At 38.1% G+C, this 288358-nt stretch overlaps 5 protein-coding genes across 11 annotated transcripts; 2 read left to right on the forward strand and 3 right to left on the reverse strand.

Annotated features, from left to right (window-relative positions):
* Positions 1-55540: 55540 nt before the first annotated feature.
* prim2 (DNA primase subunit 2) lies at positions 55541-114534 on the reverse strand. Of its 3 annotated transcripts, none has more exons than XM_049481638.1 (14): positions 114451-114534; positions 113289-113442; positions 113082-113194; positions 112665-112768; positions 111860-111980; positions 111084-111179; positions 110321-110458; positions 92691-92758; positions 85754-85826; positions 83941-84126; positions 66456-66582; positions 66090-66172; positions 59527-59595; positions 55541-55939 (listed from the first exon to the last, which is right to left on the reverse strand). In XM_049481638.1, the coding sequence occupies exons 2-14, from the start codon at positions 113431-113433 to the stop codon at positions 55721-55723; spliced, it is 1542 nt and encodes a 513-aa protein (XP_049337595.1). In that variant the 5' UTR covers positions 113434-113442; positions 114451-114534; the 3' UTR covers positions 55541-55720. The 3 variants fall into 3 exon arrangements, with proteins under 3 accessions (XP_049337595.1, XP_049337596.1, XP_049337594.1); XM_049481639.1 differs by having other exon boundaries at positions 113289-113438; positions 114451-114517; XM_049481637.1 differs by lacking the exon at positions 114451-114534 and adding an exon at positions 114395-114414.
* A 33047-nt stretch (positions 114535-147581) lies between these two features.
* Positions 147582-168414, forward strand: il22ra2 (interleukin 22 receptor, alpha 2). Of its 4 annotated transcripts, none has more exons than XM_022684554.2 (6): positions 147582-147768; positions 147878-148010; positions 149149-149327; positions 150155-150324; positions 151932-152110; positions 167290-168414. In XM_022684554.2, the coding sequence occupies exons 1-5, from the start codon at positions 147705-147707 to the stop codon at positions 152082-152084; spliced, it is 699 nt and encodes a 232-aa protein (XP_022540275.2). In that variant the 5' UTR covers positions 147582-147704; the 3' UTR covers positions 152085-152110; positions 167290-168414. The 4 variants fall into 4 exon arrangements, with proteins under 4 accessions (XP_022540275.2, XP_049337215.1, XP_049337216.1 ...); XM_049481258.1 differs by lacking the exon at positions 167290-168414 and adding an exon at positions 155486-155572; XM_049481259.1 differs by lacking the exon at positions 167290-168414 and adding an exon at positions 155420-155505.
* Positions 156826-179939, reverse strand: map3k21 (mitogen-activated protein kinase kinase kinase 21). 2 transcript variants are annotated; one of them, XM_007256087.4, is made up of 12 exons: positions 178894-179939; positions 175570-176338; positions 168829-169009; positions 168526-168674; positions 167279-167454; positions 166409-166649; positions 165563-165685; positions 165256-165354; positions 164122-164272; positions 163296-163390; positions 162481-163209; positions 156826-161495 (listed from the first exon to the last, which is right to left on the reverse strand). In XM_007256087.4, exons 2-12 carry the CDS (start codon positions 176303-176305, stop codon positions 161104-161106), a joined length of 3072 nt encoding a protein of 1023 aa, XP_007256149.3. In that variant the 5' UTR covers positions 176306-176338; positions 178894-179939; the 3' UTR covers positions 156826-161103. The 2 variants fall into 2 exon arrangements, with proteins under 2 accessions (XP_007256149.3, XP_007256150.3); XM_007256088.4 differs by lacking the exon at positions 165256-165354 and having other exon boundaries at positions 178894-179938.
* Positions 179940-181066: 1127 nt separating this feature from the next.
* pcnx2 (pecanex 2) lies at positions 181067-220018 on the forward strand. The gene is made up of 34 exons (XM_007256079.4): positions 181067-181532; positions 183087-183289; positions 184102-184216; positions 184353-184386; positions 185057-186172; positions 188236-188377; positions 188481-188623; positions 189097-189175; positions 189272-189407; positions 190702-190844; positions 191676-191829; positions 191923-191955; positions 192055-192226; positions 194082-194192; positions 194275-194366; positions 194866-194975; positions 195083-195188; positions 195850-195942; positions 196599-196749; positions 198626-198767; positions 201319-201496; positions 202889-202997; positions 204009-204138; positions 204511-204569; positions 205707-205922; positions 207026-207279; positions 208703-208936; positions 210133-210236; positions 211322-211466; positions 212788-213018; positions 213873-214147; positions 214308-214471; positions 215611-216029; positions 217591-220018. Exons 1-34 carry the CDS (start codon positions 181380-181382, stop codon positions 217753-217755), a joined length of 6111 nt encoding a protein of 2036 aa, XP_007256141.3. The 5' UTR covers positions 181067-181379; the 3' UTR covers positions 217756-220018.
* Positions 220019-235121: 15103 nt separating this feature from the next.
* On the reverse strand, positions 235122-265155 carry rgs17 (regulator of G protein signaling 17). Its single transcript, XM_007256078.4, has 6 exons — positions 264982-265155; positions 259091-259331; positions 247479-247609; positions 239876-239950; positions 238528-238759; positions 235122-237617 (listed from the first exon to the last, which is right to left on the reverse strand). Exons 2-6 carry the CDS (start codon positions 259091-259093, stop codon positions 237432-237434), a joined length of 627 nt encoding a protein of 208 aa, XP_007256140.1. The 5' UTR covers positions 259094-259331; positions 264982-265155; the 3' UTR covers positions 235122-237431.
* Positions 265156-288358: the final 23203 nt, after the last annotated feature.

The raw sequence follows: 288358 nt of genomic DNA on the forward strand, positions 1-288358 counted from the left end.
ACAAGGTGCACCAGTTGGTCAACATAACCATAATGATCAATGAGAGTAATTACAATGATTTGTGTATATAGTGTCTCCATATCATGCACTCTATTCAAAAAACAGCTCTAGAAAAAATTAAGAGACCACTTCAGTTTCTAAATACATTTTAAGTAAAATGAAGATTGTTGTTTTATTCTATAAACTATGTGTCAGGGCCAGACAGGAATGAGACTGGTGCAGATACAATAAAATAACTTTTATTAAAGTTATAGAGTAGACAGGGGTAGTCAACAGAAACAGGGTCAGTACCAAAAATGCAAATGTGTAGAGAAACCATACCATAACCGGAGGACAGTCCAGAGTTCATACACAGGTAGGCAGTATCACAGGGTAGGCAAAAATCCAGAGTACAATAAACAGTCCAGGTCATACACGGTAATCCAACACAAGGGAGCAGGCAAAAATCAAAGTCGGTAGAAAACAAAAACAAGATCATACACGGAGAATAGCAAGGGCAAGAGAAACGCTTTGTATTGTAGGATTTACCAAACAGATACTCGGCGAGGTGTGAGCGTGAGCATGGTCCTTAAATACTCGGAGTAATCAGTACTCGGGGCTTCCTGGTGGCGTCATGTGACGTGTCATGTGATCGGGAGTGTGTGTTGTGTCATGGAGTGGTGCGTTCTGGGTATTGTAGTTGTTACTGTGAGAATCGCAGATAGAGCTGGATGTGGGAGACACAGATGTGCTTTCAGCACCAGACATGACAGTACCCTCCCCCTGAGGGCCCGGAGCGGAGGCAGAACGGGGCCGACCCCGGCGACGACCACCCGGCGGACAGGGAGTACCGGCGGGAGGTGCAGGTGTCGGAGCGGAGGTGCCAGACAGACGGGGCTCACCAGAGCGAGAAACCCGACGAGTTGGAGCAGAGGAGGTCGGAGGACGCTTGGGACGTCCACGGGGCCTAGGAGCAGGCTTACCAGGAAAACGAGCATGAAACTCCACGAGCAAGGCAGGGTCCAGCACGTCTTTGGCAGCCACCCAACAACGCTCCTCCGGACCATACCCCTCCCAATCGATAAGGTATTGGAGTACACCCCCACGTCTGCGTGAATCCAGCACCTCCCGGACAGCATACGTGGACGACCCCTCCCCCTCCACAGCCGCGGGTGGAACATCAGCCGGTGCAGCGTCAGCGAGCGGACCCGGGACCATAGGCTTGAGGAGAGATACATGGAAAGAATTATTAACACGATACTGAGGGGGTAACTCCACCTTGTAAGTAACTTCATTAATACGTGACAAAATCTTAAGAGGACCAATAAACTTAGGCAGGAGCTTTCTACAACTACCCTCAAACCTAAAGTCCCGGGTAGAGAGCCACACCCGATCTCCTGGTTGGTAGTCTGGGTTGTCACCACGATGCTTGTCAGCACGCTCCTTGTACACGCGCAGTACCTCAGAGACTTTACGATGCGTGTCTTCCCACACCTGCTCACTGCGCTTCATCCATTCATCCACAGCCGGCACATCAGTGGACACCGCTGTCCAAGGAGCTAGAGGAGGCTGAAAACCCAGAACACACTGAAAGGGGGTGAGGCCAGAGGTAGTGTTAACTAGGGAGTTTTGTGCTATTTCAGCCCAGACGAGGTATTGTGACCAATCAGTGGGATGTTTGAAGCAGTATGTGCGGAGGAATTTCCCGAGTTCCTGATTAACCCTCTCACATTGACCATTACATGTGGGGTGGAACCCAGAAGTGAGACTGACATGTACACCGAGATGTTCAAAAAATGCCTTCCACACACGAGAAGTAAATTGAGGACCACGGTCAGACAAAATATCTTCGGGGATACCAAAGTGTCTAAATACATGCATATAAATAGCTTGAGCAGTTTGGAAGGCAGTAGGCAGAGCTGGGAATGGAATAAATTTAACCCCTCTAGAGAAACGATCAACAATAGTGAGAACTGTAGTATAACCCTCAGATACAGGCAGATCAGTAACAAAATCAACCGCTATATGCGACCAAGGTCTCTCAGGTACAGGGAGAGGTAGTAGCTTACCGGCTGGAAGGGTTTTAGGCGTTTTACATTGCGCACAGACAGAGCAGGAGGTAACGAAAGAGTGAACATCAGCACGCATAGAATCCCACCAGTAACGGGCAGAGAGTAATTGTAAAGTGCGTGTGACACCAGGATGACCAGAGGTTAAAGCGGAATGAGCCCAGGTGATGAGCCTGTCTCGAAACTGAACGGGTACGAACGTTTTACCCTGAAGACAGTCCTCAGAATTGGGCTGATTAGCGTTACTTTGGCAAATCTGATCGTCTAACTCCCATTGAATGGTTGCGATCTGAACAGAGGGAGGAAGAATGCGTTCAGCCTCCTGGGGCTGGGATGCGCTGTCCACAGTGCTGTAAACCCTGGACAGCGCATCAGCTTTAGTATTACGGTTTCCCGGACGGAACGAGATCGAGAAGTTAAATCTAGAGAAAAAAAGAGACCAACGTGCTTGTCTCGGATTAAGTCGTTTAGCCGTGCGGAGGTATTCCAAATTCTTGTGATCAGTATACACAGTAAACGGATGAACGGACCCCTCCAGCCAGTGACGCCATTCTTCTAGAGCTAATTTCACAGCAAGAAGTTCCCTATCCCCTATCCCATAGTTACGCTCCGCAGGGGAAAGCTTGCGTGAGAAGAAGGCTACAGGAAACAATTTGGGTGGCGACCCACTACGCTGAGAGAGAACCGCGCCAACACCCGATTCGGAAGCGTCCACTTCCACTACGAAGGGAAACTCGGGATTAGGGTGCCTAAGTACAGGGGCTGAAGTGAACGCAGCTTTCAGCTCACTGAAAGCGCGATCTGCTTCGGTTGACCACTTCAGGATTTTAGCAGCCCCCTTAGTGAGAGCAGTCAGGGGCGCAGCAATGGAGCTAAAGTTACGGATGAACCGCCTATAAAAATTAGCGAAGCCAAGGAATCGCTGGAGTTCTTTAATGGTCTGGGGCACTGGCCAATTAGTAACGGCAGTTACTTTCTCATCGTCCATAAGGACACCGGAGGAACTGATAACGTAGCCGAGAAATGTGACCCTTTGAGTGTGGAACTCACATTTCTCGGCTTTGGCAAACAGACTATGTTCTCTCAGGCGTTGGAGAACTTGGCGGACATGCTGAATGTGTGTGGGGAGATCTGGTGAATAGATAAGGATATCGTCTATAAAAAGGACAACAGAGTGATTAATGAGATCGCGAAATATGTCATTCATAAACGACTGGAATATAGCTGGGGCGTTAGCGAGACCGTAGCTCATGACCAGGTATTCATAGTGGCCGTTGGTGGTGGAAAACGCCGTTTTCCATTCGTCACCTTCCCTGATGCGAATGAGATTATAAGCGCTACGGAGATCGAGTTTGGTGAAGTACACGGCATTACGTAACTGTTCGAGAGCTGCTGGGATTAACGGGAGCGGGTAAGCGAACTTTTTAGTAATGTCGTTTAAGCCTCTGTAATCTATGCAGGGTCTCAAACCCCCATCCTTCTTCTTCACGAAGAAGAAACCTGAACCAACTGGGGATTTGGATGGGCGAATGAAACCCTGCGCAAGAGCTTCACTAACATACTCTTCCATAGCCTTCTCCTCATCACGAGACAATGGGTACACACAAGCTTTGGGCAGTACAGAACCCTCTATTAAATCAATAGAGCAATCATAGGGGCGATGCGGAGGTAACTCAGTAGCTTTAGCTTTACTAAACACATCAGAAAAATCATAGTACTCGGAGGGAATATCAGGGGTATCTACAGAATTAGGGCTTTCGACAGAGGTAGATTGCAAAGAGAGTGAAATTAAAGATAAACAGTTCTCACGACAGAAAGGAGACCAGGCAGTGATGTCTCCCAGGCTCCATGAAATGACGGGGTCGTGTGTCTTTAGCCATGGCGCTCCCAAAACCAGTGGATGTTCTGTGCGTGGGAGCACATAGAGAGAGAGCTGTTCCACATGTAGAGCGCTGGCTTGAAGGGTGAGAGGAAGAGTCTGCAGGGTCACAGGTTCGGAGCGTACAGTCTCTCCATCGATGGCATGGATGGAGATCGACTTGGAGAGAACTTTCGTGGGTATGGCGTGCTCCTCCACCAAATCCAGGCTGATAAAGTTCCCCTCCGACCCAGAATCTACAAGCGCTGAGACACAAAAAACATCCGTTGGAGTGGTAATAATAACAGGCAACTCGAAACATTTTTCTTTAAGTTTAGAAACAGGGGTACATACCACGTTAGCGCGTGGAGTACTCTCCACGCGCTGTCCCAGAGCAGACGCTTGAACAGAATTGGGCCGGAGTTCACAGTTAGCCTTTAGATGACCTGGACCACCACAATAGAGGCACAGGTGAAGGCGTATGCGACGCTGCCTCTCAGCGACGGATAGTCTGGATCGTGTGATGTCCATGGGCTCAGGGCTGGGTGCAGGCACAGATTCCGGAACTGGATTCCCGGACTGGAGTTGCACAGGGCGAACCACAGGAGTGTGGCTAACAGCTTTGGGCTTAAGGGAAAGGAGCTGATCCAGACGGATAGACAGAGCGATCAGCTGATCCAGGGTGAGTGAGTCGTCCTTGCATGCAAGTTCTCTTTGAATCTCGGGGTTAAGTCCGTGTCGAAACATGGAGATGAGAGCAGGGTCGTTCCAACCGCTGCTAGCAGCTAACGTACGGAACTCCAGAGCAAAGGCTGCCACAGATAGTTTACCTTGCTTCAAGGAAATCAGAAGCTCTCCACTAGATTGCCCATAGCGTGTATGATCAAAAACACTGCGAAAAATAGACAAAAAAGTGTCGTAGCTGGATTCAGAAATGCTTTCCCAAATAGCTGTAGCCCAGTCCAAAGCCTTGCCAGACAACCGAGAGATTATAAACCCGATTTTAGCTTTATCAGAAGCAGGAGGTGAGTTGCTAAAAAACACGGAGCACTGGAGCAGAAATCCATTACACTTCTCAGTGTTACCGTCATAGACCTCTGGTTTACACACAGCGAAAAAGGGAGTAGTGGGTTTGTTAGGACTGGCTACAGGGCTAACCACTGGGCTAGGGTTCTGGGTGGACAAACCCCGGAGGTGACTCATAATATCGGCTAGCTGCTGCTGTTGGTTAACCTGGTGGCGTGCTAGCTCATCAACAGCTTGGGTCACACCAGCGAGCGTTTGCTGGTGCTGACCTAGAAGCCGACCCTGGTTAGCCAAACCAGACTTAATAGACTCTGTATCCGCAGTCTCTGTCATTACGGCCGAGTATCTTGTCAGGGCCAGACAGGAATGAGACTGGTGCAGATACAATAAAATAACTTTTATTAAAGTTATAGAGTAGACAGGGGTAGTCAACAGAAACAGGGTCAGTACCAAAAATGCACAGTGTAGAGAAACCATACCATAACCGGAGGACAGTCCAGAGTTCATACACAGGTAGGCAGTATCACAGGGTAGGCAAAAATCCAGAGTACAATAAACAGTCCAGGTCATACACGGTAATCCAACACAAGGGAGCAGGCAAAAATCAAAGTCGGTAGAAAACAAAAACAAGATCATACACGGAGAATAGCAAGGGCAAGAAAAACGCTTTGTATTGTAGGATTTACCAAACAGATACTCGGCGAGGTGTGAGCGTGAGCATGGTCCTTAAATACTCTGAGTAATCAGTACTCGGGGCTTCCTGGTGGCGTCATGTGACGTGTCATGTGATCGGGAGTGTGTGTTGTGTCATGGAGTGGTGCGTTCTGGGTATTGTAGTTGTTACTGTGAGAATCGCAGATAGAGCTGGATGTGGGAGACACAGATGTGCTTTCAGCACCAGACATGACACTATGGACAACATTTATCCCATGTTGCAAATAGAAATATTATAATTTAAAGCATTTATTTGCAGAAAATGAGAAATGTCTGAAATAACAAAAAAAGATGCAGAGCTTTTAGACCTCAAATAATGCAACAAAATGTGTCAGTAATAACCTTTTTTTTTTAATCACAGTTTTAATGCATCTTGGCATGTTCTCCTCCACCAGTCTTACACACTGCTTTAGGATAACTCCTGGTGCAAAAAATTAAGCAGTTCAGTTTGGTTTGATGGCTTGTGATCATCCATCTTCCTCTTGATTATATTTAAATTGGTTAAATCAAATATACTCATCAAGTGGTCTCTTATTTTATTCCAGAACTGTAAATGTCATGAACATGTGTTGAAACTAGAGATTGTTTATTTGATTGCTGAAAATCCAAAACTGATACATCAATCTTTCAGTCTCTAATTGGAACAATTGCTTATTTATGTATTGTTTTCTCCAAAATGAGGGATATTAATGTGTTTATCTTGCTTTTGTTGGAGTAAATGTCTTTACTATCCTAAAAATCTTTTTTTCTAGATTTTGGAGTATCAAACACCAGCTTAGTCTATCTGAAACCACCTAAAACAACACAAAAGCTGGTCCTGAGCTGAATTTTTTAGCATGATCGTCTTAAATGTGTTTGTTATTTTAAAAGCTTGCTTTTGAGTGCAGTTTAAAAAAAATAAACAACAGAGAGGCTCATTACAAAAAGCTTCACCTGCCAAACAGATCACAAGGCCGTGTGAAAAACTGCACGCCAAGTCCTCACTCATCCTTCACCGGGCCTCGGCTTCATGCAGGCCACTGTTTAAGCGGCGGACCCAGCCGACGCTGAGTGGCTCTATTTCAAAGCTGTCACAGTTGAAGGAAAGCTTTACCATAGCTGGATTTGATCCTAATGGCTACAGACTGCTGTGTCAAGACTCAGGAAGCGCATCAATTCCTGAAAGATGAGAGCGCCACATAAAGATTTTAGCAGCTCTTCATGGTTTGTGTCCTTCCCTCAGGATCCTCCCGTGGCCCGTCATCGCGGACTAGTGTTCCTGCTAGCAGGATCAAGACACATGGCTGAATGAGGTAAACGCCCTCATGTCACACGCACAGCCCACCATCCATCAGAGTGATGGAGCTCACACCGCCGCCGCCTCTTCTCAGGCCTTCGCACGGAATCTCAAACTCCTCTGCATGTTCAGCCAGCAATAATTAATGATTTTTGTTCTTAAAAAATGAATTTTGTTCATGCTTTATTTATCAGGTTCTCCCTCTGAGATTCTCTCTTTTATATGATATCTGCAGAGAGCTGCATTTACAATGATATTTTTTAAATGATACATTTAAATGAGGAATGTGGGAGATTATATATTTTAAATGCTCCATTGTTGGCCCTCATCCAGAGAGGATTTCAGTAAACAACCATTCCTTCATTCATTTTGTTCTTCTGGAATCAAAGGTATTTAAAAAAGTAACTGAGGTCAGGAGGTTGGATATTGGATAATGTAATGTCATGTAATGTAATAGATGATCATAACTCCATCTCATCCCTAACTCAACATACAGTACATTAAATATATTGTATAGGAAATTTGATATAAATATTGTTGTTGTCAAATGAAAAACGCCTCCATTTTTGTCAATGTTTTGTAATACATAATTTAAACAGACCTTAAAAATGACCTGAAGTAAACTCTTTTCACACTGACTTCCATTTAAAGTTTAGAAGGTTTTTCTGTGTCTTTTAAAGTTGATGTTTTTGAAAAGCAACTACACTTTTAGTGTTTTATCTGCTCCCAACACAGATCATTCTACTGATTAGCTAATTAACAATCCATTATTGATGTAAAGTTGTTGTGTTAAAGAGGAAAAATACTAAAATGTGTCTCAAGGACACGGGTTGTGAATGTAGTGTAATCTAACATAAATATAGTGTAATATACAAACGTAAAAAAAAAATCGTCCATCTGTCCATCTTCTAATGACCTGTTTACACACAGAGGACAGGTTTGACTAATTTGAACATTTCTTAACATTGGTTTTGCAACAAGAATCTCATATTTCAGATGCTCAGTCATACTGCAGCTTTAGCAGGTCATCCATTTTTTCACTGGGTAAACACAGCACAGAAATGTACTATATCAAGACAACATAAAGGCTGAGACTCAAACATTTTGAAGCTTGCTTGTATAGCAGGCTACTAAACTAGTTACTCAATTAGAAGTAAAAAAAAAGTCATTGTTAACTTATTCCCATGGCTACTTCTGAGCTTGAGCTCCAGTCAGGTTTTGAGATTCTTTATTTTTGGACATTCAGGATGTGGATGTTTGAAAGTACAAAGGTATCCAGGCATTTATTTTAATAAGTGATGACTTTACAGTGTACCAATTACTGAAACAATTTAATTGTGCACGCACAGCTTTTTAATCACTGTAGAAGAAAAAGGGGGGGTGGATTTGGAATGCCCACCACACCTGTATATGTTGTGAGGTATCTTCTTGTGAATGATGCTGAACACTGAACAGAGTGCTCACAGCAAGGCAGCATGACTTATTGCATGCCTGCTAGTGGATGCTGGATGCATGGGACATTCCTGTGCAGGCTTTTAACATTTCTCATTCACATCTTAATAGTCATTACCACCCACAGTGAACAGCACAGTGGTTGGTAATGATCGTGACCGGCAGCATCTGGCTATAATTGTTAATGTGAACAAATCAGTGACTCTGGCAGAAATCGCATCCACATATGGACTCTGATTGGTCCAGCAGACTGCTGTAAGGCACTGCCACTGTGATCTGAGGAAGGTCTTGCTCTCTCTGGGTGTATTAATGGCGATGTTTCACCATCTGATGTATCTAAAGGGGCATGTGCTAGTCTGCATCCTCCTAGTGTTTGGAGCATTTCAGATGATAGGGGGCAGCCAAGTGAGTGGATCCCACAGACAGGTCAGGGCAGCATACTTTATGGGCAGCTTCCACGACAAAAGCCATTTGACATAATTTCTGTTCCTCTGCGATGACACTGCCTGTTAGCATAGTGTTTCAGGTATTAATCTTAATCATTATTCATAATTCACAAACAAATCCATTTTAAACCTTATTAAACTCACATGGCTAAAGAGTCTAAAGAGTTTTCAGTTACATACCCTAGACCACAGAAACTGCTTATCCAGTCTAAGAGCACAAAAAGCTTAGTTTGACTTCCTGATGGGCTGCAACACGGGGAAATATACTTTGTGGCTGAGGACCTGAGGGGGTTAAAGTGAATTAAGTCAAAGCCTCACTCAGTATTGATAAATCGCTAAAAAACACTGTGCTCTCCTCATCAAAGGGGAATTGTCCAGGAACTATTTTCTGTTAGAAGCCATTGGCATTGGCGGTCCCATGCCACAACCCAGATATCACTGGATTATTACTTCCTCAGCTGAGCTGCTTTTGTTGATGTGCAGAGATTCCCAGTGGGCAAGCGCTCTAAGCTGCTGAAGTCGATTACGAGCTTGCATTGACCTCACCTTATCAATGTGGCGAACCCTGCGGCGCTGTTTGCTCGGCTTTGTCTCCTGAGAAAACACTGCACCTCAATTTCAGTGAGGAATGAAAGGGGAAAATCTGTGGGAATGCAAGCAGAGCCACTTTGACATTTCCCAATGTTTTCTTTCTGTCTCTATTTTTCTCTCCCTCTCTCTCACCAATAGCTGTTGGTCTTGGGCAGGTCTCTGTGCATGCATTCCCTCAGCTGTTTTCAGCCTCATCAGAATGTTGATAGCGGCTGACGCAGCGACCCTTTGACATCTGCGGCATTGACAAAACACTTTGGGCGTCTGAAGACTGACATAAGATCAAACTGGATGTTGCCGAGTGAAAAGCTTTCGGAAAATAAGGGAAGACCGCAGAAAAGAGAAAACTGTAACCTGCCACAATAATGAGGAAACAGTGTCCCACACACTCTGCTCTGTGGTTATGGTTCAGCCTTTACCATGGCAAGGAGGTTAAAAGCAGGTCAAACAAATAAATACAACGGCTGTTTTCTGCATGTACTCTTTCATATAGCCGTTTTAGTGAAAAGAAAAAAAAAATCTCCCCATGTCGTCTGCTAAGAATTTACTGCTCAGAGTGGCAGAAAGTCTTGGCAAGAGCCCTAATTTCCACAGTGAGAAATGGTCAAGGATAAGTCACACACTGGTTTTCCTGCCACCAAAACACATAATAATAATAACTATAGATTATTGGTAGGTGGCTTTTCTGTGTAAATGGCCCCTAGGAGGTGCACTTTTTGCTCTGTCCCTTTGTTCCAGTAATAGAACTGTCCTGAAAGAAATGTGTTTCTTCCCTGTAATGGTATCTCTCACACTGTGTGGCAAATCTCTCAATGCTCCTATTGTCTCAGATAGGCTATTGTATATATGATGTGGAGATATTTTTTCCTCCCTTAAAGTAAGAAAGGGTCCAAGGCAAGCTATTTTCTCCTTCTGGGGCTCTTCAAGCAGTCAGGCTTAGCCATAAGAAAGAATTAGGCCAAAGGTATTCAACCCGGAGCTCATAGATCCCCAACAAGAACATGTTTCTGTTCTTTTTCTGCTCCCAGTGCACCTCAGCCTGGTAATCACAGACCATACAGCCATTCCTGCTCAGTTCACCCCTGGTTTAGGCCTGTCACCATAACTACATTATCGACTTATTGTATATAATAATATACGGACATGACCTTGATAATATTTTCCAATCTTAATATATAGTGTTTTTATTTTGTTTATGTTTTATTATTTAGGACTTTTAGGATTTTTAAAATATATGTTCCAATTCGAATGTCTGAACATTCTTATCATATTCTTAATAATGTTATGTTTTCTGCTCTTTTAAGGGGTGCAATATTAATATTATTATGCTTTTAAATTATTAATATATCAATGACATAACATGCTTCTAGAACTGGCATAATATTGTTTATAGCGGTTCTTTCTGAGTTAATATATCATCCAATCTAAACTAACTTTAGTTACTGTGACAGGCCTATTCATGCTATAGTAATGTATAGTAATTGCATGTTCTATGTTCTGTATATATATTATATAATATGTACAAGTATGTATAAATGAATACTGGTACTAGTACCTAATATGTAATAGGTCCATTTTACAGTATTTGTTTAAACGTCTTACAGGGTAAATATGCCATTTTACGCTCAACATATATCTGACTAAATTTAGAATAACTGGTCATTTGAACAAAACAAATATTTAGATTTAAGTTATTTGTATGCTGTTTACAGCCTAGTTAAATAAAAAAAACAATTTTCAATACAAAAATAAAGTAAATATAACAAACCGGGTCTACAACATAATTTTTTTAATCTGATGAAAGCACTCTATGTGTAAAACAACTAGTATTCTAATATAATGAATTATTGCTCTGAATTTCAGATAGAAACCTCTAGACGGCTTCATGTAGAAAGGTCCTAACTGATCATAAAGCCCAGGGGTCAACAGCAGACATGTGTAGAAGGCCTAACACGACTCACAACATCAAACTTTGCATCTGCACGGTTCAGGAGAAGCTGAAAGTGAAGGCTTTTCTTAAGCCAGGTGAGCTCCTCATTGAAATTCTCTCTACTGAGCCCCCATACAGGCCCAGAATACACATTAGGAATGAGAAGGGCGGATCTGATGAGGAACAAGAGGAGCGAGGGGTATGGGCAGGTCAGCGGGGGGCAAACACACCTTTCTGTTTTATTTTACTGAATCATTTCCTAATCAGCAAGCTCTCGTGAAGCGTACCGTATCCCTGCGATGCCGCCAGCTTCCTCAGGTGCTGTTTCATTGCTTTGCCAAATGCCAGGAGGAGACGGCAAGAGCTAAGTATATAACGTTGTACAAATAAAAACTGTCTGCATGGGTTCCCATGGTAACAAGTGGGGGACCCTCTTAGAAAGTCTTAAAAAATTGAAGAGGAAAATAACTCTCAGCACAGAATGTTCAAAATGTGATCTTTGGAATCATGGAGAAGCATAAAGAAGTCCTTCATGGTGGATTTAGCCTTGGAAAATTGCACACCCCATGTTATATCAAGTGAAAACAATTGGTATCCATAATATTACTGTGTTCAAAACATGTTTTCTATCTGTGGTTCAGAGATATTAATCGTTTTTTACATTTATTTTTTTATATAAAGGCTGTAAAAACTTGAAAAAGAAAGACATTATTAATACATTTACAGTATGTTTCTTCTGTTTACTTAGAGAAATACAGAATCCTCATATGAGATAAATAAAAATGTACACTCTCAAGCTAAAAAAAGAAACTTAAAGATTGTGTGTAGTTAAGAAAATTAAATAACCTTTTTTTTGCATTACATCCTTTAATGTTGATGATGGAAAAACAACCTTTAAACAACACTGAATCATGTTTTCCCCATTAATAATAATAACGATTAATATTAATATTATTTTAATATTATTTGTTATTTAAATGTCCATGTGTACACTTATTACACAAGATATACATAATTATTATATATTTATGTAAAAGATTTCTTTATAATTATGTAAAATGTAATACAAACAATACACAATGAACTACAATTTTAAATTAATGTTAAATCAACGTAATTTAATGTGCATGAATTAATCAATTCTGACATTGAAGATGAATGCTATTTTAGTGTATTAGAGATGGAAAAATTAACGTTGATTTATCACACAGTGCCAGTCAAATGTTTGGACACACCTCTTCTCATTCAGTGTGTTTTCTTTGTTTTAATATTTTTTACATTGTAAATATAATATTGAATACATTAAAGCTATACACGAACACGTGGAATTATTCTGGTAACAAAAAGCCTTAAACAAACCAGAATGAGTTTTGTACTTTAGATTTCATACTTAGGAAAAGACCTGCACACTCTTGGTATTTTCCAAACTCCAGTCCGCAGTTTGCTTTGGAGCATGAACACCATGTGCTCTGAGTTCTGCTACCTGTCAAACCATGCTATATTCTAGTGTACATTTTAAATGTAAAAATACCAGAAAAAGGGCCATAAATGAAAATGCTCCCTGCAGTAGTCTCAGTAGAATATTTGGAAAAGAAGACTGAATAAATATACCAGGATACAGTTAAGGGAATAAAGGTAATTAGGGCCTGTTTTTTTTTTTCTTGATTGTATTTTATCTTATTGTATCTTATTCATACTTCAGATTTAAGCTGTCATTTACACATTTAAAAATTGTGTAAAAAACCTGATTGTTATAGCGCACACAAGTAGAGCATAAAAACACCATAAAAACACAAGAAAACATAAAAAGTGGACCGCGCATGCGCCCTGGTGTTAAGAAGCACACCTTCCGTAAAGTTAACATGAGAACCGCTACCGATCCGGATTCCAGTTCCACAGTTTACCACGAACCCACAAGCTGTTTGCTAGGGGATAAATAAGTGTAGAAATGCTAAAAAGCAAGAGTCTCCTGTAATATGAGTAAAGTCATCTTCCTGAGGGCTGGAGGTAAGGCTCAATCTACAGTTTCATCAGTTTATAATCAATTTAATTAATTTAATCATGCGCAGGCAGAGTTTTCACCTGCAGTACACAAACGAAGCTGCAGCAGCTCCAGCCTCTAAACAATTAAGCTAGTACAATTAGCTGCTGTAAAAAGTAAAACGACATTTGTTTGTGGATATTTCAGTCTGAAAACGCAGAAATGCAGCAGCGCTTCAGTGTAAGTAAAGCAAACAATCTGAGAGATAAAAAGATAAGGCTATAAAGCTAATAAACCTCTTTAATTAAACACCTGCAGAGGTGTTCACCTGAGAGTAGCCGAGGTTGTTAAACAGACAGCAGAAAACCAACGCAAAGACTTAAAGATATTACAGAGAAGTAGTTAGCGCACTTTGAGAGCCTGTTGAATGGTTTAGTCCAGGTATTATCAACCATAGATAAAGTCATTGAAAATGCATTTAAATTTAGTGTCTTGTTGTACTTTAAGGTGCACCATATTATAAGGCGCACTATCAATGAACGTCTATTTTCTGGTCTATTTTCAAGCGCACTGGATTATAAGGCACACTATGCAACACAAGTAAGAAACGGGGTGTCAGCATGTTTTCTTTCTAATTCACAAGGTAAGTTAAGTAAAGCTAAATTAAGGAAACAAAACTTGAGGAAAAACATTTTCCTATAAAGTCAAACGAATGCTGGAGGTTAATCTACACAGATTTCTCTCCTAAGAACTGTTTATTTGGGTGAAAGAGCTAGCGCTTAGCAGGTTTAGTGTCTAATGCTAATACTGCTCCAACCTTAATGCTGGAGAAACTTCGCTATGTGTGGCTTTTCTGCTCCTTACAACCTGGTTTGTAAAATTCATACACATAAGATACTGGATTATAAATCGCACTGGCGATTTTTGGGAAAATTAAAGGATTTTAGGTGCGCCTTATAGTGTGACAAATATGGTTTGTGTTTTACTCTTTTAATAAGAAGTTGTAGTTTATATTTCAGCCTCATTATGTGACCTTAAGCACAAAAACGAGATTGATAATATAAAACGAGTATTAAGAGTGATAATTTAACAGAATGTTAAATGGGTAAAGTAAAATAATAAAAGTAAGATACACACAATGGGATTTTATTTATATTCAAATTGTTTCTTTTTAAATTTGAACACAAAGTTAAAGTTGTCTGTTGTGAACTGAATATTACTGGTAAAAGTTTCACATTCAGTCAGTTACTAACACACCCGTTTATTTTACTGGTAGAAGCTTCACATTCAGCATATTCAAGTGAAAGTTTGAGAATCCATCTATATATTTAAATAAAAATAAAACTACCTTCTAACTTCCTTTTACATAGCTAAATGGCTCTAAAATGCTAAAAAGAAGGCTAATACATCACCAGGCTCAGTAAAAGAGTGAATATATTCACATTATATTTACTGGTGGGCACTTCCTTTTGAAGCAGCACCCAACTAGGCACTTCATTGTGTTTTCTCTACTGGAAAGGGCAGCCTTTAAAACACTGTCTAATAGGGGTGGCACAGATGGCGCTTCATAACGGCACCCTTTTCTACTGTAGAAGAGTATCCATAGATGGGCGGCATTCTATAAATGATCACAGTTTTTTTTTATCTGGGGGGCACATCATAATTTATTGCTAGAAGGGGCATCCTAACAGGCCACTTTAATCTTCCCCCCCCACAGAAAGAGGACCCAATATGGCACTTTGTCACTTTTGGTTATTCTATAGAGCACTTTAGCAGCAGCCTGTATTTGATATTTGAGCATTTTTGAAGGAATGTAGCTTATATATGATCTGATCGCTGTGTTTTAACCTGACAGAAAGCATGTGATTCAGTCTGAAGATATATTTGTCCTAGGTGTGCAGTCGTGTGATAGGGTTATAACAGGATTGAAATCCTTTGAGAATATTTCTGTTTCTTGCAGGTTGAGCAGAGCTGCAGTGAGGAATTGCTCCTGGCAGCTGATTTGTAGTGGTAAGTAGGATTTTCAGTGTTATTTACCACACAGATATTACATTTATGTTTTTATGACTATTATATATTATCGTACAAAAAAAAAAAAAACAGAAAAAAGAGTGTTGAATCATTATTCTATAATGCACTGAAATAACATTAATCTCTGACCTCAGTATGTATTTATTTATAAGGGTGTAAGAAGATATTGATAAATTGAAGCATCACAGTATTGATTTTTAATGATTAGTTTACATGTTAGGATTGCTGACTGACAGTGATTTATTTATTGTTGTATTAGCCCAGCGTGTTTTGTTTAAAGTCAAATTAATTTGATTAATGTAGTTATTGTTTTAATGTGATTTTCACAATAGGATAGTAGAGATTGTACATCTTTACATATAGAAGCTGCTACAGTCAATATCAGTAGATAGGCTTGTGCTTCTGTCAGAATCCTGTGAAGAACTACTTTATATAATATAAATATAAATAAAATAAATAAAATAATAAAAAATAATTACATGTAATGGAAACAAGCTTGTGTGTCATTTTAAAAGGTAAGAACTAAAAGTTGCAATCAAAATCATCTGGATATTTAAAGAATGTCAAAATTATTATTATTTTTTTTTACAATATCGCCCAGCCTAATACTACAACTATATGTAAATTTTAGTCTTTTATGTAAACAGTAACTAATCAAGACTTTTGTTTACACTTTTGTTTAAAATAATAATTTACTAGTGTAACAAAAATGTGTAATTAGTGGTAGTGTGAACCATAGACTGTATATAGCTGGACCATAGACTGTATATAGCTGGACAGAGCATCGTCTCTTAAAAGTGAAGCCACCACAGGTCGGGCGCCCCCTGCTGTTCGGTTTCAGAAAGCTGTGTAACTCCACCCATCCCCATAGGTTTCAATGGCAAAACAGACAACATTCAATCACGTTTTTTTCTAATATACTGTAATTCTACTTCCATTATTTAAATGCAACAACTAGTGTATCCTCTGCTTATATTGTCAAATTTTTATATCCCCACAGAATTCGGTTGTTAAAAAGTTATTCAGCTCTATTCAAAAAAGGTGTGGTTATGGTAAAAGGGCTGGTTATGGGCGGGACCAATAACAGACCGTCAGCTCCGCTCCGCCCCGCTCTGCAGTCTGTGACCGCGAGGCAGCCCTCGGGGGCGGGGTTATTTAAATGAGTAGGCTGCTCTCCACAGTCTTTCTCCCTCCTCTGTTCTCTACTGCGCAGAATCAGGTGGCAGGATCGCCAACATGGCGGAAGATTTTGGCTTCATTTTCATTGAATGAATGGGAACGGAGACACGGCGTCCATCTTTTTTACAGTCTCTGAGCTGGACAGAGCATCGTCTCTCAAAAGTAAAGCCACCACAGGTCGGGCGCCCCCTGCTGTTCGGTTTCAGAAAGTTGTGTAACCCCACCCATCCCCATAGGTTTCAATGGCAAAACAGACAACTTTCAATCACGTTTTTTTCTAATATACTGTAATTCTACCTCCATTATTTAAATGCAGCAGCTAGTGTAACATCTGCTTATATTGTCAAATTTTTATATCCCCACAGAATTCGTTGTTTAAAACGTTATTCAGCTCTATTCAAAAAAGGTGTGGTTATTGTATTGCTTCATTTTCATTGAGTGAATGGGAACGGAGACACGACGTCCATCTTTTTTTACAGTCTCTGGTGTGAACAGCAAAAAAACACACAAAAAATATTTTTTGATTTTAATTTATTTCCATATGTGGTGTTGAAATCTGTTGCAATGGTTCTCATTAAAAACAGCTAGCTCAGAATGTATTCAACTTTTACACCTACCCAACTCGACATTCCCTGAGAAATGATTTTCAGGAATATACTAGTGTAACAATATAAATTGTTAAGTTCTAAAACGAAATTATCAATACTAGTACTGGCTTGATACTTTCAAACATTTGCTAGAAACAAAGAAATCTGTAAACATTTCTATAATATTTATTATATTTTCTATATCATTATATTCTATATGACAACAGTAACTTACCAAACTTATACAGGATTTTGTATAGAATAATAATATCATAAACATAAAAATTCTTAAAGTACAGAATTTCCTTTCTGATATTCTTAAGACTTCACAGTAAAGAGCAAAACAAATACAAAAAAGAAAGCTTTCAAGCTAGAATATTGCTGGTATTATATAATTTTATAATTGCTTCAAAAATGATAATGATACTATTTTTTGCGATACAATACGGCACACCCCCAATAGCACCAACCTGCCTTTGCCCCGCACTCGGCTGCCTCCTGCATACAGACTACACCAACATTAACAATATGAGGCAGCCATGCATAGCAAGAGCATTATCAGCAGTGTATAAGGCCTTGTAATTATATAATTAACACAGTGCGCTAATGAGGAGGTCTGCACGAGCTGAGCTGTCACTCTGAGCAGGAGATATGACGCCTCCTCACAGACGAAGCTGCTGCTTTACAGATTCTCACTTTCCGAGTGTATTTTTAGGCCGCTGGATTTCACTTTGTGCAGTCTCTCCAAACAAACACTTCTCTTGAAGTCGGTCCTATTAGTGGGGTCTCAGTGTGTGCAGCAGGATTTCAGGAAGGGCCCGCTCGGCTCAGCCGTGTACAGTTAATGCCTGTGTGGATCAGCGTGTCTACAACTGCTGGTCCTTTGAGTTCTGTTTCTGTGTGTGTATTTGAAAAAGTTGCATTGCAGCTAAAGGTGCCAGAAGTCCTAACTTTAAAAGAATTTGCTGTATTTATTCCATGAAAGCAGCTAAATAATTAAACTCAAACAAAAATATACCCAATGCTGGCCAGGTTGTTTTTGTTCAGCAGGGAATTAATAATACAGTTTTTGAGATTGTGTGAAATTTAGTATACTCAAAAATCTGCACTACATTATTGAATCAGTTAGTGTTCAGTATGATTTCAGTGGACACTATTGTCCCACAATGCACAGCAAAACCTAAGGGGAGGAGCTACTCATGTCTGTGGGGAAAAAAAACAAACATGGCAGACAATACAGTACAGCAGTGGTGGCATATGAGAAGTAAATATGTTAAGTAGTTATAGCAATGATTTGGGTAAAAACCAGCAGTATTAAGATTAGTATATGCTTTAGTATATAGGGAAGGGAAAGCATGGTAAAACATAATAAAGGGTACTAGTATGGATATATAAAGATTTTTGACCAGTGGGAGGATCCCTCCCCCCCTTACATGTGAGTCTTGGTCTTCCCAAGGTTTCTGCCTTCTCCAGCTCTGATGGAGTTTTTCCTTGCCTCTGTGCTCACTGGGGGTTCTGTATTTTATGTTCAGTGTTTTGTCTGATTCTTTGTTCTATAAAGCTGCTTTGTGACAACATAAGTTGTAAAAAGCGCATTATAAATAAATGTTATTTTAATTTCATTTGATTTGACTAACCTTTGTTGAATAGCCCACCTCCATTCTCCTGCAGCTTTCCAAGATATGCCCCATTAAAAGCCATTCTAGCCTGTTTGGACAAGCTGCACAAAATTGCTGGATCTCAGAAAGCTGCGGGAGAGCGGAGGTGGGCTATTCAACAATGGTTAGTACTCTTTATCCAAAGTCAATTTCACGCCGGAGTTCTCCTTTAAGCCTAATCGTAGACTATATTTTCCTTTCAAAGAAAAATCATGATTTGAAATGCTGTGCAGTCCAAGTCTTGGCCTAAACCTTTCCTGGGAAACCATAGTGTTTACCATGTAGTACTCAATTGTACGTGAATTCTTAGGTTAGCACAAATAATTTTATAAAATGATTTTCCCACTGCTTGGGTTTGTGTCCTCTCTGTGTTATTGGGGGCAGAGTGCCATTCTATCATTAGCCTTTATTTAGCCTCGCTTTTATTATTCTTCTAGTCTAGCTGCAACACTAGCTGTCCCCTTTAAATCCTCTAAAACAAGCTGTTTGTGTTGGATGTCACCGTGACTTCTTTAAATTTCAGATCAGTTCATTTCCATGTCGTACTCGTGAAGTAATGGTTAAACGGCTCATGCTGAAACTGAGGTGAGATTCTGTAACTTTTACACCTGAGCTGATGAAACAGTCCCGCGATGCAGTCAGATATGCAAATGATGAAGCGAAGCGTGAAAAGAACAGAACAAGATGAACATTTGTGAATGTTTTATTTATTTGTTTATTTATTTTGGTGAAGCCAAATTGTGAGGCTAACATGTGGCTTAATCTAATTACCTCACACCTACAGAGAATGCAATGTATTCATCATCACTAAGCACACGTTCAGCCAGACCTGTCAGATCCCTCCACAGAGACGAGCAAACAAGCCGTTTATTAATTCACATAGTGCACATGGTAACAGCTTTTCACCAGCTACCCGGTGGGAAGAGGAGGCCATTTAGTGCTGCTGTTTGCTTTGCTAGGTGGAGGAAACTGTGTGAGAAGCATGAGAATAACTCAGCTATAAAGTGGTGATGGTTGCAATCTTGCGATGAGATTGATCCCCCCCCGCCATACCAGCCCATCTCCAAAAGCCCCTCAAGCCATCAGAGGTTTATCTTGATGTATTCATTTAGAGACGCCACTCAGTCAACACCAAGCCCACCAAATCCTGTTCCAGTTTATTTTCCCACTTTTTTCGTTTTCCTCCCCCCCTCTTCTCCTCTTTTTTAATCTGTCAATGTCACAGGGCCGCCCGAGCGATTACTCCTAACTGGGTCTCTGAACGTCCTCTTGGTGCTGCTTATCTCTGCTCCATTTTGAGCACACAAAATCCCTGGACGTAGGCCTGGATGTAGGCCTCACACACCCCTCCAACACCCCTTTCTCCCTGCCCCAAACTCCAGCGCAACCCCGAGAGCAGCTGAGAAGAGCATGAGAGCACTCAGCCGCTAGATTGTCAGTGCCATTATGTCCTCCCAACATTTCCTCCAAGGACTCCAGCGCACCCACAGCCCACTCTATTAATGAGGCTTTTCTTTTTTGGACTTCCATGCCACCACACCCCCCACTTGACGTGTCACAGTCTGACGTGTGCTAGTTTTTAATACGTGTGACAGGATCCACTTAGCACTGCGGGAGGGAGAAAGAGGAGGGCAGGCGTATTTGTATTTTTGCGACAGTTTAGTCGCGCACTGGCACCGAGCTGAAGACGGAGAGCAGAGAGTGGGGCCCGAGAATCGGCTATGCGTCGCAACGAGACGGTTTTAAGATGGATCACCGTCAGCGTGCGGGGATAATTACAGCACGAGCTCGGTTCTACTCACGCGAGGCGAAGACCCGCAGCCACACTCACCCAGCTGCTATTTCTGTCTGTTTTTGTCACTTCACATTCCAATTAAAATTAATTACATGCCCATTAGAAGCTTGAGTGAGCGAGCGAGAGAGAGTGTGAGAGAGAGTGTGAGCGAGTGAACGAGAGAGCGAGCGAGAGCGAGCGAGCGAGAGTGAGAGAGAGTGTGAGCGAGCGAGAGAGCGAGCGAGAGAGCGAGCGAGAGCGAGAGAGCGAGCGAGAGCGAGCGAGAGCGAGCGAGCGAGAGAGCGAGCGAGAGCGAGCGAGAGCGAGCGAGCGAGCGAGAGAGCGAGAGTGAGTGTGAGCGAGCGAGAGTGAGCGAGCGAGAGTGTGAGCGAGTGAGCGAGAGAGCGAGAGTAAGAGCGAGCGAGAGAGAGTGTGAGCGAGTGAGAGAGCGAGAGTGTGAGCGAGTGAGCGAGCGAGAGTGAGCGAGAGAGCGATAGCGAGCGATAGAGCGAGCGAGAGAGCGAGCGAGAGATCGAGATAGCGAGCGAGAGAGCGAGAGATTCTTCACTCTGTACTGTTGAGAGTTTGTGCAATTCAGAATTGAAGTGTGCGAGAGAGTGTGCGAGAGAGTGTGCGAGAGAGTGTGCGAGAGAGCGTGCGAGAGAGCGAGAGTGAGAGAGCGAGCGAGAGAGAGTGTGAGCGAGTGAGCGAGAGAGCGAGAGTGAGAGCGAGAGAGCGAGTGAGCGAGCGAGAGAGAGTGTGAGAGAGAGTGTGAGCGAGTGAACGAGAGAGCGAGCGAGAGCGAGCGAGCGAGAGTGTGAGCGAGCGAGAGAGCGAGCGAGAGTGTGAGCGAGCGAGAGAGCGAGCGAGAGAGCGAGCGAGAGAGTGAGAGTGAGTGAGCGAGCGAGAGCGAGCGAACGAGCGACAGAGAGTGTGAGCGAGCGAGTGAGTGAGCGAGCGAGAGAGCGAGCGAGAGCGAGCGAACGAGCGAGAGAGAGTGAGAGTGTGAGCGAGAGAGAGTGAGAGTGTGAGCGAGCGAGTGAGCGAGTGAGCGAGCGAGAGAGCGAGAGCGAGCGAGAGAGCGAGAGCGAGCGAGCGAGAGAGCGAGAGCGAGCGAGCGAGAGAGCGAGAGCGAGCGAGCGAGCGAGAGTGTGAGCGAGTGAGCGAGAGATTCTTCACTCTGTACTGTTGAGAGTTTGTGCAATTCAGAATTGAAGTGTGCCTCTCAGGGTTACAGCACTGTTTTTAAGAGATTTTTTAGAACAATTTCACAAAATAAAAGCAGTTACACGATCAATATCACTCTACTGCTGACTGAAAAACACTTCATCTACACCAACTCTAATCCACCACTCTGTTAAATTTAATTGAAGTCAGTAATTTCAATGTAGTCAAAACATAAATAGCATTAACAGAATTCTCTGCAAATGCTGATATATATATATACACTGCTCAAAAAAATAAAGGGAACACTCAAATAACACATCCTAGATCTGAATGAATGAAATATTCTCATTGAATACTTTGTTCTGTACAAAGTTGAATGTGCTGACAACAAAATCACACAAAAATCATCAATGGAAATCAAATTTATTAACCAATGGAGGCCTGGATTTGGAGCCACACACAAAATTAAAGTGAAAAAACACACTACAGGCTGATCCAACTTTAATGTAATGTCCTTAAAACAAGTCAAAATGAGGCTCAGTATTGTGTGTGGCCTCCACGTGCCTGTATGACCTCCCTACAACGCCTGGGCATGCTCCTGATGAGGTGGCGGATGGTCTCCTGAGGGATCTCCTCCCAGACCTGGAATAAAGCATCCGCCAACTCCTGGACAGTCTGTGGTGCAACGTGACGTTGGTGGATGGAGCGAGACATGATGTCCCAGATGTGCTCAATCGGATTCAGGTCTGGGGAACGGGCGGGCCAGTCCATAGCTTCAATGCCTTCATCTTGCAGGAACTGCTGACACACTCCAGCCACATGAGGTCTAGCATTGTCCTGCATTAGGAGGAACCCAGGGCCAACCGAACCAGCATATGGTCTCACAAGGGGTCTGAGGATCTCATCTCGGTACCTAATGGCAGTCAGGCTACCTCTGGTGAGCACATGGAGGGCTGTGCGGCCCTCCAAAGAAATGCCACCCCACACCATTACTGACCCACTGCCAAACCGGTCATGCTGAAGGATGTTGCAGGCAGCAGACCGCTCTCCACGGCGTCTCCAGACTCTGTCACGTCTGTCATGTGCTCAGTGTGAACCTGCTTTCATCTGTGAAGAGCACAAGGCGCCAGTGGTGAATTTGCCAATCCTGGTGTTCTCTGGCAAATGCCAAGCGTCCTGCACGGTGTTGGGCTGTGAGCACAACCCCCATCTGTGGACGTCGGGCCCTCATACCATCCTCATGGAGTCGGTTTCTAACCGTTTGTGCAGACACATGCACATTTGTGGCCTGCTGGAGGTCATTTTGCAGGGCTCTGGCAGTGCTCCTCCTGTTCCTTCTTGCACAAAGGCGGAGGTAGCGGTCCTGCTGCTGGGTTGTTGCCCTCCTACGGCCTCCTCCACGTCTCCTGGTGTACTGGCCTGTCCCCTGGTAGCGCCTCCAGCCTCTGGACACTACGCTGACAGACACAGCAAACCTTCTTGCCACAGCTCGCATTGATGTGCCATCCTGGATGAGCTGCACTACCTGAGCCACTTGTGTGGGTTGTAGAGTCCGTCTCATGCTACCACGAGTGTGAAAGCACCACCAACATTCAAAACTGACCAAAACATCAGCCAGACAGCATAGGTTCTGAGAAGTGGTCTGTGGTCCCCACCTGCAGAACCACTCCTTTATTGAGTGTGTCTTGCTAATTGCCAATAATTTCCACCTGTTGTCTATTCCATTTGCACAACAGCAGGTGAAATTGATTGTCAATCAGTGTTGCTTCCTAAGTGGACAGTTTAATTTCACAGAAGTTTGATTTACTTGGAGTTATATTGTGTTATTTGAGTGTTCCCTTTATTTTTTTGAGCAGTGTATATATATATATATATATATATATATATATATATATATATATAACCATTCTACAATAACCATTTCATAAGGTTCTGTAAATAACCATAGACAAGAGCTTTACCATGCATTTACCTTATGCATTCAAAACAGTTTTCTGTTTTACATATACATTGTGTGGGTGGCATGGCAGCTTGGTGGTGTTTAGCACATCGCTGCTGTGCAGTGAAAATCATGCATTTCTGTTTTTTTTTTTTTTTTTTTTTACAGTTTTAGTTTTCTCCGTTATTTGAAGGCTGTAGCAGCTCTGAACACTGTTTTAAATCATTCTGGATGAGAAGATCAATAGAAAAGCTCTAAAGTTATGCACTCTGTGTTTGCAAGACTGGAGTATAATAAAGAATATTACACATACATAATCTGCCCATGGTACTGTATGTCATGTAAAATTAAATTTTTAACAAAGCAGCTAATATTTAAATAAATTTGCCTTACATGAGATTTGTCATCATGTAATGATGAGTATTGTGCATGCACTAGTGTATATGTCTATATGCCCAGGTGAACCCCCAGGGACAAGAAGTTAAGCATAGTTCACCCACAACAATATTGGCTCAGTTTTTCAGTCATCTAATGTTTTTTGTAGATGGACAACATAACCCTTTGCTCTGGGTCAAATCAGTGATCGCTCGTGATCTGTGAACTGCTCATGTGAACTGCTGAATGACGCTTGCTGAGCTGTTGCTGAGTGATCACCGACAAGTTACAGATGCTCAGCAAACATCTAGCAGGATTAATATCTGTACCATTCAACGACTCAAGGAGAGTCAAGGACACCGACTACCTGCAGCCAATGGGATATTGTAGAGATAGAACCACGTGTCCAACCACCTATAATCTGCATGGCACCGGTAGTTCTCGTGCATTCTCATGTGTTCTCCTTAGTTTTTGGAGAGCATTGTGTATATAATTGTTGTTTCATATATATATGTACAGCCATGAGACAATTTTACAGGTAGGTATGTTTATGCAAGCTTTTAATTAATCTTTCTCTTCGTTTACAGGTTCTACACAAGAGACCCCCCCCCCTCCTAGGTTAACTCTGGATCCTGCCAACTTCTACTACCCTCATTCCTAAAGGCAACCCTGACAAGAGTAAGTCCCTGAGTCTTTTATTCCTAAAGTCCAGTTCTAGGGTTACAGTCCCATGTAAGAATGTTGATGAGTTAAATAGTGACTTTTGTCACAAACACCTTTCCTGAAAACGTAAAGCGCTTAACAACACAGGCTTAAACAGGATACAATGCATTAAAACAAGCATGCATACAAACACTAGAATAATGCAAATAAAACAGCAAATAAAAATGACATTGGCATATAATAAAATAAAGTAAAATAGCAGAAAAAAGAGGAAGTGTGTAAAAAGACAATATAAAAGCATGTAAAATGAGAAGTAAAAAAATATAATGAGCAATAAAAGGATACAATTATCTAAATAAAAGTAGATTAGCAGTTACAAAGGTCCCTAAAGAGATGAGTTTTAAGTAAATATTTAAAAAAAAAAAAAAATCAGGATTTCTGCAGCTGTGATATTAACAGGGTGCTGATTCCACAATCATGGGGCAGCAGAGGAGAAAGTGTTACCATCCACAGTGGACAGTGCTGCCAATGGTAATGATTGTGACTGGCTGTGTCTGTCCAGAATTGTCTGTGCAAATCGTAGCAAATTAATCATTGCTGTTTTTCTATCATGTCTTTATTAGACATAACAAAGTCCTAAATTACAGCCAATCTATACATATAATACCCCCTCTGACGCTCTTTTACAGTTACTTATTGGGTTGAACAGGTTTCCCGTCATCGTTCTGTAAAGCTCGACCAACCTCACCACACATTAGCCTGCTGAACACGGATAGCTGGCCCTTTCTTTCCTCAGCCACGGCACTGCTCTGTTCGCTCTGAAACCCTTTCTACCAGCACGCAGTCTCCAGTTTTAATAGGTTGTGACATTGAGAGTGCTGCAGGTGGGGCTTAGAGAGAGGAGTTAGGGAGTGAAGTTAATCAAACGTGCCGCCGAGGTCACGTGGTGCAGAGGTTAATGAAGCGAGCCCCAGCGGAATAATGAAGAGTTTACATACAGCCTCGGGTTGCCCACCTCCAATCTCAGCACCAGCAGCAGCAGCAGCAGGGCTCTTCACCGGCGCAGTCTGAGCTAATTCCATCCCAGTCAGGACTTGATGCTAAACACCTCTTCATTCAGTCTGAAAGCAGCGCTGAAGTGTTTACTGCTGTACATCATACAAATGAATGAGGGCTCCCGGGGGTTACGTGTGTGTTTATGAAAACTAGCACAGTCTTTAATTCAGGATTTACACAAGACTTGGAACCGGAATATATCTTAAAATGATGTTTTTCCTGTATATTTATCCTTCTAGAGTAAAAATATGCAGGTGTCTGAATGCTTGATTTATGACTTGTTATGTACATAGAGCTAGTGGAGCTTGTTTTTTGATTTTTGGAAGGAAAATTGACTTTTTCCTGCTACTTTATCATTTACGCCACCTGCTATATGATGATGCAATCATCCCAAATTTACATGAAACACTTAATGCTTTTGATAAGTGCCACCATTTACAGTTTGACATTAAGTGATCATTCTCTGGCGTTTCAGCTTAAAATAATGAAGAAAAACTTGCAATCGGAGCCGAAAGCACACAAGCATCCTGTAAATCTGAAAACAGATGGTAAACAGAGGGATGTTTAAGTGGGATGCAGTAGAAGAGAAATGCGTAACTGCTTCCTAAGCCTTATGATGATCAGCTAAGGACAAGTCTGGACTAGATACCCTGGTGAAAAAATAGATACTTAATTGTACTTAAAGAAATGTCTAAGTACAGATTTATGTACCTACCTAAAATATATTAAAAAATACATTAATATTATGCTTTCATTAAATGTTTGAAAGTAAACTTTGACTATACTTTTAAAAAGTACAAATTAGTGTATTTTAAATAAATAGACTACTGTGAAGTACACTTTTAGTTTAAATAATTATTTTCAAATATACTTTTGTACATTTTTAGCAAAGTGTATTAAAAACAACTGTTACAGTAGTTCACTTAAAGTACAATGTATCATGTTACTTTTTAGAAAGTAAATTAAATTACTACATTGGTAAAATGCTTTTCAAAATATATTTAGGTATTGCATTAATATAACATTTCAAATGTATTTAAATGCTCTGTAATTATAATTAGGAAAATATAAATATAAGTAAATTATAGGATACAGTGTTAATTGACATTTAAATGTTAAATAAAAAAAATAAAAAAGTAAATTTGTAACACGCTAAAAACTGTAGTACAAAATATTAAAATATATTTTTATACCCAACGAAATATTCTAGAAGTGTGCTTCTTACAAAAGACAGGAACAAGAATCATATTTGTATTCTAATGTAAATATATTTAACATCAATTCTCAGTACATTCCTAATATACCTGGTGTATAATAGTGATACAGTTGTAATGCTCATTAAATGTATAATAGGTTTACTGTAAACATATTTAAAATATGGGGTTACATACATTAAGTAGTATGTTTAAATTAGTTACTTAATATATTTATAATATATCTATATTTAAAATAGTTCCACTTTAGTACAGTTAAGTACACTTAACACAATTTAATTTAGACTTTTGTACTATTTTTATACAATTAAGTATAATAAGTACAAAAAAGTTGTTCCTTTTTTAGCACTCTTTAAATATACAGATTCATAATGCACATGCTTTACAATTAAGTGTAACAAGGACTAGTTCCTACTGTACCTGACTAATGCTGTTTACTCAGCATGATATACTATAAATTAATAAATAAAACACAACAATTTATGTAGAAATATAACTTCTGTTTATTTGTGTATTGCATGAATGAGGACATTTTTACATTCCTAACACATATATGTTTGGCTGTTCTATCAGGTTGGCTTATCGCTTTTCACAAAGCATTCATTTTCCACAAACAAGAATCTGGAATGCTGATTTATCTGACCACAATACACATTTCCACTGTGAGGTGGTCCATCCCAGATGCTTCCGAGTCCAGAAAAGTTTATGGCTTTATTGGACATGGTTAACATAAGGCTTCTGTTTTGAATAGTACAGTTTTAAGTGGCGTTTGTGAATGAATGTAACTTCATATTGAAGTGCTAGACAAAACTTGGCTAAAGTAATCTCTTGCTCATGTGGTTCTATCTAGTTATTGTAAAAGGACGGTTCTTAATGCAGTGCATTCTGAGGGATTGTAGGTCATTAGTGTTTTGTCATTTGCTTGGTTCATTTTGATAAACCTGAATATTAAATGCAATGCTTTATTTGTAGCTAAACAAATGTAAGATGTTTTAAGACTTAATAAGAATGGACGCCCTGTTAAAATATATTATGTAATACATCAGAGACCAGTTTAAAATATGAATCACTACAACATACAACATTCAGAGCATTCAGAGCTGGGTTCAGAGCATTAAACGCTGTGAACTGAGATGCGTAATGTGACTGCACAACTGTTGAAAATCCTCAGCGCTCTGAATTCTCTAATGGAAGAGAAAAGCAGAGATGAGCGTGAAGAGCCACAGTTCTCCCAGATCAGTCCTCACACATCTGACTGAGAGCTCAGATAATTAACCTTTCTCTGGAAGAAAGTGAAATTCAGCAAAAAGTGATGGTGATGAGAATCTTATGATTGAGAAAGAAACTAAACAATTAGCCTATTTCCTTCACACTTTCTCTTTTCACTGACACCATCTGCCTACTGGAAGTAAACGCCTGTAAGATCCTCTTATTTCATGAGCCAACAGTAAAACCAGTCCAAGCTGAAGTCTGCAGGGTGGAATGATTCTGAGAACTGAGGGTAATCGTTCATGTGGTTTTCCACAGTTTAGTACAGAATGCTTACATCCCATGCACGAGCACTACTGTTCCAGCAAGTTAGCAAACAACTTGGGGTCACAGAGCAGTTTGTTGGGAGGCTTAATGACGCAAGATTCCACTTATTAATTCAATTCAATTTTATTTATGTGGTGCTTTTTACAACAAAGGTTGTCACAAAGCAGCTTTACAGAGAAAAACAGGTCCACGCCTCTCATGAGCAGCACCACAGAGATGCCAATTTTATGGTGGCAAAGAAAAACTCCCTTCAAGAGGAAGAAACCTTGGAAGGAACCAAGACTCAGTCAGAGGAACCAATCCTACTCGGGTTGACCCGCTCAGTACAAACAAACAACAAAAAAATAACAGTACAGAACAAAACAGTACAGAGAATTAATGTGAACTATGGCTAATACAGAAACAGATTCTGAGTGTGTTAATGTTGATCAGTGCAGGGTTGCAGAGCTGGAGTACAACACAGTGGGCAGTGGAGAGCCAGGCTGGGAACATCAGGAACAGGGCACCTCCATACATGTAAAAGAGATAGATAGAGAAAACAGAAAGAAAAGAAAAAAGCAAGAGTTAGTAGCTCCCTTATATAAAAAATAGATATAATATACAGCCTTTTTTACTTATTTTAATATCTCATGTTAGTTTTGATGCGTTTTGTGCTGTTAAATAAGTTACTAAGATTAATACAGAGCTTGAATTGAGGAAATAAATTCTAGTGTAGCTCCATATTCCACCTTCAACAACTTGGAAAGAGGAAACATGTCGTCATGTGTGTGTGGGAGATGCACACACATGTGGGAGAGACTAAATTTCTGCAAAAAAAAAAGGTAATCGACCTTCTGAACTCACAATAGCAATGTTGTGTTTATATTGCTAAATAAAACTTCCAATGTGTCACCAGGCTCTGTAAACTTTTTCACGTGATCTGTGCAAAAGTCGAGGGTGAAATTTCAAAGAATGAGGTGGGCATTTTATATTAATCACGGCTGCCAAAAAACCTTAAATGCAAACTGCTAAAAATGAAAATGTACTGTGTTGTGAATATCTGTGGCAACATTAGATATTGGGCTGGTTCAAGCTTCAAGACGGATGGGTTTTAGACAGACTTTGGGCAGGATTTTTTGGTGGACCTGGCCACCCTGGCTGGAGCTTGCAGTTACTTGCTCTGTACTTTCTCTCTATCCCTCCAAAGACAACAGAAGGCAAATCTATGTGGGATTTAAACACTGAGAATGTGTAAATGTGTAATGAGATTATGTACGGTGAGTATGGCTGTTGTCTTGTCCCTTATCTGATGTGTTTACATGTTTGGAGAGACAGATAGCGAGATGATTGTGTGAGCCTTTTACCCCTCCCATGGGGTGTATATGGTCCCCTCCATCACACATAATGGAAGGTCAACAATTTTTTATAGTCTATGTTAGGCCTGGACAATATTTCGATATCGGTATTTATCACGATAAGAAATGTTTCAATAACGGTGATATCATTTCTGTGACATATCGGTATGTATTATTTACAGAATCTATCACAGACAGGCGTTTTTAGCGGCGTCTGTTCACTGCAGAACTGAACGCAATCTGCCTCCGTAGCAGGGCTAAGTCAGTGTGTGATGATGTAAACACACAGGCACGTAGCCAGCTAGGCTAGGCTAGGCTCCGCTCCGCATCGCATCTAAACTGCCCCTCAATGAAGCTCGGCTGCGCTCCGGTCCGCATCTAAAACCTCCCGCGATTAAGCGAAACTGCTGCTCCGCGTCTAAACCCTTCCGCAATGAAGCGAAACTGACCCTAACCGAACGGATCTCGGCCGTGCGCCGCTCCGCGTCTAAACCCTTCCGCAATGAAGCAAAACCGACCCTAACCGAGCGGATCCCGGCCATGCGCCGCTCCGCACCTAGAATGTCCCGCGATGAAGCTCGGCTGCGCTCCGGTCCGGTCTGTTCCACCACTTCAAGCTGTTTCACTACACAAAATATCTGAAGAACTTTTGTAGTTTGTTGTATCTAAGTTATTTATAGTTGATATAGGTTTGTTTATTTGACGGGGATATCATGTTCCCTTCATATATATATATATATGAAGGCTTTTTGTATTCCTTATCCTGGTTAAAGCACTTTTGTTTTGATCTGTTATATATGTTTACAAAAGATTAAGAAGCTCTGCCTTTGTGGTAATGTAAGGTTTGTGTTTGACAGATATTTTGCTACATGCAAATAAAAGTGAGCATTGATTTATTATGACCACTTTTTATTTCTAAAGTATTATACAGTTTTTGTGAGAGGAGGCAGTCATGTACAGATTTTCATTGCAGGGATTCTTAGCAGTTTTTCTGAGGCTTTCGAAGTATTTAAATCGATATCGAAATTATATCGTATCGACCGAAATTAAGGAATATATCGTGATACAAATTTTGGCCATATCGTCCAGCACTAGTCTGTTGTTGATTATCTTGACTAATGGTTGTAGCCCTACTGAACATACCTTAGCTAGAAGATTAGATTAGATTTAGTTTCAGTGTCGCTTAAAGTGTTTTGTCTCCAAAATCCAGCTCTTTTTATCAAATTCCTTAATCGAATTTTTCTAACAAGCTGTTGCTACTTGAACTTGAAGATAATGCTAAAAATCTAAAATCAGCAATTTTGTTCTAAACATAACGAAATGCTGTGTATGTTTGGAATAACAGGCCAATGATGTTTATTTAAGAAAATACATGCCTCCTGAATTTGTCTACACCAGTAAGCATTTGATTTGTGAACGTAGGAAATATAAAATAGGATTTTTTAGTTGTCGTGTTGAATGAAAAATAGTATTAAAAGAATTCCCGTGAGAGTAGAGCGAGCGCCTCAGTGCAGAGACAAAAGAGGAGCGAGTGAGGGATGAGAGAAAGCCTCTGATGAACGAGGGAACACAGAGAGGTTCATTTGTTTTGCTGTTCCCCCTCAGCCTCGGCGGGTCAGCTAGGGGATTGGGCCTTCACCCACTGACACTCGGCGCACAACACCACATTACAACACAACTTATTATTAGAGTTATTTGTAGCATAATACAACTGGGATAATGATGTTAGGCTGCAAATCTCTGCCTGCAGGACAAATTTAGAATAAAGCAGTGCTGGAGAGGAGAGGCACAAAGGCCCAGGGCTGGCTGAGACATCATGGGACTCTGTAGGTTACGGAGTGGAGAGCTAGAGCTACGTGGCTATTTGTCCTTTTCACTAAGAATACACCATGTACACTCACAGCTAGCGCACAGTACAGCCACTACAGAGAACTAATCAACTACTCGCTACACTCTCTGAAAACACGCTCTGAAACGCAGCGTTCTGTCTGAATAAATCTGAGGTCATCTTAACAAATAAATATAATACACTGTAACTGTTACAATAGCCTGTATGATTAAAATGTTTACCTTAAATCTATGGTAATTAAACTGTACTGCAACTAATCTATAAATTGGTGTCTTTGAGCATCAGTGAGCTAGTGTTATATTTTAGCCACTCTCTAGCATACTCACACCAGATAAAGGCCATTGGTAGCCCTTTTACAATAATTACATTTTCAACTGTGATTAAAAACCAGGGTTATTCCACCAAATATTGATTTCTGAACTCTTAAAACTTTATCAATATGATTCAGAAACTGATGTGGTCTCAATGTTTTTCCAGAGCTGTATACTGTGAAACATCCTTGTTAAATACTATAGAATAAATAAAATAAAGTCAAAGTCTGTTAGGTAACAGATTTAGGGTTTTATAGTTCCATTTTACTTAAGTAGGTGTTGCTTTAAAAAACAACAGTGTTACAGGTCCACCATATTTTAATTTTAACTATTCTAAGATAATTTTTTTCCTCTCTGGGTTGACCTTCAATAAATATGATGTTAATAAAATTTAAAGTTAAGTGCAAACAGTAAAATAACAAAAAATAAAGGTAAAGGCATGTATATCCTTTTCAATTATTATCACTTTCTGATGGCTTCAAAACCTCCTTGGAAGGATTGAGATCTGCTGTCTGAGACGGACCAAAAGGAACATGCTAGCGGGAGCCTATCATTACAGAGGGGTTTATCATCATCTGCTTGTCATTTTCGCACTAATTACTTCATCATTAGCATATCAGGGGCTTTGGATGCCTGTTTAATATCCCATGTGAGCAGCTAGTCAGAATAAGCACTAAATTATTCCTCAAGTCTACAACACCGCTTCTTATGTGATAAAACAAACCAGCTGTGCAGGGTGTTGACATCCATCATATACTACGTTTTACTTAAAAAGGTTAACCCACATGCTTTAGCCCTATGCTTCAGAAATATCAAATGTTTGGAACTAGTGGTGTGGAATATTGTATTTTATATATTTTTTTATACAATTAAATAAATCTGTATTGTAAGTGATATTTTGAAAGTAGTTGGCTTTGTATTTGTTTAGCTATTTACTGAGAAGCTTTAAGGATATTTTATAATTGTTTTTTTGCTATTTTTATGAATGCACTAAATATTCTGCATGCTATTACTGTGGTTTTGTTACATTATATTTGTGTAATTTATTATTTAAATATTTATTATTTAAAATGTAAAAAGTAATTAATCACAATTTATTACATTTTTTTCCTTTTTAACACTGAAGCTTTTAGTTGTGGATATTTAAGTGTAAAAAAAAGAAATAGTGTAAGATATTCAAAGGGGGATTTTATTCATATTCAAATATACTTTTGTTTAAGGCTACCTTCACACAGCGGGTGAAATGGTTCCAAATCTGATTTTCTGCCCAAATCCAATATTAATTTTAGGCTTTTACTTGATTTTGGTTAATGTGACCCCTATGTGACCTCTGTCTGAACTGTTTGTGCTTTGTAAGCACTAAGCTTGTGTGACAGAGCAGCGCTTCATGTTCAGTTTTGTGTTAATCCATGTCAGAATCTGATTAATTGGAAGAAACCCATCAGCTCAAATATTTGAGCTCTTTTACTTTGTTTTTCCGCAGTTTAAGTCCTCAAATCACTGCTGCTGTCCATTTTCTTGTCTACTCGTGGTTACTTTCTGTTCTCAAGTTTTTTTTTCCTTCTGTTTGACGTAAAAGTAGCAAGAATGCACAATTCAATGGTTTTTTTTTTTTGTTTGTTTTTTTTTGTATTGGTTACACATCCACACGAACAACACATCTTTGTCACATATGAGGTAAAATATATAATTTAGATCATATTTACCTGCAGTGTGAACATAGCCTAAATGTATCTTTTTTTAACTTTGAACATTAAATATGAATTTGTTCTTTGTGAAATATGTTCAAATACCAGTTCGATTTCAAAAGGAAGTAATGAGATACACAGGTGGATTAAACAGGCAGAAGAGGACAATAGCTTCTTTAGCTCAGGTTTTGATTTGATAAGCTAGCTGTCTGTTCTAATGACTAAACAGCTGAAAAGTCGCTTTTTGTTGTGAAATTTACATAAACACTTAGTTTTCAATTTTAAGATGTTGATTGGCCTAGACTGTAAAATTAACCAAGAATAATAAATAAAACTTAAACCATATAATGCATTATGTACTGTTTCTGGCTCACAAAGCTGATGTGGAATAATACTTAGTATAATATAGGCGCATGCTGCTTGTGGCTTGTTGAACGTTATTTTAAAAACCTCCCTAATGAAAAACTCAGTACCTTCAGCATAACATGAACTTTATTAAGTGTCTGTATGAACAATGTCTGTATGCCATGACCCTGAGACTTTTGGAAGATAACACCTTAATTCAGTTTGTTTGCCAGAAGTGGAGTGAGGGAATGAAAAGTATCTAGAATTAATCCACATTTTGATATACTGTGTATATAAAGTAATCTACCTTCTAAACTTCTGCACAGTAGCGATGCAGTGTTTACGTTGTTAAATAAAGTACTAAAAACAGCTCTTTACAGGAAGTAAAAGAATGTAAGTAGAATGAAATGCAGCATGTACAGGATTTTGGGAGCAAAATAAGTAATTTGATTAATTACATTTACAGCACTACAAAAAAGACAAATTTTGAAACCGTTATTTATACTATACTCATAGTAAATAAAAACATTTATTTTATTGCTGTAGTATATTTTTGAAATTATTAAATATTATTTTTATAGTTTTTTTAATGCCACAAAATAGGTAAATTTTTGATTAATTAAAAAAAAAAAAGTTTCCGATTATTCCCATGAGTCTACGTTGACAGCACTACAAAAAGACAGATTTTTAGTTTTTACTGAATGTTTAAAACCTAAACATTTATTTTATTGCTGTAGTATATTTTTTAAAATTTATGAAATATTTTTCAGTGTTTTTATTTTTATATTTCCAAGAATATCATCACAAAAAAACTGAAATGGTGATATTAGAACCACATTGCCCGCCCCAGTTGATATGTTTATGGCATTAGAATTAGGAGAAGCTCCAGGTTTATTGACATGGAAATGTGCAAACAAACATGCTCACAATCTCACAGTCAAAAAAGCTGAGATACGGCTGCAGATCTGGCCCTTGATTGAACCGTGTGAATTAGTATTCGTGTCTGCTCACTGAATCAGTGAAAGGGGAACCTCCTCGTACTCCTGGTTGTTCTACACTAGTGTCTTTCTTGGCGCGTCCTTTCAGGCGTGAGAGATCCGTGGCGTTCCTCTCTACTTGGCATTCATCGACATGAGTGGCTGTGGACAATTACAAAGATGGAGACTTTCCGTAACTATGATAGCATATTTTCACTTCTGCTTGTTTTTCCCTTTAACCGGTTTGATGCGGCTACAGGCCATCTGTTCCTGTTGCACCTTAAGACATTAATTGGATCAGTCTGTTCACAGCAGATGTAGGTGTGCTGTTATCTGTTTATTTACTGAACTAATGTTTGTTGGAGTAATGTTTTTTTTTCCCGGGGAGGGGTAGGGGTTTAAAAAAAAAAAAAGAAGAAAAATGGCAATTATAAACAGCTAAGCAACATGAGTCAATGAATGTGACCATAACCATAAAACCACCTCTGATACCAAGATGTTCTTTCTAAGAGTTTATAAAGAACATTACATCCTGTGTACTAACTTAAGCTGTATACTTAAGTTAAGCTGGTACACTAGAGCCCCTCTGGCAAAGCATGTTATTTTATACCAGCGAAACACAAGCAGTATCTGTCTGTCTGTCTGTCTTGCATGGGAATAACAAGTTACAATAGAAGCAGATGGCTGTAGTGTTTGTGTTTTGCCTAGAACGAGCATTATGTAGAATTATGATGACCATATTTTGTTTTTTCTAAAGGGGACACTGAGGAAACGCAGGCATCCATCATGGTTGGGATGTTTTGGCTGGAGGCTTTAACTAGGCCCAAGTTGTAGGACTGTGTGTATCAGGACTGAGGATCAGCAAGAGCTTGGCAATATGATTTGTATTGGGATACAAAGGTTTCGATTCAATAAGCAAAGTAATATATTGTGAATAGAATAACTAGAAAACTGTCATGGTATAAAAACACTACCATTTATAAAAATCCTTTATTTTTTTCCTTTTATTGACACTGTAAATATTATTAACAAATGAATTAGTAGAAAAAGCCAGGTAATGTCTGACTGATTTTCGTTTGATTACATGTGTTTTAAGCTGTTTTTAGGCTGTGTTGGAAATAGGGGTGTGCCATATCGTATCGTACGCGATAATACCGCCAAAAGTTTTCGATATCGTGAGCGATATTATACCCTGAAATATCGTGCCATATCACCCACCCCCAATTATCACATCAGGGTAATACTTTTATGCTGTTCTTAGCAAAAGAAAAATTCACACAGTTCCCATTTTATATCTACTAGGGACAAATTACATTTGTAGTATCATTTAATTTACTTTAATCCTGGATATATGGAGATATATAGAACGCATTATTAGTACCATGACATTCTGGATTAATGTTCTTGAACTTCTTTTACAAATCTGCTAAGTTTCTTGTATTTTTTAAAATCTCAGTTAAGGGTGTGCCATATCAAATCACGTGCAATAAGAAAATTTAATATAAATTTTGGTGCACTAGTGTATTCTTGAAATCATTTTTTTAATTCAGTATTTCGTCATATCGGCAGGAGTATCGTTATCGCGAAAATATCATGAAATATTGTGATATTATTTTAGGGCCATATCGCCCTCCCCTAGTTGGAAAGCACTTTGATTATCAGTTGATGTAGATGCAGGTATAGGTAGACCAGTCACAGTGAGAAGGCGGGGCTTAAGTAAACTCCTGGGGATTTTAGTTTGGAAAAAGTATATATGGTCACTACATATATAATACATTTGACAGTAGCTTTAGCTCAGGTTTTGATCTGATAAGCTAGCTAACTGTTCTGAAAATCCTTTTCTGTTGTAGAATTAACATAAATGCTTAGTTTTCAATGTTTAGATGCTGATTGGCCTAGACTGTAAAATTAACCAAGAATAATAAATAAAACTTAAACCATATAATGCATTATGCACATATAATACATTATGTTTCTGGCTCACAAAGCTGATGTTAAAGAATACTTAATATAGGCGCATGCTGCTTGTGGCTTGTTGAACGTTATTTTAAAAGCCTTCCTAATGAAAATCTCAGTACCTTCAGCATAACATTAACTTTATTAAGTGTCTGTATGAACAATGTCTGTATGCCATGACCCTGAAACTTATAATTGGTAGATAACACCTTTATTTCAGTTCGTTTGCCAGTTGCTAGATATGTAGGATTCCAAATAGGTTGTCCTTGATGAAAAAATGTCAGCCTCTCGTACTTCTCCATCCCACATTTTCACTTTTCTCATTAGTCAAGTGTGCCGAGACGGTCTTGGTAAAACAGGTAATATTGTGGAAATGTCCTATTTAAAAGCAATGAACCCGTCGTCCCAGATGTCATGAAAAATTGAGTGTGTTACTTCATGGCTGTCAAGTGGGAGTTGGCCGGTGCGGGCCGGTAGCTCAGAGCGCTCCCATCAGACATTTAAGTGACTCATTTACAGCAACGCAGGTTACAGGCACTCCCCCTCTTCTCTCCAAACTACACATTCACGTCCTCTGAGGCGAGCGGGGGGAAAAATCCAGAGCGTTAATAAGTTCCCAATGCCCCAGCCTCTCAAGTTAATTTGCATTTCAGGGGCGAGTAAGAAACTTGTGATCCGACAGGACTCCAAAGTGCTATCAGGCCCTCAGCTCCCACTGGTTTTCTATTGTCAGGAAAATATGCTGGCCGCCATAATGGCCTACTTCCTCATCTCCATGCCTGCTGCTCCGGCAGCTCTAGAGCAGATGTGCGGTCAGGAGTCAAGAAATTCACTCTCTGCTTGCTCGAGTGCAAAGCGTCTTTTCCTTCTCTAATGGGCGAGTCCAATAGGTCTGTTTGTTGATCCTCTTGCTCCATACGGAGCCAAACAATTACAGATGGCTCAAGAGTCAGAAGTGTGTACAAGTGAATTTCCGCGACTGAAATTTTAAAAGATTGAACTTATATTGAGCAATTCTGTGGTAAAATGAATGAAATGGCGAAAACTAACAGGACAAAACAATCCTATTCCAACAAAAATGGTTCTGCATAATAATGAAAAACGAAACCTTTGAATTATTCCAATGGTGCAAACTATTTTAGTACTATGAGAATCATCTTTACAAAGTTATAAATGTTCTCTATATTTTAATAAACATTTAACTGGGCAAAGAACCAATTTTCACATTCTGCTTTGAGCTATGTATTACTGTAAAGAAATAGATAAAAAAAAATAATGATTGTCCCTGAACATATTGTATTATCATTAAAGCTGCAACTACCGATTATTTTGATCAATCGATTAATCTGTTTAATCTGATTATTTTGTGTGTAATCAATTATTAATTGGATAAAAAGAATCAAAAATTACATATTTTTTTTAAGTTAGGGTGCTTTCACACCTACCTTGTTTGATCCAGACCTTGTCTAATTCAGTAGTAGCAGATGTGAAACTGGCCGCAAACCCCAGTCCAGAGTACCAGAGTTAAGTCTGACCAAAAGAGGTGATTGCAGTCCGGATCTACTGAACCATGGTCCAGTTCCTCTGCAGTGTAAAACCACTTTTCTTGGTGGTTCCAACTTTCAGACCAATTACAGAAAGTTGAGTCTGTCTTTAGACAAACCAGAGGAAAAAAGAATCGGCGTTGTGCTGAAATCCAAATCCTCTTGGCGTGAAGGTGCAGTATAACCAGAAAACACTTGGACTGGGAATTCATTTATTTACAGTAACAGTAGATCAACCCTTGTTTATAAATAGAAATAAAAAGGAATTTGAGGATAATCTTTTATGGAACACATGTACGTGAAGGGAGTAGGATTCTGTTCCTTAGCCATACTCTGAGGTAACCCTTTATGAACCTCTTTCATATCGCTATCCCATGATTTTTGGCATGCCAATGTATTAGACCATGCTTCATCTATTCATCATAAAATCTATAAGGGACACTTAAAATCGATTAACCACTCCGAGTTTCAGTTTAGTTTTCCAGCACCGGGGCTGGAGTAGAATTAGCAATAGCCGCTAACTGCTATTTCCCTGTTCAGAGGTGAGTATCATCAGCCTGTAGTCTACTCCTAACTCCAACTAGCACTGCTGGAACAGCATTAGCATTACCTGCTAACCATGCTAGCTCTTTCATCACTCAGAGGTGAATATATTTTACTGTAGTCTGCATAAAACAAGAAACGTGGGACGGACCTAAAATTGTCCTGGCTTACCGGAACACTCAGGGTTCCTCAGTGTAGTGCTCTCAGGTGGTGTTAGCTGCTAATCCAGCATTAGTGCTAGAGAAATTTGATAGTCTAAGCTTACTGTAAATAAGTGGAAGCACTTTACTCACCCAAATACACAGTTTTCAGGAGAAAAATCTGTGTAGATAAACATCTAGCACTCGTTTACTTTAAAAGAAAGTGTTTTTATTACAGTTTTCTTTACTTAGCTTAGCTTTATTTAACTTTGTTAGCTACCCCCCACCACCACCCAGTGGCAAGACCTGCTGAATTAGAAGTTCCTTATAGTGCCCCTTAAAATGCGCCTTATAATACGGTGCACCTTTTATAGTCTGCAAAATACAATACATGTACATGCTGCTTTGAGGCTGTGAGGTTTTAAGTACAGTGCAAGTAATGAAATAAAAACATGAAGCAGTAAAGTCACTGTGTGCCGCAGAGAACTGAACTTTATTACAGGCTCTGCTTTAACCTTCTGAGCAGACATGCTGTCCCTTTTGCTGGCAGCCGCTGCAACAATCTATCAGTCCGGCTGAAGCCTAAAAACGAAACCGCATGACAAGGTCAAAAACTCATTTTCGCACACAGTTGGGATCTAAATAGAGACATAATCTGTGTGCGTGTGCAGCACAAGCTTGGTGTTCTGTTGGCGTGAGCTTCAGCAGGAGCAGGTCACTGTGGCACGGTTCACGGATGGGGTGACTGTGAGGCTTAGTTATTCACCCTCGTGTGATGGGGTTTGGAACGGTCCATTCCCGAGAGATGCGGCAACATCAGCGCAGGGGGCTAGCATGATTTATGGCTGAGCATGGCAGAGCTCTGTGAATTTTGAGAGACAAACACTCCTAAAAACACACATGAACAATTGCTTTCTGTAAATAAACAAATAACAAAAAACGTTTGCATTTTTAGTTTGTGAAGGAAACACTGAATGGTTGCACAGCAACAAATAATAGAAGAGTGAGGTGCAGCATGACTGGTTTAGAGCTTGGGAACCACCCTTAAGGATTACATGTACTGTCGTGGTTGTCGGGCAAATGGGAGACTGGGGCCAAAAATGAATGAAAGTGCAGAAAGAGGGATGGAAATAAAGACAAATAAAAAATGCAGGTAAAAAAAAAAAAAAAACAGTGCATTTCTGCTCAGGGGCTGAAATAGTGTGCATCACTAAAGCAAAAAATAGTAGAATTGTATACACACTTTTGCCTTTCATTCAGTAGGGCTAAAAGAAAATATTAATATTTTGTTCACCATATTTTGTGTTGTAATACTGTGTTGATTTTCTAAAACACAGTATTGAGTTTTAATAATAATTTACATGTTAAGATTGTAGGACAGTAGTTAATTTTGTGTTGTTTAAACCACGCCCTTTAGATAGCATTGTTGTCTTCAAATACCATTTTTATATTACATAGAAAGTAAAGATTTATTCAGAGTTTAAAACTATGAACTGTCTATAATTGTTTTAGCAAGGCAGTGGAGATATTTTATACTTTGTTTATTTGTTATTATTGTCACACATTTTTTTTATTTAAATGTACAGTTGGAACTAAGTGTTACAACTACATATAAAGTGGGTAGATAACTCACATTTCACATTTTATACTTGATCAGCCTGAGTCCTCTGTGATGTATTCTGTAGCACTAAACCCGCATATATTTTGTATGTGAAGGACAATAAATGGTTGTATAAGATTTTTTCTTTAAACATAAGACCAAAAGTGAATGAATTATGAACTGCTATGGTTTAGATAACCCACAGTCACCCAACTGTATGTCAGATATTAAAAATTATTTTATTTTATTTATAAAATTTTTATTTATAAAATGTAATTTAATTTATTTTATTATATTGTTATATTGTAATAGTTCAATAGTTCAAGCCTAAACTTGCCGTATCAATTCTTTTTTTTTTTCTTCAAATTAACAAAACTTTCATTACTGATTTGGTTCCCAAAAAAATAAATAAATAAATAAAACTATTTAAATCACACCACAGGATAGTTGCTTAGCAATGTGCAACCATAGCACGTTTGTTGACCTGTAATATTGCAGGAGGCAGAAGTTAATGGTTGTCAAGTTCTGCTCTCATGAAGAGTTTTCTGTAGTTTTTGTGTTAAGTTTCTGAGGTACCAGGAGACTGAAGATTGTGCAGCTTCTGAATTCCAGTCTAGGCCTCCTTACATCATAATTTAGGAATACAGGCCTGTGCTGAACTCCAGTTTCCAAATCTGGCAAAGGCTTCAAACCACACAACAAAGCCACGCAGAGTCAGTTTCATATAGGCTCACATGACGCAATCCACTAAGCTGCCATTCAGCCAGGACCTCCCTACCTCCAGCTCCACCACCCACCTTGCAAATAATAGCTCTGTAGTTGTGGGCAGGAGCTTTGAGGGAAATCGCAGAGTTTTGATTCATCCTGAGCACTGCTGTCATCCTCCTCCCTTTTGTTCAGCCGAGCAAATACCGTCTGTAATCTGCACGCCTGTAAACATAACACAGGGTCTTTTGTTATTCCCGCGTGGTTTGGGTGAGGGAGGTGCACAGATCACACATTTTGCGCTTGAAGGAGCAAATTAATTTCCATGGGTGGTTTCGTTAATCCATTCACTTTCCTTTCCTGGACTTTCCAAAGGAATGGGCCAGTGTTGATTGCTGCACCTTGGCTTGACGCCTTATCTTTCATACAAAAGAGCATTCTGGCAAAATCTCCATTATCACACCCCTCATCCAGAAGAATTGTCACAGAGAACATATAACACAGGCTGTTTTTTTCACTGCAGGGCAAAATAATTACTAAGGCTACTGTCGTACTGTTCCGTGTTGCTGCGGTCTCGTTACTCAGCTCAGTTACAGTTTCTTTCTGCATGAAGCAGAGCATACTAGCTAACAACTTGGGAAAATGTGTTTTTATGCTTTATAAGACATTACTCTTATAAAATAATCTGCGTCATCCAATGCTACCAACACAACGTTAGCAATGCTGGCGACCGGGCTCATTCAACGTCGCTACCAGTGCATTAGCATTCTAGCAACAGGGCTCATTCAATAACACTTAGCGCACGTTACCAAAGCACCATGTTTAAGGTACAGTTACAGTTAGCTGTGCAGTAGAACTACTAGAAACCAACTTATTTTTACATTTTATTTTTGTTGAATAAATAGCAATAAATCTGGAGAAACAGAAGTAAAGTGGGGAAATAGCACATCCAGATGAACTGCACAAGGATACCAGTGACTGTTCTTTCTAATAATTATCATCTGTTAATAATCTGTTAATAACAGCAAGCTGAAATGCTGTTTCTGCTGCTTCCAGCCTCATAATGTTACAACACCAGTGTTTAAACCTGTGAACACTTCTGAAACTAGGCTTTAAAACACAGACACCTTTTCTGTTTCACCTGGACCAAGACAACAGCCTTATTGTCCGAACAGTAAAGGTAAGCTGCTGCAATCACTGAAACATACAGATATTTTAATAAAAATATATATATTTTAAAAAGTCTATGTGTGGACAGTCTTTAAGCCCTGTATGTATTTTTATTGTATTTAATTTTAAGAATATGTTTCAGGCCTGTCTTGGGTATTAGGGTGTTCATAAATATTAGTTTTTAGAGGTTCTGATGTCTGATGATGAAAACAGCAAAAAAGCCCAAAAGATAAATCCGTTAATTTTATAAATTTTATTTCAAACAAATAAATCATAAGTGTGAAAATCAGGAAATGTCTGCATAGTTTTAAAAAGATCACATTAACCCATTTCTGCTGTACTGCCCTGGCGTCAGTGTGTTAGCCTAGCTAATCCAAAACATTGCAGAAATGTAATGTTATCATTAGCTACTTTACAAGACAAAAATCAGCCCACATTAGCGCGCCATTATTGGAAAAGTGAACTTAAATAAGGTCCAATAAGGCTGACTGCAGTGCAGCCTGACCACAGAATACCTTTAACATGGCACTAAACACACTGTGACGTCATTGGTCAGTGACCGTTTGGAAGAACCCTCAGACTTTAATCTCTCCCACTGAAGAAAAAAAAAACAGTCCCTTCCCAGTTTGTAAGCTTTCTGTGTCAAACCATGTCCGAGTGGAAAAGCCACGAGAACTTTTTCCTGCATGCTTAGAACCTTTCAGCCCTGGAGTGGAAAAAGAGCTATATTGTTCACATGGTCCCACTGAACAAAACTCCCCAAAAAAGGAGACATTCTCAATGGTTGGAGATAAAAAATCAAACCCACCGCCCAGCATCTGCATCTACATTCCGATCAGCAAGCAATCCAGTGCGCTTGATCTTTTTTATTGGCTGTATTGGTTGTAACTCTGGCGCAGAGAGATTTCCTCTCCATCAGATGCAGCAGCCGATGCTGGAAGACAGGAAGAGGCAGACTGATTAGCCTGAGAGGAAGCAGCAGATTAGAGTAAAGCATGTAACACACAACCCAGAGCGTGAAAGCCAAATTACTTTCTTGTCAATCAAAGAACCTCTGGATTTGGAAGCGTTTCAGTCCCGAGAATTTCAGTCAAATAGAAATGGAGATGTGAGATGTGGTTGATGTTGGTTTTTGGAAGAAAATTAAAATAATTACCAGAGCCGTGCATTCCGAGGACGATACCTTTTTTTTTTTATTTAACGCATATTTTTAGGCGGCATGAAGTAGAACAGTTTTTTCAATTAGATTCTATGTTGTTCTGCAAATGAAAACCAGCATTTGATTGACAGTGCGGTCCTAAAGTAGTGTTAGACTACAAGTGAAAAGAAATGACACTGCAAAAAAAAACTAGAAAAGTGCATTTCCTGAAGGAAAAGCAGGATGGTTGTGGAGCTAAAATGAATCCCACCATTTGCTATGTCGGTTCCTATGGTGTTGCTAAGTGGTTGCTGAGGTGTTGCTAAAAATGCACACAGAAGGCAATGTCGGATTGTAATGCTTTTTAGAAGGAAGATAAAAGAAGATTACAAGGAACAATGAATGATTACAAAATAAGACACATATGGTCAACTAATTATTATATTTATATATATTGAGCTACACATAGAGAAGCAGTGTGCAACAACTGTTTAATGCAACATGGCAGACGTCTCGGCAAAGGTGTAGAGGTTCCTAATTGTGCCCTGCTATAATCCATCCTACATAGCTTAAGTATTCACACAGATCCTGCAGATTTTGCGGTATGGGTGGAGTCCCCTGTGGGATTCTGTCCAGCAGGGTCCCACACACCACATCATCCAATGGGGATAGATATGGTGATGTGGCTGACTATTTTTTAATATTTTTTGAGACAGCAGCAGTATGCAACAGTCTTGGTATCCTTTATCTTTCCTCTGTGTATAGCATTACAATCAGACACTTTCTTTTGGCTGCAACATATTTTGATAGGGTGTGTAGATGTTTTGTGATTTATATTGAAACTCATAATATTAAGCAGACATTTATCATGGAAAATGAGAACAGTGAGTTTTTGCAAAAAAGTTGTAGCATGATGTGATATAATTTGACTGCCCCATGACATCGCGCATTCTGTATCTACTGCATATGCGCATATTGCAACAGTGGTGTTGCATCTATATTGTGCTGTCGAATGCAAAACAAGCATCTCCCTTGTTGTCTACTTTTAGTACTACACAATTTGAACATACAGACTGTTCCCTACACTGTGTCAAAATTTCTTGATAAATGGACCAGTAGAAAATATACAAATTACATATTATATATATTTTTTTACATTGACTTCAATTGAAAGTTTAGAAGGTTTTATCGCTCTCCTTTAATATACTTGTTTTTCAATGGACAGCACCGATATATATAGAGTGCAGCCCAATAATATGTAATGTTAATATTTGAATATTTACCTAGAAATAGTGCTAAACTCTATATTATACCACAGTTAATTCTGACCCTGCAATGTGATTGGCTGAGAGGCGCTCTATAAGTGTCGTTATCAGCTGGTAATGCATTGTAACCAAAGCTCCCTACCTGTATTACTGCAGGGATGCAGCGCTTACAATCCAAACAGCGCAGCTATAAACAGAAGCAATGGAACTATTCTAACTTGGAGTGTTTATAACCAAACAGATTGTATTTTTCTCATCCTTCTTAACTCAAAATTTTTCAATAAACAGTGATAATGGAACTATGGTATAATCACAATAAGCAGTGCCATTATTACACTTTATAGCACTCTCTCTTGTATTATTGCTTGAGTGTTTCTTTCCTTTAAAATAAATAAATAAATAAATAACTCCAGGTTTTGATGTCAGTTATGTCAGACTTTCAGACCCCGATGTATTATCAGTGAATCGCTCTGATAGAAAAGACAGTGCTGAGATCCAGCTGTCCTCAACTCTATTACTGCAGGACTTACCCGTGTGGGTGGCGTGGAACAGAATGAGAATGTCTCCAGCATCAGGGTTATACAAGAAGCTGTAGCAGGGAGTGTGATATATGAGCCACGGCTCCAAAGAGCCAGCCTCATCATCCTCACAGACATCAAGCCCCCGGCTCTCCTGCTGAAATGAGCAGGACCACTGGTGGAGGTTCTCGTCAGACTGGCTTTTCCTCCCCCCACCGACCCACTATTCCCACCATTCTAACAGTATGAGCTCTGTACTGGCTGTTACTGTCACACACTGCGTGATGAAATACGTCCCCAGTCTCTCTCACACACACTCACGCACACGTGCACTATCCTCGACTCTCTGACATCCAGAGCAGCAAACTGTCAAAGACTAAACGATTAGCCAACGTAGCTCCTCAGCTATACTTACTTATTGTTATGCATAGATTCACCGGAAAGAAAAGGGTGAGGAGGACACTTATGGAAAAGCCCAGCAAGAAAAATGAGTGGGAGCAGGTGAGAGAACATCAAGCTGAGACGAGTGCAGTTCTCTCCAGACCGACGGGTGCACTGCAGGCCCCTGCTAATTAGTCAATGTCTGGACAGATTAGGAACAAGTTAGAGTGCAGCGGCAGAAGGAGAATGGTTCACCTACTGTGTCATTAAGTGCCAAAGAAAGGCAGAACTTATGAAGTGAGAGGACACCACCGAAAAAAAAACATTTCTGCCAATGCCAAGCAGTACATTAGATCTATCAATAGACCCCGGGGCCTTAATGGCATGAAGATAAATTATAGAGTCCATTCATTCAGCAGCACTAAAACAGGCTTGTTTTCAGCTTGTTTTCAGTTGTTTCCCTCCAGGAAAGAAACAGCAAGTATAAATCTCAAAAGCTGCAAGTCCAAACTTTTTTTTTAGGCCTTCTATCACAAAATATCAATAAACCTATTCATTATTCAATAGCTTAGTGTCTAGACTGAATAAGAACAAAAAACATAACATCTGAGTGAAGAAGTCTTTCGAATAAAACCTTATCTGCACCTTTAAAAAAAAAAAAAAAAAAAGACAAGGTGGCAAAAATTGAGAACTGTCTTTACATGTGACAGTCAGATCAGTCTGTCATTACTCATATTACACAAAGACTGAGAATTTGTGCAGGTGTTTTCTTTTTCTAGTTCATGGTTTAACATGATGTTAGCTCTAGAACAGTAAAAAATATATAATAAAATAAAATAAAAGCTTCTAAAAGTTAAAATATCCATAAACATTCATTATTCATAGGCTTAGCGTAGTTTCTAGCCTGAAAAAAAAACAACAAAAAACAACAGCTGTGTGGAGGACTCATTTGAATACATTTTTTTGTTTTCCATTTCATCGTTCAAAACAAAAATATGCGGATGGAGAGATTCATCTGGATAAAGTGAAATTAATTGTGGTTGGGTGAAAAGTATAAACATGTAGCTTTCTGAGACACTATTGGTTTATACTCGATCCATCTCACCTGCAAATGTCACGCCACAAGAACATAGCAGATGTACGTAGTCTAGTATGAAGATGATTCTAAAAGACAAACGTCCAACTAACCTTTTTTTAATATATTTACATTGTACCAAAATACATTCATATTCAATGGGCATATATGCAGCTGAAACAAGGAGCATAGTGCGTCTCAAATTTATCAACATTAACAGTTTAATAGAACATTATAGTCATTATGGCTTTTAGAAAAATGTGTTTTGTGGAGAGGGGGTAGTGCACTATAGGACTCTGCAATGCGGCCTAAGCTTTTGTTCTTAATGACTTTTTTTTTTCTATTGTTTTTCCCTTTTCTCCCCAATTTACCCGGACAATTACCCAACCCCTTAATGACATTTTCCTCTTCCTTTTACTTTTATACCTTAAGTAGTTTTGAAACCAGTAATTTTACACTTCTACTTGAGTAAAAAGCTTTAGTTGATATTTTAACTTCTACAGATGGAATTTAAACCCTAGTATCTATACTTTTACTTGAGTAATGAATGTGAATCCTTTTTACACCTTTGCAAGGCACAGCTGTTAACTGAAAGCCAATTCAGGGTGACTGCTTCAAAAAGCTGACTGAGAAAATCCAGCCAAAATGTGCAAAACTGTCATTTAAGCAACTTTGAATAATCTTAAATCTTAAACCTGTTTACTAAATAATTCCATGTTTTCTCATAGTTTCATCATAGTTTGGATGACTTTAGTACTAATCTACAATGCTGAACATATTAAAATAATCAAAAGAAACTGAATTTAACGTGTCCACATTTTGATTGGTACTGTAGTTTTTTCAGAAAAAACATCCCTCAAAAATGTAAACCTCACCAGTTTTCAACCATTATACAAGCAAAACATTATATCCATCAATAGACCCCAGAGCATAATAATCAGCAGCACTGATTTGAGAAGCCTTGTTTAGAGCTTGATTTCTGTTGTTCCCTTCCAGTAAAAAAAACATTTTTTCAGCAAACTTGTTCTTTATCAATTGCAAAAGAAAGAGTCCAATATCCTTTTAAAGCTGTGTACCACAAAATCTCCATAAACCTTTTTATTATTCATATACTCGGCTTAGTTTCTAGATTAAAAGAACTAAAACACAATATGCAGTGTACATAACACTACCATCTCTCCTATAATCAGAAACACTGCCACAAATCCGGCTCTTCACACGTCATCTACCCTATCTATTCCATACCAGGAGCCGTATCAGCTCACCTCAAAGTATGGAATTATTCCCTCAAGGGTGCAAACACCTCCAAAACATGCTTTCGCACCCACTGTACTTTCCACAAAATTTGAGCTGCTGAAATTGCACCCAGAGCAGATAAAAGCCACAGCAAAAAAAGGAGTCCTGCAGATCAAGATAGTGAAGAAGCCGCTGCTGACAGAGCTGCAAAATAAAGCATGCACTCTATACGTAGAAACGGCAGGAAAATATGTAAAATGAAAAAGAAACTTAAGCAGGCGCAGATTAGTGCAGGATAAGAGCACAGGAACTGCAATCAGGAGGAAAACAGCTTGGGTTAACAATAAACAAGTTACATCATATCAAAGCATCAAAATCTGCATCGCAACAAGTTACAAGCCCAGCATTTTACTCCAGCACCCTTTTCCAAATTACAACCATGTTCTCCTCCAAACAGCTGGAAGAGGATCTGAAAAGGAACTTAATGAAGTTGATGCCAGTGAAAGCTGGTAAAATATATATCTCTGCTTATTGCAGCTTGAATTTGCAGTTTATCTGAAATTGCATTAAAAAATGTCAGTTAAAGTAGCTGTGAAAGGGTATAACTGCTCATATGTTCATATGCTCATATGCACTGTACCAGTCAAAAGTTTCGACACACCTTAAATTCAGTGTTTTTTCATTATGTTAGAATTCTCTTTATTGTAGATTAGGGGTGTGCCATATCGTTTCGTACACAATATCGCCAAAAATGTTGAATATCGTGAACGATATTATTCCCTGAAATATCGTGACATATCACCCACCCCTAATTATCACATTAGGGTGCTACTTTTTGTGCTGTTTTTAGCAAAAGAAAAATTCACACTGTTCTCATTTTCTATTATATATCTACTAGAGACAGATCTGTCCAGTATCATTTATTTTACTTTAATCCTGGATATATGGAGATATTTGGAGTGCATTACTAGTATCATGACATTCTGGATTAATGATTTCTGTTACAAATCTGATAAAATAATTATTTTTTAATATCTCACTTAGCCATATCATATTGCATGCAAAAATAAAATTCTAAATATTTTTTCTAATTTAGTGTTTTGTCATATCGCCAAAAGTATCGTTATCATGAAAATAACATGAAATATCGTGATATTATTTTAGAGCCATATCGCCCACCCCATCGTAGATTAATACTAAAGTCATCTAAACTATAAAGAAATACATGGAATTATTTCATAAACAAAAAATGTTAAAACATCAGAAAATGTTATATTTTAGATTCTTCAAAGTAGCACTCTTGCTTAGATAGAGACAGCATGTACATCTTGACTGGATTTTCTCAGTCAGATTTATGAGGTAGTCACCTGGAATTCAGGCTTTCAGTTAACAGCTGTGCTGAACTTCTCAAATGTTAATTACTTGAATGTCTTGTCCTCTTAATGTGTTTGAGAGCATCAGATGTAAAGTTGTGAAGAGGTAGAGTTGCAGGTATACAGTGTATAGCTCTATTTGAGTAACATCCTGATCCATATAATGGCAAGAACTACTCAACTAAGTAAAGAATAAAACGGAAGTCGCAAAGACCATCAAAAACGTTGTGATGAAACTGGCTCTGATTAGGACCACCCCAGGAAAGGAAGAGTAAGAGTTTTCTCTGTTGCACAGGATAAGTTTATCAGAGTTACCAGCCTCAGAAACCACACGTTAACAAAGAGCACCCAAGATAAGAGCATCTTAATACTTCACAGAGCATTTTGGTGCATTATAAATCTACTAGAAACAGATATCTGTTCAGTATCATTTATTTTATTTCAGTCCTGGATACTTATATATATCTGGATATATTTGGAGCATTATTAATTTCATGACATTCTGGATCATTTGCTTATGTTACAAATCTGATAAAATTCTTGTATTTTTTAATATCTCAGTTAGGGCTGTGCCATATCATATCATATGCAGTAATACAATTTAATTTTCATTTTGCTGCAGTAATGTATTCTTGAAATATAACTTCTGTTATATTGCCAAGAGTATCTTTATTGTGAAAAATGCCATGAAATATTGTGATATTACTTCAGGGCCATATCAACTACCCCTATTTAATAATGTCTTAACTCGCCAATTATTTAAAAGTAGACACTACTTCACCATTTAACAATAATTATTATTGTTGTTAATACTGTGCATTTGTGATCCATATTGTAAAATATTATAGAAATATCCCATCTATCTGGCACCCACCATTAACCTTATTCAATCTTTTATTTAATCATTTGGAAATGTGTCTGAAACAGTAAAATTGCTTAAAGTCGTGTGGTTCTAGGCCGGCATAAGCAAATAAAGAGATGTGAACTCAGGGTGAGGTAAGGTGTTATCTAGCTAGTGGTAACAGATAATAATGAAAAAATGAGAAGTAAAATCTAGCCTTTATAAGAAATGTAAATAAAAATGAGATTGGTAGAGGGGTGAGCAGTGCCTCATTATCGTTTAAAGAAACAGGCAGCGCTCTAATTGATCATTCTTTACTCGGCTGTTTAGACAAGATGAAAATATAATAAACAGGTATTTTTACCAAAGCATGCCAATAAATACGTATATCTGTTAATGTGGGAAAAAGGTGTAGATGTACTCTTCTCTATACTGTTGCTCTTAAGTCAAACCATGACACTCTAAGAGATCTGAATATAACTTATATAACTGAATATAACCTCACAATAAATATTAAACATATTAAAAATAAATGTTTTAAAGCTGACCCCAAAATCTGAAAGATTTAGGTTAAAACATTACTGGAATAAATAAAGCAGCTGAGAGAAGAGGGCACTAATCAGACAGTCTGACCTCAGAACTGTGAAAGTTCATAGCTTCAAGCAAACGTTACCTCATGAAGCCCCACCGCATTAGCTCGATGCTCGCTCGGCCCACTCTCTAATATTAACCTCCTGAAAGACTGACAAATGGAACTAATTACCATCCAGAGGTTTGAGACCAGACTGCACACAAAGGAGGATTCTAGCACATTCCTAGTGTTCTTTGTACCATCAAAGTCCTATTTTATATCAGCCAGTGGATACACAAATCTTTAAAGTAGAATAGAACTTTTTTGATTCAGTTTTATCCATTTAGTTGCAATCTGAAAGATCCTGAGTATGGCTTTGAACATGACCCGTTCAGCATGCAGAACCTTCACAGTGATGAGCACAGATAAAGCGGATGTAATACAAAAGGTCCACAGCTAAAGCATTAAAGTAAATTTCATTTGCTGCAATGAAATGCACTGCAAATACTTGTAAACGGAGGAAACCCATTTATCTCACTTTCCCAAGATAAATGGAAAGAAATTGGCCCTGCGTGCAAGTAGGTAAAAAGGTGTCACGGCTTTCAAGTCAACACCCACACTCTGGCTTGGCTTGGCATACATAAGATGAAGTAGTAGTAAACCCCACACCCACATTCTCCACCAATCTCCACCCAAAAAAAAAAAACATGCCCAAATGGATTGCGGTTCACGTCCTGTAAGTAAGACACTGTAGTCCATAATATGGCGCTAATAATTGCAAATCCATTTGCTGAGGTGAACATAGAGCTGGCGTTCTGATGCAAGCAGCCAGCGAGGAAAGAAAGAGAGAGAGCTGCTTTGTCAATTGCAGTCAAGCTCCAAAGAGTATTAAACATCAAGGTCTCTTGCTGACAATGGTCTAGCTGTGCACTTAATATCCAACTGCCTTATTATTTCCCGTAAATCCCTTCTCTGCCGAGCTCCGTGCCTGGATTCAGAAGCTAATTTAATTCTGGGTGGATGGTATGATCCATGCAGGAGAAGACGTTTTTGCCTCACCATTGTACACTGTGCCTGTGCAACTGTGCCCTGAGGAAAGTCAGGAAAGTCAAGAAAGTCTAGCTCAGACCTGTACATGGAATAGAGCAGAACTTGAGAGCTACAATGTTTTTTTTTCCTTTAGTGTTCATCATGTGTACAAGAACAAAAGAGCCTTAATGAGCAGTAATTATTTTATTCCTTCAAGGGGAGACGGCATAAGTCAGCTTAAAAGGCCGATAACCTTACGAGCAGAAAAATAACGAAAAAATCTTTAAAACGGCCTTCTAAAATGATGCTATTTCCCCCGCCTTAATACCATTAATCCGCAGATTCCATACTTGGAGCAAAAATAAGGGCTAAAATGCTCTTAATGCACTTTCTCTACGTGCTTCACAGCAGGATGGATGACTTCACTTGCTGAAACCTTCGGAAGGGTCAATTCATTTCAGAGCTATCTGAAAGGCTTCATTTAGGAGACCATTCAACCTCTAAATGGATAACGAAACAGTGGGATCTCTTCGCTTTATACAGACGCGTAGTAACCCTGCATGACTAAGAACTCGTTTGAAAAGGAAAGGAGGGAGGAAAAAAAAAAAAAAAAAAAAACACCTGCCAGGTTACATAAAACTGGGCCGAAAGCATATGCATATTCAAAGGTAGGAGCATTCATTAAATTTGTTCCTTAATGGCACTATTACTTGTCTTTGCCCTACCGGGGGGACCCATTTGCATTCACAATGCAGGTCCAACACCGCAGTGCCTCTAATTGCCTCTAAATTTAGCAAGCCAAGCTTGTCCTGGGTACGCGGTGAGAGAGACAAGAGAGAACGAGACCACTAGTGGGAGAGAGGGGAGAGGAGAGGGCAAGACAAGCCTGGTCTGAAGGTTTTGATCATGCAGAGGGCATTTTAACATTTTCCTTTTTTTTTTTTTTTTTAATGGGCAAGGACACATTTGCAGCTGAAACAGGCGAGCTACACTTGAAGAAAAAAAAAAGACAGCTGTGGGCCGCATTAATGAAAATTTATACATTAAGACATACAAATGACAATGAAATGAAATAGCACACAGGCTACAATTGCCCTGACGTTCAAAAAAAAAAAAAAAAGGTGGGGGAGAAAAGTCCATTACAAGCCCATTTATACGTAGTGATCTTACCCCGTTCTACTTAGTTACAACAGATAACACGGAAAGATTTAAAGGCTTAGATGTAAAGGCTTTTGGGGGATTTAGCCATGAGACGTGCCTGCAGGAAGGAGGATGTGGAGCAACCACAACCCAAATCAACATCATTTCCTACCCAACGTCCTTGAGCTTCGTATCTCTGCTGTCAGCAGCACAAAGTACAACTCGCACCACAAATACATTCCTCCACTATTTCAGGAAAGGCTTAAGGAACATGCTTTCAGTCACCATGATAATATATTCCAAGTATGTCTAGACCAGCTTTACCATTTCAAACTAAATTTGGGTGACTTCTTACTTCAAATGAGATTCTGCTATCAAAATAAACACCGGCCTCCGTACAGCTGCTGCTGCTACTGCTGCAGAATACACAAGCTCTACTACATCAATGCTGTAATGTTTAAGTCTGTCATCCCCGCCCACAAATCAATACTGCACCCATTTACCACATAATTGCATTTAACACAACATTAAACAGAATTAAACATCAAAACAAATAACATTAGTGTAAAAATGGACAGGAAAGCAGTGAGTCATTTTGTTGAGAAAACTTTCACTAAACAAGTGTGCTGGCAAAAAAATGTTGTAAAGTTTTGGCAGATGTAGCTCAACAACTAAGCCATTACAAGGCCATACAAACAATTCAGTAAATAACACTTTTAAACAGATAGAAGAAGGCAAAGAGAGAGAGCTAGATGCAGAAAAACTTGAAGGTTTCTTCAGATCTCTGAGAATATCAGTGTTTGTGATTCAAGAGTAATAGTACAGAGATGAGAAAAATCTACACAGTTTTCCCCCATATATAGTCAAGCAAACAAACAATGAACCTTATTCATTAACCATTTTTCAGACATAGCATCTTAGAATCTTTGTGAAAGTTTAAGTAAGGTTTGACATTCATCAAGGTTTTCTTAAATAGGTTGGGTTCAATTCAGGACAGTGGGATCCAATAGTACAACAGCAGAGCAGTAAACTATTATTTATAAAATCTAATGGAGACTTTTCCCAAGAATGCTTTTTAAAATCTTAGAAAAATATTGAGTTATCTTTTTTTAGCGATCTATAAGTGAGTCGTCAACTGTGCAGCTTGATTTAGGGCATGTCAGTGTCTTTGGTTTCTTAACAACATTCAGATGCAGGTACGCTCTGACTTTGGCAGGTATTTTAACGGCGCAGTGCTTCTGCACTTCACAGCAGAGGAAACTGACCATCTTGGTTACGCTGTGAACGTGTGCAAGCAGAAACAGCAATGTTATTTTATTCTGTTTTGTTGATGTAAAAGTTTGGTCTGTACACTGATGTGTGTCCAGGTTTGTGTGTAACGAGCAGGGGTGTACGCGTGTTGAGAATATATAGTTTGCCTGCATTGCCAAGATAGTTAACTGTTTTAATCAGTTAGTGGAGCACCTGTGTTTTCTGTTGCCAAGATAGCAACACGCTGAAAATTTACCTGAACGCACCTTATTTCCAGACCTTATTTCTCTAGATTTATACTAAATTTGAGAGACCAAGTGGCAGTTTCCCAAAAAGAGATTAGTCTAAGGCTGTTTAAACAGCATGTTGAATGGAGATTTTTTTTTTAAATGAAAGGAAAATATAATTATTATAATAAAATATAATATTATAATACCGTTATAGCTGGAGACTTCCTGAGGCAAGCTTGCAAAAAGAAAATAAATAAGATTTTTTTTTTGTTGTTGTTTGGTGGTCCTACTCTTGGCTCAGGTCTTATATCTGTACTCTTGCAAAGCCTGCTCCTTATTAACCTAATATAGTATTAAAATGTATGTAGTTTCCATCACTGTATACCATAGTGGTCTTCCTCTTTTCCAGAGAACATCAGATCAATTAAAAAAAAAAAAGACGTGAAATATCAGTCAAATCTAAACAGAAATATTTTATTTTCAAAGCAAAATAAGTAAAGCATGTGTTCTTTTATGGATTTGATGTCCTCACAATGTCTTTTGCTCAAAATTGATTTATTGTTCCTTGGAAGAGAATATTTAGATGTTATGTTACTGCACTGAAATATAAAGTATATTACATATAGTAATATCATAAAAAATATTGTGTTACAATGTATTCTAAATGTTTTTGTAGTGGTATCAACCGAAAGATACCTTAATTCTTGTATTGCTGCCTCCCTAGTTGCCATATTCTGCATAACTAAACTGATTGTGTGGAACTGTGTCAGTGGCAGAATTATGGCTGTTTGTATGAAGATATAAAAGAAAAAAAAAAGACAGGCAATGATTTTTTTTCCCAGTATTAATTTTATTAATTTTTCATGTAAAAAGACAATCACCAAGTAACAAAGTGCCACTAAAGGTAATATTTTTAATAACCAAGGAAATACAAAAAGAACAGTGGGAAAAGTGCTATAAAGGCGCTGAGAGAAGATCATTTGTTGTTTTGTGTAACTGCACCGCACCATTACTCGTCAGCAAAATACGAGTCTAGATCCCCCATCTCCTCCATAGCCTGTGTAGTGTTGGGCTGACGTGACACACTGGTACCATTAGTGGCTGAGTTTTCCTGCACTTTCTGGGGCACCTCCACTTCTTTCTTGATCTCTTTGACTCCACCCAGCAGTCTCTGGCTCTCCATGAAGTACTGGTTGGGATGATTCAGAGAGAATCCGGCATCTTCAATCTGTTGGGAGGAATCAGAAAGTTTAGTTAGAGGAGTTTTGTGACCTTCTGCTGACACTTCACAGTAATGGGTTAGCTGACAGCTCACAGGATGGAGGATATTCAGATTAGGGCTGTGGTTTGTTTATGGAAATGTAATTCCTTTGCAAGCTGAAAAAGACAAGCTCGCCCTCCTTCCTACCTCTGTGTATAAGGCTCAAAGTCAGCCGGCTTTGAAGTTTCACCAACTGCTCCCTCTGTGCTGCCTTGTCTCGAGAGCGGAGTCCTGGGCCATTGTTTAAACTAAATAGGAACAGACTGTTTAACTGTACTTGAACTGGTGGAACATTACCAGGGCCCTGTACACCCCTAGTCCTGCAGAAATAAATCAAAGATCTGAGCCCGTCTTTATCTCGGAGGGAAGAGCGTCTGGGTCACCGGTGGTGTTTAAGTGGAAAACTGCACGATCCATTACAGCCGGATCCATTTCAGTGTTACCGCATTACAGCAAAAACCACAGTGAAGTGCCCTCTCGGTGACAAATGAAAAATGCATAAACATGAAACCGTCTAAGCAAGGGCTCGGAAATGAATCAATCCTGAGGAGTTTTGGGTCTGAGATTATTTCTGAAACCCCCTCGTGCCGTGGCGAGGGGCTAGTGCTCGTCTCTGTGCCTCCCAGCCGCCTTTTCATTACTTTCGCTAGCGCTTGATTTATTGCCCTTGTGTAAATATTTCATTGGTGAAGTATTACATTTTGACCTTTAATAAATGCTGCCAGAGAGGGAGGAACAGTGGCGATCTATCTGTTCTAACTCCTGGATGTGGAAGCAGGTGGGACATATGGCAGTGATTAAAGTCCCGCCACTTGGCCCAACAAGCGTATCTTTATGCCTGTGATAACTCCAGCATCACAGATCAGACAATGGGTGAGGAGGAAGGGAATCAACGCACCAATAAGCATGCTTTATTGTTCGCATTAGCATCAGAGATGCCTCTTCATACAACAGGCTTAAAATATGAGTAATCAATTCAGATATGTGGCTTCACTGGTGCCGAGGAAGGGCCGGTTTATCTTTCAAGTCCTGTTAGCGCACGCTGTTCATCAGGACCGCCGTCTTCTTCGTTTTGGGGGATCATAAGTTGTTCACATTGTTTGGCTTGCAGCTATTAATCATAGGCAAAGACCTCTGCGATTCGTGCCGTCAGACTAGGCGCTACACCGTGCCCTTGGATGGCAGTGGCACTGCAATTTTCACTGCCAGCCATTAAAAGCCATTATATCCTGTCAAAGACACTTTGAGCATATTACGACATTAAAGAGGGGCGGGCCAAGATACAAACACGCACATAAAACATCTCAGTAACGGGGAGGAATTCAGCACAGCCAATTAAATCTGGTTCAGGGCATTTATGAACACTTTCACATAGTGGACTTCTGCCACTATCAATGCTAAAATGTAGATTGTACAGCAAAAATGGACTGATTTAAATTTAAACTAGTTTTTTTTTTTTTTGTTAAACATATGGTAGGGGTGTAATGGTACACAGAAATCGCATTTGTTCAGACTGGGGTAATGGGCTCTCAGAATATTTTTCTGTTTATAAATAAGGATTAATCTACAGATGTCACAAGCGTAAGTATCTATACTGGGTTTTGGCACAAACCAGTTCTTTCAGTATTGTTTAGCTGATGTTCAGTAGATCCAGACACCTCTTCGGGTTGGACCTAATTTATTTGCTTTGGTCTAGACCATGGTTTTTGGCACCTTTTACACATGCTATTTTGGTTCAAACTAAACAGAAAAATTAGAAAGTCTAAGACTTTAAGGAAAAAAAAAAAGTTTAGTCTGAGCAAAAGATGTGTTCTCAGTCCGGATCTACTAAACCATGGTCCGGTTTGTCTGCAGCGTAAACACTTTTATAGATGGTTCACACTTTAAGACCAATTATAGAAATTTAGGCAGATTTAACATAACAGAGAAAAAAAATTAATTGGTGTTATGACAAAATCCGACTCCCCTTGGTGTACAGGCGTGTCACGCAGAAGGATAGACCTAAATGCTTAGACTAGGAATTCATTTATTTACTGTAACAGAAGATTAACCCTTATTTATAAATGGATAAAATATTCTACTCCAATTCTGTGGCAGGAGGCGCATGTACGCAAAGGGGGGTCGTATTCTGACAGATACATTGTGTTGGAGGTATTCCTGCATACAGTACTTTTAAGTAGCCTTATTTAGCTTTAATGACAGTATTACACTGTGCTTCAGCTCATCTTAAATCACCCATCTCAGTTGGGTTTAGGTCAGAGGATTGTGGAGTCAAAACTCCTAATTGTTTTCATGTCTTTAACATTTACAATGTAGAAAATAAATTATATAAACATTAAATGAGAATGTGTCCAAATTTTGCCTGGTATTGTACATTACATATAGCTGTTAAACATCAACACAATGGCCTTGAAGATAAGAATATTAGTGAATTTTTTTTCCAGCCATTTCACTACAAACAGAACTGAAAATTGAATGCCAAACCGTAACGTGTAATGTCTATATTGCAATGGTTCATTAGAGATATATGTACCTTTATATCCCTTAAAAGTTAGTCGACAATACTATTACACACAGGGAAAACTCAACCTAAAAGGCTGTGACCTACTCAACCATCTTAAACGATTTTTTTTTTATTTAGCTAATAAAAGGCCTGCCACTGACAAGCTGTTTAATCTCTCTGCTCTGCACACAGGATTTTCTTCTTTTATCCCCAGTCTCAAATGTATCCAGCGTCACAACGATGACAAACATTTGAAAGGTTCACTTTCATATCGAAGACTTTCTCCTTTTCACTCAAATTAACCTGTCAGCCAGCAGACAGCGGCTGTTTGCTTTGCACAGGTGTGTGCACACATTCTCACCCCTAACCCGTCAACCGGGCTGATTCGGAGAGGAGGGACAGAGCACCTGCCACACAGCTAATCCTGACTGACACAGTTTGGAAATATTGCTCCCTGCACATTGTGTATGCGCACGCATTCAGGGGGATTGTGCAGCTCCAGATAGCATAAAGCACAGCAGGGGCAGAAACACCACAAGACATCAGCACGCTCTGAAACACGTACCCCATTCATTTGCTTTCCCACTGGCTCTGACCCACAAATCCACAGCTTTTATGCTCTGCTTTATAGAACGTATTACCGAACTCCAAAAAGCATGTCAGAGCAACCCAAACGACTGATCCCAGCAGAGCATAGAAAAGATCTCCTAGATTTAACACCCAGGCCGAACGGGTGCTCGCTTCTTCCACAACTTTAGCCCTTATAAATTAAAAATGTATATAAATAACCTTCAATGTGACCCGAAAGCGCTGATCCAAAAGGTCCCTGCTAAAAAGCATTAGATCAAATAAATTAAAAATTCCTACAAGGGTAAATTAATCTTAAATGCTATAATAAACCCATAAAAATTAAGCAGCTATGACAGCTAATGATGGATGTGATTACAGTGGCCGGACTCTGTGGAGCGTCTCTGGAAGAACAGCAGGGCTGCCCCAGAGCTGCCAAAAAACAAGTCCAATTAAGCCGGGTCAGAATGAAAGGCGTCCTTACATTGTGTGTCAACTCGAAGTACTTCTGGCAGGCCAGCTGATAGTGCATTCCCTTGACGAGCTCCAAAATCTGTGAGAAAGAGACAGAAAGAGAGGCAGTGAGATGATCCACTGACAGATCACTGCTCTTCATCTTTTGTTTAAGGACTGGACTCGTACCTGCAGTATACAATTGCCCTTAGACCATTGAAAACAATGTCAAAATCAATACACACAAAAGAAAAGCTGCAAGTTATGGCTTTGTATTGGCAAAAAAAGGAGTTACGATTCAAAGTATTTATATATATTGCAATACTTTATGAAAGGAATATCATGATTATATATTTTTTTTAATCTTATAGTATATATTAAATAAATAAAAATTGTAATTGTTATGCAAACAGAACAGTGGGATCTAAAAAGTACAACATTGCTATCTAAACTACTGTTTTATACTGAATTGAAAATTGGCATTTTTTGAAAATCTACAGAAAAACATGGCAAAACAAAAAACTGCAATATAATATAATATTGACATTTTCTTACACCCCTAATGCATGTCTTTTGAAACCATTAATGAACACACAGTGCTCTGTACTGCAAAAGATTTAGGTTTTTACCAGCAAAAATTACAAAAACCAAAAGCAGTCAGTGATTATTTACTCAGTTAAACACTTTATATTAAACAAACAACATTCATACAATACTTAATGGTTTTGTGTGTCAGTGGTGATTTAAATCTCTAAAAGGAGTCAAGTATTATTTATAGTTATATCAACACTTGGTTTAGGAAATCCATTATTAACAATTGTTAATCGGGAGAAATCTGGAAGCAAGTTCAACTATACTGAAACAAGATTTATTTTTATTTCTTATTTACCTGTTTGTTTGCTACTGTTCTAATGTATATAGTTTTTTTTTATTTTACAATTAAAAACACCCATTGCAGTAATGTGTTTAGCGGTATAAAACACATGCAGAGTACTGCAGTTCACTACTAGTAAAAACATCTAATTGTGTCAGTGCCATTCATTTCAATAAATTAAATAATTCATAATTAGGGCTGCATGATATAAAAAAACAACTGAAACTGAAGTACTTATTCTGCAATAGTACACAAATACCGGCATTTTTACCAGAAGTCACTGATTTAACCGGACATTAAATCACTGTGGATCCAATATTAAAATTAAATAAATATTTTGTATCAAGCAAAAATATTATTTAAAAATGTATTTTGACATTGCACATGACCTTGCACATTCTGGGATGCAGGTGTATGCAATGCAAAAACAATGCTGAATCAATATATTATGCAGCTCCAATTCAAAACAGGATAACATTAAGAGTTTTTTTTTTTAAACAGCCAACCGGTTACAATAAGACAAGTATTATTTAAATGAACACTAACACACCTCCTAGGGACACTTTGTAGTTCTCTAATTACAGACTTACACTTTGTTTCTTTGCGTACTTTTATCTTCCTTTTACCCTGTTCTACAATAAACAGGACCCAAGAGAACCACCACAGACCAGCTATTATTTGGGGTGGTGGGTCAGTGCTGAGAATCATTCATGACAAATAATAGCTACTGAGTGTACTGACGGATGGATGGCAGAGATGGCAGAGGTCATATAAACCCTTTTTCGAGGTGCTTTCTGCTGCAGAATTCAACTCTGTCCAAGTTGACTCTCGTTTATCAGTCTATGACAATTTTTTTTTACAAATCAACATCAAAAGGAGACACTCCCACAGAAAGGGATTTTATACGAGAGAGAGAGAGTAGGCTTTGTTTTTAGTTTTTACTGGTATTTTTTTTGTTTTATATCCTGACCAGCATGTCCAGCAATAGTTGTCTCTTCTCTAAACGACATTGACATTCTTCTCATAGTGGGCTGGTTAAGTATGCAGCAGAAGCAGCTTGCAGAGTCTCTGGTTTATTTATTCTAAACCTACATCTTGTGTGTGAAGAGCTGTTGTTAATCCAAAACTAACCAAATTATTAACGAGTCTTATACTAAACTGTATAATATAGTAAAGTAAAATAAGCCTGCTCATAGACACAGTGAGTAATACGTGAGCTCAGACACAGTATAACTGCTCTACTAGACTGGAGTGTGCCTTTCCAACACCTGATTATATACATGAATCTGAATGAAAGCAAATGAAGGTTCAAGGGGTCAACTATGGGCCACATCCAGCATCATATGTTAAAAAATCTCTGGTTTTATTATTTATATCTATTTTATATATATTTTTTTAGATTTATCTTAATTCATTGTATTCATTTTGTATTTCATTGAATACAACAATCATTTGTTTCTTTTTTTTTGTTTCTTTTTTTGCCCCCAGTGACCAAATGATCTTCGCTTGGCAACAAGCCGGCCAAACCCTGCCCACTGGCACAGGTACTAGCTCATCATTCACAACACAACAATAACTGCCATTACTCTAAACTAAACATGTAAAGACACACTTAAACTAGTTTGACACCTCTGCTCCACTTAAAAGATTTTTGTGCTAGTGCATTAAAAAATATCAGGTCATAGGACTAATTTTTAACCTTCAATTAAGAGCTTTGTTAAATGGCAGGTACGAAAAACTCCTATTATAAATGAACTGCTGAACTACTAATTAACAGAAAAATCAGCAAATTAAAATTAGTCCTTGGGGTGCCACAATGTGGAGTTATAGATGTAGGATAGCAAATATAAAAGAATTTGTAACCAATATGGACACACTAGTCTGCTTATAACAGCAAGTTTAATTTACATATATATATAATTTAAATTCTGCTGGACATATCATTGTTTTAAGAAAATACAAAGTATGTCTAAAAAGAGTACTTCACTATCGGCACAGGAACTGGCGCTTACAGTATCAGTTATGCTAACAGAGCACAGATACCATGGAGTTGTTCCTGATGCTCATGTGAACCACTAGTATATGCTTAACTAATGAAGCATGTCTGCAGTGTTGATTTATTATGCTTCCCTGCGTAAGTGTGTCTAAGAGATTTCAAATGCTATTCTTTTAAGATTATTATATTTTATTTGGGATACAGGACCTTGCCTTTACCAAATTAAAACTGATAAAAATTGAAATGCTATAAATATCAGGATTTCTAGGCACTTAAAAAAGTAGTTATGATAAAGTTGGTATGTATCAGTATTCTGTATCGGATGATGCTTGAAAATCTGGCATGGGTATCGGGAAAGAAAAAAGGTAAAATTATTTTTAAATTGTGTTACCGGAGACTACACTAGAATCTTAGCTAGCTGGATGTATAGTAAGCTACACATCTAGTTATTAGTACATGAATACCCCCATTTATATTCTTCAGAATAATCCACATGACAAGAGATTAGTGCAGTCCTAGCAAACTGTAATGTACTGCAGCTTCAATCTGGTGTATGGTGATCTGCATATCTAAAAGTCACTGACTGTAAAAGAGCAGGCATGGTACTAATTACTAAACTGAATGCATTAATTATCGCCTGCAGCAAATTAACTGCAGAGGCTGAATTTTGATGAATATATGATTAAATCTGCCCCTCCCTAACTAAATTGAACAGCAGCTGTCACTGGACATGGTCTTTACTGGCTATTCTGCTTGTTCCTTCACTCTAATCTTCTGCTGGTGCTATAAGCAGAACGTGGGATTTTCAGCCCGTCATCACATGCAGAAGTGAGAGTGGCATGATGTTGGGAGCACACTGAGACAGTGAGAAAGAGGTTAATTCTGCTTTTCCTACAGTACCACTCCTCACAGGCTGGCACCTGCTCCATCTGGCCTTTGGTGTCACTTTGTCACCAGACAGGGTGACTGAGAGAGGCTGATGTTCTGCATTTTAATCAGCCTCCTACGTGTGCTTCTCGCATTTCGCTGCAGTTTTTAATTATCCAGCGCACTGGGCTGGCGCTGCGGCGAGAGGAGGCCGCATGCCGCGAGAGCGCCTGGCCTTAGCTCTACACTGCTGCCATCGCTACGCCCTTTAGCCACAGGTCTGAGGCTCTACGAACAGCCATGAGACTACAGGGGGGGAATGCTTGGGGATGCCAAAGAAATTGTGAATTTAATTTAATGGGAAATGTGCAGCCCTTGGGCTGGCTTGTCAGAGCGCATTAGCGAGCTGTCCACCATTTCCCTCAAACGCACAGTGGGTTGTGTTGGACAAGCTTCCCACTGTACGACTCCAAGCAAAGCATGCAGAAGACAAGCACTTCCCTCAGACCACCACATGTGGGTTGCTTTTCAGCTGAGTGAGTTTCTACGATACTGCATTAGTCTTTGCAGTCACATGATTATTAATAATATGTTACACAGGTATCATTCCTGATGAATTGGTACTGAGAGTGTTAATCTTTGAATTCAGAATGATATGTGATTGTGATATATATAACTGTTTTGTATATAACATTTGTTAGACTATAAATTGTAAATGTGCATTAGAATGGAAAACTTTTTTTCCTTCAGCTAACAGGAAATTTAAGGTAAGATTTATTTCAAGACTGGAACGGTTTCTTTTTTTATATCAATATCACATCCAGTATGTTTTGCTGGCCCATCAATACAGATCCAACATCTCTAATTAATGCATCCTCACACCCAGGGACATTTTTTATTTTATTAGTATATTTCGTTATTCTATTTGCACTCTTTTCCTTTCATCATGCTTTTTCCTGATCAAACTGAATTAAGTCTTTAATTCTTTTTCATCGTTGCCAACAAATTCTTATGATTGATGCAGGGTGTGGACTCCAGTAAGATCAGAAACAGCGCTGCTCACACATGTAAGTGGTAGCTTAACATTCAGCAACAGATCTCAGTGGTTAGTTGTAGTCATATCACACTAAATATAATAAAGTGTCATGAAAAAGTATTTGCCCCCGTACAGATTTCTTTTGGTTGTGCTTCATACTTATATTTTCCAGAAAACTGATTAAACGCACAATTTTTACGATTTCATTTATTAAGATAAAAAAAAATTCCAAACCAATCTGGCCCTGTGTGGAAAAAGTAATTAAAAATATGAAAGTACGATTTGGGAAGAAAAAAAATCTGAAGGGGGTCATACTTTTTTACAGCACTGTGTACATAACTGTGTTCAATACCTGATGGACTAAGAGGCTTCAATAAAACTTCATACTTCTCTCGTAGGCTATGCTAATTATATTATATTTGCATTTTACAGTTCCATGGGGATAATATGAAAATTATAAAATGCTGAAATAAAATTTCCTCCAATATAACGCACCCACCCAGCAGACCCAGACATGTGACTAAAACCACTGGAGCTGAATTTTGTTCCAGGGTGCTATGAATATCTATGTTTAACACTGAACTTTATAGGCTAATTACAATCAGTCCATTAACTGCATTGGTGTCCAAGACCTATAATTCCATGAGAATTCCATTATAGCAATACCTGGCAATCTTACTTCATCACCTGTCGTCTATAATATAATTTCATGTCTTAATAAGCTGCTAAAGTGTGTGTTTTAAAGCACACTCTCAGCTTTTCAGATTCCGGATCACAGCCCTGAGAAAGGGGTCAGACAGAATTAAAAACCAGTGGGTGAAATTACAGACAGTCTACCTCCAGTTGGACTGCTGAATAGCATTTGGAGGTACTTTTTACTAACTTTACTTTGTTATATTATTCTTAACATTGTTATATTTGTGGGAAATTCTCTGATTTATTTTGTGTTGTGATTAAATACCAGGACTAGACTGGATACTTTTTTTTCTTTCCCTTTTACTTCGATTGTATGCATATTATGGTATTTCTTATATTCACAGTTTTCTTAACAATTTCTGTTTCATATAGCCAGGTTCTTGTCCTATAGGTCAGCCTTAGTCATATTCTTAATAGGTATAAACATACTGTATACAACAAGCAACAATATGCAACAAGCATTAAGAACTTAATCCAACTATGCACATTAGTGTTTCTGACAAAGAAATCATGGTCGTTGTGCTAGTTTGTTGGTTAGGATACTGCTCGTTTTCAATGAATAAACGTAAGAGAGCACTGATATATTCCATATACACTTACTGGCTTTGTTCTAGTGACCTTAAACAATTACATTACAGACTAAAATGATCATTTATTATTTAATATACATTTATTTGTGATATATGAATGTAATAAACTATAATTAATGAGCAATAAATATGTGCATCAGTTTAGAGGCAAATACTGGAGAAACACATTTTTCTGTCAGCTTTTTCAGTCTGAAACTGTGAAAAATCATACTATTTTCTTTCTTTTCAGCTAACCATATATTCAAGGCCATGTTACTGGATTTGTAATATCTTCTAGTTGTTGATATTCTAACCTTCAGCAGCTCAAATATCACTCAACACCAGTGTTTCTTTTCTTGCTTCTCTGACGTGAACACAATTATAAACTTGTTACAGGAGCACATGACACTGAGCTCAGCTTAAAGCCCCCTGAGAAGTCCATATAATGGAGAAATGCCTTAATCCTGTGTGCGAGACTCCAATTCTACTGACAGTGAGAGTGAGTCTGCATTGTCTGAGCTTCTGCGTGTTTGAGAGTGTGTGTGTGGAGACCCACCTGAACGATCCCACTGGGGGAGAGCTTATAAGACTGCAGCTTCTGCTTCAGTAGCTCTGGGTCACTGTGGCGGAATGGACATCCTGAGAAGGTGGAGATGCAGGAGGAGGGAGAGGGGGAGGGAGACGACAGGAGAAGAGGAAAGGTAAGAACTGGTTGCCAGTGCTCATAGTATAATTAGTACAGTAATTATTATACTGGTGGAATATCTGTCATGATTGATTCTTTGTGTGTTTTGTGGCCATAACTTTTAAAGATGTGTTTGTTCAGGAGTCATTACGCTGAATCATCCTTGAAATTTTGGCTCTAGAGAATATGAAGGGCTCATCGGGTATTAAATGAGCGTCCATGCTGGCTATAACTCACCATGGTAGTCGCCTTGGCTCGGTGGATTTGACAAAATCACCTTCATACAACTGTAGGGGGTGTAGTCTGTTCGCTTTCCTTCCTTTCCAAACATGTGGCGGATGCTGTAGGCATATGCTTTGTCAAACTAGGGAAAGAAACAGAGAGAGGAGGGGAGAGAGAGTAAGAGAGAGCAAATGAGAGGTGGGGTTGGGGTGGAGGAGTGTGGAGAGGGGAAAAGTGTGTCAGAATGAGGAAGAGAACATATCTGAACAGCAAGAGGGGCAGTGGAGTGGGCTGGGAGTGCTGAGGTTGGGGGTGAGAGAGACATTGTCGTTCATCAAGTGGATTCTGGCAAGATGTTTTCTACAATGAAATATTGAGCTATCAGTGGAGACCTGCAGCAGAGGTGTTGCCAAACTACAGATAGCTGTGACTGGATTATGGATAATGTGTCTGCTCGCTCCTCTGTGTCTCTATTCTCTTGCTTCAGGCACATGTACATGCTCCTATACTCATACATCCTGTGGCCATCTAAAATACAAAGAATTAACAATAAAAACATAGCAAATAGAGAATGAACACATTCCGCAGATGTGTCTAGACATTCAGAACAAGACATGGACTCTAAGCAATAGCAGCCTCAATGAATGTACAAAGTGTCAAGGCATTTCTAATAAAAGTCTATCTACTCTCAAATACAGATTTTTTTTTCTTTTTGCTTAAGAAAAAAATCTTAAATTACAAAAATATGAAGAGACATCTGCTAAATTAGCAAGCAGTTACCTCTGACAGATGATTTTAAGTGATTAGAGGATTGATCTGTTGAGGCACTGGTTCTTGCCACCAAAGAGCACAAAACTGCTTTTACTCTGCCCCATATGAAAGCTCTCAGAGACTACTTTAGAGTAGAGGAGTGGGGAGAGATTATTGAGTGCGTCGCTGAGGCATGAGTACAAGTCAAAGACATTTTGCCCAGCTAACAGACTTTTGAGAGGGAGAGCATCACTAGACTGAGAGATCTATGAATTTCCCAACATCAAGATTATCTATCAGCCAGCCATCATTGCCATCTGTTGCAGTGATGTTGTAGACGAGAAACCCGGACTGCTACAAACTGGAACTGTGTTCTTTTTTTTTTTTTTTATAAATCCAGGTTCTGCTTGGGATCAGTAGTGATATGAGGACACAAACAGCTCAGCTATGTGCAGGATATCATGCAGTCACATGTGATGGAGATCATAAAGGGGCTTCCAACTAATGTTTCTGCAGGATAATGCTCGCCCACACACAGCAAGGGTTTCTCAGGAATCTTTGAGATTGCGGCACTTGCACTTTCCAGATTGGTTTCCAGATTTAGTACCCAACAGGCCCTCTTTACAGTTGTACAGTTTCCCCCCCAAAAATGCCTCATTTTCTTTAATACTGTAATTACTTATAAACATCAATACATTCACACAAAGTTTCATTCAACTACAACTCCTCAATCTTTGTGCTTTTTTTTTTTTTTAAACAAATTTGAACCCTGATTTGATATCTACATGGGCAGTTTCCTTTCATATGTGTACTCCCATGCTTCAGAAATACTGCATATGCTTAAGCCGCCATTAGTGTTAGCATTTGACGAGGGTCACTGCATTCAATCTGGATGGTGAACTCAATACACCAATAATATACATTCTGGTAGCCATCTAAACGGAAAAGACAACCTTTCTCTGTTGGGTGTCAGAACTGGGAGTGAGAAAGTGCTCTTTTATCCACTGCACTCCGAGGCCATTACTACTATAATAAAACTCATGAACTTGGCAAGGTGACTTCTCACAGACTTGTAGTTAAAGAGGCAATAAAATCAGCTTAACCACATTAATAGGATGTGAGTGGTTTATGGATTTAGGAAGTCTCTTGTTTTAAACTAACATACAAGGTCAGACATAGCTGTTAGAAATGGCACTTTCGCTGCAGTTTCTTTCCAGATCGCATTGAAACAGCTAGAAATAAGTGCGCATTGCATTGCATCCCCATTAAAAAGACACCCTAGCACCATGATGCAACAAGACCAGATCCACAGGACACCTAATATGACATTTCCAAAATCATACCTTTTTCCACAGCATACAGCCAGACAGTCCTTCACCCTCTCAGCAAACACAGTCAGTAGGTCACCCACACACTGATGCTGCCTTTCGCTCTCCCTCTACATGCTGAGCTCATTAAAATGCAACTAATTACTGTATTAATGTCAACAGCCGTTCCCTTAATGTATGCAAATGCGCATCGGAGGCATTTCATACCTATTCCGAGGCAAAGCTGGGAAAAAATCCGGACTGAAATAAATTGGCGAGGTAATTGGTCATGAATTTGCAGCAGCATGTAAAAACGGCTCCTGGCACTAGCTTTTCGGATGCAGAAGCAGACAGGAAGACGCTGCACTCCTGTGGAAATTGAGACTTTTAGACTTTTAAAACTCCTTAAACCTGAGAGCTACTCTACTTCTCACTTTAATTTTTAATTCAAATTCTGAACTCTGTGAATTGTTAAAGAGTTAGAAACACATTTTACAGCAACTGCACAGCATTGGATTTCAACCACTTACACACTGAGGTGAAAAATAAAAACACCCCCAGAGAGAGCTGCTCCCCAGACCCTGAGGTGGCTGCACACTGAGGGTTACTGAACCAGGGAATTGAACCAGCGAACTTCTGGTCCAGAGAATACTTCTCTAAATCCTCTTTAGGCCATGGCTGCTCCTATAAACGTTATGAACAGAGACTCCACGTGAACGAAGTGGGACAGCAGTGGCTCAGTTATTAGAGCACACAGGGTTATTATTGGTGACATGGTTGTGGGTTCGCTACCCAGGTTTGGCAAGCTGTCACCGTTGGGTTCTTAAATAAGGCCCTTACCCCCCACTGGATCACCACTACTCCAGACATGTTTGCTTATGGGAGGGATCACATGGAGTTTGTTGACCACATGGAGGACACATTCCATCTGTGCTTCCAGTATAAAAATCGTGAATATTGATGTATTATCTTGTCTTTGCTTTATATGCACCAGAATGGGCAGAAAATCAGAAGACTGAAGAAGAGAAAAAAAAACAATAAATGTCAAGACACTGATTATTGTTCAACAATACAAAATAAAAAAAAACAGGGCTTCAACATCTACTGATCAGAACAATATTTTGAATTTTAGCCATTCAGGATGAATAAGTCCCATCAACCCCCAAAAGTCCACTCCCTTTCTGAGCGGATTAAGAGAGTGTTAGGGAAGCATCTGGGCTGGAAAAACAGCTTCCTAACACTGCTCAGTGAATTCATACTCTGCCCTGTGGGACTGCAGCTAAGACTCAAGCCACTGGAGGAAATTGCACACAAATGCAAACGCACACACCTACAAATAAATCATATCATCCCCTTTGTGTGCTTGTACGCACCTCAAACGGAAGCTGGATCTCAGCACGACTGCCTGCAGACAAGCCATTGTCGGTGACGTGGCGCTAGCCCCAGTGCATCTTAAAGCTAATGCTATTAAACCGCTTCCCCTTTAATCGGCACTGCAAGGGTCTTTACAAAGGCAATCTCTGAAGAGAAGCAACTCTACAAAAAACACGAAGAACAACAAACAATACCTTACAACGCCTTCTCATTATCTGCAAAATACAGCCAAGACTGGAGCTCCAGCGAATACTTGACCTTCTCAGTATATTAGAAAACAAACGAAAGGATATTTCTTCATGATAGGCACTAAATGCCAGAATGTAATTATATTGCTACAAATTGCAACAAACCTTGCAATATAAAATTTCTGACTGCTGATATGGGAATTAACAGTCAAAGCCAATATGTCATTTTTTCCTTTTATACATTTGCAGATTTCAATATATATATTCACATTAACAAAGTGTAGAAACTTAGCACTAGAGCAAGTACAATAAATAAGTCATCAAATACACCTTGAAAAAATGTTTAAATGTAAACATCTGGTATATGCTAATAAGGCAATTCTCTCCTAAAACAGACTGCATTTTTGTGCACCTCTATTACAATAATATTAAATAATGTAAGTGCCTTATATAAAAAAAAAAAAAAAACCTCAGTTAGTCCAAGAAAAGCATGATTAACTCTTTAATACCCTTGATTTTAGGAGCAACAACAAATGAACAGGTGTTCCAATACTTTTATCCATGTTTAAAAGTATTGGAACACCTGTTTTTATACAATAAATTGTATATTGTATGTATGTAATAAAACGAACAATGCATATAACATATGTGCTGTAATTATATAAATGTCCTGATAGAATTCCTGTTTACTATGTGCAGCATTCTTTAGCTACTATGAGACATTGTAAAATACATGGGACACTGTTCTAGTTCCTGTCCCAAGACATCTGATATCAGTATATGTTATACTTAAATATGCATACAAAATGCTTTTTCATATGTGCATATATGACCATATATCAGAATTCCATTAGACAAATATTCAGAAGGTTTAAGAAATGTAAAAGCTGTTATTTAGAGCCCTAACCCCGGAATTACTCCTTATTACACATCAAAGTTTCATGGAGGCATGGTAACGGAAGCTCAGTTAAAAGTAGTGTCATTTCATGCCATCGTGTAATTCAGCATAAAATACAAAAATCAGCACAGTTCAAACAGTCCTGATGAAAGAGAACACTGATGGCAGACAGTCTGAAACTGTAGTAAACAGAAAAGGCTGAATAAATCTGTGCACTGTACAAGGACAAGGTGCATCACGATGCTCATCTACACATTAATAAAGGAGTAGATGCCTATTCCTCCTTTAGGTCATCTGAAATATGTGAAATGTATTAACAGCAGTTGTGCCAGAAGATAAGAAAATAATCTTCATAAAAAATAATGTGTGATAAGCTAGAATTTTGCTTCGACCTACAAAAACTAGCGCTAGCTGTCTCCAGTGTTACCTGTCCAGACAGTCCAAGCGATCTGAGGCCAGATCTAAGTACTTAGAGACTTTAACCAGCTATTCTCATCTGTTCATAATTTTCAGTCTTTAGTTGTGCATTTTACGTAAACAACAGAACACTCAAGGGACTACAGTGCTGTGAATAGCATCATGGCTGTGATGTTATTTGCAAAAACACAATTCATTTTTTTCTTTTTTTTAAGAAGTTTTTTTCTTTCTTTTACAGAATATGAAATATGCTTTAATTCTGAAAACATGTTATGCTGAATGCAAAAGTAACAATTCCCAAGCCTGCTTTTACATAGCAGGCTACAAAAATTGTTTACATTTACATGTCATGTGTTAAGATTCCCTATTGGATTTCTTATCTGTGGATAGATCGATGAAAGAGATGTCATTTTGTCTCTTTTCACAGCTCTAGGCTGTAACAAAGTGAAGGATCCCTCATATACAACAAAGAAAAAACAGCCAATGTTCAGAGCAATTGGAAGCACCAGAGCGCAAATTATAAAAAAACAAAGCAGGGATTCTTTTAAATGTTCGTTAGTGTATGTTAATATAATAAGTTTTTAATTATAATGTATATGGGTTAAAAAAATGAAACTGTACACAATTTCCTTGCTGCAAGGACACCACGACATTCACACATGCACTATAGATTTGACTAACAAGCTACAAAAATTAAGTCTTCAAAGGACTGTTCTACTTAAAAAAAAAAAAAAATTATATATATATATTAATAAATAATAATACATTAATTAATAATAAATTACTGACCAGTCCTGATCTTCGTAGTTGCTCTGTTCTACTGCTAGTTTTCTGCATTTTAGGAGTAAAAGGGCTTCAAATGTGATTCTGATGCAAATCTTGTTTAGATGCAGTAAGTCTTAAAATGAGGGGTTAATAACTGCACCCAGACCTATAGTTGGAGTCCATTAACTGCCCAGAGAATAATTCTTTGAGATGAAGCAATATAAAATGTGGCATTTAGCATTCTTTTAAAATATACTAGGGTAAGGTAAAGTTAAGGTAAAGTTCCATAAAGAAGTATGCTTGAGGTTATTACAGAGGTAAGTACAGTGTGAAAAAGCTTCACTTAAAAATGGTAAGGTTCTTCACATCATCTTTCTTAAATGGTTCATGAAACCAAATGTGTTTATGGCATCACTTAAACAACTTTGTTAATCAGGTTTTTACATTTTTAACTCAACCACTGAAAGAGTTTTATTGAGTTGGAAATATGAGGTGCAATGTGGACCATACTGGGAAAAAACACACAAGACTCCAGTTGCTTGCCTCTAAACAGGTCTGCTTTATCATGTGAATGATTGACATGCTCTATTAACGATTATTTAATCTATTAAAATTTTCACAAAATCCACATTAACACAAATATTTCAGCTGCACAAAAATCTCTTAACTAGTTCATTATGTGAATAGATGGTGCTCTTTCCCACATCCTGACCTACATATTCTCGACTGGCTCTTTTCTCCTGTGTCAATTAGCACTGTTAAGTCATGGAGGAGCATGTGGACTTGGCTGAGTAAACACAGCGGGCAGGTAGGGGCTGAATGATGGAGGAGGCCTGATTTTCTCCATGCGGCGTGCGAGAGGAGGCTCTAGTCTCTGGGGGACCAGCGCTCTAATTAAACAGGCAGCTGGTGAGGGGGTGGGGTGCTAAAATTACAGGAGCCATTAGAAAGAGTACAGCCACTTTTGTCACAGCTGCAGCTTCTTGTACCTCACTTACCTTCCTGACATTGGGGAAAGCAGCTAAGTTCTCGTCATAAATTACAGTCACTGCCGTCCCAGAGGGACATGCAAAGACAGAGTTAGAACAAGTGACCCGATACAAGCAACAGATATATATTTTCAGATAACTAGTTAACAAAGTAAAAATTTGGAAAAAAATAAATAAAATAATTGCATGGTATATAATGGATCCTACTATACAAACACTTTAGTTACAAAAGACACTAGCAGAGGACAAAACGACAATTAATTAAATTAAATTAATTATAACGTGGTGAAGTGACATTCTAAACTGTCTGGCTAAAAACACTTTGGAGCAATCACAGACACAAAGGTCCTAAGCCTCTGGTCTTTTAATGAAACTTTGTTCCTATTTTTAACAGTGCGTTTCTCAACATTAGAGAGGCTCATTACTGCCATTTCTTATTTTCTTGTTTTATATAATGCATCGTTGCACATGCACAGGCACAATTTGAAGAAAATCTAAAAGTCTAAAAGATGGCTTAAAAGCTAGCTAACTAGATTAGCCACTACAAGCAGTCTCAAACACACCAAACACCTCAAACTTGAGGTGATGTGAGCGATTTGTCACTTACCAGTGTGATTGCAGGGTAATTGTAGGTGTCTGTTAGCACTTTCACCTCAACACAACACATTAATTTAAATAATGTGAGAGCTGCAGCATGCTGCAGTGCATGCCTGATTGTGCTGCATTAAACGCAGCATTCAGCCAATCAGAAAAGAGTATGCCGATGTCACCCACACATACAGGTGCTGGTCAACGAATTAGAATAATTTGAAATAGTGCAATCATGAAATTTTTGAATGCATTTTTTGTGCAGAAAGCAAATCAGGTGTTCACCGCACCTGTCCTACTCGTTAGACTAATCACAGAACTCGTTACCTGGAAAAAAATTTGCTCAGCTGAGCTTTCCAAAAGGCCCATTTAGGCCATTTAACTGTGACACTGTTGTTTTATTGAATTAGAATAATGGAGAATAGAACAGAGCATAGAACAGATGCTTTCAAACACGGAAAATGAAAAACTAGATTTACAGAACTTCATATTAGAACAAGAATTTTGATTTAAAATATTAAAATTATGCCTGCCTGCTTCAAAGCAGTTTTACTTCACTTGAATTAAAAACCATTAAAGAAATGGTACTAGAGGACATATATCGTACAGCTGTTTCAACACTTAGTTTGCTCTGTTCCAAATCAGTTACTGAAAGTTTTTCCCCATTGGTTTGATTTGTTTTCACACAAAAATTCAAATGTACCAGAAAGCATCACAACAAACCACATGGGAAGGTTCGCTCCGCTTACTGGTCAGACGTGTCTGGGGCGGAAGCAAGAAAAAAAAAAAAACACCAGTAAGAAAGCCCTGTGGTTTGGATTAGTGCATTTTTCTGTGCAGTTTACTATATTACTATTACTATATTCACACCTAATTACACTTAGGATAGAATCAAACCAGTATCGAGTCAGGTGTGAAAACACTAGGACTTTTCATAAGACAAAAAGCTCTTTAAACAGTTTTTCATGAAGCTTATGACTCAATGTGCATCACTCAGACTAGCAATGGCTTGCCTTTTACTTCCAACTACATGCTGGCATTCCAGCTAGTTGGCAAAGGACAATAAATGGGCTCATTTTATCTGAGAACGGGGGAGAGCTGAGTGTCTAAAGGCCTGATCTCCATGACTATCCTTCAAGGCTCCTTCTCTGCATGGGGGGATAAGCCAACAGTAATGCACTCTTCTTAAAGGTTACTGGCAGAGTGCTAAATTGCACTGTAATTCCTTTAGTCTTTTCATGTAATATTTTGCAAATGTTCTCTGAGCTTCTAAATTCCACCTCCCATGTGAATCCTGGGTGATTAGGCGCAGGATAAAGACAGCAACACAAAATGTAGCAAAGCAGCTCAGAGATAATTTGGTGTAGATGAAGATTACTTGCTCACCAATTATCTAAAACACTGCAAATGCCAAAAAAGTAGCTTTAATGTGAGGATCAATAAACGCCTAAGCCAGTAATCACTAGACACAATGAAGCTCGTTAAACATCTTAGAAACTTTTCATCCGTTTATCATTTAATATTTTTGATTTTCTCTGCATAAAAAACATTTTAGTCAGAGATGTGCCAGTGATTAAATATACTCAGATAATGAAAGATAGACCTTTTAGGCAGAGTTAATCAGCTGGTCCTAATTTAACACCAGGAAAGAAATGTGTCTCTCAATATCTAAAGACAAACCCGCTTTTCATTTTCACTTGCCGCACACTTAAGACAATGGTAAAGTAAAGTTGTTTTTTGGGCACAGATTAAGCCTTTGATAGAGCGTTTCAAAAGATCTACATGTTAAATTTGCAATTAATATTTAAATCACAACTTCTATGGGTGCAAGACCAATTACTCAAGGTCCTCAGAAATCTCAGAAAAAATTGAATTATATAAATGATTAAATTGTTCAAAAGCGTACCTATTACTTTTGACATGTTGGCATTCTTTAAGATAAAAATTTAGTATTCACAATCTACGATCATTCTTGTGTCACACAGGAAAGCAACATCTTCCTGAGAGGGACTTTGGTGACCTCTGACAAGAAATCGATATTTACATTACTTTAACTAGAAGCAAAAACGGTCTCCACCTTTTACCCATCTCTGCATTGAACAAACATACAATTGTAGGCATTCTATTACCAGTTTAGATTACCAATTAAACATTTTATTAGAAAGGATTTGTGTCTAATATAATGTGTTGTCATTCAAGAGTACAAGAAAAAAATTATCAATTATTTATTAATTCAGTTAAATCAAATAATCCCAGCAGCATTCATTTTGACAGTTATTTTATGTATAGGTTTTCCACACATTATACTGGCATCTTATTTTTTCTTCCCCCTTCAGGGCACTTATTCCTTCTTGTAATGTGGCCTCAAACCACAGTCATGTGTGTGAGTAAGGTGCAGGTGGATGGAAGCCCTTTCCTGTGTTTCTTCACTTGTGTTGCATTTTAAAGAGTCCTCAAAATAGCACCTGCCTCCACCAGCTGCCAACATCTGCTGCATTATGCTTAAACAGAAAACTGCAAAAACAAAATGCAAGAGCTATGCTCAAACATGTCTTTGTCCAGACCTGCTTCCTACCTTCACCTGCTGAGGAGTCATGAAAAATATTAAACACATTAATGCATGCGGACGCAGATCTACCCGCACGCAATCAGCTGAACTTTACTGGGAAGCAGGGAAGCGTATCTCTAATCCAAACATTCAGCATGCCTAATGAGTTTCACCCCGGTGCACCTCCACGTCCACGCTCCATCAGAATGATTGTTAACATTAGCCATTTAGCCACAAAGGGCCACAGTGCTCTGGCCTACAGAACATATCAGTAAAAAACAAGACACAAGCCATTGATATGGAACGGCTGCATTCTGAGATCGAGACTCGGTGCAATATTTATGAGATGTCATAACCCCGCAGTTGAGCCATGAAGCCATTATTTATTCACAGCAAATCAACTTCTCTCAGAATCAATAATGGAACACACACGCATACAGTCGTATGCACTGTAGATTTATATCATATACTGAGTAGAAAGCTAAAAGTGAAGATGTTAAAATGAGCAGATTCTGTTTCGAAAAAAAAGTGATATTTTAAAGTATAGATGCACCAAAATGAAAATGCAATTAACATGCATTGCTTTTTGCAGGCTTTCATTTAGTCTTACACTTTATTTCCAGCAATGAATAAAACAATCTAAAATATTTGTCTCTTCTTTCAAGGAAAAAGCTATTACAAAGCTATAATTTAAAAATACACAATGATAGACAACAGACATCCCAACAAAGCACAACAAGGCTTCTATAGTGTGTCCTGCTGCTGATACAGAATTTTATAAGACAATCACAATCACAACTACAAAACTCTGGAAGGGGCTTTTAATTTGAAACAGTGGGTGAAGACAGGAGCCAGCCTCGCTGGTTCACATTAGCCACAATTCTTACATACACAACAGCCAGCCTCACTGGAGTGCTATGATGCTAACGAACATCAGCTGACCTTGGGCAGGTAGAAGCAGATAAGCTATGATGATTAAAGCTGGGCCTGCAGTTGCTGCTAGATTAGTATTTCATGAAATGTAACAAAACTGCACTTTTAAAATTATGTAGGTGGCTTTTAATTTGAAACGACAGACAAAGACACAGCAGTAAGCCTTGCTGAAGCACCTTAGCTGCAATCCTTAAAGCAGCTGGCCATGGCAGAATTGTGGTGGTTTATCTGTGATACTAACAGTTTTTCTGAGCTGGAACACTCGCTGATAGTTGACGACAGGTCACGCGGGCCTGTGGCTATAGGGAACCTCCTTGTTTGTTAGTAAAGTTATAAAGTTAACTGACATTTTTTTGGCTTGGAATCCAGTTGTGCAGCCACTACTGAAAAAATCCTTAAAGGTCACCTTCCGTCGTTTTTTCTTTTATTTTAAAATGTCTAGTTGTGGTCTCTAGTATGAATGAATGACGTGAGCCGTTTTTGTAAAAAAAAAAGTGCTCAGGTGTCTCTGTATAGCTCTTTTTTAATGGACTGTTTTGGGGGTGTGTCCAAAATGACCGGATTCCAGCTTTGCTCATGAATATTCATACATGCAAACAGCATGCAAATATCTCTCCTCTGATTGGCTAGGAGCACTGCGACGCCCCTCCACCGCTCTGCCGCTCACTGCCTCCCACCTCCTAACTGATGAGCGGTGATGTTGCGTCGGTTCAGCTCCGCCTCTGGGAGTTTCTCGAGCCAAGGTGGGCTGGTCTGTGAGTTTCTGCCTACGTAGGCAGAAAGATCATTCAAAATTCACCCGTTTTTCGGAGGGGGGGAGGGGGGATTTCTTTGCTTAGCTCCTGCAGACAATGGGGGCTGCAAAACAGTTTAATGTGCAGGTGTACACATTCAACTCGGAGAGACCTACTGTATTCCACAAAAAACAAGAAAAATCGGATTTTCGCGGAAGGTGACCTTTAAGGAAGACACAAAATTTTTACTTAGTAAAATAAATTAGCCATAAATAATTTCAGTGCATTCCTACTTTAATGCACTTGCATGCTTCGGCAGTACAATGCCCATCAAGATACAGGGCTTTGATTCATTATTAATTATACTGTCACACTCTAAGCAAGGTGATGTACAGTGCTGGTATCTAGTGGGTTCGGGTTCAAACACAACAGTAAATGAATGTCACCACTCTTTACACGTAAAACGAATTGTTTGGCAAATCAAGCTTAGTGGTAAGACAATGGGATATCAAGATTATTTTGCACACCCATTCAGGCCATAATTTCACAGGTGCAATTGCTTAAAATAAAAAAATAAAAAATAAAATGGTCTAAAATGGGAAGAAAAACTCTGTACTCATGTCAGAAACATCCTTCAGTGACAAATAGTCCAGCTTATAGCCAAAGAGCCTGGCCCCCCACCACCCCTCCAATCTGTACCATCTCATTGGTGAACAGACTGGGTTGTGCTGCTGGGGCTTCTTTTCACCGGCGATGGAGGAATGTTAATGGGGCCCTTCGTGCGGTCTGCTGTCCCTGACACCACACATACATCACTTACGGAGTCGCAGCCCGCCTGCCGCACATCACTCCAGCCCGTGGCACGGAACATGGAGTCTGTTTGGAGCGCGGGGGCCGCCTGGGTTACACCTGAGAGGGCAGGCTGAGGGGATGTAGCCACCCTGGAAATGGGGCATTTTTGCGAGTGGCGGTGCATGACCACCAGAGAATGTGTTTGTCTGGATGTCCCCACCACCCCCTTGCCTGGCTTACAAAATGGATGGGAGCTAAGAGAGGGGAGTGGGGGTAAACAGACCCTCTTCAATTGCTTTTGAGCCTGTGAAAGTGGCTTAGCAGTAGTCAAAGCAAAAGCGCCTTTGAACTCGCAGTGTGTTTCTTGCCAGCTGTGGGGCACGGTGGATGTCTGGTGCTTAAAAGCACTGCTGAAGTCTCAAGGGGGGAAAAAAGAGAAGGATACATAGCTGTACAAACATCTCTTTGAAAAAAGAAAACTGGTGATTTCTAAAAAAAAGTATAGATTTTATAATTTTTAGATCCACTAAAGACATAGAACAACTTGTTGTGCTATAATAGTGTCTAATAAAATGGACAGTGAGTGGACACAGTTTTTAAAAATTCCCACAGCAACAACATGCACCAGCACCACATCAACATCACTGCAATGCTGAGAATGACCCACCACTTAAATAATAGCTTCTCTGTGATGGTCCTGTAGGGTCCTGATCATTAAAGGACAAGGTGATAGGAGGTTATGGATTAAGTATGTAGATTAAAAGAAATACTACAGTAATGCATAGTATACTGTGTGCGCTCCTGTGCGATCTGTGGGTCTGAAAAAATCAATAATGCAGTATAGAAACAAGAAGGCAGTCAAAATGTTATGCTGGACCAGTGTATGTGCACATTTTTAAAAAAATTAATGGAAAGTGACTATATATAAGAATTGCACTGTTCTCATTTTCCATGATCCATCAACTCAAGGCAGTTTATATCTGTACAGTATGTATTAATCTAGATTAATATTATATTTGATTATTGACTTCTGGGGAATACTGGTGGAAAAGCCTGTATAGACCCCGAGAGAGATGAGCTCTCATCAATTTTACCAAGGTCTTACACCTTAATTAGCTTGTTAGAGCTTTGGGTTATTCAAACCCATCATCTAGAAAAGGTCAGGTGATTCAAATTTAAAGTCTTTATGAATTTTAAAGCTTTATAAATCTAGCTCCTAAACACTTGTCCCAAGAAATAAGTTTCAGCTGCATATTCATGTTTTAGAATGGCCCAATCAAAGGATCTGTGGCTGGCCTTGAAAACTTCTGTTCACAGACACTCTGCTTCTAATCTGACTAAGCTTGAGCTATTTTGCAAAAAAGAAGAAAAACAGTTTAGCCTCTAGATGCGCCAAGCTGGTCGAGACAAAAACCCCAAAAGACCTGCAGCTGTAATTGCAATGAAAGGTCGTCCTACACAGTATTGACTCAGGGGGGTTGAATACAATGGCATACCACACTTTTCAGATTTTTAATGGTAAAAAATGTGAACACATTTAAGAGATATACTTTGTACTGTTTACACATTATGTATATACTGCATTAGTATTATAAGTAGTTTGATTTTGAAGATTGAGTATCTGCAAGGAATGTAATTCTTTGGCCCATAACACATCAAATGAGGAGTAAAAGCCAGGTAACAAGCCTGTTCTGCACTGTTGGAGCGGACGTCCTTGTGTTGTGGATGTTCGATCATCAGAGACGCTGCCACTGATCTCTCTTACCCTCACTGCAGTATTCATATGTACATTAAGCATTAAGCCCTACTGTTTCTAGCCTGAACAGCTGACATTAAACATCAGAAGTAGGGGATAGCTTGGTGGTGGTGCAGGGAAGCAATAATACTGGGTGCTTAGCAAGTTTAAATACTGACACAGCTCAAGGACACCATTTCCCCAGAAAAATGTAATTGGTTTTCCACTTCACGGGGGCACGGGTCTTTCCTTATTCCATCCAGCACATTTCCTCTCTGTGCCTAGTCACTAATTTTTGCTTTACAGTGGATCCCAACCTCAAAGAGACTGAATTATGTGGCATCTCATTAGTATGCTGTTTAGGAAGCACAGCATCTTTTAGTTTTTTTATTAGTATGCCTTACTTTTCAAATCCTTTTGACTTAAGCTCTAATTAAAATGATAGTCTGGAGGTTTTGGGGATTTAGGGTATTAGAGAGCTCTCTAGTCTAACTGCACCAAGCATGCAGATGTGTACTTTTAAAACGTGTGTTGTGGTGTGGTCCTAATTCAAAGTGAACAAATCTGATCACAATTAAGTTTATATTTAGTAAGATTGAAGTATTCAGAGAGAGCTCAGTCAAAACTTTAGAGGATTATTCGTAGCATAACTATTACATTTAGGTTTTTAAATCATTTTAATGCAGATCCATTCCAGCTATGATGATCATGTGGGGATATCATACGGGTGGGCTAGGTGGGTTCCAGGTAGACATGGACTTGTACTGGGTTTGTACTTGCTTTGCTACTGGGACCATCACTACAATCCAACTTGTGAATGAGCAAGTTGAAGACTGAGCTTGTTGTGCTGATATCTCCATTTTAGCAGTACCTCTTGTATCAATACCATTAGCAGCACTGAGATTAATTGGGTATCCAGCAAATGCTGCCAGATTCTCATTCAGAGGCTGTGCATGAAGACATGCGACATGGGCAGAAAAAACAATGTATTCTTCCTAAGCAGGAATACTACTGTCATCGATTAACTAATTAACCCCCATGTGTAGGCCAACTCTTTATTACTATAACAATTCCCTAAAGCTAATCACTTTTATATAGGCCCTACTATAGAGCCCTGAGGCACACAACAATGCCTAAATAGTAAAATGAATAAAAATATACTGCACAGGTAGTTTATCTTTAGGACTTATAATAGAAAAAGTATTATGCTATAAATGTTTAGGCATAATAAGTGCAAAAGTCTTTTTTTTCTAAATTTTTTTTTTTTTTTTAGCAAAATGAGTATTAGATTTTTTAATAGCTACTGCCAGCTAAACAATATGTTGAAACCCAGCAGCAGGCTTACTACTTATAGATGTCACTCCAAATTAGGAAAAAAAAACAGCTATTCGTGGCGCTGTCCTCTTTTTTTGTATTTTTTGAATTGAGGCTTGGAAATCCATTCCAAATTTGTGGTCCTCCTGATCTTCATTCATTGCTTTTGTCACGCAAAGCGACATCTTATTTTCGCCAAAATGGAAATGCGCCATTCTGTCGAAAATGACCTTAATTTGTCTTCCTTTTGCCTTTACAATGTTGTCACAGAAAATTGCACGCCATTTCATAGACGGGGGAAGGGAAGTGCAGTGTGTGCAGAAATAGACAGATCTATTGTGCGGTTTATTCGTTTTAGATTACTTCAGGTGCAGATATTCACCTCCATTCACAGTCCAAAGCAACAGCCCATCAAAGCATTACTAGGACTGTATTGTTCAATACACAAGCCGTAGTCAGTGTGCACTAAACCATGAATAATGCATTTAGCTGAATATTATGCTCATTTATAAGATAAAACGGCTCAGGGGGGGAAATGGCAAAAGAAAACAATCTGGCTGTGTGGTATTTGTTTTCGCTCAACGTGCCACGAAAACCATATCAAGTTTTCTTAATTCATAAATTATACAAGCTCAACTGAATATTAAAGTACAAATGTCATATGAAAAGTATAGGCTGAACAAATTTCACTGCTCTGAAGGCATATAAAATGGTCCCTTGAACAGTTAATAAAATTCCCTGCATGTTGATTGAGAATCCAAAGAAATTTCTTTGCATTGTGTCCTGGCTCTGTAGGCTTATTAAATCTGCGGCAGCTAATGCTTGGCAGTGTTGCGCCGAGTAATTCTGGCTGCAATCCCTCACATCTACAAAAGGTTTGTCAATAGAACTTGTCCATTCTAAATTCAAAGCCAAGCCAAGAATATTGCATACAACAAAACCACATCACTCATTTTCTATAAAGCAAAAACAGCAGAAATCAGAAAATCATTAAATCAGCACTGCTGTGCCAATTAACAACTTCTCACAAAAACTCTTTCCTCAAAGGGCTTTCCTCACCATGCTTCCCCCACAGGAACTCCCCCTATGAGATTAACTGTAAGGTGCTAAGATAAGAACAATGCTATATATATATAAAAAAAAAAGACTGCACATGACAAGCAGCACATGCTCCAGAGGAAATGAGGAAAATCTCAAATTTAGTCATTGGACAGCTGGAGAAGCAAAAGAGCAATTGTGCACAAAAGACAGAAGAAGGATTTCTGCACTCAGTATGTGAGCACTTGACTCTCGTGAGACAGCTGATTATATTCAAATGGGTCCCCAACAGGACAGGCATTCTCAGGTAAGAATGTGAATTTCATTAGCTTCTCCCTGATTGAGAAGCAATTGGGAATAAACATTCGCTCAGAGAGCAAGAGGAGGAGTGAAATTGAGGGCTCAGTTTGGGAGCGCAATTTTCTTGTTAAATGTACCATGCACGCTAAAAACAGTGCGTTCTCCAGAATTCCGTAATTAAGGACACAAAGGAGGGGTGCCAAATGATTTCCAGCATCATCATTATGAGTATGAGAGCTCGTCTGTGTCTGAGTGACCTTCATTATTTTAGAATTATTGAAGGACAAAGAGAGAAAGGCACATCAGTACAACAGAAAGGATTACTGAATAGTATGCAAGCTGGCACGAAAGGCTCCATATACAGTACAAGAGTGCATGTGAGGTAACATATTGATTTACACCCATTAATAACAATAGTTGCAAACAGAAGAAAGTGCGATTCAATGCTATTCAGAAGGAAGATAAAGGATACTATGAATAATAAGTTCTTAACAATTTTAACTGATATGTGCAATATTTATTGCACTACACATGCAGAGATGGTCAGACACTTGTCCAGAAGGCCTTGTCTTACTTTCTCGGGTGCAATTTCATATTATAGGTTTGTGTTACTAAGGTCCTGCAATAAGATGGCCCTATTTCTTCTGAACACACACTCCAGTATGTTATTCCAACAGAACAGTGCTCGATGTTCACATTCTTTATTAACTCTATTCCTATATATTATTTCTGCATACGCATTTCAATAATCATTTCCCATATTGCCCAAGTCTGGGATGAGTTTTTCAATTACAGTATATCACCCAGCAATAGATACTAGTTAAAGTTACCTTATCTGCGTCCACCTTGCCTCTAATGAACTCAGACCTCCAGAACTGCAGCGCCTGCTCCAAGGTAAGGCCGATGCCCTTGAGGAAGAGGCCGTACTGCATGCGGCCACCGTGGCGCAGATGGTGGTTCTCTCTTAAGGACTTGTGGAGCTGCCTCATGCACAGAGGGAAGGACTTCGCTGAGAGCTGACAGAGGAAGAGATAGAAGAAAGAAGGGAGAGATGCATGTTATTACTGGTAATGCATACCATGTTTACACAGGTCATTCAGAACTGTACAAGCCCAAGTACATTTAGCCATTTTAAATGATAGCACTAATGCTATTGAACAAATAAAAGAAAATCACAATTTTTTTTGGATGCACAAAGAAATACACCCCAAAAATATATTTTATAATATTACAAAAATAACAGAGAGGGAAACTGCTAGGTAACATCTGTGTAACATCTAGCCTCGATTAAGTGTTAAAACCTATGATAGTGTCGCCTTTTCATTTACCTTTTGCTTGTATAAGAGAGGACCTGTGTGTAACACACTAATAAAATACAATATTTTATTATTTCTTTTTCATAAATACACTACATAGAAAAAAAAATTGGGACATCTACCATGTTCTTTTATTACTCAAATCTAATGGTATATCCTGCTAATGTTGGTGTAACTGTCCTTACAGTCCAGGAAATGGTTTCTACTAGACTTTAAAGCGTCTGTAAATATCTGACAGCATCTGACAGGAATAAAGAAGTCATGATGCTGGATGAACATCATCACCACCAATAGTATTAGATAGAGCACCATCATTCCAGAGAACTCCACAGTTCAATGCTGAGAGGCTTTATACCCAACCAACTTCCACGGTCATCTGCTGCAGAAAGTCCTATTATCTCCAGGGACTAAAGAAAAACAATGTCAATGTGCACCATAGAAAGAATAAAGCCTATTAAATTAAATATAATCATTTCAATAACCAATACAGTCACACAGTTTGAACACCAAAATCTGAAAACCACCCACTTTAGTAAATTCACAACATGCACCACCCCCTCCTACTGGCTCGGGTCTCATTAGCAGATTACACACCAACACAAACCCAGTCAAGTTAAAGTCAGTGAAGAAAAAAAAAAAAGTAAAAAACTATCAACCTTCCCTTTTTTAAAGAAGCAGCTCAATCAATCATAAGGCTGAAAGAGAGACTCAAGTGTGTCTGGCTGTTTAGGTGCGACAGTGACAGAAAGACACACTGAGATGGAACAAGACATGGAACAGCTCTGCACGCAGTGGAAGCGCTGCTCTTTTCTACAGCTTGGTTTTACTCAAAAAAAGTGCTATTTTTCAAGGGAGTTCTTATATTAAGAGTAGTCAACTCAAAGACTCCACTTCAATGTGCCTAAATACAAGTAAAACTGAAGGACAAAATTTGCATGAGCTGACAGGCCACTTGATTTGAACAATAATCACTTAGAAGACGGCATGAGACAACACATACAGAGACAGCGCATGAAGTTCCACTCAATGCCTGTGTGCTTATTAGGGGTGCGACAATATCATGTCAATGTCACGTCAAATATCGATATTTTTATTGACGTAAAGGCACTCTACACTGTCTAAGACTCTCTAAAAATTTTAAGCAAAATATTGTGTGTACACAATATAAAACAATGAACATGGCTCATCATTTTAAAGAAGAAAGATGCCTACAAGTTTAGGTTATGTCAATGGACTTCCACTTGCCACATTTTTGGTGTAGGAGTCAAACATGTTAATACACGTTTCATGTCCCATATAAATTTAGCATATTCTACCGAGTACTCACTGGATCAATCTGCTCCAAGGAAATCTTCCCAATGTTTTTCTGGATGCTGTAATCTTGGCCCACGTAGGCATGGCTGCAACACAGAACAAATCAAAACAGCTGAGAGAGAGGAAATGGCTTTACAGCATTACAGCTTATACATTATCAAATGTATAAGTTTGTGGACAAGCTTTTAACGAATGCGGTTAGTTATGTTAAGTTGCACCCATGATACAGATGTGCAAATGTACATATGTAGCTTTTTTTAACACTTGTGGATAAGTACAGCCAACAGAATAAGACCAAATGGGTATAAAGCCCCAAAGCATTGAACTGTGGAGCACTGGAGAAGTGGAACTAACTGTGATCCTTCAACATTATGACCTCACGAACGCTTTTGCTGCTAAATGAAATTAGATCCTCACAGCAACCTAGTAGAAAGTATTCCCGGGACCGCAGAGACAGTCACTCCAACAAAAGCAGGATAAACTCTCATTAAAACAATTGATTTCAGAAGAAATAATGATTTAACAGGTGTCCCAATAGTTATTTTGTCCATATAGCGTAACTACATTTTTTTTTTTCATGGTAGCATCTAACATCTTACAGCATCTAGCATCATGGTAACAGCTCCAACTCATTTTAAGAAGAAAGAAACTTTCTTCTGAAAATGAATCTTTATTACACAGATCTGACCCAGCTGTCACAGATCCGCTGTGAGAGTGCTGCAGGAATCCATTTTTAGACTCTCACTTTGAAGCATTTGACAAGTCTAGCAATTCAAACCCAGGAAATAGGAATTCTCTATCTTGGTAAACACAGCAGTTTAAAAACGCTTTTCACTTAGACTATCAATGAAGATCAATCAATCCAACATGAAAATACGACTTTCAGCTGCAAAATTCCCCTTAAAATGAAAGACAAATGACACATTCACATGCTCAACCACAGCACTTGGGAGTGTAAGTACACACCATAATCACTGCCTGACATTCACTAGAGACAAACAAGTGGTTTCAAATCCCAATCAGGAACTGCAGAAACACTGTCCCAGTCAACACAAGCCAAGCTTTTTTATTTACCATCACCACCATTAAATTATATGTTGCGGGCTTTCATGGCTGCAGTCTGATAAGGAAATAACAGCAATAAGAGAATAAGAAAGATTCAAAAACAAGCACTGTAAATAATATATACTAACATCTGATAACACAGTTTATAGTGCAGCCACAGTTAATCCATGCTCACACTCCGAGTTAGATGTATAGTAGTACAAATATATAAAAAAATAAACACCAGTGTCAATATTTTATTATACAGAGTTTATTATATTGTTGATATTATATTGTTTGTTATTGATATTATATTGTTTGTGGTGGGCAAAATAAGCCAAAATGTTAATATATTTCAAGGTACACCTGCCACAGGAAATAGTGTGACTTAAAATACTCATTTAAGGTCACTTAATACATTGATAGTGTAATTGCAAAATAATGTAGGTAGCAAAGAAATCATTAGAATTATATATGTTCAACATGTTTAAATAAATGTAACCACTGTTTCAAAAACACTTGACATACTATTTACATTAATGGACTCTGTTGTCAGAAAAAAAAAATGAGGTCCATATAGGTCAACAAGTTAATAATGTGACAGGAATATTTTAGGGTAATTTTGCAATAACTATATGCTTAAAAATGAGACAACATACTGTTTTTTATCTAACTTCTAGAGTATGCTGTTTACATAATTTCTTAAATAATCAGACAAATGTAGAAATCTGACTAAGAAAGTACATATAAAACACACTCATTGAGAGACAGATACAAGTTTTTACAGCTCTGGAAAAAATAAGAGACCACTTCAGTTTCTGAATCAGTTTCTCTGATTTTTTTTTATGGGTATATGTTTGAGTAAAATGAACATTGTTATTTTATTTTATAAACTATAGACAACATTTCTCCAAAATTTCAAATAAAAATATCGTCATTTAGAGCATTTATTTGCAGAAAATTAGGTTTTCAATTTGTTAAAAAACAAAGAAAATAATTTTTAAGTGGTTCATTATTTTTTTCCAGAGCTGTACATCAACCCCCCAAGTTCCAATCTGTGATTAGATGTATAGTCAGTTTCACAGAATAGATGCAGTCATGTACATCAGAGTTTCCCTCCTAGGGTTGTGTTCCCCAGTGATCAGCTTTCCTCATATTCAACCTTTCCTATTATTTGATCTTCTATTGGGACCTCTGCCAAGCTAACCTCTGAAACCCACCCCATTCAGTCTCAATTGAGATTCTGCATGATACAGCTTACTCTGAGCGTGTAAGCGTTCCACTCCCTCCAGACTGTGGGCGATATTATGAAAGAGTATGTCCTTGCCAGCGAACTGTTCAGAGTGCAGTCGGGTATTGAATCCACAGCTGGGCACGTCCTCGTACTGCTCAGGGTCACACCGGCCCTCGCAGCGGTCTTATCTAGCCAGACCAGTGATGACACACAGCAAAAGTACCTTAGAGCAAGAAATCACTGCCACAACCGCTGCCTCTGTGCTCTCAACAGACACATCCAATTAAAGCGCCACCATTCAGGGGCTATCTGAAGGCAAATGAAATGGCTGCAGGCTGTGGTGCCAGTCATGCATGCCGCCATTGTTCCTTTCTCTACTAAAAAGAGGATGGACAAAACACACTTGTCCGTGGACGACGTGAAAGCGGACGGGCAGAGGAAGGCAAATTAGCTCCGGGCTGGGCTTTAATATACACCTGCATCTGCTCTGGGCCAGGACCACTCTGCACACGCGCATTTACATGTGTAGAGCCCAGGATGAATCACAGACATTGTGTGGAGGTCATGCTTAGTTGTAACAGAATATGACAGTATGAAAAAACAAAGGACAACAAAAAAGCAAGAGAAAGCAACAGACAAGAAAATGTCATCACTGCATACATAAATTTATATGAAAGAAGTTTACCCAATCACTTCTGATCTTTCACAATATTACTGAATGCTGCTTCAATCGTTCGTATTTTTACTCACCAGCAACTGTTACATATCAATTATAATCATTTGATTTTAGCTATTTATATTATTACAAATAGAAATCACTATTCATTTCCACAAAACAAAAAAAAAAACAAATCTAGATTTAACCATCAACTCTTCTTTCACTTTTTTGTAACTTGCTACAATAAAATAAGATACAATAAAAGGACTTAAATAAAATGTACCATCCACTGTTAATAGCAATCACAGTTATTTTGTATGAACAGAATTTCACCACTGTGTGCCTCTTAATACACACTGCCTGGTCAAACAAAAAAAAAAATAATAGTTAAAAGTTTCAGCTAGCAACAAGTTATTTAACCTTAACTGATGCAGTGAGTGGCTTCTCATTTGTTAAACAACCATGTGGAAAGATGTTCTGGAAAGATGTTCTAGAAAGATGTTAATTTGTTTCAGAAGGGTGATGGCATGCGTCATGCAGAGAAAACATCTAAGAAGTTAAAACTAACAAAATTGTGTTAAAAAAAATTGCATTAAAAAAATGGAAGGATGGGGAAACATCATCTTTGAGGAAGGAATGCGGTCTTCTTGAATGATGGTGACTGGTGATCAGTGAAAAACGTTAAAATCAAATCATAGACAAACAAAACACTAGACCTCAGTGATATGATTAATAGTGAAAGTAAGAGCATCTCTACATGCAAAAGGCAAAGGGAACTTGGGGGATAGGGTCTAAACAGCTAAAAATTAATTTAATTTGCTAAGAGTCTAGATTTACCCTGTACCAGAGTGATGGAAGTATCAGAGGTAAGAAAAGAGGCAGCTTAAGTGATGCAGGTGCAGTGGTCTGATCTGGGGTTGATGCTGCAGTTGGTCTGCAGTTCTAGGTTCAGCAACAGTATGTGCTGAAAGAATGAGGTCAGCTGATTACCTGAATATACTGAATATAGACCAGGTTATTCCATCAATGGATTTTTTTTTCTTCCCTGATGGCACAAACATATTCCAAGATGACAAAACCAGGATTCATGGGGCTCAAATTGTGAAAGAATGCAGACACCATTTTCACACATGGATTGACCACCACCTGAGCCCCATTGAGAATGTTTGAGATGTGCTGGAGAAGACTTTGCACAGCAGTCCAAATCTCCCATTTTCAATACAAGTTATTATCAATATCATTATCCATACTAAACTTTCTCTGGGTGTGATTGGTTTGTATAAAACAGATTTTGGGAATTCTGTACCTACACCGTTGCCTTCATAAAAGCATATTTTATAAATTTAGAGAGAAATTCATTAAAATAAATGTAGTTTCTGTATAGCACAAAAACATAGTCTTTGGCATATCCAAGGTTGCTTTAAAACTGCGGCAAAAAAAAACTCTAGCCGAGAGTAGTGTTTGAAAGGGAGTGGAAGTGCTCTGAGATTAGATGTTGGGTTCAGTGCCAAGCTTTAACACTCGAGGTGAACGAGAAGTGTGCAGGAGTTAAGTGATGTAGGTAAAGGCGTTCCAGAGAGGGGCAGCAACACTAAATGACCTGCCACCACCAGGAGTGGACAGCTAGAAGACCAGAAACCTTACCAACTTATGGATGAAGCAGTTTACAGAGATAAGTAGGTGTGAGGCCATGCAGGGCTTTGAAGGTTAGCAGCAGAATTCTGTAATGGACATGTTCCATTACCAGTGAAGGATGGGATGGTGGACTAGTGATGTGAGCATACCTGGTCCTGGAGACTCCCTGCCTTGCAAATTTAATGCTTTTGCTTCTCACAATATGCCAGATCCATCTATTTTTAGAGTGTCAGGAGTTAAAGCATGGAAATCACCAAAATATGCAGGGCAGGGTTCCTGCCAGGACCAGGGTTAAGAAACGGTGCTCTAGCTGAAGAATGTTTGCAGTAGTCTTCGCCTACATAGATGTCATGAAAGCTACTACATGAATATCTTCAGAGGTTAGCAAAAGGCAGAGATGAACAATATTGCATAGATGAAAACATGCAGACAAACAGTCAAGTATTTAATGTTGGTTCAAAGGAAAAAGAGAGTCTTAAAAAGGACACCGAGGTTTTGCATATTGGTGAAAGGCCAGACCGAAATATCAAGAATGAATACGAAAACGAAACCTTGGTATATAATCCTTTCAATAATGACATTAACCCTGTAAACACAATTACATTTTCTCTCACAATGTATTGACATGACTACTGCAATAAATAGATGCTAAGATAAAACTAATGACTACACCAGTTAATTCACAAAAATTGCCTTTCTACCTCTCTATTTTCATTTTAGTAATGTATAATTGCTTTTGACAGAAGAAAAGGTTACCCATGGGATTATTTGTTCCTCCTTAAGTTCCTTGTGCCAGCTTTGAGGCTTGAGTTTCCCTGCCACAGTCATCTCTGGCTTGCACACATTATGTTTTGTGTTATTTGTTTCATTTCTTTATTGATCTATTTGAATATTATTAAAACACTGCTTCACAAAATCAGGTTCTAAAAAGCCCAATACAAATAAATCTGACTTGACTTTGTATAGCCCTTTTAGCACCCGTTCTGTAGTTCTGTGTTGTTGATCTAAGGTTTAAAGCTTGCCTATAATTGACATCAAGGTTAAGAATAATGACAGAGCTGCCAGATAGTTTGCTACCATTCTAATTATTTGTGTTGTAATTATTATAGTTGTGGATACCTAAAATGTAGTTCTTCCATTTAATGGGAGTGTTTGTAAGTTATATGAGAGTGGTTATATTTAAATTGCTCCAAACAAACAAACTAGGGACGGAATAAATATTTGGCAATCAACACATGAATCAAAAAAATGTAAAATGTAAAAAAGAAAAAAAGAAAAAAAAGAACAAATAAGTAAATAAATAATATATACAGAACAAAGAAATTTACTTTAAGACCTATTTCAGAGTTTACTCCCCAGACAGCTCTGCTGTATATAGACCAGAGAAGCCAGCAAAAAGCAGGCAAATTGCAGGTTTAATTTCATTTCTACACCCTACTCACACTGTTTTCCAGATAAAATATATGAGCTGTACAGGGCTAGGATAGTAAAGCTAGATGCGTTACTTTAGACTCAGCATTTTCTTGTTGGATAATTTCTCATGTGACTAGTAGCACAACTAAAGTAAATTCATAACTAAAATAGCCTGCCTGAAGCAAATGTATTCAGCTTTGTTAGTTTCTCTGCTAAAATGCAGACAAAAAAAGGGTTAAGTACATTTTTGTAATTATCTTAATGGGGAAAGATGGCAAATTTAATGAAAACATGTGTTCTGTTTAATTTTCAGTTTCAGACAAGAAAAAAATAAATTCGCTATATCCCTAAAACGAAGTCTGAAGTGCCTAGAAATCCCCCAGCTGGCACTTAGGGTCAAATGTGAAAGCCAGTGAACTCACAATTTAACCACAATGTCTTTGCAGCATCAGTGGGCAGAACATGTCCCAGAGAACATTCCCAATAGAGCTATGAGAAGCCAACCCTGCACGCAATGGTTGAAAAAGGCTCTGGAGCTGCTTTGTGCCTGTCAATAGAGATAGAAGTGCTTGCCAATCGAGGGTGTCTGCTCTATGATGCTGCGTGGGTGGTAGTTTGAAAAAGATGTGGCGATTGGCTTCTACATACTTCACAGAAAGTAAAAGTGTCAGACAGCAGTCTTCCAAATGGAAACTACTAACGTATAACATCAGAAGAAATTCAGAAGGAAAATGTAAATTAAAACAACAATAAATCCCAAGAGTACAAGGGTGATTGTTACTGCTTTCTTTAAATCATGCTTTGTGGAGTAATTTATGAGAAAATTAAAACTGAACTATGCGTTATCTGTCTCAGACACTGCACTTTCTGACTTCAGAAAGGTGACACTAATGACCACACTGAGATGATAAATAATGGAGCGCTGCAGCAGAGAAACTGAAAAACACCTCTAATGAAGGCAGTTACCTGAGGTGGTTGAGCAGAGGCTGGAGCCGTTCATCAGACTGTACCGCTGGTAAGGATCGTGCGGTCAGCTGTAAACACAAGAAAACATTGTAAAAAGGTTAGAGATTAAGCTCATTTTGTAAAACAAAAGCAAAGGTTTATATTGTTGGAAAAAAATATGTACGGAATGTTTGAATAGCACAACTTCATAACAATTTAGTAACAATGTCTACTTAAAAAAAGATACAAATGTTTTCTTGCAAACTCAATGAAAAACTTTGTTTCTCAATCAATTTCAAAATGACTCTGGCTTAATCAACTTTGTACAGGGGATGATATACTAGGGAATCCCTGTTTTTTTATAAGAATTAGTGCATCTGTTAACTGTAGTAAAACAAAGCCAGTGATGGAAAGATGGCACATGCTGGACAAGATTAAGTTACCAAGGCAGTGACAGATTGCGGCGTAGGCAGCAACATTTCCACTGCATCAAATAAGGGCTCTCAACAGCATGAAAACTTGTTTTTTTCCAACTCACACCTCACAACAACATGAACAAAACATTTATTAAAAAGAAAAATAGACTACAGTCTGCAGCAATGGCACATTTATATTGACACATGCTGGAAGAGCACATGCCATTTCTGAATTATTTATATTTCTGAAAACATTTGGTGCACCATTTGGCACAAACTAGCAAAGTACTTGAAATACCTACAGGATTCCACATCTGAACCCCCGCAGAAAGCTGATTCCCTTCTTAAGATCACACTCTAAAACATGGAAAATTCAGTAACCATATAAAACAATAAAGTGGCATGAGTCATTGCTGCTTTAATGAGTTGCTCTGTGTAACAGCAGAGAGAGGCACACACTGTTCACACACAGTCAGCAGGCAGAACCACTACTTAATGCTGCCATGTGGGTGATCTAAATAATTGGCAAGAAAGATGAATCAGACTGACTATATGAAGAAAAGTCACCTGATTATTCACTGTTTCATCTGAAAAAAAAATTAATAAAGAGTTTATTCTGTTTTTAATAAAATAACCTTTTTACTGTACAGGGAAAACTTTTTAGAGTATGAAGCATTATTGCTGTGAGGATATTATTGCATTTATTGGCAACATGAGCGTCTGAAAAGTTGGGATGTTGGATGATCACTACATTACCCCAACCTAAAATCCTGAACGTATTGGATAGAGCACAATCATTCCATAGAACACCATTCCACTGATCCATAGCTCAATGATTGGGGGCTTTATATCTGTCAAGCCCATGCTGGCCATTAGGCATGATGCCAAAGATTTCATGTTTATCACTTCCAAATTTAGGGTTCTATGAAAAGGAGATTTTATTGTTTGCACCAAATTTCATTTATTTATTTTATTTTTACAAGTTGAGGTCTTTAGTGAACCCATCATTAGGGGAGTCTACAAACATCTGGATGTAGTCTAGACAGGGTGTATGAAGATGCCACAGTCTGTTATCACTATAAGTCCAAAGTACATTACTTTATACACTGATATTCATACACCAGTCAAACCAGTGCTGCTAGTATTTCAGCCAGGTGTGCCAGTCTATTGATTAAGATAAAGTTTTTCACAGAAAGCAAAATATTTATATAGGCTTGGTAACTATTGTCAAATCTAATCAATGCATCTGGTTAAAAACTGGGATGTTGCAATCTAAAGTTTTAAAGCCCCCACAGCATTTTAGGAATCAAATCCAGGATTTGATTAGGCTTACTTAACGAAATTGAGCTCTGGAATGGCCATCAGTTGGTGAATTTACTAGAATGAGTCACTGTCATGTTACCTAGTCCACCTTTACCAGAGCTTCTTTTTTTACACAGAACAAGTAACCTAAAGCATTCCCTGACAGAATAAAGGCTGTTATAGCTGTTATAATTACAGACTGCCATGTCACATGGTCCAACTTCTGATATATCTTAATTCTATCATCTAATTTTAATTTCACAGATTTTTTTAGTTTAAAAAAAAAACAATGAATTTAATTAAAAAAATAGTTTAGTTGCATTACCTTTATCCCTTTGTACTGTTCAAATGAAGTTTAAATCTTACATTTACAAAAATATATACATATATTAAACGGACTGATGTGGCATAATCATTAAGCCATTGAATAAATATATCATTATGCACAAACAGCTATAATTAAAAATGAATTTCTATGAATATAGTTGCAATTGTTTGGTAATATCTACTTTGGTTTAAAATTCATGCAAATGCAAGCTTACAAATATTACTCCAACTAATGTTTTCAACATTTTCTAAAACATGTTGCCAATTTTGTTGTGTGAAAATAAAAGTGTTTGGGTTGGTGTTCATTTGTGTTTAATAGTAGGCCAATTAAAATTGGCTTCCTATGATATGCTAATAGCTGAAGCTCTGGCATGGTGCACGGAGCTTAGTCTGGGGGCAATTAGTTATTGATCCTTGTAACACTGCTGACACAAATTTTAGTCCCAGTGTTTATGCATATCCTCCTTAATGACCATTGTCCCTAAAACTTAATTTAAAAATACTTCCAGTATATTCCAGGGAAATATGAAGTTATTTATATTTTATGCAGCCAGTAGCCAGTTGTATTCTGGCTTTCTAACTGAGAAAGATGAATAATTATATATAAACCATTTCCATAGTATGTTTCTATGCATACATAATTATCCTCCTTTCACCCTGTCAGGACCACCACAGTGCAGGTATTATTTGGGTGGTGGGTTATTTTCTGCACTGCAGTGATGCTAGCATAATGCTTTTGTGTTAGCAGTTTGTTGCTGAACAGTTTGTGTTGGTCATACTGCAGTCCTTAATCGTCACATATGATGTAGGGGGTCTATTTTTAATCCAGCAGTGACACTGAGGTGTTAAAAACTCCAGCAACCCTGCTGCATCTGATTTATTCACAGCGGCACTAAACACACTAACACACCATAACCAAGCCATTCATTGATGTATTCCATTATTTGCTGTAAGAGCTAAATTGCAGAACCTCTAATCTCTAATGACGTAGTACTGAAATGTGTTAACAAGAGATATTTACCTTAGTTTTAAAATGGTGTCAAGGACAAACGCACACAAAGACACACACAACCCTTTTATCTGCTTGAATAGAGTTTCGATAGAGGTTAAAACAACACATTCAATGACAAAGAATCGCTGAAATAGGAACGCAGTCCGCGTCATTGACGTATTGACTAACAGATTGTCATCAGCCTGCTTTTCACCATCATGAACTTCTGTGGCCCTCAGAGCCACTGGAAAGCACTGAGCAAATACAAAAGCCTCCATTTCAGAGCAGAAACTGATCAATGTGGGATTACAAAACAGAGCAGATTCCTTCATGGTGTCTTTCTTTTCCTGATAATGAAATAAATCCCAATCCCCTTAAGATGAGCAACTGCCACCAAACTGGAAAAGCATTGTTGTACATCTACAATGATGGGGGAAGCATAAAAAAGGCTAATTTGTATATTTGCAATAGTCATGTGCCCATTACTCTTAAGCATTAAAATTCATATAACATGCAATATGACTGCTTTCAATTTGATAATTGTGTAATTTTATAAATTTTAAAAATGAAAAAGAGTGCTGCTCAGAGAGAAAACAGCCAGCATTATGAAGAGACAGTGCCCCCATTTGGCCAGAACAAAAACTACACAGGGCATAAAATAAGGGTCTTCAAAGTAAGGAGTCACATTAATACATATTTTGCATTATTGCAACTATATTCATTTGTTTGACAAATGTCTGTGCATGCTCCATGTTACAGCACTGCTCTGAAGTGTAGGCTATTCACTTTAAATGCAAACTGTTATAAACAGTTACCCTGACATCGACAGATTCACATAGGTGAAAACTGTCCACTAATAAAGGAAAAACCTTTGCACTGCACATTTTGTCCATCAGTCAAGCAAGAACCAGCCAAAGAAAGCAGGAGAATAAGTCCAGGCAGGAGAAGCTAATGAGTGCAGCCAGCCAGATGGTGATTCAAGTGTTGCGCAACATAAGACATTATGGCGTGATATGCTTGTCAGAAACCTAAACTCTCAGGCTGCCCTTCGACATGCTGCCAGGGGCCATGTGAGATGGTGAGCGGCTACTTTAGCTAATTGGCATCAGTGTGCTTGACTGGAAGCTAGATCCTTTCTCTGAGGAACTGATATGCACCCAAGATGCTGCTTGTTAACAGCAAGCCAACTGTTAAGTAATTAATGTCCCTAGAAATATGCTGGACACTGAAATGACAAATGAATGAAGCAAGTGAGAGTAAGAGACCTACGGCACACAAAATTTTACCAATGGACAATGCATAGACAGAGCCCCGTGCCCCGTTACTGTAAAACGCCGAATTTTGCACATTTTAATCAAACTGTGGAACATTTAACCACTACAACAGAAACTAAAAGAGAATATGTGATGAGACGTAAAGTACCAAACTTTGGACACACCTTCTAATACAATGTTTTTCTTTACTCATAAATATATTTTTATAGTAAAAAATAATAATAGATAAGGGATAAGCTGGGGCTTTACAGAATGAAGGAAAAGTAACTATCGTTCAGAACCTCCAAGAAATCCTTCAAGATACTGAGAAAACTATTTTCCTGCGATTTAAAAGACACTGAGATTAAAAAACCAAGAGTGTGCAGATCTGTCCTCAAAGCTAAATGTGGCCACTTACAAGAATCTAAAGCATAAAACATATTCTGGTTTGTAGACTAAAGATATTTTTGTTGACTAAATAATTCTGCATGTGTTCCTATGCAACTTTCATGTCTTCCATAATAAATTTACAACATAAAAAATTATAAAAAGAAAGAAAACACACTAAACAAGAAGAGGTGTGACCAAACTTTTGACTGGTACTGTATGTATGACAGTATGTCCTTAAAGCACTCCCATTGCAACTAAGGGTGTAAGAAAACATTATTATTATTAATATATATTTTTAGGAGTTTTTTCTCTTTGGTAACAGATGCTGTGAAGTATAATAGAGAACTGTATTTTGATATCGTCAGTATCATGAGGAAAAAAAGATACTGTATGCTGAAATGCCCTGTGATTCCCACCTCTAACCAATACTGTTACAAGTACTTTGAGGAACATTGTGGTTTTTCAATTTGAAACTGTGGAGGAACCTTCTTGTGGTGCTTTAAGGAACTTGTTTTGAAGGTTCCTCAAAGCACCTTAAGGTATGAAGATCCCCAAAATCAGCATAAACACTAAACAACATATGCTTTTCACAGACGTTACACACAAATTCTGAGCCAACTTCCCCCAAAGTGCTCTATACCTGCAGATTTGCTGATAGCTTATTGAACACAACCTTCCACGTTTCCAAAGACGGATAAGCAGATGCTGCGAAGAAGAATGACTGCTGTTGCGCTCCCAAATCCCCAGATATATCGAGTATTGGATTACCATGGTCTGGAAATCAGCGGCAAAGTCATCTTCCCCTTGTTGACAGAGACACCAGTGTCTCGATAAGCAATCAGTAATACCAAAATTGACTTGACAAGATTAACTGTCTGGAACCATGAAGGGGTATCTGTCCAACAAAGATATGGAAACGCATCTAGGGGGCAGAGGGAGATGCGAAAGCCACCACAACAAATCAGGAGATTGTGTTAGGGACTAAGGTTACTTGGATTCTTTATAAGAAGGTCACACACTGAACCTGCAACCTAATATTTTTGAACGGAGTTCAGGTAAAAGATAAAAACCTCTCTAGCTTTAATTTGCATATTTAAGTCTATTCATTATCCAAAGAAATATCATTTATAGACAATAATCCCCTTTTGGAAGAAATGATCCCCTTATGCATTAAGAAATACAAGTAAAAATAAAGCACATTATAGTCTTTTTTTTGTAAAAAAAAAAAAAAAACAATTAATTAATTAAATAAAAAATGTTCCATTATATGGTTGTTTTGGAAGGGCTATTTCATAGACAATGAAATAAAGCATCAATAATACATATGGTCATAAATCTACAAAGCATTTCATTTTATTATGTTACCAAAAGCAGTCACACATTTGCTTGTTAAAATATCTACTACCCTTATTATTGTACTATGTAGATTAATAAAGTTACAACAACAAAAAAAAGAGCTGCATCACGGTACAAAACTGTTTTCTTTTTTTTGGCCAAATTTTGCTGTGCCAGGTCTATCGGTTTGCCGCATGTCAACAAAGCTTACATTTTGGTACGCAGATGAGGCCCAAAAAATAAAATAAATAATGATAATTGTGTGGGTTGTGAGGGTTGCTCAGGTGTTGCCAAGCATTACTGTTCCTTGCTGGGTCATACTACTCTATTTGTATCATTATATTTTAAGCGTACCACAACATTTTTACCCAAATCCTTCCTACTGTAAAAACTTCCCCAATAGGTTTGCAACGGTATGAGATTTTCACGGTATGATAACCGTCTCAGAAAATACCGCGGTATCACGGTTATCACGGTATCACCCTTAAAGAAATTACAACAAAGGTTTTTTGTTCAATTAACTATTTATTGTAGAAACCTGGAACAATTATAATTTTAATGTCTCCTTAAAAAAAAAAAAGGTGTACACCATCAGGTGAAGGAAACCAGGTTTTTGCACTACTCTTAAGGGCATTAAGAGTGTATATAATATATATAAATATGTAAATATATATAATATATATATACACACATACACACACACGTTATACACATTACATGTACTCTAATAAGTAAAGATCCTGTATTTAAAATATTCAGTACAATTATTTAAGTTTAAATTATTTATTATCTGATAAACTGAGCCTGGGTCAGTGTCTGATCAACAACTGTTATAAACGTCCGTTTTACTGCCAAGTTGGTATATAACCAGATACTGCAGAAAGAGGGGATTTATTTCTGATATGATCCTCACAATAGAGATTTCTATTTTAAGGCTTTCACACCGAGTTTGGTTTTAACATATGAAAAACAGGCACGTCAGAATTAGAAAATGAACGCATGTAAATGAATGGCGTCTTTCACATCCAGTCCGGCCAGGACCTTTACACGGACACGTGAATCCATCGTAGCACGCACTTCACGCCTGTACCTGCGTGCCCAAATTTCGGATAACTCAGCGCTTTTGCGGGCGCTTACCGCATGGGTTGTGCACGACTACAAAGAGGTTTTATTTAGGTTCAGATTAAAATGATAAACTAAACACATACTTTGCGCTGCACAGCGGGGTGGTGTTCATGGAGATGGGAGAACAGGTTTGACGTATATGTTCACCTTTAGCTGTGACTTTATGGCCACATTGATCACAAATCGGATAACCATCCTCGGGTGCGTTCGGCGGGTATCCGAAATAGTCCCACACTGCTGATTTTAGTTTAGCCTTTTTTTAGGCGGACGGAGATTTGTTTAGTCTGATGCACTTTCTGCTGTTCTCACCGCTGTGTGCTGAGAAGCTGAGGCGGAGCAGAGTTGCGCATGCGCGGGTGAGTTTGTCCGCTGGCATGCGTTTTACCGGTAATAAGCAAACACACACGGTATGATAACCGTGCATTTTAATACCATGGTATACCGTGAAACCGGTTACCGCTGCAACCCTATTCCCCAATAAAATGAACAAACCTGAAAATGATACAGATTACAACCCCTGCAAAAGTACAATCTTTTCCCACTTAATAAAGAATCCCACCATTAACAACTGCCTAAAGCCATTCACTAGCTGACTTTATAAAAACACCAACTGTCTCGTTAGCATTACAGCAAAAAGTCATTAAATGCAAATGTGCTGCAGTTCAAGGACAGTAGCAGAAATGCTGCATTGGCATTAAAGCTTGGCAAAGCATGTAGGCACGCTGACTGCTTTAAACTGATCCATACTGAAAGAACCATTTACATTTCTTCACTGTGCATAAAAGTTTGAGTTCAACTTGGTTGAAGTTCTAAAACTTAGATGACTTTACCAAATGTTTATCAATGTATCTGCAAATACGGGGAAAATACAGATATTCTTACAACTTTTTAATACCACACATTTAAGATTGCAAAAAACAAAATTTTAAAAGTACACATCAATATTATGTTTTAAAACTTCACAGTAAGCTTGTGATTCCTGTTAGGGGTACGTGATATGGCCCTAAAATAATATCACAATATTTCAGGGATAAAAACAATCGCAGAAAGTTTCATACATTCAGTAGAAACAACAAATCTATACACATTTGTCTATATTGCAAACAGTAACCAAGACCCCGAATGTATGAAATAGTTAACAAAAACATGTTTTAGTTTAAAATTAATCAAGATTTTTTTTTCTTCATGATAACGTTTTCGTTAACACCAATACTAAAAGATTGAAGGATTCAAACTAGTGGTGCAGGAAAAAAAATAATTTCGAGCTCGAATCGCGATTCTAACATTGAACAATTCAGAATCGATTCTCATTTTCAAAAAATCTATTTTTTGGGGTGAAGCTACTGTCGCACGGAGCTCTTCAACTGTTAAAAAGCTCTGCAGGACAGTATGAGCTCCGCAGTACAGTTAAAAAGCTCTGCGCGACAGTATAGGCCCTTTTCCACCAGCATGGTGCCGGCGCCAGGTTCCCGAACGGTTCTTTGCGCTTCCACCGCAAAAAGCCTGTTCCGTTCTGGCCCCACAATCTTGCTGGTCTGGAACCAGCGAACCTGTGACGCGAGCAGCAAAAGGGCGGGTGATGAAGTGTCTCCGGGGCAAAGCTCACCTCCATTCACAGCTAAGAGCAGCAGAGGCAGTTGAATGAATGAAAATGAATCAACAGTGGTCCACCGAGGATAGCAGCACAAGTTTCAAGAGAAGCTTGGGTTCCGCCGCGTTGTTTTCAAATCGCATCCCCTGACTTCTGTTGACGCCCACATTCACTACGTAGTGAGTGACTCCTTAAAGCAGTGGAAACACGGCCGGTTCTTAAAAGGTTCGCAGGAACGGGCACCGGCACTTTGTTGGTGGAAAAGAGGTTTATGTGAGCTCTGCTGTACAGTTAAAAAGCTCTGCAGTACAGTATGTTGCAAAAAGATTTATTACAGTAAAGAACATAAGTTTATTGTTTTAAATGAATGTTCTATTTGTTTAAATTGTCCTTTCATCTTTTTATCTTCTCACATAATTTAAACAAAATTTATAGGCCATTTGAATTGAAAAATCATTCCAGAATCGAATCACCAGACACTGAGAGATTCACACGTCTAATTCAAACATCAGTTCAAACATGTGGAGACATCTACTGCACATTTTAGCATTTCTGTACCATCAATCCCACTCACTCTTACAATAGTTACTCCTAATACAATAAAAAACACTAACAATTTTTTTTCACCAGAAGAGGACAATAATTAGGTGCCTAATAGCCTCCCAATATTATACATAGTGATCAGGCTGAAGAGAACTTCAAAATGCTGTCACAACACTAAAGATGAAGCCTTTAATATTTAAACATTAGTGCCTCTACCTCCAATAATTACAGCTCTGAAATATTCAAGAGCTTTATTAGCTCAGGCTTTTGTGAGCAAGAGAGGGAAAAAATAGAGGAAATTGAAGTGACAACAGCGTTTTATAAGTGGGTGGTTGACAGGCAGAGACAGCGTGTTAGCCAGTCTCCTTGGAAACATTTCCCCCTCACAAATCGAAGACAGACCACACTCTCACAGTCAAGTTCCATCATCACGTTTTGAGCGCTTAATGATCCATCATGTGTCACAGTTTTATCATCTGCAGGCTTTTAAATAAACTGTCAGGAGACAACGTATGTTAGGCTACATCTTTCAGTGTTTGACAGAAAAATGTAATTATTTAATCTAATCTTCATTTTTCCTTCTAGAACTGATGATGTGATAAGTTTTTTTTGTATAAATTGACTGTAATTAATTAATCTCTAATTAATATGAGACATCAATATTGTATTATAATGAGTAGATCATCACTGTTCCTGCAGCAGGGCAACTTTACAGAAGAAGGAAACAAATGAAAAATTAATTTGAAAAACATCTGGAGCATTTCTATTGGGCCATTCTTTATTAAACTAACATATGAATAAAACTAAAGGCTAGAACCACATTTCGCAAAAAGGTTTTATTTATTTAAACAAATTCCTTTTCCACACGACAATTTTAATATATTTGCAGACTACAGTGTTGAACTGCAACACAGTGTGTCAAACATAAAATAATATAAATGACAAATTCATAAATTTACAAAAAAATATATAAATAAATTTACAAAAGCATATTGCACTGACATAACATTTCCCAATCACAACATGTATTGTTATATTGCCCAGCCTTAAAGGCCAAAAACACGTATAAGCAGCAAACATCTGCTGCTGTAGAATCCAGTATAGGAAAGGGTGAAATGCTAAAACTTGTCACAAAATATCACAATGTTTAAAGACATCTACTTTACACAATATTTCTCAATATGCGAGATCGCAGTCAAAACGCAACAGCAGTGAAACATATGTGCCATACTGAGCATAGCGATATATATGTCCTTAAAGTAATTGTTTACTGGAATTCAGAACTAAACTAGAGTGGTTTAACACTTTAGTACTGTAATAAACTACGATTTGATGCAACACATTCCAGGCAACTTCTAACCAAGGAAAAAGCAGTGTACACCTAAAAGTGCACTTCTGTACAGGGCTGCAAAAAAGTACAGGCTTGAAAAATGTCTGTACCTAGTCAACTGTTCCTTTCCAGTCAAGTGTTTCAAGTCCGGGGAAACCAAACAAACATTTTATCTGCAGCTGACAAGTAGGCTATCTGCAAATCTCTCCATCCATCAGACTCTATGACAAATCCCAGGGCTTTAAAAGCAACCTCCTACAATAAAAATCAATTCACAGAGTGTAGTTTAAACCTCTAGAAAAATGTTTATTTACTCTCAGAACATTACGTACCCGTTCAACATGACATGGCCAAAGCATGTAAAATCAATAAACAGACTTTTGAAAAAAATTTATCATACTCAGAGTTTAATGACTCAATACATGGCCCTGGAACAGAACATAACCATTCCAGTGAGCAAGGTTTCCAAATTTAATGAGTTCAGCCTTCTATTGTTTATTATTGTTTTACTGACCATTGTCAGTGCTTGGAATCAGCAATACTCATTGCTAGAGGTGAAAAGAAACAAATTCACATATCCAATCTAGATGATATCCCAGACAAGTGAAGCTTATTATAGCAGCAATGGAAAGGAGGACTGACTCCACATAAGGTGTGGGGGACACGACAAAAATAAGATACAACCATATTGTGAAGTAAACAACGAAGCACTGTAGTAAGTCGCTCTGGGTGTCTGCTAAATTCATTGAATATAAATTTGAAGATACTTTCACAATTCAAGACATCAGTTTTCCTGAGGTTTGAGAAGTTGGATCAAATACAAATTTGGCAGAAATAAAGATGCTAGAGAAGAGGTTCTCTGAGCAATGCCATTAAAAAAATTTAATTCCAAAAAGAACCAGGTATGTAATAGATGTGTGGTTTACAGGTCTTTGACTTGAGCATTATCCATCACAGTCCATCATCACCAGAGACAAAAACAAGCTCTCAAGAATTGTGAATGTTTGGCTACCTAGTAGTGAACTTGCACAGCTATCTTATGAAATTCAAAATTTGCTACACTACAATCCCCAGTAGGGTTGGGAATCACAGTGCGTCTTTCAGTACAATATTGTCATGAAACATTGCCTACAGTAACAATGATATCACGATACAGTGATTCTGCAATACTCGATATATCACAAGATAATTTATGATACTTCATGGCACCTGTGTTAACAAAGGATAAAATACTCCTAAATAAGCAAATACCAGGAATTACAGATTTATTGGTTTCAGTTTCGCAAAATTTGACAACCAATTAAGTTCACTGCAGGTTTACTCTCCATTTAATTTGTACCAGTGTATTTTTACAAAGAGGGCACCACATAATTTAGTGGGTTTACCACATAATAATTTAGTGGGCTCTACGAGCAGGTTTCCCCATCAATGTGACAAACTTTTCATAGCAACAAAACTAGAGTTAATTTAGAATTTGTTGTTGTTGTTTTTATTTATTAAACCAAATGCAGAAGCTAGATTTTGTGGGGTTCTATTTTAGAGTAATTAAAGCTGCTTATTTGTGACAGGAATGATAGCTACGGGAGTTTATAAATGAAATGTGGGCCACTGGACAGGTTAACCAGGCACAAACCATTCAAAAATGTTCACAAGCGGTCATAAATTAACACAGAACTGCTGCCTTTACTAAATACCATTGAAGTATCGTTCTTATTGAAAAAGTGTAAAAGATTGTTGTGCTTCATTTTTGAGAAATATGATTGAATCATGAATAATTCACTGATTATTACAAGGCAAATCACATATTGATAAAGGGAAAAGACATGGTTCAATTAGCTAAATTACAAGTAACTAAAGAGACTTTTATATTATACTGAAAATAAAATAAACTACATTCTATTTTCTACTGAGAGCCAGCAACAATTTACAGTGATCATTGGCTAGAGCTGAGGGGCAGACTGAAAACTGAAGGTCCAGCAGCTGTCAGCTTATCAAGCAAGTGTTTTTATTAAGCAAACATTGTAATAAAGGGCTGCTGGAGCTGGGGACCCTAATCTCAAGTGTCAGAAGATTTTTAACCTGGCAATTGCTTTCAGCATTACTGGAAACGATTCGCACCATCATAACTCCTGCTTCAAGCCTGATTTATGGAGGCGTCTGACGTATAAAGATTGACACATTTCATTTTCCTTCAGTAGACGATATCCCAAACACCAGAGATAGGGAAACGTGCAGGCAGCACGTGTTTTCATTTGCAAAGACGGATTAATATGTAGGATCCACACACTGACACAGAGTAGATTTGCTGACTAGAAATGTCTTTCCCCTCATTCCAACTCAGAAAGATTCAAGGTCACTGAATAGTAATTCAAATGACTTCTCTGAGCACCAGGAAAACATTCTGCTGAAATAAAACTCATTCCACCAGCTGTCCAACAGTTTCTGGCAAATTCTGATTGATGGTCTAGTTTGATATTTGCTGGATAGAACGAGAAGGGGGAAAAAAAAAGTGTTGTATGCCAAGCTGTGAGATAATATGCCAAGCTGACAAGAGTCTTAATTTTTCCTCATACATCCATTTTTGCCAGTTGTACAACAATCTGCCAACATAAGACAAGCTTTAATACGCAGATGGATCTAAGTCAAAAATCTGCACACACCCACTTAATACCAGACTGAATGCAGTTTATCTGCAGAATACAATTATCAATGCTTTTTCAGTGAGTTCATGTTGGCATATGTTCAGTTAATTAATAATAATAATAATAATAATAATAATAATAATAATAATAATAATTAAACACTATATCCTATACTCAGTAAATTCAGGGAGAAAAAAATTGTCTGAATAATAATAATAAAAAAAAAACACTTAACATGCAATTTACAAAATTTTGTTTAGGAAAAATAGTTTAAATCATAGTTAAATTTATATTTAACTGTTTTAAACTATTTATAGTTTAAATGTAAATTGATGCATATTCCTTGTGAATCTGTTAAAATAAGTCCTAAGTAGCGTAATAATACAACTGATTGGGGAACTACTTAAGGCGCAATTAAGGCACACACAATAAAGGTTCTACCTTAATCTGTAACCCGAATATTTTTCCACCCTACTTGCACTGCCTGAACACTACGCCACTCATAGAAGCCTTATCGAGCCTTGGAGCCAACTAGCACTAGTCTACTGTATATTGCTCCGTGCCCTCTTTGCCCTTCCTGCAAATGTACAGTGTTTACAGTATGGAAAGTAACAATACATTTTTGATAATCAGTATTCCGGATTTTTCTCACTTGATTTCGATCCTTTAAATATAATGTGATCGGATCAGGGACATGCCTGGCATACATGTAAAGAGAAAGGTAATTAAAAGACTACAACTGAAAAAATATTTACTTAACATTATATATTTTAAACATGCAAGCTGGTTGTAATTTCATCACACCGTTAAAAACTTCTCATTTTTAATAGCAGTATTCTGGAAATAGCAAAAAAAATGTTTATGTAATTATAATAATTACAATACCAGTGACATTAAAAGGTCTTAAAATGACAATATATGACAAGATATTGCCTCCTATAATTGCCTAGTTATTCTGATAAGCCTATTGCCAAAAATGGGTGAATCTTGAGATTGGCTATCAGAGATTGATCAAACACAATCTGGATTTTACAATTGTACTGTATATAAAAGAAAGCTAAGCATATGTGCTCTAAGGCTATAATTCCATAGGAGGACTTATACAAGCCATTTCTGACTATGAGCTTTTCAATCACCTCCCACATACTTAGTCATAGGGTTAACTAATATGCTTTATTTGCATGTATGTCAGCCTATGACATGAAAACCTCCCACAAGGCACAAGTGACAGATCATCTTTTATATATAAGAATTAATGTACAGCTTAAGTGAGCACACACGAAGCTTCAGTCTTTTCTGAGCTAAATAGCCAACCTACCTTCTTCCACAATCCCCTGGCATTTCAATCTAGCATGATAATGCTCTCAGCACACAGATATCCAATAAAAAGAGGAGAGCTGTGCAGTAAAACCTAGTTATAAATTCTCCACTAGAGTTCATTTATTGTTATATAAAATATTTAATATTTTGTACTTTTACTACTAATAGCTTCCAAAGTAACAGACTGTAGAGAGAAACTATAAAACCTCTGAAGTTTATTTTACTACACTACACCCACTTTCCGTCTGTACCAGTAGATTCTGGCATCTATAGAAAAAAACATAGATCTGAATTAATAATCAATAACCGTTCACAATTTCTTTAGCCAGTTTATTAAAATGTCCTCAATATTAGGGCCTGTAACAATAATTATGTTACTTAATGAATGAAAGTTCATAATATGGATATCACTTTCAGGTTTGCTGACCTTGATATGGTCCATTGTGTTTGTTTACAAACAAACTAACTTCAGGCATCACACAACAAAAACTAGTTATTGTGACAGGCCTATATGAGACATTAAATGTGCTCATCAAAGTTTCATCATAATCTTTTTGAACGAACCAATTAATTCCCAAGAAGACGCAATGACAAATGTTTGTAAGCAAATTTTGCTAACAAATTCAGGAAGATTGAAACATCTTGTCTGAAACAAACTGTGTGAGAAATGTGTTCAGCACAAAAGCATATTGTCTGTTAAATAAATTGTGTAATGCATTATAGTAACTATTGCATATAGTAACTGTTTAATAGGTTTAAAAAGTACGGCTGTTAAATGTAGTGAAATGTAGTACATGAGTATCTTTATACCATTTTCCATGAATTTACAGTATTTGTATGAATCTGATGAGCTCCAGGGAAACATTGAGGATAAGCTGCCCTGGGATGCTGGGAACTAAATGCCTCAAGCATATAAAAATGCAGCCAACAATTGTCTTCAACAGAATGAAAACTAATCTCACTTAATTCTTGTTGGCTCCCTCTAATATACTAATAGACTTAACAAAACAAGTACTGACAAAATGTAAAAACAAATAATATTAGTAGTGTCATTTATAATATGCATTAATTTAATCTATCATTCATGCTTTTGTGTGATTTTGCTTGGATTACTACCATCTACCCTGAATAATAATTCACATGAAAACAGGTAATGAGGAAGGTCATAAGTTATTGACCTGGGATTAGATTTGTTTTTTAGCAACTTTTTTTTTTTTTTTAACTCAACATGTTTATATATTGATTTACAAAACCTGTTTTATACACACATATATATATATATGTGTATATACACACACACCGTTCAAAAGTTTGGGGTCACTCAATTTTGTGTTTTCCATGAAAAGTCACACTTATTCACCACCATACGTTGTGAAATGAATAGAAAATAGAGTCAAGACATTGACAAGGTTAGAAATAATGATTTGTATTTGAAATAACACTGTTTTTACATCAAACTTTGCTTTCATCAAATAATCCTCCATTTGCAGCAATTACAGCATTGCACACCTTTGGCATTCTAGCTGTTAATTTGTTGAGGTAAGCTGGAGAAATTGCACCCCACGCTTCTAGAAGCAGCTCCCACAAGTTGGATTGGTTGGATGGGCACTTCTGGCGTACCATACGGTCAAGCTGCTCCCACAACAGCTCAATGGGGTTCAGATCTGGTGACTGCGCTGGCCACTCCATTACCAATAGAATACCAGCTGCCTGCTTCTGCTGTAAATAGTTCTTGCACAATTTGGAGGTGTGTTTAGGGTCATTGTCCTGTTGTAGGACGAAATTGGCTCCGATCAGGCGCTGTCCACTGGGTATGGCATGGCGTTGCAAAATGGAGTGATAGCCTTCCTTATTCAGAATCCCTTTTACCCTGTACAGATCTCCCACCTTACCAGCACCAAAGCAACCCCAGACCATCACATTACCTCCACCATGCTTAACAGATGGCGTCAGGCATTCTCCAAGCATCTTTTCATTTGTTCTGCGTCTCACAAACGTTCTTCTTTGTGATCCAAACACCTCAAACTTGGATTCATCCGTCCACAACACTTTTTTCCAGTCTTCCTCTGTCCAATGTCTGTGTTCTTTAGCCCATCTTAATCTTTTTCTTTTATTAGCCAGTCTCAGATATGGCTTTTTCTTTGCCACTCTGCCCTGAAGCCCAAAATCCCGCAGCCGCCTCTTCACTGTAGATGTTGACACTGGTGTTTTGCGGGTACTATTTAATGAAGATGCCAGTTGGGGACCTGTGAGGCGTCTGTTTCTCAAACTAGAGACTCTAATGTACTTATCTTCTTGCTTAGTTGTGCAACGCGGCCTCCCACTTCTTTTTCTACTCTGGTTAGAGCCTGTTTGTGCTGTCCTCTGAAGGGAGTAGTACACACCGTTGTAGGAAATCTTCAATTTCTTAGCAATTTCTCGCATGGAATAGCCTTCATTTCTAAGAACAAGAATAGACTGTCGAGTTTCAGATGAAAGTTCTCTTTTTCTGGCCATTTTGAGCGTTTAATTGACCCCACAAATGTGATGCTCCAGAAACACAATCTGCTCAAAGGAAGGTCAGTTTTGTAGCTTCTGTAATGAGCTAGACTGTTTTCAGGTGTGTGAACATGATTGCACAAGGGTTTTCTAATCATCAATTAGCCTTCTGAGCCAATGAGCAAACACATTGTACCATTAGAACACTGGAGTGATAGTTGCTGGAAATGGGCCTCTATACACCTATGTAGATATTGCACCAAAACCAGACATTTGCAACTAGAATAGTCATTTACCACATTAGCAATGTACAGAGTGTATTTGTTTAAAGTTAGGACTAGTTTAAAGTTATCTTCATTGAAAAGTACAGTGCTTTTCCTTCAAAAATAAGGACGTTTCAATGTGACCCCAAACTTTTGAACGGTAGTGTGTATATATATATATATATATATATATATATATATATATATATATATATATATATATATATATATATATATATATATATATAAACAAATAATTTCTAAAAGGATATGCATGTTTTACAAAACAAAAAGAATAGAAAGTCAGAAGAGAGATTATATTGAACAGTAAAACAAGGAACTTACTGCGAGAGCTTTGGAAAGTCTTGTGCGGAAGTCATTCAGAACAATTGTGACAATATCCTGGTGGGGAATGTAGGCATAACCACCTCTCAGGAAGACTTTCCTCGTCCGTATTAAATCCAAGGCATCTTGGAAAGGGACCTGCATCAATGTACAATATAAAATGATTGGCAGTCTTTGTCAATATTGTGGCTCTGCTTAAATTGCATATACATATACTACATAATAAACAGAAGTGTTGTGTATTAAAACCCTGTTGGATAGAACGCAAAGGGTACAGGGGAGAGGCAGTGAAAGTGTGCAAACAAGTAGTTTAAGTTTATTTTTACACATTCTATTAAATCACGTATGCTTGGTATCAGTTTAAACAAACACTGTTTTTAATAGTAACATTAGCTAAGCTACCAAAGGTTGTTTATTTTTGTGTAAATTCCATTCACATGGGACTTGATTAGTAATGCTAAGGTAAATGTATAACTAAAACTACACTGTTGTGATAAATGTGTGACTAGCACTGCTGAAATTAATTCATAATTAGAACTGCACTAAGAGACAAAAGTACTGTTGGTATGTCTACTGGGATATTTTCAATAGTAAGAAAAATGTCAAAATGAAAACCTGTGAAATCTTTCAGCCAAATGTTTTCAAATATTTCAAGTATTTTCATTTTTTTTTCATTTAAAGCAAATCAGTAACTCTGTATCTCAGAAACAGACTAAACTGCTTGATTACTGTAAGATGGAAAGAATCTGAATTTTGGTCTTACCTTGTAGAAATCCTGCTCCACAATAGTGATTCCACTAAAACCAAAAGTGGAGTTTATGAGCTGATCTTTCAGATTCATCTTTTCATCCGCACTTAACTGTCAAAGGGAGAGAATGCAAGCAACTTACAAACATAGATCAACATAACAGAAAGCAAACATCAGAGTACAAGCACAAAAAATGACCGAGAAGAACACATGCTATAACATATTGCAATAACAAATGATTATTGGTTGTTGCCATAATAAGCACCATAAATACATGTAAAATTAGCGACTGCTCATGGACCTCATGAATTAAAGGATGACCACATTGTTAACATGTAGAATATCGATATCCAAGCTTTGAGGAAATATTATTATTGCTAGTTCACCAAGTTTACAAAAACTCTGATATTTAGCCAATAAAATATAGACTAAGAGAATAATAAAGTATTTCCATGGTCCCCCCTAAAGCGCTTTAGCTTTAATACACCATATTTATGGGCATTTAAAACCCCCTACAGACATAATAAAGTCAGCCTCCTCATGAAAACAGCAGGTGCCATTTATCCATCAGTGAGCATTTAGCTCCACCTGCTGTTCAAACACACACATGCTTTTTCTTTACAGCACAATATTCTTAAAATCAGGTCTGAGGGCCTGTGTATTAAGTGTGTTTATCAGGTTAGATTCGTCACAGGAACAAATAATAAAGATTATCACAGCTTTCAAAATCAAACCTAAAATTAGCTAATACCTGATGAACTGTTCAATCAAGCACAAAATAAAATGCTTACCGTGTCATATTTCAGATTATTTTTATGCAGAAACTCAGTCTTATACTTGGAGCTGAGGTCATTGAAACGGTGGCGAAAAAGGTCCATTTCCTGCTGGATAAACCACCGTCTGAGATCCTCCCTAAAAAAAAGGTTAGTTTAGTTTCTTTCGGTTTTTCAAAAAAAAAATAAATAAATAAATAAAATAAAGGAACTGGATTTGTGTTGGTTTTATATGCATTTGTCCACATCTCCACTATAAAAACAGTGCACTACATCGTACATTTAGATTCAAAATATGTTTAGTATTGCAATGGTTTTGCAATAGCAATGGGATTGCAAATAGTATTGCAATCTCTACAATCTCTTGTCCCTCTTAGTTTATCTTAATTGGATGAAGGACAGGACAAAAATCTAGATATAATATTAATAGAATTTGTGACAATTTTTTGAAAAGGTCACACAAAAGGGCAAAATAACTTAAAACCTGGGGGGGGGGGGGGCACATTTGGGGCACTACGCATCCCTACAATTCAGTTATATTATTTTTACTGTGATTTAAAGATATATATTTATTATATATTTTATTTCTATATATTTTAGTTTCTATTTCTGCATATATCTTATGTGTTTAAGTTGTTCAACATCTCTGCCTTAGTTCATGTGAAGTGGCAGCTATCAAATGATTTAAGTGGCAATTCAGAATGACCAAAGTGTTAAACATAGGATGGAAACAGAAATACTGAATGAAGCATTAAGATTAAGACCCAAGTACAAGTACCTTTATGGAAAGAAAGAAAAAGGGGGGAACAAGGGGAACACTTACGTTTGGCAATATGCCAGGCGCAGAATAAAATGAGAGATGTGGTCTTTCCTTCGCTTCTCATATTCAGATGGTCCAACCTGACTTTTGGTAAAACTTGCCTCATCCTAATATAGAGAAACAGTGAACTTTAAACAACTACCATTACAACAGGGTAACAAGTTCAGTAAAATGAATAACAAATCAAATATAAACATTTTGCCACTGCAGCAAAGCAAGACCTAAAGATTAAGCTACTCCAGAGTACAAACAATATCAGGTAACATTTCTCAAAAGTAAATCTATCCAAAGCCAATTTTTTCCTTGTCTAAAAGACAACCATTGTAAGCAGATTTAATAGCTTTTAAATCACAGTGTGAGGAACCTTTATGTATCAGCTAAATCTAAATGCTAAAAGTGAAAAATAGAACATTTCCTTACCACTTCTGCTTTGTGTGGGAAATTAAGGTTTGAGATTTCAGCGTGAAGTTTCTTGGTGTACTGCTCCGTTGTTTTCACATAGCTGACACCAAGGTTCTCCACAGTCTTCAACACTTTAGATGGGAAAATAAAAAAAATAATTAGACAAAACAAATGTAGGACATGGACAATGAGAAGCGATGACCAGGAGCTGTGGTCTCGACTTACATTTCAGCCTCTCCACTGCAAAGGTCTCAAACTCGCTGAGGGATATGTTCTCCAGAGGAGGCTGCACATACAGCTGCAGACAGTGGCTGTAGAGATCATTCTGAGAGTGAACTGCAAGCTTCCTCCTTCTGCCTGAGAACTGCATGGTCTCTTTCTGAGCAAAGAAAAACAGCCCATTTTATTTTCACTAGTTTTAACATCTGATGCCTTCTGCTAGGTAACTGTCAATTAGAAAGTATCTGTACACTTTATGAACACCTTATTCATTAATTTCTTTCAAAATCAAGGCTGGTGTGGGCAGATAGCTGGACAGTATTAGGTGTGTGTTTAAAGTAACTGTTAGTTCACATGTTTGGCTGCTTTCTTAAAAATTTAGCATATCCCATAAGACCTCAGACCCAGCTCTGAATACTAACCCAAAATGTAAAACAAGTTAAATTAATTGTTGCTCCAGTACCCTTTAAAACATGATTAAACCATGTCATAACCTACATTTTAACATTTTGTCCTAGAAATGGTGTCAGAATGTGTCATATGGGAAGAAAACAGTTCAATAAAAATAAAAATCCATATCGTGATATCGCAATGTTATTGAAAGAAGTCCATTTTGTTTCTTCTGCATATTTTTGCTCTTTACTGTACACTTTTAATAGCTTGTTCGCAGTTTATACTCATGCACTACATAACTACAAGTCATTTATACTAAACAAACTCTTAATATGTTGTTACATCACAATTTCAGCCTTAAAAAACGTAGTAATGTGCCCTTAAATCTTAAGTCACCCTGAAGTCACTGTTAACCCATATTTTAACCACATAATGTAGCTCTTTATATCAGCTAACCTACACAAACAGGCGACTCATTCAAAGCTAACTATCTAAGCTGGTAGTTACTTAATTAGTTAGTTAGCTGGCTGGCTAGCCGAGCTATACAGCCAATAATACCAGTAAACGCTAGTTTAAAGCTAGTTATCTAGGTTAGAGTTACCCGCTAGCTAACCTTAGGTTAGCTGGTTACCGTATCCGAGCTACAATAAGCGCCAGTTACACAACACAGCTTTAAACAGCCTACTAGCGCTTCTCCCCAAGTGTAAAATAGTCCTCACAGTAAACACTGCTCCCGCGGCGCCGTTAAAGTCTTTAAAACGGTTAAAAACATTACCTTTACTTTACAATAACAAACAGCCCGCCGCCGAGTCTCTTCCTGTCGCGCGAGTCCCGCCAACAGCCTGATCCGAACTAACGGCGCGAAAATGACGCGAGAGCCACAACGCACCAATCAGAGCAGCGCTCGAGCCGCCCCGCTCCGCTGCACTGAAATGAAACAGCGGCGCCATGTGTTCAAACCCTGCAGTGCAGCAGAGAGAGAGGAACCAGAACTGTGTTGACAATGGTTCACTCTTTACCTCAAGTTAACTCAGGTTATTCCATCAAGATGACAATGCCAGGGCTGAAATTGTGAAAGAGTGCTTTAGGGAGCATGAGATCATCATTTTCACACATTGATTGTTCACCACCAGAGTCCAGACCTTAAACCTAGTCAGAATCTTTAGGATGTGCTGGAGAAGACTCTACCATCATCAATGCTGCAAGATCTTGGTGAAAAATTAATGCAACTCTGGATTGAAATAAATTTTATGACATTGCAGAAGCTAAACTTTATGATTTCAGAAACAACCGTGTGAACTTGAAAAGGCTGAAAGATCCAACCAAGCAGAACTTGGTTCCAGAACTCTGTGTTACTTTCTGTCCCAATTTTATTTTACACTTTATTTTATACGTTGTAACTTTTCTTTGGATTTATATTTTATATTTTTATATCTATTTGCTAATGTAACATGGTCAGATTTAAGTCAATATCAGGCCAACAAATGCCCCCCATCAGCATCAGGCCAGGAAAAGCCCACCAGAAAAAAAGTATATTGGCCTTCTTACTGGTCAATTTGATATTTGTCCACTAGAGGACAGCAGCGGTTTTTCCTTTTATATAAATAAACTGAAAACACGCAGATACTTTTAATATTAATTAGATTTTATGGTGATTTGCAAAATATATATAGTAATCATTTAACCAGATCATTTCAGGCTTATTTTGGCATTTAAACATCTGGCGTATAAAGCATATTCCGCAGGTAATTACATGCATAAATAATATATGTAATTAAAAACATTAATAAAAACTGAGAAACACTGAGAAAATAGCATTTTTTACCTGTCCTCACTCCCTAACTATAAACTTAAAATCCTTCAGAGGCTCCAAATCCCATTCCATCCCATGTTTTAATATATGTATATTAACAAGACCTAATTAAGCTCGCTCATTAGTTTTTTTTTTGTATATTTAATCTTATTGTAACTAGGACTATGACTAATCTCAACACTGCCCTGTTACCTAAATTAATTATTAGATTTTAATGGTTTATATTTAAAATACAGATTTTGGGAAAATCAGTAGAATGTGCTCATTGTTTTAATGGCCGCCATTTAGCTTTCTTTATGTTTTTGATAATTCTATGCTAAAAACTCATTTCCGATACTTTAAAAGTGACAGGAATGAGTGCTAGTAACAGGAGTGAGTTCCAGTAACAGGAATGAGTATTGTACCGTGGTTTATTCCCAGATAGCCAGCGACTTTGGCCCGGACTCGTTTCTAAGTCGGCACTGCTGGTTTAGAGTCGCAAGCAGAAAAATACTTCTGGCCCACAGCTGGCCCAGTGTCACTTTCTGACTGTTCTACATCAGTGTCACTGAGCAGTCGTTTTGGTGCTGGTGAAGGACTGACGCACCTGACCTGTTGATTATCTGAACACAGGTGTGTACTGGCTCAAATACGGCAGACGACCCTGTACCAGCACTGTTATAGTACACACACACGCACACGCACACGCACACGCACACACACACAGCCTGTTATAGTACTGCTTCACACACACACACACACACACACACACACGCACGCACGCGCACACACACACACACCCAGAGAGTCTAATTCTATTGGCCACATTTTTCTACATGGACTGGATAAGCTGTGTGTGTGATCACGTTTAGAGTGATCTAGGTGATTTTAGGCTTGTTCGAGATGCGGCTGCGCCTCGCCTTGCTGGTCAGCGAGAGCAGCCGCGTGCAGGTGGGCGGGGTGGAGGAGCGGAGAAGTCAGGTCGGACAGTCTCCACCTGCAGCCCACGTGAACAACACAGGATCTCGCGATGAATGCGCTGTTTGTTTACTTCTGGTGTGAATAAAATCGCAAAAGTGAAACAGAGATAACATGAGTGTTATTAAATTGAGATAAAAACTTGTTATAAATATTCACAAAACATACTGTCATGTTACAGATGTATTGTGTAGTACTAAATTAATAATGGGATTAAATTTTTATTTGCAGACCAGCTTTTCTGTCCTTTGTTCTTGGAAATAAATACATCATGCTCATTTACACAGCTTTAATTGTTTAGCGCATTTCACAACACAAAAACAATATGTGGAGTGTCCAAATAAGTGAGCAGTGTTTTTAATAATAAACCATATTTTATATGCGTTTATAAAAACTGAAGTAAATAAGTGCTTATGTGCAGCGGTCAGGACGGGTTAAAAAAAATCATTAATTTAGTTGCCAATCAGAAGCTAGAGCTTTAGTTGGAGTAGCCAATCAGAAGCTAGAGTTTAGCTTGTTAAGGCGGAGCTAAAATATAGCTTGAGAAGAGCGCGAGAGGGACAGAGACGGTTACGACTTCCTGGGCGGGCTGGAGGGAGGAGAGATGGACGGAAGTGACGCAGGAGAGGGGAGTGAGTCGGACTGGTTAGGGAGTAGGAGCGGGAATTGGGGTGGTGGAGGACCGTGGCAAACTGTTCAGAAAAAAAAAGGTAGGCGTCTGTCAGATGATAGAGAATCAGCTGGAAATGAGAATGGTGCTGAGCAGGTTAAGCGTCGGAAGGAGGAGTATTTGGTGCTTATAAAATTTGATACTGACTCTGGGACTCCGCTAAATCCAATTAGATTGACTACTGAGTTAAAGAAAGCTTTAGGTGACCTGGCTGGAGCTAAGGTTCTGAGGGGGGGGCAGATTCTGATTACCTGTAAGGATGACCGGCAACGAGACAAAGCCTTGAAACTTAAGAGCTTGGGAGGTAGGAAGATTACGACAAGTTTGTTTAGGGAGAGGACGAGGATGAGAGGAGTAATAACTGGAGTTCCACTTGATTTAACAATGGAGCAGATTAAGAAAACCCTGACTGGTGGTAATGTGATTGAAGCTGTCAGATTAAAGGGGTTCAGAGATGGAGCACAGTCAGAAAGCTTGTCGGTAATGATTCAGTTCGAAGGAAATTCTTTACCGGCGAGAGTATTTCTGGGATACATTAGCTTCCCGGTGAGGATATATGTCCCTCCACCGGTGAGATGCTATAATTGCCAGAGGTATGGGCATATAGCCTCTGTGTGTAGGTCACGAAAGAGATGTGGGGTTTGTGGCGGTGAACACGAATATGGGCAATGTGGAGAGGGTGTTAAGCCTAAGTGCTGTAATTGCGGAGGAGATCACAAGGCAGCGTATGGGGGCTGTGAACAGAAGAAGAAGGCTATGGAAGTCCAGAATGTTAGAGCTGTAAGGGGGTTGTCGTATGCTGAAGCGTTGAAAGAAGTGGAAAAGGGAAGAAGTATGGAGTCGAGTCCCCCGAGTCAGGTTCTAAGGACAGCAGACCGTGATAGATCAGCTATGAACCGGCAGGCCCGCAGTGTTAATACACCAGACATGATGATTGTTGAAAAGGCAAAGTTCATTATGTTTATAGCAGAAGTAGTTAATTGTACGGCCCAGACAGGTAGTAGAACTGAAAAAATTAAGATCATTGTTCGATCTGCAGAACGTTATTTGGATATTAGGGGTTTGACTTGGGAGTCAGTCAGTGAGGGCCTGGCTGGGAAAGTAGTTTCCTCCCAGCTAGGTGATGACTAGTGATGGTTTGGTGATTTTACAGTGGAATGCTAGGAGTCTTATTGCTAATGGACAGGAGTTTAAGCATTATGTGGCTCATAGTCAACCGGTGCCTGATGTGATCTGTATACAGGAAACGTGGCTGAAACCCCACTTAAGTTTTACACTTTGTGGATATACTATGGTGCGGAGGGATAGGGCTCATAGTAATGGAGGAGGTGTAGCGATCTTTTTAAAGGAAGGAATAGTATTCCGATCTCTCCCTATTAGTGGGAATCACGAATCTCTTATGGTGGAGATATGGAGCAAATGTGGAAAGTTCACATTGGTGAATTTTTATAATCCATGCGAGAAAATCACTGTGGAGATGTTAAATAGAATTACTGGTTTGGGATATCGTAAAGTGGTGTGGTGTGGAGATTTTAATGCACATAACACATTGTGGGGCAGCTCATTCACAGATAGTAATGGCCAGGTGTTGGAGGATTTTATGATGGACAATGGTCTTGTATGTCTAAATGATGGTAGTGGTACAAGGTTGAATATAGTAAATAATACAATGTCAGTTTTGGACTTGACTTTTTCTTCTGCTGCTTTAGCAGGGATGAGCAGTTGGGGTGTATGTCAGTCTACGTCTATAGGTAGTGATCATTTTCCTGTTGTCTGTGTTTTTGGTATGGAGGTAAACAGAATGAGGGGGGAATTTTTGAGAAGGTGGAATTTTGATAAAGCAAATTGGGAGAAGTTTTCTGAACTTTGTGATCTGAGGCTACAGAATTTGACAGTTTCTGGAGATGTTGATGAATGTAATAAAAAATTGTGTGATATTTTATATAGTACTGCTGAAGAAGCTATTCCGATTAAAAAGCCTCATCAGAAGAAAAAGGCAGTTCCTTGGTGGACGGAGGAATGCTCTAAGGTAGTGAAAATACGCAATAGAGCACTCCAAAAGGTACGGAAAACTTTACTGTTTAGTGATTTGCTGGATTACAGAAGGGCGCAGGCAGTAGTTCGAAGAACAGTTAAAGTAACAAAGAGAGCCTACTGGAGGTCATTTTGTAGTATGATCGGGCCTGACATACATGTGGGGGATGTATGGCACATGATTAAAAAAATGAAAGGAATAAGGAAAGGGACTCTAATACCTGTGTTGCAAGATGGGGGCAAGGAGGCAGTTACTGACACTGAAAAGGCAGAGATGTTAGCCCAGGAGTTTACCAAAGTGCACAGCTCCGCTAACTTAAGTGAAACTATGCTACTGTGCAGGAAGAGAATTCGGCTGCAGAATCCTGGGGCATTGTGTCGGAGAGAAGTATTTGGCAGTGTTTTGGACTCTGCGTTTTCTTTAAGAGAATTAAAGGTGGCTATTGACAAATCTGGTCAGACATCTCCGGGAAAGGATGACATATGTTATGATATGTTTAGACATTTATCAGACTCTTCCCTTTCTGTAATTCTTGAATTTTATAACAATCTGTGGATGCTGGGTAAAATTCCCTCGGCATGGAAATTGGCGGTAGTGGTACCTATTGGCAAACCTGGCAAGGACCTCTCTAGTCCCACAGGATATAGGCCCATCTCTCTTACATCGCATTTGAGCAAGTTGATGGAGCGTATGGTAACTGACAGACTCACTTTCCATCTTGAGAGCCGACGTAGTTTAGCATATTATCAGAGTGGCTTTCGTCAAGGAAGGATGACCATGGATCCTGTATTATGTTTAGAATCAGATGTACGAAAAGCACAATTGTACAAAGAAGTGGTGGTGGCTGTGTTTTTAGACATTGAAAAAGCTTATGACATGCTGTGGACAGAGGGTTTAATGATAAAATTGGGTAAGATAGGAATTGGGGGAAGGGTGTATAATTGGGTATTAGATTTTTTGAGTGAAAGGGCGATACAGATAAGGGTGGGAAATGCATTGTCTAAAGTCTATCGCATAGAAAATGGAACTCCTCAGGGTAGCGTTTGTAGCCCTCTGTTGTTCAACGTCATGATAAATGACATTTTTTCATCTGTGGGCGCAGGAATTGCAAAATCTCTTTATGCAGATGATGGGGCTCTGTGGAAAAGGGGTAGAAATCTCCCTTTTGTTTTGAAACAGATGCAGGAGGCATTAATGAGGGTGGAGTGCTGGGCTAATGATTGGGGTTTTAAGCTGTCTGTGTCAAAAACACAGGCTATGTGTTTTTCCAACCGGAAAAAATCTACTTCTTTGGGTCTACGCTTATATGATTTGGAGATAGAGGAAGTTAAGGTAGTCAGATTTTTAGGTATGTGGATGGACACTAAACTGACATGGAAAACTCATATCAGTAAAATAATGGACAAATGTAAAAGTGCTCTTAATGTTCTTAAATGCCTATCTGGATGTGACTGGGGGGCTGACCGATCATCACTCCTTTATATGTACAGAGCACTGATGAGATCAGTTTTTGATTATGGTTGTGTGGCGTATAGGTCTGCATCTACAAACACTCTTAAAAAACTGGACCTGATTCAAGCTCAGGCATTAAGATTATGCAGTGGAGCAGTGAAATCGTCCCCTGTGGTATCTTTGCAGGTGGAGACTGGGGAGATGCCCTTGCAGTTACGGAGGTTGGCTTTATCCACTGTTTACTGGGTCAATGTAAGAGGACATGAGCGCAGTCATCCAATGTCTACGGTTATTCATGACTGTGTAGACGACATGCATGGGATCTCTAGGAGTTTTGGATGCCTGGGTACTGGAGAGGCTGAGGGTATGGGTTTAAGGAACTTGACGCTGTGTACAACAGTACCTAGGCCAGTAATTCCTCCTTGGCTGTTTCCAGAACCTGTTGTTGATTTGTCTATACACGACCAGCTGTCTGCAGATGTTGACAGGTCTGTGTATTCTATTGTGGTTCGAAGATATTTGGCACAGTCTTATTTTAATGTTTTGCAAGTTTACACAGATGGATCTAAACAACCTATATCAGGAATTACAGCGGCAGCTGTCTTTGTTCCAGACTTTCAAGTTTCTATTGGTAGGAGGTTGTCTGATAATTTGTCAGTGTTTGCAACAGAGCTTGTGGCTATCGTGCTGGCCTTGCAGTGGGTTGAGGAAATTTGCCCTTTGAGTCTGGTCATATGTTCTGACTCTTTATCAGCTCTCCAGAGTCTACGTACTGGAAGGTCCTCCTGTAGGCCAGACCTACTTCTAGAAATATGCCAATCGTTGTTTAGACTCCAAATGCAGCGCATACATGTCAGCTTTTTGTGGATACCAGCACATGTAGGAGTGGAGGGGAATGAAATGGCAGATGGGATAGCTAAACAATGTTTAAATCACCAGGAGTGTGACCTTGTCATCCCTCTAAGGAAAGGAGAGATTCAAGTTCTTATTAAGAGGCATGTTCGGGCAGTATGGCAGAATGAATGGACACAACAATCTAAGGGCAGACATCTTTTTAACATTCAGCCTGGGGTTGGTTCGAGTTCAATGGGAGGGTCGGGTAGAAGAAATGAAGTGGTGTTGGCTCGTCTTCGTATAGGTCACACTTTACTGAATTCTTCCTTACAGCTGATTCAGAAGCATGACACGGGGCTATGTAGATACTGCACACAAAGGGAAACGCCAGAGCACGTGATATTACACTGTAAAGAATATTCTGAGCAGAGACAGTTATTATTTGACACACTCAGAGTGAAGGGTCACAAGGATTTTTCTTTAAAGGGTTTACTTATATATGGGTCAGGGATGGGATTAGTGCACAAATATGTTTTGTTGTTCTTGAAGTCTATTGGGTTGTATAATTTAATTTAGTTTTTTTTTTTTTTTTTTTTTCCACACAATGTAGTCACTGTCCTGAAGTCTTGATTCACCCTCCAGCCTAGTAGATGGCGGTAATGCGCCAGTAATTGGCCTGCCAACCGCCATAAAATTGGAAAGAAGAAGAAGAAGAAGGGACAGAGACGGCAGCTTGTGGAGTTGTGGCGCCAGCGTTAGACAACTAAATTCTCTATAAAATAGCTCAGTTCTAAAGTTTATAGTTAGTTTTTGTCAAGCAACAGTCTAAGGAGAGTTGAGGAGGCCTGGTGACTCTTTAAATCAGCTCCAACGGGAGGATTTAAGTCAGGAACCAACTCGAGAGAGCTCAACTATAAACAGAGTGCGTGAAATGGCGGACGGCTGTACTTCATGGACTGAGAAAGTTCGAGGCTGCAGCAGTATCGTGAGTGAAGCTGTGTATCGCTGTGAAGGGAAAAGTGAATTTGGCTCGTGCTAGCTCGGCTCTTCAGTACATTTGTGTTTTGTGTGTGTGCGCGTTTAAACTACAGCACACTGAAGATAAGTTAAAAGTTGAACTTTTGGTTTTGCGCTTAAATAAAAAATAAATGTTTTTAAAGAGAAACGCTGCGTTGGTCGCATGCTCAGCTAACACGCAGAGAGGAACCTGTTCAGAGATCAGATATCTGTCCGGAGATCAGAGATCGCGCCTATCTGGACCGCAAGAGCATTGGATTTGCTGGCTAACCCTATTCGGACGTAATTAAGTGGATCTGTTTCGTTTCTAACACTGAAAGCTCCTCGCTGTTTCATAGAACGTGCCCCTGCCATGCAGACGACATCCTCCAAGCTTCACATCTCATTCGTTAAAGGGAGGTAAACTTTTCTGTATTGCTCTGGTTTATGCAACGTAATTCAGAGACTGTTCTTCAGAGACTGAGTTAACTGTGTGCCACAGAAAGTTCCAAGCACTTGAGTTAAAACCTTGGACTGTTCAGAGACTGAAAAAAAGGGTTAAACTGTGAAAGACCTTTTTTTTGTGTGTGTGTTTTTTTGTTGGGATTGTGAAACCAAATCTGTGAAACTAAGGTTTGCATTGTGACTGGTCCATATTGTCATTATTGTTTCATTCAATTTGCTCTAAGAATATTTGATTTACTTGATTCAGTAAAAGGGGCAAATTTAAATAATTGTGATAAAATAAATAAGAAAATTTGAATCTTCATTTAATCTTCTAGTCAGTCACTTACCCTGTTTATTTTACAATTTATTCTCTATTGTTTTGCACGTTATTTTATATTTATATTCGTGCTGGGGGTGGGGACTTAGATCCTTTCGCTTTCCAGTCGTCCAAGGTCAAGCTACAGCTTACTACCCCCACTAGGTGGGGCAAGATCTCCCCGCTATAAAAGTGGCGTCACGAACAGGATAGAAACTAGGGAGTTTTGGCTAAATATAGCTGTGGTCACAGGTTATTTGCCCGCCCAAAAATGTCAGAGCTAGACGAGTTAAGAAGAGAGTTTGCAGAAATGCAGCAGAAGCTAATGGAACAGTCTGGAGCCTTACAGCAAGCTAGAACAGAACAAAGGGAGGCCCTTTCTCTAGCAAAGGCTGTCATTGAGCAACAAGTGGCTGCTCAGAAATCTCCACCTGCCATGTACATCCCTCGTGATCGTAAGCTCCCAGAGTTTAGTGGGTGCGCAACAAAGTCAGGTGATTTAACCATTGAAGAGTGGATTGCAGCAATGAAGTCCGCTTTTAAAGTCATGAAAGTGCCGGATGAAGATCGTATTGAACTGGTTAAGCAGCAGCTAAAGGATGAAGCAAGAATGACTGTGAAGTTTATGCTGAAGGAAGAGGAGAAAGATGTAGAGGAAATATTCACTACTCTTCAGGAAACATATGGAGATAAGGTGCCAATTGGGACGAGACTGAAGGAATTCTATGAACGAAGACAGATGTCTGGTGAAACCATACGTGTGTATGCATATGACCTACAAGAGAAACTGAATCGTGTCCTGAGTAGAGACTCTGATCGTGTTCCAGATGCTAATACAGTGCTGAAAGAACAGCTAGTTTTGGGTTTAAAGGATGACTTTCTAAGGCGTGAGATGAAAAGAAAAGTGAAAGAAGAAGACAAGCTGAGTTTTACTCAGCTAATGCAGGCTGCAATTACCTGGTCTGAGGAAGAGGAGGTGCAGGCATCATGCAGCATGAGAAGCAGCTCTCGCTCAAGGGGCACTGTAAATGCTGCTGCTGCCACAGAAGATTCTTCACCAGCATTAACTCTGGAAAAGCTCCACGAGGCGATACAAAAGATAGCAGCCCGCCAAGAAGAGTTGTATCAAGTAGTTCATGGCCAAGAAAACACAAAACTACATCAAAGGAGACCTAGAAAAGCACCCCTGAAAGACAGTGAAGGGAGATACATCTGCTACACTTGCAGGGAGCCTGGTCACACAAGTCGATACTGCCCACATGAAGAAGAACAGAGTGGACCTGTCCCATCCAAACATGTGACAGAAGCAAGTGCAGCCACGTCAAGAACCTCCTCAAACATGCAGAATGGTAAAGACACATCAGTTGTTTGGAGTAGGGCGGCAGAGACACTTACACAAGGAGTTTCTAACACCCTTGGAAAAAATGCCTTCGGAGACTGCTTGACCATTGAGATCAAGATAGCTGGTGTAAAGACAAGTTGTCTTTTAGACACAGGCTCAGAGGTTACCACCATCACAGAGTCCTTTTTCAATGAGCATTTTGGGGAACAAGAACTAACACTATCGTCTGCTCACTGGGTAAAGCTCACAGCTGCGAACGGATTGGACATACCTGTTCTGGGGTGTCTAGAAGCAGACATTGAGTGCATGGGGCGAATGCTTCAAAAGAGGTGTGTGTTTGTGCTAACTGACACTAACCCAGGTGTAAAAGACATGAAGGGACTTCCTGGAATCTTGGGAATGAATGTAATCAGTGAACTCCAGGATGTCTTCATGACCGGAGGGGAAGTGAAGCAGATGAACAGGTACAGTCAGCACTCAGAAGAAGCCTGCATCAGACGTGTGCTAGCTCGAGTGGAAAAAGAGTCACAGTATCTTGGTCCTGGCGGAAAGATTGGCTTCGTCAGGATGGCAGGGAGAGAAGCAGTCACAATTCCCCCATTTAGTGAAAGGGTGCTGGAAGGCCGCTGTAGGGTGCCACCCAAAGTAACGTGCCAGGTGTTGGTAGAGCCTGCACCTAAGGTGAATATGCCCAAGGGGCTAATGGTTGCAAACGTGTTGGCTAAGGCAGCAGATGGCAAGGTGCCAGTAAGAGTGCTAAATGTGAGTGGGTGTCCCATAAGATTGATGCCAATGTCAAAGCTTGCTTCGGTGCATAAGCCCCAGGAAGTGCTGTCAAGACAGACTGTGGTGTTGGAGGAGGGAGATGGAGTTCTCCATGTGAGAGCTATCCACCGTGATGATTTAGTTCCAGAATGCAATGAAGGTCAACTGCCTGTCCCTGTCCAAGTGAACGCTGATGGCCTTACTTCGTCACAGTACCAAGAGCTTATGGATCTGCTGGCGAAGCACAAAGATATTTTTTCAAAAAGTGACAGTGATTTTGGCTACACCACTGCAGTGACACACAGTATCCCCACTGGTGATGCACCACCAGTAAAACAAAGGCACAGGAGGGTCCCACCGCAGGTGTTCCAAGAATTTAAAAAGCATGTGCAGAGCCTTGTTGACCGAGGAATCCTCGAAGAAAGCTGCAGTCCGTGGGCGTCACCTGCAGTGATAGTCATCAAGAAAGATGGGACTGTACGGTTCTGTTGTGACTATAGAAGACTTAACCAAGTCACATGCAAAGATGCATATCCCCTTCCACGAGTGGAAGAGTCACTTGATGCTTTAGGAAATGCTCAATGGTTTTCAACACTTGACCTGACAGCAGGTTATTTCCAAGTGGCTGTAAAGGACTCCGATAGGGAAAAGACTGCTGTGACCACTCCGTTTGGACTCTTCCAGTGGTCCAGAATGCCTTTTGGGCTATGCAACGCCCCAGCCACTTTCCAGCGCCTTATGGGGGTGGTGCTGGGTGACCTTGCGTTTGACATCTTACTAGTCTATCTTGATGACATTATAATTTTTTCCAGAGACTTTAAAAGCCACTGTGAAAGGCTAGAGCTCGTGTTTAATCGACTGAGGCATCATGGGCTGAAGTTAAAACCAAGCAAATGTTTTTTACTAAAGCCGGAAGTGAAATTCCTTGGGCACATAATTTCAGCCAAGGGTGTACAGGTCGATGCAGAGAAGGTCAGAGTCCTTGAAACGTGGCCAATACCTAAAACTGTAAAAGACATAAGACAGGTGCTAGGGTTTATGAGCTATTACAGGCGCTTCGTGCCTAAATTTGCTCAGTTAGCGAAGCCACTGCATGCGCTGGTAGGAGGGAAAATGAACAGAGGGAGAGCTATTGGCCCAATCACCTGGAGTGGTGAGTGTCAAACCGCCTTTGACAAACTGAAAGGGTGCTTAATGTCTCCACCTGTGCTTGCCTATCCGGACTTCACCCAACCCTTCATACTCACCACTGATGGGAGCCTCCATGGTCTGGGAGCTGTGCTCAGCCAAAAACAGGGGGGCACAGAACGTGTCATTGCCTACGCGAGTCGTGGTCTGCGAGGATCAGAGAAAAATGACAAGAACTATAGTGCCTTTAAGCTAGAATTGCTAGCGCTCAAATGGGCTGTAACAGAAAAATTTAGAGACTACCTGATGTTTGCCAAGTTCTCTGTTGTCACAGACCACAATCCGCTGCGCTATCTTGATTCCGCGAACCTGGGAGTGGTAGAGCAAAGGTGGGTGGCACAAATGGCTGAGTACAATTTCGACATTTCCTACAAACCTGGAAGACAAAACGCTAATGCGGACGTGCTGTCAAGACTCCCTTCCCATGAAGAGCCTGAAGCGAAAGACACAGGCAAAGATTTCATTCTGATAAATACCGAAGAAGTGCGTGCATGCTTGTGGCCAGCTGCAGAGAGGAGAGAAGTTGAACCTGCTGTTCACGTCGCGGTACAGGCTTCTATTAGAAAGGGAGTAAGCGGGTATAGTTGGGGTGAGATTGAGGAACAGCAAAAGTGTGACCCTGATATTCGGCCTGTATACAGTGCTGTGCTAAGGGGGAAGAATCTGAGTCCTGCTGAACAACGTGCTATGACCCCAAAGCTAAGAAAGCTTTCCAAACAATTTGATCGCTTAAAACTGCGACATGGGGCCCTGTTCCGCTGTATATGTCATCCTAGGGATGGAGAGGGTGTTTGGCAGCTTATTGTGCCTGAGAGTTTGCAGCGCAAGGTATACGAAAGTCAGCATGAACATGGAGGGCACTTTGGGGAGAGGAGCACTTTAGAGATGATGAGACAAAGCTATTATTGGCCATCCATGAGCAGAGATGTTCAGGACTGGATCAAGCAGTGCAAACGATGTGCTCTCGCAAAAGATGTGCTCCCACGCAATCGAGCTCCCATGACTTGTAGTAGTGTTAGTGCCCCACTGGAAGTCCTAGCCATGGATTATACCCTGTTGGAAAGATCTTCTGGAGGATATGAAAATGTACTGGTACTTACAGACATGTTCACCAGATTCACTGTTGCTGTTCCTACTAAAAATCAAACAGCTCACACTACTGCAAAAGCACTTCTCAAGCACTGGTTTGTTCATTATGGGTGCCCAGCACGACTGCATTCGGACCAGGGCCGGAACTTTGAGTCCCATGTAATTAAGGAACTGTGCAAGCTGTACGGAATTGCAAAAAGTCGCACCAGCCCATACCACCCACAGGGAAATGCAAATTGCGAGAGATTTAACAGGACGTTGCATGACATGTTACGAACTCTGCCCCCAGAGAAGAAAAGAAATTGGAAGGAATACTTACCAGAACTAGTAATGGTGTACAACAGCCATGTTCACTCCTCCACTGGCTACTCTCCATTCTACCTCCTTTTTCGAAGAGATGCAAGGCTTCCTCTAGATGTGCTTGGAGGTAAAGATCTTGAGGATAGTGATTTTGACAATTTGGATGACTGGGTGAAAAGCCACCATGAGAAACTGAAAACCTCTGCAGAAATCGCTAAAGCAGCATCACAAGAAGCCTCCAGGAGACGTAAGAGAGTCTATGATCGTAAATCCTATGGGGCACTCCTTAGACCTGGTGACCGCGTGCTTTTGCGCAATCATAAACCTAGAGGAAGAAACAAAATACAAGACAAGTGGGAGTCACATCCATACATTGTGCTAAAGCAGAATCACACAGACATACCAGTGTATACCATACAACCTGAACGGGGTGTGCAGACAAAGGTAGTCCACAGGGATCAGCTTAAACACTGTACTTTCCAGACACTAAGCAAAGGACAAACACATAGTCATAGACGTGACGGACATGAGTTTTCCGATCCAGATGATGCAGACCTTGTCTACATCCCAGTTAGACAGACACCTTATGCAGACATGAGGGAGGATCAAGTTGTAGTAAATGAAGAGCATGTTGAACCTGAGGCTCCAGAGTTAAATGTAGAACCAGGGCCAGAAAGAGAATCTGATTATGCTGATGAGTCAGATAATGCAAGTGGTCATGGGTTAAGACGCTCAAAGAGACAGTGTAGGGGTACACTTCCTTGGAGACTCAGACATGATTATGTTTTGGAGTAAGTGAAAAATGAATACTTAAAGTCTACTTATGTAAGAGAAACATGTATTAACTGTATGTTTAACCTTGTTCTGTATTCTGTTGTTCTGTGTTTCAGAGATGGAGTTAGCTGGAGGATGATCGCTGATATGGCAGGGTTTAGCAGGGGGGAATGTGGAGTGTCCAAATAAGTGAGCAGTGTTTTTAATAATAAACCATATTTTATATGCGTTTATAAAAACTGAAGTAAATAAGTGCTTATGTGCAGCGGTCAGGACGGGTTAAAAAAAATCATTAATTTAGTTGCCAATCAGAAGCTAGAGCTTTAGTTGGAGTAGCCAATCAGAAGCTAGAGTTTAGCTTGTTAAGGCGGAGCTAAAATATAGCTTGAGAAGAGCGCGAGAGGGACAGAGACGGCAGCTTGTGGAGTTGTGGCGCCAGCGTTAGACAACTAAATTCTCTATAAAATAGCTCAGTTCTAAAGTTTATAGTTAGTTTTTGTCAAGCAACAGTCTAAGGAGAGTTGAGGAGGCCTGGTGACTCTTTAAATCAGCTCCAACGGGAGGATTTAAGTCAGGAACCAACTCGAGAGAGCTCAACTATAAACAGAGTGCGTGAAATGGCGGACGGCTGTACTTCATGGACTGAGAAAGTTCGAGGCTGCAGCAGTATCGTGAGTGAAGCTGTGTATCGCTGTGAAGGGAAAAGTGAATTTGGCTCGTGCTAGCTCGGCTCTTCAGTACATTTGTGTTTTGTGTGTGTGCGCGTTTAAACTACAGCACACTGAAGATAAGTTAAAAGTTGAACTTTTGGTTTTGCGCTTAAATAAGACTGAGTAAACGATCGGAGCTGGTGATGTTTTTAAAGAGAAACGCTGCGTTGGTCGCATGCTCAGCTAACACGCAGAGAGGAACCTGTTCAGAGATCAGATATCTGTCCGGAGATCAGAGATCGCGCCTATCTGGACCGCAAGAGCATTGGATTTGCTGGCTAACCCTATTCGGACGTAATTAAGTGGATCTGTTTCGTTTCTAACACTGAAAGCTCCTCGCTGTTTCATAGAACGTGCCCCTGCCATGCAGACGACATCCTCCAAGCTTCACATCTCATTCGTTAAAGGGAGGTAAACTTTTCTGTATTGCTCTGGTTTATGCAACGTAATTCAGAGACTGTTCTTCAGAGACTGAGTTAACTGTGTGCCACAGAAAGTTCCAAGCACTTGAGTTAAAACCTTGGACTGTTCAGAGACTGAAAAAAAGGGTTAAACTGTGAAAGACCTTTTTTTTGTGTGTGTGTTTTTTTGTTGGGATTGTGAAACCAAATCTGTGAAACTAAGGTTTGCATTGTGACTGGTCCATATTGTCATTATTGTTTCATTCAATTTGCTCTAAGAATATTTGATTTACTTGATTCAGTAAAAGGGGCAAATTTAAATAATTGTGATAAAATAAATAAGAAAATTTGAATCTTCATTTAATCTTCTAGTCAGTCACTTACCCTGTTTATTTTACAATTTATTCTCTATTGTTTTGCACGTTATTTTATATATATATATATATATATATATATATATATATATATATATATATATATATATATATATATACTTTTTTATTTATATTGCTTACCTTGGAGTGGGGGCGCCTCACCTGTCCTGTTCTGGTCTGGGAGGGGAAAAGGTTACAAAGCTAGTGAGCTGACACTATAGGTAACGTTAGTTCTTCGGGTTGCCACCGTGATAAACCGTTCCGAAGCCACCTCATCAAACCAGTTATTAACTTATCTGTGCATTTATTTAGTCCTACGGGTGTTTTCCAAGTCATCGTTAGATAACAGGATAGATAACCACATATCTATATTCATAGGTACAGAGGCTAGGTGGGGCAAGATCTCCCCGCTATAAATAGAAGAAAAGAAAAGTAGATCTCAGTATAATAGTTATGTAGGTTTAAAGATAATTAATAAGAGCAGTTCAGGGCGCTTTATAAAACAGTAAAAATGATAGCAGTTGAGCTTTATTATGATATAAAATGCAGATTATGAACAAATAAATATTTTTGAATACTGCATGAAAATGAACTGTCTTGCTACTAGATATGACAGTGTAAATACTGTGTTTTTTAAGGGGTTTTAGAGGAGATATATATTTTAAAATAAAAAGATTCACACGTGATAGGTGTCGGTGGATCTTCTAACCAATGGGGATTAAGCTCTGTCGTCATCAGGGCGGCTCTAGGCTCCCGCAGTTGGTGGGAAGCAACTGCAGCGCCTGGGTCAGACGGCTGCAGGCAGATTTCACTCGCGGGACTATAACGCCGGAAGTCATCGTCACGTGATGAAGGCGCAGACGCAAGTCGGACAAAAAACTAACCAGCATGCACCATACCGAGCCAGGCGGCGATCGGACTGCGCAGCGCCGGGTTAAGTCGAACAAGCCTGTTATCTTTTTACGTGTACAGACGTAATCTTTTTACGTGTGGAGGCGTAAATTTATGCCGTCTGTACATCACGTGCTTTTTTTCACCTGTACAGACGTGGATATATTACGTGTACAGACGTAAAAAATTAACGTCTTGGGATTTACTGTCCATCTCAAAAAGCCGCAGTTGCAATATGCAGCCTGTAGATGGCAACATTTACTGAGCTGTAGAAGCAGTCTTATGCCTGTACAACACCTCATATCTGCTAGGACAGATTAAAATGTGGATAAACAAGTATTTTTAATGCCACAGTGCCCTACTCAGGGAACATAACATTCCCTACATTAACACACAAGAAATATAACTATTATTGCTAGGTGTAAGACAGATCCCACAGGGAAAGTCATATTAAGTCAAGTCGTATTATAGCGGCACAATTAACACTAAAGCAAGGCTGTTATTAAAAATGTTAGGTCTAAAAAAAAAATTAAAAAAAATGAACTACAATCAATATAAACACAATATTTCAGTCCTAACTGTCCACACTTAAAGTCTTAACTTTTAAAATGTTATACTTTTAAATTGTAATTTTGCTTTTTTAAGCCCTAGTAAACAACATTCGGTGTTCAGCCACTGAATTTAGTAAATTTAGAGTCACAATTTCTCTGTATCTTTTATTAGTTTCTTTTACATTTTTATTGTCCTAAAGCAAATCAAAATGACAAAATAACCATAGATTATTGTGCAGATGACTAGTACTACAAAAACTAATAACAATAATAATAATAATAATAATAATAATAATAATAATAATAATAATAATAACATGCACTGACCTAAAGGCAGGGTAAACACTATGGATATAAAATGGCGGGGGTTACATCATGTGAAATAGGGGGTACATCATAGACACATGATTACAACGTTTCAGTTATGTGGACCTAGTGCTGGACGATATGGCCAAAATTTATATCACGATATATTCCATAATTTCGGTCGATACGATATAATTTCGATATCGACATAAATATTTTGAAGGCCTAAGAAAAACTTAAGTCTTTAAAGCCTCCTTTCACAAAAACTATATAACACTTTAGAAATAAAAAATGGTCAAAATAAACCAATGATCACTTTTAATCACTTATAGCAAAATAAAAACATGACATCTCTGTCAAACACAAGCCTATAACCTATATACAGTACAAGCCAAAGGTTTGGACACACCTTCTTATTCAATGCGTCATGAAATGAAAGAGTCATTAAAATAAAGAAAACGCATTGAATAAGAAGGTATGTCCAAACTTTTGGCCTGTACTGTACATATTACCAATATAAATAACTTTACATTTACAACAGAGGCAAAGCTTCTTATTCTTCCGTAAACAAATTTAACAGATCAAAACAAAAGTGCTTCAACCAGGATAAGGAAAAAAAGCCTTTATATACATAAAAGGAACATGATATCACAGTCAAATAAGCAAACCTGTAGGCTTTTATAACTATAAATAACTTAGATATAACATAAACTACAAAAGTGTTTCAGCCAGAATAAAGAAATTTAGGAGATTCTAAAAGGAGATTTTAGATGCTGACCGGAGCGCGGCCGAGTTTCAGCGCGAGAGATTTTCAGCGCGAGAGATTTTAGATGCTGACCGGAGCGCGGCCGAGTTTCAGCGTGAGAGATTTCAGTGCAAGTTTCAGCGCGAGAGGTTTTAGATGCTGACCGGAGCGCGGCCGAGTTTCAGCGCGAGAGATTTTAGATACTGACCGGACCGCGGCCGAGCTTCAGCGCGAGAGATTTCAGCGCGAGAGGTTTTAGATGCTGACCGGAGCGCGGCCGAGTTTCAGCGCGAGAGATTTTAGATGCTGACCGGAGCGCGGCCGAGTTTCAGCGCGAGAGATTTTAGATGCTGACCGGACCGCGGCCGAGCTTCAGCGCGAGAGATTTCAGCGCGAGTTTCAGCGCGAGAGATTTTAGATGCTGACCGGAGCGCGGCCTAGTTTCAGCGCGAGAGATTTTAGATGCTGACCGGAGCGCGGCCGAGTTTCAGCGCGAGAGATTTTAGATGCTGACCGGAGCGCGGCCGAGTTTCAGCGCGAGAGATTTTAGATGCTGACCGGAGCGCGGCCGAGCTTCAGCGCGAGAGATTTCAGCGCGAGTTTCAGCGCGAGAGGTTTTAGATGCTGACCGGAGCGCGGCCGAGTTTCAGCGCGAGAGATTTCAGCGCGAGAGGTTTTAGATGCTGACCGGAGCGCGGCCGAGCTTCAGCGCGAGAGATTTCAGCGCGAGTTTCAGCGCGAGAGGTTTTAGATGCTGACCGGAGCGCGGGCGAGTTTCAGCGCGAGAGATTTCAGCGCGAGAGGTTTTAGATGCTGACCGGAGCGCGGCCGAGTTTCAGCGCGAGAGATTTTAGATGCTGACCGGACCGCGGCCGAGCTTCAGCGCGAGAGATTTCAGCGCGAGAGGTTTTAGATGCTGACCGGAGCGCTGACCGGAGCGCGGCCGAGTTTCAGCGCGAGAGATTTTAGATGCTGACCGGAGCGCGGCCGAGCTTCAGCGCGAGAGATTTTCAGCGCGAGAGATTTCAGCACGAGAGATTTTCAGCGCGAGTTTCAGCGCGAGAGATTTTAGGGGCCGAACGGAGCGCAGCTGAGCCGTGTTTCTGTAAATAATACATATCGATATGACACAAAAATGATATCACCGTTATTGAAACATTTCTTATCGCGATAAATACCGTTATCGAATTATTGTCCAGGCCTATGTGGACCTTGCGTGCAGAGTGTGTATGAGTATGTATGGGGCTATGTCACGGTACGTAGACACTGCGTTGTAACCCACGTAAGCGTCTTATGAATATGGAATACAATACGTTGCATGACATCATGTGTTGTCAGGCTGCCTTATTACAATGCAAATGTATGCATAGGCGCATTTACCGATTGGATGTTAGATGCCAAAACGTGTATACACGAACAGTTTTACCGCCTGTACACGTGATTTTTTTACGTGTGGACACGTCATATTTTTACGCGTGGAGGCGTTTCTTTCTATGGCAAGCCAACTAAGCCAAAACGTGTGGGAAAGAAACGCCTCCACGCGTAAAAATATGACGTGTCCACACGTAAAAAAATCACGTGTTGACAGATAAAGACGTTATCTTTTTACGTGTACAGACGTAATCTTTTTACGTGTGGAGGCGTAAATTTATGCCGTCTGTACATCACGTGCTTTTTTTCACCTGTACAGACGTGGATATATTACGTGTACAGACGTAAAAAAATAACGTCTTGGGATTTACTGTCCATCTCAAAAAGCCGCAGTTGCAATATGCAGCCTGTAGATGGCAACATTTACTGAGCTGTAGAAGCAGTCTTAATATGCCTGTACAACACCTCATATCTGCTAGGACAGATTAAAATGTGGATAAACAAGTATTTTTAATGCCACAGTGCCCTACTCAGGGAACATAACATTCCCTACATTAACACACAAGAAATATAACTATTATTGCTAGGTGTAAGACAGATCCCACAGGGAAAGTCATATTAAGTCAAGTCGTATTATAGCGGCACAATTAACACTAAAGCAAGGCTGTTATTAAAAATGTTAGGTCTAAAAAAAAAAATAAAAAAATGAACTACAATCAATATAAACACAATATTTCAGTCCTAACTGTCCACACTTAAAGTCTTAACTTTTAAAATGTTATACTTTTAAATTGTAATTTTGCTTTTTTAAGCCCTAGTAAACAACATGCAGAGCCATGATTGCACTGACCTAAAGGCAGGGTAAACACTATGGATATAAAATGGCGGGGGTTACATCATGTGAAATAGGGGGTACATCATAGACACATGATTACAACGTTTCAGTTATGTGGACCTTGCGTGCAGAGTGTGTATGAGTATGTATGGGGCTATGTCACGGTACGTAGACACTGCGTTGTAACCCACGTAAGCGTCTTATGAATATGGAATACAATACGTTGCATGACATCATGTGTTGTCAGGCTGCCTTATTACAATGCAAATGTATGCATAGGCGCGTTTACCGATTGGATGTTAGATGCCAAAACGTGTATACACGAACAGTTTTACCGCCTGTACACGTGATTTTTTTACGTGTGGACACGTCATATTTTTACGCGTGGAGGCGTTTCTTTCCCACACGTTTTGGCTTAGTTGGCTTGCCATATCTTTCCCACACGTTTTGGCTTAGTTGGCTTGCCATACTCGTAGCACTTGGCGCGCGGATTCCTCAAACATTAAAACTTTCGTCAACTGTCAGCTATCCTGAAACCTTTGAAGTTTGTAGGTAGGTAGCAAACCTACGTACCTAAGTATTAAGTACCTTTTTTGAAATATCATTTATTTAGATTCCATGTACTTAATAAATATTTTGACCGTCAAATATGAGTTATAACCCTATCTGTGTCGCCTCTTCAGTTAGCTAAGCTAGCTAACTTAGCAGCATATCAAGGTGATATTATCTGAGGCTAAATTATCTCAGAATGTAGCATAAACACATTTCATGTTAATGTAAATGATAATGCAGCTATAACAGTCACTAACAGACAACCAAAAAGTATGGTTTTACTTGAAATTAAAATTGTTAACTAGTGTACAAGGCCAGAACAGAAGTACTGTTTCGGTAACGTTATTTAGGTTAGCTAAGCTAATAAATAGTTAGCTTGCTAGGATAGAAACCAGCTAGTTTGCTAGCGTTAGCTTAAATGCTTTTACAAACATACATACCATAAAAGCATTTAGGCTTGCTAGTTAACCAATTTGGTAGTTAGCTGGCGAATTGTTCTTTATTAGCTAACCTAAATGCTTCCACAGAACCTTTGTTTAGATGTTGTACATTAGCTAGCTAGTCAGCTAGGTTAACTTAGTGGTTGTGTGTCTCTACAAGTCACTGTGTAATGTTTGTTTTAGCTAGCTTTTTAGTTAAATAAAATGGTGCTGTGTCTAGGGTTGCAGCGGTAACCGGTTTCACGGTATACCATGGTATTAAAATGCACGGTTATCATACCGTGTGTGTTTGCTTATTACCGGTAAAACGCATGCCAGCGGACAAACTCACCCGCGCATGCGCAACTCTGCTCCGCCTCAGCTTCTCAGCACACAGCGGTGAGAACAGCAGAAAGTGCATCAGACTAAACAAATCTCCGTCCGCCTAAAAAAAGGCTAAACTAAAATCAGCAGTGTGGGACTATTTCGGATACCCGCCGAACGCACCCGAGGATGGTTATCCGATTTGTGATCAATGTGGCCATAAAGTCACAGCTAAAGGTGAACATATACGTCAAACCTGTTCTCCCATCTCCATGAACACCACCCCGCTGTGCAGCGCAAAGTATGTGTTTAGTTTATCATTTTAATCTGAACCTAAATAAAACCTCTTTGTAGTCGTGCACAACCCATGCGGTAAGCGCCCGCAAAAGCGCTGAGTTATCCGAAATTTGGGCACGCAGGTACAGGCGTGAAGTGCGTGCTACGATGGATTCACGTGTCCGTGTAAAGGTCCTGGCCGGACTGGATGTGAAAGACGCCATTCATTTACATGCGTTCATTTTCTAATTCTGACGTGCCTGTTTTTCATATGTTAAAACCAAACTCGGTGTGAAAGCCTTAAAATAGAAATCTCTATTGTGAGGATCATATCAGAAATAAATCCCCTCTTTCTGCAGTATCTGGTTATATACCAACTTGGCAGTAAAACGGACGTTTATAACAGTTGTTGATCAGACACTGACCCAGGCTCAGTTTATCAGATAATAAATAATTTAAACTTAAATAATTGTACTGAATATTTTAAATACAGGATCTTTACTTATTAGAGTACATGTAATGTGTATAACGTGTGTGTGTATGTGTGTATATATATATTATATATATTTACATATTTATATATATTATATACACTCTTAATGCCCTTAAGAGTAGTGCAAAAACCTGGTTTCCTTCACCTGATGGTGTACACCTTTTTTTTTTTTAAGGAGACATTAAAATTATAATTGTTCCAGGTTTCTACAATAAATAGTTAATTGAACAAAAAACCTTTGTTGTAATTTCTTTAAGGGTGATACCGTGATAACCGTGATACCGCGGTATTTTCTGAGACGGTTATCATACCGTGAAAATCTCATACCGTTGCAAACCTAGCTGTGTCTGTCAGTTAATACAAAAAAATCTTTATTCAGTAATAAAGATCAGTAATATGTTCCTGCACACTCTGCTACTTTGTTAAAAATGTAAGTACTTTATTAACTTAGCTAGCACAGTTTTATATAACACACACTCACTACTACCAAATAAGCTTTAGTCAACATTTCTCTAATTTGTAAAATCACACTAGAAGTTGTTTGTGTGTGCAGTAAGTTATATTAGTATACTAGAGACAAAAGTGTTTTACTTAAAAAATGTAAAATCAAATTACATACAGTTATCTATAACTAGACACAGCATTAAGTAAAATAGTGGAGCTTTTCAGAGCAATTAACTTATTCATGTTTTATATTATATTTATATATATCCTAAATTTCCTTCGGGATAAATAAAGTATCTATCTATCTATCTATCTATCTATCTATCTATCTATCTATCTATCTATCTATCTATCTATCTATCTATCTATCTATCTATCTATCTATCTATCTATCTATCTATCTATCTATCTATCTATCTATCTATCTATCTATCTATCTATCTATCTATCTATCTATCTATTGGCAGAAAATGAAATAGGAAAATCATAGATGCCTTTTATTATTGTCAGTAAATTAATATATGTTTTAATGTTGCTGCCCCTACTTTCACTTCTGCTAGTGCCCAATTTTCCAAGTACTTATTTTAAGAATGTGATGCTGAATTTAAAATGGTCAACATTATGGGCAAAAAAAAAATGGTCACAATGGGCAAACATAACATTATATTTGCAAATATGACTGCAATAAACATATTTAACATTAAACTATTACTGTACTTTGATTCTATTAGTTGATAGTTGTATCTATAGAAACAAGCGTACAATTAAATATGTGTAGAGAAGGTCTAACTTGCTTTTAGAGCCTACTCAGGAAATATAAATAAGCAAAACTATACTGGTGTGTAATGCTCTCAGGCTAATGTTAGGTGTTGCATTGGACGCTAATGCCAACATGTTCTCCAAACGGGAGTAAGATATAAATTTACTGAGGAGGAGACATCAATGAATTATTAAATTATCTTTATTTTAATTGTCTTATATTATTTTAATATCTATAATCAACACATTTTCTGTATAATTAATGTAGATGTATTTATTTATTTAAGTAGTACAGTATGGTGGACCAAAAATGACATATGTATAAATAAATAAATGCATACATGAATGTAGAAATAAATAAATACACGCATGAATAATTGTATAGTTAAATAAATAAAATAATACATACATTTCTTATTTATTTTTTATATATTTTTTAATTATTCATTTATATGTGCATTTATTTATTTTTTCATTTATTTATTTTAACATTTGTTTATTCATTCATTTATTTCAACATTTATTTATTGATTTATTTCCACATTTATTTATTGATTTATTTCCACATTTATTCATTTATTTATTTCTGTATTTCTGCATTTGTATGATAGTTAGGTAGGTGGTCCTATACTCGCTCTAAAGCAGGATTAGTTTTTGAGCTTCAAAAGTTTTGGCTCTACTGCTCCTGTCTTGGCCTGCAGCGGCAACATTTTGAAGCTGTTGACCCTCATTTATTTTCAGCAGTTGTTACTGCAGTAGGGGTTATAGCCGTGATGTTGCTGTGCCGTCCCTTTGTTTCCTTCTCACTGATACCGGAAGTACAGGATGGTGGGGTGTGCGCCGGGACACACAGCAGCACAGCGGGGTGTGCGCCGGTACACCAGTGTGTACTGGTGTATACACCACTGTCCTGTTATGTACTGGTGTGTAAAACACTGTTCTGTAGGGTGTACTGGTGTATACACCACTGTACTGGTGTGTAAAAAACTTCTTTACTGGAACCCCCATGTCTGTTTTCTTGTGAATTACTGTATAAAGACAGCCGCTGTACTTCTGTGTCCCGCAACCAATCCTGCTTTAATTGCTCTAATTACCATAGACATGCAGAAATGTGGAAATAAATAAATGAAGAAATGTGGAAATAAATAAATGAAGAAATGTGAAAATAAATGAATAAATAAATGTAGAAATGTTGAAATAAATAAATGAATAAATGTAGAAATGGTGAAATAAATAAATGAATAAATAAATAAATAAATGCACATTAATATATAAATAAATGTATAAATAAATAAGAAATGTATTTATTAATTTATTTATTTACCTATGCAAATATTTATGCGTGTATTTATTTATTTATTTATTCATTCATGTATATGTTCATTTATTTATATATTTATTTATATATTTATTTCAACATGTATTTATTTATTCATTTATTTATGTCTATATTTATGTATTTCTACATTAATATGTGCATTTATTAATTTATACTTATGTCATTTTTGGTCCTCCATAGTACAGATCAAACACACACAAAAACCTATACAGTATGTGTGTATGTACATTACTGTGAAAATGTTTTAGGTCGATGCAATTTTCTTAAAACCAATTATCTCAATATTAAGAGAGTTTTACGTAGCAAAGGTACCATGCATTAAAACAGATGCAAATAAAAATAAATACGGTAAAAAGTAACAAGAAGTCCACAGGTGCCAAACCTTTAACCTTAAACCTATTAAACCAATGTTATTCATAGTACAGAGTAGGGCTGTGAATCTTTGGGAATCCCACAATTCGATTCAGATTTGCAAATTGTATTCTGTTTCTGTTTTCTTTTTTTTTCTTTTTTTTAATATGTAAAATTTATGAATTAAACATAAATTTAATATAAGTCTTTGTTTTATGTCTTTCTTTGAGCTTTTTTTTCTCATTAACACTAATTGAGTAAACAAAATACTTTATTTAAACCAATGGTAAGTTCCTTATTAGTGTTTCCTATAATAATATATAATATATATAATATAATATAATAATATAATAATCATATTGATGTACTGATGTACGAAGTGGTTATTTACGTAAATTTTATGTACAAATAGCTTGTAGCTTGTAGTAGTAGGAATAACATTGTAGGTTCCTGAATCTCCTAGTTCTTAGAAAACAAATTCACCAACAGTAAAAGACAAAGTACCTTCAGTTACAAGCAGTTTGCTTACTCTATTCAGCCCAATGTTGGGCACTGGACCGAGTCCGGTGACCGAATCTCAGCCAGCTTCAAGGAGTCAGAAACCGGAAAAGGCCCAGACCTGGGGCCTCATGTACTAAAGGTGCGTACGCACAAAAACATTGCGTACGCCATATTTCACGCTCACGGTCTGATGTACTAAATTTGACTTGAACGTGTGAAAGTGCGTTCCCCCACGGAAGTTTTGTTTTGGGCGTACGCCTTTTTTTTGTGCGTATGTATTGTGTTTTTGTCATTTGGCGACACTTAGAGGCGATGCATTGAAATGACAACTATTAAGATGTCCTTTATGCACACATTGAAGTAAGCATTATTGGGTAAAATAAAGTAAATTAATCAGACAGTTTCATTGTCTTACAGAAATAATCGTTTAACGTGTTTCCACTTAGCCTAGATCAGGTTTGCGCTGGAGTTGTTGGAGATGCAGCGTTGGCATTACTGGAAAATACTGCTAATGGCCGAATTCATTGAGCGCGCATTTTCCGTGACCGTTATGTTTTTTTGGCCCATGATGATGACTGGCTTATAAGCAGTTTTAGATTTCCAAGAGCATAAGAAAACAAGCTGAGTGCGTGACGTGTGTCTTTTTGGTAGGCAACTCATTTAAAGCATTTAAATGAAAGCATTTATCTTAGAATAATAAAACTTAAAACATGGGTAATTATACGCTATGCGTATATAATATTATTATTATTATTGTTATTATTATTATTAATAATAATAATAATAATAATAACAATAATAATAATAATAATATAACATTATACTCTGCGTAATTGAGGGAGGAGTCATGGCAAGTGTGATGCTTTCGTGCATTTGCGCTTGATTTCAAGTTGATTGTGATGTACTAAGAGAAAGTACGTGGAATTCTGCCTACGCACGGTTTGATAAATCCGGATTTTTTTGTGCGTACGGAACTTTTCAGATCTGAGCGTACGGAACATTTTAGTAGGAAGTCCACGCAAGTCTTAGTACATGAGGCCCCTGGTCCTACGTTCAAAAATACACTGGACCGAGTCCGGTGACCGAATCTCAGCCAGCTTTGAGGAGTCAGAAACCGAGTAAGGCCCAATCCTGGTCCTACGTTCAAAAAGACACTGGGCCGAGTCCGGTGACCGAATCTCAGCCAGCTTCCAGAACAGTCAGAAACTGAATAAGGCCCAGACCTAGCCCCACATTCAAAAAGACACTGGGCTGAGTCCGGTGACCGACTCCCAGCCAGCTTTGAGGAGTCAGAAACCGAATAAGGTCCAGTCCTGGTCCTACGTTCAAAAAGACACTGGGCTGAGTCCGGTGACCGACTCCCAGCCAGCTTTGAGGAGTCAGAAACCGAATAAGGTCCAGTCCTGGTCCTACGTTCAAAAAGACACTGGGCCGGTCCGGTGGCCGGTTCTGGGCCAGCTTTGAGGACAGTCAGAAACCAGCTAAGGCCCAATTCTGGGCCAGCACTCGGTGGCTATCTGGGTTCATTTATTAATGTGAATATTAGTTAATGTAAACCACCTTTTCCAATTCTGTTTGGTTCATCATTTATCTATCATTTATGTTGTAAGATTACTGGTGGATTCTATTGCTGTATGATTTTTTTTTGTTCAAACCATCATGACAAGGTCATCTACTCTTGCTGACACGTTAGTAAACCTCATGAACTTTCATTTCTGAATCTAGGGCATGTAATATTAGGTGGAAGGGAAGTCAAGGTTCCTCCAAATACATGCACATATTCTGACAATGGCATATACAATTAATACCACTGTGGGGGCGGCACGGGCATACAGAGAGGAGAAATGAATCTTTTTACTTGCCATTTTACATTTCTGGTGAATCTGTGTCATTTATGAACTGCATGCAGCTTAAAGAAAGAACAAGAAATGTCCAGGCAGCTAAAGAACATTCTTCAGAGATCCATTCAGCCAGAAGATATGCGTCTAGAGAATAGCGTGAAGTATCCTAAGAAATAATGCCATTGGGAAGCGTCACAGTTCAGCACCAACACAAAGCTCACACAGGGGAAGACTGTAAATCAGACAGAGGAGAATGGGACATGGCAGAGCAGGGTGGAGGTGCCAGAACAGCTACTGGGAGAACAATAAAACCTTAGCAACAAAAGACCCCAAAGCCTGGTCAATAAAAAATGGACTTTCCTTTCTCTGCAGTGGACGCCAACAGAAAGATCTGTGAATTGTTTTTGTTTCATTTTTTTACACAATTACACTATATTGTGAAAAGCATTCACATTCTGCCTTTGCACGCCCGTGAACATAAGTGACATCCCATTCTTATTTCACAAGGTTTAATATGATGGCCCACTCCACCCTGAAGTGTGTTTATGGGAATTTTTGACCATTTTTCCAGAAGCACATTTGTGAGGCTTGACACTGGCATTGGATGTGCAGAATATTAAGTGCATGTATATAAACTGCAAACATGAAAAATATACAAAAATAGCTTTAATGCTTTACAGTTAATAACACTTAAATTAACTGACAGAATAGAATATTGCTAATATCAATCTACTCATGCTTTCGTAGAGCGAAAAATTACTGATACATATATTGATTTATCAGTGTATTCATGCTTTAGTAGATCTCAGTAACACTGAGATAAATAACTGATGAGCACAGTGATTTATTTATCAGTCTACTCACGCTTTAGTAGAGCTCAGTAACTCTGAGATAAATACCTGATTACTACACTGACTTATCAGTCTACTGACAGTTTAGTAGAGATCAGTAAAACTGAGATAAATAACTGAACAGCACAGTGATTTATTTATCAGTCTACTCACGCTTTAGTAGAGCTGAGTAACATTAAGATAAATAACTGCTATCAGCACAGTGATTTATTTATCAGTCTACTCACACTTTAGTAGAGCTGAGTAACATTGAGATAAATATTCCGGCTATCACTCACACGATCAATGCCTCTTTAACTTCTGGTGTATTCCCGACTGCTTTCAAACAAGCACATGTGACACCACTGCTTAAAAAGCCTTCTCTCAACCCCGCCCAGGTTGACAACTACAGACCGGTCTCACTGCTACCCTTTCTCTCTAAAACACTAGAAAGAGCAGTTCTAAATCAGGTCTCTGGCTTCCTCTCCCAGAATGACCTTCTGGACCAGAACCAATCTGGGTTCAAAAAAGGACACTCTACCGAGACGGCTCTGTTGTCTGTGACTGAAGCGTTGAAAACTGCCAGAGCTGCAGGTCAGTCCTCAGTGCTCATTCTGCTGGACCTCTCGGCCGCATTTGACACAGTCAACCATGACTTTCTCCTAACTATACTCTCAAACATGGGGATCGCAGACAATGTGCTGTCATGGTTCAGATCGTACCTCACTGGGCGCTCGTTCAAGGTGTCGTGGCAAGGACAGCTGTCCTCAGCCCGCTCCTCATCCACTGGGGTTCCCCAAGGTTCGGTACTGGGACCCCTTCTCTTCTCCATATACACCACCTCTCTTGGTCAGGTTGTCCGCTCACACGGATTGTCCTACCATTGCTTTGCTGATGACACCCAGCTATACCTGTCGTTCTCACCTGAAGATCACTCAATCTCTGCACGGATATCGCAGTGTCTCTCTGACATATCCTCTTGGATGAAGGAGCATCACCTTCAATTAAATCTCTCAAAGACTGAACTTCTGGTTATACCAGCAGAACCATCTTTTCAACACAACTTCTCTATAAGTATCGACTCTCTCTCTCTCTCACCGACAAAGGTTGCTAGGAACCTGGGTGTTCTGGTTGATGACCAACTTTCCTTCACGCCCCATGTGGCCTCAGTTGCTCGGTCCTGCCGCTTTGCGCTCTATAACATCCGAAAAATTAGACCGTTCTTGACGCAACAGGCCACCCAACTCCTGGTGCAAGCGGTCGTCATCTCACGCCTCGACTACTGCAATGCCCTGCTAACTGGCCTCCCGGCCTGTGTAGTAAAACCACTCCAGATGATCCAGAACGCAGCAGCACGTCTGGTCTTCAACCAGCCAAAACGGGCACATGTCCCCCCACTGCTCATTGAGCTCCATTGGCTACCAGTTGATGCTCGCATCAAATTCAAAGCTCTTACTATCGCCTACAAGGTGATGACAGAACAGGCTCCTTCCTACCTGCACTCGCTCCTGAAGGCTTACGCTACCTCCCGGCCGCTGCGCTCCTCCAATGAACGTCGCCTCGCTTTGCCAAACATTCACACAAAGCAATCCAGACTGTTCTCATACAGAGTTCCCCAATGGTGGAACAAACTACCTTCCACTACCAGATCAGGAGAATCTCTCGCTATCTTTAAGAAACTCCTGAAGACAGAGCTCTTCAAAGAGCACTTACTCTCTTAACACCTCTAACACACTAACTACTTCTAACCTCATTTCCTTCTTCCCCTCCTTCACTCCTCTATCCTATTATTCCCCTTTGACCTCCTTTTATCCCTATCCAAAGATGTTTTACCTTTAAACTTATTTTACATTGTACTTGACTATTGTAAGTCGCTTTGGACAAAAGCGTCTGCCAAATGTAATGTAATGTAAATAACTGATCAGCACAGTGATTTATTTATCAGTCTACTCACGCTTTAGTAGAGCTGAGTAACATTGAGATAAATAACTGATATCAGCACACAGTGATTTATTTGCCAGTCTACTCACGCTTTAGTAGAGCTGAGTAACATTGAGATAAATAACTGATCAGCACAGTGGTTTATTTATCAGTCTACTCACGCTTTAGTAGAGCTGAGTAACATTGAGATAAATAACTGCTATCAGCACAGTGATTTATTTATCAGTCTACTCACGCTTTAGTAGAGCTGAGTAACATTGAGATAAATAACTGATATCAGCACACAGTGATTTATTAAGCTACTAACGCTTTAGTAGAGCTCAGTAACATGCATTTTTAATACATATGCATTGTCTCACAATCAGGAGCCGGCTCCTGACGTTCTCTTCAAAGAGTCAGTAACATCGCCAGTTGGGTGTAGCTGGCGTCATCCACCAAATGCTTGTAAGCGCTGTAAGTGTGCAATTAGCCAAAGAGCATTTCCTGCGAGAAAAATGGTTGCCTTCTCTGAAGCTTTGCTCTCGCTCACCACAACATACTGTTTTTTATTTTACTATTTAGTATTGTGTATCCTCTCCCTGTTATTGGTGTCAGAAGTGACCATTTTATTGGATAATTTGCTGTTGTAAATGTAAACCTTTGAAAATCTATGAACCTTTAATTACAAGGTTTTTTTTGTCCCATTACTATTGAGTCTGTGAAAATAGAGACACTATGTAAAAACTGTTGTGTTTTCTTTGTGTTTCTTCAACTAAAGCCGAAAATCAACACTTTTATCACCTTTCATTTGCTTCAATTCAAATCCATTGAGGTTCACAAATATTTTTCAATATCTGTGTAAGAGTGTAATAAATTTAGATTAGATTAGATTCATTATGTATTTTCAGACTGCATTATTGATAATAATTGATTCTACTGTCCTTGTAAACATTTAAAACTGTAAAAACTAGTAATTAGATTTTCAGAAAAAAAATTAAAACAGTTAGTGAGTGAACTGGGTCTATTGTGTCACTGTTCAAGTATTTATGAACCTGACAGTCTGTATAAATATTGAGATTTGTTGAAAATGTTTTTAACTAATGGAAAAGATCATAAGTGTTGATGTTTTAAAAAAACATTAAGTGTGACTCAGTCATGACTGTCAGTCCCATTTCATAACAATTCTCACAACTTTTATTATTTCCACTGTAAGAGCACACCTGATGAATACATTCAGTGTTAGAAGAGGCATAAATTATGTTTGCGGATGATACACAAACAATGCCAAGCAGAACAGAAGCCCTCTGACATTTATATTGAACACGCAGTCAGATAAATGCCACATTACCAGTAAAGGTGAACTGACAGCGTGGTAGACCAAACATGAAGGAACAAAAGAAAAGGTCATGTGTATCACAATAGAGAAAGTAGCACGTTTCATACCGCATTTAGGTAATGAAGGAAATGTAATGATGTTCCTGGGATTCATGTGGCTTATATTGTCATCGTTATAGAGTCATCGTGTAGCGGAAAAGAGGAAGCAGAAGGATGAGTGTACGAGGTGTGAGAAAGTTCAGACAGTTTTCAGTCTAAATAATTGTTTCTATTTATAACTCATTTCATCCCTAATTTGGAAGGCCAGTGGAAGGCCCAATCTACTCATGAGCACTTATCATTAGCATTGCCAACACTTAGCTAACACTAAGAGGGTGAAGAAGACATGCCTCATCCAATACGTGTGAAGCCAGACGCTCTGAGCCCAGAGGAAAGCGCTGGATCCCCAGCTTTAATACTTTCGCTAATAGATGCCTGTATTTACCAATATCACCTTATTTCTGTTGTGGGTAGAGAACACAATCTATCCACTCAAAGAGAAAAAGCTCCAGAGGTAAGCACAGAATCCCCAGCGTTGATACATCAGCTACTAGATGCTAATGCTGATCAATAATTAACCCAAAATCACTGGCCACAAAGCAGGAATTTCCCTCGAGTATCCTACCATTGTGCCAGTCCACACATTGTGCCAGTCCATATCCTACATAACCCATTAACTGACACCAACACCTATATCTTAAGGCAATTAAGAATTTACACATCAATTACTATGTTTTTTTTTTTCCTGAGGTGCGATGGAACCAGACCACCCAGAGGAAACCCAAATTTATCACAGCTAATAAAAAGATTAATATTATTAAATGCAGCCGAAACCAAATCAAAATGAATAGCCTACTTCTAAAGCTACACAGAAGTAAAAAGTGTAACCTCTTTTAGTGACACTTTTTTGTATTTCTACTCTATATCTTAAATGTAAATTTAAAATGTACATTTTTACCCAACATATGATCCGATTTTTACATAAATCATAAAAAGAAATGGACTAAGAAATTCAAATGTTAAACGAATAATGCAAATGCATAAAGAAACTGAAATGCATGAAATGTATTGAGCAAAACTATTTAACATTAAATATCTTTGTTGGGAGGAAAAAATGTGAACTGGTTTGACCCTCTTGAGCAGCAATAACTATCAATCAAACATTTCCAGGGACTGGTGATTAGTCCTGTACAACAAGGTCAGAGGAATTTGTCAGTTTCCTTGGTTGGTGGTGCTGTTTTAGATCTTTCAACAGCATTTTTCTTGGGTTAAGACCTGTTGAATTTCACATGCTTTAACCATTTCTGCATAAGCATACTTATGTGTTGTTATTTTCCATTAGCGCAGGAAGCTTATGAGCTGGCAGGGGGTGGAGAAATAGAAGAGGAAATAGAGAAACCTAGAAGAGGCGAAGCATGCGACCCTTATCGTTTCAGCTGAGAACATGTTTGTCCCGGCCACACTGCTGCTGCTCCTGTGTGATCTGGTGCTCCTCAGCTGTGCCAACAGTAAGTTACTTTAAACTATATGCTTTTATTCTAGCTCTGATTGGGTGTGCAGCTATCAGCAGGTATGAGAATCTAACATATCATCACATCACTGCTGTGTTTCTTTAAGGCACTCTACCTTTTCTGGATGACCTGGCACCTTTCAAGGTAGAATTCCACTCACTGAACTTCAGAAATGTGCTGCACTGGAGACAGCATCCTGGTGCACCAGAGGATCTGCAGTATGTCGTGCAGTATAAAGTGTAAGTTTTTTTATTTCCAATATAGTTATGTATGGTGTTATTTGGTATTTTTGGCTTTGTTTAGACTGCAGGAAAAAAAACAGATCTGTTTCTTACTGTTATTTAAAGGTGATCAGATTTGCGTGTTCAAACATCACAAAGATATCCGCATGGGTTACTGTGGTAACAAGTTTGGCATTAGTAACCAACTTTTTTAACACTCTTATTGGACCTTTGCACTTTTGTCACTCTGGATTTCTTTTTTTTTTTTTGTTATGTTGTGAGTGAAGCAAAAAACATGCTGACATATTGAATTGAATTTGCATTTGAGCATCCAGAGCATCCAGACTGAGATGTATCTGTATTAATCTAGTCTGATGTGAATCTCATCAGATTCCATGGAATTTCAAACCTTCTCCAAATGTCCAAAAATCTAAATTCATATGATTTCTGTCTGTTTAGACTATCAAAAATCAATCTGAATACAATGTACATATAGCAAGAACTGTAGTTGGGCTGGCAAACTGAACATAGCCTTGTATCTGAAACTTCATATATGCTGAAATAAGTTATTTTATCGTTCAGAGCATCCAAATTGAGTCACATCTGTACAAATTTGATTGTAATCGCAATTCAAACAACATCCAAATGTGACTTTGAGGCGGTGTCTGGCAATTTAGAATATCAGATCAATCTGGATATAATAACTAATCTACATATCGTCGCTGTCCAATGAAAAACAAAACAGCAACTTTACAGTAGAGAGAAAAAAACTTTTAAACTTTTTATAAAAGTCAATGTAAAAAAAAATCAGGTAATTTTAAAGTAGTTTGGTCCGTTCATTAAGAAATTTTGACTAAAATTATGTAGCAAACTAAAAAATCAACAATAATTGAGATATTTGTTCTCATTTTTCATTGGACAGCAACAATATGTATAAAAATAAATAAATCTGTCAGACTGGACATAGCATTTGTGTCTGAAACTGATATTAATCCAGTGACTGGGTCTTGTTTTAAATCTCATAAGCCTACTCACGAATTAACAACTCAACTGACTCAAATGTAAAACAGAGTTCATGTAATGCTACATTACCCTAAGCTCCCCAAGGTTGACTAAAGTTTGGTGACTTGCTCCTTGTTGTTTGTCTTGGTTTCAGCTATGGAGAGAAGCAGTGGAGTGACGCTAAGCTCTGCCAGGCTATTCATGACTTTCAGTGTGACCTGAGCCAGGAGACATCAGATCCCAGGGAGTGGTACTACGCCAGGGTACAGGCCGTATCCTTCAAGGGTCTGTCACCGTGGATCATCAGCTCCAGGTTTCACCCGCGATGGGACAGTAAGATACGAAGTTACACTTGTTCAATCTGCTACTTTTTATTTATGTATGATTTATATACATAAGTGAGATTTGTAGTTCTATAATTACAGACTGTAGTCCAGTATCTGTTTTTCTGTATACTTTATTATCTTTTTTTTACCCTGTCCTTCATTGGTCAGGACCCCACCGGATCACCACAGAGCGGCTATTATTTGGGTGGTGGGTCATTATTCTCAGTGGTGGTGGTGGTGGTGGTGTTCATTTGTGTTGTGCTTGTATGAGTGGATCAGACACAGCTGTGCTGCTGGAGTTTTTAAACATGCCAGAATCACTGCTTGATTGAGAATCCACCACCAGAAATATCTAGCCAAAACATCCTGTGGGCAGTGTCCTGTGAGCACTGATAAAGCATTACAGGATGACCAACACAATCTGTGCAGCAACAGATTCAGAGCTTCTGTCACTGACTTTACATCTACAAGGTGGAGAAGGATGGTAGAAGTGTCTAATAGAGTGGACAATGATTGGACACAGTGTTTAAAAACTCCAGCAGCACTGCTGTGTCTGATCTACTAATACAATGTCACTGCAGTGCTGAGAATAATTACCCACCACCCAAATATTAGTTGCTCTGTGGTGGTCTATCCTGTGGGGCCCTGACTACTAAATAACAGAGAAAAAGGAGGATAATAAAGTATGCACAGAACAAAACGACTAAAGTTTGTAATTATAGAACTACAAAGTGCTACTATATGCTCAGCAAAGCTGATAAGTTGGATGGAGAGATTGTAGAAACAAGGACGGAGTCCAAGAAATGTGAAATGGCTCTTTTCTTTGCATGACAGCCACCTTCAGCCCACCACAAATAAGGCTGAATCTGACAGAGCAAGGTATCGTGGTGCACATCAGACCTCCACGGTCCCCTCTTCAAGGACGAAAGCAGAACAGGATTGCAGTTACAAAACTACAAAAGCTGATATTCAGGATATACCTCATCCATAATGGCATAGACAAGGTATAGTATTAAATATAAAAATCATTCATGTTTTGTTAACACTTGTACACACAGTTATATACTATAAGAAGGAAGACCTGAGATGTCATGGGGCAGCATTATGTTGTATGGGTATTTAACATTCCTTCATCCACAGTCATACAAGTCATGGGTGTTAATGAATGAAGCATGTCATGGGACATGGTACTAATTGCTATCTCATAACATTTGGCAAGGCAGTGTATGTAGTAATAAATATACAGTGTGTTTAGTGTATTGGGTACAGTTACCTTCTACCTACACTCTTTTGCTATTTGTCATGATACAGTAACTCACTGTAGTTCTTTACGAGAAGGGTGGAAGGGATAATTATCATAACTGAAATTGTGCATGGAGTGGAATGAGCTGCAGGCTCTAGTTGCACACAAAAAATCCAGGCAAACGTCTGCTTTTTTCTAAGAAATTGGGTACTATGCAAAAATCTCAGAAATGCTGCTGTGCCAGATACACTCACACACTGCAATACCCAACCCTGCCACTATCATATCGGTGTCCCTATAGCGCTACAGCAAATTTGTCAGTGTTAAATCAACACTGTGAGATTTAAAACCTACCACTCATGATGTTCATTTAACAGTACGAGTATGAGATTAATAATCGCAAATTTGGGCCCAATCCCATTTTACCCCTTTGCCCTACCCCTTTGAGTCGGGTGTCCCGATTCTTGTTAGGCTGGAGGGGTGGGGGATAGGGCTTGTTAGCCCTTCAAACTGAGATTTTTCAGAGGCACACTTCAAATGAAGTGGTATGAAATTCACTGGTAAGATGGCAACACAAAGTGACGCTTAGCACTATTTTACCAGAATTTAGAATACCAGAATGGTCGAATTCTTCATAAGAAGCATAAAAAAGATCGCTAGTAGTTTGTCTACGTAGTAGCTAGCTAACTTTCCCGTTCCACCTTAAATTGTGCGAGTGATGACAGGGCCAGCAGCATTTAAGGCGGAATGAAAAAATAAAATAACATAAAAGCTAATTAAAGCTAATTTTAGCTCCCCATCACATAGGAGTTAAGGAATGGACAATAATAATTTATTTCTACATCATCTCCCCCCTTTCCCTCCTTTCTGAAGACTTACAATGCCATAAAGTTAACTAGCTAACCAGCAGTTAGGTTATTGAACTTTAGTGCTCTTGGTGACGTACTGGCTGCTTAAAGGGTTGTCCCAATTCTTAGGGGGAGGATTTTACTCCTTCTGTTATAACTCTGTTCCAAAAGGAAGGGGTACACTCGAAAATAAGGGGTAGGGGTAAGTGGTAAGGCCAAGGGGTGAAATGGGATTGGGCCCAATCTAAAGGGTAGCTGACAATCAGCTGCTGATTGACTCACTGAGCAGTCTATTAGGAACACTTCTTAAAATACTCATTCATAAAAATGGGTGGGAAATACCTACTGTTCTGTATTTGCTGATCTTTTGGGGTTTTAAGAACAGTCTCTACAATTTACTTAGAATTATGTAATATAATAATTATAAAAATACAATAGCTGGAGGGAAACTGTTTAACTGTACTTGGGGCCACAGAACCGTTCAGTGGGAGGGCTTCTAATACATACCTATTTTCCTCAGCAGGACACCTACGAAACAGACGGCTGCTCCAAAAAGGTTTTGATTAAGGCTTTAAGTCCCAAAACTGCCTACTGCCTTCAAGCTGTAACAGTTACACCTCCCTTTGGCCGTAAAAGCACAAGAAGTCCTAGTACCTGCATCACCACTGCATGAAGATCAGGATACAGGGTCTCCCACAGGTAAGCCTATAAAAAAAACACTTGCACTTTACTTCTCTTATTGACAGAAAACCTGAGATGGCCAGCAGTGTCAATCACCCACCTCTACCAGTTCAGTTTTCATCCCATAGTCCCCAAAGTCGTGATCTGATATTCAAGGTCGCTCTTTGATAACAACTCATCTTAGCTGCCAATCACCTTATAAAATACTAAAACAGGAGATGTGATCCTCTATGCCCTGGGGCTAAAATTAGACTTTCACATTTCTTACCACTGAAAACAGAGCTATTCGTTATTTTTTGTGTTGCCAAGATTAACACGTTAACACATGCAGTTAACTTTTTATGCACATTTTTTATGCATTATTTTACCTATTTTTTTTACCTAATGTCCTGCTGTAATTCACTCTTTTTTTTACACTGTTTGCAAAAATATTAGCATGTTTTAAGTGTTTTCAGTTGTATTTAGAGATATCAAGGCACCAGTACAACAGAGTTCAAAAGGTAGATTACCTTTTATTGTCACATGTGGAGAAATAAGATTCAGACACTTTAATCCTAAGGAGAATCTTATTCTGCACTGATCATATTTTGCACTGATTTTAACTTTTTAAATTCTACTGGTACTTAAACATGGTTCACAAAATGCAACCTTCTTCTCAAAATTAAAGACACAATTTAACAGGTTTTCACTGTTGGTTTTTATAGCAAAGAAGTGCATCTTACTAGTATCCTAATAGTGTCCTTACTTCCCTATGAACTTCTGACCTACAACAAAAACCTATACAAATGTTGGCAAACAGGGTCTCCTTAAAAATCTAGGTTAAGGTGTCCTTTTTTGTATTTTTTTTTGTTATTTTATTTCCATTTTTTGCTGCTATACAAGTGCAACGTAATGAAAATAAAACTCAATTGGAAAAATTAAATAAACATATTTAAATGTAAATAAAATCCAATTGTGATGATCTTACACTTAATATTCTATTATACATTTAAAAAGTTATTATTAAAATAACCATGTCATGAAAAATTGCAGTTAATCATAGTTAATTCACAGCAAATTGTGCGATTAGTTATTTTTTAAATCAACTGACAGCCCTGTTTTAATGTTTGGAGCGCTTATCTGATCTTGTCCAGGTGAAGCCTAGGCCTTGTAAAAAATCTCTCCTCTGTTGTCTTCTCCATACAACATGAGACTGCTTCTGAATTCCCCATTTCAACATAAAAGGAAAAAGCACAAAAAATGGCAAATTTTAATTAAGCGATAAAAATTGTTGTGCGCCAAATGATAAGTAAGAATAAAATGTCTTGCAGATCATATGGACCTAGTTTAAAAGATTTTTTCACAGAAAGATGTTTTTACAGTAACAAGGGCAAGAGGTTGAAAACTTCACCATTAAGAAATGAGAGAAGGCTTCATACCCTTATATATACACTGCTCAAAAAAATAAAGGGAACACTCAAATAACACAATATAACTCCAAGTAAATCAAACTTCTGTGAAATTAAACTGTCCACTTAGGAAGCAACACTGATTGACAATCAATTTCACCTGCTGTTGTGCAAATGGAATAGACAACAGGTGGAAATTATTGGCAATTAGCAAGACACACTCAATAAAGGAGTGGTTCTGCAGGTGGGGACTACAGACCACTTCTCAGAACCTATGCTGTCTGGCTGATGTTTTGGTCAGTTTTGAATGTTGGTGGTGCTTTCACACTCGTGATAGCATGAGACGGACTCTACAACCCACACAAGTGGCTCAGGTAGTGCAGCTCATCCAGGATGGCACATCAATGCGAGCTGTGGCAAGAAGGTTTGCTGTGTCTGTCAGCGTAGTGTCCAGAGGCTGGAGGCGCTACCAGGGGACAGGCCAGTACACCAGGAGACGTGGAGGAGGCCGTAGGAGGGCAAAAACCCAGCAGCAGGACCGCTACCTCCGCCTTTGTGCAAGAAGGAACAGGAGGAGCACTGCCAGAGCCCTGCAAAATGACCTCCAGCAGGCCACAAATGTGCATGTGTCTGCACAAACGGTTAGAAACCGACTCCATGAGGATGGTATGAGGGCCCGACGTCCACAGATGGGGGTTGTGCTCACAGCCCAACACCGTGCAGGACGCTTGGCATTTGCCAGAGAACACCAGGATTGGGAAATTCGCCACTGGCGCCTTGTGCTCTTCACAGATGAAAGCAGGTTCACACTGAGCACATGACAGACGTGACAGAGTCTGGAGACGCCGTGGAGAGTGGTCTGCTGCCTGCAACATCCTTCAGCATGACCGGTTTGGCAGTGGGTCAGTAATGGTGTGGGGTGGCATTTCTTTGGAGGGCCGCATAGCCCTCCATGTGCTCACCAGAGGTAGCCTGACTGCCATTAGGTACCGAGATGAGATCCTCAGACCCCTTGTGAGACCATATGCTGGTGCGGTTGGCCCTGGGTTTCTCCTAATGCAGGACAATGCTAGACCTCATGTGGCTGGAGTGTGTCAGCAGTTCCTGCAAGATGAAGGCATTGAAGCTATGGACTGGCCCGTTCCCCAGACCTGAATCCGATTGAGCACATCTGGGACATCATGTCTCGCTCCATCCACCAACGTCACGTTGCACCACAGACTGTCCAGGAGTTGGCGGATGCTTTAGTCCAGGTCTGGGAGGAGATCCCTCAGGAGACCATCCGCCACCTCATCAGGAGCATGCCCAGGCATTGTAGGGAGGTCATACAGGCACGTGTAGGCCACACACAATACTGAGCCTCATTTTGACTTGTTTTAAGGACATTACATTAAAGTTGGATCAGCCTGTAGTGTGTTTTTTCACTTTAATTTTGTGTGTGGCTCCAAATCCAGGCCTCCATTGGTTAATAAATTTGATTTCCATTGATGATTTTTGTGTGATTTTGTTGTCAGCACATTCAACTTTGTACAGAACAAAGTATTCAATGAGAATATTTCATTCATTCAGATCTAGGATGTGTTATTTGAGTGTTCCCTTTATTTTTTTGAGCAGTGTATATGTAGCACTGCTACAGTTAGTAGCTTCTAACTGTGCTCTGTAAGTGATCCTGCCAGTCAGCAGCCACACTACTGGACTTTAGTTACATTTAGGGCATCATATATCTTTAAAGGGGGTCATTATACTGTAACTCCTTAGTGACAAGGAGCTCAAGTTAGATATACACCAGCTTTTTGTTTGAATGTTCCTGGTCCACCTTAAATCATTCAGCAGCCCCAGTTGCCAGAACACACCCTACCCCTCTATTCCAGCAGGAATCGGGACACCCTACCCCTCTATCCCAACAGGAATTGAGACACTCTACCATTTATCTCAACAGGAATCAGGACACTTTATCTGTCTATTCCAACAAGGATTAAGACTCTCTATCCCTCTATCCCAACAGGAATTGGGACACCCTATCCTCTATTCTAACAAGAATTGGGACACCTCCCCTCTATCCCAACAAGAATCGGGAAACACCACACCCTACCCCTCTATCCCAACAAGAATTGGGACACCCTACCTCTATTCCTACAAGATTCAAGACACTCTACCCTCTATTTCAACAAGAATCAGGACACCCTATCCTCTATTTTAAAAAGGATTGGGACACCCTACCTCTATTCCTACAAGACTCAAGACACTCTACCCCTCTATACAACAAGGATCGAGACACCCTATCCTCTATTCTAACAAGGACTGGGACACCCTATCCTTTATCCCAACAAGAATCGGGACACTTTATCTGTCTATTCCAACAAGGATTAAGGCACTCTATCCCTCCATCCCTACAAGATTCGAGACACTTTATCTGTCTATTCCAACAAGGATTGAGACACTCTAACCCCTCTATCCCTACAATAATCAGGACACCTTACCCCTCTATCCCAACAATAATCAGGACACCTTACCCCTCTATCCCAACAAGAATCAGGAAACACCACACCCTACCCCTCTATCCCAACAAGAACTGTGACACCCTACCTCTATTCCTACAAGATTCAAGACACTCTACCCTCTATTTCAACAAGAATCAGGACACCCTATCCTCTATTTTAAAAAGGATTGGGACACCCTACCTCTATTCCTACAAGACTCAAGACACTCTACCCCTCTATACAACAAGGATCGAGACACCCTATCCTCTATTCTAACAAGGACTGGGACACCCTATCCTTTATCCCAACAAGAATCGGGACACTTTATCTGTCTATTCCAACAAGGATTAAGGCACTCTAACCCCTCTATCCCTACAATAATCAGGACACCTTACCCCTCTATCCCAAAAAGAATCAGGACACCCTACCACTCTATCCTTACAGGAATCAGGAAAGCCTACCCCTCCATCCAAACAAGAATTGGGATACCCTACCCCTTTATCCCAACAAGAATCGGGACACCTTACCCCTCTTTCCCAACAAGAATCGGGACACCCTATCCCTCTATCCCAACAAGAATTGGGACAGCCCACCGCACTATCCCAACAAGAATTGGGATACCCTACAACCTACCCCTTTATCCCAACAAGAATGAGGACACCCTAACCCTCTATCCCAATAAGAATCAGGAAAACCTACCCCTCTATCCCAACAAGAATCAGGACACCCTACCCCTTTATCGCAACAAGAATCAGGACAGATTACCCCTTTACCCCTACAATTTAAATGGGATTACACAGGAAATATTTTCAGAAAGCAACATAGAGATAAAGAAATATAAAAAAGATCAAATAAACAGATCAAATAAGGAATAAAGGATTTATTGATCTGTGTAAAATATAATAGTGATAGTGACTCTGGGATCAACCCATTAACCATTATTGAAGCAAACAGCTGGTAAAGCAACCCATCATCAGAGAAACAGCATTTCACATTGATTTGGTCATCTGGGTCAGACACACACTGAAGGATTCCAAAATGCAAGAAGCCACTGTATTGACTAAAATAAAGTATGTGTAAAAACTATGTAAAAATGTTGTATTTCAGTTTAAATCTTTTTTTACAAACCAAACTGCTGGTTTGCCTCTTCAAAAAAGAAAGTTCAACTTTGGTGAAAATTACAGAAGGTGACAATTTGTCATTTGGTCCCCAAATCCAGTAAACGTTTCAGTTCATTTATGCATTTCAGGGTCCTTTCAACAAGATAATGTCCAGAAGAATACGCATGTAAGTCTATAGTCTAAATAATGACTGTGCTTGAAAAATACAGTATATCTACCACAGTGTCTCTCCAGACATTCTATTGTACGGTCACTTCATTTCAGTAAAAAATAATGACTGTATTGACATCATATAAACCACAATCTACATTTTTTGTTCATGTTAATCAACTGTGCAACAGCACAATTCCAGTTATGTCTATATAACACCTTAAAATAGCTTTTATTTCATCTAAAACATCATTACACAATAATAATAAAAATCATATAAAAAAAAAAAAAAAAAAGGAAAATCACAGTGCTACATAAAAGGACACCAAGATCACCACATTCAATATGCAGATAAATCGGGATGTTTTGATGGCAAACAACAAAAACTGGCCAACCTGTTCAAATTATAGACCTTAACAAATGAGTTAACTGCCGAAATTACAATCCTTTTCCTCTGGAGACTACTAGAATAACTTTGATTAAAGTGAAAACAGGGTTGCACAATATTAAAAACATCTTTAACCTTTTTTTTTTGCAAAGTATACTGCAATATTTTGAAATTCAGAAAGTCTCAGCAGATTTCACCAGGAGACAATTATCAAACATATTAACATATTAATAATGCTGTCTGTGTATCCAAGATTGGAGTGCATTTTTTATTGGGCAGATTTGGATCTGGTAGATATGTAATGGATTTTCGTTTTGCATATACATATATTTCATATATTCACTCTAGTTAAACTTTAGGCAAATGGATGTTACTGTGAACAGTTAAATAAATGATAACAGAATCTCCAAAAGGCATAAAGTTAAAGATGTAACACAATGGCTGTTTTCTCTATTCACAACGTAATTAAATAAAAGGGCAGTTAACAGGAATGGCGGAAGTTCCAATAAGGCCTGTAAGAGTTTGAAAACTTTCAGAAAAGGATAGGATAGGATTGAAAGAAAGACTAATCTAACTAATCAAAAGCTTTGACTCGACTGCAAAGCACAGAAAGTAAGGTTTAGCAGACTGCAGAGTGGGTACACTGGTCTAGGTCTTGTCTTGGTGCTCATAACCAGCAAAGCTTAAAATATTTGAGAATCTGTTGATAGATTTTAAAAAAGCATTACACACAAGACATTACAAGACCTCCCAAACAAGAACTCTCAGGCTCTTAGCTGCTACAAGATGTAAAACAATCTGTGATGCTCACCACAGTAGTTGTTCCTAAGTTGTCGTTTTGCTTAACATAATTGAATGAGCCATCATGTTTAACTTATCTTACTTATCTTACTTAGATTTTCACAGCAACATATTTGGTACAAAAATGGTGGTGCAAAGATGCCTAAACTTCTGCATGCTACCAACATGTACGCGCCATAATTTTAACAAAGCAGCTATGACACATTGAGGCATAGACTCATAGGCCAAGGAGTTAGCAACAGATGCTTTAAGGCCTGTTAGTTGGATATGGTGCCTTTATGGATCGCAATGTTACTGCACTTACTGTCTACTATATTACCCAGCAATGGTTTTAACGTTATGGAAAACTGGAGTATATGCACTTTGATAGTGATTTGTTTTGCTTTTTTTTTTTAATTTTGAAGAGATCAAGGGTCAAAGGTCATGCCATCCTGGCTCTTACAAAGCGGGTAAAGGGCAAAAAAATTAACCAAGACAAATGGGGTGCATCACAATTTGTGTACTAATTACTAATAATAACTAGTTGAAGTTGAATTGTGGTGTAAAGTATGTCTAGTAAAAAATTGTCAAAGCTGAGTTTACTCAAATTCCCAAGGTGTGGTTAGGAGAGACACCATTATCCCACATAGCAATGTAAAATGAAAAAGGGAAAAGCTACTAAAGTCTGAAACACTGGGCGTCATTTATCATGCTTTATCACATCCTGGTCCTAGTATGCTCAAACACCTCCCGCCCAGTTAGAATGAAAAACCTTCATTATGTCATTGATTTGTTTCGTCAACAGTTGTTAGGATAACTTTTTTTAAAAGACATACATTAATTATGTCTAATTATTTAATTCACTGTGTTTGTATTTTTTACTTTGCAGCACCTTCATCTTAGATGTTAATACCCCTAGTAGTAGCAACATGCTCTGATATTGTGGACCGTTCAGAAAAGAATAACCTGAATGGACCACAGAGCATTGAGAAAAAACCCAGACTTCAATTCTGCCATGAACTTGAACTCTTTGACAACAATAATTAAGAAATAAGTGAAAGTTTTATGATTAAAGAGGGTGAAAATATTGTCATTACTCTGCATGTTGAAGCATGCATTAAAAGTGGCTTCCAGATTAATGAACAGCAAATAAGGTCAATATTATGTCTCTTCATAGCTCAAAGTCACATAAAATCTAATCAATAAGACACAATGGGTCACTAATGCCCAAAACAATAAAACAGCATGATAACAATTATTACTCTACATTGAATACTAGAGTATATGCAATGAAGAGACTTCATTTAACTTCAAAACCCAAAAGGATACTGGGGCAGGATATGCAATTATCACAGCTATTCCTCTGAATACATTACACACATTACTTCAGGTAATGTTATCCTAGAAATATGATTTGTGGGGATATGTAATTTTTTACGTTTTGTAAAAATAAACAAAGACATTAGTCAGAAAATTTGCACAACGTAACGTTAAGGGATCTCTGGAAACAGGGGAATGGTACCATGCTCTATTAAATAAAATACAAATATTGTGAGAGTTTATTTCTTCAGTCTTCACCTGCAGATGCTTTGTGGATCTTCTGGCATGTCTTAACAAGTACAAGTGGTACCTTTTTTTTTTTTTTTTTACACATTTGTGCCAACATCACAACAGAACACTGACGAGGTAGAGCTAGAGCACATACATGTGCGTCTTCATATTCATTTTGTAAAGTAAACCATGAGTTTAACCAGGCAGAGTAAAATGCACTTCTAGATAGATGAGAAATGTTGGTTTCTCAGGTGTGATGAATTCAAACAAAGATCCTCTGTGGAAAGGCAGCGAGACATTTCCATCAAACATATACATAGAAGAGCAATGCTGATTATTATAATACTGACTGCACAATGCTTAATTATGCTGATCCAATCATGCCAAACTAGATCAAACGCCTACAGAGAACATCATGGAAAAGAGGTGTCACTATTTGCTGGAAATGGTTAAAAGCAGATAATTACCAGTTAAAGCAGGGGAAGTCATTTTGTCCCTTTGCTGTCATATGATCCTAACTTCCTCAGGGAACTAGCATTTTTCTCCTATAGTACTGGTGAGTGCTGACCTCACTGGGGTGAACTTTCATATAGAGACACGTTTCGCACCATACATCAGTTCTTCTACCTGTTCTGCTATAATGCCCAAGTACACAACAAATAAAAAGGGGGAGTTGCGGGGGGACTGAGATAATTTGATAATATCAGTAGTATTCTAACAATCGATTTCATTTCTTAAAATAAAATCTAATCTCCAGGATTATCCAGGTCGAACATAAAATGTGAAAAATGATCATGTGTCTAATACAAAAAAAAAAAAAAAAACACTTACAATACAACAGCAGTAGTACCATCATATGCAGAGATCTTGCCCCTTCATAGGGAATGTGCACAAGTCAAGCAGTAGTGTATAAACATATAGGCTACACACGGGAATTCTTCAGTAAAATGGAATGTTGATCATTCTCTTTATATGTCCTTTCATATTAAATTATTTAACAATATAAACTGAATATAAATAAACATGATAACTCCAGCAGCAATAGCTTCATATCAGGAGAAAAGCCATAGGATGTTTAGTGAATCCTGAAAAGTGGAAACTCTTTCGTCAAGTCAAAACATGGTTCGTGCTCCAGGAGGAGAGGCAGCTTATTTCAGGACAAAAACTCCTTTTCCAGTTCAAACACAGAGGGACGACTTGGGGTACTCTGAATTCGACAGAGGGGAACAGTGCAATCCCGTTTCTGACCCTCTGTGTCCACGTCCAGCAGAGAGCAGCCCACTTTGCCCTCCGACGAGAGGACAATCCCGAGGTTCTGAGCACTCTTCTCTCCCGAGTAATGCCCAAGAGAGTAGCTTTTGTTCCGACTCCTCAAAAGGCCCCAGGAATGGGGTTTACCTCTTAGCGAGAGGGGTCTGGGTCTGGACACTGATTCTTGAGGGATATGCTTCTCCTGGCTGTTCTCTCGGTTAAGTTTCTTTCTCTGGGAGGACGAGATGGCAGGGGGTTCAATAGCAGGGTTGGCCATAGGGCTTCCGTTTCCAGCTGTTGAGACAAAGTACAGTAGCTTTTAACCAGAGTTAAATGTTATTTAACAGCTGCTTGAAGCATACAACATATAAATTACTTTCTTAAACGGATTGCTTGATCTGAACTACAAGCTCACATGATGTTGGTGACAGTATTAATGCAAAAACCAGCCACTGACTGAATTATAAAGGGGAGTACTTGTAACGTTCAACCCAGTGTCAGTTAAAGGATAAGGTCCCGTCCCCAAGTCCCCCACTATGAGGAAGTCTGTGCAAGTGCATTAGACAGATTAAGTGTTTTTTTATATTTTGGGGACAGATTTTATCAGTGATTAAAAATACACTGTACAAGTTATTATTAGACATTTGATTTAGTGTATCCTGGTTTCTCCCTATTCAAAACAGATGAGACAAACATTTTGGCCAAGTGAACTGACCTACCTATAAAAGACACTGATAAGGGTCTAGGGGTGTATGATATGGACAAAAGACAAATATGATGTCTGATAACGCTGTTGGATATCCTGATATTGATGTGAAATAAAATAAATAAAGACCCAAAATTTAGTTTAAGCTCCTCAAAGGTTTTTTCAGAAGTAGTTCTCATTCACTGTAGACCTCTACCTCAATTCTACCTACAAGCTAGTTATGTCACATGAGCAAAGTCTGCATCATCAAGAGCTCCCTCGGTTGCTGCACAGAGGTAAAACAATTTGAGCTTGATGTTTCTCATAATCTTGCTATTAGAGCGCACCCTAAAAGAACAGTATGAAAGCTAGTAAAGAAAAAGAAAATTGTTTAGTACATTGGTAGCTGCTGTATCAAATTGAATTCTATTTTTTAGCACAGTCACAGTTGAAATAAATAGCCATTATCGACAACAAGCACCAGTTAAAAAAGGGCCCTACTTTGAGTTGTTTAGTCTAGTGTCTCTGCTTTATAAATGAGGCACCATACACTAAAAATGTAAATTCCATATTCAATATTCACACATTACTCACTGTTATGACAGACAGCAGGGTTTGACTTCTTCCTCCTTAGCCGGGAGCCAGGGGCAGGATGATGTTCTTGCTCAGGACCATCTCCTGTGCCTTGTGTCCTGCCACTCTGAGCTGGGGATGATGCCTGGCCAACTGGATTTAACCTGGAACCATCAGGCAGGGACTCCTTCACTGGGCTGTGCTCAAGCCCTTCAGAGTCCGAATGCAGGAGACACTTGGTTGAGTTGCACTCTGAGATGGAGGACATGGCGAGCAGGTTGACAGGAGCTGCTGTAGAATCGTCCTTTCGTAAGCGGCTGCCGGGGGGGCTTGTGCTGCGGCGGAAGCGTGTGGCTCGCTGGAAGAGGCCCTCACGTTTTTTCTTCTCCTCCTTTTGTGGCTCTGGTTCCTCGCTGGCTGCGGCCTTGTGAACTTCTCGTAAGTCAAAACCCAGAGCAACAGAGGCTAGAATGGAGGCGCAGCCATAGAGCATATAGTCAGTGCGGCGGCGGCCGCTCGAGCGCTTTAGGCTGTTGGTGGGCGTGTGCTGAGGGGTGGTGCTGGTAGAGCTGGTGGAAGTGGTGGGGTCCTCCTGGCTTTCTGCACCACCAGCCCCTGCACCAGACCCCAACCCTTCACCCAGCTCATCCTTCCACAGAGGTAGATCAATATAGACCTGATTAGGGAACTTGAGTTGCTTTGGTTTGTTGTCTGGACCATCCGTAGAGCTCACTTCATCTTTACCCATCCCTGAATAAGACCAGATAAACTTATTTTTTAAAGAGATATAGAGAAAATAAAAATGGGGACTCAACAGTAGGGTTTTCTTTACTTACCCTGCTCAGCAAATAATGCAGCCAGGGGAACAGACTTCTGGGACTTCATCAGACTAGTAGACCAAGGATTGCTTCCGTCTGAGAGTGGTCGAACTCTACAAGAGATCAGGTATATAAGAAAATAAAAAACAAAAAAGATACATTGACAACAACAACTAAACTAAACTACACCTAAATTGATAAATATGAGGAAATATTAAAATTTATGACTATAGAAAAACATGGACACCATGTCCAACGCAAACAGAATCTGCTCAGCCCTTAAATAATCACAATATTTCATGATATCTTCACGATAAAGATACTCTTGGAGATATGACACAACACTGAATAAAAAAATAAAATTAAGAATACACTACTGCAACAAAATTAAAATTGAATTGTATTATTACATACAATATGATATGGCACACCCTTAAATGAGATATTTAAAAAATACAAGGATTTTATCAGATTTGTAACAGAAGTCAATGATCCAGAATGTCATAATTCTAATAATACACTCCAAATATCTCCATATGTACAGGACTGACGTAAAAAAAAAATGATACTGGACTGATTAATGAGAACTGTGAAATTTTCTTTTGCCAAAAAACTGAAAAAAAAAAAAAAAAAAAAAAAAAAAAAAGTAGTATCCTGACTTGATAATTAGGGGTGGGTGATATGGCACAATATTTCAGGGTATTTTTCAGGTGTATTTTTAAGATATTTTTTAAAGACTTTAAAAGCCACTGGAACGTCCATGTTGTTCTATAATCCTTGATAAAACCAAATGAACTTCTTGTCAACACAACATTTAAAAAGAGCCATAAAAACATTAATGAACCTTTCAGCACAGTTTCCTCTCTCCTTGTTCTGAATGGAGCTTGGCCCCCACGTCCGAACCTTCTTCTTTATTCCTTTCTTGACATCCTCAAACTCCTCAGGCTTATAAATTGTGCTTCTGCCCCATGTCCGGTTACTTTCATCCAGAGTTACTGCAGTGGACATCGAAAAGTTAGTTATCACCAATTAGAATGTCTGATAAGTGTTAAAAATCTTCCAAGCAGTTTCAGATTAAAAACAGCCACAGCTCCCCCACACCACAGCAAGAAAATCATTTCAGGTGATAACAATTAAAGGCAACCTCCACCATCCTCATCAGTATATAGTTATTGAAGCTGTAAAGAATAAACAAGTATATCAAACATTTTCTCACATGAACCCTGTTTACACCTGTTCTCTTACTGTGACTACTATCTGGATTGTATCTTGAGAAGATTTTCACCAAATTTGCATTTACACTTCACATGCATCTGTCAGACTAACACTGCTATACTACACTGCTATACTTTGGCTAAAATGTCTCTCAGGCCACATCCTGAAGTGGTTTGAGCAATCAGATCTAAAACTGTTTCAAATGTGTCTTGGGTGTGTTTACACTTGCATTCAATGTGGTTTGGTGTTATCCAGATATCCAAGAAAGATAACAGGTGTATACAGGGTTTTTTGACTCAACCTAGACAAAGTGTTCCATAATTACTTGGACAGTTTTGTAGTTATGAATTGACACTATTAAATTTGCTGACACCTGTGTAATAACAAAAGAGCTAAAGCTAAATTTATGTTGTGTTGAAAAAACATAAGAAATCTACTGGCTACTATATTACTACCATATTAATTCACTGTTCACTGTCCCAATATTTATGGAATGAGAAAAAGTCAGCAATGGTATTGTTGTAGTGTTGGAACTGCCCACTGATTAAAGCAACAGACTGTGGCACTGATTAGAGATGAACCCACACTCCTTATCATACCGACTGCAAGTAAAGCACACTGTAAATAAATTGTTAGGTTTGGGTGATGTTAAAAATAATTTTACTGAACAAAAAGAATAAACAAAAGTGCACAAAGCAGCAAAGCCAAGCCCTTGTGATGGGGAAACATGAGTGGAGGACCCATAGGTTCACATTGTCCTTGCCTCTTCTCCCTGTACGAGGTTTACACTCGCTTGTGATATCCACGTCTTGATGATACACATATATACTGTCCCTTTGAATAGAGTCACTGGGACAGCTCACTGAAGGGAAAGAATAATGTTGTAAAATGATGGGAAACGGCTAGAGTCACTATGAATATAACATAGAGTCAATATTAATTTTATAACACAACTAGTTAGGAAAACCTCCACATGGTTCACAATTTTTCAGAGAACATGTGCTTTTGCCAGTAAACACAGTAAACATTCTCTAAGTAATTTAGGTAGCAAGCACAGGTGGTCTACATACGTTGGATGGCACGAAGGCGAGGGATGAGGGTAGGACTGCTGGGGGGGCTGGAACTGTTGCTGTTCAAGCTCCTCCTCTTCTCCATGGAAGGTGAAGCTTGCACTGTGATCTTATGTTGAAAATCTGGAACACAAACATGCACACAATTGTTTTTGTATTTTTTTTGCACACTTAAAATCCTTTAAATTTCCCAAAATTAGTCAGTGCATCTCACAATCTGGTGCACCTTATGAATGAATTCTAACAGTCAGGTATATAGGAGCAGCAAAGCCACACTGCTGAAGTGCAGCGTTATACAGGAGTTTCAGTTTAGTTCTCCAGCAGTATTAGCATTAGCCACTAACTGAACTAAGCTCTAGATCTCTGGCCGTTTAAAGGTGAGAATTATCAGCCTGTGGCTAACCCCGGCTAGGATTGCTGGAGCTACATTAGCATTAGCCACTAGCAGTTAGCCGCTAATGCTAATGCTCCAGCTTCCAGTTAATTAATGGAAGCACTTTTACTCCCCCCCAAAAAATCTGTGTAGATTATCATCCAGCGCTCGTTTGACTTGTCTGCCTCATTTAAAATAGATTTTTTTAGAATAACAGCTTTACATTACATGGTACTTACATACTTACATACTCTGGTGCTCCTTAAGTATAAAAAAAATGTTTATTGTACAGTGTTCCATTCTATATTTCTAATGGTGTGTGTACCATGCATGTTGTATGAGTGTAAACAAAGATCGCTTATTATTACAGAGTTCTATCACATCAATCATACTAAAATTGTGTAAATCCTTGATACATTACGGGTACACCTGCAAGCACAATAAAATGTGAAACGTGTACCCAGTCAACCAACCTGAGGGCAAGCTGATGCGATTGCCATCTTTCAGTTTCAGGCGACTGCGCTTGAACTTGCCCTTTCGCTTCTTGACATTAGGCTTGTCCTTGTTGAGCTGAAAAATGAGGATGTTGAGCTCACGCTCAAGTACGTTGATCTCTCTCTCGGCCAACTGCTGTTCCCTCCTCTTCAGGAGTTCCTCATGGGACTTCTGCTGCAGCGCCGCCCGTGTCAGTTCCTCTTCACGAGAACGAAGCTCCTAAAGATGCACAAACAAGATAAAAAAAAACTAATGGTAAAGCACTCCGCACAGCACAGGGATATCTTAAAAGTTCTTCAAATTGAACAGTTAGACCACACATGCATCATAATTCAATTTTACTGTACCTTAAAATGCATGCCATACTTTTCAGATTTTTATTTATTAAAAAACTTTTTTCTTTTCACTTCACAATTACTTCCTACTTTGTGTTGATCCATCACATAAAATACCAATGAAAAACATTTACATTTGCAAGGTATGAATAATTTTCAAGGCACCAACGGCAACTAAGGCATGAAAAAAATCCTAAAAAAAGGAAAAGAAACTTTAAACGGAACCATGACTCTAAAGGGGAACCCATCCTCCTCAGGACAACAATGGATAAATTGATCTGCTTTTTGAAAAGGATAACTAGTCAAAGCTACACAAGGTATGTTTTGCTTATCTGAAATGGAAAGTAATTTTTTGACAATATCTCTCAAAGAGAGAGTGAGATTAAAGTACTTGAGAGCTGCCTGACTTCACTCTTAAGCTGTAAATGAGGCTAAACAAAGACCAAAGAGACATTATTTATTAAAAGAACACTTTCTCTATGAAAATAAAGAAGTGTTTGTCTGATGCCTGACCTTCTCTTTAGTTCGCAGCTCATCAAACATCTCCTGGATCTCCACCCTCCAGTCCTCTTGCATTGAATGAAAGGAGTCCTGTGGCATGGTGGCCATCACAGCTTCCTCTATGGCGGTCAGCTGCTCCAGGATGGCAGCGAATGTTGGCCGGACGTGGGGATCCTGATCCCAGCATTCTACAAGTTAACATATAAAATGAATACAGATTAAAATTTTCAAAACAATGTTTTGCACTGATTCTGATTCAATTGCATTTTAAGTAATTATGGGGCTAAAAATGTAACATACAGAGCATGCATCTATGTTAAAGTCTTTCTTCACTGTCCAATAAAAAACAGGCATCTCTAGTTTTGTTGATTTTACATTTACTACATCATTTGGACACAGACTGTGTAATTGTTTCAAAATTTCTTAATGATTGAACCAATAAAAAAAATCCCTAACTGGACCTGAGTTCCGTTGGAGTTCCATCTATGGATTTATCTATCTCTTGCTGTTTTGGAGACACATGTTTTTCATTGGACAGTGAGGATATGGAGTACGTAAAGAGTATGTATTTTTTATTTAAAGCTTTAGTGAGAACAGTAAAGCTTGCACCTTACAGACATGACTCACTGATTAAACATTCCCTGATGTAAGCTATTATAATGCATCCTGCAGGTATGTTAGGGTGTTTCAGTTTCACAGTTAATGATGTGTGATTAGATGGTTTTTACCACTGTCTACCTTTCCAATATAGATACTAAATGTTACATTTACCATCTACAGATTTTTTCCCCCGTTTGCTTTTTTTTAAAAACCTGCAGATCTCATTCTATCTGAAGCACAACTCCAGCCCTTGTTCACATCTCTGCATGTAAAGAGGACATGCACTTCATAGGGTTTGTAAATTGGCTCTGCAACCCACTTCTGCTATAAATACTTGCTACTCTGCTCGTTGAAAAGATCAGACAGTGGATTAAAAGCCTGTGTAAAACATAGCTATGGTGGCCAAAAACAAACTAAACACCAGACATTCCTTTTAAAATGTAAATATTCTGATCAAAACTATGCTGTACCCTGATATTTGTGCAGAGAAATAAAACATTTGACTTTAAAATGTAGTGTAGTTATAATAAAAAGTCAGTTGCAATTCACCATTGTTTTTCTTCTACCAAAAATGTGTGTGCCTGTGATTTGATATTTTCATGCATAGACAAAAGGCATTAGTCGTTTATTCAATATGCTCGGAGCAAAATCAAACTTACCTTCCATTAGCTTAGCAAAAGGCTCAGGGCAAGTAGATGGGATGGGAAGGGTTAATTTGTTGACAGCTACACCATAGGCAACTGCCAAACCATCAATACCACGATAAGGTACTTCTCCAGTCAGCAATTCCCAGAGAAGTACTCCATAACTATAACAAAAGACAGAATATACAATTTATGCAAAACAAACAAAAATTCTTGCAAACAAGATTTATTTTTATTTTTACTATATTGGCATGTGTTTATATCACCTTGAACACCTAATACTCTAATGATAATAAATAAAAGTCTACAATTTCTTACCTCCATACATCACTGCCTTTGGAAAACAGGGAGGACTTGATGACCTCAGGAGCCATCCAAGAGTAGGTACCAGCAGCACTCATTTTGGTCGTCTTGTGCCACTCCCTGGCGAGGCCAAAGTCAGTGATCTTCAGTGTTTTTCTACCAATGTCATTGTTCTCAATTTTTTCAAGTAATAAAACTGTTGTAAGAAAAAAAGACAAAATAGCATAAGAAGTTATGTCACTTCACAGTATTCTGATTTACCAAAATGTTATATATGTATATAGCCTAAATCCACTTTAACAGAGTCAGGTTTCACCACAGTTACAAACACAGCAACGGAATAAAATAAGGTACAGGGCTTCTTCTAGTATCTGTGAGCTGCTAAAGACATGTAAAGGTGCTTGTAGGGTCAACACTTCTTAGCAACATGACCGTATGACTATCCGTTCTGTTAAAATTATATTCACAAAAACACTACTTTGAGTTAAATTATGGCATGAAGTTCAAACTGTAAAAATGCAGATATAAGATAAGATATTTCAAGAGTATTAGTAAAGTCAGGATGTTTGATGATCCCAAAGGAATTGGATAAAGCACCATCATTTCAGGGAACATGGTATATCTCTCCATTGCTCCACAGATCACTGCTGACAGGCTCTATAGCCATCTAGCCATACTTGGCATTATCAGAACTATGAAGTACAGAAGACTGTAAAGGGCTCTAGGATGCACAAACCCTTGGCCACAAAAAATATTTAGACCAAAAAAAGAAATACATTTTGTTGTTCAATGAACAGACAGAATAATTTATATGAAACAACACCAAATTTATTTCAAGTCATACTACAGTGTTTAATCTAATGTTAGATTTTTCAATAGTGGCAGCAAAGTTTCATTACATGCATCACTTTGATGCATGACTGAGTTTTTCTTTCTAGCAGCCCTGTCTGTTTTATACACCATTTTAGTAAGCAGGGGTTTCGGTCCCACTTTATAATATGTGACTGTAGTAACTGTGTGTTTGCCCATTAGCAAATTTTCACTTGTGTGTAATAAGGTGAGTGGACATTCACAATTGTCATAGTGCGTGTGAATTTTCACATGTAATAATGTGTGTAATCTAAACAACTCTTGGTTGGTTCGTAATGAGGGTTGTCATTGTTTTTGATTACTAAAAATCATAATTCACATTTTATCATCGGAAGATGGACAGAAAATTCTGATGTCTAACTGACACTGATACACGTGTATTTAGATAACATGTACAACTGTAATCAATCTGTAGCAATTGGAATTTCATCTTAAATTGCAGATGCAGAGAGGCGAACACAAAAACACGGGCAGCTGCAGAGGTCACTCATGCAGGTTACACTGTAGACAAAATGTTGAGCGCGGAAGCATAAATTGGCCTTTACACTTATTACATGGATTGTTAACATGTAACTACACAGTTATTAGAGACACTTGTAAAGTGGACTAAAGCTTTTCCTTGTCAAGGGATGTTTAACTGTTGTTTCAACACCTATAATTACCATTCGTTGTCTAGAAACTTTTTATATTAAGTAAAAACTTATTTGGATTCCATTTCAAACAGGTTTGGGCAGTCTGAGCTAGCAATTCTTAAATGTGTTTCTCGAAAGCAACGAAACGCCTTTAAGTAACAACCTTTGCAAAGGAGGTTGGCACGTGCACGAGTTTACAGTTTCACTGGGGCCGAAGTCAGGGCTTATTAAGCACTTATGAAATGAGGGGAAGTTTTGGAAACTCTGTAAGGATGTACATTACCTTTTTCCAACTGGCTTGTATGCAACTACATAAAATGGCAAGTCTTTATCAGTGCTAAAATAATAATTTCTAAACGTTCTAACAATACAATTGATATGTAAAGCCTTACAACAAAATACCCCTCCTCCTCCTCCTCCTCCTCCTCATAAGTGCATGTTGAATTTCAGCCCTTGTGTGGTTCAACCAGATATAGAGTGAAATTTAGATTGAAGATCACCTATGTGTTTAAGAGAAGTAATCACTTCCAGTGCTATATTCAGTGGTGTATACTCTGTCACTTCTGCCTGGAGCTTCAAAGAGCACATTGTTCTTTATTTCTTTGGTTCTTGAGAGCACACATTCCTGAGATTCCTGAAACTTTCGTTTCATGTGCCCGAAACTAAATATTAATGTGCGCTCTGAGGCCTGGCACTGGGCCAGGTTTCACTACAACTGCTGGCTACAGTTCTGCATTGCATACGCTTCCAATCAGAGGAAGCTCCCCATCTTGGAGCGAAAGCAGCTGCCATTGAGGAGATTAAATATAATGGAAAATAAGCCTTTCAGGCTGAGGAGTCGGGGCATTCTTGTGAAGGCAGTCACCTAGCAACCAGTGCTTGACCACTCCATTGTACAAACTTGTGTTAAGCTTTTGCCCCCTCATTAGCGACATTCCTTGGAGTGAGGTATTAAAAGATTAGCACACACAAACACTATTTCACTGACTTTTCACTATGCTGCAGAGATAATCATTGATCTTCATGTTTGGCCACAAAACAAACTGCTGGTTTAAATATCTGCTCCCGTTTCCCCCAACGTTAAGTTCTAAGAGTGGTAGGCCTAGCCATGCGACAATACTATTTGTGCCTGTCCAACAATGTATCTTTCACCTTCAACCTGCTCAATAATAGCACAGCTGAATGACCTGTGAGCTACCTCATTCAACGGGGTTCTCCTTACGAACCGAGCTGAAAGCACAGACTGACAGAAAAGGCCTGGCACACAGTGGGTGGTTTCCTGAGTGCAGCCCTAAGCAAACACACACAACTTTTCAATTAAGGTCAGCAAGCTTCCAGTGTTTGTCACAATCCTGTGGTGGGAAGAAAAAAAAAAACTTGCGTTAACAGTAGATGCTACATGGGAGAATGGGGGTGCGCTGCTGACCAAATATACGCATCTGTATTTTATATAAATAGGTTTTAATTTATAGGTTTTATTATTGCCCATCTGTTAAATACAGAAGTCAGTGTAACTGGTTTAATTGAATATAATTAATCCCTTAGAGTTAGATTAGATTAGTTAATCAATGGTATGTACATAAAAACTATTTACATCTCCTTACAGATGAAAATGCTCTCATCCAGAGGGCAAGAAAATCAAACCGAATACAGAGCTTGCACAAAGATGCATACAAAATTTTAGTTGGGGCCAAAAAATTTTTGTTTACATTTTGTGCTGTGAAAGAGAAATTTTACTTATGGGTGAACAATATGATAAAAACCCTGCACTACAACATGTTAAGAGATTTTTCTGCTACAAAATATTAAGTACAATATTTTGGCACATAGCAAAAATGCACCAGTAGAATCAGATTCTAAAAATAGTAAGGCTGCACAATTGCAATGTGTGCATTCAATCGCAAGAGTCAGCGCAACTGGATGCACAATGTCAGGCAACAGAACTTTAATCAGGTGCATCATGTTACAAATTCCTCACTACAAATGAAAAATGACAACAGTGCAATTTTTTTCCTAACATTAACAGATTATATCTGCTCAATATATATATATATTTTTACTCTTAACAGTATTAATACTGCCATGACATCTTGGATCCCTGACCATTACAATCCTGTATTTTGTAATGTATATAGAGGAACAATTAAATATTACAATGTCAGTATTTTCCTATTAAATGTAGCTCTACCAAATACATTTTTGATATATAAAAAAACCTGCACTGCTTATTAAGCACTGACATCTACAGAATTTATTGATATGCTCAGAAATGTATATATAAATTGATTACAATGTAAAAGATGTGTGCAACTGCACACTCCTATATTAATATAATAATATTTGCTTTTACATTTTTTATACCCTTGAGAATCATGACGCATGATGAGTGGTTTGTAGCAGTGACCACATATACATTTTTTTTAAACTTAGAGATATCTGCCTGAAAACACTGGTGTAAATCCAGGTGGGACACAAATGATCAGACTACCACTCTAGGGTAGTGGGCCACCATCAAATAATTTTAATCATGTCTGAATAGAATTTGTGTGCTTTTAGTACAACAATGTAATGCAGTTCATCAACTTTTACCTCAGTCCCATTTTCAGATATACAGATTTAGTAACCATTTCTACATAAACAGAAGCACTGAAGCCAACAGTGATCCATTTCTGAGAAGCTGGCTCAGAAAATTGACCCAACAACACAATGTTTCTTCCTTAAAATCAAACCATGAATGGAAAAAACTAACATTACATATGTCCAAAACAGTTTCTGTATCGGACTATACAGAATCAACAAAATGGCCATGTGGGCATTTACAATTTTCAGAGTTTACAAAACATTGAAACCTCTGAAAAATCACCCTGAATGCTGCAGGCACCAGTGTTTGTTTCTCACAAGGCAGTGTACGATAATAGAGACAGATTTATCAGCATTTTTAGGGCCGATCATGGATACCGGTGGATACAAGGGCGGGACTAGATGCGATTCTTTATGCTTTCTGGCTGTTGCTGCTGTTGTACTTCTGGTTAAGGTTAAATGTGGTCTGCACTGTCAATTAGCTAAACGTCTCTATTCTCTTTCCTCTGTGTGACACACTCCACAAACAGCTTGAGTCAGAAATGTATGGCAGAAAGAAGGAACATAGTCGGCTTTCAGGACTGGCTACACTAAAAATGTATATGTTGGCTGAAAATCGTCCAAATCCACACAGAATGGTAATGGGGTTTTAACACAAGGACAGTTTATAGGCCATTTCTCTGCAAAAGTGGTTATGCTCAATACTGTCCTTGGAGAGGGAGGTGTGCTCTTAGTTCAGCAAGTGATAAGAACTTCAACAGCGTTCCTGCATTGTTTGAGTAAGGTACCCTTAGTAAAACTTGATATTTCTCATCAAGCTTAAACCTTTCTCGCGGAGGAAAAAAAACAGTTTAGTGTGGACTTTTTAAGAGGGATCTGGCAACACAGTAGCAGTGAGAGCAGCTCTCAGCAGAAGAGGAAAACTCGGGCATTTGCATAGAAGATGCTTCTGCTACTTTTAAGTTGTATATCTGGCTGCATTTTGGTTCCAGTGGAAACAATAAACGGTAACAGAGTGACCAACAAGACACAAACCATATATAAATACTGTAAGTAAATCGTACACGTGACTGTTTCATAGGCAGTTGTAGTAATCCCTTAGCTCTGTACTGTATTGCACTTAATGCATAGTCTTAATACGACTGGTTATGGTTATGCATAGTTAAATTACAAGTGATTTAGGAGAAAAAAAACCACAAACCATAGGCTTAATATGACTGGTTGTGGTTTGCAATTATTGTTTGCACCATATAAGACCTAGAAAAATTCTTATTCTTATTTCTATTTCTTATAGAATCAATGTGTGAGAGAAACCATGCTGTTAAGTTTGCGTTATATGATTTTGTCAAATAAAACTCTAGTTTTCAAGCCATTTTTCATTTTAGATGTTTTCTTTAAAATTTTATTTTTAAATCTCGCCTCGTCTCGTTCTCGTGAACGCAATATCGTGTCTCGTCTCGTGATATTAGTGTCTCGTCACACCCCTATTTATTTTACATTACAACAAAGAATTTGTGGTACAAGCGGCTCAAATTAGTCAGTGTTTGAGTTCTCCATCCTTAATATAGTAGCAAAGAGAGAACATTAATTCCTGTAGAGAACTTAACTGATTAGCTCACTACTTTTTCAACTCATACTTTTCTGGCTTTAATGGTGAGAGTAAAGCGTGAGACACCATCATTCTTCGTCAGGTTTTTCCATCCAGCTTTTTTTGGGGTGTTTATTATTATTAGTGACTAATTCGGTTTCAGTAGTTAGTGGTTAATTCAGTTTCTGCAAGTAGTTTGCCAGTATAAGTATAATTTCTGAGAGACCAGCTGTTCAAACTCTTACATCACTTCACATCCTCTTACGACTGGAGCCAACCAACAAGAAGCTCTAACCAGAAACACAAACACACACACACACTCTAGAAAGTGTCTTCAGAAACAATCACTGTAATGTAAGAAAAAAAAATGGCTAGGAATATACTCAAAGCATAGCTCCTTCTTGGACACCATTAATGAAATAGACAACATAAATCTGTCTACTACTGAAAAACTGCCCTTGATTATTTATAATGCAAATTAAACATACTAATTAAATAATGAATTATTGAAGTGAAAAAGGGAACGTTGAGTCTATGAACCACCACAAAAGCTCACGCTTATATTAATTAACTGTACAGAATTTCTGGTGGATGTAGTTTGTAAATAAAGATAAGTTAGGTGGTCTGCAAAACAACTGTGCTATGAGCATCTTGCTCAATCTCAGATGTTTAAAGAACTGCTCTCTGATTGTGTTGAAGTGTAAAGGACAGCAAACATCGTATGATCCAACAAACATAACTCAAAATAGTGTGAGCCAATGTTTGACGATGTCGTTTGATGTTTCACTTAAGAAAAAGCCATAGTATAATGATATGTTACAAAAAATAAATATGATATGATATGTCTGCATTTAATTCACTCCCTACTTTGAGACACAGGCACAGGCGCCTAGTATAATGTGAGCACTTGAAAACGAGGCTCGGTATTAATGTGTAACATGTTAATTGCGAAAGGAAATACCAATGTGAAACTAAGTAAGCGCAGGTAAGCGACAGAGAAGGACAAACACCAGAAACTGTGGGAAAAGATAAGAACATTCAGGTTAAACATGGAGCTTGGCATGTGGTGTGTAATATTTTGCTTACTATTGCTGGACTTCAGATCTCGATGAATGATAGGCACCACTGCATCTTCATGGAGGTAGTGCATGCCTCTGGCAATCTGCACAGCCCAGTTCACCAGAATATGAGGGGGTATCCTCCGGCCTGCGAGGGCCCGGTTGAGAGTACCTCCTTGAGCATACTCCATCACCAGGCACAGGTTGGGCTCATTTAAACACACTCCCTCAAATTTTATTATGTTGGGGTGCTGCAGCATAGAGAAGAGCTTGGCTTCCTGCTTCACACTCTCTGCTGTAGCCATGATGTCTTCATCAGGGTCCTGGCGCGCTGCCTTCACAGCCACCTCCTGCTCCTTCCAGGTGCCCCGGTACACCTTACCAAAACCTCCAACGCCGATGATCTCTTGCAGTACCAGCTCACTGAAGGGTATCTGCACGGGGGAAGCAGGCACAGCCTCCCGTCTGTAAACAGTGGGTTGGAATGTGACATAATTGGAGGGGAAGATGCCCACACGGTGGTTGAGTTTGCCGGTCCACCAGCCTTCATCCCCTGAAACGGCTGCATCCTTGGATAGCACTTCCACAATGTCTCCACGGCGCAGGCTCAGTTCATCCTCACCAGTGGCCTCATAGTCGTATGCTGCAGTCCACAGTGAGCGTGAGCGGGTGCATACCGGTGCAGAATGGGGGTGCCACGGGCGGCCAGGGGGCTCTGCTTGGTACCCCTCACCGCTCTGGGACACGACCTGGGGAGGATCCATGGCTGCTGGCCAGCAGGAGCACCCTAAGATGCGCTTTAGATGAAGAAAACAGAAGAAAATAAATAATAGGGTTATTTTTATAATAGACACACTCTGACTTCATGAGAAGTGGCATAACACAGTATATAAACTGCCTATACACGTGATATACATTTTTGGTCCTACCGCCCAACATAGCATCAAACTAAAAGGACTTAACCTATGAACCCTTAAGCAGTATTGTACTCCATCATGTCACTATGCACCCTCAATTGTCAGATCAGACGGACATTACTTTATCTCTCTGCTCATATCATTATGCATAATCACTAATCATCCAATGCATCTACTCAAATCAAAAGGCACTCATACACTTATGTATAATTAGGGGTGTGTTAAAAAAATCGATTATTCGATTTAAATCGATCCTCATTTGAATGATCCGATATCGATTTATATAAACCCGAGATTGATCTTTATAACTAGCCCCTTTTCCCCGTGTATGCGTAGCTTTAACGTCTCGCGTAGATCTCGCGAGACCATCCTTTTTTTCCGAGCAGCGCGCTCTGGCTGGGGTGATCAGTTAAGCATGGCTGAAGCAGGAGTGCAGGCGCCCAAGAACCTGAAGGCAGACGTGTGGTTGCATTTTGGATTCAGAAGCTATGGCGGTAGGGAAGAGCTGGATAAAAGCAAAGCTGTGTGTAAACTGTGCAACAAGGAGCTGAAATATTGTGGAAATACCACAAATCTGAGAAATCATCTAACGCGACACCATCCTGATACTCAGAAAACGGCAGAACCCACACAAACTCCACTAGAGAAAGCATTTGCGATGAAACTACCTTCAAGTTCTCCTCGTGCTAAAAAAATATCTGAAGCTCTGGTAACATTTATATGTAAGGATATACAGTTCATAAGTGAGTGTTCATAATATAAACTAATATTTTAATAATGAAATTTGAGTGTTCCTTGTATAATTACATTTCATATTCAAACTACAATTTTTATGGTAACTGAAATTTCCCTAAATTAATCGATGTTGAATCGAGAATCGAATCGAATCGAAAATCGATTTGAAAATCGAATCGAGACCTTGTGAATCGGAATCGAATCGAACTGGGAAATCAGTGATGATACCCACCCCTATGTATAATATATACATAAGATTACATAATGTATATATTATAAATACATTTTTTCATTCATTTTGTTCTGAAAACAATTGTTACAAAATGTACAAAGTAGCATAGTTCTACCATGACTTTTTAACATCAGCAAAAATATTGTAATTTACGGCTGTACGTAATTCCCGGTATTTAATTATGTGCTCTAAAATAGGGGTGTGCCATATCAGATTGTATAACATCATATCGACAACATTTTTTAATATTTTGAACAATATTATACCCTGAAATATCGTGCCATATCACCCCCCTATTAATATCACATCATGTTATTATTTTTTTTTGCTGCTTTTAGCAAAAGAAAAAGTCACACTGTTCTCATTAATTATTGTATATCTGTCCAGTATCATTAATTTTACTTTATTTCTGGATATATGGAGATATCTGGAGTGCATCATTAGTATCATGTCATTCTGGATCATTGACTTCTGTTAAAATCTTGTATTTTTTTATATCTCAGTTAGGAGTGAGCCATATCATATCATATGCAATAATAAAATTATGCCTTAGGGTAGAGGACGAGGTAGAGCTGGGCGATATTCTTTAAAAAATTAATAATAATAGTAAGTAAATAAAAATAATAATAATCTTAATATTATTCAAAATGTATGAGTGTTTCTCGCGATTCACGATAATAACTTCAGTTTTTACAAATTGTACGCAGCCCCTTTCAACTTTACACTCATTTTTATAATAAACACAGTGTAAACATAAATAAACATCATTGGCTTTGGAGAGCTGCTTTCCAACTATTTCTGCTCATGTATTTTAACTTTTGTGCACACAGTTTCTTTAAATTAATTAAGTATTTGTTTTTATAAGTAGTTAGTTAGTTAACAAATTTGCTCTAAATGGAAGGAAGAGGCATAACCATGCCTAAGGGTAGAGGGCATGGATAAGCAGAGAAAAGGAGTTGCATTATGTTATTATACAATAGGGCTGCAACGATTAATCAATATAATCGACAATGTCAATATTTAAATTTGTCGACCACAAATTTCATTGCTGACTAATTGTTCACTTGTAACTGTACTGCATTACACAAAGTGCTGGGGACAGAAGTGCAATGGGAGATGGGTAAATGGCTCACTCAAACAGTTCACAATCAACTTACTCTGTGTCTCAATAACAGACTACATATTTACTTAGTAAATATCAGTACTTTCCACGTTTAAGCAACATCCAGACATTTAAACGCCCTTTAAATCTCATGTTCAACTGTTTCTATCGAGATGGAGGACATGGCAGAAATAATCGTTGACTAATCGACTAATCAAAAAAAAAATCATCAAATTAGTCGACTACCAAAATAATCATTAGTTGCAGCCCTATTGTACAATGTTGATGTTTATCGTATTGTACAAGTTATAAACAGTATATAATAAATAAAAAAAGTACCTATTACATATACATGTATATACATACCTCACATTGAGCTTCAGGGGTGGAAGTTCTCTTATTGATTAGGGTCACTCTTCAGGTGAGAATTTTTAGGGAAAGCGTGGATAGTAGATGCCATGTCATTGGATTTACACTCTTCCTATAGGTTTTCAAAGATCTCCATTAGTCAGACACCTTGTAGAAGTTAAAATCTGCATCCTGGAAGAGTCTCTGGTCTAGGAAGTTGTGGTCACTCATCGCTTTCTTTCCACGTACGCCAGAATCAGCAGCAGCAGTCTGATACTGCAGTGAGTGCAGTGTGTCTCCAGCATTAGTGCAACAGCTAGAACGTTAGCTAACTAAGCTAGGGTTAGTTAGCCTACTGTCACTCTTTGAAACTTACTTAAAAAGTGGATTTCCAGTAGTTTTTTTACACACAGTGAAATAAACAAATGTTGTCAACTTATATGGAACTTTTCTACAAAGTTTAAAGCCACATAATGCCTCCTTTACACCAGGCCACACTCGGTTTGTTAGTTAACACTATTTAGCTAGCCTAGCTACAAGCAACAACGAGGCTACAGGTGCAGACTCCAGCCTACCTGCCCGAGTCCGCTTTAATTTAGCTCCAATTGAGCTCAACCAAGCCATTAAACAGGTAGAAAGTGCGTAGAAAAAGTGATAGTTACCTAAACTTCTCTGAAACTGTTTAACTTACTTAATCAAAGCCTCCGTCTCCCGTCACACAACGTTTGTTCAACTTAACTCTAAAGCCGCTAAGTTCAGCTTTAGCCACGTCGAGCTACCAGTAACATTAGGTTAGCTAGCCTTAGCTCGCCGCCGCTCACCCACGAACTTTCACCGCGCGCTTAACATTACTTTAGAGAGCTTCAACGCGCAAAACACGACAGCAGAAACCTTCCCCTCGCTCCAGAAAATGTCTCCACACTGCACACACTCGGCTCGCGGACTTCCAATCTTTCCAAATCCGTGTAAAACAAATTTACACGCGTTTTAAAACAAGTCCCCAAGTCCAGTAAATCAGCCGAGCTCCCGACCGCACGGAGAGGAGCACCGCGCCCGCGGATTGGTCAGCTTCGGTCACGTGACGTCGGTTCGTTTTAGCCAAAACAAGGTTGAAACCTTAAACTCTAAAACCCTAAACTCTAAAACTCTAAAACTCTGAACTCTAAAACTCTACTTAAAAAATAAACTTAAAAAAACTAAACCCTAAACTATAAACCCTAAACTGACCGTAAGAAAATTAAACTCTAAAACTCTATACTGAACGTCAAAAAACTAAACACGTTGAACTCTAAAACCGTAATAAAATTAAGAAATTAATTTTATTCAATAAAATTATTTAATGAAATTGAGAAAATACTAAAAGAAATTAAACCCTAAACTCAAAAACTTTGAACTGAACTTAAAAACTAAACCCTAAACTGTAAAACTCTTAACTGAACTTAAAATACAAAACCATACAGGGCATTTTTCCAGACATGGATTAAGTCTAGTCTTGGACATTTTGAATAGAGATTTTCCATTGACAGCTAAATATAGCCTAGGGCTTAATCCCTGTCCGGGAAACCGCCAATAAAACTGTAAACTAAATAAAAAAGCAGCTAAATCATAAACAGTGGCTCAACATTAAAGGATGTAATTATTGATGTAATTATTAGGCGCAGTGAAGGAGAATTTTTTTTTTATTTTATTTTTTTTATATAAAAATGCACCTTGTAACAAAAGTAGGCTGGATTATACCCTTTTACCACATATAAAAAAAATTAAAATGAGGGACAGACATTATAATTCTTCCCATAACTTCTTCATTGTACTACATGGAAAAAAACGTTTTACAGTTTTAAAGTAAAATTTTCTAATTTAGCCTTAAATTGTCAGAAAACTGACCTTTAAGCCCTATCTGGGAAAATACACCTAAGAGTGTAAATGAAAAAAAAAAAAAAATTGATTACACATTTGGATATTTTTTAGATATAATTTTGACACATTCAGTACAGTTTCTCTGTACTTTCTCTGTATCTTTTTATTAAACTGTCCTATTTAAGTAGAATGACCCAGCTAAAGTCACACATGCTAAAATTGGCCTTATCCGACAGCCATCGGAATGAGCCAATGAGTCATTGGTGTAAACCGTCAGCCAATAGCAGCGCAGGAGGTGGGGCTTGACGGAATACGGGTGGGGAAAACGCAGCGCTCTGATCATACCTGCATTCACGCATGGCTGACTGGATGGTGCTGAAGATGCTGTGGCTGAGCTGCGCAGACTGCGGAGCACGGTGCACGATTTCACAATGGCCTTAAAGACGACGAGGACACGGAGACGGCGGACAGCGAGCGGCATCTGAAGCCCAGCCTGGTTGTTGTTTATGTGAGCCGAGAAGATGTAGCTAATATCCCGGAGAAAGCCAGGGAGAGGGAGAGAAAGAGAGGGAGAAAGACAGAGAGAGAGAGAAGGGAGGATGCTAGGCGGATTTCAACAGCATGACTAGATGTTAGCCTGCTGAAACATGGGCTCACAAGTCATACAGACGCTAAGACAAGGGGTGTGGGCTTCACTGACCGGGGGATGGTACCACGACCCGGACCAGAATAAATTCAATAACTCCTGCCACCTCTACCTATGGCTGTTCCTGCTGGTGCTGCCCCTGTCCCTGCATCTGGTGAGTAGCAGCAGCAGTGGTCAGGTGGAAGGGTGTGTTGTGGTGGTGATGTTCAGCACTGGGGTGGGACATGAGATGAGTGAGTGAGTCAGCTGCTAAATCAAGCAGATTCTCTGCTTTAACTGGCTGATCTGAGCTTGTTCTGAATATGTGAGATATATACACGCACAGTGTGTCTGTATATATGTGTGTATGTATGTGTATGTGAATGAGAATGTGTGTATAGTCAGTAATGCTGGGCCCTGGCTAGGCTGGCTCCTGGGCTGGCAGCATCCTGGCTGGTATTGGCGCATTATTCCTCTGCATGCTGTGTGCAGGCAGGTGATGGATGGATGATGGAGCTCAGCTATAGTTAACCCACTACCGCAAACAGCTAGTTTAACTACAGAGAGGAAAAGCAGTGTTCTCTCTTTTCCATTTTCCTTTATTTCAATTTATCTTTATTTAACCAGGCTGGTCACACTTAGATTAGAAATCTCTGTTACAAGTGATCCCTGGCCCAGACAGCAGCACCTAAACACAGATTACTGACTGAAACTAGTCTGTTATGTCATAGTTTCTGTTATTGCATCGCTTGCAGTGATGAATTAAATGACTGGTATGTGTTATAAATCTCAGTGCAGAATATTAAACAGAATCCACTGATTGCAGTGTTGTCTTTGTGGCAAAATATTTTTTCTATCAATATAAAATATAGTGTTATTAATATCTTACATTTTAAACATGGTATTTATTTATCCTTAAAGGCTGTGCAAATCAGTGACTTTACTATTTAACGAATAAAGTAATAAAAAAATACACAGACCATGACCAGAAAGAAGTGGATTATATTAATTGTAATATAATATAATAAAATAATAATACTATAATAAAATGACAAAAAAAGAACTTGCACCTTTTAGGAAAATGCATGTATGCTTTTGAAATTTATATATATATATATATTTTTTTTTTTAAAATAGCTAAATATTGTTTTTTTTTCAGAAATATTTTTTTTATTTTAAAAATATTATAAAAAATTCATATAATATATGTTTTGTTTTTAAAGTTCATTAAAAAATGTACATATTGGTATGGGAAGGGGTGATTTAAAAAAAAAATAATTTAAGTTTGCTTTTACTTACCGAGGCAGGCGATTGCTCAAGGCTGACAGTTTAATGTGGTCCTGTTAGATGAGCTACACCAGTTAATTAGTCTAGAGCACTTAGTTTTTCAGTGTTTAGCGGTGATAACATTAAGATTTTCATCTCAGAAGAACTTAATTGTGAGCCATGGTGACAGTAGCTCATAAACAAATACTTTGAGGGATGATAGTCTTGGGACCATTCATAAAAATAAATGTGGTGATAATATGAAACTGCTGTGCATTCAGGCTGGCACATTTATTATTTGCCAGTACTTCAATGTTTAGTCTTTATCTCTGCCTGTAACATTTATCAATGAAGCTCCTATTGTTATATTACAACATAAATAAAAATTCCTTTGATAAGTGCATGTAATTAACCTGACCGTTTTAATATGCTATATGTTTTTTATGTGTTATCTGTTACTCAGGCTCTTCCGCCCACCACCCTGGCCCTCAGTATATACTGCACCTCGGTGACTGTCTTCTTCGTCCTCATTAAGATGGTGAACTATCGCCTTCATCTGATGTTTGATGAAGGTGAAATTGTGGCCCAGAATAGCGTGTCTGACATCAGCAAAGGTGCAGACAAGAAAAGTAATGCGTCTGACTCCTGTCTGGCAGCAAGCCTGAGGTAAGACACAACAGTACAGCTCCTCTGGTGGCAAAAAATGATCCATTATTTATTTATCTTTTGTTTGTTTGCCTATAAATTATAAATTAGTATTAGTTCACATTTACACAGAGCAACAACTGTCACCAAAACAGAGATTTCTTCTTGCCATCTTTCTTAGTCACACTGAGTGAGTTTACATGCACTTATGCATAATCTGATTACATCATATACCATCAGCGTCAGTAATCCGATTAATCTGTATACATGCACTTTAGGTAATCAGATAATGGGAAAACTCCCAGTTTACATGAGTCAGACAATAATTCGATTTTTGCTTTGCCAGTACTATCACAAAAGAAGATGTGTAAACATCATGTAAAACGTACAGTAAATTCCTTACTTTTTTTTTTTAATCACATCATGTCACATGTCATAATGAACATACATTAGTTAGAAAATGTAAAGAAGATTTGTTGCCCTCTCTCTGGTGCTGTGTTAAATTCTGCTTGGTTATTTCTGCTACCACAGTCTGTTTTTTTGAGCATTTGCAGCGTGAGAAATACCAGAATACTCATATTAAGTGTATACAGTCATAGAGAAATACCATTACTAACCTAAAATCCATTTTAGCAAATGAATTAATCTAATTTAATTTAATCCTTAATTCAATCTAAGGAATTTTATATACTGTTTTTTTTACATGGCCATTAAAAAAAACAGATAACTGCAGTAATCTGATTATGGACATTTTTTATGCATGTAAACACACTTAAAGTACAGTGAGTGTTCTATAGCTTTACTAAAATGTTCTATACTTTATATTTTTTTAGAAAGAGCAGCACAGTCCCTGATAGTGTTGCTATGACAGTACTGGCTAGAAACAGGCCAAGTCCAGTAATTCAAGTCACAGTGAAGCAGACTGAAACAGACCCTGGGCTGATTGGGGTGAGTGGTTTAAATTATTTTATGTTGTTTAGTATTGAGTATACTCTTAAATGCAAGAAGTGAAAGTATTAACATTTTAGACACTTTTGATGATTTCTTAATAAAAGTGTTATTTTTAATTTTGTTAAAATTGCAGGAGTGCCCAAAGGATGACTCAAAAAACACGGATGGTATGTAATAACATATATATTACATATATAGATAGCAATAGATTTTACTGTGGTCCCTGAGCTCAATGTTTCCACAGTCACAGACAGCTGCTATTGCTTTTATCTGTGATATCTTTGAGAACATTGCAAATTTCTGACAGGCATGGCTACAATATGCTTTTGGTATGCAAATGATTTAGACATTTGTCCCTAATTAATTTTATTTAGCATACTTTACTTTCTTTCCAAGAGATGCTGTTCTCTGAGAGACATTTCTGTCTGGGCCATTTGTTTTCAGATTTAGTTGTGGTTAGAAATGTATGTTCATGCAACCTGTCAATGCAACATGGTTTAAAGCAAATTAATGCAGTAGATCATCCAATATTGACTTCTGTTATTGGTAGGATTTTTTAGGTTTTGAGAGTTTATTGGCACTGGAGTGTTGTTGAAATTGGTTTGGTAATTTGTTAATAATTCAAAATGCTTGCTAACTCAGCACAGTAATAGAGCAGCCTATCACACTGTGACGTCTATGAGGCCTTACCCTCAACACTAATGACTAATGACCAGTAATCCAGCCTTTAAACTCTAGACATCAGTGGGCTTCAGTTAGTAATTTAGGATAATTATCCACTTACAGCTAATAGCTAACTATCATTTACCATGTAATTCTTCTATGTGGCTTTTGCAGGCCCAGATGACACTTCTTCTCAGAAGAAGACCAAGGAGAAAAGATCGACTGAAGATAGACTGACCCCTGAAGATGCGTTTAGCCCCAACACTGACCAGTCTGCCCCCCTCCTGCAGGGAGAACAGAGGCAGCCAGTCCAGGGCGACATGGCCGATGAAGGGCTGCCTCCTTCTGCTGGCAGCGAGGAGGAGAGCGATGACGAATCGGTAAAAGAGAAGGTCCTAAACTTGGACCCCAACAACAACAACAGCCTGTCTCCAGAGTTCACACAGGAAAGTGAGGAGCAAGAGAAGCCAGAGGAGAACTATTGCTCAGATGAAATCGCTGTAGTGCTGGTGGACAACTCTGGCCCGTCTGTTCATCTGGACGAGACGGACACAGTGAAGATCATCATCACCATGAGCTGTGATCCGCAGACAGCAGCCGAACTGGAGGAGTCAGTCAAACTCAGCATCTTGGAGTCTGCCCAGTCTCATCTGGCCCAGCAGGAAATGGTTGGGGGAGACTGTTCCGTCAAAATCCCAGTCATCACCTTCGATTCACCCCATGAAGAGGAAGAGGAACAGAAGATGGATGTCTGTCCTGAAGAAAAAGAAGAAGATCCTCCAATTTCCAGCGAGATATCGGCTCTGCAACGGTCTGTGGACCATGAAAGCCATGCCTCTAATGAGCCGACTGATCCAGAACCTTCCCAGGACGGCCAACAACACGACGGGGAGAACCCAAGTCCCCAGCTGACTTATAACAGCTCCTCAGGCATTGACGTGCACTCCCATCCGGACGAAACTGATCCGACCGAGCTGAAGTCAGACGCTGATGGATTCCTGCAAATCCCTTCTGGTTTCAGAAGGATTGGTCCTGGAGGAAGAACGCATGTGAGAGGACTGAGCATGGACAGTGGGAGAGACGCTGTCCTCATTGGAAATCGAGGCAAAGACAAGGCGCAAACCATGACCTCTTCTAAATCAGACCTAGAGGCCAAAGAGGGCCAGCTGCCCAATGAGTCCAACTTTGTGGAGTTTGTTTCAATGTTGGAGTCGATCAGCAGTACCAGAGGTGTTGGAGGGAAGCAGGCAGAGGGGGAAGTGAAGGAGGATGAGAAAGCCAAAAAAGAAGGTAATGTCTCTTTTGTTTGTATGGCTGCCTTAGTGTAATTAAAATGATACTTTTTTAAGCAGGCAGTGAACTTCAGATAGGGCTGGGCAACTCATTTAGAACCTTTACCTCCTGCTGAATCAAATAAACCTATATAATCTTGTTGGTTGTATTTTTGACCACTTAAAAAACATCCCAATGCATGTGTGGTCGTGTGACTCCGCCCCACCCAGCTCTACCTTGTAATAAAAATGCATAATTTTAGCCAAAAATACACATTTTTTAAGGTTTTTAAGGTGCAACATTTGCTGCATGCTGATCCAAACAAGATTATTAATTATTAATAATGAGGAGTTCCTATAATGCTCAGCCTAGTGTATGGTTTAGTGCCTGTTTAGGGATAAAGTTCCACCCTTCAGCAAAAAAGTGCCAATCAACTTGCTGCTTGTGCTGAGAGTGGAGGAGGGTCAGCATGCTACTGGGGAAGCTGGGAACGTTTAGTAGAAAGTCTTTCCTGTACAGTAGAGATAGTGACTCCAACAAATGCTCTTTTAATTACCCTGATTTTATGATACATGAGCTATTGTCCCAACACCTTTGTCCATATAATATACATGAATAAAAAAATGTTTGTTTATTTCATTTTTTTTAAGTAAGTAACAAAATAGAGGAAGAAGATAAATCCTATCCTAAATCCTAAATATTATTGTTAATTAAACAAATCCTGGTTGTTTTATGGAGAATAGTATCTGGACTGAATACAGATAAGGTTTTAACCAAATGCATTATCAAATGTGAAACCATGTTTGTTTAATTACTGGTTATTACTGGTGTTTTGTTGTGGAATGCATCGTGTAGAGATGGATGTGTTTACACTGCTATAACATGTGGCTCGAATTCCAAACCTCCTAAAGTAGTGCATTTTTATGTGGCTTTGCTTTATCCAGGTATAATCCTGATTCTCAAGATGCATGAAGTGACCAGGTGTACAGTAAACCGAATCTAAAAGATCATAAATTCTTATGGCTATTGACTTTATTTTTCTTAAGTTACTTTAGATAGTGAAATGCAGTATCGCCGTGTGTACTGTCATGTACTGCGTGTCACTATCACAATGTGTTTTCTTTGTGGCTGTGAATGAAAATCTCCCAGCTTTTCACACTTCCTACACAAACAAACTCAAAGTTTGTTTCACAGTAGGCCGGCACTTAGTTGAGTGTCATCACAGCAAACATGGAGCTCAGCTACTTACTGCACCACTAGAGTGAACTGTGCTAACGGTACAGTTTTGTGTTTTTAGGCTTCTATCTGCTATGTGATTTCTGAAGTTGTGCACTTTTCAAACACAGAAAGACATTACATTACATTACATTTTATTCTGAAGCCTAGTACAAATGGAAACAACAGAAACAACATATAGCAGCCAATTTTTTTTATATATATATATATAATTGTGTGGCCCTATTTTATTTGTGCATTTTTGATACTTAATTTTATTGTAGTATCTTTTATACATGTAATTGTCATGTTCCTCCTCAGTTTCTTTAAAAAATGCTCTTAAATTCACTTTGCATGCCTATGTATATTTAAATAGGTTTTTGGAGGCTATTTTTCAAAAATAAATTTGTTTGGTCTATTGTATAAAAGTGCCACTTAATGACCATGAGATAAGGTGGGTCCCTGGCTGAGACCAATTGAGAAACCCTGCTGTCCAGAATTATTTTTTATTTATTTATTTGCCATCTACTCATATTATCTATTGGATGGGTAGACCAAAATTAAAGCAGTTAATGATTTGTGTTTTAATCCAAGATCAGGTTTTTGCCAGTTCAAGAGCACTAAAAACTCACCCATAACATTAAAACCACTGATAATAGGTGAAGTAATAAACATTTATTCATCATTGTCTTCATCTACCGTGGAATTTGCCAAGAGATGGACAGACAGTTTTAGGCAAGAAGTGAACAGACAGTTCTGGAAGGTGATCTGAGACACTTTGATAAAGGCTAAAGTGTGTTGCCAGACGACTGCATCAGAATATCTCCAAAACATCAGGCAGGTCTTGTGGGTTTTTTTCTCTTCAGAGAATACCAATGAAGCTGTGAAGAACTCAGAAAATGAGGATATATCTGGTAAACAGGACCGTCCGAACCCTCCGAGCACGCTCGCTACAGACACACTGCGCACCATTCCAGAGAAACTGATTCCCATAGTTTCTCCTGACAGGTAGGAATTGCATGCTTGGTTTGGTTCTGTACCATCTTATGGTTTATGTGCTGAAAATTGAGTATTAAGAAGTAATTGACTGCGTCTTTTTTATTTTATTCAGTCCTCAGACAGATAAGGAGAGGGATCCAGACTATGACTCCCTTCCATCTCAAACCTCCCAATCAGAGAGCTCCATGCTGCAGGTTATCTGCAGACCAGAAGCAACGTCCAAAGAGGAAGCATACACCTTTCACACAGTCCATAGTAAGTGACCGGCAAAAATATTAAGATCATATGGTACATTCTTGGGCTGAATTGTACTAAAAAAAAAACACTTATATATAAATTTAATTTTAATATTAATATTGAAACTAGATTTTACTTGATCAGTCAGTTATCTCTCTTGTTTTTATATTAATAATGCAGTCCATATATTACAAATTGGAGTAAACTAAATATCATTGGCAGATAAAATCTACTTCTGGAAGATATTTAATGGAAAATGAGAACAGGACAATTTTCTATTTGTACAAAGCAGAAGAAAATAAAATTAATAAGGTTTTTGATTTAATTTGAATGGTTTGTGACATAGCACATCCTGTAATATGACTACTGCCCATGTACAGATTTTGATGAAAACAAAATAATTTAAATAACTTGGGGTCAAAAATTACAAATATATAGCATTTGTGTTTTTTGAGCTTTTCTTATATTTAATGTGTAAATATTGTTTGCAGGAGACAGACCTCGAAAGCTGTACAACGAAAGAGCCCTAAACTTACCCCTCGGAGCTGAACTCATCACAGGCAACATATGGTATGCTGGAAATTCTGGAATGTGTCATCTTCTTCAGAACTTGGTTGTTAATATCAGAATGTTAACAGACTGAAACCTGTCTCTTTACTCTGTTAGTGATCTCCTTTCCACATCTTCAAACTCTGAGTGCCAGGATGTGTTAGTGGGCGGGCACTCTGACTGTCCATTCCAGCGCCGTATCATTCCAGCTCACAGGCTCCGGCCCAGGAGGACACACCCAGAGATCTTCCAGGTACTCTCTAGCTATAAAAACATAGTAATGCATTTATTTGATATGATTTAAGATTAAATATATCTTGTGTTTTATTACCAAATGCACAGTAAAACCAGCAGTTACATTGTACAATAAATACTGAGACAATTGAACACTATACATACAACATACAAACAACAAGTTAAACAAGACAAATAGAAAGAAAACAAAAAAGTAAAAAAAAAAAAAACATATGAAACATATGAGAAATTATGAGGCCTGTCACAATTATGTTAATGATTTATTCTACAATATATGGATATGACTTCCGTCAATTTAGTTGACCCCAGTATTACCTATGCATTGTGTTTACTTAGTGAGAAGAGTCAAATAAAAACAGTGGTTTTGTTTTTATGTTTTATGTATGTAATATTATTAATTTACATTATTTATTTTTAATTCCACTGACTAAATATTCTTAATAAAAGTTCAAAAATATTAAAAATATTAAAAAAGCAGTTTAGGGGGCTGAGAGTGGTTCAGCGGGCTAAGCGCTGCCACTATGATCAGGAGATCGCCGGTTCGAATCCTGCTCATGTAGCTTGTCATCGGCTACCGGAGCCCTGAGAGAGCACAATTGGCCTTGCTCTCTCTAGGTGGGTAGATGGTGCTCTCTCTCCCCACATCACTCCAAGGGTGATGTCCGCAGTAAAAGGCGTTTTTAAGCTGATGTACCTGAACCGAGTCACTGCACTTTCCTCCGAGTGCGCTGTGATGCTACTCGGTAATGATGCATCAGCAGCAGTTCAAAAAGAATCTGTGGCTGACTTCACATGTATCGGAGGAGGCATGTGCTGGTCTTCACTTTCCTAGTGTTGGGGCATCACTAGTAATAGGAGTAATCCTATTTAGTGGGTTGGGTAATTGGCCGTGTAAACTGGGGAAAAATGTTGAAAAAAAAAAAATAATAATAATAATTGTTTCTGAAATTGTAGCTTTTTCAGAGAAGGAGAAAATGTTCTTAACCTTAGATTTTTTATTCAATGGAACTAATGAAAAAATTGGTTTTGAAGATTTCAGGTTTTCGAGTACAAGATGTGCTTGGGCTAAGATAGTTCCAGAACAGTGATGCTTTAGTGATGATAGAAAGATACAGATAATAATAACAGCAGGATAAGATGATTTTAGAAGAAACATTGAAGGTGCAGATGTCCCATTACTTTTTTTTCATATAGTTTATAAAGGTATTGAGGTAATAGAGGTAATTGGCTGACAGAGCTTTATCACAGTGAAAGACACTGATATGAGAGTGTTTATAATATTGTTTCTGCAGGAGGAGGACTCTCTTGATGAATCCTCTGACACAACTACTCAGGAAAAGCCCTCCCGGAAGTTCTACTATAAGCTCAAAGTTTTTCCTGGGAAATGGATCAATATTCTGTATGATCGGTTAACCCTGTTGGCCCTATTAGACAGGTGAGAAAACTGCTTTGGTAAATATACCTTTCTTTGTTGGAATCACAGAAGCTATAAACTATCAGCTATTTTTTTCTCCCTCTCTATTGCCATTGTAAAGAGTCCTTGGGTTTGTGAAAGGTGCTATATAAATCAAACCCATTAGATTATTATTATTATTATTATTATTATTATTATTATTATTATTATTATTATTATTATTATTGTTATTATTATTATTATTATTATTATTATTATTATTATTATTATTTTGGATGTCCAGTTGCTGACAGCAGGGTTATAGCTGTGAATACCTTCAGGTTTGCTAAAAAAAAGGATTATGTAATTTGGCCACGCCCACTTCTTGATTTTGTATCCTTGGAGTCATAAAAATATATTATTCATTATATTTTTTTGATGCTGCAGCCACATCCAGTGGCTATAACCAGCCATTTCATTAGAAACACTAAGCGGTTGCAACACAAGCCTACTAATATTATGACCATAAGTATTTATGAGGATTTTTACTCTGTTATCCCACCACTAAAACCTTCACTCACTGATGTCGTCCATTTTCTCATCTACTTACATCCCTTTTTCATTTACCTTGACATAAAAGTTGCATGAATTACAGTCTGCCTGTTCAGATTGAGTCACTTTGGCACAAATCAGATATGTATTGGATTTCAATAAAACATACTGAATTGACCCAAATCAGAATTAAAAATATCAGATTCAGTGTTTTTTTGCTGTTCACACTTCCACATAAAAGTCACATCTGTTTCCTGTTGTGGAAAAAGATCCAAAGCATAGCATCTGAAACAGAAAGTAAGCATTTTCATTCTTTTGCAGGAATCAGGATGTGAAGGAGAACATGGTTGCAGTGTTCTTAGCGTTCCTGGTAGCTTTCCTGGGGTTTGCGCTCCTGAACCAGGGCTGTTTCAAAGACTTCTGGGTTTTCCAGTTTTGCCTTGTCATTGCTAGCTGTCAGTATTCCCTACTGAAGGTAGTGTAGCAGTCTGTATATTAATCTATAGTAGTAAATTGCAGCCTGGTGTTTTGCTTTGGGTTATAACGTGTATTTATTTGTGTTTTTCAGAGCGTTCAGCCTGATGCAGCTTCACCTACTCATGTAAGTTCAGTAGAAACATCTGAAGAGCACCCAATAATGTTGATTAGTAGGGATTCACTCTGGACTTACAAGCCTTTTAATGGTTGTTCTTTCTTTTAGGGACATAATCAGATTGTCGCTTACAGTCGAGCTGCATATTTCTGCATGTTCTGTGGCCTTATTTGGGTTTTGGATTCAGTGTTAAAAGGACCAGACCTTCCCGTGTCCACCATATATGGTGTTACCATTGCTGTGTCGGACACCCTCCAGGTTGTTCAAGATGTTTTAATTGGTAAGTACTGTTTTTGAAGGAGCTATTGGTAGTTAAAACAAGTTATATTTATATATGTTTTAATTGTAGTGAATGGTGTGAAATCTAATAGCAAGGAAATATTAAATTAAAAAGACACTGACATGCTGAATGTTATAGGAAAGAGACTAATGTCATACCAATGACATTTGCTGAAGTATGTTGCACTGACCTGAAAGATATGAGTGTGTAGCCTTCCTGTGTTGAATGTGGATATTACATTACATTACATTACATTTATTGGATGCTTCTATTCAAAGCGACTTACAAATAATTATATACATTTAGCAATAGATGATTTTTTTTACATTTTTGACAGGGCCTAAAGGAGGCCAAGAGGAATAGTGGGATAGAGAAGGAAAGTAGGGGAAGAAGGAAAATGAGGTTAGAAGTAGTTAGTTTGTTAGAGGTGTTAGGAGAGTAAGTGCTCTTTGAAGAGCTCTGTCTTCAGGAGTTTCTTAAAGATAGCGAGAGATTCTCCTGATCTGATATTGGAAGGTAGTTGGTTCCACCATTGGGGAACTCTGTAAGAGAACAGTCTGGATTGCTTTGTGTGAATGTTTGGTAAAGCTAGGCGACGTACACTTGAGGAGAGCAGAAGCCGGGAGGTAATGTAAGCCTTTAGGAGTGAGTGCAGGTAGGAAGGAGCTGTTCTGTCATTATCTTTTAGGCAAACATAAGAGCTTTAAATTTAATGCGAGCAGCATTAACCGGTAGCCAGCGGAGCTTAATGAGTAGTGGCATGGTGTGCATGTTTTGGCTGCTTGAAGACCAGGCTAAGTTACTGCGCACATACAATACCTAGACTTAAACCCTTCTATGGGTGCTTTTACACCTTCCTTGTTAGGTTGATTCTTTTCTGTTTTTGTCAGAACCAAAATAGACCAAAATTTCGTCTGACCATAGTCTTGTTCGTCTGCCGTGCGAAAGCACTTTTCTAGAGGGTTCAGATTTTTTCAGACCAATTACAGGAAGCTGAGGCAGGTTTTCATTAGCCTTAAAACAGTGTTGTGCTGAAATCTGACTCCCCTTGATGAGCACACAGATCACGCAGCAGTGTGGGTGCAAGACCGTCCGCTGATGATTCATGTATCTACTGTAACTGTAGATTAACCCTTATCTATACACAGAAATAAAAGGAATCTGAGGGGAATCTGTTACTCTAATTTTCTGTTGTGTGACGTGTTTGCCCGCAAAGCTGAGTCAGATTCTGGCAGCTAGAATTCTGGGAAAAACAACTCGCCAAACTGAGAGCATTCATCAGTGTCAAGCATAGAGTGCCACAGTCTGCGTAGCTGATGATGAAAGGTTGTTGTAAAGTTCTTTAGTTTGATCACAAAATTGCCCAAAGTTTAGTAACAAACACATGAACTTTGGTGCAGACTCTGGTCCAGTATGAGAACAGCCTATGGCAATTCCCCAGTACATGCATAACACTGTGAATTGAAGAATATGAAGTAGTCACATGTTTTCGAAATGGAATTCCCTGGATTTCTCTAAACTCATAATGATAATAATAATCATAATAATTCTTGTCACCTTACTATGAGCATGATGACCAGTGTACAACCTCACTCACTGGATAACACCTCACAACTTACACAGGTGTGAGCATTCCCAAGCCATGCCCTGAGATAATACTTGAACAATTTACATACTGTCCTCCCATGACTTTTGGCATGCCAGTATATAAAACTTACAAGTACTTACAAAATATAACAATATAAAACTGCTTACTTCACCGGATGTCAAGTTTTTTTTCTGTCGATTGTATTTGATTACGGGTAAATGATGCTCTTTATATGTGTATCTGATTTGTATCTCTTTTTTTTTTCAGGGTTTACATACTGTTTCCCGTTAAGCTTTCTCTTTGGTCTTCTTCCACAAATCAACACATTTGTCATTTACTTTTTAGAACAAATTGATATGCATTTATTTGGCGGGACAGGTTAGTATGATTTCTAATTGTTTTAAAGAATAGTGAACAAAGTGTTGGGATGTTGCCATTGATTGTCTTTTTTTCTGTGTAGCTGCAACTGGACTGCGTTCAGCCATCTACTGTATAGTGAGGAGCGTGCTGGTGTTAATCTTACTGTATGGATTCTGTTTCGGTGCTCTGAAGGTATAATTCAAATCATTTATTAATACAGCCATAAAATAGTTAGTTTCACTAAAATCTGATTGCTGTGTTGGATGAATATGCGAATTTGCCTATTACACAGCAATTATTACTGATGTCAAAGACAGACGCGTTTCCATAATTATACAACCCTTCAGTTTTAAGAAAGCAGGAGATTTTTTCATTTGACCTGATATGAACCCTTTAAAATCTACTGGGCGTTTTTGAAATGAGATATTTTTAACCGAAGCACAGGATGAAATGTTAGCATCTTAAAATAGGCCGTCATCAAACTACTCAAACTGTACTATTTCACAAAACCTTTGCTATACATTCAATTTAGAGTACATGTTTATTTTTATTTGACACACTTTTTTTTTATTAAATAGTGCATTTAGAGTAGCAGCAATAGGTTCCACCAACTACTGTATTCATAACAATAACTTGTAATCAATATATTAAAACAGTAATAATAAAATTTAAATAAATAATATCTCCTCAGGAACCGTGGGATGAGCAGCACATCCCGGCCCTGTTCTCTGGGTTCTGTGCCCTGCTGGTGATCCTGTCGTACCATCTCAGTCGACAAAGCAGTGACCCCTCCCACCTATTGTAAGAGCACTTATTGTTATGGGTTCTGTGGTTTGCTGGATTCTATTGTATGGGTGAATTAACAGTGAACATGTGGTGTTGTGATCTTTCATGTTTCTCTTTATCAGCTCTTTGATTAAATCCAAACTGATGCCGGTGCTGGGGGACAGTGAGATAGAGGAAGAGGAGACTGAGATAATGGACCCTCTTCCAGAAAAGCTCAGAACTTCAGTGGTGAGGAATACTTATTGCAGGGCTGTCCAGTCCTAGTCCTGTAGATCGCCAGTAAGCCTAACACTCCGGTTGCTGAGTATAGTATGATAATCACCCTCACCACTTGTGCCACTACCCCAATTGCTGAGTATAGTATGAGAATCTCCCTCGCTGCTTGTGCCACCACCCCGTTTGCTGAGTATAGTATGGGAATTGCCCTCGCTGCTTGTGCCAACACCCCGGTTTCTGAGTATAGTATGGGAATCGCCCTCACCACTTGTGCCACTACCCCGTTTGCTGAGTATAGTATGAGAATCGCCCTCACCACTTTTGCCACTACCCCGTTTTCCGAGTATAGAATGGGAATCAACCTTGCTGCTTGTGCCACTACCCCGGTTACTGAGTATAGTATGAGAATCACCCTCACCACTTTTACCAACACCCAGTTGCCAAGTATAAACCACATTCGGCCCAGATCTGCATGGCCAATGCAGAGTTTCAGCCAATGCTGCCATACATCACCTGAGCTTGTGCCAATTCTTTATGCTATTTTGGGTGGGCACCACTTACTTATGAAAACTGTCCATGAAATTAAACTAAATAGGACACAGCACTAAATATACTGCTTTTTAGGTTATTTATAAAAGACAAGAGAACTCTAACAGCTGATTGTCTTTTACAGAGCGAGATTTTGCTCTCAGATCTGGTTGTCTGCACTGTTGCATCGGTTTTGACGTTTGCAGTAACAGCCAGTACAGTCTTCCTGTCTTTAAGGGTGAGTTCCTTGTCTGTTCTCTTTTTATAAAAAATGCCTGAAGCAGTCAGTAGCTCACAGTCACTAAGCTAGTAAGTTATTCATGGTGTATTCATTTCCAGACATCATGTATGTATTCAGAAAATATTATTTTATATTTTTATATTATATTGAAGCATCACAATATATTTTTTTAAATACTGTATTGCTTTGTACATAAAAACCACAATATATTACCTTGCTTACAATATTACAGTATATTGTAATATATTGAATAGGGTTGTAAGAAAACATTGAGATCTCAAATAATCGTAATATTTTATTTTGCAATACTGTATAAATTCTCAAAACCCCAATATTCATTTTTAATACTAGTTTACATGCATTTGTGGCATTGTTTAAAAGTGTTTTATACCATGGCAGGTTTCTGAAAACTAGACTTAAAAAACAAACAGAATATATTTAATTGAAACCCCTTTATAGTGCTACATATTGTATCCTCAAGTGATTGGGAATACACATATTCCCTAATCTTGAACCCCTATACTGTGATATGTATTGGATTATTATCTTATAGCCAGTAAACAGCCCTAGTAATACAATGTTTTTTTTAATTGTTTTGGATTTTCTGGTTGCTACTAAAATTTCAAATATATTTCCCTGTGTTTTAAACACAGCCCTTTGTCACCATAGTGCTGTATGCCCTGGCAGCAACTGTGGGGTTTGTTACCCACTATCTGATCCCTCAGCTGCGGAAGCATCACCCCTGGCTGTGGATCTCCCACCCTGTGCTTAAGAGTAAGGAGTACTCTCAGTTTGAACCAACAGGTTAGTGCTGTCCTTTTTGTATGTCATCTTCAATACACTATCTTTTGCTATTTAACTTTAACTTTAATATTCAATTTAATTTAACCACCAGTTATGCCTGGCTTTTCCCACTATTATATCCTATAAAAACATAGGCATTTGCAGCGGTCAGATGCATAGTCATACATGATACAACTAGCAGTGATACGCTTTGATAAATGCCCAAACACACAACAAAAAGTAAAAAAGTATTTAACATATATAAATCACACAATTAATATTTTTATTTATTGTGTGTGTCTGTTGTACTTATTGTTCATGCACCTTGTGTTTTGTTTTGCTCTATGTATTTCTAATGTATGTCTTTGCACTAATGTCCTTCTATTACCACATCAGAGTTCTAGCCTAACAGTGTTTTGTTGTACTGTACATTCCAGTAGGGGTGGGCGATATTTCAGGGTATTTTTGCGATAATGATATACTTGGCGATATAGGAAAACTAAAATAATTAATTCATTTCAGGAATATAGTATAATAGTATAACAGAATAATCATAATGTGGCAAAAAAAATAATATAGCATAAAATAATATAATGCAGCAAAAAATATTGCAGATTATTTAGTGCATGCATATAAACTGCAAACTAAAACAATTATACAATAAATACACCTAAAGCTTCACAGTAAATAATAGACTACTTTTAAGACAGAACAGCCCTATTATCACGATATGGATTATTAATATCATGATATTTCTGTGTCACGATATATTGTATACGATATAATATTGCCCACCCCTACAATCCAGTATCAGTATAACTGAAAATAGCAAATATTTCAAGTAGCATAAAAAGATTACATATATATAGTAGGGCTGCAACTTTTGATATTTTGGTAGTCAATTAATCTGATGATAATTTTTGATGAATTTATTGGATTAATGAGTGATTATTACTGGTATGCCCTCCATTACTTTAAAGTAATAGAAACAGCTGAAAGTGGGATTTCCTTTAAATGTGCAAACAGTGTTTAAGCGGGAAACATACTGATATTAATGGAGCAAATATCGTCGCTATCCAATGAAAAAGACTTATCTCCAAAACAGCGACTTTACAGGAGAGAGAAAAAAACTTGTAAACTTTCAATGGAAGTCAATGTAAAAATAGTTTATTTCAGGTAATTTTGAAGAGTTTCTATTGGTCCGTTCATCAAGAAATTTTGGAACAGTGTAACGTACAGTTTGTCTGTTCAAATTATGCAGTAAACTAAAAATCAACAAAATTGGAGATAAGTGTTTTTCATAGGACAGCGACGATATGAAATCTGTTATGTTTGAGCATTTTTGGAGACACAGATTAAGACCATTAATCCTCTTTTGTTTAAATTCTGTCCCCAATAGTGAACAGTGAAGTGGGGAGCTATTACAAATGAATGTTTAGTTGACACTGAAATTTGGAATATACGAATTTTTTGAATGCACATTATTGATTATATTGGGTGATCGTTGCAGCGATATACAGAGATAATAACTAAAAATACGACTAGAAGTATGTACACTAAATGTTAAAAATAGAAGAAATAAATAATAGTAAATATAGGGACATGTCCACAGTAAATTTGCCAGTGTTGAGTCAGCACTTGTAGTGTTAAATTAATACTGTGTGTGTTGAAATAAATGTAAAAAACTTTGTACTAAGTTAAGGTGCATAAGGGTTTAAACTGTGATATAATTGAGGTGTTATTTTCTAGTAAATGATCTAATATTTTGATGTGAGTCAACGATTTAGCATGTTTTGTCATTATTTTTACAGATGTATGTATGCATTTCATAATCAGCTTTATAGCTGCTTTAAGTAAACAGCTGCCTAACTCTGTGTCTCTCCTGGTTTTTCCACAGAGGACGCTCAGCTAATGTGGTTTGAGCGGCTTTATGTTGGACTCCTGAGCTTTGAGAAGTACATTGTGTACCCTGCCATCGTTCTCAGTGCTCTGACCAATGACGGCTTTGCCTTGAGCCACAGGAAAAAGCTGGGTATACAGTAAGTATCTGAGCAGAGGTAGACTAAAGATCACAGAGTTTCACCACAGTTTAAACCCTGTTTTTTGTTTGTCTTGAAAGTAGTTCCCATTAGACTGATATAATAACAAGCGATGCATTAAAGGTGCCATAAAATAGAAAACTGTACCATGCCCTATTTGAATAACTAGAATTTGTCAAATAGAAGTGAAAAACAGTGAAGCTCAAACACTGTCAATTCACTTCAGTTCTATAACAAAAAAATTACATAATCAATACAGAACTGTAAATCAGGCAATTCCACAACTTCAAAAATGCATGACTGAATTCAATCAGAGCAGGGCACATCACATTATTCACAAGCTCACTGTAAAATGAAAAATAGTAAATTACAATTTAAATAGATTTAAATGGGTGTTAAACACGTGGACATTTTCGCAGTCTTTCTGTTCATAAACCAACGACCAAAGCTGTGTCCGAAACTGTGCTTTTCACTATATAGTGCACTACTTTGGGCTTCCATAATTTTGTTGTGGTGTCTGGAAAGTTTCAATGTAATGAAAACATCCCACAATGCACTGTAATATACAGCTCTGGAAAAAAAATAAGAGAGCACTTCAGTTTCTGAATCAGTTTATCTGATTTAGCTATTAATAGGTATATGTTTGAGTAAAATTAACATGTTCTTTTATTCTATAAACTATGGACAACATTTCTCCCAAGTTCCAAATAAAAATATTGCCATTTAGAGCATTTATTTTCCGGAAATGAAAAAAAAAATGCAGAGTTTTCAGACCTCAAATAATGCAAAGAAAACAAGTTCATAATCATAAAGTCCAGAAATTAGTATTTGGTGGAATAACCCTGGTTTTTAATCACAGTTTTCATGCATCTTTGCATATTCTCTCCATCACCAGTCTTACACACTGCTTTTGGATAACTTTATGCCACTCCTGGTGAAAAAATTCAAGCAGTTCAGCTTGGTTTGATGGCTTGTGGCTCTTGATTATTTTCCAGAGGTTTTTAATTTGTTAAAATCACAGAAACTCTTTATTTTTAATGGTATCTATTTTTTTCTAGAGCTGTATGTACAAACAATGTACCCTAACAGAGCAGGAATACACACATAACAAGTTGGGTGTCTGAAATCATTCACTATCCTGTCTAGCTTGTCGATCTCTATATCTTCCCTATAATAGTGCTCTATATAGTGGTCAGGATGTTTACATGTAGGCAGTAGTGACTAGTTCACAGTTTAGGGCACAGCTCATGTTAAAAATACTGAATAAATGTATTCTATGGCACCTTCAAACAGAGCGAAAAAGAGAAGATGGAAGGAAAAATGCTTGACTGAAGGCAGATTTTGTTGAAACATTTATCATCTAGGCACAAGAACTAATCCTTCTAGATCCATTAAGACAATGCATCACCACAGGGAGAATGAAGGCAATTTCAAAATAGGCATTTTGAAAATATCATTATGAATATGGCTGAGAAAAAGGCCCATAGCTATTTTCAAAGCTTTTTATGTAGGATTGCTATGACTACACAGAGACTGCTAGACTGCTCAGCATGATTCTGTATTTGAATATGGAAATAGCTGAGTTGTGTATGTATGAGTTTTGTGTTTCTGTAATTATTGGCTGTTTAATTTCTTTCACCAGAATGTAGTCCAAATTCTATAGCTTAAGTTATTAGAATTCTTTAACCTGTTGTGTGAGAAATATGTAACAGAAAATGTATTAATGGAAAATATCATGGCAAATTACATTAATGAACCTCAAATATATTGTAATTTAACATGAATATGATTCCCGCACCAAATATATACTAGCATTATGTATGTTCAATGCAGTTTTTTTCCTTTTAGTTTAGTTTAAAAATCAAACAAACAGAAACTAATTTGGTCGGTGCTGCAATAGTGACATGACAAAAACTGACTTTTTTTTACTGTACCAGTAATTAATGTGTTTATTATCATCTTTGAATCTCCAAATTAATAACTTTGTAAGATAATTAGTTAACATTCTTCATAGCTTTTAGTGGAGAAATTCTACTTTCATTCATTTATAACATTTTATACAATATAAAGAACAACTGCCAGATTCACCAATATGTTAAACAGAAAAAAGGCAAAAATAGATAAAATAGTTTGATGTTAAATGTGAAGATATATATGTTTTTTTTATATTTTGAACTAACTAACTTTTAACTTCTTTGTAATGCAATTTCAGATAAAAAAAAAGTTCAAATTTTTGACCATATATCAAAACAAAACAACACTGCTGGGGCCTGAAAATATAATGTATGTTCTTGACAAATACCCAAAAACAGACATTATGGAAAGCCGGGAAATCAATTATTATAGTGCAGCTGTAGTTTATTTGTTAATCTGTATCTTCAAAAGACAGATAGACAGATATGTTTTGATGTTGGTGTAGCAGTAGCATTTTAGCATTCTTACCATTAGCTCTTGTGTCAGAGGCTCCCTCCCCTCCTGATGCCTCTGTGCTTTGCTTGGCTGTGTCTTGCTCCTACACCTGAGTGGCTCAGGTGTCTGTGTCTCGCTCCAGCTGTGATGTCTTGTTGATGACAGTTGCTGGGATGAAGCTCCTTCGCACTTCCTTCTGCAATCCCAGCTACCAGTTCCTTACACTCATCTTCACCATCATCTTCTTCGAGTTCGACTACAGCAGTGCGTCCGAAACCTTCTTGCTGAACTTCTTCCTCATGTCCATAGTCTTCCACAAGGTGAGCTCACCCAGCACTGATATCCTAATATGGATATTAATATAGAGAATCACAGGGGCATTAGTTAATGTCATCTACATGCTGATAGATCCAGTACAAGACCAGTTTCTGCTGGTAAAGGTTAGGAATGACTTTCACCACTAATGTATAGAATTGATCTTAATTTGATTCAATTTCAGATTTAAATTGAGTTGTTTCAATTCGATGCAACCGAGAATTGCATTATTGTTTTTTTATTATTATTTAAAGTGTAATTAAATAACACAACAACAGTGTACATGTAATGTAAACAATCACTTGGCTTTTAATCCTTACACAACTTCAGTTTTAGAAAAAAAACTTTAAAAAGGCTTTGAATTAATTATAAAAAAGTTTGGATTTATTTTCTTATACTATGAATAAGACGCTACATTTAAGGTGGAACAGTAAACTAGTAAGGGGGAAAATGCTAACTTGTTTGCTAACTAAATCCAAAATATAAAAAATTTGATTAATCTTGTGTAACTAGTCTATCAGGTTTCAATAACATTGAATGAGAGAAAAAAATAATGCTAAAATGTCACTAACACTCTAAAACTATGCCGTGTTTTGCAACTGCTTGTGACCCGAGACAACTTGGGTAAAATGCTAACTTGATCTGCTAAATTTGAGTAAGATATCATAAATTTACTGACACCTCTTGTTTAGCTATTCTAGCAGGCTTTAGTAATACTGAGTAAGAAATAAAACGGCTCTGCAGATGGATGATGTTGACACCCAGGAAAAATAGGTTCATTTTAAAGATCGGTCTTCGAAACGATATCTAATCATTTAAATGACGATTGATTTTGATGGAAAAAACTATTTTTTAAACCAACCTCTAGTCAAAGTGGTTAAAAAGCTGTGTATCCAGTTAAAAACATACCCTGTACTGTTAACCATGTTTGCAATGGTTGCATTAGCTGACCAGCAGTGTTTTTTACTTTGAGTTTGATGGAATACAGAGTCCAACAGCATGACCAGCTTGATCAAGATATTTAACTAGTATGTATACTCTAGTTGGCCAGAGTGATCAGCGTACCCACCCATGATTAACTTGTAAAGTTTCACCCAGAGGGGTAATTGATTGGCTCCTATGTTGGCGTGAGACTACCCTCTAGTGGCCGGAGATGGCCACTATGATAATCATAGTGATTGTGAATAAGCTTACATTTTGTTCAGCAGGGTATACATAATTAAAAAAGTAAATAAAATAGTATTATAGGAATATATTTATATATTTTACTATTTTTTACTATTAGCTGCCAAGTAATATTAGCATACCCGCTGTAGCAGTGCCAGTTCAGAGTATTATGAATGAATCAGTTGTACATTGTTACAGTGAATCACAGGGGATTTTTGCTTTCTTTCCAGCTCTGGGATCTTCTCCACAAGCTGCACTTCATCATGGTGTATATAGCTCCCTGGCAGATAGCATGGGGGAGTGCATTTCACGCCTTTGCTCAGCCCTTCGCTGTCCCACGTATCTTTACTGTCTGTGCTCAGCTGCAATTATTCATAGTCTGTAACCATGTCATTTACAATACTTGAAATAACCACATAAATTTACTTTGATTCTAAAAGAGGATGAAATAATAATACTGAAGAGGATAAAATACTTCAAAATAAGCAATTATGACCAGCAATTATGGATTTATTTATGTCAGTTTCACTGAATCTCCTTCACCATGTGGGGTAATAAAGCAGTTTGAGTTTAGAGAACCTATGTTTTGATAAAATATCAATATTTGAACACCACATATCGATACAGTACGATACAACAAGATACATTACAAAAAGAATTGATATATCACAATATATCACCCCTAACTCTGTCCAGTGTTTAATCTCACTCACAAGATAACACCTTGCAACTTAGTTATAGGTGTTCCCAAGCAATTTCCTGAGGTAACATGTCAGGATCAATTTACATTTTGCAATGTCTCTGTAAATGATTTTTTTTTATGCCATGGAGCTGAGTAATGTATCACCTATAATCACCTACTGATACGACAATATTGGCTTTTAGTTATAGTAAACTCAATAGAGATTAATTTAATAGATAATGAGCATTCTTGAAATAGAATAGCTCTATCCCCGTTGCCAATTAGTGTTTTTTTTATTTTTAAATTCTGAAGGATTATCTGTACTCATAGTATTCAGCACTTGATAGTGTAAATACATATTTAACTATTCATTATGTGATAATATATTACATTTTATAGTTACACACTATGTAGTTAAATATGACTATACGAATTAAAAAATTGTTTGACAAAAGTATGACTAAATAAAAGAATACTAGTGGCTGGCAGTAGCTATGTACAGTCTGTAAGAATACAGCAGAGTTATGCATTATTTTCCATCATCAGAAGTTTTCATATTTTTCTGATTTTGTTATTTCAGAAGATGCCTCAGATCATTAGCATCGTTCTTCCTCATTACCTCTTTCACATTAGCAGAGAAGTGTTTTTTAATCCTTAACGGAGTTCAGATTCTGCCATGCTGCTGCTGCAGACGTTGATCACCACACTCTTCTACACGCCACTGAGCCCATTCCTCGGCAGTGCCATCTTCATCACCTCCTACCCACGGCCCGTCAAGTTCTGGGAGAGGAACTATAAGTAAGAGTTATGAAATATGCATGAAGGATGTCTGTTAGCTTGCTGTGCACCCGAGTGACAGTGCAGAGACCTCTATTTGTTGATGCTTTGTAAAAGGCTGGGATGATGTGGAGCTTTATATAAATTTGTAGGATGTTCCTCGGATACACGGGGGACAGACAGTGTGTCTGGGTTTATTATTAAATGTTGATGAAGATATTTTTAGCTATGAGGTCATGCAGCTAAAATAACACAGTCTAAGCGAGACACTTACCAATGGATTTATTGATGCAGATTCAAGCCAAAATACAGCTCAGTCCTGTTTTAAATCATATTTATATAGTGAAATTGTAAAACATTTATGAGCCGTTTCTTCTATTTTGTTGTTTGCAGCACAAAACGCGTTGACAACTCCAACAGCAGACTTGTGTCCCAGGTTGACAAGGAGACTGGTGAGTAATATTACAGTGTTTTATGACTTGCGCAAACATATATATAATAAAAATAAGGCTCAGAATCTTTAAACTAAATTCCTGATTTAATTTTAAAAACATGTATTATTAAGAATTTGTTTTGCTGATATCAATGTTCCTTTTACAAATATCTCTGAAAAAATGAGTGGTTGATTTACATAGCCTAGTCTAGCTAAGCACTGTAACAGAAACAAATTGTGTTTTTCACACTATAAGGGGCACTTAAAATCCTTTACTTTAGTGTGGCTTATAATGCGGCGCATCTTATGTATGAATTTTAACAGTCAGGTTGTAAGGAGCAGTAATGTCACTCTGCTGAAGTACAGTGTTATACAGGAGTTTTAAGTAAGTTTCTACAGCACTAAGGCTGGAGCAGTATTAGCATTAGCCGCTACCGCAGTGCTAGCTCTTTTGCCGTTCAGTGGTGAGTAGCTTGGACTGTTACCTGACTGTTTACGGTGTTAAAACAAGCTATGTGGGATGAACCGCTAGCTGATAGTGCCCTGGGTTACTGGAACACTCAGGATTCCTCAGTGTAGTGGAGTCGGGCGGTATTTACTAGTGCTAACCACTGCTGCTAACCGCACTGTTGAAAATATTGAAAATCTATGCTTACTGAAATAAACTGAAGCACCTTACTCACCCAAATAAACATTTTGCAAATTTTGAAAAATATGGTAATAGCAAACTCCTTAAAGTTATTCCAATTTTGGGTTTTTTAGCTGACGAAATTGTAGCTTTTAGCCTCTTCTTTTGGCTTTTGCTAAACTTTAGAGTTGCTCTACACATGCATTACAGTTATTTGCTTCTTGCTTTTTCTAATTGCTTCCATATTCATCTGAAGTAGTTGCATTTATCCCTTTATAAACAGCTAGTGAAATAAGTATAAGTAAATTAGCCAAAACCCTTACATAACAGAATTGGCTCGTTTACAGCTCCCCTTTACTTATGTGAGCTGTGATTTTGATTTTTAACTCATTATTTAACTATGCCAAGGTAAATACAGATTTCTATTCCATGCATCCTCGATATCGAGTCACTCACATTCAGTAAAACACTGTGACCTCAAAATATTGCAAAATATATAATATAATATTATATGTCCTTTTTTGTCAGGATGTGACGACAACAACCTAAACTCCATCTTCTACGAGTATCTGACGCGTTCGCTGCAGCACTCTCTGTGTGGGGATCTGATGCTGGGCCGCTGGGGGAACTACAGCACGGGGGACTGCTTCATCCTGGCCTCAGACTACCTCAACGCCCTCGTGCACATCATCGAGGTGGGCAACGGCCTCATCACCTTCCAGCTGAGGGGGCTGGAGTTCAGGGGTAAGAACTGCATTCCAGAGCACTGTACAGCAAACAACAATGTGAATTTTTATTGATAATTTAAGAATTTAAATGAAAAATTCAATGGAAATACAATAAATCATGTGGCCAAGACATAATTTGGTGTTAGAACTTTGCTTCAAGTTACAAGCTAAAGCAGCTAATAAGTAATGTTAAGTAAATAAAAGCTTGCTGCATTACTACACACTCGGATTAAAACCATAAAGTTGCTTATGTAATTTTTGACACTGTATCATGTACTATGTGATATATATACCAAAAGTCATAGGATAGCAGAATGATCAGACCTCAGAGGATAGCTTGGAAACACCAACACCTGTATAAATTGTGAGGTATTATCTTGTGAGGGATGTTAAACATTGTCTAATGCGTTAACGGCAAGGTGACCTAAATTATCAGAGTTGGAATGAGGCCTGATAGTGGGTACCAGACAGATGGGACCGAAGCTGTGAGGGCATTTGCCATTCCTTGAACCACAGTGTGATGTGAACTGGGAATATGCCATAAAAGATCTTATTACCATCCCAAGGCTGTTTCAAGGCATTTGGGGGCATCAAGCAAAATGGACTCTATCACATTCAGACAAAGCGCAACTACAAATATAATCGTATAAAACTCAGTTTAGTTAAATAAACTAAACGTGAAAAGGACATGAAATTAAACAAATATTGTCAAATTTAAAGGATAGGTTTATCCGTTGTAGTGTTAAAGACAGTGAACAGCTAGCATGCATGGATACTGCTGAACATGTTCCAGTCTGGTTATATGCTACTGTCAGTACCTAGTGGGAGGGGTTGTTGTACTTTCCTGCATTGACCATCACAGAAACTAAAGGGGTGCTCACACAGTTTGTCATTGCATTCATAACCAGTTTCCAACCACAGTAGACAGTGCAGAGGCTGGTAATGATGGTGAACAGCGGTGTTTGGCTAGAATTGTCTTTGCCATTAGACAGTTAAATCTGGCAGAAGTCACACACGTATAGTTCCTGTCCCATGACATTTGGCATGGACCTTTAAAGTTCATAACATGCTTGTTTCTCTATTTTTCTCTGTCTGTTTCTCCCTGTATGTCTTTGTCAGGGACGTACTGTCAGCAGAGAGAGGTGGAGGCCATCACTGAGGGGGTGGAGGAGGATGATGGTTGCTGCTGCTGTGAGCCGGGTCACTTGCCTCACCTGCTCTCCTGCAATGCTGCTTTCAACCTGCGCTGGCTGGCATGGGAGGTCACCACCACCAAGTACCTGCTGGAGGGCTACAGCATCAGCGAGAACAACGCTGCTACCATGCTGCAGGTCTACGACCTGCGCAAGCTGCTCATCACTTACTACCTGAAGGTATAGTTTTTTTAAATCTTGACTCTAATGTTAAAGGAACATTATGGTACCAGTTTGACCTCAAATGACCACTTACTTGTAATAGGGGAAATATCATCTCTGCTCAACACTGTGCTCAGAACTGTGGCTACAGAACTCCTGTAGAACTTCTGTAGGACATACATTAATAGTTTGCCTGTTCTTTGAAAAGGTACAAAAAATTACAATGTAATAATTTGAGGTCTGAAACTAGCACCAACCTGAAGGAACTGACAGAAGAAAATCACTGTACTGTTTAATCAGACCTCCTATTAAAGTATGTCATTGACCTGGGTTAACTCTCTGCCAGTCTGTCTGTCACTGACCCACATTTGGCAGGCTGAAAGCTCTCCACCATACTCAAATAGTTTTTGGTGCTTTGCGTCAGTGACACTATGTGCCCTTATTTGTGCTTTGACCCCTTATATAATGAAGTATTTCAATAAGCAGTAATACACGAGAAGTAGTGCTATAACATGTAATATTGACACAGCAGTGCGATTATACCACAGTTCCATTATCGCAGTTTATTGAAAGATTTTAAATTAAAGAGGACGAAAAAATATGATCTCTTTGGTTATAAACACTGTGCAAATTAAAATAGTTCCATTGCTGCTCTGTTTGTAGCTGAGCTGTTTGGCTTGTAAGTGCTGCATCGTTGCTAGGTTACCTGTATGTGGGGGAGTAATACATGGAGTGCTTCGGATACAGTGCATTACCAGCTGATAACGGCACTCATGAAACACCTCTCAGCCAATCACATTGCAGAGTACAATGTAATAATTTGAGGTTTGAAACTAGCATCAGCCTGAAGGAACTGACAGAAGAAAATCACTGTACTGTTTAATTAGACCTCCTATTAAAGTATGTCATTGACCTGGGCTAACTCTCTGCGATTATACCACAGTTCCATTATCGCAGTTTATTGAAAGATTTTAAATTAAAGAGGACGAATAAATATGATCTGTTTGATTAGAAATTCTCTGAGAGTTAAAAAGTTCCATTGCTGCTCTGTTTGGCTTGTAAGCGCTGCATCGTTGCTATGGTACCTGTATGTGGCGGAGTAATACATGGAGTGCTTCAGTTGCAGTGCATTACCGGCTGATAATGGCAATCATGAAACACCTCTCAGCCAATCACATTGCAGGGTTGGAACTAACTGTGGTATAATATTACTTAATAAGATATATTCTCATCGTGCATGACCATGTGTTATGTACTTAATTAATATTGAATGTTTTATTCATTTTTTTCTTGTTTATCATATGGAAGGTAAATTTTTTATATCATTAGGAAAAAAATAAGTTTAGATAATTTATATTTTGGAATAAAGAAAAAAATTGCATTCTTTCCCACATCCAGCACACTGCCTAATTCCTCCCTGTTTTATTATTTCTATCTTCAGAGCATCACCTACTATCTGGTGATCAACCCAAAGCTGCAGACGTGGCTTAAAGAGCAGGCCATGCTGGAAGCCCTGCAGCCCTACAGTAAATGGCACCACATAGAGAGGGACCCAGCTGTGTTCAGCGTGAAGATCGACGAGGATTACGTTCACTGTCTGCAGGGCGTCACCAGAGCCAGCTACTGCAATGTCTACCTAGAGTGGATTCAATACTGTGCCGGCAAAATGGAAGAAGTGAGAGGATGTTTTGTTCACTTTAAACAAAAAAAAATGTTATTCTTCTTTTGGTACATATCATATTTTTAAAACCAGTGTTTATAATGGACCACTGGTGCTGAGACCAAACGCCAACGCATACAGGCACATCATGACTCCAAGCACTGTTTGATTTCTGAAAAAAATAGAATATCATTGAAAAGTTACTTTATTTCAGTAATTCAGTTCAAAATGTGAAACTCTATATATAATATATTATATAGATGTATTACACACAGAGTGCTTTACTTTAAGCATCAGTTTCTTTTATTTTTGATGGTTATGGCCTACAACCTATACAAACCCAAGAATCAGTGTTTCAGAAAATGTAAATATCATGTAAGACCAATTGGTACTTTTGGCAATGTGGGCAGTGTGCCAAGTCCTGTTGGAAAATTAAATCCACATCTCCATAAACGTTGTCAGCAGAGGGAAAACCATGAAGTGCTGTAAGATTTCCAGGGACAACAAAACTGCACTGACTTTAGACTTGATAATAAAACACAGTGGATCAACACCAGCAGATGTCATGTCTCTCCAAACCATCACTGATTGGTGGAAACTTCACACAAGACCTCAAGCAGCTTGGACTGTGTGTTTCTCCACTCTTCCTCCAGAATCTGCTCCCTTGATTTACAAATGAAATGTAAAATTTACTGATGATCAGTGATGGTTTGGAGAGTCATATTATCTGCTGGTGTTGATTCACTGTGTTTTATTATCAAGTCCAAAGTCAGTGCAGTAATTTCTCACAAAATCTTACAGCACTTCATGCTTCCCTCTGCTGACAACTTTTACAGAGATGCCGATTTCATTCTTCAGCAGTACTTGGCACACTGTCAACAGTACCAATTAATCTTATATAATATTCACATTTTCTGAGACACTGATTTTTGGGATCACTCTGTGTGTAATATATCTAGTTTCACATTTTGAACTGAATTAAGTAACATAAATAAAGTAACTTTTCAATGATATTCTGATTTTTGGAGATAGTATGTAAGGAACTTAACTTTGACTTAAAGAGGAAGTAGCCTGTAAGCAGTTACTTTATCTATTTAAGATGGTCTGAGTTTACAGTTTACAGTAAATGTATCTGTGTAACGCTAAGGTTAAACATTGTATTTTGTATTTGCTGTATACAGTGAAGTAAATCCTCTGTTCTTTGTTTTCAGCCAGTGGACAGTGATGAGGACTCTCCTCTGGTCACTCTGTGTTTTGCTCTCGCTGTGCTGGGCAGGCGTTCGCTTGGCACAGCATCGCATAACATGTCCAACAGGTACATTTGTGATGCTTTCAAGCATTTTTATTTTCAAATCGATCAAAATAAAATATTAAGTGTGTTTATATGCACTTAGTAATCTAATGACTGCAGAAAAATATATGCGGTTACATCCACTTGAGTAAACAGATAATAAGCAATTATCAGATTTGAATTGACAGCAATCAGTCAATAATGTCACAGAATGGTGTGACTTTAAACTTCAAGCAGCAGCCTTTTGTAGACATGGACCCATTTTACCGACAAATATGCATCTTCGTATTAATATGCTCTTTTTTTCTATATGCCTTTGTTTGATCTATGTATGAAATTGGAGTAGGGTGTATACATGACCACGGATAATCATATTACTGTAGAAATATTATTATGATGCTGTTATTGAGTGCATACACAGCTCTGGAAAAAAATAGACCACATTTTAGTTAGTATGTTTGAGTAAAATGAACGTTGTTGTTTTATTCTATGAACTACAGAAAACATTTCTCCCAAATTCCAAATCAAAATATTGTCATTTGAAGAATGTATTTGCAGAAAAGGAGAAATGGCTGAAATAACAAAAAAAGTTGCAGAGCTTTCAGACCTCAAATAATGCAAAGAAAACAAGTTCATATTTATAAAGTTTAGGAGTTCAGAAATCAATATTTGGTTGAATGAACCTGGTTTTAAATCAGTTTTTTATGCATCTTTGCATGTTCTCCTCCACCAGTCTTACACACTGCTTTTGGATAACTTTATGCCTTTCCTCCTGGTGCAGAATTCTAGCAGTTTAGCTTGGTTTATAGCTTGTGATTATCCATCTTCCTCTTGATTATATTTCAGAGGTTTTTAATTCTGTAAAATTAAAGAAACTCATCATTTTAAGTGGTCTCATATTTTTTTTCCAGAGCTGTAAACAAACTCACTTCTATTAAAAAATTAAGAAGGTATTTTCTTTCTCCTGTAAACTTGTTGTTTTAAGAAACAAGTTTTTTGTAAAGTCATGATATACATTAAAATTACGACCTCATTATATTTAAGTGATTACAGTATATAATGGTTTATGTTGGATGTTTAATAATTTCTCGTTTTGGTTTCATTTTTAGTTTGGAGTCTTTCCTCTTCGGCTTTAACACCTTGTTTAAAGGAGATTTCCGCATCGCGACTAAGGATGAGTGGGTTTTTGCTGACATGGATATGCTGCAGAAGGTTGTGGCACCTGCTGTCCGGATGAGTCTGAAGCTTCATCAGGTATAGGACCGCTCTCTGAAAGTGCTGGAGGAACACTGTGTGATGTTCTATTAGGAGGAGAGGAGAGGAAATCAAAAAGCATTACAACATCCGAAACTGCTAATCAGACCTTTTTCTAGATACATGTGATACAAGTGTTTAATTACATCAGATTCATCAACACTGCTAATTGGACTGTCACTGGCACTACACATATGTGAAAATTTGTTTCATGCTAATATCTGCCAACCTGTTGCTCTGATGGTGATTAACAAATAAACCTGCTTAATTATAGGTCGGAAACATGCTGTGGTGTTAAAAACATACACAGATTATGCATAACATTATGACCATTCCTTGTTTCTACACCCATTATTCATTTTGTCAGCCTTGGATCAGTGGATCAGATGCAGCAGTGCTGCTGGGGCTTTTAAACCCTGTGTTCAAAAGCTCTGAATCTGTAGACCCACAGGATGCTGAGGTGTTTAAAAACTCCAGCAGCACTGCTGTGTCTGATCCACTCGCACCAGTGCAACATACAGCAACACACCACCACCACCATTTCAGTGTCACTGCAGCACTGAGAATGACCCACCACACAAATAATACCTGATTTTTGTGGGTCCCGTGGAATCTTGACCATTTAAAGAACAGAGTGAAATGAGGATACTCAAGTACAGAGAAATTATGTTGTCATATTGTTATAGAATGTTACAACTCTGGAAGAAAATAAGAGATTTTTTTTATTTTACCAAATTGAAAATCTCAGGAATATAATCAAGAGGAAGATGGATGATCACAAGCCATCAAACCAAACTGAACTGCTTGAATTTTTGCACCAGGAGTGACATAAAGTTATCCTAAATCAGTGTGTAAGACTGGTGAAGGAGAACATGCCAAGATGCATGAAAACTGTGATTAAAAACCAGGATTATTCCACCAAATATTGATTTCTGAACTCTTAAAACTTTATGAATATGAACTTGTTTTTTTTGCATTATTTGAGGTCTGAAAGCTCTACATCTTTTTTGTTATTTCAGCATTATTTCTCATTTTCTGCAAATAAATGCTCTAAATGACAATATTTTTATTTGGATTTTTTGGATAAATGTCTGTAGTTTATAGAATAAAATAACAATTTTAATATTACTTAAACATATACCTATAAATAGCAAAATCGGAGAAACGGATTCAGAAACTCAAGTGCTCTCTTAATTTTTTCAGGAGCTGTCATTTTGATAGATGTTTTGATCATCGTGTACAGTACAGATGTTGTTGTCTTCTGTAATATATTGTAATTCTGCATTTCTGAAGAAGAATATATTCTGCTTATCGATTACAGGACCACTTCACCAGCCTGGAGGAGACGGAGGAGCCGGCTGTGCTGTATGAGGCTATCAGCACGTACAGGAGCACTCTGGTGATCTGTGATGAGAGCGACCCCGCATGGCGTAGAGCGGTACTGTCCAGCCGAGACACTCTGCTCACTCTGCGCCACATGGTGGACGACGGGACGGACGAGTACAAAATAATCATGCTCTACAAACGCTACCTCAGCTTTAAAGTCATCAAGGCAAGGCTGTTATCAGATTCTGTCTGTTCTTTTTTTTTTTAGATTGCCCTTATGTAAAATCATGACATCATGTAAAAAAATGCATGGGAAGGAGATAATTAAGGCGTGGGAATAAGATCATTAAAGCGTGGCCACGACTTATTAAAACGTGGGAACGAGTTTATGAATTCGTAGCCATTAAGGCGTGGCCAAAAGGTCCTTTTGTTTCATAGCTAACAAAGCAAGCAGCTCTTAGTGGTTGTGCACAATATGAGTGCCTGAGGAAGGTAAACAGGTCTGCATACTGTCTGGGTCTGAGCCAACCAGCTCTTAGTATGAGAATTAAGTGTCTTTTTTTTTAATTATGACACTTCTTACTGCAAGAGACTCCAAAATATCACCATAATTCATTCGAAAAAAAAAAAAACGATTAATTCCAGCACAATCCAATTTCTTACAAAAGATTATCCTTGGATTAAAGGAGCTCTGATGTAATATTCAGTTTGTTCATGGGCATTAACTTACAGAAAAGCAAACTTTTCCAATGCCTTAATAAGGCGTGGCCACACATTATTTATTTATTTTTTTACAAGATGTCAACTTGGGGGTTCCGTATGAGACATTAGTTTAGCAGAGAATATAGGTGATAAGCTTCTCTCCAGTATCAACAACAAAATATTCATTTTTGAAATAAATCCATTTTCCAGCCATTGAAAATAGTTAATAAAAAATAAACAGTTTTCCAACAGGTCTGAATAACCTATATAATGTGTATAATGTGTTGTGCAGGTTCATGTTTGCAAACACAAAGCAATGCATTAGAGTAAATGGGTGTAATTGAACTCTGCTTAACTCTCCTCGTGTTTCTCCCGCAGATCAATAAAGAGTGTGTGCGTGGGCTGTGGGCCGGACAGCAGCAGGAGCTGATTTTCCTGCGAAATCGCAACCCGGAGCGCGGCAGCATCCAGAACTCCAAGCAGGCTCTGCGCAACATGATCAACTCCTCCTGCGATCAGCCGCTGGGATACCCCATGTTCGTCTCTCCGCTTATTACATCCTACATGGGCACACACCAACAGATGAGGAACATCTGGGGTGGACCCCTCAGCCTGCAGAGCATCCGCACCTGGCTCTTCTCCAGGTGGCTCCGGTAAGTATGCAGAGTGGTGGTAGAGGGTAACCCAGTCCAGAATACAGAATCCATCACAGGAATGGATTACACTGGATTACCCACAACTACCAGTATAATTAGCACAGACAGATAACTAAAAGACTCATTCTTTCATTATTCTTTCTGTCTCCTCTCTCAGTGTCAGGAAGGACAATCTGACCAGCTGTAACAGTGGAGTGAACATGGAGGATGTGGACTGTGGCGGATCCTCCGTCAGTCAGAACCACAACTCCATCACCTCTCAAAGTGCTAGTGTGCACCAGGGCCGGCCACGGAGCTCGCACGGCAGACACCACAGCTCCGGTAAGACTGCCCACTGCAGCTGCCTATCACTAGCACTGAAAACAAGATGTACACTGAGATTTACAAGACAGGAATCGCTTTTGCTGCAAGTTATTGCATTATATTAAAGTGAGAGAGTAATTAGTATAATCTTTTAGCCAATTTCCTTGCATCTAGATAATATTGCATTTAAAACAGGGTGATACAATCCTGAGGCAAATAATTTGATAAAATATTACTAATAACAGGCATTTACAGTATATTAGGGATGTACCAGACATAGTATACAGAGGTCACAGTTCAGTACATGCAGTCACATAGAGATTACACAATGTATGCTTTTGAAATAAATGTGGTATTTTTTTTTAAGACACATAAAATAATAGATTTAAAATACAGATTTCTTTAAGTTTTCACTGTTACAATGTAACTTTTCCTCATAAAAATAGATATTTTACAAATGTCACCAAGATATGAATGATTTAAAACCAACAATTAATGTCAAATTAATGTTTCTGTTCTTTATTAAGTAACATAACTTGTGTTTTGTTGCTCAAAGGAACAGTTTGACATGTTTTTATGTAAATCTAAAAGAATTTACAGATAGTATTATGCTACATAATTCTATGAAATACAAGTACAAATATATAGATATGAGTTATTTTAGTAAACTAAATGCTCTCATTCAAATGTTTAATATTTAATAATCAATATTTGTTGGAGTCACTGGTTAAATTTTCTTGCTTAAATTTACCAAAATGTTTTTATCCTGTGTTGTCATGTTACTAACAGTGACTATTAATGATGCTATAAATGAATCAAATTGCTTTTATTTATTCTTAATCACATAAGGAGTAATTTGCAATATTTATTTTGCCATTTATTTTAAATTAGAAGATAAAGCAGGTCAATAGATCATGTATTATATTTGATATTTATGGACTATTTGGGATACTAACTAACTGAAGCAATGACCTATTGGAGAAAGCATTTCATAATACTTTTAGATGTGTCATATTTACGTTGTATATATAACACTGCGTAAAATAACAATTATTAATAGCACAGATAACTTTAAATGTTTTTACAGAGGTCTTTTACACAGAGAAATCATGGTTAAGACCTCCTGTCCTCTCTGTGTGTCTTGTCTCTTCCTGCAGGCCGGCGGGAGTACCGCAGTCGTTCAGTTCAGCCTCAAGGCCAGCGGCCCCCTGTCACCAGCCATTCGGGGCCCATCCTGGACAGCCAGCACGGCTCTGGTGCCGGGGGACCCGGGCTGATGCAGCGTCTCTCCAACAGTCAGCTGTCCTTCAACACCTCCTCTATCGCCTCAGTCTTCTCGCAGGTTCCCCGTCTGTCTACAGCGGGTCCTCTGCCTGCCGGTCAGCAGCGCTCCAGCCAGGCCTCGTCCTCTAGCTCCACGCTCAGCCTGCTGTTCGGCAAGCGCAGCTTCTCCAGCGGCCTGGTCATCTCCGGCCTGTCTGCGGCTGAGGGGGGCAACACCAGCGACACGCAGTCCTCCAGCTCTGTTAACATCGCCCTCGGCCCATCTGCTCGCTCTGCAAGCCGAGCCACGCAGGTACAGTGCACGGACAAACACCGAATAATACTGATTCATGTTTTTGCTACATTTTTGTAGGATTTGTATGTTTGTGTGTATGCAGGTCAACTTTACCCGAAAAATAATTGAACAGATTAATCTGGTTCCATTAAACTGTCAATATTATAGCATTAATATGAGTAGAACCAAGTTCAGGGACAGAACTCTAGTTTAAGTTCACAAAATAAACATGTTCATTGTGACAAAAATGACTGCATTTTCGTATAACACTTGTGGGGGTGGGGGGTAAACAAAACTGTAATTCTTAAAAAAAAAAAAAAAAAATTCTTTCAAAGTTCTTTTGAAACGAGCGCTGGATGTTAATCTACACAGATTTCCCTTCTGACAACTGTTTATTTGAGTGAGTAAAGCTCTTCCAATTTTTTTCCCAGTATTTTAGTGTGATTAACAGCAGCGCTTAGCGCTAGTAAATGTAGCCTGACAGTGCTACACTGAGGAACCCTGAGTGTTCTAGTAAGCCAGGGCGCTACCGGGTAGCAGTTTGTCCCTTGTAGCTTGTTTTAACTTGGTTAACACGCAGACTACAGTCCGATATACTCACCTCTAAGCAAAAGAGCCAGCGCTGCGGTTAGCGGATAATGCTAATACTGCTCCAGGCTTGATGCTGGAGAAACTTTACTGAAACTCTTTTATAACGCTTTACTTCAGCAGTGGCTTTACTGCTACTTACAAAATGACTGGTGGAATTCATGCATAAGGCGCACTGGATTATAAGGATTTTAAGTGCGCCTTATAAAGTGAAAAATACGGTACATTGTTGCCGACAGATATAACCATCTGCATTTGCTACTACAGCTAATTTTAGCTTCTCTTCCAGTTCTTATTCTTTTTCTAACATTTAACGGGTACTGAAAGCCTGTCCAATTGTGCTTTCATGCTTACCATGTTTAGACCGGCCCTTTGGACTTTTCAGTTTCATCCAATTAAAAATAGCAGGTGTAAAGGTTGCCACAGACCAAATGATTAAAATTTGGTGTGGCCACTAAGAGGTGGTCTCAGATCAACTTAATCATGTTCGAGGTGATTTTCTGTGTGAAAACACTTTTTTTGGATGGTTTAGACTTGGTTCGGACTAATTACAGGATATTAAGGCAGTCAATCATTACGTGTTAAACAATAAAAGAAGAAAAAGAACCAGTGTTGGGCTGAAATCCAACTCCCTTTCACAGGCAGCAGAATGGGCTGAATAGATTTTTGAATAAGATTTACTGCAGTTTAACTTGTCCTGTCAGTAAGATAATACTGTTATGTTTGACACAAGAAAAGAAGAGAAATAAATGTTTAATTAAAGTGCTGAATGTACAGCAAACCTTTACTCAATATGAACATAAACATGGAACAAGCCATGTAGTTCCTACACCGTATTCATTATATTCTTACAGACGTGTCTGCTAATGCTAAAATGCTGAGTACCATTGTGATTTATCTGGCAAATAATATCCCTATTAAGCTTTTTTCATTTTGTTTCTGTGCTGTTCCAACATTATTCACCTTAATATTTAGTATTTGTGTTTAACAGTGGACCTCAGAAGCCTACGAGAGTATAGACGCCAGCTCTACAGTGGTAACAGCGCCCAAGGACAACACAGCGAATGATGATAAACCCTCAGAGCAAAGCATGGACAAGAGCCAGGAGGAGTCCACCTCAGCCTTTCACGAGGCACCAGAGCAGAAAACCATCTGATACATCCTCCTGCTGCCTCACCAGACATTCTTAAACCAAACCAATACAGGTTTCCCACCGAACTGGGCAGAGATCATGAGATAGAAAAGACTCAGGCTGTGGGCAAAAGCTTGTACTGCCATACTGACTTTCTTTTGCCATAATCAGTTTAATATTATTGGTTAGATCAGTTTTAAGCGCTCACTGTTTTCAGAAACATTTTCACTCAGAATCTGCCTATGCCTCAGACTAGTTCAGGTTCCCAGTGCATTCTCACACAAACCCCGCAGACTAGAGGAAAGAGAAATGAGAACACATGCAGTCAGAGTAGCCAGAGCAGCACCTGCACTGGAGTAGATAGAGGTCACTACAGACAGTTACCAGTAGACAGTATGAGCTTTCGCCTCAGTGTGGTCAGTGAGCTCAGCAACGTGAAGGTCCATCAGTAGTGAACTCCACAAACAGGCACTGAAGCCTCATTGAAGCATGTAGCCTTCTCTTGCAAAAAAAAGAAAAAAACTAAATATATTTAGCAGGTTGTGGATCTATGACTGAATAGTCATTATAAACTGATGAAAAATGTGAGTGACAAGGCACTGAAATTTGCCAAATATGGAGAAACGTAAGAATGAAGGTGTTTAAGGTAAGAGGACGGTTGGGAGTATAGATATGGTAAGAAGCCCTGTTTGAGCTGGACCAGTTTTACCTAGGAGAGGGTTTCTATAACGAAAGTCATCACCAACAAGGTCCTTTATTAATTAATTAATTAATTAATTAATTTATTTATTTATTTATTTATTGGTGGGGGTTCAATTAGACATGAGAAGAAAAATGAAGGGCCTGGCTGAGCTGATAAATTCAGCAGGGACTTGTTTCACTGGTCACTACAGTTTCAGTGTGCTTGGTCTTTAAAAGGTATTTCAATTTCGATATTTCTTTTTGGATCGCAAAAACCTTTAAAATTTTGTAAGAAAAACCTTTAGGATTGCAAAATTCTCCACATTTCTTCTAAATCGCAGAAATATTCTAAATATTATTTTTTTTAATTGGCAAAACTTCCAATTTTTATTATCTCAAACACTTTCCAAATTTTGAAAGTTTAAATCACATATGTAGTTTTTTTGAAAACTTTCTGAACTGTATAAACTTTCCAAATTTCATGCAAAAAAAAAATCCAAATGTTTTAAATCGAAATAAATTTCCAAATCTTGTTAAAACGTTTTGAATTGCCGAAACTTTCCGAATTTGGAAAGTTTGAATCACATGTTCAATTTTGAAAACTTTCTAAATTGCAGAAACGTTACATATTTTAAAAGTTTAAATCACAATTTCGTTTTTTTTAAACGTTCTGAATTGCAGAAACTTTACAAATGTTGTGCAAACTTCCTGAATTTAAAATGTTCAGGAAACTGTGAAAATTGTAAAAGCTAAAAAATGAAATCAAATTGTTAAATGGTTCAAATTTTGCATCACCTGAACTGCAGTAAGAATATCTTTAGCCATTAGAATGCAACTGTTGTGAATTTGATCAAGGGAAGTTTAATTTGCTGATAAACTGATGGTAGGGTTTGTGGGAATGTGAGGAAGTTCCAGCGGTAAAACTAATCCAGCTCTAATAGCGCTTAAAGCTTCTTCTCTCTGAGTCGCATAGAGGAGACAACCAATGCAAAAAATACAGTTTCTTACAAAAAACAAACACAAAAACATCTATTACATCACAGTCATTTCTCTGTGCATTTTGCAAGGCCTGATCATCATGGTCATCTCACTGTCACTGTCTGGTGTTCATTTGTGTGTCGTCACTGTCTGATTGGTTTTTGAAGCATGGACACAAAGACATTCCTGGGAGCTGTGCAGTTTAACTGTGCATGTACAGTGCTTCTCTTAGACCAATAAACCATTTCTAATGTCTTCAGTAAGAGAGAGAGAGGACCTGGTGGCTCTTCCTGCTCTGTCCTTTATAATACCGGTAGATGGATGAACTGAAAGTGATGTAAAGCTAAAGATGTGAATCACAGCATCAGTAACAGCTACTGATTTGTGATTTCATACAAATCTGTCAGTATAAAGCATATCTGCTTTAATACTTTTACGCTTTCTCGCTAATGTGCTTTATTCTTTTCTGTTTATCTAAAACCATTTTTATTTAGTTTATTTAATAGTTTTATCCAATAATATAACAGATGTGTGGTTAATGTGTGAATGGTACCTCGCAAACAAACATAAGACCTCATTTGAATATACAGCTCTGGAAATAAATAAGAAACCACTTAAAAATTATGAGTATTTTACCAAATTGAAAATCTATGGAATATAAATCAAAAGGAAGATGGATGATCACAAGCCATCAAACTGCTCAAGCTGAACTGCTTGAATTTTTGCACCAGGAGTGGCGTATCCAAAGTTATCCAAAAGCAGTGTGTATGACTGGTGGAGGAGAACATGCATGCAAGCTGTGAATAAACACCAGGGTTATTCCACCAAATATTGATTTTTGAACTCTTAAAACTTTATGAATTTGAACTTTGCATTATTTGAGGTCTGAAAGCTCTACATCTTTTTTGTTATTTCAGCCATTTCTCATTTTCTGCAAATAAATGCTCTAAATGACAATATTTTTATTTGGAATTTGGAAAAAAATATTGTCCCTAGTTTATAGAATAAAACAGCAATGTTCATTTTACTCAAACATATACCTATAAATAGCAAAATCAGAAAAACTGATTCAGAAACTGAAGTGGTCTCTTAATTTTTCCAGAGCTGTATAGTAAAAGGAATCCTGGCGTGATCTGCTGTGTCCAGCACTATGTTCGGTGGTCAGATCTGAGACATGTGAGCAGTTACTCCACTGGGAGAGTTTAAGAGGATATAATGACAAGGCCAGCGAGTGTGAATGATGGTGTTTCTTCCTGTAGATACGGGACAAACAGTGACTTGTAAGATATTGATTGTCTGAATTGGATACACAGTATCATGTGTACACAGTGTAAAGTGTTGTAACATTTATGATGGAGCGGTACGATATATCAAGTTCATAAATATGAGAATCACTGAGCCACTAAATATAAAAACCCACTCAACACATTTTTAATAATAAAAACAAATACAGATTTTTTTTGTTGGTCTTTTCTGTGGAATAATAATGTTTTTAGTAATCTGATCATATTCATCATATCAATATCATAATCAGATTTCTGCAGTTATCTGATTATTGAAGTGGTCATACAAACAACCGATATACTCAGATTTCTTAGATCAGATCAAGGAGCAGAAATCTGATTAAGAAATCCAGTTGGATTTGATTTTTTTTTAATGAATAATCAGATTTCTTATTGCATGTATATGGTTATACTGACTATTTTGTATCGAAGTTTAGGTCACATCCTTATATGAGATTATTGGTTGGTTGCAAAGTAGAAATCAGATTGCACAGATTTTCATGCACGTAATCTGATCGTAATCAGATTTCTCCAGTAGTCTGATTATTCAAGAATCATGTAAGAGTCATGTAAAGGGCATACTCTGGTTAAGGAATCTGAATATAGAGAGATGGCTTCTAGTTCAGTAATCAGATTTCTCAGTACATGCTTGCACTGACTTTAGCTACTTTAGCAAAAAATGATCTGTGAAATTATTGGCTGGTTGCAATTGCAATTACAAGTGCATGTAAATGCATTGATTGAAAAAAAAAATCGAATGGACTGTAGTTACAGAGTGTAAACACAATGTTTAGTTACACAGGTTGAAATGTGTTACACCACTGATGAAAGTATATGAATGCAAGTGGTATTTTTTGTTAAATTCTTTCAAAAGCAAAAGTTAGTTTATAACCAAAACTTTCTTGTGGTCTCATGACCCTCTTCACTATAGAAAAACCATTGCGTAAACTACTGAATGACACCATACAGTATATTAAAGTAATACATGTATTTATGACTTAACATATAAAAATAAGAAAAAATAAATAAATAAATAAAGTACATTTTCATATACATATATATAGCCAGAGATCAGAGATCTATTTAAATTTCAGCTTTGTTTCCTCTGGTTGTATAAAGCTGAGGTGAGAAAACGACAGGCCTTCATATGGCCGACCCACCAGGCAAAAAATCTTCAACTTCCTAAAGGGCAAACCTGGATTTAGAGACAGTGGGCTCATACTCATGTCCAGTATTATACATAAACATTTAAGACACATTGGACTTAATGGATCCTGGGTCTGGACCAGCATAACACAGCAATATTATATCCATTTCCACAGTCATAATAATAAACTGCAGATGTCACACAAATACCTGGTATGCCCAATTTGTTGGCGTTTTTCACTTTTTAACTTTTTAATGTGAACCTGCCAGTTGTTCTTCATATTGTGTCAGAATTTTACGATGAATGGACCACAAAAGGAATGGCCAAGGAAAATACCTGATTTTAATTCCATGATTTTAATTCCATCAAGCATTCCTAAACCTAGAAAGTCTCCTTTATATGTTTATACATTTAATTCATTAGATACAGTGGTTTGCAAAATTTTGGTTACTCCTGATATTTTTCATGATTTTCCTTAATAAATCATTGGTTGTTCAGATCAGAAATTTCAGTTAAACATATCATATAGCAGACGAACACAGTGATATTTGAGAAGTAAAATGAAGTTTATAGGATTTACAGAAAATGTGCAATTATTCTTTAAACAAAATTAGGATTAGGCAGGTGCATAAATGTGGGCACCCTTGTCTTTTTACTGATTTAAATACATTTAGCACTAAATATTGGAACGCAAAATTTGTTTGGTGAGCTTATTGACCCTTGACCTATCTACACAAGTGAATTCATTTATGAGAAAGGGTTAAGGTGGACAATTGCAAGTTTTTCTCCTTTTCAGTCTTCTCTAGAGTGGCAACATGGGAGCCTCAAAACACAACTCTCAAATGACCTGAAAACAAAGATTGTTCAACATCATGGTTTGGAAGAAGAATAAAAAAAGATCTCAGAGATTTCAGCTGTCAGTTTCCACTGGTTCAGAGGGCCAGAGCAGTCTGGATAATTCAGTATGAACAGTTAGGGTTGGTTTCGATACATCATACAAAACCTTTTGGAATGATTCACACAGTATAAGGTAAAAATTTATTTATTATTTCATATTCCATATACAACTGCAAGTCAATAACTTTCTCCCCTAGCAGCATTATTTGAGACAGAGACAGAGATACCCCTTACCCCTACCCCTCTGTTTTGTGTGTGCACACTGAGGGGTAGGGGTGTCCCGATTCTTGTTAGGCTGGAGGGGTAGGTTAGGGGAAGGGATGGGTCTTGTTAGCCCTTCAAACTGAGATTTTTCAGATGCACACTTCAAACGAAGGGGATGAGAATCACTGGTAAGAAACCCACAAATGTAAATATTTTCCTTGTTAAAAGTGATGATTAGCACTATATTGCCATAGTTTAATTTGTAGTTTCAATGTTTTATGGTCAAATTCTTCAAAAAAAAAAAAAAAAAAATCACTAGTATTTTGTCTCAGTAGCTAGCTGGCAAGCTAACTTTCCCATTCCACCTTAAATGGTGCAAGAGACGGCAGGGGCTGCAGCATTTTAGGCGGAAAGAAAAAAATAAATAAAATTAAGGCTAATCAAAGCTTTAATAATTAATCTCCCTCTTTTCTGAAGGCATACAATGCCCAAATGTTAACTGGTTAACCCGCAGCAGCTAGGTTACTGAACTTTAGCGCTCCTGATGACGTATTGGGTGTTTGAAGGGTTGTCCCAATTCTTAGGGTGGAGGATTTCATCCCTTCCCCTTATAACTCTGTTACACTCGAAAACAAGGGGTAGGGGTAAGTGGTAGAGCCAAGGGGTGATATAGGATTGGGCCTACGCCATGAACTACTAAACTGAATCAGCTATTTTAAATATAATGCTCCTTTAAGGGGGGTCTACGGTAGGTTTTAATGGTAAGGACTCATGCTCAATACACTCAATGTCTAAAAATAGTTGCACCCAGAAGGAATCAATTGACGAGAATGAAACTTGGTGGGTGTTTGTGGTAGACATGGATTAACACATCCAAAAAGCCTGGTGTCATGACGTTGGGTTCAGTTTTGTATGATGCCAGAACTTCTTTGGGCTTTATTACAGGCACTTTGACATCCAGACATCAGGTTAATGAGGTCCTGCATACTCCAATGCACTATTCCAACAGAACAATGCTAGTTCACATACTGCTGCCATCTCAAGCTTGCATTGAAGACACAGATACTATGCCATGACCAGCCACACAGCCAGATCTATCTTAGATTAAAAAAGTGTGGAATTATATTAGACATACTATCAACCTTCCACTGCTACTACAAAATCTGCAGAAACTGTTAGAATTAATAGATTGTCACAGGACCCTATTGGGAACCTCTACAGCAGGGGTCAGCAACAAGCCATGGGCAACAAGGTTGTTTAAACTTTAATGAATGATAAAGAAAAAAAAAAAGCTTCTCCGGCGAGCTTTTGTTTGCATTCCTCTCCGGTCTCTCTGTTTCCCGCTTGTTCTTGGTCTTCCTATCTCTTTATAAGGGCGTTTTTTTTACCCCCGCCACGTCCCAATTTACTAGCCGGGGCAGCGGTAGTGTATTGGATCGCGACCCTGACGACACGGGTTCGATCCCACATGAGGAGCGGTGTGTTTTTTTTTCTATTCCTTTCTTCTTGGTTTTACCTGCTTTGAAATCAAATGTTCTGCAATTGGGTTCAACAACCCTCTGGGCTGGAGAGCTACTAGTCTGTAGCACTCCATCCCATTACACTTAATTTTCCAAAATTATTATTAAAATTATTTTAATATATCTGGCAAACAGCCAAACTTAATTGCAGACCCCTGCTCTACAGCTTCATGCAGAGACGTCTTGTGTACTTCTGTATGTGAAGCTCAATAAATGACTAGCAGTTTCCCATGCCATTCTAAATTATTCATCATTTATTGTTCCTGGTAACTTTTTATCTTTCTTCTGAATAGAACTGCAATCAGACCCTTCCTTCTGGGTGCGACTATTTCCCTGCCAGTGAGTGTATAAGCAGACTGTATGTATTAAACAATTGAATTAAATTTAAAAAATGAACATACACCATTTTGGCTCACTGCATACGAGAGTGCTTTGCGGTACTTGCATTCCACAATATCAGAAATCAATCACTGCAGCCTGCAAAATAAAAAAAAAACTCATTCTGACTGTTTAACCTACAGGCTTAATGCTAATTTCCTCTAAAAGGAAACATCAGAGCCTGTAAGAATCCAACAGTGGAGACTTTTTTACGCACAGCACGCTACACCTATCATGCAGTATGAGGTCTCAGATAATCAAAAAATAAAGTAAAAAAATGTATAAATAAATACCACACTCTCTGTGCACCCTGCACTAACACCACAAGTTTGTACAGTGCATGCTACAATTTGAGGAAAGGATCTCAAAGTACAAGCAGCTATTGATAAACTACAAAAGTCTTACACAGAGTTTACCGATGGTCCTTGAATCAGTGTTCTGTAATGACTGTAGAAAACATGGATTTGGCAGATTTGCTTTAAACGTGTCTCAGACCACCTTCATTAAACTTAAAGCACAGAAGCAAAGTGGTTCTGTATCCAGTGTGTTCTGTGTCCAGAATAATGTTTCAACAGTAAAAGTGGAGCTCATTTAAATTCTTTACAGCTCAGCTACTCCATGTAATAAACATAAGGCAGTTTCTTTCAGATAAGGCCGTCAATCACTTTATCCCTAGGTGTAACCCTGTCTTCTTATGATATAATGTAAAAAAATAAATATAAATAAATCTGAGGGAAATGAAAAATGTGCAGTTGTAGCACAGGGAAAACTGACCTGGACTGTTGGACATTGGAGATGGAAATACAGTTTAGACAAGAAAAAAATTAGATGAAATTATACTGATCTCATTTAGGAATTAAGTCTGTCAATCACTTAATTCCTAAGTGTAGCCCAGCCTTCTTCAGAAATAACTGAATTTCTGGGACTAAATAAAAATGTGGCAAAGGAAACACTAACGGCACATGTCCACTCCCATTTGTCATGGCCTTCTCTGACTTGCAACAACATTTTATTAACTGGCGACCGTCATAAAGCATCTGTTTATTAAAAAATTAAATAGCAACTAAAAACAAATCATAACTTTTGGAATTAGACACTGAAAATTGAAAAACAGTTTAACCCCTTAACAGGCCAGGAATTATTTAAATTGTCTGCCTGACATTACACCACTAAATCTTAAGGATTTCTATTTAAGCATTACATAAAAAGTGTTTTCTAGTTTAATAAGGAACATTACTGAAAAGCATAATCGTAATAGAAAATATACAAAACAATATTTAAGCAAATCTTCTAATGTCAAAATATTATGAATAAAATAATAAAATTGCCTCTTTCCTGAACTTTATTTTAAAATCAATATTTTCCTGAATACAAATCAAACAGTTCATGTCCTCCAAACCAAAGAGATTTCAAAGCCCTCAAATTTTCAGAATGTAAGTAAGTAATTTAGTAGAATTATTTTTTTTTTTATCACCTACATCTGTAGCCTGTATACGGGACAAGGCATATTAGGGGTTAAAGAAGAAAAAAGGAGATTAAACATGGGCTATTTTCTCATTAAACACATACATGGATGGGTAGAGCTACACATCTCACTGCAACCAGTCAGCAGAGGCACTAGACCTGTGGTTTTCTACAGTCATTGCTACTTGATTCAGCGTTCTGTCTAGTTCTAGAAAAGCGCCATTTTTTACTTAACTCAGTAAGTACAGTACGTTTCTTGAGGACAGCAAATCTCTACAGAGCAAAAAGCACCAGTATTTTTCCACCAAACACTTCACTACAAGTTTTGTACACTCGTTTACAACAGACTTAACAGAAGTAAACTGACCCTCTGAGTCTCGTCTGATTACGCCTGTGTGCATTCATTATTCTACCTGTTGTTTTTTTTACTAGCTAAAGCACTAACATCAGCTATTCTCATTAATATAAGAAGCATCTTCATCTTCCAACACAAGTTCTGTGTCTGCAAATTTCTAAAAATTCTAAAGTCTGAACAGTTTCACCAAAACATAAATAAGCTCATCAGAGAAATGTCTGCATATTACAGTACTTTAATACACACTCGTATAGTATTTGTGTATGATTAACTAGTTTGATTAGCAAATGCATGCTAAATTGAATATATATATATATTAAATCACAAAAATATTTACAAAGGCACTGTGAGTTTTGCCCACTGACCAAGAAGAAAATACATCAATAAATTAATTTTAAATGAAAGAAGAGTGTGTTCATGTGCACCCATACTTCAGCTACTGTACATCAGCTGAGTTTGTCAAAAATTCCCTTAATGTATTTAATGTGTTAACATAATGTTGTGTAATCAGATTATGGAAAACCTTAAGAGTTTACATGAGAAGGTCAATAATCAGATTTTGCAATTGCAACCAGCCAATAAGATCACAGAATCAGACATGATGTAAACAGCTTATAAAAACCCAAAGTTTAGGTCACAGCTTTTTAAAACGTCAAGCTATAATATGATCATACATCAGCTGGACAATAAAGATTATTTAAATACATTAGTATTAGTATTTGTGTCACTGAAAGTATTTTATCTCAATCTCACAGGTGCTGTTTGAAATAAACTGCTTGTTTATTTCTGGTATCAGGGTCTGTTTTCACACATGCACAGACTAAGAAATCTGAGAATACTCCAGTTAAAAGTTTACATGCACTGAGAAATACCATTACTGAGCTAAAAATCTTCTATCAGATTTTTGGACCTTAGTTCAATATAAAGAAATTGGAGTGTGATGTTTACATGAATACTTAAACAATTAGATAACAGCAGTAATCTGATTAGCTACATCATTTTTGGATGAATGTAAACACACTGTATAATTATTATTTGATTAAAAACATCATATAAAAAAGGTTTTGTGTAGTTGGAAAGCATATTAAGGTTCTAACAGCTTTAACTTGCTTCAGTCAGAGCACAAGAAATAATGTCTGCTTTGCAGAAAGGCTGAAGGCTCTGAGCTAAACATTTAAAAACGTTTAAAGTTAAAAGTTTTAAAAACACCTTACCATGGACTGGTAACCTTCATTCTTCTTTTTAAAAATCATTAAACTTTCTGAATATTTCTTGCAGAAATACACCCTATTTACTGCTGTAAATCAAGAAAGAGGCATTAATAAATCATTTTACACCAACTATCATGATGGATTTCCATGAACAATTCTATCAAAACCATTTATTTAGTTCCTGAAAAAATCTTAAAGCTGTGCCACAATTAGTTGTTCTCTAGTTAACAATTTCTAAACCAATTCAATACTCAAAGATCCCGTTTATACCTGAAATACATCAGAATCTCAGGACTTTTCCCAAAATGCCATGAAGAATTAAAGTTGGTTAAGAGTCAATTTATGGTAAGTTCTTTATTCACTGTCTAAAAATGTTTGTGTTGTGGTATTTAGGAGGTAACTATTATATCTACGACAAATCTGAAGCAGAGTTTTAACCATTCAATCAATACTCATGGTTGTATGAATTAATTAGTGGTTTCTGGAGGCCTCAGGTTAGCAAATTTGCAAATATATTTTACAGATACTTACAAATATCTGTAATATATACTGTATTTTATTTCAACTCAAAGCGCTAATGTTTTTGTACTTAAACTGGTATTAACTGTGATAATTATTTTATGGGAATTGTTTTTCTCTTATTTTCTTATGTGGTCATTTATTTTTATTTCTTATTATTAAGTTTCTGCAAGCAATTTGACCAAATCTATAAAACACTTTTATGAAATCAAAAGCTACAGTTAGGCCTGTAACGATAAATTAGCCTTTCCAACGAATTACAACATACTGACCACAAGTTATTTTTTATACGTGCTTTTAGGAATGTATAAATCAAGCACATTTTAGTTTTCAAATTTTTTATCAAATAGAAAAAATTTAACTGATTTCTCTAAAAAGGGGAAATGGTTTATATATAGATATTTGTTAGACAGGCTCAACTATGTTATTGACTTATCATACACTTATATCTGAAAGCAGCAGTGCCATCTACTGTGTTTGAAAAGCAGTGCAGTGGGCACAATGCCCAATGCAACTCCAGACATGAAGACATAAAGACAGGGATTATAAATGTTATTTTCCAAGAGTAAGACCAAATAGACTTGGTTTTAAAGCTGCATTCCACAGCTTTGGTGTGGAAACATGTGCAACTGCATTGTTATACTTTATATCAGTGGCACAAAAAGGTCTCAAAATCACAACAGAAATATCATATTTCTATTTATATTGCAATTTATTTATTACGGTAATTTATTGTGTAAAAAATGTGCTATCGTGACAGATCCTGTCCTGTCACATGAATTACATTAGTAACTTAAATGTAATATATTTGATATTTATTTAACCATAAAATGAGCAAATACTGTTTAAAAAAACAGTGGTTTTACTATATTCATTTATGCTTTATTTATTTAGTACATTTAAACATTTCATATATCCCAATTTTGAGGTCTAAATATATTCCTGATAATTAAAACTTTTAAAACCATCAGTTATCGTAACAGACCTAGATTTAGTAAGGTTTTAGTATTTGTTTCTTTTTTGTTTCTTGCCAGCTTGTCGCCAGAACACAGCCACTGGAGACACTGCAAGGCAGTGGGAGACTACAGACAGGCTTTAGCTATATAGAACTGTAGGCTGAAAAACATAACAGTATTGTTTTAAAACTAAATTATGTGTATAAAATGTAATGTATAAAAAACAAATGTAATAAAAATCATTCTTCTATTTATCATACTTTTTTTTGGAGGAAGAGCCTTTTAAAACCAATAAGCCGATACGGTTTTAAAAAACAGTGGTTTTATTTTATTATTTTATTTATTTTGTAAAATTAACATTTCATATATTCCAATTATTTGCTCCATAAAAGGGTATGTTTACATTATTATGCTAGTATTTAATATGAGCAGCATAAATTATAAAGTGATAACAATACTGTATATTGTAATTATTTCTGGGGAAATGTATTGTCCAAAACATTAGTTATCATGACAGACCTTTAGTTTCTTCAGATCCTGTCCCCAAAGTATATTCTAGTGTTCTAATATTAAGATTTATCGTAAATGCAATCAAATCTTAGTACTCTGATTTAGAGTAAACACTGGGAGACTACAGACAGGCTTTAAATATATATATATATATATATGGAGGCTGAAAAGCACAACAGTATTGCTTTAAAACTAAGATTATGTGTAAAAATGTAATGTATAATATACAATGTAATAAAAATCATTCTTCTATTCATCTTACTTTCAGGCCTGGCTGACAACAATGGTGCACTATATGTACATTATTTCAGCACAAAATACTGTATATGGCCTTGGAAATATCCCTCTTTAATATCAGGGATGAAAATTATGATCTACATGTGAAGGCACTTCAAGATGGCTGTGATTATTTGCAATAAATCGTAATAAAACATAAGTGTTATGTCCTGGAGATCTGATGTTCAGGGATGTTACTGTTTCTTTTACGCATTAATGTAAGTAAGTAAGTACTAATATTTCACTCTGCTTCTCGTTTAAATTTTGTCAAGGCTCTAATTTTAAAGAACCAGGAATAGGTGACTTTTCAATATATGAAACAAACCTCATAAACAAGTCATTTCAATGCAGTATTTCCCACATCATCATCACACAAAGAGCTCTTAATAAGTTTTGATCCTGATTTTTTTTTTGTATGTCGCAACCCTACTTCTCTAGTATCTATGCTGTTTATCAAATGAATTACTTAATAAAAATATATGTATATATAAAAATGAACTACTTTGACTAAGGATTTCCAATAGCATGGAACACACCTCAAATTTTGTTGTTTTTTGAAGTGAAGGACAGACTTTACAGCTAACTATTTAAATAACACGCATTATGCATCTGCGAATGATAATGCACAGTAATTTTCTATATTTATTTATCCATCTTTTTTTTACAATTTTTAAAATGATACCCCATTTTCTACCCAATTTTGAATATCAATTATTTATTCCCAGCTTATATTAACACTTCCTATCACTAGTTATGCCCCCAACACTGACCACCGCCTTCTTTTCATACTGCCAATGATGCAGCATCACTGGGTAGCCTGTGTGCTATACATCAGTTAGCAACTAGAAATGATGTGGGGAGAGAGAATATGACATTCACACACCCAGAGAGAACATGGCCAACTGTTCCCATGACCCAGCATTCGAACCTGTGATCCTCGGATCATAGTGACAGTGTCTTGGTCTGCTGGACCACTCTGTGTCTAAAATTAATAAATAATTATTAAAGCATGTGCCTTTCCAGTTTCCAGTCTGTAAAGCATGATGGAGGATGCATGATGCTCTTCAGCTTGCTTGGCACAGAAAAAAATGTTGGGAATCACAGAACACATTAAATATTAATACAGTCTCTAAACAAATACAAAAGTCAGTCAAGAACTGTAATTTGTAATGTTATTGTAAAAAATGTATATGTTTGACTAAAATGAACATTGTTTATTTATTACATACAATAAATCTATGAAAACTTCTGGAATGTAATTAAGAACAAGACAGATGGTCATCAGCCATCAAACAAAGCTGAACTGCTTAAATATGTGTGTCAGCAGTGGTATAAGGTCACCTAAAAGCAGTGTGAAAGACAGGTGGAGAATGCTTTTTTTATTTGCAATCTGGGAGACATGTCAGTATTTTATAGAATAATTTAACAATGTCCATTTTTACTAATTTTACATATAAAATCAGAGAAACTGATTGTTTCTTTTTTTTACAGAGCTGTGTGTATGTGTATTTTTTCTACTTTTTCTTCACTTCAAAAATCAGCAAAAAAATAAATAAATAAATAAATAAATAAAATATTGGCCAGGGCTCCCAACATTTCAGCATACAACTATTTGTATACTATTGATTAAACTGTTAACATGAAGTGTGAATATAAAACCTCTGTTTTTATGGCATTCCACAATATGTGGTTAAACCACAATACGTAGTTTTCATTTTACACATGCTTTTACAAATCATGCCCAGACCTCTAAATGTCTAAACAGCTGTAAAATAAGCCTTTTAATCCTCCTCACAAAGATGTTTTGAGATAATATGTAAAGAATAAAAATGTATAATAAAATAATATGATCCCTCTAAACACAAACTGACAGGCTTGTACAGTTCAGTAAACTGGTGTACAATAGAAAAATCATTATAAATACTGTTTCTGAAGATACAGTCTATTGGTTTCCACTAGCTATAGCAATGTCCTTTCCACATACCATATTAACAAATTATTTCATATATAACAATTGATGGTCAAATTAATATTATTGACTCTGATCCGCTGATATTAAATTCCTACTGACTGAGTGATACACAGAGCTCTGTAAAAGCTACTGATCTACACACACACAGTTTCAGTACCTGAACAAACCCACATCCGTTCTCACAAGCAATAAAACAATGGCTCACATTAGAACGTGGCCATAAAAGGTGCCAGGTTGTGTCAATATTATCTCTGAAGGTGTGGCCTGTTAAGGGCTCTTGTGTGAGGAACTAGCCAACTATATACTCTACCTTTCTTTTGGAGCAGAAAAACAAATGTCATTTTTTCATTTTGAGAAATTTTGCAGTTAGCTTGGCAAAAAAGTTACTTTTAAACTTAAAAGCAAAAAATATGATATTAAAATAAATTAAAACATACATAATAGACACTTTTAAGTACTTTTGATTTTCTATTGAGACTGAGTTCTAAGTTGTTCTAGTAGTTAAATGTCAGCAAATCATTACCTTTAAGAAATGCCTTTACACTCCAAAATGAACAAGAAGAAGATGAAATAAGGACAAAATGATGGATAAAGAACAAAGAGGTAGATATTCTTGTTCTTAAAAAGTCTGCATAAAGTGCCCAAAATTGCCTTTCAACCTGTGTTAAAAAGATTGAAGCACCATCTAAAACAATAAGACACTTACTACACTTTAAAATTCATTCTATTTCTGAATGTTCTAATGAATCCTGCAATATTGATAATCCCCACCCTCAATTTACAGAGCCCATCATAATGCAATGATCCATCACCTTCTATGCATGTACTGTAACGTTTTCAACACTTGTACATTCAGTGTGTGCAATTAACAAATGGAAAGCCACCTAACAAGATGTCAAAAACAACCACAGTTGACGCAACACAAATTTATTTAAGTGTTAATTAAATATTGTTTTTATATATATATATATATATATATATATATATATATATATATATATATATATATATATATATATATATATATATATTAGATTTGTCAAGAAGGCATACTATTTTTCAAATATCTGTTATATGTATATAGAAATAAAAACAAAACATATATTTTCTGACCTAGACTGAAGAATATCAGCAAAGGGAAATGTAAACCATGTTCCATCCGATTTCATGAAAAACATCCCTCAACCATCGATTCCGCCAATCTGACACTTAACATATTTGCATAGGCAAAATGAGATTAGCCCTTAGACAGTGTGTTTCCTGAATCTTTATCTAATTATGCTGAGTAAAATTCAACAAATAATAGCTACTCTTCGTCAAACTTCAGTATACCTGTGCACATCTCATTTACAGTGTTAGGCTTCAAGTAGATCAAAATAAAGTTAACATTGACAACTAGAGGCGAAAAACTCAACAAAACAAAAAGAAACATGAGAGGTAGAGGAAAAACGATGAAACTCTTCAGAGGCATGTCTGTACAGACAACGGTTCTCAGATCACTCAGATCACATGCGATCTGAGACGTTAGTTTTGTCATTTTGTTATTTCATATCTTAAACAAGAAGCCTAAAAGAAACAAAATATAAAATAAAACAATAAAATAAAAATAATGACTGAAAATAATACCATGCTGTGCAAAGTTCAGTTAATCGCTGGCTGTTCTAAAAGACAGCCTTCAAAAGCCCAAACTCTTCTTCTCCTTAATGGCAGGACAAAATCATCATTTATCAGACATAGAAATCAAATAGATGAATTAATAAATCAATCAATCCATGACATCACAAAACAACGGTTGGCCTCTGTAGGTCAAAATTGCTAAAGTTACATACTGTGACCATGACTCCTAATGTGTTTAAGTTAGCCAAGGTCTTTTTTCATCTTTTCATATTTTAAGCAAATGTAAAGGAAGGAGAAACTGTGTACAGGTGTACAGGTTAGTTCTGTCCATTATGGTAGCAGGTTGGACCAGAGAAACCTCAATAGATAAACCACTGACCTGCAGTGATAAAAAAAAAATAATACAAAAATGATGTCATGGATTAATTGGTCAGATGTATTTGGCTTTAACACAAAAACACACATATTTAGCAATATAGTAAACATCTGCAGTGCACCCCCTTTTTTCCACATTCCAAATATTGATCCAACCATTGTTAAGTGTGTGTCCTGCAGATTTAATATTCATGCCAGATTCACAATACTCAACTTGTGATGCTTGGCTCAAGCATTTCACGTGAATGTAAACGCAGTTCAACCGCTGCATGACCCCACTTTCCAAAACTACTGGTCAAGAGATTTTTACGGTTTAAAGTAAAGTTTAAAGTCAAAGTGAATCAGAAATCATAATGCATTACTGTGTTTCTTCATGAGAGTGAAAGTAAATTTACTTCAAATTTCAATCTAATTTGCTTTATATGTCCAAAAAATTTAACATATAAAGTGGAAATTTTAGATTTCAGGTTGACTCTAAACTTAAGCCGCCTGCATCAATCACCTAAACAGGCTAATGGCACATACCATTCTTGAGTGAAAAGAGAGGTCACAATGGCATGCTGAAAAAGGACAGTTTAGAGCATTTATGATTAAAATACTCATCACTGATTTACTTCCTTCACTGTTACCGAGGGTGTTTCACACCTGCAGTTTTTATTCCGGTTAAATCTGATTCTATTTTTTTATGAGGTTTTTACACTTGATGCAATTTGTTTGGGCAGGTGTGAACACAAAACTATTGCGCCAAGACCTGCGAGAGGAGGTTTCAGTTCTGACCTCAATTTGACCCAACTATCAGATATCCTCTGTCTGACAGTTTTAGCTAAACTCCTAGTGCATTGCCTTAATAATAATTACTGTTAAACTGCACAGAAATGTGCTCTAGTTCAGAACACATGACCTTATTCCTTAACAAGTTAATGAGTTTACAAACCTGTCAACTGATTAAGACCAGAGCAAACCAACTACAGGTGTGAAAACGCCCTTAATGAAAGCCAAACCACATACATTTTGTAGATGATCAATACAACTCAACTACACGCCCCCTTCATCTCCAGCAGTGTGTGTTTTATTAAAAAAACAAAATTTATATTAGCAAGTTTAGTGTAAATGTGTACATTTCCCTTATTGTAGAGAACCTACTATGTCTATTTGAGGATCAGCCAGCCATTCATTCATTGTTCATTTTTTTAGGATAATGAATGGAAAACAGAACCTCTCCTAATGTACTCATATCCAGGAAACACATGCAGGTTGTTATTCAGTAAGACGTATAAGGGAATGAAGGGTAATATGCTTCTGTCTTTGCACTGGCTGATGCTGATGTGTAAATCCACTAATGCTTAATCAGTGATTTTAAAAACGGCATCTGTGCAACCCCAGTGGAGCGACAAAGGTCTTCTTTCTAGTATCGTACATTTATAGAATGGCACTTTAAGCAGTTTTCCAAGCACCAAAAAGAAATCCAACAGTGAAAGAACCTGACCACCACTGAAAATAGGCTCATTCATTAGCAAAGCATTTCAAGGAAAGTTAAATCTTGAAATTCTTGCTGAAAGGTGGCGATCAGACAGATCATGACAAATCAATGTCATTCACCCACTCGGAGTTACTGAGACAAGTACAGAGACGAGAATGTGGTTATACCGAGAAGTAATTTACATACTGGTTTATCATGCACTGGCCGCTGTAACAGCAAACAACTTGTCATCACGTCAACAGCAAAACACTCACGCTTGAATCGAACAAAACTGAGCTGAAAATGCTACCACCTTCAAGGACATGTTTTATAATTATACTTAAATTTTATGTTTTTTTAAAAAGGACTGCAAAATTTGTATTTGTATTTCTGTAATGTTTTTTCTTATTCTGACTGTATACTGTGATGTCTTCAATACGCAAACGCTTAAATGCATGCTAGAGGGATGCAAACTGCACTGCACTGGCGGCCTCTTTAGAAACACCATTATACCATTATCAAAACAGACAACAGTCTGCTTTTCTGCCTTTCCTTTCGTCAGGAAATCCTACGTTTAAAAAGCTTCGTGAGCTTAATACTGACTGACTGATGACTGTCTACCCATGGAACCTACATACACCATCAGCCAAACAACACAGGCTATCAGTTCACACACAAAAAAGACCTTTATACCAAAACCAGAAGTGTGTTTTTATTCACATCACCTCTGGGAAAATGTGTCATTGTGCAGTGCCTGAAAAAAGACGTAATAAGTCGTTATTTCAAATACAGTGTCGCCTTTACAAACAAGGCAGTGTTCACAACCTTTGTTTAAGACTTTTAAAAAAAAAACAAAAAAGGCATTTCAATGTAAATGACAGTTCTAATTCTCTCAAGTACCTCTGAGATGTTGTTGATTTATTTTCAAGCAAAACTCTTAATCCAGCAATGTTTACAACCAATGACATACAGTACCTGTGCTTCTCTCAGTGAGGAGTGTGGACTGGGAGGGCCTGGGAGGACTGTGTTTGTTGGTCAGCGTCAGCAGCTTCTGTGCCCTTATTCATTATCGAGGCATTGTGATTTTTGCAGAGGAAAAGTAATGTTCGTGATTCGTTTAGCTGCCCAACCACAACACTAGCCCTTACGTTTCCCAGTGAAAGAGTTGTTGAGACGGACAAGAGAGAGCGTTTGAGAGAGAGAGAGAGAGAGAGAGAGAGAGAGAGAGAGACTGGACGGGTGACGGCTTAATACTTCCGAAGAGAACAGAAGAGAAAACAATTGGCAAAATGAAATTTCCCTTAGCTTACGAGAGCTTTAAAGGCTCTCTCCCTACGACAGCATAAAAAACATTTCTTATTCAAAAGCCATTGTAGTCCTGCCAGGGTGTAAATGTCAAGCTTGAATAAATTCCATAACCTTGTATCATGCAAAGTCAGATGTTATCTCGCTTAACGGTAAACGCGTATCCAATCACAAAAGAATCATCATTATTCAGCCGCCCTCAAAACACGAGGCAAAAATGTGAGAGTGAGAGAAGGACAGGCGCCGGACAGACAGAGCGAGAGACCAGAGAGCCAGAGAAAGAGAGAGAGAGGCAGAAAAAGATACAGAAAGAGAGAAAACTGAGACAGAAGAAGACTGTATGAGAGAGACAGAGAAAGACAGAAGTAAAGATCAAGAAAGTAGGGCTCCGACGACTTTCCGTACACGATTCTCTTCGTCACAGTTGCCTGAGCAGCTTATATTGGCACTTAAACAGGAAGTGAACTTCAGGGTCACTACTGGACGATCAGAATTGCTTAACTACTCGCTCTATGAAAAGGAAATATCACACCTTTCAATAGTGGCACCTTAGGGCTTTTTTTTTATCATGTTTGTTTTTTTGGCTGGAACCTTTAGGTGTCTAAGCAGGCTCTCTTTCTTTCCAGGAGTTCCCTGTAAACTGATGAGTTGAGGAATCGGGGGAAGGAGTCTCTGTGCATGAGGGTGTAGATCTGCAGCTGCGCGTCCTCGTACATCAGACTGCTAGGCTCTGCCAGGCTCAGGTTGATACCCTCCCTCACCCGGGAATCCAAACTGACCTAGAGCACAAAAAAAGAACAGCGTGAGCACCTAGCGTACATCCATCAAACTGTTTTCTCTATAGTTTTTTAACTTACAAGAGCCCTTATTCTTAGGCTCACTTCTTGATTTATGAGAAAAAAGAACATAGAATTAATGTTTTTCAATATTTCTTTAACCCTTAATTAAACAGAATGTTTCTGACTGATATGTAAGTGTAATCTGATTGGTCTGTACTCTTGCTTCATTCAAAACATCTACAGTGGAAATACTCTTAATAATTAAACACTCTTAATAAACAACTCATCAACTCATTTAAAATGGGCAGTAGGGGTGGGCAATTTGGCCCTAAAATAATATCATGATATTTTGTGGCAGTTTTACGATAACGATACTCTTGGCAATTTGACAAATATATATATATATATATATATATATATATATATATATGTATATATATATATATACATATATATATATAATATATATATATATATATATATACACACATATATATATATATATATATATATATATATGTGTATATATATATTGCACCCTGAAAGCCAAATATGGGCATAATAAAATCCCACCAATTTCAAAATCATGACTCAACTTCAGTGGTCTATTTTGAGGAGCTAAACACATCATTTCCACCTTTTACTCTATACTCTGGCGTACATTCTCTTGCATGCTGAGAATTCTCACAAGCTGCCAGTACTCTTTCCCACCTTTCCATATCAGTTTCTCACCTATTTCTAATACCCCTATATAGAGTGTATCTACCTATATCTTCAAATTTGCGTCAATTTGTATTTCCCCCCCATTCTTCACAGATATATCCATCATATCAAGCAATATTGTTTAAGAAGCAATGCTTAAATATAAGAGAAAGCCTATAAAACTGAACTGAAAAGTGCAGAATCTTACCTCTTTTGGGGACAGGATAGAGACATAATCCTCATAAATGATCCTAGCTTTCTCTTCTATAGTTGACGGGCTTGTCTCCTTCTTTAGATCCTCGCAGGCTATCCAAAACATCAGGTTCTCCTCACTGTACTCAGACTGCAGGAACTCCTTAAAAATTTCCCTGCCTTCTGTGGAACGCATCATCATCTCAAAGCTCCGTGCCCAGGCTACAACTTCATCCAGTGTGGGATGCCTTTAAACCAACAAAGAAACACAAAGAGAACAAGAGCAAAAGGATTTCAATAAATAAAGTGAATTTAATGTGATTCTGGAAACATTTTGACAAAAATATTAACTAATTTATATTTGATAAACTCTGTAAGAACAGCCTGGTGTACAATCATATGCAAAAAGCATTATTTAAGGGGACGACTTGGAAATTCCCAAACATGTACAAATTGTTGGAAGGTTACTCAGTGTGAGATTAGCAAAGAAATGAACAATATCTTACCATGCAGTTAACCACCCCCTTCTGAGTAACTGGCTTCAACAAAAAAAAAAATAGGAGTGGGGTATATATAATATATGTTAAAAAAGACAAAGACACCTCACAAGTGTCAACTAACAGCTGCACTAAATAAAACCTATAAAACGCCAGTTTCAGCATCAACAGTGAAAAGGAGACTTCAGGATGCTGGACTTCATGGCATAATTGCCAAGAAAAGCTATACCTCACACTGGCCAATAAAAAGGAAAAACGGGCCAATGAAAAAAGACATTGGACATTGTTGGACACAAGATTGAAAAAAAGTTGTTATGGATCAAACCAAACGTTTTGTGAGTTGCAGGAACAATAAAAACATGCAAGACCAATGCTTAATACCATCTGTCAAGCATGGCGGAGGCAGCGCGATGGTCTGATGCTTTGGAAGTGGTAAAATAGGAGATTTACATAAAGGGACCTAAAATCAATATTATGTGCTTTTTAGGTGTAATATTTTGTTAACTCACAGTGATTCCAAACTTTTGAGCGATAGTGTGAGTCATAGTACACATTATATATCATAACATTTGCCTGGGAGTAGTAAAAAAAATTCAGTACATTTAGTATAAGGTTTTTTAATGATATCTATGTCTTATATCTATATATGAGTATTTATTATAAATATAAGGTCTCAAAAGTACACTCTTTATCAATAACAGATAATCAATAACATAATCATGATAATGATACAAGATGATTATATTGCACAAGTCTATACGAAATGCTAAAAATGGATCAGCTCCCTAAATCAAAAATAACATCTGTAGGAGAGCTAGAAAAGAAGTATGAAGTGGAAAATTTACAGTGAGGCCACTGATTACTCACTGCTCTTCTGTCACTTCTATGCTGTCCATTTTTGTACATGTTTGCCGTTCTGGACGCTCCCTCCTCTCTTCATTCCTAGAGCAGAAGAGGGAGAGAGTGGGGAGGGGAGTCAGAGCAAGTAAGTTATGAGAAGAACAGCAGTCTAACAATCAGATCCCAGTGAGCAAACTGCTTGTTCTGGTCATCTTCTTGTCCTTCATCATTACTCACAGGACACTGCTCACAGGACGCTGCTGGATGTATAGTAATGAGTATTATCAGTCCAACAGAGATACTGAGGTGTTTAAAACTCCAGCTGAGAGTAACCCACCCCCCAAATAATACCTGCTGGTATGTGATGTTCTTGTGGGGACTGTGTATAATAAAAAATTAAGAGCAATTCCAAGCAAATGATTTTAATGCAAAGATCAGGTTCAATTACACCCCAACATTCAAGATGACGAAGAAAACCATGCTTCACCATATTTCTTAGTTTACAAAAAAGTAACTGCCATTAAAAATTATTTTCTTTTCTCTAAAACTGTCAATAATCCAAATAATGGCTCATGGTAGGCAAGCAAGAGTTTCCACATTCAAATTTTACCCTCAAAAGAGCAGATTTTTTTATTTCTCTGCAATATACTGTATATTATATTGCCATTATTGACATTACTGACATTACTAAAATACAGCTTAAATTGTTTTTCAGCAAAATAAAACAAACAAATGAGGAATAAAAATGCTAATGTTTGTGTAGTTCATGCTTTGTTTTCTTCCTTTTAAGATAAAGGTCGGCCTCTGGCTACACAAAGATTCATACCACTCTACTCCTCTAACAAAGAGGTGGCCAGAGTTCAAGAGCTGAATCATCACAATAAACAGTACTACAGGAACTCTGGAAATTCTGCTAATGGCCGGAAGAGCAGCAGGAGAAATGCTGTGTCTTTAACAAGCAAAGAATTATACCGGAGGGGTTCTGGTTCTGAAGTGAATTCAAGGGCATTTTCACATACATACATATTTGCTCTGGTGGTCAGCTAACAGGTTTTCACATAGGGAAAATATAAGTGCACCAAAATGAGTCACAACAAACCACCTGAGAATGAGTGCATTTACAAGCACTGAAACATCTGTTCAAATCAGATTACTGCAGTTATCTGATTATTCATGTAGCCAGCCATGTAAACAGCCCATGTAAAGAGGCAGAAAATGAAGGTTGATAAAAATGAAAATAAACGTTTTTGGTTGCAAAGCAAATATCTGATTATTGCCTCACTCATTATCTGATTACCTAACAAACATGTTGATCAGACCACTTGCAAACTTCAGTGTTCTGCATCAGTCAGATTATGAAGTGCATGTAAACGCACTGAATGTTCTTTCATCTCATTGGTCTAACTGTCTGGAGCAGCAAGAAAGTAAATGTAGGAAGAAGGTCCTGTGTTCTGGACTTGATCAATGACAGAGACTGAATTCACTCATAGCTGTAGTAATTATTTGGGTTATACCCCGGGTCAAACTACACATGCATGGTTGGCACAGTTGTATAGTTGTCTTTTTATCATTTAACGTGTAGCTGTTTTGGTCCACATTGGAGTATGTATTCACTAAATTCAATCTGAATTGCATTAAAGGGTAAAAATGAACTAGAGTTTAATTTAACTGAACTAAAAACTGAAGGTGTAAAAATGCTCTAAAATCCTGAAAAAATTTAAAATGTACAGATTTACTGAGGCTTGTGGGAAAATTGTTAATTTAATTAACAAAAACTATGATGCAAATTAATTAAAGAATTTAAAATAAATTAAAGAATTTATTTTTATGACGAAAATGTCATTTTCCAGTGGTCGGAATATAGCTGCTCCACACAGCGTCCTTATGACCAGAGGAACAGCGCTGTTCCCTCTGAGCCCCTCATGCAGACCCTCTGCAACACAGCTGAGGAACACAGCGTGCTGGCATAGCTCTCACACTTCTTGGAATAAAAATGATTCATGGGATAATTTTAGTTGTGCTACTTTAAAAAACAAAACTCAATGCAAAATATGTGGAATAAAAATCAGCAGAAAACCTTATGCAAACCTTATGAGGCATACGTCTCACTACCAATACATTTATAAAGGTAACGTTATTATACTTTCAGATTTGTGGAGAAAGGTTGTGAATGTAACCTAGCTCTGTTATCTAACTAGTGGGTTTGATTAGTTTGAGTATATATAAAAGGTTATTTAATATCTAAAAGAGATCTGTGCCACCATTGATTAGTGGGTGTTTTGGTTATATTGGCCACAAATGGCTCTTTTACTCAAGCTGCGAGACACAATTTATTTAGCCTTCACTGCGTTCTACATACTATTAGTTTAAGGGGTTATAAACCGTCTTAATCCACTTTACGTGCAAGTTAATATTAACTCCAGCACAAACAAGTAACAAATTAATAAACATATGGGAGATCCAACACCTGTTTCTGTCAAAAAAAGGTATACTTCTCTCGTGTCTCTGTTAATACAGAGCTGGTTTGGGTTTTAAAGGGTTTAGCTTGGTTGTATTGTATTTTAATGTTAGCATAATTAAAATGCAATAAAACTTTTATTAAAAACATTTTAATTTTTTTTTTATAAAAACATTTTGTTTAACTAAAACTTTGACTAAAACAAGACTAAAATGTTTGTTTTCATTAATAAACCTAAAAAATATGACTTACATGTGACTAAAAATATTATATATTGTAGTCAAAAGATTAAGACTAACACTGAATCAAAATTACCTAAATACAAAACAGAAATAAAATACTAGAAAATTAGGAATTTTAGAAAATAATTAGACTACCCCAAAATATTTTTTTTTCAGGTTTTACACTTTTACAATTTACTATTTACTCATTTAGCCTCAAATAACCAAGAATTTTAACTGATAAATGCTTCACTGACCCTTCCTGGTTCATGACCACCACAGTGAAGGCTGTGTGTGAGTGTGCTTACTAGTATTTTCTGATGGCAGAGGTCAAATTCCATGTGTTTAACACAAATCATCAATTAAGTGATCTTTGGCTTTACATTACAATTTATACAAAAACATAAACCAAACCCCAATTCCTTAACTAACTCAAATACTGGGTTGATCATTCCCAAAGCCATTCATGACTTTTCCTAGTGGTGAATCTATTTTGGGCACATATACGAGTGAACATCCCTTCCAATTCAAAGTCTCTATTGTGCGAGTATAATTGAGCTTGCTAGCCACAGGGTCTACACATGCTTAGAGGACTCTAAATATATAAAGTGTTCCACACAGCTGTTTTGCATGTGATGTGCGGACAGAAATAGCAGATAAATACAGAGTATAATGGGAACTGATCGCAGAAATCCTGTTTAACCAACACAGGCTTTTCCCTCCTTCCCTGTGTTCATACGAGGGTTATTAATATTTCCCCACAAGCTCCACAGCTGCACTGTGCCCCCTCCAATCTGCATTTGATTAAAGTGCAAATGATCTCAAGTAGCCAACACTTAGATTGAACAAGCATAACATTATGACCATCTCCTTGTTTCTACACCCATAATCTATTTTTTCAGATTCACGCAGGATATAGGAGCGTTTTGTAGTTCTATAATTACAGGCTGCACTCCTGTATCTGTTTATATGCATATCTTATTATCCCCTCTTCACACTATTGATTACCAGGACCCGACATGATCACCCAAGTGCAGATATTATTCACACTAAGAAAAGTAAGTACAGATTTGTACTTAAAAGAGTACAAAGCTTGTCACTGGGGTTGTACCTTATATTGAGGTACAAAAAAGTACCTTTCAGTGAAAGTACTTTTTGTACACATGTTTTATGCCAGTAAAGATCATAAAGATTATAAACATTATCATCAACTGAATATGGCTCAAAAACTTGATGATCCAAAATTGTCTGGCTTTCAAATAAAAAATGTGCAATTAAAATATTTATATTGTTTATTAGTGCAGTGATACAGAATACTGAATTTACCCTTTGGCTGGTTAAATGGTACAAATTTGTACTTATTGCTGTTAGAAATTACTTTGTACTTCAGAGGGAACAAATCTGACCCTGTAAAGACCAATACTGTACCTTTGAGGGTACAGTTATGAAAAGTGTACCTTTGAGTACAAAAAAGTACTCAAATTGTACCTCTGTTTTTTAGAGTGTTTGGAATGGTGGTGGTGTGTCAGTGTGTGCTGTATTGGTACAAGTGGATCAGACACAGCAGTGCTGCTGGAGTTTTTGAACACTGTGTCCACTCCCTGTCCTCCACTCTAACACAAACTCCTACTTAGGAATTTCTACTCAGCTTGTAGATATAAAGTCAGAGATAGAAGCTCTGAATCTGTTGCTGCACAGTTTGTGTTTTCTATCCTCTAGTCTTTCATCAGTGGACACATGAAGCTGCAGGCAGGACGCTGTTGGTGGACTATTCTCAGTTAAGCAGAGATACTGGGATGTTTAAAAACTCCAGCAGCGCTGCGGTGTTTGATCCACTCATACCAACACAACATATACTAATACACCACCACCACCACGTCACTCAGTGTCACTGCAGTACTGACAATGACCGACCACTCAAAAAAACTGTATAGCTGTATGGATATAATGATTCCCGATATCCATATAGGGAAGTAAGGATGCTTGAATTTCACTCTCCCAGCTGGCCACCAACATCAATAGATGGTAATTTCAGGTTAAATGTTGGTCATGGCGTCAGATGACAAAATATTTATTTACGTCAGGATCACGGCTAATACTGTTTTGTGTCTGCAGGGCTGGGATCAATAAAGTATCTGTCTGTCTGTCTGTCAACCTAGACAGATGTCAACTGTCAGATGTTCATTGCTATCTTGGAAGTGAATTGTCAATAGGTGCATCCCCAATGGTGTGTCCCAATTCAGGGGCTGCATCCTTGGGGGACCATATTTGAAAGCAGATTGTGTTACAGTGGTATGACTAGGCTGTCCCATTTGAAGGCTCCTTCGTATGCAGCTGAAAAATGCAGCCCAATTTACCATAATAACAAAGGATCCACTTTTAAAGTAAGTTTTGGACTGAAATCAGTTAAATATTTTACAAAACAAAAGTTAAACATTTTAAAAGGCTAGTGAATATAGCCTGAAGCAAATCATTATGTTCTTAACTTAAAGGTAAGGCAGCAATAGCCTATTTATACAGATTAATACAGTACACACAGCATATGTATGCTCATAAAGTACCAACTACTGATGTTTTTAAATGAAATAAGTTTTCTGTATGCAGTGTACAGCAGCCTGCACTAAAATGTTTGTATACACGTAGTGTGTTTTGCTGCATTACTACCAAACATCTGATATTGTGACAATGTGTAAATACCATCAACTAACAACACGTTCAGTCATTTGTGAAACCTCTTTGAAAGAATACATTTAATAAGTTTACTTGTTTAACCCTCTGTATTGATTCCTTTTGTCATGAACTGTGGTTATATACAACTCTTCAGCCATGAAAACGATGCCTACAGCTCATGGAGAAAGTCTTAATCTAAGTGGACAGGTGAAGTGCAAAGCTACTGGCCATGAAATTAGGGTGATAATTTTTTGCTTGGACAGAGCCCAGGGTGTTGCTGCATGTGGCACAGTCCCAGGATTTACAAGGTGTAAATAGGATTCTGGACGGATTTGCACTTGGCCCTGCACTGTTTGCTTTACAACGTTCTTGTGTTTGGCAAAAATATAAAATGTGCTGCTGTTGGAAACAATACAGAGACTTGAGATCCGTTCCCAAAATAAAGTTTTTCCAAACACACTCCCACTATTATTTTGGATATAGAACATGATGGTGCCTCAAATAAGAGCTAAATATTTTAGTTTTAGTTCTACACAATTCAAATCATTTCATATTTATCACAAAGTAACACATGCTAGCTGCTATTTTTATTATTTATTTTTTTACACATTTGTCTTCGCAAGATTAGGGGTTTAAATTGATTTTGCTCTGCACAGTACAGACAAGAAAGCTTTTCTTGTCCAAATAGTGCATGAGCAGTTTAAAACACTGGCATTTTAAGCTGGTGTGTGACCGGCTTTATCCCCATGTTCATTGGGTGGTCACTTTCAACCTTTCTGGAAATTATTCTAGGTTAGGGGCTCATAATCATAAAGCTTCTCAGAGTAGCACAGCTCTGTTCCTGTCTTAGAGATTTATCTGTTTGGTCATCCTCTGCGCTTTAATCAATGGCCAGTTTTCCACCACAGGACGACTTCTTTCTGGATATTTTTGGTGAGTGGAATGTTCCAAACTTATTTAATGTATATACATATTTAAGTCAGATGTTCAGACATTTTTTTTTTAGAATTTCAAACACCTATTAGACAAAATGAAACCCTGATTTTTAGACACTTTGTCCATTGCAATGTTTTGTTGCACATAACAGTAATTAAGATGTTGTCTATGTGAACAGACCATGAACAAGCCAATGAAAAAAAATTACAAGCTAATAAAAAAAAAACAGTAACTCAGACATTAAGGCAGGTCTAGAGCCAAAGGATTACTTTTACACTTTTAGTTTTTTTATATTTTATTGTTTAAGGATGGTTGTTGAAACAAAAAGGTCAATGTCAAATATAAAATATAAATGTTAAGCACAGGCGTTTAATGAAATGGACAAATATTTAAGTTAACTGGATTACATATTTACATAGATTTTATTATAGAATATTACAGTCAAGGATTATTTCCAAGTATTATCTACCCTGAGAAGCAAATACACAAAATACTAAAGCAAAAAAATAAGATATATTTATAGCCCCCTCCCCCCATAAAATCAAGAGTATTAAAAAAGAATTGATCTGATTCTGTTTTTTTTTGCATTCAGCAACAAGTGTATTAGTGAGGTCAGAATGCAGGAAGATGACCACCCCACCACATCCCTAATCATTGGCTGCACCATCATTCCAGAGAACTCAGTTCTCTCCACTGCTTCACAGCTCAGTGCTCAATAGTCCATGTCTGTCTGGCATTAGACATGGTGCCAATAGGTTTATGTGTATTTATTACAGAGTTCTACCTATTGAATTTGCAACTAGGCAAGCTGTTAGTGTGCATTTACACTCATCTAAAGCATCCATTAGAAGAGATGTCCACTAACATTTGGACAGATAAGAGTGTATAAGCATCTTATAATTATGACTTTATAATATTTGCTGTATATGTGCAAATAATGCTTGAACACTGAAGTCTGCAGTATGATTTATTTAGTTGCCATATTGTAAGCAAGGTTATATATTGTGATGGTTTAAATAAAAAACAAAACATCTAAATAAAACAATGTATTTACTATGCAATCAAAACAGTGGGATCTAATCACATCTGTCTAGCGGATAAGGTTTAAACATAACACAAAATAAACCACTGTCTGACACCAATCTTTATATGTAAATTAATAAGTAAGAACTGATACTGTTCTTTAAAATACAGTATTACAAACCAAAATATTATGATATGATTTACTATAAATAGTTTCTTACACTATTAATTGGGTCAAACAACTGACATAATTTTTTCGTAAAAATGAAATGCCATTTACAATTCTACTTTTTTCAAACATATGCAGGAGGATGTGACCTACCAGAGGCATTTGCAGCACCCACACCAGCAGAGACAGCAGGTGTTTGGCCTTGGATGCCCAGGGGCCTGCGGGGGTCCTTCAATGTGTGCCTGCTGCCGTTTCCTCATTTCAACTCCGCTCACACTCTGAGGCTAAACAAAAAGAAGTGAATCTGAAGTTAAATTGGTCAGAAGTAATGAATTGTATTTAACAAAATAATGTAGTAAAAATATATCATTATAAGATGAAGCTTCTGACAAGTGCAGCAAAATATTGGATAAAATATACTGCAACATTATTTTTTTACCAGATTTCACCAGAATTTAGATAAATAATCCAACAATTCATAATTATAATAATACACTCTGACTAATCTATTCATGATTAGTCAAATAAATTTAGTAAAATAAATGATGTTTGATAGACAATTTGCCTCTGGTAGAAATTTCCTCAAAAATAGAATAGTGTGGATTTTGTATTTTTATATGAAGCTGCAAAAACAGCATATAAGTTTAATTTAAATGTTTTACATAAACTATTGTGACTACTATAAAATCGATTAATCAATTTTAAGTTATTTTGAGACGTGAGTGCCTGTTTAAAAAGCAACAGAAGTTGTTAATTTGTTGGAGTTCATTTGTATCATTTCTAACATATTTAGAGTGTTTTTTACTCACTTTTTTTCTCTCTCACAATGTTAAACCTTTACAGCTTCAAAAACATGTATTATGCAAATTAGGAGATGACGTAATTTAGCGACTTCTAGGAGATATTAGTAGGGGAAAAAATTGATTTAAATCGAAAATCTGATTTTTTTTTATTTATTTTTTTTTTTTGCCCAGCTCTAGTTACTACTGTGCATGCCAATATTGTGATGACAATGCTGAAACGATATATTCTGCAGCCATACAACTGACAATCTTTTCTTACAAATATATCAGTAAATACGTGTTAAAATGAGAAACAGAGTCTTTAAAAGTGTGATTACATCCAAAAAAGCACACAGTATAATATTTAGACAAAGACAAACTGGTAGAATCTGCAGGAATGTGTACACACAAAGCCTTCAAACTCTACTTATACAGACTTCCAAATAGTTTTGTAGTACTCGAGTTCTTGAGACCATAATGAGTAGTCTCTTTGGGAAAAAGACTGCCACATACACTGAAACATATAATTATACATTATGCATTATACAGAAACAGATAGTCAAGTCTGTTTCTTCCAACATGCCAAAACTGTGTACTGCAACACATCTACACTAAGGTGCCCATAAAACATAGTACGTTTAGTACAAACAAAAAATAGTACAAACACACACTTCACGCTGTGAATATGCACAACACCGGTTTTCACGTCACAGCAAAAAGAAAAAAAAAATCTGTTGTAGAGAACTGAGAACTTAATATTTTGTTAAAAAATACATGTTGATTTGCTTAATGGGTAATAACAGTATTGATGAGCTTGTACAGGCAAATAACACTATATTGCAGCAGCAAACGCAAATGGAGGCTCTACGCAGCGGCAATCATTTGTGACTGACGTCAGTATTATAACTTGAAAATATTAATCCATTAGCTGTTCCAGCACAGAAACTGGAAACTGAATCCAGGCTTGTTCATTTCTCCTTCATGAGGGTAAGTAGTTCTCAAGCACATGTTTGAACAGATCATATGCACAATGAAAACAGGGGTTAAAACTGTCTGTTTAGTTTGTATTTTACATAATTAGACGATACCTTTTTACTGTTTACATTCATTTGTGTTCTAGTTATATTTTCCTGTCATTAGTTGCTTTTAAAATTGTGCTATACAAGTGTGTAAAAGATTTTTTTTTTCATCATTCCTAATTACCATTCACAATTTCCAAACACAGAAAAATAAATGCAAGGTTGGTCAGTCCTTCTTATTTGTGGAATTCTTGACTATTCTTTCTCGCCCAAAAACTTTTAGTTCTTTGGGATTTTCTTGCACACACTGATTTTCCATATTCATACTTGTTTATGTGACCCAACAAAGTAGAACATCTTCTTTGTGTGCATGAATTACTCAGATTTTACAAAATTTAAGGAGTCACATTCATAAAATTACGATTTATAAATCTTTGAAACAACTGGGACTGTGTTGTTAGCCTTCACAAACAAGTTAAGTTGTAAGATATTGGTAAAATTGATCTAAAAGCTCAAATCTTTTGGAGTGACTCAACTTATTATTGTTCCTCTTTTCACTATATAACTGTACAAAACAATAACAACAAACTAATCTTGCTTAAAATGTTAATCTTCAATCTTAAACATCATGCCTTGTGAAAGTCATTTTATCTTCAGCCTAGTCAAATATAAACTGACATACCACATGTCATGGGAAAATAACTAGTATTGTGTTTTCTGATTTTTTAACATCTCAAACTTTGATCATTCATGTCACCATACCATGAGCATGCTGGCCAGTCTTCAACCTCACTGACAAGATAACACCTCACAACTTATACAGGTGTGGGCATGCCTAAGCAAATTCGAGCCAAGTCTGCGTCAGATGATACAATGCATATATTAGCGTGCAACTGTAATCATATGTGACAATCTGCAGTGAAACACCAGAACTAGAACTTCCTCTGCAGACTATTTCCATTTGACGCTGTAAGTTCCTCTGTGAAGTAGGAAGGCTTTTACATCTTTCTGTTGGTCAGAGTTGTCGTGACCTAACATACGCACAAATGCTAAATTGTTTTAGGCATCTAATTACTCAATATATTCTTTAATATACTCAATATATATGTACTCACTTTACTCAAATATCAAAAATAAGAGCGATTTTGCCTGATAAAACCCCATATATGATTTGAACAGAAGCAGACAAACATGACTACAGTAAAAAAATTAACAAAAATTTTAATATTTAAAAAAATAGTTCTCCTTTGCTAGTCTGACGAACAAAATTTAGTTGCAAATTTCTCCTAGATGCCCTTGGCCAGCGTGTGGTTTATGGGTGGGAATCACAGGGCTTCCCCTCTAATGATATTATCACCATACATTGCACACAATAACAATATTACAATTATGTCATTTAGCGATACTCGATATATCACATCTGTGTTACTGAAAATGATAATAAAATATTAATAATAAGCATATACCAGGAATATTATTCACCATAGGTTTACTCTTTTTTTATTTGACGCAGCACCACAATGCGTTTCAGTCATTCGTTGGGCGAGGATGAGGCAGATTACCACTGAAGTTGACAGTAAACATTGACAGCCCTAGTAAAAATGGGTTATGTGGTGTACGTGCAAAGTTTGGACGTTGTCTGGTAATTACCCACATCACATCTGCAACATAGGCAACCAAATTCTAATGTCAATACTATGTGTTAATAAACACATTATTTTTATCTGGCTGCTGGTCTGCTGTGGCTGTATCTGTCAAATTGAAGTTGCATTTTTAATAAGCTGTACTTAAAAAGCTACGCTAAAAAAGGTGAAGGCAATTCATTACTGTTATATTTTCATTATATTGACTTATATTGACAGTTTAGCAAATGCTATAATTGCTATAAGGTGCTTTCAAACAAGAAGCAAAAGGCGTCTCAAAAATTACAAACTATCTTTAAAAGAAATCAGGCATATCTATATTTGTCTGGGCAAAAAAGAACACAGAGATGGTGAGTAAAGGGGGAGAAATACACAAGCAGTATGCAAATAGATGATGGCAGGAGCCAATCAGAAAGGTGTATATTTCATTCATCAAAGCTGCACTGTCCAAACATAGGTCATACAAGTTCATCACCTGGAAGTGCAATCATTATCCATTTCATCAGCTCCACTGAGGATTTAGTAGCATATTGTAGTTCTATAATTACAGACTGTAGTCCTTCTGTTCCTCTGCATTTTTATTATAATCCTTGTTTCACACTGTTCCACAGGACCCCAGAGGACCACCAAAGAGCAGGGATTATTCGGGTGGTGAGTCATTTTTACTATTGCACTGACCCGAGTGAAACAGGCATGGTGGTGGTGTGTTAGTGTGTGTTGTGCTAGTATAAGTGGATCAGACACTAACACACCACCACAATGTCAGTGTCACTGCAGTGCTGATAATGACCCATCACCCAAATAATAATAGCTGCAATGTGGTGGTCTATTCTGTGGGGTCCTGAGCATTAAAGAACAGGTTAAAAGGATGATAATAATAAAATGTGCAGAGAAACAGATATAGGACTGTAATTACAGAACTACACTGTCATCTATGCTCAGCTGGGCTGAAAAATAATAATAGTAAGTGTAGAAACAAAGAGGTGGTCATAATGTTCTTCATGATCAGTGTATATTATTCTAATCGGCTGCCTGCAAGTAAAATGTCCAAAAATGGAAATGATTCTCTTCATACCTAACACTTAAAAAGTTCTATAATACACAACAGCAGCCGAGCCAAGAGTTAATTAACTTCAGTATTATCAGAAGAGATCAGACTGCACATTTCTTTAATTATCCAGGGATTCCTAGAAGAGAGTATTTTTTTATTTCATTTAGGTGGTGGAGGAATGTAAATCATTTCCTTTAGACTAGTATTTAGGTCACAGATCTTTATGATCATCTTATGAGAGCCTGATTATTACTTTTTACAGATTATAATTAACAATGCAAGACAATTTTCTATTATTTTAGCTAAATCTGTGCAAAAGTGATAAAACATGGAAGCCAATGTTTTTATACAGAAACAAACAGTACTTCAACAATAATCTAAACTTTTAATTTTGTAAAATTAAATATTAATTGTAATCATATAACCTGATCATTTTAGAAGATTACTTACTGAACAGTCTAAAATAGGCCTGAATCGTAAGTCAAAAAATATAAAAGAACATACTTTTAAAAATAATTTTATTTAAAAGTTAGAAAAAAGGAAGAAACATCAATTAATCTTAACTATTTCATTTCTTACGTATTTATATTTATTTTTTAATTTATAATTTATAATATTTATAATTTTATGTGAAATAATCAGATTAATAATGCGACCAAGAGTGAGGTTCACTTGCTGCTCAATAACATAAGTCAAACTAATTTCACAGTATTACTAAATACTCTAATAATCTAAAATTTCAATGTTAGAGCACAATGGCCTTGTTCTTATAAGCATATTTCATATTTACAGTTTAAATGAACGCACTAAATATTCTGTACTTTAGGTTTTTTGTTACATTATATTCATTTTATGGTACAATATTTATTTTGATACATTATTATTATTATTATTTGTACAAAATCAGTGTCAGATTTTGAAGCTGTAATATTTTTACTAAATAAATCTTTAACATTAATTTTAATGCAGTAGTATATCTTTGAAGTTAATAAAATATTTCTCAGTGTTTTGTCATATCACCATGAATATCATTATCACAGAAAATAATGATATTATTTTAGTGCCATACCACCCACCCCTACTTCTGAATTAAAAAGACACAGCAGCATTATCTGCTTAGCCAGATAAACTCACCCACAAAATACAGTTTCTAAAATATTTAGAGTAGAGTACAATACCTACTTACCTGAAAACTCATGTTTTCGTCTATATAAAACACAACATTCCTCATACTGATCCGAGAGCTTTAGCTAGTGTGCAGTTTAGAGAACATGGTTGGGAGTGGATGAAGACTTTCAGTGATGTTATGAACAAGACATGCAAAACATGGCCAGTAACAGTTAGGCTGTGGAAAACATGCAAATGCAAACGCACTCTCTAACTATTGCAGGACATATGCAAATTGGAAGGCTCTCTATGTTTTTAGGAAAACATGAAAACGTAAAGGTAGTTTTACTCGGGTGCATTTTTAGTAGGGCTGCAAAATGTATCGTTTTAGTATTGTCATCATAGTGATAGCATCCTGCAATATGTGCAATGTCACAGAGGGCAAATTAACTCATTCACATAATGCTATTTTTTTTTCATTCAAATAATTTCTCATTTTCCATTTTTCCCATTCTTTGATACACTGAGTGCATAATTAAAATCAAAACATGATGAATCACTAACTTGTGCTGAAATCTAGTGACAAATACTATATTTTGTAGGGCTATATATTAGACTATACATTCAGCCAGTTACTGACACTGGTGGCTTTCACACTTACCATGTTTGGTCCGGACTTTTGGACTTTTTAGTTTGGTATGAACCAAAGCAGCACCCGGACCAAAGGACCAGAGTTTGATCCAACCAAAATAAAAAAGGTGTTTTCGGTCCGAATCTACAGAACCAATGGCCGGTTTTGTCTAGATGGATTAGACTTTCAGTCTCAAACAAACCAGTATAAAAAAAAAGAACTGGTGTTGTGCCAAAATCTGACTACCCTTTGCCTGCAGGCGTGTCACACAGCAGGATGAACACAAACACTTAGACTGGGAATTTACTGTAACAGTAGATTATCCCTTATATATAAACAGAAATAAAATATTTTACATGTGGTGGGGGGCATGTGTAGGCAAAGCGTAGTCGGATTCTGACAGAGAGCTAGATTCGTCACAACACCTTGCAAAGCAACTTGCTGAACTCATAACTAACATTTTAAGACACACTATTTCACTGGTAGAAGCTACAATAGAGGAAATGAATGCTACAAAATTGGTAAAATAATTGTGCTAAAAAAGTTTTCAGATTCATTATGCGTGTTACTAAAAAAGAATATTTGCAAAAGCCACATAAAAATTTACCTCTTGGTTTGAATATATATATGCACCTGTGCAGGTGTCACTGGTAGAAATTTGCACTCATTTGTGGCAATATACACAAACGCTCATTATATGGACAAAAGTATTGGAAAATTAGCTATTTGCGGAAAAATATAAAAAAACCAACACAATAATAATAAATAAAAATAGAAAATGGTAACACTTCCCAGGAATGTTTCCCAGGAAACATGCATAACATGTTATAAATAATGTATATGAAAGTATGTGTCAAGATTGAAGCAATCAAATAGAATCTGCCTTTGGTAGATAAGTTCTGAAAAAAAATCGTTTTGGATAAGACAAAACGTGGCATGAATTGTGTACGAAACCATTTTGTAATATATTGTGCAGCCATACACTAATGTTGTATGACACTGTGAATATGACCTCATATGATGATTTATAATGTGTTATACACATTTGAAAAAGAAATCAGAGATCTGTATGTTATGATTTTTGGTTCTAATGCAAAAAGTACCAAACATGTTATTGTGCATTACAACACTACATACAATGTTCTTATGAACAGATATTATGAAACCAGTCTTCATAAAGTCATATGTCGCTGTTAGTACTTATTAGCTATTACACAAGCTAATGAGAGTTAAACGGTATTGTGTATTTCATAAAATACAAATGCATTTGTAATGCATTAACAGGGTTCATAGGGAGTGTTACTAAAATGTCTTATTCTTTATTACACATTGCATTGCTATAGTGTGTGTGTGACCTGGTTCTAACCCTAATTTCCTTTTTTCTCCTTCTCTCCCACTGTAAGAAGCTGTCTGTGCTCCTGTGCACATTACCGTACACATTCCAGAGGATCAAGTGATGCATAGCACAGCCATGGCTGACCGCACAGACAACGAGCACCTTACTACTGCACACACACACACACGTGCGCACACACACACACACAGGACTGGAAAAGTCCATTCCTCATCTTTTCTTAACAAGGAATAACTGCATCAGTGCTTCAGTAAAGTGCTGAAATCACACTGTGATCATTCCTGCTGTCAGCAAGCCTAAAGAACACCTGGCCCAGCCTCAGGAGAGGAACAGAGACGGACACTTATTACAAGCCAGTTTGTTTGGAGGAAACTGTACTAGTCAACTAGACTTTAATCATTTTACTTTGGATATTTTATTAATCATGTTTTCATTATATATCGTTATTCTTATTATTTACATGCTCAGTTGCATGCTTAGTTACTTTTATTATTTTATTAATTATTTTTGTTATCACTTCAGTAATTTTAGTTTATTTACTTTTGTGTTTTTTATTGTGCTTTTTATTTTGGACGTTTTATTTAAAATAAACTTTTATCATTTTTGTTTAGTTGATGTATAACTTCATATTTTCACATTTTTCATCTCAATTCTGTAAAAATGAAAATCTAAAAAAAATCCTATTTTTTATATTTTATACTTTTTCCACCATATATTATTTTTGATTGCTTTATTTATTTATTTTGTATTCATTTACCTTAGTTGATTTTAGTTTAAACTAATATTTGTAAATGCCCAGAAACATTGGAAATGAACTTAAGAGATACAATAGAGGCGGATTGATTTCATTGTTTGATTAGCATCACTGTAAATAAAGTCATGTTGTGTTCTCTGAAGGCCTGCCAGTAATAGCCATAATATTACACAATTTAGATTTCACTTTAATTAAATGATTTAAACAAATAAAAAGGTATTTTTACTTTTTAAAGGAACAGTACAACGGCTAGAAAATATCATTACACCTCCAGCCAACAGAGTTCAACATTGTAGATCATTTGATCATTTACAAGAGCAAACATGCCACAAAGATATTCTAGGGAATCTATGCAAAAACACATTGTTGATTTATCAGCATGTAAATAAATGTGTGTTTTCCAGTGACGTGGGGAACGGTGGCAGGATCCTGATTGACTGTTAGCCCCAAAACATGCAAATATGAGGAAGTCTACGCGGGTGTGTGAGCGTGCGTACATGCACTATACACACTAAGAAAAGTAAGTACAGATTTGTACTTAAAAGAGTACAAAGCTTGTCGCTGGGGCTGTACCTTATATTGAGGTACAAAAAAGTACCTTTCAGTGAAAGTCCTTTTTTGTACCCATGGTTTTTGTGCCAGTAAAGATTATAAAGATTATAAACATTATCATCAACTAAATTTGGCTCAAAAACTTGATGATCCAAAATTGTCTGTCTTTCAAATAAAAAAATGTGCAATTTAAATATATATTGTTTATTAGTGCAGTGATACAGAATACTGAATGTACCCTTTGGCTGGCTAAATGGTACAAATTTGTACTTATTGCTGTTAGAAATTACTTTGTACTTCAGAGGGAACAAATCTGACCCTGTAAAGACCAGTATTGTACCTTTGAAGGTACAATTATAAAGAGTGTACCTTTAAGTACAAAAAAGTACTCACATCGTACCTCTATTTTTTAGAGTGTAGAGCTCAGTTATAGATATACAACCTGACTGCGCCGTCACAAACTCATACTGTCAGCTACTGGGTATCTGCAGTACATATGTAACAGATATACTCACTGTCTGAGCTGAACAATAAAGCCTATTTCAGGTTCTAATATGGAAATAAAGTTACATTAATCCCTCAGTTTCAGAAGGAAGTAAAAAAGAAAAAGAAAAAAATGCTAGTGTGTAAAAGTCTACTTCACACGGACACTAAACCGAAAAAAAAAACATTTTATATTTATAAATATTATTAACATTTACATTACTATTATGATTATATTTTTAGGCCATATTTTACTACCTGATTATTACATAACATTGAACAAAAAAACATTTGCACAACTCCACTCTAACACCTACTATATACTCACCTATATAATAAAACAGCACATTAAAACTTTGTTTCTATTTGTTATTAATCTGTATTTATATGTAATGTTTCTCTTTATGTTTCTATATTTTGCTATTTTTTAATCTTTACATAGTCCTATTTTTTATCATTTTATAAGTTTGCTCATTTTCAGTACATCTCTTTCTCAATCTCTCTCTCACTCTCTCTCTTTCTCTCTATATATATTTATCTGTGTGTGTGCGTGCGCATGCTATGTATTATACTTTAATGGGGATTTCAGTATTCTGTATTTCATAGGTAACTAATACTATACATATTTCACATTGCAGTGTACCGAGTTATTGATTGATCTTTAAGGTGTTGTAAAAGTTGTCTACAAGTTTTACCAGCTAGACAAGATTCCCAATTCTTAACATTTAAAAACTAATATTTTAATGTTTTTGTTAATCAGTTCCTCACTTCTATATTGTGTATATATATGTCACAAAATTAAAATGTGTCAAAAAAGCATTTTTTGAGCAATTTAATTAAAGAAAAACTGAAAAAAGTGTTTTTTTTTCCTAGAACTTTATTGTAAAAAGTGTTGGAATCTCTGTAGTGCTAGTCTAGCCACTGATCTACAGACTATTACACACTACCAAGCTAGTGTTAACATCTCCTAATAAAAGCACCAGATGTATGGGGAAAGGGTGTTGTTTTCACTGTTTTGTTCCAAGAAACAAACAGAGGTTAGTGAATATGGAAAGGGTGTTAATACCTCACAGAATAATACTGAATATTTAGGCCTGTGAAGCACTTCAAACCAGAGGACCACTAGAGAGATTTAAAAGCAGTATGACTGGAAATTCTATCTTTATTCAGCATAATGTGTAGAATTAAAAAAAAAACTTTCAGCAATAATAAAGAAGACAAACTAATAAAAAGTAAAAAGATGGCTAAAAGGCTAGTTAAACTACCTGGCTTTCACTTTTATTTATTTAACTGGATGTTCTTTAAATCTGATGAGTTATTTCAGATGTCTAGTTACATATTTGTGATACGATACTAGGCTTCCTAACATTAGCATAACCTGGTTTCCTTCTGCAATTGACAAGCATGTTTAAGGCATTATGTTCCTAAAATTCATCCCAAAACAGATTAAATACTTGAATCGATGCGATGACAGCTAAATTACGCGTCAACAATTTTTTACAGTTAACGTTGTTGATGACGTCAACTAATCGCTGCAGCCCTGGTACTGGTACTAAAGAAAAACATCTCAGAAAGCGTGCAAAAAAATCTTTGCTTTTCAGCAATTAGACATTTACAGGATTATATATTAAATTAAGCAATTATGTTATTATATAGTGGCACTGTGACAGCTGCATTGTGTTTAGGGTGTGTGAAGAGTACATTATAGCAATGATGGAATGTGAGGAAAAAAAAAAATTCTGTGAGATGAACACGTGAGGGCATCATAAAAATGCAAATAATTCCTTTCACTTTTGGTTGAGTATTTTAAATTGGTAATGAAATGTAGAAGGTTACTCCAAATGTCCAAATATATAAATATCATGACTTTGTCTGCATTTCTGATTAACCTAACACCAGTGATGATTCCTGAGTGATATGAAAGTGGCTACTTGACTGTGAAATGTGTACTATTCATTTGCTAGGCCTGTCTGCCCCTTTCTCCCAGATCATGCACAATGTCTCAGACCCCTTTCATTGAGCTTAAAGCCCAAAAGCGGACACATTTCACAACTCAGTGAACGAATGAAAAATAATTTGTTATAAATATAAACTAGTGTTCTAATTGTTCTTTCATTGTCTAATTGTTTGTCTCCAAGCTTTTAGGGTTGAGGAACACTAGAGCAATTTGTATTACTGTGTTTTAAATCATGTGCAGATTTTTCTTTAACGCAAAACCAGACACCATCCTCTGTGCTACAATATACAATCAGTCAACAGTATGAGACCTCTTTCCCAGCATGAGATCACGAGTGCAGAACACATAAACTGGCTTGTAATAGAGGACTTCATTCACTAATCCTAAACAGTGTAGATTATGTGAATGTAGTTCAGAAATTCCAAAACTTACCATGCAAATTATTGGATGTCCTTCCACAGACCAGGCAGAAACCTCACGATCATAATGTCAAAGGTTGATGTAGGGAGGGTGCTGGAATTTAAACGATGGCTGCTCTTCGCTTGTCTTACCATCCCTGACCAAGCATGCTTCAGGAGAAGGTCTGGTAAGTAGAGGTAGGTTTGCTACACCTGGTCTTCGCAGGCAAATCCTTTTCTTAAAATCAAGGGCAAGGTGAACCAGGATAAAACATCTGAAAATAAAAACAGGTCAACAAAAAAGCAAGCTGTTAATGTAACTGACCAAACAAGGCATACTTACAAGTTAATTAACATGCTACAACAAACACAGATCAATCAGTGGCCACTAATCGGTCAATGTGTACTCAGAGTGTGTTACATATGTGCAACAGAACAGCATATTGAAACCAAAACATTTATCTAGCTTATCTATTTTCCTGGTAAATCAGTTATTTTAATTTTAGTTGTACATCCTTATCAGTAAATGAGAATTTCACTTTTTATTTTTTACAATTTCTGCATAATTTAATGATCAAATTAGAAAAATGTTGTTAAAAAAAACGTAATTCTTGATTCATACATAGCAACTGAAGAAATACAGTTTTAATCAGTTACTTATTAGTGGATGTGCCAAAATAATAATTAATAGCATCACTTAGAGCTATACAATATGCAAAACCTTTCTTTTACATCTCAATTAATCAACTTTCTCTCTAGATGAGGTAAAATTAACTAATTGAACTATGACTTATGTCAGGTGTGCAAGCGTGAGCTAGAGGGGTATAAAGTACCCCAGCACTGAGCTGTTGAACATTGGAACTGTATTCTTCAGAATTACAGTGCTCCATCCCATCATATTGGGATGAAATGGGGTGGTGATCATCCAATATTCTGACTAATGCTCTCGTCACTGAATGCCATCAAATCATAGACAGCCATTTCTGGACAATAGAGAAAGTTATTTCAACAAATAAAGCATAAGCCCTGATTTGAGAAGAAACAGTGAATGAGTAGATATCTGAATACTTTTATCCATATAATGTGATACTGCTTGAAGTTTGAAATTTTAAATCCAGCACAGGTGGACAGGCTCATCTAGTGCCACCAGATGCATTACATAAAAATACATAAGATGTGTGCAGGAATTCTATAGTAAATTAAATGTCAGTGTCTGTGTTGTAGACATTGTGTCCTGCTATCACCACTCCAATAAAGAAATTAGTAGTCAGTTGGTACCTCTCCATTCAAAATAGACTAAATTACTCTGTTTACATCTAAAACGACCAAAAGTACTATACAGATAAGTTCAAAAATCTGTAAAAATGCTCCCATTCCCATTCTAGAGAAATCAATGTCAGAGTCAGAACTTTTCTCAATGGTGCTGATAGGACACAGACATATACAGAGTTCAATGCCTTTGTGGATATTAAAACTGTTGCCTGTGGCACTGCTTTACAGCTTTAGGCCTAAAATATACTTTTAACCGATTCATGTTGGATAGGCACCTCCAGGGCTTCATAAGGCAAATTAGAACTATTTTATTACCATGAACATCAGGCCTACATACAAAAAGCAGAAGATATGTTCAGGACCTGTGGTTTGTATCACCACCATGGTAAAGAAATCCAAATTACTCTGTTTGCAGCTCAATAACTTAATCATTTTATAAAAATTCTACAAAAAGTCTTTGAAATTCCTATTTAAAACTGGACGGATTATGAAAATAAAGAGGGAAAACAATATTGTATCTGTAAACTGCAAGGTAAACTACAAGGAGCTGATCGTGGACTTCAGCAAGCAGGAGAGAGCACACTCCTCGATCTCCATCAACAGGACTGCGGTGGAGAGGGTCAGCAGCTTCAAGTTTCTGGGTGTTCATATCTGCGAGGATCTGACGTGGACAGAACACACCACACGGGTGGTAAAGAAGGCACAACAACGCCTCTACTTCCTTAGATGGCTAAGGAGGTTTGGTCTGAACCTCAGCATACTCAGGACTTTCTACATCTGCACTGTGGAAAGCATTCTGATTGGCGGCATCATCATCATCATCATCTGGTTCGGGAACTGTACTACTCTTGAGAGGAAACCGCTGCAGGGGTTTAGCTCCCAAACCTTTTGGATTTTTACACCAACCGCTGCCTGAGGAAATCATAAAGGACCCCTCCCATCCAAGCCACTCCCTGTTCTCACAGCTGCTGAGTGGAAGGAAGCTCAGAAGCTTGAAGATCAGAACTAGCCAGTTCCGAGACAGCTTCTTCCCCTAGGCGACCAGGCTGTGGAACAGCCAGTAGAACAGTGTTCTGCCCAACCCAACTCACTGACACCCATACAAACTCTGCACCCTGCACTTTACTTTACACTGCATCTATCGAGACTTTCCCATATTATACAGCATTCTGCCCCCTGCACTCCCCACTCAACTCACTACTTACCTGCACTTTACTCATAGTTATTCTGTGACCAACTGGACTATTTCCTCACTCCCACCCACACACACACTCTAGATATCTGCATATCTACATAGCATCGTATATATATATATATATATATACTTATTCAGTCTTACATAATATATTTCCACGCAATATTTGTCTATAGTGTAAGTTATTATGTGTTTTGTTATTGAGTGTACTGTGTATATTGTTTATACTGTAAAGGTATCTTTATGTCTTGTTTTATATTATATTTTATTTTATTCTTCTTCTGGTAAATATTGTTTTCTGCACATTGGTGGGAATCTGCACCCAAGTTTTTCATTCACATGTACACCTGTACTCTGTGACAGGACAATAAAAATCTTGAATATTGAATCTGCATATGTTTAAATGTGAAGATGTAAATCAGCACACAATGTACAAAAATGTACAAAATGTAGCCAAATACCTAGATTGCACATTTAAATATATAACTGAATGAATAAAAATAACTCAAAATTACTTGAGCAACTAAATTTTATATTTACACTTTAAACGTACATTTTAAAAGCTGATTCATGTTGTCATATACCAGTTTATGAATATGACTACGTCATATTACAGTTTTAAACAAAATCTACTTCTATAGACACACACAGACATTCGTTTTCACTCTCATTTTCATTGTGCATCCAGCTTTTAATAGAAATTTCACTGACTTTTTTTTTTTTTTTTTTTTTTTAGAATTTTCCCAGAACTACTATGTCACTGAGATGTAAACAGAGTCATTCAGATTCCTTTACCCTGGTCGTGAGATAATCCAGAGGACACAATGTCTGCATTTTCACCTTTTCACTTTATTTGCTAAATAGCCTACATTTTTAATTATAACCAATAGGAATAAGTAAAACCTTGTGATATTAGCCCTTATATGAGATCACAGAGACAGTGACTTACCTTATCTTAGGATCTCTAACTCTACTCAGTATGTCAGTTTAAGCCTAACATGCAGCATCATAAATATTCACTGAAATTTTGACACATTCACAGCATACTCCTGGATAAATCTGTAGCATTTAACTGCTGTTCAGTCCTTTCTGTAGCATGTTCGGTCTATTTATAGCCTCCTTATCATCTATCAGTGCTTAAATAAACGGATTATAGCCAGCAGATGGTAAATGTACAGGAGAGCGGGAGAGGCCTAGTGTGCGTTTATACGTTCAGAAGCGTGGGAAAATGGTCGACCACCAGGAGAGGGAGAACACTTCTTACAAAAGGTACTTTAAAGAGACAATTTCTGTGTCTGAACCTGAAGAAATGCTGCCTACTCAGGCAGGAGTCTGAGACTAGTAGGCACTCAGGCATGCTGAATCAAAGTTGACTAATCTAGCCTTCTATTTCATTGGGCAAAAATGCTAACAGCTAATAACAACATAGCTAATTGCTCATATCTACCAGTTAGCTGTTGATATTTTGGCAACGCCAGGACATATGGTTCCCTTTTGATTTAGAAACAGTGAACCATGCTACACTACACCCCAAGTACATTTCGCACCGGATTTCTACTGTTCCTTTAAGAGCTTAGATTGCAGTGAAATTGCTGTGTAAAGGGTTGGGCTGCAGCTAATGATTATTTTGGTAAAGCAAGTCTTTTTCCGATTAGTTGATTATTCAATTAGTCAATGATTATTTCTGCCATGCTCATGTACATCTCTGCTTGCTGTAGTTAGGCCTGTAACAATAAAAAACAAATTGCGAACAATTTGTTGTCCCAGAAATTAATGCGATAAATTATATTATTTTCATTTTAAGACAATTAACAGCCTAATACTAATATAATGCTAACATAATATCAAGAAAAGAAAATTTCACAATTTAAAGCTGTTGGACTTTTAATTAATATTTTGGTTTGGAAGATATCATTTTTTTTCCACCTGCAGCAGTTCACACGCCATTTTCCATTTTACGCATTTTAAAATGCTCGATGAATTTCCACCAACAAAAATAGGTTTTGGAAACACTTGATGCAAACATGGGCTGGTCACAAAAAGCCTTAAGGTTCTTATAAGCCTGAACTGAACCAGTATCAGAATTAAGATTTTTTTTTGGTCGAAAAGGGCTAATTGTATATGGAGCCGCAGTCATTCAGGCACTAGCTAAAATATTGTTCTCTGTTATATATAAATTTTGTAATGATATGTTTTGTATGTTAACAAATGAACAAACACAATGAAATATATCAAAATTATTACAATTATTGAAGTCATGTCGATTTATTGTACGATAAATCGATAACATGATTACTTTAACAGGCCTAGCTTTGGTTACGGCTTGTATTCCTACCTTTTTTATCACTTTAAATTAGAAGAAAGAGCTGAATGTGGGAAAAAAATAAGAGACCACTTAAAAATGATGAGTTTCTTTGATTTTACCAAAAATGAAAACCTCTGAAATATAATCACGAGGAAGATGGATAATCACAAGACACCACACCAAACTGAACTGCTTGAATGTTTGCACCTGGAGTGGTATAACGTTATCCAGAAATAGTGTGTAATACTGGTGGAGGAGAACATGCCAAGATGCATAAAAAACTGTGATTAAAAGCAGGGTTATTCCACCAAATATTGATTTCTGAACTCTTAAAACTGTGTGAATATGAACTTGTTTTCTTTGCATTATTTGAGGTCTGAAAGATCTGCATCTTTTTTTTATTCCAGACATTTCTTATTTTCTGCAAATAAATGCTCTAAATAACAATATTTTTATTTGGAATTTGGGATGAATTCCAAATTCCTTCATTTTTTCCAGAGCTGTATATGAGCTTTAAACGTCCAGAAAACGCCTAAATGTAAAATATAAATCTATATATATTTTTTTACATTAATTAGTGAGATAATGTGTAATCTTATGTGTTTGATCACTTTTGGTGACCAGGCTGAGTGTGAACTGAGAGAGTGAGCAGCCCTTGACCCTCCCCCATTGCGTTACAGTCACTAAAACTGTGTGTAGTGCATTTCAGTTACAGATGAACGATTAGTCGACACTGAAATAGAGAGAGGACACGTTTGTAGAATCGAAGTGGTCGATTATGTTGACTAACCGCTGCAGCACCGGTTGTAACGGGGGTCTCCGGGCTGCTCCGCTCTGCAGCTGTGCGCTGAGATTTCAGCAGCCGGACTAAAGTCACTGCAGGGAGGGTTAAAAACCGAGGGCTGACCCCGGACACAGTCCCCGCCACCAGGCTCGAGCTGACAGCCCGAAGTACACCGTAATAAGCTGCCGTTACGAGCTGAGCACGAGCCCCCGGTCCACTCCTCAGTGCCCCGGAGCTAGCGCTAGCTAACCGATTCATTTTCTCCGCGACCGACCAGAACCCAGCAGCGGCTAACGGCAGCTAGCGAGCCAGGCTAGCCGCCGAGCTAACGGCACGTTTGAAGGCTTTAAAGGACATTTTCCGCCTTACCCTCTCGCTTCAGACGTCCTCCTTCGAGCACACGGGGGCTTTACGCGTGTTTCGTGCCGGTACCGGGGGTGTGAGAGGGTGAACGGGAGCGCCGCCGGTTTATCTCCATCAGCGCGCTGCTCGCTGCCATCCGCCCAACTTCAGCACCGAGCCAGCGGGGGCGCAGTGCGCATGCGCCGCGCCGCTCCAGCTGTCAGAGTACTGCAGGCAGAGGTGTGAAACACACACACACACAGTTACATACACACACTTACACATTCACACACTTACACACACTTACATTTACACATACTTGCACACATACTTATATACACACACTTACATTCACACACTTACACACACAGACTGACACTCACAGAAACATGTATTCCTGTCGTTATCCAGTATTTTTATCCTCTTCCATTAGAGCTGGGAGATTAATCAAATTAACACTTTACATATAGAAGCTGCCAGAGAGATCTCAGTAGATAGTCACAGTAATCATAAATCTGTAAATAAGTCTTTATGTAGCAGTGATTTGCATATTTTACACTTTTCCTTAACTGAAATAAAAGCAGTTTTTTTGTGCTTTGTTTGATATAAAAAAACTGTTTTTAAGGTTGAAGGAAGCTGCTTGCAATTATTTAAAAATTGTAAAATGATACTTTTGTTTTTATATTGTAACATACAAGTTACAGGATATTGTGTTTGTTTGGTTTAACTTATTTGACTACAATAGTTTGTATATTTGATAAAAAATTGAGAACCTGCAGTCAAATAAGGATTATATTTTATATTTAATCAATTTCTGTTACTGTTCTAAACACTGCTATTGATTACGGAACTAATTTCAACTTCAACTCAAAAAAGAACCCACAGTCCTGTGAAAAAGATAAACACATATATACACACATAAACAATAATAAGCCTGTTTTTATGAGCTATTTCCATTGACCAGACAGTGTTTTATTTTGTGTTATGTTTGAGTCCCTGTACTGAACTTGGCCCATCTTAAGATGCCAATGTTCTGACTGGATACAATCCATATACTTTTACTCCAATTTTGTGCATATGAGAGTGTGTTTTTTACAGCATTACAGTTTTCATAAACTTAATTTTAAAATGTTAAATATATCGCCTTGCTTAGAGTTTCATGATATATCACAATATATTAAATTTTAACCCCTGTATCATGATATGTATCATATTGCCAAGTTCTTGCCAATAGACAGCCCTTCTGTTGACTAACTTGAGCATTTTAAAAGAACATAGGTAGAACAAGCTCTACCTACAAAGTGCTAAATAAATAAAATAATGTGTCTCTCAGTGCTGTAAAATTACTTGATATTTAATATTGATATTTAACCAGTCAGGTACTCCATGTTGCATCCATTGACATCTCATCCTCACCTAAATGATGCTGTTCTCACTAAACAATGCAAATTAATCCTCACAGCAATGTTAAAAAATCGATTGAATATTAGAGACAGTTACTCCAACAAAAGCAGAATTATTTATTTAGACTTTTGTCCGTGTAAGTTAAATAATGGGGACATTTGGTCCTAAATACACATATGCACGCACACACACACTTAAATCTTCCTTGCCTCAATGCCTTAACACATTGAACCCCATATATTCATGTGAATGAAGAAAGTGTAGAAATGAACAGAAAACATGTAAACAATGTAAATTCTCTCGAACTGGCAACCCAGGCACATTAAAAAGTGCTCACTGTAATAAGGGTTTTGTCATATCATATCGTACACAATAATAACGCCAACATTTTTTAATATTGTGAACGAAATTATACTTTAAAATATTGTGCCATATCCCCCACCCCTAATTATCACATCAAGGTACTACTCTATTTGCTGTTTTTATCAAGAGAAAAATTACACTGTTCTCATTTTCCATTATATATCTAATAAAGACAGATTATATCAGTCCAGTATCATTTGTTTAACTTTAATTCTGGATATATGAGATGTTTGGAGTGCATTATTAGTATCATGACATTCTGGATTATTGACTTATTATTGACATTCTTAAAATAGTTTTTTTTTATTCTGTTTTTTGTCATATTGCCAAGAGAACTGTGATCATGAAAATACCATGAAATATCGTGATATTATTTTAGGGCCATATCGCTCAGCCCTACTGTTAATACTGAGTAATAAGGGTGAACATGTGCTTCAGGACAAAATCTTGTACAAACACCTATTGCTCTTTAAGCAGGTAAGTTTAACTTATACCCTATGGTAAAAAAAAAAATAGAAAATACATTGATTATTGGCTAAAATGGCTAACAAGACAAACCTAAATATGTGATATAGTCTTAAAAATGATACATAATAATACATAATAAAACATTTTAGTAAGTAAGTAAGATGTAGCCTCATGTGGCCTCATGTCAGATAGGCCCCCATCCCAATGTATGTATGTATTTATTTATTTATTTATTTATTTGTTTGTTTGTTGGTTTAAATAAATAGTGTGATCGGACAAACGGTCAGCAAAAGTTAATATGCCTATATTCATAAAATACACATGTATAAAAATATTTTCCATCTTCATACATTGCCTTTCTATGCATGCACACGTTCAGGAATAGTGCAGTAGTAGTTACTTCTCTGATGCTTTGATTAATAGACGTGTAATGTGTCCTTATTCTCCACTAGGAGGCGCTGACAGCACAGCTGCTTGATTTTGCTCTCCTCACATTTCAGCTGCAGCAGCTTCATCATACACAATAGTACAGAAAAGAAGGGTGTTAAGTTAAGCCAGAAATTGAAAATAGTCACCCACAAATAGTCTTTACTTCAAAGAAACGATGACTCATGTAGATGCAAATTCAGGCCTTTTATTTTGTATCTCAGTACATCAGGATCTTATCATCACTGGAAGTGGAGACTGATAGACTCTGATTTCTCTATTTGTGATGGGGAGTGTGCCATTTGCATACTGATGACTAATACTAACTAGTTTTATAGTAGCAAGTATGTAGTATAGTAAAAAAATTTAAAGTTGAATATACTTAAATATCTATAATGCACATTAAGTTTCTGGTCAGTTTTGAATTGCAGTTTTGAGGGACACTATTAAGCCACAATGTAAAGTGAAACGGAAAGGAAGGGCTACCCAAGTCTTAAACACTATTAGAAAAAATAACAGATAGCAATGAGAGCACAGACAATGGCAGTAGAAGAACTTGCAGTGATGTGTGTGGGCATATAAATCGTGCATCACTTTCTTATTATGTTTATAATATCCTGCCAGACAGCACTATTAAGATTATTATATGGTATACAGCCCCCTTCAAAGATGAATCTGAGAGAAAACGAAAATGCTTTTTTTTCTCTTTAAGATTTATTTCAAAAATGTACCATTTTCTCCCACCCATTTAGCTGCTACTCAGCTGTATATCCCCCACAGGTAATGCCACAGCACAATGAGCTGTGAAGACTAAGACACGTCTTTTCTTTTTTTTTTTTTTTTATTTCTAATTTTTCCCATTTTCTCCCCAATTTACATGGCCAATTATCCAACCCACTCATTACTATCACTAGTAATGCCCCAACACACCAGGAGGGTGAAGACTAGCACATGCTTCCTCCGATACATGTGAAGCCAGCCACCGCTTCTTTTCAGAGCAGCCAGCACGCTTGGAGGAAATCGCAGCAGCTCGGCTCCGGTACATCAGCTCACAGACGCCCTGTGCTGCAGACATCACCTTAGGAGTGATGTGGGGAGAGAGTGCCATCTACCCACCCAGAGGGAGCAGGGCCAATTTTGCTCCCTCTGACGCCGGGAGCATGATGGCAAAGCTGCATAGCTGGGGTTCGAACCTGCAACCTCCTGCTCATAGTGGCAGCGCTTTAGACCGCTGGACCACTCGGCGCCCCAAGACACGTCTTTTCTAATACATGTGAAGTCAGCCACCGCCTCTTTTCAAACTCATGCAGATGCATCATTGTCGAGCAGCTTTGGGGGAAAGAGCAGCGTCTCAGTTCCAAAACATCAGCCCGCAGACGCCTTGTGCAGATCAACATCACCACCCAAGGAGTGATGAGGGGAAAGAGTGCCATCTACCCACCCATAGAGAGCAGGGCTAATTGTGCTATTTGTCTTTTGGGGCTCCGGCAGCTGATGGCAAGCTGGATGATCAGGATTCGAACCTGCAATCTCCCGATCACAGTGGCAGCGCCTTAGACTGCTGGATCACTCTGCACCAACATTTCAGCTTTTTACATTTACATCTATTTACATCTGGATCTGATACACAGTTCAAAAGATTTTTTATCTGAACACACCCATTTTCCTTGTACGCAAATTAATTGGAACAGTTGTCATTTAGTTGACATTTAGTGACAGTTAGTGACATTGCTGTGGTTTTCCTTGGTCTACCTGGTCAACATCTGTTACTTAGTACACCAGTGACAACTTTCTTCTTTAGGACATTCCAAATGGATGTACTGGCAAAGGCCAATATTTGTGCAATGGCTCTGATTGATTTTTCATTTCCTCTTAGCTGCACAGTTGCTTGTTTTTCACCCATTTAAAGCTTTCTGTTTTTTAGTTTAAATGCACAGTCTGCACACATAAAACTCAGCACTACTTATTATGTGAATAATTAATGTAACAGAACACACCTGGGGAAGAAAACCCACCTGACAGTGGCATAAAGTGTAGTATGCAATTGGGACACAGCCCTAGTTAATATTTTAGGTACTAACTTGCCAACCTGCACTATTAAGATAAATTTAGTACATAGTATATACTTTTTAGTATTAGTGTGTAGTATGCGATTGGGACGCAGCCATAAATAAAAATAAAACACAAAAGCTACAAAGTAAAAGGCATGATCAATAAAAAAAGAAAAGGACACAACAAAGAAATGAGGCGTTTAATGTGAAGCAGTAAACTGAAATAAACAGTACATTTTAAAGTACCTTCCTCGAAGATCCATCAAAATCTAAACACAAAGAAGAGAGTAAATGGAGCATTTCCTATAAGCTGCTTGTTTACTTCAGTGCTCAACAGTTTCAGTAGTAGATGAAAACATGATGAATTTCAGTGTATAAAATGATGAAGGAGATTTAGAGGTGCTTTATCATCAGCAAAGATAAAATATTCTGTTTACAGATATAGGGACTTGATTTATAATGATGCTTCTTAAATTGAATTTTGTTACATTTGCTTATGTAACTGTGCTGACTTTGTGCACCTTTCTAGCATTTTTTGATCAGATATCACTGTTTTGCTGTGTTTTACAGCAACTAGGAAAAGCTCTTATTTACAAAGCTCTTGTTTTTTCAAGGCTACTTCTATATGTGGTATTGAATTCCAATACATATTTGATTTGAGGCAATGCAGCTCAGTCTTTTCAGTTGAAAATAACATTTGCAATGCAACATAAAGCCCATTGCTCACTACTGCCAGCACCATGCATCAGCACACACAAGCGCTTAATAACGCTTAATAACACTGCACATTTCTCAGTGCACCAAATGCTGAATTTGCCATTTGGTGCACTGCCAGCATTTGGCTTTTCTGTTATTTGTTTAGTGGGGTTTAGGTGTGGCAAGCAAAGTGTGTGTGTATACTCACTTGAAAAACGCACTCTATTCAGATTAGTACATACATTACATATATTCTATATTATTAGAATGTATTTTGTGCATTAGCCTGCCGAACTTGCACTACATCGATATGTTGCCTAAACATTATAGTGTTATGGCCTAGTATGCAAATCAGAATGCAGCCCACGCACAACACAGCATTTGACTTTTCAAATATTCACAAAAAAAAAGTTCTGTGGGTTTAAATAATCACAAGTATTGACTAAACATCACCAGAGTGATGTGTGATTTTTAATAACTGATGTAATAATAAATAAGGTATTGATAGTGAACTTGTGGCCCTTTCCTGCACTGACAGAGCCGACCACTCAGTGCCTGAAGGGAAGGTCAATTTTCAAATGTGCTCCATTACAGATGATGGATTGTCTGATTAAAACGGCAATCAGTAATGTAATCTAAAGCACTTCATTATCTCAGAAACTTTTTTTGATTACAAGCCATTGTCATTTTAAATTACTTCAGTTTCAAAGCTGTAAAAATGTAGATGGAACTTTTAATATGTAAGAGGAAGTGGAGGAGAGGGGGAGGGGAGTTGCTTGTCTAAATTATCTGTATGTACTAGCATCCTGTCCCATCAAGGTTATAATAGTTGAATTTTTCATTATAGTTTTTAACTTTTATTTCATTTTCACTTTTTCTCCTCCAATTCAGTTAGTTTTAATTTGTTTTTAGAGTGGGGTTGCTATTTCTTTTAGTTAGTTTAAGTTAAATTCTAGTATTAGTTTTAGTTTTTTTCATACTTTGGATTATTTGTGAGGTGCAAGATTTAAAAAGGTGTTATGTAATAAAATGCAACAAAAGAAATAATAAAAAAAATGTGCAGTTATTGTCAAACAACCAACTGTCAACCAAAACTGTAACGGTCCACAAGCTAGCAGTTTTAAGTGCAAAATATATGTAATACTGCTGCTTTAAATAGCCAATAGAACACACATTAACATGAAACACACATCGCAACAGAGAGCTCAATCTGAGAAACACATAAACAAACTCAGAAACCCAATAAACTCTAAAGGTGTCGTGCGTTAGCGCCCGCTGTAAAACTAAATTAACAAACATGGAAATAAAGGGTTTTTTATCTATAATTTCAGTTCATTTCAGTTAGTGTTATAAACTCTCAATTCAGTTCCAGTTAGCTACCTTTTTTTTCTTTTAATTACTGTTTCTATTAGTTTCAGTTAACAAAATTGTGTTTTCACTTCCATTAACAACAATAACCTTGTGTCTCGGTATTTTTGCTTAACCCATTTCAACCCATCGGTCACAATTGTGACCAAAAATGTTTTATTAATTATAAGCCTCTAAAAATGTTACTGGTTAATTTCCCAATACTCTATAAGAAAATATTGAAATATTACAATGTTTCAATTAAATGTGCGCAGTATAATTTTTTTTGAGTAAATTGTCACATGGCCGGAGCTGTTTACTTCCTGGTTGCATCTTGAGAAAAGGATGGCTGCCTCAAAGCTCCCAAATAAAAGGTTAGTAAAGTATGTTAAAATAAACATAGAAACAAATATTTTTGTACACATGCTCCCTAAGTTGTTTAGTTATGACATATGCATTTGTAATTAATCAAATGTCTTTGGTGTGTTTGCAGAATGAGCAAACATGTAAACAGTCACAATTGTGACCGGTGGGATAGAATGTTATATCTAGATGCACACATACTTAATATACAAACAAATTTCTTGTTGCATCTTATCTATATTTTTTTTATTTTAGGATGACTGATTTTAGGCATGCAACATTGCTATCATACCTCAAAATGAGAAAGATTACGGGGGCGAGTAACAAAAGTAACCCAGTAGTTACTTTTACTGGTAACTAGTTACTTTTATAGTGGAGTAACTCAGTTAGTAACTCAGTTTCCTTTTCGGAGAAGTAACTACTAACTATAACTAATTACTTTTTCAAAGTAACGTGCCCAACACTGGTTACTAACAGTATACACAACAGTTTACATCGTTCCTGAAGTTTTGAATGAAGTATTTGACTGTAATGTACATTTAGTTGCAAATGTTGTACTAAAATATTATACCAACATTAAAATATTTGCACTAAAGTACAATTTAAAATGTTTACAAATAAAAGTTTCAATACATGTTACACTAAAGTGATGCTGTTACAATTTGTATTTGAAATAAACAAACAAGGTTAACATATTTTGAACATATTTTGCCATGGGTCTTAGTGTTTCTATGGTGTGGAAAGTCCCAAGTTCCTGATCAAGTATTCTGTTTCAGTAAATGCTGTCAGAAGGCCCTTATTTCAACAAAAAAAACTATTTGAGCAACCTTTCCTTGAGAATACGCATATCATCCCACCGGTCACAATTGTAACCGGTAATAAAACACACTTTTTCATCTACTTTTCTCATTTTTTTGGAGGAAATAAGTTTTGATTATTTCAAAGGGTTACTAATAACACATGATTTGCATATTTGCATGTCTGGGAAAAATTTGGGCATAAATGGGTTAATAAAAAAAAAAATCAATGTGGCTTTGAATTTACAGATTTGATACAGATATTTACAGATATTGGAATTTCAATACAAAAGGCATCTAGTTCTTAAATGGTATTGGGTCATCTTGCAGGTACAATTTTTTTAAAGGATATGAACATTTTTTTTATTCTATGTATATTAGGGGGCTATGCGGTATGTTTTGTGTGATCCTCCTGCTGTAGAAGAAATCCTCTTAACCTTTTAACAGATGCTTTGATATTTACATACAAGATGTTCTGGTATTTTCTGGAATCCATTCTTCCCTCCACTTATGCTGTATATTTCCATTACCACTCATGGCAAAACCCAAAGCATGATCCACTGCAATCTAATCTTGACCTCCACAATTCCTCTGAACTGCCTATTGGCATTTTTATTATATCCTTCCCTATCTTGTGGACATTGACTAAATTTCATATTCATAACTCAGATTGATTAGAGGATCAAAGGTTTGATGAGTGTTAGTACAAGGTTTGAAGAGTCACTTGAAGTGCTACAGATGCAGCGGAACTGATTTTTCTGTAGGGACTGAAGAGTACAAAGTATAAAGAAAGGGAGATTCAGCTTACCCGGATAAGGACACTTTAAGTGTAAATCTAAATTCCAAGTGCCAGTTGTAGCTGAAAGCTTGATGACCTTGGCACATAAAATTAATGTTAGATGAAATGAATAACAAACTTAGATTTTTATTCAGCGTGAATAGACTTTGGGCAGGGCTTTATACACTCATCATAAAAGAATTATTAAAAAATAGTTGTACCAGAAGAAAGTGTTGAATTGCAGTACATTTATACTGAAATGGGCAACACTTACATTTACTAAGCTACTTATAGAGTAGTAATGTGTACCACATGTATGATGCATTATGCCAGATTTCCTGCAATAATCCATATCATGAAACTTCAATATTCAGCCAGTTCCTGCAGATTTTACAGCAAACGTATTGATTGATTGTTGACGGTGCGTCCAACAGCATCCCACACATTTTCAATTGGACACAGGTCAGTCAAGTTGGCATCTTCAATGCGAGTTCTTCAGAAAGTAGCAGTATGTGGGCGAGCATTGTCCTCTTAGAATGGTCACAAGTTGCAGGACCTTATTAATATAATAATATCATATATATATATATGTATATATAATATAATAAAATAATATATCTGCTGTGTGCTTTTTTGGTTTTAACTGTTTAACTGTATTTTTAGATTAGGAATATGTGATTGGTTTTAATACTAAATTTTTACTTTTAATTTAATGTACAGTGCTTTCGTTGACACTTGGGCCCCTATTTAAGCAATCTATAAGGGAGACATCAATTGCGCATCACACAGCTGGATTTAGGGCATGTTGGTGTGTCTTTGGTATCATCAGAAAAAAAGTATGCCTTGCGCAGCTCGAAACATGCAAAAATCATGTGCTAATGTATCATGGTTTGTGTTTTTTGGTGTAACAGGAAATAAACCAATCAGTGTGTCATTTGTCATTCCCTTTAAGAGGCAGGTGCAATCTGACTTTGGCATGCTGGTATCTTAACAGTGAGGCGCTTTGTATGTCTCAGCAGAGGAAAGTGAACTGCACGTTCATGGTGTAAAGGTGAGCCAGCAGGTGATTTACGGGAACAGCAATAGTATTTTATTTTTTATTCTGTTTATTGTTGAGGTAAAAGCTAAATTTGTGCACTGCAGCATGTCTGTGTGTGTGTGTGTGTAAGGAGCAGGGGTGTATTCACATGGCGCACCTGCGTATCTAAGGTAGGTATGGATGGGTGACTATTGCTTGCCTGGTCGGTTAAATCGGTCAGTGGCGCACCTGTATTTCCCACAGGCAAGATAGAATAACGCCTGACATTTACCTGAACACACCTCACTTCCAGATCACCACGCCCATCAATATAGATTTATTCCTAAACTCCGACTCTATTTTAACGGTGCAGGCTCTTTGCTATCTTACACAGGACAATGTGACACGCCATGCGCAGGGGGTAGGATAGGTCCCTTGGTGTCTTTTAAATGCGTCATAGTGTCATAGTGCCAACAAACCGTTAATCTTGGCACAGACCTCTGTGCCTCCAAACAGGTGTTTGTTGGACCACCCACTAAAATAGCCTGCTGCCATTTTGATTCACTCCACGACAGTCTGGCATGACTAGACACCAAGTTTCATTCCTATCAGTTGATTTCTTCTGTAAGAGTAAAACTTCTCCATCTTTGAAACAGAAGCTACAAAGGCATGGTGGGTGGAGCACGGGTAAAGCAGCTGTCCTCAGTGTGAACTGTTGCGCTATAAAAACTCCCTCAGAGTAATTACTATGTGGTGCTACTTTTCTGCATCAATTACCTTCACCTTTCATTGGGCTCAACTACTGGAAGACTGGTTAGCTTTCCTTTAAACTACAGTATTAGCCTCACACCACTATTTAATATGCATCTGCAGATGCTAAAGGAGTCTGAATCAGTGACAGCCCTAATTTTCTTCTGTCAGTCTTGGTAAGGCTCATTTAGCCGAACAGCCATCTCCAGGGTGTTCACCTGTCAGAAAGAGGCGCAGTCATCACATTAATTTAAAATACTGCTCAGCTGCACCCTAATTCTACATCATTCTTCCTATGAGAATTTAGCAGACAGTATTGATGCTGTTTTATCTCCCCTGCACAGCTTCTGGCTAAATTTCATATTGATTTAAAAAAAATCTGTAGCTGACATTTAAAGCATTGCATCCCCCCTGATTACTGAAGTGAACTACTGGCCTTTTATAATCCCCCTGCAGTATGGTCAGTGATTGTTTAAATCCTAAAAGGATTTTGGGTACGAAAGATTCAAAATTGAGATCCTCTCAACCTTTTAAATCTAGACTAAAAATATGATTATTTAGTTTAGATTTAAAAAGTTGAGGGGATCTCAATGTTGAGCCAAAATATGATTGATTTTATTTTGACTATTTATCAAATAATAGAAATCTCATTTTCACAGCTTAATTATTGTATATTTTCACTTGCATGCATTTGTCCTTCCTGTCATAGCAAGCAGCACAACAGGGTGGACAATAACAGAGTGGAACACTTTAATGAAAATCGACATTTAATGAAAACAGAAGACATGTAAATTGAAAAAAAAAAAAATGAAAAACATATTCATGGTGACTTTGTTCCGTTCCCAAGAAACATTTTGATTTACTAATGATATTTTTATTACTGTGATATTTTACCATTACAGGGTGGACAGCCAAAATTTTACTATGGCTAAGTATGGAGACAATATAATAAATATTAAGTCAAATCATTATTATTAATTGCTGGACATGCAAAAAGTGTCTTCAGTCCCCAGAGTGAGCGCTTAGCATGGTTAGTGACTAATGCTAGTGCTGCTCCAGCTGGGGTTAGCAGCAGGCTACAGGCTAACACTCACCTTTAAACAACAAAAGAGCTAGTGCTTAGCGAGGTTAGCAGCTAATGCTATTGCTGCTCCTGCAGTACTAGCCGGGGTTAGCAGCAGGCTACAGGCCAATAACACTCACCTCTAAACAGTGCAAAAGCTAATACTTAGCGAGATTAGCAGCTAATGCTAATGCTGCTCCAGGAGTGCTAGCCGGGGTTAGCAGCAGGCTACAGGGCGATAATACTACCCTCTTAATGGTTAAAGAGCTAGCGCTTAGCAGCTAGTACTAATACTGCTCCAGTCTCGGTGCTGGAGAACTAAACTGAAACTCCTGTATAATGCTGTAATCCAGAGGAGTAGCTTTACAGGTCTTTACAATCTGACTGGTAGAATTCATATATAATGTGCTCAGAATTATAAGGTGCAATGAAGATTCTAAAGGATTCTAAGTGCACCTTCTGGTGCAAGAAATGCAGTAATAGCGTTGTTGTGGGACGCAAGACAAATTTCAGAGAATTTTGATGATAAAAGTGTATTGTATTGTATTATATTGTACTGTCTTTGTCCAAGATTTGGAATGTGTTCATTTTCTAAGCAGTTCATCCGATACATTGGCCTGCAGCTGAGTCTGTTCATAAAGAATACCCATTGGTTTAGAAATGAACACCATCTGTGCTGCTGCCAGTGTCAGGTCTGGTGATGATGTATGGGTAATTAAATGCTATCAAGGCATCGAGACTCCGCTCAGACTGGCAGAGCAATAGTCTGATCTTCAGACCGAATGTACCAGGATGAGCTGAAGAGCCCTGATCATTTTACTTTCAAATCCACAATCTAATTATGGGCTATATATAGGGGTTTCCAGCATTCAAGGAATTGGCATACAATAAGAAGGACTATAATGAATGATCAAAGTTCAATCCCCGAGATTTGTTATAAACAATGTAGAACACATGATGGTTTATATTTCTTCTTTGACAGGTTTGGGCTCTAAAAAGACATAAAAGGTAACTTAGAAAGCAGCTGATTCTTGTTCCAGGGTCAGATGCTACATGGGGAAATCTAACATGTAATCAGTTTTGTATTACCTGCATTCTTTATAATAAAAGTACAAAGCTTCTCTGGGGTAATGTCATATTGAAGACCACTTTAAAGTGCATTTAACTCTTAAGTAACCATGTTTTGTTACTGTACTGTTGTTTTACTTTTAATTACAACCACAAATTAGAAAAAGTTGGGACAGAATTGAAAATGCATATAAAATAGAAATGCAGTGTTTCTTACATTTAATTTGACTTTTATTTCAATGTAAAAATGTGAACCTAAGAAATATTTTTTTTGTCTAGTCAACCTCATTTCATTTACTAATGCACAGACATTATATCCATTCCTGCATTTCAGGCCTGCAACACATTACAAAGAAAGTTGGGACAGGGACAGTTTAAGACCAGGAATAGGTTAATAGTTGGGTTTAATAATGATTTGGAGCAAAAACAGTATCCAAAAAAGTTGAGCAGGTGAGTTTTTAAGTATCATTGGCAGAGGATCTTTAGTTTGTCAACAAATGTATGAGAAAATGAATAAAACGTTTGAAACACAAAGAAAGATTAGAAGGAATTTGCATGTTTATTGCTCTATAGTACATAATATTATTCAACCATATCATAAAATCCCTCAAGTGGCACTGCGTCAAGAACCACCGTTCAACAATAGCTGATATAATCACACAACCTGCGTCAAGCTCTACAATATAGAGTTACATACACACATACCACCATACAACTTTACTGTGCAAAATAGAAGCTATGTGATATCCATATCCAGAAGCTGCATCAATTTCTCTGGGCTTGAAGGAACTTCAGATGATGGACATCAGCTCACAGGCACCTTGGGCTGATCGACATCATCCTAGGAGTGATGAGGGGAAAGAGCGCCATCTACCCACCCAGACAGAGCACGGCCAATTGTACTCTTCCGGGGCTCTGGCAGCTGATGGCAAGCTGCATGACCAGGATTCTAACCAGCAATCTTCTGATCATAGTGGGATCAAATAGCACTTAAAACAATTCATCACTTTGTGTCCTCAGTACAAAAAAAAATGATTTTAAGTGTTGTAAAATTGAATGGCAATGTTTTGGAAAATGTTTACATATAGCTGGGCTGAAACGCAGGAATGGATGTACATTAATAAGTGAAATGTTTATTTGTATTATTGTTTTTGCTTTAAAACGTGTTTTACATATGCAAGCGAGGTTCTTCTATATCACTCTCAAGAATCACTCCTACACTTGAAGCAGTTAGCCAGTAAGAAGATTAAGCCATTTTATATTTACATGCACAGAATGTAATACTGAGGGCCATAATTTACATCCACTTTAACTGCTTTTCTTTAAATGAGTCGAACTACTTTGAGGCTCTTGAAGGAGACATTAATTACTGAATATCATTTTACTTTAATGACACCAGATATCCAGTGGACCTCATGCAGGAAGCACTCATCTCAAAGGATGAAGCTTAACAAAACGCACCATTAAATGCGAGCCTGCAGCACACTCTGGAGACGGGTCGACCCTGTGGTGGTAATTTAACGCAGACGATTTCACTCTGTGGAAACAAGCTTTCTGAAGTTTACTACCACACTGATATTACCAATTGAAATAATGACAAAATGCCATTGGCTTCAAAACGGGCTAAATGTTGATTAAAAATGGTGTGTGTTATTAATAGATTGCTCTAATTACACTAAAACAAATGTTTTGACATTACTGTGAATGTTAGCATTACATAACAATGAGCCCCTTAAACAATTCCCTCCTCTACAGCCGGATGAATCATGTCTGGCTGGCCAAATAATTTCTATTAGTTGTAGGAAAAGCATTTCAGCATTTTTTGTCAGTGTGTGTCAGCAGTGTGGAAATGAATATCAAAAAAGTGATAGAAAAAGGCTGCAAGGCTGTAAGGTATACTGTATACTATGTATACTATATACAAGTCTTAATAGTGTGTGTTTGTTTGCAGGTAAGTACACAAAATACTACCATACTAAACACACAAGTGATACAGTATGCAGCATTCTCCAGTGGTTTATTTTTTAATTTATATTTCATTGTGTTTATATACAGCTCTGGATAAAAATAAGAGACCACTTCACTTTCTGAATCAGTTTGAGTAAAATGAACATTGTTGTTTTATTCTATAAACTACAGACAACATTTCCCCCAAATTCCAAATAAAGTATTGTAATTTAGAGCATTTATTTGCAGAAAATGAGAAATGGCTGAAATAACAAAAAAGATGCAGAGCTTTTACGCCTCAAATAAAGTTTTAAGAGTTCAGAAATCAATATTTGGTGGAATAATCCTGGTTTTTAATCACAGTTTTCATGCATCTTAACATGTTCTCCTTCACCAGTCTTACACACTGCTTTTGGATAACTTTATGCCTTTACTCCTGGTGCAAAAATTCAAGGCGTTCAGCTTGGTTTGATGGCTTGTCATCATCTACCTTACTCTTGATTATATTCCAGGGGTTTTCAATTCAGCAAAAGAGAAGCTCATCATTTTTAAGTGGTCTCTTTTTTTTCAAGAGCTGTATGTTGCTAAAATTGCAACACAGAAAACTGCGGTTCTCCAGCCATCTGCCGCAATTAAGTGCATGGTTGTCCACATTTTTTTTCTAATATTGATCCAGATGTGAGTAGCACCTCCCATCATAGTGTAAGATAATAGTGAGCACACTCTGACTGCCTCTGAGTATGAATTATGGGTATTTGTGTACACTTGACTTTAACAATTTCTCCTGATCATTTTATTTTCTCACATTTTTCTCCCAATTTAGCTAGGCAAATTGGCCCACCCATTCAGCTGCTACTCAGTTGTTACTCAGGTGTATGCCTTCTCCAACACATGTAAAGTCATCACATCGCCCTCGGAGGAAAGTGCAGCGACTCTGTTCCGATACATCAGCTCACAGACGCCTTGTGGTGATCGACATCACACTTTGGAGTTATGTAAGAAAAGAGAGCCATCTACCCACCCAGAAAAAGCAATGCCAATTGTGCTCTCTCAGGGCTCTGGTAGCTGATGGCAAGCTACATGGCCAGGATTTGAACCAGGACAATTTATCTATACCACATACTTTATATCTACATACAAGTGTTACGAGACTATTTTAGAGCCATACTGCCCATTTTTTTACTCTGTATTCTAAATTTGACCCACAAGTAGTGAGGCCTGTCCCATTAACATTTAAGCTCTATTTCAGTTATTTTACCTATTTTTTTATTTTAGCGAGCAGCCAACTGCACACCATGCAGCTTTATTTAGGTAATGTCAGTGTGCTAATTCTCTTAATTTTGGATGTGAAATAAATCAATCAGTGTATTCCCTTGTCATTCCCTTTAGGAGCCAGGCGAATTGCTATTTTAATGGGTGCAGTGTTTCTGCACTTCTCAGCAAAGAAAACTGATCGCTTGTTTATACTGTAAGGGAGACTAAACAGGTCATTTACTGTCATGTAATCATTCATGGAATTAGTGGAATAATAATTCCACTCATGAATTAGCAAACATTATATTGTGTTGATGTAGAATAACTGTATTGTTTTTTTTGTATTTTGTTTATTGTTGATATAAAAATTTAATTTGTGCACTGCTGTGTGTCTGAGTGTGCATAACAAGAATTAGAGGTGCACCTGTTGATAATTTACTGCCAAGATAGCAATAAACGTCTGGTTGTTGTTGTCTGTCTAGGTGCATTACAGTCAGTGGAGCACCTGTGTTTTCTTTTGCCAAGATAGCAATACACCAGAAAATTACCTGAACACACTTAATATCCAGACCAACTGACTCATTAGAGTAGATACATTTACAATCACTGTTGCTATTTAAACAACGCAGGTAGGAAGCATAAAAAAAGGTTGTTGGAGGGGTATAAAATATCAATGAGCATCGCAAAGTGCCTTGCACAGGGTGTAAGATCAGGGCCAGAAGGTTTTAGAAAGCAAACTAGATTGCAGTTCCTGCAGAAACTGCGAGTGTGATTGCAGTGCTGGCTGGTATCTGCTAAGGTGTTGCTAAGGTGTTGCTATGGTATCCGGGGTGGTTGCTAAGATGTTGCTAGGTGGTTGCTAAGCTGTTGCTAGGCGGTTGCTAAGGTGTTGCTATGGTATCTGGGGTGGTTGCTAAGGTGTTGCTAGGTGGTTACTAGGTGGTTGCGAAGGTGTTGCTAGGTGGTTGCTAAGGTGTTGCTAGGTGGTTGCTAAGGTGTTGCTATGGTATTTGGGGTGGTTGCTAAGGTGTTGCTAGGTGGTTGCTAGGTGGTTGCTAGGTGGTTGCTAAGGTGTTGCTAGGCGGTTGCTAAGGTGTTGCTATGGTATCCGGGGTGGTTGCTAAGGTGTTGCTAGGTGGTTGCTAGGTGGTTGCTAGGGTGTTGCTAGGCGGTTGCTAAGGTGTTGCTATGGTATCCGGGGTGGTTGCTAAGGTGTTGCTAGGTGGTTGCTAGGTGGTTGCTAGGGTGTTGCTAGGCGGTTGCTAAGGTGTTGCTATGGTATCCGGGGTGGTTGCTAAGGTGTTGCTAGTTGGTTGCTAGGTGGTTGCTAAGGTGTTGCTAGGCGGTTGCTAAGGTGTTGCTATGGTATCCGGGGTGGTTGCTAAGGTGTTGCTAGGTGGTTGCTAGGTGGTTGCTAAGGTGTTGCTAGGCGGTTGCTAAGGTGTTGCTATGGTATCCGGGGTGGTTGCTAGGGTGTTGCTAGGTGGTTGCTAGGTGGTTGCTAAGGTGTTGCTAGGCGGTTGCTAAGGTGTTGCTATGGTATCCGGGGTGGTTGCTAAGGTGTTGCTAGGTGGTTGCTAGGGTGTTGCTAGGCGGTTGCTAAGGTGTTGCTATGGTATCCGGGGTGGTTGCTAAGGTGTTGCTAGGTGGTTGCTAGGTTGTTGCTAGGGTGTTGCTAGGCGGTTGCTAAGGTGTTGCTATGGTATCCGGGGTGGTTGCTAAGGTGTTGCTAGGTGGTTGCTAGGTGGTTGCTAGGGTGTTGCTAGGCGGTTACTAAGGTGTTGCTATGGTATCCGGGGTGGTTGCTAAGGTGTTGCTAGGTGGTTGCTAGGTGGTTGCTAGGGTGTTGCTAGGCGGTTGCTAGGTGGTTGCTAAGGTGTTGCTATGGTATCCGGGGTGGTTGCTAAGGTGTTGCTAGGTGGTTGCTAGGTGGTTGCTAGGGTGTTGCTAGGCGGTTGCTAAGGTGTTGCTATGGTATCCGGGGTGGTTGCTAAGGTGTTGCTAAGTGGTTGGTAGGTGGTTGCTAAGGTGTTGCTAGGCGGTTGCTAAGGTGTTGCTATGGTATCCGGGGTGGTTGCTAAGGTGTTGCTAGGTGGTTGCTAGGGTGTTGCTAGGCGGTTGCTAAGGTGTTGCTATGGTATCCGGGGTGGTTGCTAAGGTGTTGCTATGGTATCCGGGGTGGTTGCTAAGGTGTTGCTAGGTGGTTGCTAAGGTGTTGCTAGGCGGTTGCTAAGGTGTTGCTATGGTATCCGGGGTGGTTGCTAAGGTGTTGCTAGCTGGTTGCTAGGTGGTTGCTAAGGTGTTGCTAGGCGGTTGCTAAGGTGTTGCTATGGTATCCGGGGTGGTTGCTAAGGTGTTGCTAGGTGGTTGCTAGGTGGTTGCTAAGTTGTTGCTAGGCGGTTGCTAAGGTGTTGCTATGGTATCCGGGGTGGTTGCTAAGGTGTTGCTAGGTGGTTGCTAGGGTGTTGCTAGGCGGTTGCTAAGGTGTTGCTATGGTATCCGGGGTGGTTGCTAAGGTGTTGCTAGGTGGTTGCTAGGTGGTTGCTAGGGTGTTGCTAGGCGGTTGCTAAGGTGTTGCTATGGTATCCGGGGTGGTTGCTAAGGTGTTGCTAGGTGGTTGCTAGGTGGTTGCTAGGGTGTTGCTAGGCGGTTGCTAAGGTGTTGCTATGGTATCCAGGGTGGTTGCTAAGGTGTTGCTAGGTGGTTGCTAGGGTGTTGCTAGGCGGTTGCTAAGGTGTTGCTATGGTATCCGGGGTGGTTGCTAAGGTGTTGCTAGGTGGTTGCTAGGTGGTTGCTAGGGTGTTGCTAGGCGGTTGCTAAGGTGTTGCTATGGTATCCGGGGTGGTTGCTAAGGTGTTGCTAGGTGGTTGCTAGGTGGTTGCTAGGCGGTTGCTAAGGTGTTGATAGGCGGTTGCTAAGGTGTTGCTATGGTATCTGGGGTGCTTGCTAAGGTGTTGCTAGGTGGTTACTAGGTGGTTGCTAAGGTGTTGCTAGGCGGTTGCTAAGGTGTTGCTAGGCGGTTGCTAAGGTGTTGCTATGGTATTTGGGGTGGTTGCTAAGGTGTTGCTAGGTGGTTGCTAGGTGGTTGCTAGGTGGTTGCTAAGGTGTTGCTAGGCGGTTGCTAAGGTGTTGCTATGGTATCCGGGGTGGTTGCTAAGGTGTTGCTAGGTGGTTGCTAGGTGGTTGCTAGGGTGTTGCTAGGCGGTTGCTAAGGTGTTGCTATGGTATCTTGGGTGGTTGCTAAGGTGTTGCTAGGTGGTTGCTAGGTGTTTGCTAGGGTGTTGCTAGGCGGTTGCTAAGGTGTTGCTATGGTATCCGGGGTGGTTGCTAAGGTGTTGCTAGGTGGTTGCTAGGTGGTTGCTAGGGTGTTGCTAGGCGGTTGCTAAGGTGTTGCTATGGTATCCGGGGTGGTTGCTAAGGTGTTGCTAGGTGGTTGCTAGGTGGTTGCTAGGGTGTTGCTAGGCGGTTGCTAAGGTGTTGCTATGGTATCCGGGGTGGTTGCTAAGGTGTTGCTAGGTGGTTGCTAGGTGGTTGCTAAGGTGTTGCTAGGCGGTTGCTAAGGTGTTGCTATGGTATCCGGGGTGGTTGCTAAGGTGTTGCTAGGTGGTTGCTAGGTGGTTGCTAAGGTGTTGCTAGGCGGTTGCTAAGGTGTTGCTATGGTATCCGGGGTGGTTGCTAAGGTGTTGCTAGGTGGTTGCTAGGTGGTTGCTAGGGTGTTGCTAGGCGGTTGCTAAGGTGTTGCTATGGTATCCGGGATGGTTGCTAAGGTGTTGCTAGGTGGTTGCTAGGTGGTTGCTAGGGTGTTGCTAGGCGGTTGCTAAGGTGTTGCTAGGGTATCCGGGGTGGTTGCTATGGTGTTTCTAGGTGGTTGCTAGGTGATTTATATGCATAAATTAGATTAAATGGTGTTTGCACGTTGCTACGCAACGTGCAAATACATCAATCAGCTATGCACGCTAGGTTGCTCTGGCCGTTCGGGGGTGTCCAAACTTTTGACCCGTGGCTCCATTACACACAGTACTGGGGGGCCGGGGTGTCCAAACTTTTGACCCATGGCTCCATTACACACAGTACTGGGGGGGGGGGGCCGGGGTGTCCAAACTTTTGACCTAACGCTGATTTATCTCATAGCTGCTCCATACACTCACAGTACTGGAGTTCTAGCTACCTGTCCTTCGATCTAGCTGCCGTCCTCCGATTGGCCCCATTCATTCCAATGGGGCCACTTCGTACGACATTCGTACGAAATCCGTACGTCGTAACTTTTCGTAACGCATATTTTCGGAAAGAGCTCAATAAGTTCTACAGGTCCTCAATTGGTTTCATCTTAGTATTTCAAAAATTGCGACGTCCACGGGCGTGCAAAGTTCTGCCCATTCATTTTCAATGGTCAAAAAAACGCGTACTTACGAAGTTTTTACGAAAAACGTAAGTCCGATCGGAAAGCTGTATACAAGCCCACCATTCCCGATATGGACGCACGTTTTCTCTTTTGAACGAAGTCGATATTTCGAAAACTGCGGCACTAGTTAACCGGACAAAAAACAGGTGGAATAATAATAATAATAATAATAATAACTAGATTGCAGTTCCTACAGAAACTGCGAGTGTGATTGCAGTGCTGGCTGGTATCTGCTATGGTGTTGCTAAGGTGTTGCTATGGTATCCGGGGTGGTTGCTAAGGTGTTGCTAAGTGGTTGCTAAGGTGTTGCTAGGCGGTTGCTAAGGTGTTGCTATGGTATCCGGGGTGGTTGCTAAGGTGTTGCTAGGTGGTTGCTAGGGTGTTGCTAGGCGGTTGCTAAGGTGTTGCTATGGTATCCGGGGTGGTTGCTAAGGTGTTGCAAGGTGGTTGCTAAGGTGTTGCTAGGCGGTTGCTAAGGTGTTGCTATGGTATCTGGGGTGGTTGCTAAGGTGTTGCTAGGTGGTTACTAGGTGGTTGCGAAGGTGTTGCTAGGTGGTTGCTAAGGTGTTGCTAGGCGGTTGCTAAGGTGTTGCTATGGTATTTGGGGTGGTTGCTAAGGTGTTGCTAGGTGGTTGCTTAGGTGTTGCTAGGCGGTTGCTAAGGTGTTGCTATGGTATCCGGGGTGGTTGCTAAGGTGTTGCTAGGTGGTTGCTAGGTGGTTGCTAGGGTGTTGCTAGGCGGTTGCTAAGGTGTTGCTATGGTATCCGGGGTGGTTGCTAAGGTGTTGCTAGGTGGTTGCTAGGTGGTTGCTAGGGTGTTGCTAGGCGGTTGCTAAGGTGTTGCTATGGTATCCGGGGTGGTTGCTAAGGTGTTGCTAGGTGGTTGCTAGGTGGTTGCTAAGGTGTTGCTAGGCGGTTGCTAAGGTGTTGCTATGGTATCCGGGGTGGTTGCTAAGGTGTTGCTAGGTGGTTGCTAGGTGGTTGCTAAGGTGTTGCTAGGCGGTTGCTAAGGTGTTGCTATGGTATCCGGGGTGGTTGCTAAGGTGTTGCTAGGCGGTTGCTAAGGTGTTGCTAGGCGGTTGCTAAGGTGTTGCTATGGTATCCGGGGTGGTTGCTAAGGTGTTGCTAGGTGGTTGCTAAGGTGTTGCTAGGCGGTTGCTAAGGTGTTGCTATGGTATCCTGGGTGGTTGCTAAGGTGTTGCTAGGTGGTTGCTAGGTGGTTGCTAGGGTGTTGCTAGGCGGTTGCTAAGGTGTTGCTATGGTATCCGGGGTGGTTGCTAAGGTGTTGCTAGGTGGTTGCTAGGTGGTTGCTAAGGTGTTGCTAGGCGGTTGCTAAGGTGTTGCTATGGTATCCGGGGTGGTTGCTAAGGTGTTGCTAGGTGGTTGCTAGGGTGTTGCTAGGCGGTTGCTAAGGTGTTGCTATGGTATCCGGGGTGGTTGCTAAGGTGTTGCTAGGTGGTTGCTAGGTGGTTGCTAAGGTGTTGCTAGGCGGTTGCTAAGGTGTTGCTATGGTATCCGGGGTGGTTGCTAAGGTGTTGCTAGGTGGTTGCTAGGTGGTTGCTAGGGTGTTGCTAGGCGGTTGCTAAGGTGTTGCTATGGTATCCGGGGTGGTTGCTAAGGTGTTGCTAGGTGGTTGCTAGGTGGTTGCTAGGGTGTTGCTAGGTGGTTGCTATGGTGTTGCTAGGCGGTTGCTAAGGTGTTGCTATGGTATCCAGGGTGGTTGCTATGGTGTTGCTAAGTGGTTGGTAGGTCACTACTAAGCAGTTGCTAGGTGGTTGCTAAGGTGTTGCTATGGTATCCGGGGTGGTTGCTATGGTGTTTCTAGGTGGTTGCTAGGTGATGTATATGCATAAATTTGATTAAATGGTGTTTGCACGTTGCTACGCAACGTGCAAATACATCAATCAGCTATGCACGCTAGGTTGCTCTGGCCGTTCGGGGGTGTCCAAACTTTTGACCCGTGGCTCCATTACACACAGTACTGGGGCTCTGGGGTGTCCAAACTTTTGACCCATGGCTCCATTACACACAGTACTGGGGGGCCGGGGTGTCCAAACTTTTGACCCGTGGCTCCATTACACACAGTACTGGGGGGCCGGGGTGTCCAAACTTTTGACCTAATGCTGTTTCATCCCATAGCTGCTCCATTACACACAGTACTGGAGTTCTAGCTACCTGTCCTTCGATCTAGCTGCCGTCCTCCGATTGGCCCCATTCATTCCAATGGGGCCACTTCGTACGACAATCGTACGAAATTCGTACGACGTAACTTTTCGTAACGCATATTTTCGGAAAGAGCTCAATAAGTTCTACAGGTCCTCAATTGGTTTCATCTTCGTATTTCAAAAATTGCGACGTCCACGGGCGTGCAAAGTTCTGCCCATTCATTTTCAATGGTCAAAAAAACGCGTACTTACGAAGTTTTTACGAAAAACGTAAGTCCGATCGGAAAGCTGTATACAAGCCCACCATTCCCGATAAGGACGCACGTTTTCTCTTTTGAACGAAGTCGATATTTCGAAAACTGCGGCACTAGTTAACCGGACAAAAAACAGGTGGAATAATAATAATAACTAGATTGCAGTTCCTACAGAAACTGCGAGTGTGATTGCAGTGCTGGCTGGTATCTGCTATGGTGTTGCTAAAGTGTTGCTATGGTATCCGGGGTGGTTGCTAAGGTGTTGCTAGGTGGTTGCTAAGGTGTTGCTAGGCGGTTGCTAAGGTGTTGCTATGGTATCCGGGGTGGTTGCTAAGGTGTTGCTAGGTGGTTGCTAGGTGGTTGCTAGGGTGTTGCTAGGCGGTTGCTAAGGTGTTGCTATGGTATCCGGGGTGGTTGCTAAGGTGTTGCTAGGTGGTTGCTAGGTGGTTGCTATGGTGTTGCTAGGCGGTTGCTAAGGTGTTGCTATGGTATCCGGGGTGGTTGCTAAGGTGTTGCTAGGTGGTTGCTAGGGTGTTGCTAGGCGGTTGCTAAGGTGTTGCTATGGTATCCGGGGTGGTTGCTAAGGTTTTGCTAGGTGGTTGCTAGGTGGTTGCTAAGGTGTTGCTAGGCGGTTGCTAAGGTGTTGCTATGGTATCTGTGGTGGTTGCTAAGGTGTTGCTAGGTGGTTGCTAAGTTGTTGCTATCCGGTTGCTAAGGTGTTGCTATGGTATCCGAGGTGGTTGCTAAGGTGTTGCTAGGTGGTTGCTAGGTGGTTGCTAGGGTGTTGCTAG

This window comes from Astyanax mexicanus, chromosome 7 (assembly GCF_023375975.1).
Source record: "Astyanax mexicanus isolate ESR-SI-001 chromosome 7, AstMex3_surface, whole genome shotgun sequence".
Lineage (NCBI taxonomy): Eukaryota > Metazoa > Chordata > Actinopteri > Characiformes > Acestrorhamphidae > Astyanax > Astyanax mexicanus.

Coding starts and splice junctions, on each gene's coding strand:
- rgs17 (XM_007256078.4), bottom strand. Junction 239,951..247,478: donor GGGTGCTGCAAATGCCTCTG/GTAGGTCACATC, acceptor CTTCTGCTCTAG/GAATGAAGAGAGGAGGGAGC. Junction 237,618..238,527: donor CTATCCTGTCCCCAAAAGAG/GTAAGATTCTGC, acceptor TTTGTGCTCTAG/GTCAGTTTGGATTCCCGGGT.
- prim2 (XM_049481638.1), bottom strand. CDS start 113,433: ATGCAGTTCTCAGGCAGAAGGAGGAAGCTTGCAGTTCACTCTCAGAAT. Junction 111,981..112,664: donor CGCCTGGCATATTGCCAAAC/GTAAGTGTTCCC, acceptor CCTTTTTTTTAG/GGAGGATCTCAGACGGTGGT. Junction 66,583..83,940: donor GCAAGGTGGACGCAGATAAG/GTAACTTTAACT, acceptor TTCTTTCCCTAG/TTTGACAAAGCATATGCCTA.
- il22ra2 (XM_022684554.2), top strand. CDS start 147,705: ATGTTTGTCCCGGCCACACTGCTGCTGCTCCTGTGTGATCTGGTGCTC. Junction 149,328..150,154: donor GTTTCACCCGCGATGGGACA/GTAAGATACGAA, acceptor TTTGCATGACAG/CCACCTTCAGCCCACCACAA. Junction 150,325..151,931: donor TCCATAATGGCATAGACAAG/GTATAGTATTAA, acceptor TATTTTCCTCAG/CAGGACACCTACGAAACAGA.
- pcnx2 (XM_007256079.4), top strand. CDS start 181,380: ATGGGCTCACAAGTCATACAGACGCTAAGACAAGGGGTGTGGGCTTCA. Junction 201,497..202,888: donor TGTCCATAGTCTTCCACAAG/GTGAGCTCACCC, acceptor CTTTCTTTCCAG/CTCTGGGATCTTCTCCACAA. Junction 205,923..207,025: donor GAGGGGGCTGGAGTTCAGGG/GTAAGAACTGCA, acceptor TGTCTTTGTCAG/GGACGTACTGTCAGCAGAGA.
- map3k21 (XM_007256087.4), bottom strand. CDS start 176,305: ATGGATCCTCCCCAGGTCGTGTCCCAGAGCGGTGAGGGGTACCAAGCA. Junction 165,355..165,562: donor TCGCCTTCGTGCCATCCAAC/GTATGTAGACCA, acceptor CTTTCCCTTCAG/TGAGCTGTCCCAGTGACTCT. Junction 163,210..163,295: donor TGCATTATTTGCTGAGCAGG/GTAAGTAAAGAA, acceptor GGTCTTATTCAG/GGATGGGTAAAGATGAAGTG.